General features: G+C 40.1%; 20 protein-coding genes across 40 annotated transcripts; 8 read left to right on the top strand and 12 right to left on the bottom strand.

Annotated features, from left to right (window-relative positions):
• Window positions 1-6960: 6960 nt before the first annotated feature.
• On the bottom strand, window positions 6961-33110 carry ptpn20 (protein tyrosine phosphatase non-receptor type 20). 7 transcript variants are annotated; one of them, XM_084949487.1, is made up of 47 exons: window positions 32744-33110; window positions 30481-30628; window positions 30104-30267; window positions 29303-29368; window positions 29035-29214; window positions 28801-28876; window positions 28324-28404; window positions 28027-28102; window positions 27637-27790; window positions 27301-27372; window positions 26939-27113; window positions 26591-26726; window positions 26337-26475; window positions 26088-26240; window positions 25633-25818; window positions 25356-25518; window positions 24734-25001; window positions 24564-24643; window positions 24046-24123; window positions 23824-23931; window positions 23569-23685; window positions 23237-23445; window positions 22249-22350; window positions 21887-21980; window positions 21263-21348; window positions 20601-20772; window positions 19979-20190; window positions 19394-19492; window positions 18822-19303; window positions 18076-18652; window positions 16677-16847; window positions 16408-16582; window positions 16109-16319; window positions 15992-16029; window positions 15657-15743; window positions 14905-14966; window positions 14447-14608; window positions 14110-14359; window positions 13200-13306; window positions 11816-11898; window positions 11270-11406; window positions 11007-11155; window positions 10702-10792; window positions 9709-10043; window positions 9404-9619; window positions 9037-9099; window positions 6961-8950 (listed from the first exon to the last, which is right to left on the bottom strand). In XM_084949487.1, the coding sequence occupies exons 2-47, from the start codon at window positions 30602-30604 to the stop codon at window positions 8840-8842; spliced, it is 7077 nt and encodes a 2358-aa protein (XP_084805613.1). In that variant the 5' UTR covers window positions 30605-30628; window positions 32744-33110; the 3' UTR covers window positions 6961-8839. The 7 variants fall into 7 exon arrangements, 5 of the variants coding, with proteins under 5 accessions (XP_084805613.1, XP_084805614.1, XP_084805617.1 ...); XM_084949488.1 differs by having other exon boundaries at window positions 11297-11406; XM_084949489.1 differs by lacking the exons at window positions 6961-8950; window positions 9037-9099; window positions 9404-9619; ... (1 more) ...; window positions 10702-10792; window positions 11007-11155 and having other exon boundaries at window positions 11308-11516.
• Window positions 33111-33160: 50 nt separating this feature from the next.
• Window positions 33161-43506, top strand: mapk8a (mitogen-activated protein kinase 8a). Of its 6 annotated transcripts, none has more exons than XM_084949501.1 (12): window positions 33161-33261; window positions 36885-37051; window positions 37305-37434; window positions 37583-37641; window positions 37753-37891; window positions 38560-38725; window positions 39353-39424; window positions 39804-39986; window positions 40101-40225; window positions 40357-40420; window positions 41081-41158; window positions 41606-43506. In XM_084949501.1, exons 1-12 carry the CDS (start codon window positions 33226-33228, stop codon window positions 41782-41784), a joined length of 1398 nt encoding a protein of 465 aa, XP_084805627.1. In that variant the 5' UTR covers window positions 33161-33225; the 3' UTR covers window positions 41785-43506. The 6 variants fall into 6 exon arrangements, with proteins under 6 accessions (XP_084805627.1, XP_084805626.1, XP_084805624.1 ...); XM_084949500.1 differs by lacking the exon at window positions 39353-39424 and adding an exon at window positions 38971-39042; XM_084949498.1 differs by lacking the exon at window positions 39353-39424 and adding an exon at window positions 38971-39042 and having other exon boundaries at window positions 41578-41781.
• On the bottom strand, window positions 42820-55932 carry arhgap22a (Rho GTPase activating protein 22a). 3 transcript variants are annotated; one of them, XM_084949495.1, is made up of 10 exons: window positions 55785-55932; window positions 50396-50592; window positions 49634-49721; window positions 46546-46674; window positions 46196-46406; window positions 45965-46097; window positions 45812-45885; window positions 45350-45471; window positions 44231-45218; window positions 42820-44107 (listed from the first exon to the last, which is right to left on the bottom strand). In XM_084949495.1, exons 1-10 carry the CDS (start codon window positions 55915-55917, stop codon window positions 43888-43890), a joined length of 2295 nt encoding a protein of 764 aa, XP_084805621.1. In that variant the 5' UTR covers window positions 55918-55932; the 3' UTR covers window positions 42820-43887. The 3 variants fall into 3 exon arrangements, with proteins under 3 accessions (XP_084805621.1, XP_084805620.1, XP_084805618.1); XM_084949494.1 differs by lacking the exon at window positions 55785-55932 and adding an exon at window positions 53651-54327 and having other exon boundaries at window positions 46546-46671; XM_084949492.1 differs by lacking the exon at window positions 55785-55932 and adding an exon at window positions 53651-54326.
• A 670-nt stretch (window positions 55933-56602) lies between these two features.
• On the bottom strand, window positions 56603-64907 carry LOC146374877 (uncharacterized). Its single transcript, XM_084949213.1, has 10 exons — window positions 64603-64907; window positions 63906-64041; window positions 63709-63819; window positions 62510-62642; window positions 61735-61913; window positions 61478-61551; window positions 61137-61299; window positions 60981-61063; window positions 59464-59654; window positions 56603-57972 (listed from the first exon to the last, which is right to left on the bottom strand). The coding sequence occupies exons 1-10, from the start codon at window positions 64721-64723 to the stop codon at window positions 57484-57486; spliced, it is 1680 nt and encodes a 559-aa protein (XP_084805339.1). The 5' UTR covers window positions 64724-64907; the 3' UTR covers window positions 56603-57483.
• Window positions 64908-65721: 814 nt separating this feature from the next.
• On the top strand, window positions 65722-107543 carry wdfy4 (WDFY family member 4). Of its 3 annotated transcripts, XM_084947962.1 has the most exons (65): window positions 65722-65958; window positions 67054-67147; window positions 68021-68272; window positions 69522-69633; window positions 70314-70438; window positions 70538-70666; window positions 70808-70997; window positions 71551-71740; window positions 72095-72255; window positions 73411-73643; window positions 73753-73892; window positions 74163-74293; window positions 74588-74689; window positions 74813-75003; window positions 75930-76657; window positions 76819-76912; window positions 77008-77222; window positions 77316-77419; window positions 77556-77748; window positions 78046-78122; window positions 78202-78420; window positions 78560-78744; window positions 78834-79065; window positions 79424-79575; window positions 79651-79762; window positions 79890-80080; window positions 80184-80336; window positions 80417-80490; window positions 80839-80997; window positions 81120-81208; window positions 81307-81403; window positions 81501-81703; window positions 81880-82046; window positions 82131-82250; window positions 82329-82508; window positions 82594-82752; window positions 83146-83272; window positions 83356-83507; window positions 83752-83990; window positions 84075-84190; window positions 84299-84490; window positions 84565-84671; window positions 87109-87186; window positions 87308-87499; window positions 87584-87653; window positions 87742-87956; window positions 89866-90014; window positions 90100-90214; window positions 90394-90479; window positions 90564-90626; window positions 94817-94859; window positions 95039-95158; window positions 95594-95717; window positions 95801-95907; window positions 97021-97171; window positions 98530-98621; window positions 99847-100056; window positions 100143-100263; window positions 101394-101551; window positions 102351-102509; window positions 102614-102793; window positions 103045-103227; window positions 103729-103816; window positions 104528-104657; window positions 104880-107543. In XM_084947962.1, exons 2-65 carry the CDS (start codon window positions 67127-67129, stop codon window positions 104941-104943), a joined length of 9711 nt encoding a protein of 3236 aa, XP_084804088.1. In that variant the 5' UTR covers window positions 65722-65958; window positions 67054-67126; the 3' UTR covers window positions 104944-107543. The 3 variants fall into 3 exon arrangements, with proteins under 3 accessions (XP_084804088.1, XP_084804089.1, XP_084804087.1); XM_084947963.1 differs by lacking the exon at window positions 65722-65958 and having other exon boundaries at window positions 66004-67147; window positions 76822-76912; XM_084947961.1 differs by lacking the exon at window positions 65722-65958 and having other exon boundaries at window positions 66004-67147.
• lrrc18a (leucine rich repeat containing 18a) lies at window positions 90433-93406 on the bottom strand. The gene is made up of 2 exons (XM_084947965.1): window positions 93315-93406; window positions 90433-91691 (listed from the first exon to the last, which is right to left on the bottom strand). Exon 2 carries the CDS (start codon window positions 91685-91687, stop codon window positions 90833-90835), a length of 855 nt encoding a protein of 284 aa, XP_084804091.1. The 5' UTR covers window positions 91688-91691; window positions 93315-93406; the 3' UTR covers window positions 90433-90832.
• A 93-nt stretch (window positions 107544-107636) lies between the features above and the next one.
• Window positions 107637-114843, bottom strand: vstm4a (V-set and transmembrane domain containing 4a). The gene is made up of 8 exons (XM_084947964.1): window positions 114305-114843; window positions 112680-113132; window positions 110203-110256; window positions 110006-110113; window positions 109855-109888; window positions 109494-109642; window positions 108999-109066; window positions 107637-108244 (listed from the first exon to the last, which is right to left on the bottom strand). Exons 1-8 carry the CDS (start codon window positions 114351-114353, stop codon window positions 108092-108094), a joined length of 1068 nt encoding a protein of 355 aa, XP_084804090.1. The 5' UTR covers window positions 114354-114843; the 3' UTR covers window positions 107637-108091.
• Window positions 114844-115602: 759 nt separating this feature from the next.
• Window positions 115603-130936, bottom strand: c13h10orf71 (chromosome 13 C10orf71 homolog). Of its 2 annotated transcripts, XM_084947960.1 has the most exons (3): window positions 130428-130935; window positions 117504-128352; window positions 117131-117229 (listed from the first exon to the last, which is right to left on the bottom strand). In XM_084947960.1, the coding sequence occupies exons 2-3, from the start codon at window positions 128139-128141 to the stop codon at window positions 117209-117211; spliced, it is 10659 nt and encodes a 3552-aa protein (XP_084804086.1). In that variant the 5' UTR covers window positions 128142-128352; window positions 130428-130935; the 3' UTR covers window positions 117131-117208. The 2 variants fall into 2 exon arrangements, with proteins under 2 accessions (XP_084804085.1, XP_084804086.1); XM_084947959.1 differs by having other exon boundaries at window positions 115603-128352; window positions 130428-130936.
• Window positions 130937-133283: 2347 nt separating this feature from the next.
• drgx (dorsal root ganglia homeobox) lies at window positions 133284-139733 on the bottom strand. Its single transcript, XM_084949506.1, has 7 exons — window positions 139468-139733; window positions 139222-139311; window positions 138199-138299; window positions 137543-137644; window positions 135674-135846; window positions 135233-135345; window positions 133284-135125 (listed from the first exon to the last, which is right to left on the bottom strand). Exons 2-7 carry the CDS (start codon window positions 139277-139279, stop codon window positions 134746-134748), a joined length of 927 nt encoding a protein of 308 aa, XP_084805632.1. The 5' UTR covers window positions 139280-139311; window positions 139468-139733; the 3' UTR covers window positions 133284-134745.
• A 1359-nt stretch (window positions 139734-141092) lies between these two features.
• ercc6 (excision repair cross-complementation group 6) lies at window positions 141093-155194 on the bottom strand. Of its 4 annotated transcripts, none has more exons than XM_084948851.1 (22): window positions 155109-155194; window positions 154323-154528; window positions 154005-154233; window positions 153713-153833; window positions 153481-153595; window positions 152291-153005; window positions 150853-150984; window positions 150035-150193; window positions 148982-149117; window positions 148565-148735; window positions 148296-148472; window positions 146933-147049; window positions 146396-146491; window positions 145513-145731; window positions 144966-145076; window positions 144359-144478; window positions 144006-144100; window positions 143376-143521; window positions 142703-143278; window positions 142397-142562; window positions 142184-142262; window positions 141093-142091 (listed from the first exon to the last, which is right to left on the bottom strand). In XM_084948851.1, the coding sequence occupies exons 2-22, from the start codon at window positions 154516-154518 to the stop codon at window positions 141645-141647; spliced, it is 4323 nt and encodes a 1440-aa protein (XP_084804977.1). In that variant the 5' UTR covers window positions 154519-154528; window positions 155109-155194; the 3' UTR covers window positions 141093-141644. The 4 variants fall into 4 exon arrangements, with proteins under 4 accessions (XP_084804977.1, XP_084804979.1, XP_084804978.1 ...); XM_084948853.1 differs by having other exon boundaries at window positions 155161-155177; XM_084948852.1 differs by lacking the exon at window positions 155109-155194 and adding an exon at window positions 155035-155053.
• A 27732-nt stretch (window positions 155195-182926) lies between these two features.
• Window positions 182927-188941, bottom strand: cxcl12a (chemokine (C-X-C motif) ligand 12a (stromal cell-derived factor 1)). The gene is made up of 4 exons (XM_084949085.1): window positions 188787-188941; window positions 187054-187171; window positions 186043-186126; window positions 182927-184388 (listed from the first exon to the last, which is right to left on the bottom strand). The coding sequence occupies exons 1-4, from the start codon at window positions 188851-188853 to the stop codon at window positions 184361-184363; spliced, it is 297 nt and encodes a 98-aa protein (XP_084805211.1). The 5' UTR covers window positions 188854-188941; the 3' UTR covers window positions 182927-184360.
• A 26654-nt stretch (window positions 188942-215595) lies between these two features.
• Window positions 215596-219474, top strand: tmem72 (transmembrane protein 72). The gene is made up of 5 exons (XM_084947958.1): window positions 215596-215821; window positions 217691-217757; window positions 218406-218477; window positions 218635-218774; window positions 218923-219474. Exons 1-5 carry the CDS (start codon window positions 215746-215748, stop codon window positions 219357-219359), a joined length of 792 nt encoding a protein of 263 aa, XP_084804084.1. The 5' UTR covers window positions 215596-215745; the 3' UTR covers window positions 219360-219474.
• Window positions 219475-221554: 2080 nt separating this feature from the next.
• On the top strand, window positions 221555-247459 carry rassf4a (Ras association domain family member 4a). 2 transcript variants are annotated; one of them, XM_084947954.1, is made up of 11 exons: window positions 221555-221664; window positions 227562-227630; window positions 227754-227829; window positions 238842-238948; window positions 239619-239689; window positions 241778-241947; window positions 242371-242472; window positions 242789-242840; window positions 242993-243114; window positions 246270-246367; window positions 247013-247459. In XM_084947954.1, exons 2-11 carry the CDS (start codon window positions 227578-227580, stop codon window positions 247080-247082), a joined length of 921 nt encoding a protein of 306 aa, XP_084804080.1. In that variant the 5' UTR covers window positions 221555-221664; window positions 227562-227577; the 3' UTR covers window positions 247083-247459. The 2 variants fall into 2 exon arrangements, with proteins under 2 accessions (XP_084804080.1, XP_084804079.1); XM_084947953.1 differs by having other exon boundaries at window positions 239616-239689.
• Window positions 225511-226979, bottom strand: LOC146374868 (uncharacterized). The gene is made up of 4 exons (XM_084947957.1): window positions 226768-226979; window positions 226512-226641; window positions 226332-226415; window positions 225511-225986 (listed from the first exon to the last, which is right to left on the bottom strand). The coding sequence occupies exons 1-4, from the start codon at window positions 226832-226834 to the stop codon at window positions 225869-225871; spliced, it is 399 nt and encodes a 132-aa protein (XP_084804083.1). The 5' UTR covers window positions 226835-226979; the 3' UTR covers window positions 225511-225868.
• Window positions 236016-237189, bottom strand: LOC146374867 (uncharacterized). The gene is made up of 2 exons (XM_084947956.1): window positions 237067-237189; window positions 236016-236660 (listed from the first exon to the last, which is right to left on the bottom strand). The coding sequence occupies exons 1-2, from the start codon at window positions 237093-237095 to the stop codon at window positions 236252-236254; spliced, it is 438 nt and encodes a 145-aa protein (XP_084804082.1). The 5' UTR covers window positions 237096-237189; the 3' UTR covers window positions 236016-236251.
• Window positions 247460-250163: 2704 nt separating the features above from the next.
• On the top strand, window positions 250164-260345 carry LOC146374865 (peroxisomal N(1)-acetyl-spermine/spermidine oxidase-like). Its single transcript, XM_084947952.1, has 10 exons — window positions 250164-250761; window positions 252498-252674; window positions 252787-252917; window positions 253021-253208; window positions 255738-255919; window positions 256127-256296; window positions 256544-256629; window positions 256743-256855; window positions 258230-258384; window positions 258909-260345. The coding sequence occupies exons 1-10, from the start codon at window positions 250608-250610 to the stop codon at window positions 259038-259040; spliced, it is 1488 nt and encodes a 495-aa protein (XP_084804078.1). The 5' UTR covers window positions 250164-250607; the 3' UTR covers window positions 259041-260345.
• Window positions 260346-261233: 888 nt separating this feature from the next.
• On the top strand, window positions 261234-266443 carry LOC146374864 (peroxisomal N(1)-acetyl-spermine/spermidine oxidase-like). Its single transcript, XM_084949371.1, has 10 exons — window positions 261234-261453; window positions 263277-263453; window positions 263956-264086; window positions 264198-264385; window positions 264579-264757; window positions 264908-265077; window positions 265264-265349; window positions 265465-265577; window positions 265706-265860; window positions 265943-266443. The coding sequence occupies exons 1-10, from the start codon at window positions 261300-261302 to the stop codon at window positions 266093-266095; spliced, it is 1506 nt and encodes a 501-aa protein (XP_084805497.1). The 5' UTR covers window positions 261234-261299; the 3' UTR covers window positions 266096-266443.
• Window positions 266444-268382: 1939 nt separating this feature from the next.
• On the top strand, window positions 268383-273152 carry mtg1 (mitochondrial ribosome-associated GTPase 1). The gene is made up of 11 exons (XM_084948659.1): window positions 268383-268620; window positions 268745-268811; window positions 269965-270067; window positions 270147-270233; window positions 270336-270392; window positions 270756-270846; window positions 270939-271000; window positions 271087-271183; window positions 271315-271396; window positions 271509-271621; window positions 272675-273152. The coding sequence occupies exons 1-11, from the start codon at window positions 268518-268520 to the stop codon at window positions 272770-272772; spliced, it is 960 nt and encodes a 319-aa protein (XP_084804785.1). The 5' UTR covers window positions 268383-268517; the 3' UTR covers window positions 272773-273152.
• On the bottom strand, window positions 273122-277234 carry sprn (shadow of prion protein). Its single transcript, XM_084948660.1, has 2 exons — window positions 277115-277234; window positions 273122-274577 (listed from the first exon to the last, which is right to left on the bottom strand). Exon 2 carries the CDS (start codon window positions 274575-274577, stop codon window positions 274110-274112), a length of 468 nt encoding a protein of 155 aa, XP_084804786.1. The 5' UTR covers window positions 277115-277234; the 3' UTR covers window positions 273122-274109.
• Window positions 277235-277997: 763 nt separating this feature from the next.
• On the top strand, window positions 277998-282016 carry echs1 (enoyl CoA hydratase, short chain, 1, mitochondrial). The gene is made up of 8 exons (XM_084948658.1): window positions 277998-278176; window positions 279473-279670; window positions 279772-279899; window positions 280197-280296; window positions 280807-280911; window positions 281168-281287; window positions 281379-281446; window positions 281560-282016. The coding sequence occupies exons 1-8, from the start codon at window positions 278086-278088 to the stop codon at window positions 281623-281625; spliced, it is 876 nt and encodes a 291-aa protein (XP_084804784.1). The 5' UTR covers window positions 277998-278085; the 3' UTR covers window positions 281626-282016.
• The last annotated feature ends 811 nt before the right edge of the window (window positions 282017-282827 follow it).

Here is a 282827-nt window from a genome sequence, read left to right as displayed (position 1 = left end):
GGAGGGTCTGGACTGAATTGAGTGAGTGTGGCTTGTCCTTATCCTATCAGGATTAATGGCAGAGTTTACATATATATACTGGATGAGTTGAATTTAAAGTTGTCCATCCAAATGTAGAGTAGACTCATAAGATTTCTAAATTAGGACTTTTGTTTACCTTAAAAAGCTTGCTGTGGTGCTGGGCCCTGTCACTTGTCTTTATGTTTGATTGCAAAGACATGAGAGGATGTCTTAGAGTAGTATTATGCATTATGCACAGTGAGTTGAACTGGGTGGGCAGTGTTGGAAAACCCAAGTGTGTGTGTAAGAGTGAGGCAGTAATGAAAGGTGTAAAAATACCATGCCACTCCAAGATAAACCCTCTCTCCCACGGTCTGACATTTACAGAGCTCTGGATGGAGCGTGGGAGTACGTGAGGGGTTTGCCCTATGAGGGTGTGCCTGTGCTTGCTGTGCGTATACTTGTGTGTATGAGGTTTCCCTCCATCAGAGAGAAAAGGTCCATTGATGTAAGATGGTGCTGCTGATCCTGTGTCAAGTGCAGCTCAAGGTCAGATGGAAACTCTGGAATTTTCCACCGGTATATAGCTGTTTGTGTTTGCGTGTTTGCATAGAAATGTATGATGTTTTAGAGTGTGTTTCATTCATAACTGAGAAGGGAAATCTGTTTTCATACTGCAGAGTTTTAGAAGCGGGGATGACGCTGCCTAGGAAACCTCGTGTTAGAGGAATGTGTCACAGCGATGCATACATAGTGAGATATACTGTATAACCCCTCTTACACAGATCTTAATGAATTTTAGAAAAATGTCAGTCATTGCAGCTTCTCACTGGTGTTTTGATGAAACCTCCACCAGTGTCTGTCTTAGGGAGTCAGAAAATGGGTTTTTCTAGTTACAGGAATTCCTGTGTAAAGACAGGAAAGTTGCAGCCAGCTGTTTAAGTAAACAGTGAAATGTGGACTTTGATCGTAATCACTCTTACTTACACCTTCACATCTGCTCATGTGATAAAAGTGTCTATAAAAAGCAAATATGCATATGTGTACATATTATGTATTTGAATTGCTTCTTGGAAGTCTCATTCCAGCCACTTGCACTTGACCACTATGGATCTCGAAATTCTGTAAGCACGAAGAATCACTAAATGAGTTAAATGGACCCAACCTTCATGTAGTGGTTCATTTAGGGCCCCCTGTTACATCCCAGAGACCAAACAGCAGTCCACAATTTCAGAGCTAATGACTGAACATCAGCTGTTTGCTAAGCAGCATGCCTGTCCATTTTTTTTTTTACATTCCCTGGGATTTTGTGCTGTGAATTCATCCCAAATTTTTATAGCAATTTGGGGAAACAACCCTTTGCTGTGGGCAGTGGCTCATCCACAGCAAATTGAAAAGGCTGGAATTTTCCCCTCTTGCACTGTTGTCTCCCGCCTAAAGTGAAATTCAAGTTAAAGGGCTGCCTTTTCTGCAAAGTGTCAAGAATCTAGTGCACATAGTGTATTCTAAAGTGCAAGCAGTCAGTGCAAAAATAGCAGTGATCCCAACGGCTGAGGTGCAAAAGGAGATGGACCAACATGTTCAGTAGTTCACCTTATAATGATTGTCAACAAAAAATACCTCTGGCCCCATGTCAGATTTTTTTTTTCTTTGAATTGCATTCATTTTTAAGAAACACTCTAATGCAATGAATTAGACACACTAGAAGCAAAAATGGACAATAAATGCTGATTATGAAATGGAGTTTACCTTTGCTAACACAGGATTTTTGAGGAGCTTGAGTATATCAAAAAGCAGAAACGGAAAAAAAGCCCAGAAAGACCTTATTGGTTTCCTTCTCTCAAACGGCCATGTTTGACATTTTCATGTCAAGCACAAACAGCCTTTAACCATCAACCTTTGCTCCAACACTGCAACCCACACAGAAGACCCACAAACGCAAACTCACCAGAGACCTGTCAGGTCACTAAAATATGACCTTTGGCATGATACATCGGATAAAGTTCCCCACTTTACACGCTGACAGCCTTTGCTGAAGTAATTTACTGGGCTTCAATAAAGGAGCACTCAGCTCTTTTGCCTCTTTTGGCTCAGTGGTTTGTGACAGGCGGGCAAGTGGAGGAGCAGCCCATTCAGTGACCCGCCATGGTTGATGTTCATCACAGTGACACTGACCTACTTAACTGCCATCTCCTCTTGAATGTCAAAGAAATCACTGCTTGACATTTGGAGGAAAGCTTGGTCAGTATTAGCCAGGAAGGACAAATAATAGCCTGCACACCCTCTGATAACAACTACTGGCAGAAAGGAGAAAAGAATGACTTTTTAGTGGGTAGCTGCATTGTTTGCGTGTGATTGGTGTTATATTTCAGAAGCTAGGTTAATTTGCCTGGAAAGCGCGCTCAGAGCATAAACACAGGCTTAGGCAGAGGCCATCACCGCTAACGTCTCAACTCGAATCAGACACAGATTGATGGTGGTGAGGCAAAAAAGGCTCCTCTGCTGCGTATTTAGCAAGCGGCGAATGTGGGAAGCAGTGACCCGAAGCAGAGGTCTCATCAGTGCCTGTCCCTGTCTGAGCCCCCTCTGCCTGTCAAAGTCACATTTTAATCGCAAACATAATTTGAATTTACACTAATGAATACAAATGACTCCCAGGACTCCACAAGCTGAAAGTAATAAATTATTATCGATGCTAACAATCGCATTTCTGAAGCCCTTTTTCAATTAGCCGCCCCTGTGGAGACGATCGTGGAGGGCCCACTCAAATGAAGATAAACGATGCCCCTCGTATCGCCGTGCGCCTGCTTCCCTGATTTAATAGCTTTCTAATTCAGTAACATCTTCGACGTGACGAGGCATGAGGCTCTTTCCCAACCAAAGCTTGATGAGAAAGTCACTTAATTGAAAGCAGGTGTTAATCAACCTTGCTCTGATGTGGCGTGTGATTTAGGAGGGAGTTTGACAAAGAGAACATCGTCCTTGCCACTCATTGACACAGACCATCCAGTTCACAAAGGGCCCTTTTTGCTAGACTTAACAGCTTTTGGAGTATATCCTGCGCGATTTAACCAAATATCCCATTATCACTGACTAAGACGTTTAAATGTGACCATTCAAATATTTGCAAACTTTATTTAGTAGATTATAAATTCATTTCTTTTTGGCTACACAGGTAGCCCCCTAAAATTGCACTAAATTGTAATGTAATTTTAATTTCTTGTGGCACATATGTACCGTTGTTCCTTCTGGTAAAGCTCATCAACAAAACCAAAGTTTATGTCCACTGACAGGTGCTCATTTACTCTGGCTGCTTGGAGAGGGCGCATGATAATTACGGCAAATTATGGTTGTGGAAAAAGGTCTTTGCTGAGCTCTGTTGATGGACTCGGGACTTGCTGCTCCAGAGCATACAAACCAACATCAAGAATGCAAAATTATTCACCTCCTTTAGCCTATAAGGACTGCTATGGCTATGTTGTGGTTTGCTTCTAATGTAGCTGTGTGGCTAAAAAAAAAGACACTGTTCTTGCTTTATTTTAGACAAAATACTCCACAATGCTCTGTGCCCATTTCCTAAAATTCAAATCACCTGGACCTTATTCCAGAATTATCCAGCAATTTTACATGGATCAGTGGCCCTTGTGATATTGGAGACTAACTTTCCTTTCTTCACTACATAAAAGAACTGTACATTGTACAATAAGTCTTATAACAGCGTCTTACAACTTCAAGCCTTTTATAACTATGCTTTTGTGTTGTCTTCTTGACTAGATGTGTCATTTTTCTCAAAAGAAATACATTCTGTAAAGCTGTTAGGAAATTCCCTGCTCATTTTATTAACTGGGCACATGAACCACAAGAAAACGGAGACCAAGCTGTAATTGTATTTAGTTTGTCTTTTGTTGTACGTTTGTTGTTTTCACATTTAACAGGCACAATAGAACGGAGCAGGAAATGAAACAAATTTACTGGATTCCTCAGTGAATTAGATCATTTGCACAAAGCACCATAGGGTGTAATTATAGACCCCACTTGCAAGTCAAAACAGAAAACCTAATGACGAGCCCAGCTTACCCATTACCTAACCAACTTAAAAGGGGTCCCTTAATCATAATCATCTTCCTTTGACAAGTCTGTGGTTTTTGAAAATCTTGAAAGCCACAAAAGTGACAATCTGCTCCGAGAGCGGATGAATGGCTCTCTGTGTCTCTGTCAGTGGGCCGTCATCACAGTGGAGCCTATGGGGTCGACTCGCAAAGGGCACGGTCAACAACAAATCAGAAAATCATATTAGTGCGCATTTATTTAGCCTGAAAATGAATTAAATGCCAGGTTTTGAAGTCCAGAAAGAGCTCAGATTTCTTCTGTGATGGTAGCGTGTGACAGCTGATATCTGTAATGTGGGAAAGCATATTAGGTTGTTTCACTGCATTGATGACATGAGTCATCTGCTGTAGCACACACATAGATAAACATTAGTTTTCTTTTCAATGCTCTCACTCAGCACGTGGCTATTCAACAGAAACAAGTAAAAGTGACAGTCAGAGAGGAAGTGTCAGGGATGGCCGCAGATGTAACCTGAATTTTTTATATCATTATAGTAACGACTGCCCGGTCCTTTCAACTCTGCAACTCTTTGTGGCATCTTTTTGATGACAAGTGCCGGTGTTAGGTCACTTATCACTTGCAGAGCATTCTTCTTGGGTTCAAAGGGCAGCTGTTTTCAACCAGTTAGATTCAGTATGTTTTCATTATTCAGAGCAGAGGCAGTACAATGAAATTTGCTGCATCAATCAGGGCAGCACAGCACAACAACTAGCATTCAGAAGACAGTCAGAAGGCTAACTGCAGTACAGTACAATACCATACAACATGAACAGTTTAAAGATAATGTGTCAAATAGGTTTATTATTCGTCTGTTATCATCATTGATAAATTGGTGGTGCGTGTCAGTCATCATGTTACTCCATAACATCAAAGACAATACAATATTTTTTTCCTCTCATTTTCGCTCAGTGCTTGTTTGTTATCAGTTATTCTTCCTTCCAGCGTACACAAGGATGTCATTAAGTCTTCCAGAACCACATTCAACCATTGCGTCTTGACTTAAGCTACTCAGGAAAAGAGATAAGGTGAATATGCAAAACCATGCCAGATTTTTTTTTCCATATCATGCAAAAATATCCATCTAGTGTTCTTGAATTTCAGGACAGGACACGGTGAGTGTTATTCCTGTTTTAGGGACACTGTGAAAGCCGAAACTTTCATATTATTTGTTCTGGTCTAGCAGTCAGGGATAGTTACACTCTGATTATTTTCTTCTGCAATACTGTAACACACCTCATTTCTTCACCTCAGTGTTTACAACAAGTTCCCTGATTTGTGGCTGTGGCTCAGGTGGTGGAGTGGGCAGAGGGTCAGTGGACTGATGCCCTGGCTCCTTCTATCCTTGTGTCAAAGTATCCCTGGTCAAGATAAGAACCCCAGTTATTTCCCTGGCACAGCTATCAGAGTGTGAATATTAGGAAAATGCACTTGGGCAGAGATAAAAGCACTGTAGGATTGACACCTGCAGTAGGAGGTGCTTTGAGTGTTCAACTTGAGTAGAAAGGTGCTATAGAAGTAATACTGCATTTTCCAAGTAAGATCTTTTGTTTTTTGTAAAAATGCATTAATTCTTTTAAGAGACCACATGCGGTGTATCTAAATGTTTCTGAGCAAAAAAAGTTTGAGTTCTTTGTGAGCTGAGCTCTGAATCTAAATGAACACTTAAAAAAATCCAGTGGACATCTACATCATTTATAGTAAAAATTATGACTTTACACTTCTACTTAATCTATGTTTGTGTGTAAAATGTTTATTAGATTAAAAAAATCATATTACTTAAAGTGATGCATCATCCATTAAATGCCTTGATTTAAGGTTTTCACCCCATGTAATGTGTGAAGAGATACACAGAGGTGAAATATGAGGCGACAGCGAAGCTTTAAAGGAGGATGGGACTAACATGACATGGTTAAGTGTGTCTGTGTGTGTATATGTGCTGCAGTACATAACTTATGTCCATTTAAAAAAAAAAAAGGCTACACAGGTGGAAAGTGAACCGTCTTGTTTCCGTGTTACACTGTGAGAACACAAGATTTACTCTTTTCTTCAAATTTTTATGCCTTTTAAACACATTTTCTGACTCATTGACTCTGTTAAGAATTTACTACCATTTTTGTTCCCAGTTTGAAATGTCTGTATTGTCAAAATTGTCAAAAGAAGTGTTCCATAAAATATATTCCACTTTGATCCTTGGCCCTTTTTCTTGAACTCATCTGTTTTCACAATGACAATAGGACCCAGCAGCTTTATTTTAATGGCAGTGTTGAGTCCTTGAGCCTGTCAGTAATTCCTGCCTTGTGTTGTGGTTTGAATTTGAAACGGACTATTTAGTAAAATGACACACACTGAATTGAGTTGCTGGTGTTTTTGCTATAACTCATAGCAATAAGAAGGTCTGAGCTGGGGAGTGAAAAGAAATAGGAGGAATGGGGGTGGGTAACTGGGGGATTGTATGTGTGTGTGTGAGTGGATCTGGTATAGATATAGTACACAAGAGCAGTTGCTGAGAAAGTGGAGAGAGGGCGAGCAAGTAAATCTGCTCTGTGGCTTCCCCAGCATCAGGTTTAAACGTGCGCAGAGTGTGCAACGTTTTCCGAGGGATTTCCATGCTGTCACAAAAGACCCCTGTGAGACCAGCTTATTTACCCTGCAGTAAAACGCGAGAGGGAGTAAACCGTGCAGTAAAAGTAGAAAAAGGGGCACAGTGGAGTTAGATTTAGGGTTGCCTCCGCCTCTCTGTTCTGTGTGTGCCATCAGGGAAAACCCAATCTGCTGCCCTTGTTCCGTTATTCGAGTTGAATTATGTTGTGTTTGGAGTCAAGGGGTAAAATGTGTTGTATAACACACAAACAAGCTTCAGAATAGCTTTTAATTAAAGAGAGAGGTATTACATTGTTCTCAGTTATTGGTTACATAGTGGCTGGTACAGTGACAAGATATTAATTCAGCATAAATAAGCAGTTGTGCAATCAGAGGTTATTATATTTCACAATGCTACGCATAAGCACTTGCTTAACTGTACAAGATGCATTTTCACAGATGAATGCAGAATGTGCTTTTCTTTTGTTCTTTCAAGAATAACCATTTTCAAATATATCAACGAGTTTCAAATAGAATGCGAACTTGCACATAACAGAGGGTTAGCTATCGTTGGAAACCAACCAACCAGCGTGGAGTGAAAAGATGTTTCATACACAGTACAGAGGCTGATGGCTCTGCATGGCCATCCACATGGCAAAAGTACAGTACTGCATATGTCTAACCAACATGCTCCAAACAGTTTGGAAAACTGGGTAACCGATCCAGACATTCAGTTTCCCTCCTCCTCAGGAGTATTGCTTTGTTACATTCCACATTTTGATCATGTTCAAGTCATTTTGTCAAACTCCAGGCTGTACTGTAAGAGTCTGCATGCAATAAGAGAGCTGGTGTGTGTTTGTTAGCAGCTACAGGAACAAAGCTCACAAGCAGTGACATCCAAAGGTTGAGGTTCAAACCAGCAGCTAGAAATCATTTTAGATTTGACTTTGACCGTTGCTTTGTACAATATCTAAAGTGGCAAAATGGAAAGTTTGTAAACCTGGGAATATTTTTTGCATTTTTGGCTGAGTTTGTATTAAAATAGCCAAAGAATACAGAGAAAGGATGCTATCACGTAACAACTTACATGTAATAGCCCAGCAACTAATAATTTAAATTACATCTAAATCATTTTTGTACATTTTACAAAAAAAAGGGAATATTTAGTGTTCAAATTTTAGCAAAATAGTGAATTGAAAATTTATGAATTTTCAAAAATTTGTTATGTGGGGTCATTCTTTATCTGTATTTGGGATGAGCAAGTTGTGATAATGTTTAATAAAATGTTCTTTGTGATAGATATTGTATAAAATGAGCACACAAATTAAAAAAAAAAAAGATTGAAAGGCAGTGTGCGAACACCACACTGTTTCAGAGTTACAACTTAACAAAAAGGCGAGATGTAATGTTCCTCTGGTTTGAATTAACCAAAGTCCACCTTACAAACAGACCAAAAGCTGCTCGTTCACTCCAACCACTATCAGGTGCTCTCAAATCTGTTTCTTGTCCTCCGTCCCTGACCGCTTCAGACAAGTGGACTGGGGTCAGTATGGAGCAAGTGATGTGTATCTTTCCAAGGCACTTAATGCTTTTCATTCCCTTAGATGATTAATTAAAGACAATCAATAATGTTCTTTTACTAATACCCTTTTCTGCAGGGTACAAATGCACTTAAATGAAATGATAACACAATCTTGAATCAAATGCTAGTCATCGAGGTTTGAAACAGACACTAACTTTGGTATGATGATCTTACACTTGTGCACTTTGATGATATTACTTCCAAGATGTAAATATTACCGGATTTAAAATAACATGCAACATAAAAATGTAAAGAACATGGAGAAAAAAAATTAGATTTAAAAAAACACAATGTTTGAGACAGAAGGCAAATCACTAAACCTGAAAAGGCAAAACAACCTCAGTGATCTAAAATAACGTGAGATAATCACAGCACCAAGAACACATACACAGACAAAGTCAGTTGAAATCATTGTAGCAAAGCTGAGAAGTACAGATTGCATATTATAGCCAGCTAAACTAAAGGAAGCCAAAGAAAACTGTATCATCAACGTATCGCTCTGCTGGGCGCGACTGCACGCGGTCGAACATTCACAGCTTGTTTCTTACAGGTACGGTGGAAACATTCTCAAACTACTTTGTGGTCTCTTGGGTCTTCTGGTTGCCACTGGCTGCCGTGAAGCTGTAAAATCCCCTGTAAAACCTCCAACCAGACTTTGTAGCAGAAAAGGTATTGCTCCTGAAATAAGGGGGACAAAGGACACGTCTAATTTTGGTTACCATCTATTCCAAAGCCTGAATTTTAACCCTTCTGCTGGCACTGACCTTGGTTTGAATCATCCCGTGCCGCTGAAGTCTCATCTCTTTCACAATGTTGCTTACATTAATCTAAAGGTAAAAAAAGAAAGCTGTTAAGCACAGATGAAAATGCATGCATGTTTTATTTCAAATAACAGTGATTAATGAAGTGGCTGTAACCATGTTAGAGCTGCTGGTTCACACTTTGGCACAGTGGTGGTTTAAGAATAGCCAGTTATAGTAGGATCTGCCCCTGCTGACCTATGTGAAAAATTTCACAGCAGTCTATCCGATAATTGTTTTTTATTTTTCCGGAATGTGATAGAACTGTGCCAGTCGCATGACTAAAACCACTAAATGCCAATGAAAACCCATCAAAGTGGATTCCACTCACAGGCAAATCATTCTCGATGAGGCTAAGGATGATGTCAGTACAAATAAGAACTCCTGTACGTCCGATGCCAGCGCTGCAGTGCACAGTGACGGGCCCTTTATGGTGCACCGCCCTCAGGTAGCGGATGAAGCGAACCAGCTGCTCGGAGGAGTGCGGCACGCCGTGGTCAGGCCAGTGTGTGAACTTCAGGTGTCGAACAAAATGTGTTTCGGAAGTCTGGAATGGCAATTCATCAAAAATTTGCACAAAACTTGTATTTATTCATTTTTTACAGTAAGTCAGAAAAGAAAGTGCCCCTCTCTCACCTCACTCTCCACCATACGGATGATCTTGATGTGGAAGTATTCCAGGTACTGTTGGTTCTCGAGATGAAGCTGGTACCTGCCTACATCCAAAGGCACACCCAGCTTCTCTGGCCAGTATTTGTGACATTTAATCCTTCCCCGCTCTACTTCCTGGGTCATCATGGAAACGACATCGGATTTATTTTCCCAGATCATCTGCCAGAAGGTTTGCACAGTAGAAGGTAAAGGGCCCTGACAGGAGATGTAGAAGAACTCTTCATCGCCAACTTGCATGCGGATGTAGCTGGCATTGATATAGTCCTGGTTCTCTCCAACCACAACACGAGTTTTGTCGTCTAAAGGAAGAAAGAGCAAAAATAACACACAAAAATAGTCTCGGTGTGTTTTTGAGTTTGAGCCACAGCCACTCAGTGGTTAATGAAGCCTTGACTTGAGCATTTTTATCACCAGCATCTCGATGTTTTGAAACCAGACGTGATGAGCTAGCGGTGCATCTGACTTAGAAGTCAGATGTGATGAGCTAGCGGTGCATCTGACTTAGAAGTCAAAGACACTGTGAGTTTATGAGGTAGTGATTAATTCTATCACAAATCAGACAGCAAACCTCTGGAATTCATGGTGATAACACAGCTTGTAATATTATTTGTTCCTGATGCTCCTTCATTTATTAAAAATATAAATCCTAGATAATTACAACATCACATACTTGGCAGACTCAGAGAAAATTATAAGTGTGGTACCAGTGAGTTATTGAGAAATAATTTGTTCTGTGTAAATTAAACTGCTTAACTGTTGTACACAAACATCTTCACCCCCTTCTTTTTTAGAGTCAGCTTAAAGTGAGACAATGAAACAATGAAATGCCAAGTCCCCGAGTATCCATTTTTACGAGCTTTAAACCATCAACAAGAAAGACGGAGCCCCTAAAAAAGGGAACATAAAAAGTGCAAGGTTTGAATAAATAATAACATTACATTTTTACACTCAACTTACAGGGTAGGATGTCTCTGTAGCGGTTCTTGTCTCTGTTCTCAGGAGCTTTTCCCACTAGACAGTTGTCAGAAGGCTTCAGATGCTCCAGAGCCTTAAGTATAAACATGGACATAATAACCATAATAACTTAAGATAATGCATTTTATTTATTTTAATAAACGCTGATTTTCTACAACATGGATGTTTGTCTGCAGCTTCACAGTGGAACCCATATTGTAGTAAGTTACATAATAACTTCCTTTTTATGAATCCAGTGTCAGCGTGGAAGACATAATTGGCACATTTTACAACTAGTTCACACAAACCATGAACTCTTTGACCAGTTCCTGCTGGTCCAGTTGATGCTGGAGAATCTGGATGAGAGCTTTGACTCTGGAGCCTGAGTACTGGCTGGTCTTTGCAGGGTTAATAAGAGCTAGACTGGCCAGTTCCTCCTCTGATACTATGGGAGGGCCTGAGAAAAATATAGATTAAAAGAAGTGGAGAAAAGGGTCACTTTAACCCTTTAATGCAAACATTTATGTATTTTAACTCAGACTTGTCATTACAGTACTACAGAAACAGGCACCTGTTTGGGACGAGGCCATTTCCTGACCTTTGGTGCTGAATACATCGTCGTCGTCATCTTCACTGCTCCAGCCGTCTGACTGGGGTTTCCGGATGTCTTTGCAGGAGTGGTCCAAAAGTTTGCTCACAATTTGTTTCCTGGGGGAGTCAGGGGGCAGGGCAGGGGTGAGACCAGACCATTTTTAGTCTTCGGTAGGAGGGGATGAAATCATGCAAGGCTGAGCTTCCTTTCCCTGCGCCTTTTCCACCTAAAATACAGTATAAACAAAAGGCTAAAATATATTTTTACTACCGCTGTACCTTTCTTTTTTTAAGCCTGCATGGAATAGTACTATACACTTCCTAGCTGTTACACTAACTGACATTTTCTTCTAATGGGGATCACAGTTTACAAGCATCAACGTTTATCCCACAGTCATCTTTTATTTATTGCTCTTTGCTGCCTCCTTATGGATAATGCTGGTACTCCAGCATACAAAGATGCAGGAGGAGGGGGGTTGAAGAAGAGGACACGAAATATGTAGACAATACAAGAGAGTAGTACTACCTGTCAGAAGCTCCATGCAACATATCAGTGACATTGAGGGATGGGCAGCAAGCTTGATGAGAAGGGGTGCTGTTACAGCTCTCCTGTTCCACAGACAAAAAGCCAGAGGAGGCAACAGAGGGAAGGAGCAAGATGTTAGCAGCAGATGTTAGTAAAGATGTAAAGAAGGGTACGATTTAATTTTAACAGTTAATAATGTTGCAGTTAGTTTATATACAGTACTGTACAAAAGTCTTGGGCTGTCTTTTCTTTTTATTTTACTTGGAAAATGAGAAATAGGTGCAGTCGGGTATTGAAACATGAGCAACCACACATGGAAAATGCTGCATACAAGACAAAAACAGAGTTTGTACAATTGTAATGAGCTTGAAAGTCAATATTTGGTATCACCACTTTTATTCTTTAACACAGCCTGAACTCTCTTGGGAAAGCTTCTTGTATCTTTGGGAATAGTTCTCCAAGCTTCTTGAAGGACATTCGATGCTCTTCTTTGGATGTTGGCTGCTTTTGTTCTGTTCCCTACACTGCTTCAATACTGTTGAGGGTCTGGGCTCATCTGGGCCCATCTATGAATGGCAGTGTTTCAATGTATGTTTGTTTCTATCCAGGTATGTTTTTTCTGCACTGCTAGTGTTTTTGGGATAATGGTCATGCTGAAAAAGAAAGCCTTTCCCAATCAGATGCTTTCCAGGTAGCATTAAATGGTAATGAATTGTACGTTTCTGGAATTATAAGTCCATCAATTTTGAGAAGACCCCCCAACACCCCCAAAGCTGAAATGCAGCCACAATGACAGGACCTTTACCACGTTTTACAGTTGGCCGTAAACCTCTGCTGTGCTTCTTTCCTGACCTCCTTTGTACACACTGATAAAATTTTGAATCAAAACTTTCAAATTTGCACTCATCATGTCATAAGACCAGTTGCCACTGATTTTCAGTCCACTTCTTGTGTAATTTTCCATAGCTCTGACTCTTCTCCCTGTTCCCTTTCCTCAAGAATGGGTAAGTGACACTTATTCTTCCTTGGAGACGATTTCTAGGCAAGTTTCAGCAAACAGTAGACAGATCAACTGAGATGTATCTCTCATGTTAACCTTGATTAGGTACCTTTTTAAGGTTTACAGGTCAGGGTTAAATGACTTAACATGCAAAAAACATCCCGCTGAACATGATCAGGTACAGGGACTGGAGCGAAAATGAGTAAAAAAGCAGCCAATGTCCAAAGAAATCTCTGATAGGCCTTCAGAAAGCTGGAGAACGATTGCTCAAGACCACTTTAAAAATTACAAGAAAGTCTGGCTACTTTGAAGCAAAGTTTAAAGAAATGAGAAGTTGCTCAAGACTTTTGCACACTTCTGTATGCTTGTTAGTGTCCACATTACCTGTTTACCTGTAGTCTCATCTGTTACAACTGTCAGTAGGTGAGGTGAGGGAGGGGGCGAAGTTAGAACAACATCTGCTTCATTAACCACAGGGTCTGACGTTGCCTCTAAAACAGCAAATGTAGACAAAATGTCAACAAATAACAAGATTAAAATAATCAAGTTTTTTGTTAATGAAATATTACAAATCTCTCTGAGTCTACAGCTTGTTTTAAACATCTGCTTTCTACAAATCCTAATAATAATAAGGGGCCACACTTTATTTTAGAGTAAACTAATAAGACATAAGAAGCTGTATTTGTATCAAATTACACAGAGCTACAAATAATGTTTTTATTAGGCAAATTTTACAAGCCATACCTTCATTAGGCATTATTCAAGACTTTGCATGAGCTTATTTGACACTACAGTTGTGCTGTAATGTGTTGCAAATTACCCTCTAAGAAAGTGTGAGCCTCTAATAATAGGAGATAAAGAGGGATTTGACTTTATGTCTCAATATAGAGTTGTAATGACAGCATAGTAACTATCATAGCCTGGTATTAGGGGATTGGAAAGTGGCATGATATTTTTAAAAACGCGTGAGAGTAGACTGTCAACAAAGTACCACCTACACGCTGTAAAAGTCTGGACACCATCAAGATTTTAAGGGATGACTGAACATGTGCTTTAGATTTCTTCTAATGACCAACGAATGATCCAGTAGTAAGGTGAAAGTCAGAGACAATTTGTAATTATATCTTACGGCACTAAATCTAGTTTTCAAAGCGATCTTAATGTATATGTAAGGCACTATAAACATACTATTTCTAATTCTAGTTATGCCTAATTAGACACAAAATATGGATTTTTACATCTTTTACCATAAAATTTAGTGCAGCTTAGGAAATGTATTTGTCAGAGAGCATACCAGGGGGGCGGTCCACTGGCCTGTTCAGCATGAGGTCAGGTGAAGAGCAATTATCAGGGTTGGACACAAGAGCAGGCTGCTCAGCTAAAATAGCTTCAGTTTGAGCTGACATGTTGGGCGGTGTAGGTGACTCGGAGTAGGTCAGGGGCAGGACGTCTCTGCAGATGGTGAGCTGCACAGTCCCTTCAGCTTTGCGCAGGATTTCCACCACCTTACTGTGGCTCAGTCCAGACACAATCACACCATTCACCTAGCATGGGCACAAAGAAAATCAAAGCCTTCCCCCGACTATGGAGGTAAAAAAATTTTATTTACATTACATACATTGTGTTGTTACCTCTAACAGAATATCTCCCACTCTCAGGCGACCGTCCTGCTCAGCTACTCCACCTGAGCAAATTTCTCTCACCCTGAGCATGCTGCCATTTGTTCCCCCGACCAATGCAAAACCGAGACCTCCTCCTTCTGGTTTAGTGAACTCCACTTGCATGATGCAATTCTAAGAAGACAAGAATTGAGAAATAAGGAAACAGATTCTCTTATCAGTTTTATAGCTGTGTATTTACAAGGCCAGATTGTATTCTACATAAATAAATTGCCACTGTGTCGTGTACATAAATGAAGAGTAAAGAATGCTTGTCAAACACACAGATAGAGAATACATTAGCAGATTGACACTCAGCAGACTCATGTTACAGTGTCCCCTTAGACGGACAATTGTTTAAGCAAAGCAGAAGGTGTACAGGAGAAAAGATCAGGCTAGTGGACAGAAAATACATTTGTTAATAAACTTACATCCTGTTCTTGGCCGAGAGAGAGACATCTGAATTGTCCAGCAATCTGATACACAGCTTCAGCTGAAAAAAAGCCCATTCAGACAAAAAAAAGAGTTAACATGTATATTATTATGCTTTTAGAAAACATCAAGCAAGTTTAACAAAGGGAACTCCTGGAGTTTGGCTCTAAACCAGCAGTGGAACTTTCCTTCTCTACCGATTTGCATCCATGCCACCTTCTGCATCAAAATAAATTTCAAAACCAGACACTTGGAGAAAAAACAGCAACACACACCAACCTCCCACCTCTTCGGACATTTTGAAAGAGAAGTGTTGAGCGGTGTATTTCTTCTATGACAGCAAAACAAAGCTGATCTTTTCAGACTGACCCTCTCCACTTCATACACCGTCACCAGGCAACTGAGATACCTGCCCTATAGACCACTGGCTGTATGGTTCTGACTCTGTGTGCATGTGTGTGCGACGCCTTTGGCCTTGCAGTCCAATACGCCAGTGGAGGGCCAGAGGCTCGCTAATTATTAATCCTGCTGTGAGAGCCCAGGATCTGTCTGTCAGCATTCAGATCACACACATGTAAACGCACACACAGCTGCAAAGAGAGCTATCTGTCAGCACCAAGCTCATGCTTCACCCTGACAATGGGACAGCCGTCAAAGGGATGAATGGTAACTAGTTACTGTGCTGATGATGAAAAGAGTTTGGAAGAAGCAAAAAGAGAAATAAATGAATGCGAGAAAGAAAAAAACTCACCATCTTCAGTAGGAGAGTCTTTCTCTGGGGATACTGGCTCTTCAAAACGAGCAAAGGACTTCCTGTCCTTTTTCCAGTCAAACAGACCTGAAAACAAAGAGATCAAACACTAAAAAATACCTTTGCATTGCACACAAGTAATTGTTTTGCTTCCCAGAATTTTAAGGTTTTCTGGTAATGATTGAACCTAAATTATCATTGTTGAGCGCAAACATATTTGGTTTCTAAGCAATGCGTCATTGCATATACTGCATAGAAACCAAACTATCCTGTTTAGCTGTCCTTGGAGTCCCGATCAAGTGAAGCCATGCCATAAATTCTTTGGAAGCACTTACCGTTCCACTTACCCCTGGGGGTCACTGGCTGCTCTTCTCTGTAACAGACACAAGAACAGACTCATTCAAAGAAAGAAAGGCAAACACTAAAAACATTATCTCTCGAACCATTAATACCTGATGACTTTTAGTTTCACTTTACGTGGAGCGATCTCACAAGCTTTGACTGCATCCTCTAGTGTCATTCCCAGCGTGCACCTTCCACAGATGTACAGGATCTTGTCATTGGGTTGGACACTACCCTCCTCGCTGGCAGGGGAACCTGGCACCACCTCCAGACAGTAGATGCCCTGCCATTTACTACCAATGCCACCTGTCAGCTTTATTCCTGGAAAGGGCACGCACAGAGATTAATTCAAATAATATATGACTCATGTGCTTCTATGCCGTAAGTCGAAGTTTATATAAAGTCCCACCCAGCTGTCCTGAAGGTGTCTTGTGTAGGACAATATCAGGCAGGCTGTCACAAGAGGGTGGAGCCACCAGGTTGCTCACTGCTCTCCCTATTGTCATACTCAGTCTCCTTGGAGATGACCTGAGAATAGTCATGGCAACGTCATCTGCCACACTGGTAACATCATGGCCATTTACCTGGTAAAAGATGACAGACAAAGAACAGTTGTCATATCAACAGGACACGCTTAATGATTACTTTAAATGTGCAGGCGCAAGTTTTGGTGCATACTGTGACGAGCCTGTCTCCTGCCCTGAGTCGTCCATCTGCCTTGGCTGGATTGTCCAATATTTCCTGTATGTAGTAGCAGTTGTCTAGTTTGCTTCGAGTGATGGTGAACCCAAAGCTTCCACTTCTGGACTTAGTCAGAACCACTGACAGCTCAAATTCTTTAACCAATCCCTGTGAGAATAGAAATTAGAAGGTCATGATTTTAAGAAAAAAACAAGAAAATTTTAAATTTGATGGCAGTGGCAAAAGTTTGTGTGGGGGATATAAAAAGCTTCAAAAGTCAGTAGTCCTAAAAAGAAACACCTGGAGGAACATTTGACACTAATAAGCTTCATTAGCACATGTAACATGTATATAAAGAGTATATAAAGATAATTTTAGAGATGCAGAGGAGAATCTGTGGCGACGCCTTTTATATTTTAATGTTTTTTGGAGATTTTTATCACCATTTCTTCTGATAATGAGTAGGTGGCACTCACAGGGATCTTTTTCTTTGGAAGAAGAATCATATGATCCATGCCTTTTAGGTTGGTCAGATGCTGCCAACACCAGCCCTTTGATTTTAACATAGAGGGGAAACCCTGGGTTAACTTAGTCAGTTGATAAACAGCGTGATGTAACTGCTTATCCTGATTGCCAATGTTAGTGAATCCAGAATGGAAAGATACCCGGGGTATATCAAACTGTCTTCATAGTATAGGGCAGAGTAGCACTGCATTAAAAACAGGGCTGACTGTCATTCCTGTTTTTAATGCAGTCTGCTCCATGGGCTCAGGAACGCTTCCAGAAATCATCCTCTGTGAATCCAGAATGTAAGTTCAAGCTTACATATATGAACATGATACAGAAACACCACCATCTCCTCTGGGAGTCCTATGAGGGACCATACAGCTTGTTATCGGCACTGAGTTCAAAAGCCTGCATCTCCGTTGGTTTGGGGTTACATTAGTGCCTATGGAACTGGCACCTTGCATATCTGGAAAGGCACCATCAATGCTGAAAGGTATATACAGATTTTAGAGCAACATACGATCCCATCCAGAACACCTCTTTATTAGGGAAGACCCTGCATATTTCAGCAAGACAATGCTAAACACCATACTGCAGCTGTTATAACAGTAGAAGAATCGAGGTGTCGAACCGGCCTGACCTTTCACCAGTTGAAAAAATGAACACATCATGAAATGAAAAATACAACATAAGACATAAAAATACAAAATAAGACTCTGGACTGTTGAGCAGCTAGCTATTAGACAAGAATGGGAAAACATTAATCTCCCAAAAGTCCAGCGATTGGTCTCTTCAAAAAACTTAATGGAAAACTAGCAGGCAAACTAATATTCATGAAAACACAGCTAAATTTAAGCAGTGGCGTAAAAATAGAACATCATCGACTTGCCTTTCTTCGACTCTCTTCCTCTTCCTCATCATATTCGTCATCATCGTAATCTTTGTATTCCTTTTCTTTCTTTTCTGGTTCTTCTCTAAATTGGATCGGAGCAGCCGGGGGCAGCAGTGTGGGGGGCAGCACTGGGGGAGGTGGACTGGGACAGGGAGCCACAGAGATAATCTGAGCTGTGATAGGGGTCAGTGGTGGCGGTTGAGGTGGGGGCACCATGGGGCGGCTGATCTTGGACATGGCTTTGTAGTGACTTGGAAGAAGCCCCTGCTGGATTGGGTGGTGCTTGGTTTTTGGGGGCTGTGTTGTGAGTGGCTGGGATGGATGTGCCAGGGAACAAGTGGTGGGGGTGTCAGATAAGAGGTTGAGGGCCAAGGTGGTGGGGTTGGGGTGTGGATACTGCAAGCTACTTGAGGTTTGAGAGCTAAAGTTGGTTGTTTGAGTGCTAGCGGTGGGAAGCATGTGAGGAGGCTCCAGTGTGGAGCTGATGGTCAGGTACTCTTCATCTGCCATGATAGTGAGTCCATTTCCCATGAGGCAATAGGTGACACTTCCATCTGCCTCCTCTCTGACTCCACTGCCGATTAAAAAAACATTTTATTTTGTGGTCTACTTAAAATTAAGCCAAATGTTCATGTTCATCCTAACAATAAAACTCTGTCCCGATAAAAGACATCTGCACGAGTTTTGAAAATAACCACACAACATGCACATCAACACATGACAGCTGGCATCTGAAACATTACCTGGTATACACAGAGTTGGAGCCAGTCTTAGGACAGACATCAATAAGCATCACAGTAGAGCTTGAGGTTGTTGCGTCCTCCTCCTCCACATCTTTGCTCTTCTTTTCTGCTTCTGCTTCCTTTTGTTGCTCGAGCTTCCCAGCAGCTAGTTGTGCCTCTGTTGGTGCAGGTGGAGACCCAGAGCCAGGCGAGGTAGGTGAGGCAGGTGATGCTGGCGAGACTGGTGAAGGAGGAGATGTAGGTGATGTTGGTGAAGGAGGTGAGCGAGGGGGAGATGGTGGAGTCTGTTGTGTCTGCATTTCTGCCTTGATATCCTCCTGGCTCTCTGGGAGTTGTGAAGCTGCAGGAAGTTCTGAGTTTTTCTCTGTTTTGCTGGTCGGCTCCTCCTCCTGGTTGGAGGGCTTTTTGAGGAGCTCGCTGTAGTCCTCCCCCAACCTGATGTCCAGAGACCGCGATCGAGCATCACGGAGGGATGTAAGAGTCTGTAGAGTCAGACAGAAAGTACAATGGTTTGTCTAAAAATGTCTGCCTTGGGACTGAATTTACAGTGATTCATGAGTATATTAGCTCACCAGCGAGTTATTATCTCCATCATTCAGTGCTCCAGGTCCAGGTCGGCAGATCAGCAGATGAACCTCAGAAGGAGCACCACGTAGCAAAAGCAAAACCCTCTGAGACAAACAGAAAAGGCTGGTGGGCTAAGAAACTTTGAATTGGTTAAAACATGAGACAGACTTAAAATGTGCACAGCTATCTGACCAACATATGTGTAAAAGCAACTCTGCTAATACCATTGTAACTTCTTGGCAGTACAGAGAAGATTAAATGACACAAGCACAATGACACAAACTGCTTTCTATTTCAAGTGGTACAAGATTAAAGGATTAGTGAAACAATGAAGTGAATGAGACTTGAGAGAGAACAAGGTCACTTGTGTTACTTATACACTCGGCAGTCCATTCATGATTATCCATTGTGCTTCCACAGGTTTACACAGTTTTAAGGCTACATTGGCTATTTTGCAAACAGGTCTATTTTGCTTTTTAGCTTCTTATGGTCCAATTGTCCACCCACATTCTTGTCCTCTTATAAATATAAGAAATAAAAAACAAACTAAACAAAAAATACACTATCTGATATAAACATATAAATTCTACCTGATAGGGAAGATTCTTGAGAGGCTCTTTGTTGACAGTCAGAATGATGTCTCCTTCCCGCAGCAGGCCACTTTCCTGCGCTGGCTGACCTGGGAACAGACGTTTGATGCGGACCACGCTGCCGCGGTCTGGTCCTGAGTGCAGCTGGGAGATATAAAAGCTGAAGCCGAGGCCAGACAAGCTCTTCCTCAGCACCACCTCACGTGTGTTTTCTGGAACGAGATGAAAGGAAACACTTGAGCATTAACATGTGAATTATGATCTTTAGCAACGTGCTAAGAACATTTTTCAATTCAGTGTCACAAATGCATGTATATTTCTTTTCTGTTATTATTATTTGGTAATACATTTTTCCCTATTTATTTGACTTTTTTTCCTACTATTACCAGTAAAGAAGGGAAGGCTACGTGCCAGCGAACAGGAAGCTTTAAGGTTTCAGTGGATGCAATCCCAAGGGACTGAGGCGGCATCAGCCCTAGATGACTCTGACAGCAACCACAATGTAGCTGTCAGATGACTCACAGTCACCTCTGGGCCATGTGTGCATGAGTGTGTGTCCCTGACACTGTCTATCTTTTCTTTTTTATCACGAGGGTAAATGCCCCTTCGTCTCCCCTCTCACCATCGGTTACAAAGCTGTAGTCCTTGGCTCGACCACTCAAGGTCGTTTCCATGGAGACTTCAGTCCTGAGGGGCTGTGTGTGTGATGCACTGTGGACCAAGGTAGGGCAGTGCGAGTCAGGTCTAGGCTCCAGAATTACTGTGGGCTCCCTCTCGAGCAGCAGGCTCACCACCTATAGGGAGCAGATGACGCACATACTCCGCCTTAATATGCTTGATAAATTTAATTGAACAAATAGCGTCACAGCGGGCACAGAGAATAATGTGTTGCAGCACTGGTTCCTGCCATTTTTTCACTGCATGCATATTGTCAACTGTGAATAACGCTTCCTTAAAAAAGGTTAAGGTGGAAAGGTCTAAAGAGTCAGGTCAAGTCCTTGTAATAGTGAATTCAATAGTTTGGACTTTAGTGCTTTTGTCATTATGTTAAGTTTTATGGTTTTATATATTATAAGTTAATTTAACTAAAACAGACTCATTAGGGAAGGATTATCATCATGGATCACGAAAAGATGGATTTAAAGAGATGAAGAAAAACGTAACCTCTGTGAAGGACAGTCACTTAGCACTGATATTAATGTAATCATATCAGCAAACGAGAACATTTGTGTGTGTGATTGTGTTTCATTGCATGAGCAAGTGTTCATGCCCGTGTATGTATACCTCCCCAGTCCTCTTCAGGAACTCGACAGCTTGATGGTGAGTCACGCCCCTCAGGTTGGACCTGTCAACCTCCAGCAGTCTGTCACCTGTCATACGCACAAACACAAACCTCATCATCATTAGCAGCATCAGAACCGAAACTGTTTGTGATGTGTGTGTGTGTGTGTGTGTGTGTGTATGTGTGTGATGACATATCACCAAACTTTAAAGTCTCTCCTGCTCACTGAGGCACGAAACAAGTCACAGCACAGAGGTTTATAAAATGTAAACAACAGCAACAGCAAATGTTTTATAATATAATTTCTCAAATACATTTTTATGCTCTTTGGGGTTTAGACTTTTATTATCTTACTGTTCAATACACAATCACTTATGTAATATGCTGCATATGGAAGCTTAAGAACTTTTGTGTCAGATTCATACTTTATAATGCTGTGATGATGATGATGTTAGGGGGACTGTTATTAAGGATATAATTACAATGTAACAACTGATAAACTTAGAATTTATCCAGAATTTAGAAGTTTGATACGGATCCTGCACATTTTAATCATTTATTTTTTTATAACCCTTTACCTTTTTCAACACCTGATCATATCTTCTACTTCCAAATTAAAAGATTACCAATTTGAATGCGACCATCCTGCTCAGCAGCACCTCCAGGCACCAGACTCTTGATGTAAATGCCTCCATCATGCACATTAGTGTTAATTCCTCCCTTTGGCAAGACAGAAAAAAAAAGGAAATTCATTTGGCTGACAGTAAAGCAGTGATCTTACAAAGTTTTTATATGATTCATATCAATTCAAATTCAATTAGTCAAGATAAAGTATTTGACATCATATCAAGAACATATTGTATTTTTACGGCTTCCTTATCCAAAATGATTTTTTTTCAAAAATGATTCAGTAAAGAAACCAAACTCTACTTTCTTTTACAACTAGAGAGAATGAGGAAAACACTCTTCATTAAAACATTTCACTCACAGCAACACTGATGCCAAGGCTTCCACTGCTTTTCTTCAGCTCCACTACAAACCGCTCGCCTGTTTTAAGGCTCAAGATAGAGGGCGACCGAGAGTAAACGTCCTGAAAAAGAAGCAGAACGGAGGATTAATGTTAGATTACAAGAAATGATTTCATGAAAAATTACATACAGTAACATGAAAATGTATTATAATGTTTAGAGGTTATTTCTGCAAGTAAAATGTGAAATTAAAAAACATTTTGATTTAGATTGTTCGTACTTGTTACTTGAGAGTTTTGCAAAATGTGGCAGTTATTCAAAACAATTCTGTAAATGTATGCAAGTTTAAAATAAGTGTCTGTAGCCTATAACAGCGGTCCCCAACCCCCGGGCCTCGGACCGGTACCGGTCCGTGAGTCGTTTGGTACCGGGCCGCGAGAGTTGAGGCTCAGGTGTGAAATGTATGGTTTTCAGGGTTTTTATCGGTTTTCAGCGTTATTTTGTTATCGTTTTTATCGTTAACTCGGTTTTCCTGGGTCTTTTCACGTGTGTTATGAATAAATCTTCTTTTTTTCGGTACCGGTACTAGTTTTATTTTGTTGTATTTATCCGCGACACCTTAAAGGCCGGTCCGTGAAAATATTGTCGGGCATAAACCGGTCCGTGGCGCAAAAAAGGTTGGAGACCGCTGGCCTATAATATTATAGGTAACAGTGTAAATGTTGCAGTTATAATGACTTTCAAATAATTTAACATCTGTACTGAACTGAAAATAAATAGATCGTTAAAGTGTTCCTAAAAAAGAAAGGAATGAAAGAGGGCATATCTTTGGGACACTTCTGAATCCTGTGAATGACGACATCTCTTAGTTTTATCCAATTAATGTGAGCACTTAATCTGTTTATCAGTTGGCATTGGACTCTATTATCAGCTTTGACAGCACTGCTTCTTTTAAAAACAGTAAAGTCAATCGTCTCTAACCGCTGTCTTCTGAGCACTGGTTCTAACCTGGGCATCGTGTATTCGCACCACCGGAATGTGAAGCTTCCTGTTGTGTTTTGGAGTTGCCATGCTGGACAATGTGATGACCTCCTCGAGTTCCTCCACTCCGGGACGGTACTCTGTGCTACTCAGGGTAGTCTGTGACCCAAAGCTCCTCTCCAACGCTAATCCAAGAGTACTCTGACTCAAAGAACTTTGTCTCTCCTTCAGTGACTCTGAGAGGAAAACAACCAGGTGGCATTAAAACCATAAAATAACTGCTACTCTGCACAGTATGATCTGATAATAATTTATAAATATTTGAAGGATGGACGGAGAAAGCAGTGGGCCGATCTTACGCTTAGGCTGGGACACAATGAGCTCCACCTCATCGGGGCTGCTCTGTAAGATGGCAGCAGCATCACTGAATGTCACTCCTTCCAAACTAGTCTTATTTAGTGAGATGAGACGTCCACCTGGAAAAATCAGCAAATCACCTTCGAGTCCTTATGACAGGTCACGTCCAGTCTAATTGCGTATCTTGCTCTAGATATTTTGTTATACATTTTCATCCCGTATCTATATTTTTAATCTGCATCGTTTGAGCTTCACACCTGGTTTAATTCGTCCATCTTTCTCTGCAGGGCCATCAGGCACAATGGAAGCAATGAAGATCCCAAGGTCAAGTTTGCCTGTATTGTCCTCTCCCACTATCACAAAGCCTGAAACAGGAGCAGAGAATATGAAGACTTTTACTAAAGAATCACTTGTCGTTGCTGTTGTTGTTATGCCAGGAATTTTATCTCTCTCAGCTAAATCTGCGCTAAGAAACTCACCAAAGCCCAGTTTGGGATCTTTCTTCAGGGTCACGCAGACTATCTCTCTCTCTGGTGGGGTCCGGGTTGGTGTATCAACTGCAAAACGCATGTTTTTAATATGATAAACGGGCAGCAGTAAACTATTTATATACTTTGTTTGCCTCGTTATTGTGCACTGGGTCACAGGGGCAGGTCAAATGTATGGTGTGGGTTTAGGTCATAAACAGACCAAAACATTAAGACTTGTACGCACTTTAGAAATGTTCAAATCAACAAATCTGGAATTAGATCTAAACACATGAAGAAAACATGTGGACTCCACATAGGAGAGCCCCTACTGAAAAGAAGAAGAACTATTGTTGTGAGGGGACAGTGTCAGCCAGACAACCAGACTGTCACTCTAATTTAACTCTGTGACCATGAAATTTCAAAACCTAATATGACTTAGAGGCTACCAAACAGATGTCAGGTGCTCCATGCTGATTTAGTGTGTTACTCAAAGACTTGTTGTATTTCTATTTTATTTGTCAGCTCACCTCGAATGGAGGATGAGGCATCAGAGTCCTGCTTCTGTAGTGACATACTGGACATCATCCTGGGAAGAAGCTCTGGTGTACTACAACATATGTTCACGGTAACATTTAGCTAAATCCACCTATATTTTTGCGATAATAACATGAAACTCGTAATCATTATTAAGGGCTACCTCCAACACTGTCGCTCTTTTACATCCCTGAGGTCTCCCGTTTCGGGCAGATCCTTGTTCAGCTCTCTACTCATCTCTCTCCTCATCTCTCTCTGTTGGCGGAGCCGAGCCTCCAATTTGGCAGTCAGGTCGTCACAGGACTTGGACAGGGAGTCTGGTTGACCGGGCGCCAATCCTACATGGTTCAACATGCCCTCTGAGCAGGATATCCGCCTTAAGTTCAGGTTACGACCCCTGTAGGCGGATATGTACTTTTCCATGTTTTCATCTGGAGAAACAAAGTAGAATCAGGTGCTGCTTGCTCTTTGTTATGCTTGGTTAAAACCCTTTTTTTAATATTAGCACTGCTAAACCCTGAAACAATATTTTTTGCTCACAGTACTCATTTCTTTTTCCATTTAGGAATAAATATGATCAGTTTTTCCTACCAATCCCATCTCCAGGAGAAATGAGAAAACAATCAATCAATCAATCTAAGACAAGTTATCCTATCCAGTGAGAGAAGAAAAAACAAACACATTTTAAAGTCTTAATTGGGATCAGGCTGGACAGAGAAGAGCTCTTAGTCTGATTTCTCTTTTTTTTGTGCAGTTTAAATTTTAAGCAATCAAAATATTCCCACCTGGGATTAAGGTGTGGTTTAGCTGTCGTGACGTCATCTCGCTGTGAAACTTGTGCTGTGCTGAGCAAAGGTTCAGGAGGTATTGTGCTATTTTTGAACTTTCCGTTACAAAACCATGCTTTTTCCCACTGGGGCCACCACACTCTATAATCAGTTTACGCCGCTGAAAGACATAAATCATTATTTAGTTCCTCTGAGCTTCATAGCGATACTACCTCTGCAAAGTAATGTCTTACACAGCTTAGCAAAGTCTGACTGAAAGGCCATATTTTTTTACCCCAGTTGATATGGAGTCAGTTTCCCTCCAGAGGAAGCGTCTGGTAACAGTCCGGACGTGGTTCTTCATCTCGTACACGATGATTCCTTTGGCACAGACTCCCAAGACCAACTCTCCAACCACCGACCTTTTCTCTCGCCCCACACGGTGGAACATAACTCCATACTCTGGTAGCTGCTGTGCAATCTGATGTGCACATGGTTTTCAGATTTTGTGGGACTCAAAATCTGGGAGTTTAGCTCTTGATCCTAACTCTCATATATATATATATATGTATTTATAAACTAAGCAGGACAGTAAAACTGTCAAATTAAAAAAAATAGGAGTCATAATAAAAAAAGTTCACAGAGACTTATGACTACAGCATACATACAGTAACTAAAGGACAATATAAGCTACTTTTTAAACGAGTCTGTGTACATGTGTGGGAATAAATGCATTATTAGTGTGGTTACCTTTAGGTACTCCATTTCTGCCTCTTCTGGCAGCATCTGTGCATGACTTGCATGTAGTCTTGGCAACTCTTCCTTGACGCTGGGCAGGGCAAGCTTCTCAAGCATCCTCTTGGACACATAGTGCTCTGGTTGGTAATAGTTCTTTCCATATAACTAAAAAAGAGACACAAAAAGGATGAGGATACACACTGACAGATAATGCTGCTACTTAAAGACATGCTGCAAACATGATTGTTATGTCCTCTGTACCTCTGACATGTAATCACCAAACTCAGCCTGCAGCGCAAGAGCAGCCAGGAATAAGCCTGTCTCCTCATTACAGTAAAGCCTGTCCTCCAAGATATCCTTACGCAGCTGTAAGTAGTACTGGTGACGAGTCAGTTTGTGCCTAGGAAGGAGGAACAAAAAAATAAGAAAAAAGGCAACAGTGGGTTTAACTAAATACATTTCTGAAAATGAGCTTCCTGCATATGAGTTAATCGTGAAACCGCTGCAGCACTTACAGAATGAAGGAGATATCATCAACAAAAAATTTGACTCGAAGAAACACCAAAAAGGATGATATCTGCCCTTTTTTCCAACTGTCAGGGGCAACTTTGGAGATTTTTGTTTCATGTTCCAAAAAGAAATATTCATCATCTGCAGAATGCCAAAGAAAAGCTTCTTTAGCCACATTTGTCTGAAGTGACTAAAACATCCAGTTGCGGAAAGACAGATTCAAAGTCATTTCAGTTTTTTCTGGAAAGGTATTCAGATAAATTACATATTCAAATTTTTTTTTTTACTGTCAATCCTTTCTCACAACCAGTGCACTCAAGATAGATCAGGTCCTATTTATTATGGGCTCTTACCATCTAGGAAGGCAAGACCAAAGTAAAAGTGTTCCACCAAGTTTGCGTGCGCGACCACCATGTCAAACACATCTCTTGCTCTGGACTTAATATCACAGCGAACCACCACGTACTGTCCATTAGGCATCACAACAGTCACTTCTCTCTGAGACGAACATGAACGGCCCTTTCTGGACTGTGGCGTGTACACACAAACACACAGACACACACGTACATGTACATACATATACAAATACTATACATGCAATTATGCAAATAGACACAGTTCAGCATGCGAGAAAGGAAAAGCTAAAAGAATAGGAGCAAACAGAAGTGTAAACCGAAATTGCTTATGGGCAAGTGAGCCGAGATTATTCATTTACCACAATAGATCCTGGAAGCTCAAGAACAATTTGTTGCTCATCTGGCATTCTGACGAACTCGGGACCCAATGCCTGGAAAATAAAATTAATTAAACAAAAAAAATAATATGTATATATTATTAGCTGGAATACATCTGACAGGTTGTCATTCCTCACTAAATGATCAACTGTATACAGAGATTTTAGTTCACCTGCACTGACTACTCTACAGTTCACTGTCATTCTAATACAGCTACATGCACACAGATCCGCAGCATGCACTTTTACTCCGTGCCCTGCAAAAACATTTCACTTGACTTATGTCACTGATACATACAAGTTAGTTTCTGAGCTTACCTTAGATTTTCTCTGGCTCAGGCTGAGCGAGGAGTCGCTGAATGTGATGGAAGGACTGTGAGATCTGCCTGATGTCTTCGGAGAGATGTCGTGATGGGGACTCCTACCGAGCCAACTGCAGTTGCTGTCCCTGTGACGAACCCCACGAGGGATTCTGAGGGGACAGAGGTGGGTGGGGAAGGACAGATTGTGTAATAGTTGTGCAGGCGAGTTGGAAAAGTCAAACAACGAGAAAATGTCAGATCCCCTCAAAGTCAGTACAGACAATAAGGACGGGGGAAATGAGGAGCGGAAAGATTTATCTGTGCTGACATGAATGCACAGATAGCATCCTTCTACACTCTTGGTGATTTAGTGATGGTGTGTATATATGCATGCATATATACATGCCTTTCTAAAGAAGATTGGTACAACGATGTGGGAGAGCTTCTCGGTCTTTGTCTCCATGGTCTTTGAGGTAAACTCCCTATAAAACATATTAAAAATGTGGTTTCTTTTTAAATAGCACACATATGTTCTGACTGTAAAATGCATTAAACAAAAATAGATAGAAAACATAAAAGCATGCATAATTCAGGGATTACATCCAGACACTAAAGTGATGCATTTTGACATGAAACAAACTTCTTTGAAAGACATCCTGTGACTTCTGTTCAGGATTTGGTTTCAGCCAAACGAAACGCATACCTGACTTTGAGTCAGAGTCCGTTGAATATCTTCTACCTTCAGCACTTCCTTCGCTGAAGTCTGAAAACGGCCCTCTCTTTCCTGTCATCCAGGTAAGAAATGAAAGATGACAGCAATGTTTAATCTGGTTCTTTCTCTCTGCTGCCCTGAGACACTAAGATGTTTGGACAGACCTGCAGGAGGTTTTAGCTTGGAGCATCTCGCTCAGTATCTGATTACTGGCTCTCGCAGGATCCTAATCCTGGGCTTGCTTTAGGTTAAGATTTTAATCCTGTTGTCCGGTGTACAGTCTTGAGTCAAACCAACAGTGACTGCAGCTATGTCCAGGAAATATGTAGATGACACCTCTTAAAGGTCAAATTTATGTAGGACGCTTTAGGATTATTTAGAAATTAAATGAAATGACTCAGCTTTTTATGTGTGTGTTGTATGGACCTAGTTTAAATCAAACATTTATCTCAACTGTATCATGCTCACCATGAAGTCTTTCTCTGATCATCAGACTTCTGCCGCTCAGAGGGACATTGCTGTCTGGCAGAGATGTCTGGTCCATCTGGAGGAAAAAGAACCCCTGCTATTCACAGACACTTTCATTTTTTTTTCCATTAGTGCACAGTATGGCATTAATTTCACACACAGAATAGGCTGATGAGAACATAAAATACCATCAGACATGACCTTAGTGTAGAAAGTCTTTTTTTTCCGACTCACTGATTCATGAAAAACCTCCTCCACCAGCTGCCTGATGACTTTGGCGGGGGGCAGCAGGATAGAGGCTTTGAGCTGGGATTCGCAGGCTTCCAGGATGGAGTTGAGGTTTACCCGGCGGTGAGACAGGTCCTCACACATGCTGAGGAGGAGGCTGTTTAGATGGTCACTCAACTGAACCGGCTGAAAGTGAGAATTTAAATAATAATTACAACAGCTGAGTTGTGATGGTTAATGAGAAAATAACTGATGATTTTATATAAGGGGCTACCTGATTTTGAGGTAGGTGAAAATCAACTGACCAGTAGAGAGTCATACCCAGTGAATACACCAGCATCTATGCAACAGATAAAACCAGGTTTACTTTTGCATTCCTTCATAATGTGTTATAATAGTGACAATAATTATATATATGAATGAGAGTGAAGTTTTTCCAGTAAGAAGCAAGTAAGAGTAAGAACAAGATAGATACAGTAGATCAACGTGAGCTGGTTTGCACAGAGAATCTTTAAAACAATTAAAATAAATCTATTTCAAGCATGATTGATTAAATCGGGGGTATGCCATATACTGGATGTATAAAATAGAAATGCAGATTACTGAAGCAAAAGGCAGCAGGCAACAACACATTGTGCTTTCTTTTTTGTAGTTTTAAGGCATATTTCTTGAACATGAATTCTATATAGTGGTTTTTCAAATATGAAATATTGTTATATAAATGTATGATCATTTTCACATTATAATTTTTTTTTAATAGTTACTTTTTTGGACAATGTTAGTACACACGTAGGGCTCACAAGTGCAGGTTTCAGGTCATGATTTTCTTTCTTCGGCCACTAGATGGCGCACTTACACCTTATTCGACCTTCAGCTCCAGACATCCTAAGATTTTCCACTCAATGAAAGAGACACATCAGTTTATGTCTGGATTGATTCTTAACGTCGCGAAGTCACTGCAGAGTTTAAAGTTGCTAATAAGCTGTAAAGCTTCAGGCTCTAGTACTCTGCACTATTTGAGAAATCTGCCTTCCACTTTCACGTGAGATACGGGTACGAAAACACACGCACTGACCCTCTCTGTGGCAGGTTTGGTTGAGCTGGCACGGCCCTGCAGCATCTCCGGAGCGGCGAATGTGGAAACCTCATCTGATAGGCCACAGTTCTTAAATGCTAAGGTACCAGTGGCTGACAGCAGCAAGGAGGTGGGGCTTATGATACTGCACATATTGTTGTGACCTGAAAAAAAAGGAAACATTTATGTACTATCGGCTTTACTGTAGTTTTACACTAAAATCCCACTGAGGGAAGCAAGAATGCACGATATGTTTAAATGGTTTCATAGATTTTCCACTGGCGCAACATGATAGTATGGTCGTGGCGTTATAAGGCATGATGTATGTGAGGCTAAAATAACAGGGAGTGAGGTGGGGAGGGTCCTAAATGCTTTACCCTTATAAGAGACATCCACTAAAGACTCTGCAGTGCCCAGCAGCAAGGACCAGACCTCCTCCTCCAGCAGAGGTCCCCCTCGTGCCTCCAGTACTTCAGCTAATGTAACAAACGTGCTGCTCATTCTGCACACACTCCACGTATGCACCTGAGGGGGAATGCACACGGAGAACATATGCATAATACACACCGTTACATATGCAAATTGCGACTCATTAGAAGCATTTTTGATAGTAATATTCTAAAGAGAGGGTTAATTTTCCTTGCTTTACATGCAAATCAGGTATGTACAAGAGGCTATATGTGAAAGTAAGAAATGCACACATGACACTTAGTTGTTATTCTTTATGCCAGACTTGTTATATATTTCCCTCAATATTTTTGACTTTAGAGGGAGAGCTGTAAGAGATTCTGGGACATTTCATAAACACAAAAATCCTTTTCACTGGATTCAGATTACTTTAGTGCTTTGGTCTTACTGCCTCTCACTTTCTTTGCCACTCCCATCTTCTAATTGGCTTTTATCTGACCTGGGGGCAGTCCTGAGGAAGCTTTCATTCTTGCACCAAAGCAAGTGTGTCATTATCCCAAGTTAGTTTGTTACATACTATGCAGTTACCACATCTATATACAGCACTTTGAGTGCTGCATATAGATGTATTTTTCTTACTTTGAGCATTATGGTGGTTGCTGAGCAGTTCACTATTTTATATAGATGAACATCCAGTTGGACTGGACCTAAACTTGCTATTGTTTGGGACGACTGTGATAAAAACAAGTAATGACGCTTATGGGTGGTCTCAAATGGATAAACAGTCTTACACGCTTTCTATGAAAACATGAGGAATAACACTGTGAGTAAAACAGATATGTTGATTTTCCCAAAGCTAAAGGTTAAACTGAGTTTTCTCAGTGGCCAATGGCAGAATCTGGTTGTTATTGGTGAATGATTAAGTCCAGTATAACCTGATCACCCGGCCTCTTATTCTACCAGATCGATTGGTTTTATTGTGACTCTAAGTTAGTCTAAATCTTTCAAAGCAGTAATATGATAGGCTTGTTTCTACAGATACAAACCAACCTAATTACTTTAGACCTGATTAAATCTCCCTCTTAAACTGAACTTATCCTTGGCTTACAAGATTAAATTCGGTAGCAAAAAAACAAATACTCTAATCAAATTGTAAGGCTGTGAGGTTTAAAATCTAAAATACAACTGTAAAATTACATCGATGAGATCATAGAATCATCCTGCTGCAGATTACAGAAGGATGCTTTGAATGAACCTTAAAAGTATGAAATTTGTCTATACCCCCACCGATCTAGTCTTCAGTAAAAGTTCAGCAACTGTGCTTCTGTAGAGCTATTGGAGTAACTTTTGTAAAGAGGCACACTGCTACTGGAGCCTGAAGAAAAACCTGGTTATTGGATGGTAGTTATAGCAACAATAGTTTTATGTGTTACTAAATTTGTGAGGAAACTGTAAGGGAATCATGCTGTACACACAACAACATGGATCTGCTGATGGTCTAGGTCAAGTATGTGAACTCACCATCAACATCAAACTTTCAGTTTCTATTAGAACATCTATATTCCCATGCAGACAATGATAATTACATTATAATTGTTGAACATATAGAAATTCATTTAAATTCATTATAATTGGAGCGTGCAAACACAGTGTTTTGTCCTTCATACATTATGTTTGGACTAAGATACGGAACATACTATGATTTAATGAACCACTAGATGACTAGCCTTCCTACACTGTTAGTAAAACATTCTTACTTAATCATGAAGCAGACAGACACTTGATGTAGATTCACATCCAAATGCTGTGATATATTCTGGGGAATTTAGGACATCACGCTTCTTCAAGGATCTAGGTCTCATGCAACCTTCTTTCTGGCTGCAAGGTGAGAATAAACCCTACCTTCCAGTAATGTGAATCGAAAGTATGATACAGTGGGCGTAAAGCTATCGTGGTGAGTGATTGTTTGTTGTGATTACAGCATAGGCAGTCTATAACATACAACCATTTTCTCCCAGACCATTTTTGTCCTTACAGGCCTCAACATCACAGCTACACATTTTATAGTTCGTTCTCTTTGCAGTCTTGTGGCTGTATCACTGGGGTTTGTGCCTAAAGCAGATTAGATATCTTCTCAAATCTGCAATCAATAAAATGTAATTAAAATATGAAGACACCAGTATCACACATGTGGCAAACAGCAGTGTAAAATGAATTGATAAAGAGCGTTACCTGGTACCATATGTAACCTGTGTCAGCGGTCTGATCCTTAGTATTATCTTCAATACTCCCAGGGATTCAAAGTAATCCTCGTGATCATCGCATTGTTGTTTTGATGTCCTCGCTTTGAAGGCTGCTCGGTTCTGGCAGGCAATTCATCAATGACATTAACTATACATGGTGCCCCATTCATTTGCACTATTACCACACTCACCACGCTGAAGATCTGAAACTTTTTACTGTAATTGGCGCTATTCTTGGCGTCTCGTCTTTAAACACTTGATTGGATTAGCCCCGCGGTTTGACAACGACGGGTCAGAGCCACCAATAGCCGGTGGGGTGAGATCAGCTACACCGATTTAACTAATCCGTCTGACGCCCAAAGGTGCGGTGGATCCCCGGGGTTGGTGCGCTACAGAGAAGCCCAGGTAGAACGGACGATCTCGGCCACGCCAGTGGGCAGGAGCTTGCTGCTGTGGGGCTGCTCCTCAACAATGATCATAACACTGCGGGCTCTCTTCGAACAGGGGGTAAGAAACCGTAGTAGCCTCGTCTTGCTGCGGGAGTCTGTACTGGGACGTTTATCCATCGCTGTCCAGGTCTCTTTTTTTTTTTTTTTTTTGCGCGCAGCTTGTCTCTGCAGGGTCTGTACCTACGCAGGGACAAAGATGAATAACGACCGTCCAGGGTTGTGAGGTGGGTGCTGGGAGAATTTAAACTACTCAGCGCTAAGTTAACATAATTTTATCTCATGTCCTTACTCAGTCACATGCCTTCGCAGGCTCCGTGCAGCGTACGCTGGTGTAGTGTACGCCGGTGTGGGTGAAGGAAGGAACTGATGGATGGACTGTAGATGGTACCCTTTTTCATAATATGCTGTGGATTTCTGCAGAGCATTCATCCTCTACAAATTACCCAACAGCTTACAGGGGATAATAAATATTGCCTTCGATTTAATATTATATCTTCTGTTCCGCTACATCAGTGACTATTCCGGGAAAATACGAGTCCAACTTTGAAATAATTGTATTGAAACCACTGTAATATAGCATATATATGAGAAATACTGACAGTTTAACTAAGGTAAAATAGAAATTTAAACTAGCATCATTGATGTAAGAAACCCATCATTTACTACGTTGAAAAATGAATAGATAGATAGATAGATAGATAGATAGATAGATAGATAGATAGATAGATAGATAGATAGATAGATAGATAGATAGATAGATTGATTGATTAAAGGAAATATCTTCAGTTCTAGACTATTAAAAATATCCTAATAACCTAACAGACTTGACAAAGGAGGGGAAAACAGTATAAAAAACTCTATGAATTCCCTTTGCTTGAAGCTGTTCCAGAGCTTCACTTCATACCTTCACGTCATACCCCTGTGAAGGATTTTGCAACAAGGTCAGTTTTAGGAAGAGGTTGGGATCAGTTTCCAAAGTGTTTTGTTTTACTTACAGGAAAACAAAAAACGTGGACACTATTCTGTCTGACCTGTGTGTTCAGTGATCCACACAGCCTGGAACTTCCACTGTCTTTATGGCTGTGTGGGTAAATTGTATGACATTCACTTTGATTATTCACTTTTCATTACAAACTAAAAGCTGGAAATCACATTTCTGCATTGCTGAGCTTTGTTGACCAGAAGTGTGATCATTATTTTTACGAGGGCTCTGATTAATTTCCCTTAACAATAGAATATTTATTCATTTTCGGAACTGCCACTGTGGGCATAACGAGTATAAAGTATGCAGAATAAATATATTTTTCAAACGGAAGTTAGCCAAAACGATTTTTAAATAGCTGGATACATAAGCGGAAGCAAGGATGGATGTAGGAGGAGGAGGTGGGTGTGTCTCTGTGCACGAGTGACGTCTTGTTGGTGGGACGCATGCCCCGTGCGCATTGCGCGTCCCGGCCTGTCAGTGGCAGTCAGATGGAAACGTAGGCAATAAATTTGGTGAGGTCATGTATTTTTAAGCCGCGCAGCCGAATAAATGATCATTCAGCGGCGGCATAAACAAATAGCCCGCAGCCCCGGAACGTTTCACCGCTGAACGAACAGCCGGGGGATCGATAGTTTGATGATTTGATGACAGAGGTAAGAGGAGGATTCGCACCTCCGCTCCTCAGACGTGCTTATTGTTTGGTCGTGGGGGGAGGGTCACAAGTGGCTACGTTCACGCCGCTTCACCGAGCGGCTGTTGTGTTACATTGTAGCCTCACTGATTAACAGAATCCCTCTTGTTTGTTTTAAATGTCGTCAAAGTCTAATAGTCCGTGTACGGTTCGCTCACAGATTCAGGGAGAAGCCGACCGGTGTCATCACCGACTGTGTCAAAATCAGGGCCTGGCTGTCATATCGCGATGTGGCCGTTATTATCACCGTCAGCTATCTCTGCCATCGACAGGACAAGGCAGAGGGGTCGTGTGTCCAAGGTTAACACTCTGACATGGGTTGAAGATGAATAATAGCGGTCCTTCACTCGGTCTCTGTTATTAATGTGTATCGCTGAGGCTCAGCGCGGTCATTTTCTTCTTGTAGTCTTTTTCCGTACATTCTCTGCGCGTGTGCGCTGGAAAGCAGGTTGTCTAAACTTTTGATTGCGCATATTTTAAGGTTTGCTATATGACAGAAAGTATCCACGAGGCAAACTCTAATAAACATGTACATGGCTGACATATCCCTTGTGTCTGTTGATGAGTGATGCATGTAAGCTGGGACAATGGGAGATTGTATTCTGCTGTGGTAAATTGCAAATGCTGCTTTTCTTGTGTTCATGTTTATATGTATCGCTAGGAGCTGACTGAATGAAGTATAGACTTTGAAAGCTATTTGTTAAATCAATAGAGTGAAGCAACTTTTTCTTTTTATAGAAAATAAATGGTGAATCATTAGAAGGCAGTGAAATCTGTGAATGACCTGCTGTATTTGTGCTTTTGCAGAAAGCCTGGAGCTGCTCGATGATTCGCAGCACTCTGCATGCCTTTAAATCCGTCCAAACTCCCAGCTTCTTGAGTGCTGCATGAGACTACTAATGTGGCTGCTGCAACCCTTATAAATACTGCAGCTGACACATAACTGCAATCTAGCAGTAAGGCAATTGATTTTAGGGGAATTTGCTGCTGCCACGTGCAGTTCTAGGCATCAATACCGGTTATTTCACATTAGGGACATTGATATTAACACAGTGTGTGACCAAGTATGAATATAGGGCACAAGAAGATAGCAAGTGCAATTTCCTCACTGTAATAATCTGGCCCGAATTATCATCACAGATAGCCATTGCTGCAAAAAATAATGGCTTAGATCATCCGTCGTATGTGCAGCTAATAACTATTCATATCACGGCCATCGCTACATACCAACAGCGGTGCCGTTTAAGCCGTCATAACTTGGATGAGCACAATTGTCTTCCGGTCTGGAATATAAAAAGAAGCAGCATGTCTATTTTCATGTTGTGAGGGAGGTGGATGTTATGGACGTCTTTGTGACGTTGGAGGAACAGAAGGAGAGCTGACTCACTTCATTCTGGCAATTATATCCCTCATATGGACTGTGTGTGTCGGAAGAGTGGAAGAATGAGAACGGGGAGGGTGATTATGTCACTTATGTAAGAACTGAAGAAAGTGAAAGGAAGCTGCTTAGTTTTTCTCCTTTTTTAGGTCTTAGGCGTTTCAGTTTGATGAACATCGTGCGCACCAGTCGGCATCCATGTGTTGTGTATTATCTGGGCTCGCAGTCTCATGGTGGAACCTGACCCAGTTAACATGTGCCCGTGGAGGACCTGCTTGTAGAACTGAGCTGGATTCCTGGGCTGGGGTCCAAACTCAGCGGAATTATCACCGGGCTTGATTTTCCATGTGATAGAGTCACTCTCTGAGTCGTTTCATATGATGAAGTAGACCTCCCCGCGGCCTGCTGTTCTGCCACCACGGCTGATGATATCAAATCTGCCGTCTTGGTGCGTTTCAGAGTTTGCCGAGATGAGGAATTGCCCGCAATGCTTTTAGTGTGAAATTCAGCACTCTCTTTTCTCCTTTACTCCTAATCTGCTTTCTCTGGAGCAGGGAAGGGCAAGTGGGATATCTATTGTGTAGTTCTGGCTCTGCAAAATATTTAAACGCGTCTCCATCTCCACAGAGGACATTTTTGGATGCACAGAAGGCAGTAATCAAAGATTTCACCATGAATAAAAACAAGAGAGAAAAGGAGTTCTACAGCGTCGATGTGGGGGACTCAACATTCACCGTGCTGAAGCGATACCAGAATTTAAGACCCATTGGATCAGGAGCACAGGGTATCGTCTGGTGAGTGGTTGAGCCTTATTCTTATTCAGTCAACAGCTGCTTGGAGAAATAGCAGTCACTCTTTCCATTAGTCCACGACAATCTAATTTAATGACACCTTCTGTTACTGATAAAACTAAAATTCAAGCCCACATCAGTTGTAAATTGTGCCACTTTATGTTACAAGCTCAGACCTCGAAGGTGTTGAACTTGAGTATCGTTATTTTTTTTATCATGTCTTACACCCATTTATGCTGATTTATGTGCTCTTCAGCTCTGCTTATGACCAAATCCTTGAAAGAAATGTTGCCATCAAGAAGCTGAGCCGGCCGTTTCAAAATCAGACCCACGCCAAGAGGGCGTACAGAGAGCTAGTCCTAATGAAATGTGTCAATCACAAAAATGTAAGTGGGCAAAGTACTCAGATACTTTTCACCAGTAGGAGACATTGTAATGGTTTCAGTGTGTTTGAGTGTGCATGCGACCCAAGTTGTATTTTATTTTGAAATGCCACAAAATATGATTTTGATTAATGCAACTTTATACCCGCAGATCATTGGTCTGTTAAATGTATTTACACCACAAAAATCATTCGAAGAATTCCAAGATGTGTAAGTATCAAGTTACACAGGCAGTATACAATCTAAATATAATAAATCCTGTCACGTGTTTTCTTGAAATGCCTCTTTAGCTTAAACTGTAAATGGTTTCCGCTCCGTCAGATACTTGGTGATGGAGCTGATGGATGCCAACCTGTGCCAGGTCATACAGATGGAGCTAGACCACGAGAGGCTCTCCTATCTGCTCTATCAGATGTTGTGCGGAATAAAACACCTCCATGCTGCGGGCATCATTCACAGGGTAAGCATCAGCTGGCCATGAATACACACACTAATGCCAGGGAGTGTTCTGACCTGTTAAACCTGCTGTGATACTTGACGCTGAGGTGTTAGGGCAAACGGTCATCCGGCATGCCTTTAGGTGGTGAATGCAGTCTTTCAATACAGTTTTAATGACTAAACCCCAACAGAAATCGGATTTCTTTATAATTATATTGTTATTATAGAGCATATGTTGTTATAGCTACTAAATGACAGAGCAAACATTCCTAATAAAACATCTTTGAACAAAATCCTGATTTTCTATCCGTTCTTGTAAGCTGATACAGACTTCTCACCTCCTCTGACGATGGAAGGTGAATCATTTTCTCATATGGATCAGTGAGAAGCAGGTGTGAAATGAATGGATGCGCTGTGATTTACAAGAGCAACGCATCAGTGTTGCAAGAAACATGTAGCCAAGTGTGCTTGAAATTGTGGCACCGATACCTGACAATTGCCGCTTACTGACACGAGTATTGATCAAACATTGTTCAAGAAAGAAGCATTATTTTCTCCATAGCATGAAACATCAGCCTGTTGCCATTAGATTTATATGAAAGTGAGGAAAGCATCTCAGTAAACACGTCTGTCTTTTGTTGAAACGGAGAAGGAGGTTCTAAGCCTTTTTGCTTGTTTGCTCCTCTGTAGGACCTCAAGCCCAGTAATATTGTCGTCAAGTCAGACTGCACACTAAAGATTTTAGACTTCGGCTTGGCTCGGACAGCTGCGACGGGCCTCCTGATGACTCCGTATGTAGTTACACGGTACTACAGAGCACCAGAGGTTATCCTGGGCATGGGCTACCAAGCCAATGGTGGGTGATTTCCTTTGTGCTGTATCTTATTAGTCTACACCGTCAGCCTTTTTAGATTTTCAGTGTAAAAAAATGAACTTCCGTTGCACCATAGTATGAGGCTTTAATTGATGTTCAGAGATAAATCTTGCTTGCTTTAAGCTGCATGCTTCTTTACACAAAGGGAAATTGCTTGCTAACTCACCTCTTATATATAACTAACCTGTTGCTGTGCATTCTCCTTACCTCTTATTGGCTTTGTTCAGTGGACATATGGTCTGTGGGCTGCATACTAGCGGAAATGGTTCGGCATAAAATCCTTTTCCCAGGAAGGGACTGTATCCTTGTGTCTTTTAAATTCTTCCTCGCCGTTATTTTTAACAGTCTTTTATAAAGTTTCTGTCAGATTTTTCTCTGTTTCATCATCACGTCATTAACTGTCTGTTCAACAATGCTTTCTCCCACTCGAGCTCACCCACATCCGGCTGTCGCAGCTTCACTTCTGTTCTAATCGCCGCACCTCTTCTGTTCCGTTTTACATTCTTCTCACTTTGTTTTATTTTTGTTCATTTGTGTCCTTTTTTTCCCTTCTCTTCACCGTTTTTGTTTGCATGTCCACCTCCCTGCCATCTAAATGTCCACCTCCAGTGGATGTATGGTCAGTGGGATGCATTGTGGCTGAGATGATCAGAGGAAGTGTGTTGTTCCCTGGCACTGATCGTATCCTTCCCCATCATTGATTTATCACTGTGTCATCACTTCATCTAGTGTGAAGAGATCCACCACCATCCCGAGAGTTTTTCACTCCGCCATTCCACCAACATTACCTCTGTCATTCCTTTGCTGCTTCCACATATCGAGATAAAATGCAGGCAAATCTAGATAATAAATGGTGGTAGCTGCCGAGAGAGTACACACTATAGTTATGTATTGGCTGAATAGGAAAGAAGTGAATAGCCATGCCACCATAGATCCTGTGTGCAGATATGTGAGTAGAGCTGTTAGTGTTTGCACCTCAAAGAAAGCTAAATGTCATGTTGCCCTTATGGTCTTTTGGAGCGTATGTATGTGGCCTTTTCCCTTAACATTTACACTTCAGACATTGACCAGTGGAACAAGGTAATTGAGCAGCTAGGCACTCCATCTCAGGACTTTCTAATGAAGCTGAACCATTCAGTAAGAACGTACGTAGAAAACAGGCCCCGCTATGCTGGATACAGCTTTGAGAAACTCTTCCCAGATGTTCTCTTCCCTGCCGACTCTGATCACAACAAACTGAAAGGTGGTGTTTCTTGTCATGACTTAAACAACCAATAACTGATTCATCAAATGACATCCTTGTGATCAATAGCATGGGATCTTAATTGCCATCATTTTTTTTGTTAATCCCCCACAGCAAGCCAAGCTAGAGATCTCTTATCCAAGATGTTAGTAATTGACGCCTCCAAGCGTATTTCGGTAGACGAGGCCCTGCAGCACCCCTATATTAACGTTTGGTATGATCCAGCTGAAGTGGAAGCGGTAAGTGGATTGCTGATACTGCGTGATTCTTGAATGTGTTACATGAGATTTTATTCACATCACTTTCAGTGGAAACTTGGCATCACTCTTGTACCACCAACGTGCCATTTAAACCATTTTTTCGTTCTCAGCCCCCACCAAAAATCCTGGACAAACAACTGGATGAACGGGAGCACACCGTGGAAGAGTGGAAAGGTTAGACAGCCTCCTGTGACTGTAAATGTTTGACTCTTAATTTATTATTTACCTGCCAGACAGAAGCCACACAGAAGTGAACCAGAAAGCTATGATGTTTGAAAGTGATACTTAGTATGATGTGCACGCTGTGGCAAATTACCAGGTGGTCAGAGTCTGTGATATGGATGTTATGAATGGTGATGAAGTGACCTAATCAATTTCTATTAAAATAAAGCACAAAAAAACATGTCCAAAGATATCCAGTAGAGCAGGATTGACTGTATAAATGCAAAGAAACATCAGATGAAGCTCTGCATCTTTGCCATGGCTGCCAGATGGTGTATTTAGTGACTTTAGACACCTTTTTAAAGCCTCTCAGTTAGTGTTTTCCACTGTGGGGAACCTGACTCTATTGGGCATGAGAGGACTTAAGATTGTGAGTAAATATCACTTTCAGTTATGCAGCAGGATGAGCTCATCCTTATCCCTGCCAGGTGATAATGACCCCTCAATCATTTTTAGAAGGGTCACACCAGCACAGCCAGTCCAAATTAGTAACACGTTGCTATTTGGACCGTACAGTATGCAGTACACTCCAGCTATACGGGAAAGCATATGATGATTCCTCTCTCCCTCCCACCAGATTGAATGAAAAAAAAATTCCTTTTTTTTTTGCAGAGCTGATTTATAAGGAAGTGAGTGAATGGGAGGAATGGAAAAGGAACGGAGTTATAAGAGGCCAGCCGTCTCCTTTAGGTGAGTGATCTCGAGAACTTAGGGAGATAAGAAGGTGGAAATATTTTTTTTCACATAATGTTTGTTTATCAGATAACAAGACAAGTTGTAGTTTCATAAGATTCAGACACCCACTCTCTGTGCATGACTGAGTAATGCACAAATGGTTTATTAGTAAAGCCAGGGAGACATCAAGATGGACTGCACTGATATATCTTGGCTTTCTAGTCTTACTGACCTCTTAGAGGGCTTTACAGTACGAGCTGAAGGGAGTGGGATGGAGTGGGATGACCCACTTAATCTCCCAAGCCAAAGTAAATGATGCACATCCTGCTTGCCCAGTCCCATCCTAATATAAATAATTTGTAGCAGAAAGTAGCTTATTTTCTTGTAAAACACCAGAAAATATCACTAACCTGTGTATTTTTGACGAAACGTAGGCGTTGATGTGTGTTTTTCGCAGCACAGGTGCAGCAGTGATCGACAGCCCTCCTCAGCCCACATCTTCCTCTTCCTCTTCGGCCAATGACATCTCGTCCATGTCCACAGAGCCCACTGACCCAAGCAGTGACCCCACCATGACCTCGGAAACAGACAGCAGCTTAGACGGTCACACCTCTTTGGGTGCGCTGGCCTGCTGCAGATAACGTTAGACACGCGGTGCACATACACGCGAACAACGCGGAAATGTCCTTTCTCATCAGCGTGTGTGATGGGAGAGGGTTTAGGCCAATGAAACTTGTCATGTTAGTTTGTAGAGCCGTGCTTTTTAATGTACAGATTGTCCCCCCCCCCCATATAAAGCTGTAAATGACTGTGGTTTGCAATTGTATCATTATTACTGTATTTTTGCTGCAGAGAGTTTTGATGTGAAACTGTGATGTATGTTATGAAAGAGACGGATCTGATTTTTTTTTTCTTTTTTTAGCTAGTACTACAAATTCAGATGCCATACCGTTAGCACTACAATTATGTTGAGTATATTTTTGTATAGTTTTTTCTTTTTGAGTGGGGGGTGGGTTGGGTGGGGCATTTGAATGAACACTAATTCTGTCTAACAGTAAACTATAGCACACTTGATCTTGGATCTTAATGCAAACCGATGATTTTATTTTGATATTGTTCCTCATCTTGTAGAAAGTGCCCCTTGCTGCATCCAAGTTAGCATATTTATAGCAAACAGTCTAACGGTCAATGCCCTGACACAGTTTCCTTTTTTTTGTTACTATAGCGTACTGTAAACTGATTGTATTCTGACTAGTTCTTTTACTTAGATGTAATTTGTAGTTGACGGTCTGTTGGATGAGCAAGAGATGGATGAAAAGAGAGCGAGTAGAAATGTAGAATGAGTCGATGATTACTGTGAGCGCTGTAACAACCCCACTGGCTAGATTGAGTGCTGTTTTGGGGACATCACCAGACACCAAGTCTAAATTAGTCACTTTATCCTACTGTCTGATATTATCTACAGCTGTCTGATATTTAAGATATTTAATTTAAGTGCCCTTACTCAATTCCATGATTTTTAGTTCTCTTCCATCGCCGATGCTCCTCTCTTCTGTGGTGCATCTTTCTGAGTTCTACCTCACACATGCACTCATTCAAACATGTTTGTGAAGAAACAGTATCTTGGCACACATCATTTTGAAAGAAATGCAAAAAAGTATATATTTTTTTCTGTATTGTTTTCTGTATTTATTTATTTATTTGTTTATTTCAAGCTAGGATGCATTGTATGTAATGTACATTTAATCCAGAAGCACTATTTATATGCATTTTGTTTTCTGTGGAGTAGAGTTCATGGATTAGTAAAGTTAGTGACAGATCTGTACATTTTACTGTAGATTGCACTGTATTTATGCTTTCAGAGAGTCGGGAAACAGACATTTGCTTTTGCCAGGAAAACTTTTTGTAAGGCTCAAATTCCCAAAATGTCCTTTTTGCCTGATTTTTTTTTTTTCATGGTAGGGCACTCCAGGCAGTAACCCCTAGCATCAGCTCCCAAAATGCACTTTGGGGAATGTGATGCTGTCCTGACTCTTTCTTGGCCACAATTCAATTTTTTATTTTTTATTTATTTTTTGCTCCTCCTTCATTGTCCTTAGAAATAAAACCAATAGAAGAGACTAAGCAGGATTTTGCCTCTGAGTAAATCTGATATTAGTGCAGGTACATGTGGGGAAAAAAGAGCCATTCAGCACTATTGGTACAATGCATTCTTCTGATTGGCCAAACACTGTCAGCAACGAGTTAACCTTTTATGGTGTCTTTTGGGAAGGTCACTTGCCTCACTAACAGACCAAATATATACATCAGAAAATGGAAACTGTCGACCTTCAACTCCTGCAAATAAAAGAGTTGAATTTTAACGTCTCACATTATTCTTTCTTTTACTAAAAGCTTACAGTTCTTTCTAGAATATCAGCATCAACAATAACGTATCTATGTATTATGTACCTCATAATTTTTAGTAAGGCCTTTTCTGGTTTCTTACAAGGAAATTTCAATTGCTAATTAAATGACCTATGGTGTATAACAGCAAGGAATGACAAATAAGAGGTGCTTGGTCCAGAGGAGTTCTTGTTTGGCACCGGCACTGGTCAGTGTAGGCACAAGAGAGCTGTACTAAAAGATGGCAATTAGTACTGCGCTAGAGGTATTTGGTCTTCAAAGCTTTGGGGCTGGTTGGGCGTCCCAGTAACTGAGCTCCTCCTCCACTGATGGACCAGATGAAGGCAGGCTGGTCTGGTCTATTTGGTCCGTGTTGCTCCTGTAGTTAGATCTCCGAGGGTTTTGAAGAATTCCTCCATCTCTTGCTGAAGGAGAATGTTGCGATTTTCTGCATCTTGATGTGCCCGCTCTGAGTTCCTGAGTCGGATCTCCAGCATGTGAAACTTCTTCTTCTCCTGGTCTAGCTCCTCCTCGAGGCGGTTTATCTGGGACTGGTAGTTGGAACAGGACTCCTCCAACCTCAAATGAAATAAATATAATTAATAATAAATATTACATGTATGAATAATAATGAATAAATAAATAATACATTTTGATTTTGAATGGCTATTCTAAACAGAATGACAAATGACTCATTCTTACTTGCGGATACGGGCTTCATAGCTCGCCCTCTGTTTCTTCAGTTCCTGCTTGAGCTGGGCCACCTTGCTTGTGGCATCTTCATTTGTTTCTGCAAGATCATCATCTTCATTGCAGCTTGGACTGTGATCCAAAGTATTTGCACAGTCCTTCAACTGTGTGGGCCTCTCTTGACTCGGTTCTAATTTTGTTGCTTTATCGCTCCCTTCTGGCTCAGACAATGAAATTTCGTAAGACGTCCAGATGGACGAAGTGTCAGCAGGTAGACTTAGACTGGAGGGGGCCACGTTGTCATAAGCAGACAGTCTGTGGGATTGGTGGAGAGCTCTGTGAGACAAGGATGTTCGAGAAGAGTCTTCATCAGAGTCTCTGTGAGAGTCTTTAAGAGTAGTTTCTTTAAGGGAGAGGGTTGAATCCTTTAGCGATAGAGATGAGTCTTTTAGTCTCTCCCCAGATGAGGTGGTACGTCTGTGGGCTCGGAGGGATGACAGACCATTCATTAACCAGTTGCTCCCCCCGGCAGCCGACACGTCCCCTGCAGATCCCCCTATTTTCCCTCTTGGCCCACCTGAGGTTGCACTGCCCTTGAAAGTGGATCTCCAGGAAGGCAATGCTTTAGCCTGTTTGCTAGGGCTAACAGCTGCATCGCTTCCAACTTTTCCTTCAGTCTTGATGTCTTCCTCTGTCTTGCTTTTGCTCTTCCCTTCAGTCTGACTTTCCTCACCCTTGTCCAGTGTAACAGGGCTCACTGCTGTTACCTTAATGTCTGTAGAAGAAGTGGAAGGTTGGGCTTTTTCATTAGGCATTTTGGAGCTTGTCCCTGAGGGATGTGGGTGGTCAGGGTCTTCTTGTGAAAGCCATTCCACCTTGCACCTTTGGGTCTCCTGGTGCTGTATGGGAACCTTAATCTCTGTTTCTGGCTCCTCACGTTGGTAAAGTCGTGAGTGTTCACTAATCAGCACAGTCATTAGGTGCTGCACCTGCGTACTTCCTGTTTAGAATGCCAAACAAAAATACAACAAATTTCTCAAGTTGTCTTGAAACTTTGTACACACTGATTGAAATGCAAGCTTTTGTTCACAAATTTGCATTAAATTAGCAAAGATTGATGTGCTCTCTAACCCTCCATCATGGTGACTGGATCCTCCACTCTGGGCCGAAGGATATTAGGTCCAAACACAGTGGCCAGGTTCTGAACACTCATCTTATTCTCATTGGAGTGAGACTGCACCTCGTCCAGAAACCTGAACAGGCACAACCAAAAGCAAAACTTATTTTCATATAATCATCAGTGCTAAGCTTTGCTAAAGCTGGCTTTAAAAAATAATCAGGTCGGATGATTGAGAGGTCTCATTGTGACTGGTGCGTGGGATTTTTTCCATAATGTAAGGAGTTAGAGAAGATATGCAATTATGCACAGTGATGTCACTTCCCCTAATGAAGACAATGTGGGTGTAATGAATGTCTCTGGTTTGATAGGCTGACAAATCATCAGTTGTGAAGCCGTGAAGGCAGAATAATGAGTCCCATCACAATGACATCAGCACTGATATATATAAAGGCGACAAGATACACTTTACGTACTTGCAGATGTACTCAAGGAGGTTGTAGTTGACCTGAGGAAGTGATTTCACCTGTTTGCCGAGCTCTGTAATACCCTTGGAAAAAAGTAGATGTTTATTGCCAAGAACAGATTTTGAAATGTACCAGTAAAGTCTTAAGTAGACAATTCAATACCATTTCTTTATCCTTGGTAAGAAGCTGAGCGCAAGAGAGAAACTGTGTGTATTTGGAGAATGGGATTATAGGCTCTGGCAGCTCTCGTATGTACAGCTTTAACAGTGATGCCACTGTGTGGACGTCTGTGGAACTGAAAGAGAAAAGGACTGCACAATATAGAGTACTATTCCATACATATAATGGCTTAGCATACTGTTGTGGATAAAATTCCCCCTCCCACTGCCTCACCTGTCAAACACTGGCTTCTCACCGCGGTCAAAGGCATCCTGCAGTTCTCTAACATGATTGGTCTGTCCGGGGGCCCTGAAAAGGCCCTCCTCCTTGAGTCCATTTTCACGGATGAAGCATACACACTGCTCAACCAGCACAGGGACTAGTCTCTGAGGGCCACATTGGGATTCATACAACATTGTCTCCTCTAGGTGCTGCCCAAAGACACCTTCAGTCACAAAACCAAGAAATTCATGTGACTAATAGCTCAAAAATTTTCTTATGCAAACCCCGTATCCCTTTTTTAAGGCATGCAGACCCTTCTGTGTTCATGTGTGTCTATATAAGGACATTTTAAAGACTCAAACCTCCACCAAGTGGAGCCCATATAGCTCTACGTATGGCTCTGACCCATTCTTCCATGTCGCTCTGGGAGCTGGCCATCAGCAGGAATGATTCATGGCTTATACCAGTTCGATCCTTTTCTCCAGCCCCTGCTGAAAAGAAAGCCATGCTTCAATTTTGTCTTGGTCCCTATGGAATAATGACTAGCACATTTCAAATTCACTATTAATCATATGGAATCAAACACAAAACAGCACCTCTGCAAATTAGATTGCAAGTGACTTTGCAGAATTACTTTGTTTACAGATCTCATTTGCAAACAATCTCCACCAGCTGCTAATATCAATATCAGTATTCTCAATAACCTCATTAGCTCAAGCGCCCCTGTAAAGTACAAAGACACAATCATGCAGCTCTGCCTTCTATTCCTCTGGGTGAACACAGCTTGATGCCACCCGGGATGACATTTCAGTTTGACATTTAGTTCATTTCAGCACAGCTTTGATTACCCTATTTGGAATTCTCTCCCGTCGTACCCCTTTGCCTTTGAAGAGGTGGAAATACTCAGCAGAGATAAAAGCATAAAACTTAACTCACATATTTTAGAAAAAGCAATACAAAACACAGGATTTGAAAAGTGGGTTTAGCACGGATTGCACATGGCTCATTGTGGAGAATACATATTAGTACCCGCATTCATTGCTAAGTCCTGCACTGTGGTGCATAGTGTGTTGTGTGTGAGAGGCAAACAACCCAGAAAGAGAAGGCTTCCCATGGGACACCAGCAACTGCACCATGCTTTTCACTCTTTTCTCTCTCTGTCCTGGACCTTTCCTCACGTGTGTTTACACACTGTTTTTTTCAACAAGACAGTCTTTTCCTACAAGGTCACATGAGACTGAGGGCAGTGTATTTGCATATAATAAACCATTTATTACAAACTCTACATATTTATTGCCAGCCATTTTCCTAAAACAAATATGTTTTATATATTTCTGGAACAGCTTCCTAAATTTAATGTATGAGGGAAAAAAAATCCACTTATATTGCAATGGAAATTTGATATTCATGCTTCTGTAAAAAGAACTGAAACAGCTGATTTTATGTAAGGTGGTAAATAAATAAAAGTAAAAGGTTTGGATATTAATATTCAAATCCATCGAGCAGCAGGAAGGTGTTCATGGTAAAAAGAAAGTACACCCCCTTTTAAATTGGGATTTTATGTATCTAGATCTGATAAAAATAATCTGCATCTCTTAAAATTATGTAAATACAACCTCAGATGAACTACAAAACTGTGTTGTTATTTATTTAACACATGCTAAGCCATAATGCAGAGGCAGTGTGTCAAAAACTAAGTGCACCCTTACTACTTTGATAGGAATTAAGGAGGTAAGTAAGAGCCAGGTACTGCTGATCAAATGTATTTAATTTCCTGATCATCAGACAGTGATCATCTAGAAAGTAGATGTTTGGCAGTTTGCTTCTGTGGAGGATTCAGATATTAACCAACACAATGCCTAGGAGGAAATATGTCACTAATGATCTTAGAGATGCAATTGTTGATTTCCAAACAATTTGAAGTCTATTATTTTACAGTTAGAAAGATTATTCCAAAGGGGAAAACGTTTAAGTCCTTTGCCAGCCTTCCCCAGAAGTCGAAGTCCCAGTAAATTCACCCAATGGTCGGACCATGAAATACTCAGAGAAACTGAAAACAAACAAACAAAAACCTTAAGAGATAAGACTCTACAGGCCTCAGTTAGCATGTTAAAAGTTAAAGTTCATGACAGTAGAATGACCTGTCCGAACAGTTGCCAATAAAAAGCATCTTATTTCCAAAAAGAGCATTGCAGCTTGGCTTAGGAGGGTTAAAAACCTTCTTTGGACAGACAAAATCAAACACAGCATTTTAGCACAAACTGTCAAGCCCAGTGGTGGATTGTGATTTGGGCTTATTTTGCAGCCAGAGGACCTGAGGTCAAATGTGAGGTCATCAATCTGAAAGATAAAGCTTAGATAAAGCAGCAAATCTACAAGAAAATGGTTGAAAATAAAAAGAATCAAAGTGTGAAATGTCCCAGTCAAGGTCGAGACCTCAACCACGAAATACCGTGGAGGGATCTTAAGCATGCTGTGGATAAATGAATGCCCACAAACCTCGATGAGCTGAAGCAATGTTGTAAAGAAGAGTGGGACACAATTCCTCGACAATAATTTAGGACACTGATAAAATCATACAAGAAATAATAACGTGAAGTTATTATTGCTAAAAGTGGTTTTACAAGATCATGTCAATGTGAATCACATAGTTTTTATACACTGCTTTGGCCTTTTGGATTCATTTTGGTTAAATAAATAATCATGTAATATGTATGTGTTGTTGTTGTTCACTTCAGGTTGTATTTAAATAGTTTTAGACCTCGTTAAGGATCTGATTATTATTATTTTTATCACATCGTGATATATGAAGTCTTAGAATTAGCAAAGTAAAAACTGTAATATCTACATAGAGTACAGTGGCTCAAACATACACCTAGTGAATGCATTTAGCACCATCAGTATCAAAAGTAAAAGTGCTCACTGTGTACAAAAATGGCCCCAGTCCGGGCTACATTATATTCTAATTACATTAATTATTAATGCATGCATTACTGGAGGATCTTGCTTTTACGTTTAGTTGCAGTGGGGCACATTTATTTACAGCTGGGTACTTTTATCTGTTAGAATTCATTGCACTTTAAGCTCATTGTAAGCATGATTTATGTATATCTATATATAGTGACATTTTGAACAATGACATCAGGGAGGCATCTTAATATCCTAAAATCGTCCTTCACTGTGACACTACCAGATGGTACAAGAGATACTTGGATCAGCACAGGTTAAACAGAGGTTTGCTGCATGTATAGTCTGATCACAATTTTAAGCAACACAGAGAAAAGTACCGCTAGGTAAAACATAAAGTTTGACCTAAAAATCTAAAGGGAGCCAAGTGCGAAGTTTTCTATTTGGCACTCGGTGCTAAACAGATTGTTCAGCATCTCTTGAACAAGGCTTATTTACTTACTTGTTTCCTTATATAACAGAACTGTCACTGTGCCAACTCACCTGGAACAATTTCAAAAAGGTGGCGGCCAGGCTCGTCCTGATTGGCAGGCACCTCATTGACCTGACTACCCTGAAGAGGAATACAACCCTGCCGGAGAAAGGCGAGGAAGGTGTGAGATATCAGAGGTTCTGGACAAGGGCGTGTAGTGAATGTTAAATATTATGGAGCGCTGAGTACACGGGACTCTGGGCAATTGTCCAACAGAGGGAGGCAATGATGATGGAGGGAGGAATGACTCAGGGAAACATCTCTTCATCTACTTATCCTACTGGTGCTTCCTGATGTACTAGCATTTTTGATCCTTTCAGCACAGATAGGGTCAAAGGTCAAAAACTAAGTGCTTCAGACACAACCACAGGGTAGGTAGTTACCACATAATCAGTGTATGTGTCAGGGCAGTAACAACACACTATGGCTTTAATGGAGACTGTGGGGAGGTCTTAATGGAGCTGATTTTCTGTGTGAAAGATAATGATATTTACCCAGCCATAGCTCGACACCAAGTATTTCATTTAGTAAGCAGTTTAAAAAAAACACACGGTCACTTTTATTTCACTTGGCTATTTAAGAGAATGGAAAACACATTTGGTTTTATTTTAGTTGAAAAACACAGTCGAGTTCAGTTTTGGGTTCTAAATACTAATCGGATCAGTTCAAGAAGTTGGCTCAGACGTTTCAGGGGGAATGCGATGGAATATAACAGAGCAGCCTTGCAACAGGTGACATGATGTCAGTGCCTCATATGTGCTATTTTGCAATACCTGTGCTTTGCTTTCATCCTGATCCTTGTAGAAATACAGAGCTTCGGTCCTCAGGACAAACCAGCGCAGCTGCCAGTTTTTCATGATACTCCGCTGTCTCTTGAGCCAGCCTGCCTTCAGCGCTTTCTCATGATCCAGAGGAGAACAGGGCCTGGAAACCCTTGTCAACTCTCCGAGAACCATGCTTTTGGACCGCGCTGCATGTGTACACACATTGAGATCAGAAAAAGAGTGACAGAGACAGTATTCCACAAAGACACAGGATAAGTAATTTTCTAAATCTTTCTTTGTAGTCTCCCTCGGGTACCGCTAAGCCCACAGCATGGGCCATGCATCAAGATTTCATCTGAATTCAGCCTACAAAGGGAATGCCTCCATTTCACTGCAAAGCCATCTTGTTTTCAGAAACCCGTCTATTTCTGTACATGTTTTAATTTGTTTCAGATATTAACAAGGGCATTCATTATTTCCAGTCTCATTGCTATACATAGACAGGTTTTGCTTTGGATCAGACTGTGCTTTGACTGCTACAGCCGGAATTAAAATATGGATTATATATTAGCATCTGTATGCCAAAGGAATGGAGCAAAAACTGTGACAGTAGAGCGATCCCTGGGGAGTCAACCAGCAAGAGAAAAGAGAGAGATAAACACAAGGCACAGGCAGAGGGGAGAAGAGAGAAATCAATGGCATCTTTTTTCCTTGTTAATTGCATTTTGCTTTCTGCTGAGGACAGCAGGGAAGGTATCTTTAAGGGCCTGGACAGAGATCTCTCTTTCCTTTCCCTCTCCTGTTTCTTCTCTTCATCTCTCTCTTCCTCTCCCTCCCTCTCTCTTTCTCTCTCTCTGTTATCAGCTCTCTGTCTGGACTCCTCATTTCTATTTCTCCCCTTGCTGGACATCCTTCCTTTGCAGAGTCATGATTGCTGAGAAGGAAGAAGAATGACTGTGCGAAGCAGTCATTTCCAAAATGACAGCTGAAGCAGGCTCATCAACGTTTATAAATACAGCAGATATAATGTAACCGTGTCTCATACTTCTATATAAAAGCAAAACAAAACCTCAAGAAGGAATTGATTTTTATTATTCTGCCAACTATTAGTTAACAAGGATCATATTGCTTACTTCTCACCTAACGTATAACACAATCACTAATGAGCTATTTTTATAAGCTCACTGGAAATAACCAGTGATGGAAGAAGTTTTCAGGTCTGTTAGTTAACATAGCAACACCTGAATATTTTGAGATTAATGATTAACACAGTAAAAATAGAAAGTAAAGCTTAAAAATTGTATTACTGAAGTAAAGTACAGCGTCCTACCCAGTATTTGAGTGAATGTAAGCCTTGAACAGAACTATAGTCATGCGTTCTGGTGCAAACATGACAGCTACATCCGCCCACTGTAGTATCAAAAGTAAAAGGGCTCACGCTGGTTAAGATTATTAATGGTGCATTACTGTAGCGTTTTGCTGTTTGGTTTCATGTTTGGTTGCAGTGAAGCTGACTGAAACTATTTTATTCACCGCTGAGTAGTTTACAATTTAAGCCGATTGTAAGTGTTGTAAATGTATATATAAACAGTTTAATCTAAAGTAACAAGGACTCACTGTGGTGGTAGCAACAGTAGTGGTATTTGAATATATTCTATGAGGTTTTACCTTGTGGATAGCTGCTCCAACCTTTAAATGATTGAAATGTAAATTATTTATGTATTATTGAAATAATTCAGTTATTAATATAAAATGTATTATATGTCATTACCATTTGAATGAGATAATGGTGCAATAATACATTTATTAGTGATGATGATAAACACAGCTCAGTTCACAATGGTCTTCCTCTCAATTTTGAATCTATGGTATCTCAAAAGGACCACATAATATTTGCTAAAGCCCTTATGTTATCCACTCAAATGTTTCAGTAATCATCCAACTATACAGATAATAGAGGAGCTTCATCCACATCATTCACAGTTTTATAAATGTCTTCCAGCATAACAGAGTAGGATCCAGACCCAGCTCTGAGATGCTGTTTGAATTTGCCCTAAAAGATGCTGCATAAAAGGGTCAGTGGAGAGCAGAGCTGGGAATCTAATCAAAGGAGGATACCATTACAGCAAATGAGAGATGGCAAGCGCACAAAACATGGCAAGCAACTACAGCTACTGCACTCTCTGACTGTATTCGTGAAGGAGAAAGAGGAGGCACTTCTCCACCCCATCATCTTTTATGATCCGATTTTTACGGCTGGTCTAGAACAAGTGATCAGCTGCCAGGGGAGAAACGAAGGAACATCTTCGCCTAAAGACACAGAAATATGAGGCTTCACGAAGAAGATGTATCGGAACAGCAATTACAATAATAATCATTTTTTCCTCAAATTAAGGTGGCAGCTGTCACAACTGCCCGTGGCACCTGCAACAGTGTGACAAACTGTGTGTTATCTAGCAACCACTTGCTATGAAGAGCACAGGAAGTATTTATACACTGCATCATGATGATCTCGGTGGCAGGAGCTGTTCCTCTGATTTACAGCTTCCATATTAATCTTCACAATATCATGTGAGAGGAACATAGGTGTCCCAACTTCTGTGGTCACAAATGGATTTTACCCAGCATTAGAGGAACTATGTTTGAGAGTCACCTGTTGGGATTTACAGGGGCAGAGAGTCACGCATTCCTCCCAATTGGATCTCTGTCACCTGCCAAAAACCCACAGCCGAATAGCTGGGGAAACCTTGAACAGAGATACAGTCATGCGTTCAGGTGCACACGTCAGAATACAGGTGATTTTGAGACGGATAATTATCTTCCCAGCACCGATGCTTACTACAACGTGCCTCATCTCCATCAGAATTAAATCTTCTAGGAATAAGGGTAGTGTAATCACCTGAGGAAGACATGTCGGATTACATCACCCTATAGTAGAGCCTGTTAACACTCAGTGAGCTCTCCACAGAACAGCTGAAGCCACTACACTCAGGATCATGCAAGAAAATGAATCAAATTGCTAGTAAAATGCTCACTAGGATGCAAGGACACACTGCTCTGCATGTCATTATCAGTGAAAGCACTAATGACAATATTGATGATAGACAATGAAAAAGACAGCAGACTAAGCTCTGCAGCAGCAGCAAGTTAAATTAAAAAAAAAGGAAAAGAAAAAAGAAGCAGAAAGCAGCAAGAAAGGAAGGCAAGACAGAAAAATGAAGCCTGGATGAAGGATGGAGGAAAGGGAGGAGGGACTGTGCTTACCCCGGCGTGCCTGTTTTATCTTGGGGCTCAGCATGGTTACCGTTGCTATACTGCTCCTTCTCACAGAGACATGACCGCATCCCTCTGTTCACACACTATTCCTCACATACACGCTCTACCGGCTCCTCTCGCTGTTGCCTCGCCCTGTTACTCCTCATCCTCTTCGAGCATCTCTCTCCCTGGCTCACAGTCTTGCACTCTGTCTGATTTTACACTCACACACACACACATACACACACACACACACACACACACACACACACACACACACTTAACCTCACACTCTCCTCTGGATCCCCTCTTCCCTTTACGTCTGACTCCCCCTCTCTGTCCCACTGGCCCAGTACGCTGTTGTTCTCACATACCTTGAGCCCTGCCTACTCTCTCCCTCTCTTTCTCTTTGGTCTGTCTCTTTATCAGTCACTCTGCCTTCTGCTGCACACTCTCAGTATCAATTTCTCACCATCTATAAATACGTCTGGCTTGGTGTCCTCTGTCTTGTCATCCTTTTCTGTGTTTTTAGCTTCGCTATTGCTCCACAGTCTTCACAATCCCCACAGCTGGTTGTGGAGATTTGATTATGGGCTCATGTGAACCCTGATGTACAACCTCAGATCAATATATTCGATTCCACTGACATCAGTCTCACCACTAAGTGTTATGATGCAGTGAAAGTAGATGTGACACCGCGATGCCGACGTATAGCTGTAAATCTCGGAAGTTTTGCTGATATCTTTAAGTGGAATTAAATACATTCAACCCCTGTGACAAGCAGGCATTTAGAAATATAACATTTCTTCAGCTGTTTTAAGACTTTAGAATAGACATATAAAAAAACTGCAATGTATGTGAAAATGTCTGGATATCCTTCTAGTTCTAAATTCATCAACATCAACTTTTTTTCCTAAGGACATCTTCAGAACTTCACGATTTTTCTATTTCTTCAGACCTGAAGAAGCACCTACCGCTGACTCCCCTGAGGTCCTGAGTCAGCCGAGCACCTGGTGAGGATCTAAAAATGAAGCTTATTGATGCACAACAATCAGAGACAAGTTATAAAAAGGTTTCAATTTCCTCTGTCTGACAATGTCATTAAAAATGTCACTTAGAGGAAGTCAAGACAAGAACTAGAAATCCATTAATAACCTTTAGAAAAAACTGTCTGCTTGGGAGGAGAGATGGTGCATCATTCACAGCCACAAGTCAGTGTATGAAGTTTGTAAGGAAACATCTTGATCTGACAGCTATTATCAGATAAAGTAAAATTAAGTCACAATCACTCGGACTTTGGAGAAAAGTCCATTAGACTTTTCTAAAGCATTAGAGCAGTGGATCCACATAAAATGGAAAACACTGAAATCCACTTAGAAAGCTTTTCCCCTGTCAGGAGATTAAACTGAGGCCAATCTTGCTGGGAGGCAACATCCCCAACCACTGGACCGCCCTAACATTAACATTTTAAAAGAATGTCTTTTTAAATCTCTGTGTTTTTTTGTGTGTTTTTTTTTAAGTATGTAAGCTTTGGCCATATAATCCATCGCAGACATTTGGCAGAACAGATTTTGGGTGGACATATGTTCAAATCAAACAAAACTGTATTGTAAACACTCGTGTTAAGCATCCTGTCTCACTCAGGGTGAGATTTACAGTCGGACAGTAGATGCCAAACTACCTCAATCACTCAGTAATTTGTGTGGTAAAAACCAAAAGTCTCGAGGGTGTGATGTTCTTGTTCCTGTTCAGCTTGTTCTAAGGTTGTAGTCTGTTTAAAAGCCTCCAACTCATGAAATCAAGAGGGTGGATGAGACCAATATGCAGTACAGAGACACTGTAAGAAGAAAGAGCTGACTGAGATTTCTGTAACAGTCCGTTATTTACAAATGACACCAAACGTTAGGACTTTATGAAGGAGAAGCATTTGTAATAACATAACTTTGGCCATAGAAACAGCTTAAACTCTCACAGGCAGTACAAGGATCACACAGATGGATACAGAAACACTGATGAAAAAGACAAAACAAAATTACAGCTTAACTTCATTTGAGAGCTCAGATGAAGTTAAGCTTAAAATAAATAATCAGCTTGTATTATATGGTGACATTCAACACAAAGCAAGTTAAAAACTGAGCTTTACCTGCTAGTTCCTTTGCTTTGTCACTGATATATGGAGTCCTGTTAGGATTCATGGCATTGAACTTGTGTGCACCGTAGGTATCCTTCTCCACCGGGGCCATCTCTAGAGCCATAACACAAGCAAGCAAGCACATTCAGGCTCTAAACAATGACAATACTGAAGTCTCAGTCCTCTGCTTAATAGCCAATCTCCAAGAAACAAATCAAATGACATTCACATGCTCACAGAAAAGGGACCACTATAGTTGCTATCAGTAACGCCTCTGACTTGTCTCTCAGGAATGCTGATGTGAACAGACGGTGATAGAGGGAAGGAAATAGAGACTGTCATGCGAGCATTACTTGCCATGTCGTCTTGGATGGATAGACCGGACGACTCTCTCTCTCTAGAGCCAGACTCGCCGTGCAGCAAAAAAAAAGTCACACTGTCTGAGGCATCTGCAGTGATAGGTACTGCTTTATAGGGAAATAACACACAGCTGTGGGGTTCTCCCACTGTCCTTGTCCTCATTTTTAGTCTGTCTCTCACTCAGGAAGTGAGCTGGCCCGATGAAGAAGTGAAAACTGCTGACTTGTGTACAAAAATAATATTAGTTTCTCCTTTAAATGGCATCACTGTACTGCTCATATCACTAACAAGACAGCAAAATAAAGCGCTGTAAATGCTTTTCCAATATGTAAATCAAGGGGGTGATGCCAGGTCAGAAAATTGTGTGAAACATATTTTCTTACAGCATAAAAACATCGTCAGTATAAATAAAATAAATCGGGATATCAAGTGGTAACCAGCTGGAGAGGAAATCAAGACAAGAGAATACAGAAGTTTAAAAAGCCTTTATGTGATCAACTTGATCACTCCATATGTACAAGCAGCAGTACAGCAGACACTGAATTATGTCACACGACATGGCCACTCACACAGACCAGACACACCAGCCTCTGGGGTGTGTGGAATATCATCTATAATCTAGAAATACAGTCCTGAGGGACACATAGGAAATGAGTGTGTGTAATTGAAGGCATGAAAAAAGCATATCCCATTAATGAGAGCAGAGGAAGTGTCATGGCACAAATGACTCGGAGCAGGTTAGAGAGGTAACGACATTAGGTTGGGAAGAAAGTCTTTTGGGTCGTCTGTTGTTAACCATTATCTCCAGCTAATCACTGGACTTGCTAATTTTATGAAAACACAGTAAACTTTGATCAGTTGTATGTTTTACAGTACACCGTAACAAAAGTTTATTTAGAGCAGCAATGACATTTAAAAATGATTACTGGGATACAAAAACGAGTATAAACACAGGCTTTCATGTAGACGCTCGCTGCTAAAACACAGTATCAGAAATATTGAGTACTTTACACAAACAATATAAAACAACGAGAAAATAAAAACACTGTTTCTTAAAGTATGAGTTTTCAGTGAGGTCTCTAAAAACTAGGCGAATGTCTACATTTGTGGTAGATACCCTGCAAGTCACTTTGTGAACTATTGTCCTGGCAAATCTACTCTATAGCTTATTTAATATCAAAATATATTAGATATACTAAAATCAAGTACAAGATATGGCATTAAAGTTACTGAATCTAAAAAGGACATTATCACAAACCACCTTACACAGAGGAACTAAGAGTGAGTATTTGTACTTGAGCAATACTGGAAATGTTTTCAAATAAGCTGCACAAAGGTCAGAGTGACAGTTTTAAATGTCTATGGCAGTTTTGTCCTCTCTGGCTTGTCTGCTGCCCACCCGTCTCCGACCCTCCATCAGAAATGACAGCACTATCGCCCAGCGCTGTGCTAGTGACCGCTGTAGTGCGGCGTTTTCGCATTGTTTAAAGTAGGTGGTTGTTCCAGTGGCGACAGCATCAAACTGCTCAGTCAGAAGCCACACCTCCCAGATGAGTGTCAGTCCATTCATGATCATCATGACAACAACCCAGAAATCCTCTCCTAACAATGTGAGCCACAATGAGAAGCTGTGGCTGCCTCCAGGCATCTTGCTGTACAGGTAACTTATTCCTGTGGCAACAAAAAGAAGGTGGGCAGCCACCATGGAGAGGATGAAGACCAGGAACAGGCGGTGGTTACCTCGGCCAATGCACCGGTTGAGGAAAAGGCAGTGATGGTCGTAGTCTTTAATGCACATTTCACACAGCTTGCAGTGTTTAGTGTAGTCAGGCTGAAAGAGCTGTGATAAAGACAGGAGAAGGTCATCAAAATATTAGAAAGAAGTAATGCATTTTTATGTATCCTTGAGGTGTTAATGGGGTTATTGAAAATGTGTATATGTGCGTATGTGTATATACGTATGTATGGATAGATAGAAACATATATGTATATATATTAAAAAAAAAAAAAATTACACATAACATATAATGTAATTGCAAGGAGGTATTTCTGTAGTCTATTGATACTAGATAGTGGAAAAGGGGTGGGATTAAATAAGCTTATGCTTCTTCCTGCTCCTTTTTGAACATGAACGTTATTTGGAGTTGTGGTTGCTCGTTTTCCTTTTGTTTTGCTTTGTTCATTTGTCTCTTTTAATTCTATTTTGTTGTACTTTTTCAACATGTTCAAAATAAAGATTCAATCAATCAATCAATCAATGTATAGACTTTACCAAAAAAAATGGACAGGGCTTTAAACCTGCATTCTTTCTAATGACCCACATAAGGCCACTCAAAAAAATGTGTCTGCTAGGTAATATTCAACTAATTTACATTTTTCATCCCAGAAAAAAAAAGTATATGTGTGACACAAGCTGTACGGAAGAAGGATGAGAAAGATGACAGATTCATTTCAAAGCAAGAACTTTGATTCAGCGAGTTAAATTTTATAATCTGGAAATTTAAATCTTGCATATAAAGTCCTATTTCATTTAACAGTTTTTAATCAGATATTGGCTCTATACATGATGTGTTACTGAGGGGCTCAATAGAGCTGTGGTTACAGATTTGCCTAACAAGCAAAACATCCGCGGCTTGATCCCAGGAGGAGACACAAAGCCATTTTTGATTCCATCAGGAAGAGCATCTGGCATAGAAATCAAACATGTGGTGTGGTGATATTTGTTAATAAGGGAGCAGACGAAAATAGGCAACAAAACTGAAGTATACTAATACTACTACTAGTCAGTTTAGTCTTTCTAAACTAGATAGCTTCAGTACTGTGGTGAAGTCTACATCAATCTATGGTGTTGTAAGGAGACATCCAGAGCAGATGGTGATGATGCTGATTAAATTCACTTACTAAATTCTACCTTTTATACTAGCTTTAGGCTGTCTGAATCTGGAATCTATGTGCTAATGTATCTTGTTCAATTTTTTCTTTTTGCTAAATCCACAGGAAACAGTGAATACTTGAGTAGCACTACATGTCACAGCCTGTAGACAAAGAAAAATATATCAGATCTCACAAATCAAGTCATTATGTGACTTATTACAAAATGATTCTTTTCCTCTCACCTCACTGCAACACCAGATCTTAGGGTTCCCCCACCTACCAAATCCCTGCATATATTACCTGGCAGCTCTGATATCTGTGGTCTTAACACATGTGCGTGAAGACCTTTTCTAATGTGAGGGGAGTTACAATTAGCAGAAAGGCTATGTATAAATTTCTAGATCTAAAGGTGTGGTATGTAAAACAAGTTACCAACATGCCCATATGAATGTCTCACCTCACAGTATGGACAGAACCTTTGTGGGCTCTGGTTCTTCTCCACCAGATCAGCGATACAAGAGAACCGAGGATCTGATTCTGCTCTGTCTAGTGTCCCAGGGTCTTGTGTCAGAACCTTACAGAATAACCCAAGGAGTATGGAAAAGTGGACCATCGACACCTGGGTTAAACTACTGGTTGGCCACACACATTCACAACATTAAGGATAAAAATTTTAATAGCACATTTAACATACATTTAAACAGACTCTGTAGAATACCAAATAAACTAGTTGCAGTTTACATCAATGTTTGCTGGAATTCATATAAAATTGTAAAATGTATATATATGAAAATGTGAAAAATGTAACAGTCAGTAACCAAAGATTAGTGTAACCAATTCAAAATGGTAAATATGGTTACATTTTCATCTTTTCCCTGAGTTACATCATTTTTTTGTTTTCGAGTGATTTATAATGTTGCAGTGAAGTTGAGTTTTGACTTCTTCTTCGCCACACCTGCCTCCATATCACCATATCCCTATCCTCTTTTCCTTCAACCCTCTGCATGTCCTTCTCCGCTACATCTGTGAATCTCTCCCATGGTCTTCCTCGCTGCCCATATTTAGCATCCTTCGCCCAGTGTATCCACTATCCCTCCATCTCAGCCTTGTATCTCTAACTTTGTCTCCAAACTGCTCATACTCTTTTCTAATCCTGTCCCTCCTGGTCACTTCCACCAAACTCTTAGCATCTTCATCTCCCCCACCTGTATTTTTGTCAGCGCCACCATCCACAAATAATACATCACAGCAGTTCTCACTACCATCTTGTATACTTTCCCTATGACTCCATCTGTCACAAATAACCCTGTTCACTTTGATTACACCCAATGCTTTGGATGGTTGACCCCCAGGTACTTAAACTTTCACTACCTCTACTCCTCGCAACTTCACTGTTACACCTGCCTCCCTCTCATTCACACATGTATTCTGTCTTGCTTCTAATGACTTCCATTCCTCTTCTCTCCAGAGCACATCCACAGCTCTTCAGACTCCAGACTCACAATCACAATATCGTCTGCAAACATCATCGTCCACGGAGACTGCTGCCTGACCTTATCTGTCAACCTGTTCATCACCAGTGCAAAGGAGAAGGGGCTCAAAGCTGATCCCTGATGTAATCCCACCTCCATCTTCAACCCATCTGTCACTCCTACCACACACCTCAACAATGCCTTGCTCACTATTGTCCTCACTCTCTCCAAGATTAGATTAAACAAAGGTCCCCTCTATCCTACACATCTCCATATGTGACTATTTGAATATAAAATGTAGTCACTTCATCATACAGTGGCATTCTATTTTGTCATAAATAGTGTATGATTCTGATGTGTTCATCCATGCATCCAGTTGAACAATTGTGCTGAACTCCTCCAAGACTCACAGCTCAGCTAACGTAGGCGTGTGAAAAGCTGAATTATCAAGAAATATGTATGAGCAAAAGACCTAATATATGCTAGCTTTTTAAAAGGATATTAGGCATCATTTTTCCATAGAAGCAGAGCAGAGAATGGATCAAACCAGCAATGAGGGTTCCCAAGTAGATCGGGTTAGGTAACCTAGAAAGAAGACATATGCTATGTGATATAATAGCAGTAAAGGATGATTATTTATATGCAATTTTTGCCAAACCTTTGGTATGTGGTCATGCGGTGGTATTGTGTGAAAATGCTTCTGGCAAGCCATGGGAAGAGCAAACCACAGATTAAACCCCCATAGCCTCCCAACATGGCTGCAATCAGCAGGATGGCAGCTCCACTCAGCGATGGAAAAAACAGTGTCCAGTAGTATAAAACTGTTAAGAAAGAAGAACACAAAACACCCTTTTACCTGTTTATATGATCACATTCAGCATAAAACATCTAAAAAAAAATCCAATTTCAGAGCTGTAACATGAACTGCTTTGCAATTATTATCTTTGTGTTTTTATTGTAAAATGAATGAATAGAGCTCATATACAGAGCCAAATGTACCATGAGACTCTCTGGGCTTGTGGTGTATTGGCTCATTAATGTACCGACTCAGTAGTTTGGTGAGTTGCTGATGTCTAGAGAAAAAATACAGCAGAGTAATAATCAGCATCATAATCCCAAGAGAAAGATCGAATCAGGAAAAGCAAACATACTGGATATTTCATAGGTACCAAAGGATGCTAGAATGAAATGCAGCATCCTTCTAGTTTTATGAGGGGGGTGGGGGTGTCACATATTTCTGGAAGCAGCAGATTCACCTAAATGTTTTGCCCTGTTTGCTGAGATCCAGTGGTGTCAGGCCGCTATGATTCTTCTGATGGAGCATCCCGCACCCTGTTCTCTGCAGTAGTATCCAGCACACTTCCACTCCACCCCTCTCTGCTGCGACGTGAAGCGCTGTCGCACCCTGCTGGTCAACTGCATCCACAGCACACCTCTGAAACATATTTGCAAATCCCAGAAAATTTACATAATTTAAGCCTTAGTTTACATTTTAAACAGTTTAAAAGTGGAAAAGTAAAAAGAAGAAAAAACAAATATTTGCAAAAAAAGTGAAAAAGATAAAAACATCAACAGAATGCCTATTATTTTCAGACGCATTAAAACAGGTACAGGCATTGGTGGAAATCACTGCTCAGGCTCTTGAAAACAGTCAGTGACTACACTTCAATGCTCCATCCCCAAAATGCAAGTTGAAACCATGCGTTCATCATGCAAATATATACTCTGTGTGTTACATGCAACACACAGAGTGAGAGACAACCAATCACACTATTTACATTATTAATAATCCATACTCTAAATGTTTGGGTTAAAGAAGCACAAAGATCAAAAGTTGACTAAAGCGTAAAGTCACAGTACATTTTTGTATGATGACTTTCGTCATCCCGGCAGCTTTTACATAATATATATTTGACTCAACATTTTTATTAAAACTTTTAGATTGGGCATTATCTTGTGTATTACTGTGTAATAATACTGTTGCACAACTAAAGAGGGTGAAAGAGGCAGACAGTGAAAACTGTATCATACCTGGTCCTTGAGCAAATACCGAATAACTTCTGTGTTTCCTGTGGATGCAGCCAGGTGAAGGGGAGTCACCTGGTACATGTCTGTGTCTGTGAACCTAAACATTCCTGTCTCCCACAAATAGTGCACTGCAATGCTGGGAAAAACAACTAACAGTTAGTGCATGCATAATACAGTACTTTGCAAAAGTCACCCCACATTTCTTTATACTTTCCTTCCAAGAAGCCAGACTTTCTTCTCATTTTTATAAATGTCTTGAGCAATAGTTCTCCAGGCTTTCTGGAGGGTTTTTGTTTTTGTTTTAATTGAATTTTGGCTGCTTTTGCACTCATTTTCTGTTCAGGACATACAGGAATGTTCTGTCTGTTAACCCCCTTAACGCTGACCTGGACTAAAAATCAGTCCAACAGCTTGTTTGTTTTTTTGGAGTGATCAATGCAAATTTGGAAATTTTAGTTCTATCTATTTATGTTCAAATCAGTATACATACAGTGAGTGTCTACAGCCATCTGTAAAACTGGCAGAGGCTCTTTCATGGCTTGGGACTGCATTTCAGCCAGTGGTGCTGGGATTCTTGTAAAAATTATGAATGCAGAAAAGTACGGTAGGATTTTCATCCACCATGCAATACCATCTGGACAGTAACTGACTGTCAACAGCTTCTTTTTTCATTGTGACAATGATCCCAAACACCCTGCCAGTGTAGTAAAAGCATACCTGGATAGGAACACATATAGTAAAAGACTATCAGTGGATTGGGTTCACCAAAGCCTGGACCTTCTTATTAAAGCGGTGTGGAATTATTTTGACAGAAAATGGGAGTAAAGGCAGACAAGATTTAAGGAAGAGCTTTGAATGTCCTTCAAGAAGCCTGAAGAACAATTCCTGAAGTCATCTTAAAGAAATCACAAGAAAGCTTGTCTAAGAGAGTTCAGGCTGTGTTGAAGAATAAAGGAAATCCTAATGACTTTGAAACTTATTAGAACTGTACATCCTCTATGTCAACCTTATATACTGTATTTCTATTTCTATTTATGTTTATACATGTATCAATAGATCACTGCACCTATTTCCCATTCTTATAGCAAAATATAAAGAAATTAGGAGTGGTTCAGGGCTTTTGCATAGCACTGTATATATAACTGTGTAGTAGCCCATGGCAAAAACGACTAAGTTTGTGATACAATGTTTCATCCACTTACATGCTCCCCCCAGTGACCGCATGGTGCAGTGATGTTTTTCCCTGTAGGTCTATGAGACGTAAATCGGCCCCGTACTGCATCATTTGATGTATGATGTAGATGTTCCCTTGCCTGATAGTAGTACAAAGTGCACAAGCTCAAATCAAGCTCTCACCTTGAAAATCCAGGCTTTAACTAAATATGCAGCTGCTGCTCACCTGCAGGCAAAATGAAAAGCTGTCTGTCCTGCATCACATGTCAGGTTAGGATCAGCTCCTGCACTAAGGAAAAGGTCGACCAAGGCTCGGTTACCATGCAGAGCAGCATAGTGGAGTGGGGTAAAGCCACCCCAACCTGAATGATGAGAAACGCATTTACATTACACAGTCAAGCTTGATGACACTGACCTTCAACCCTGACTTTGACTAACAATATGAGACTGGCATAAATGCATCGACTGTCAGCCTGTTGACGCTGATAGCCCTCTCAAGTTTGGGGGTTGTAGTAGTTCAGCACAATGTGACTTTGTGCTATGTTGTCACAGGATCTGTCCATCTCTTCATCACAGGATCTGTGCCAGACCATCTCACAGAAGAGCTGCAGCAGAGTTAGGTTTCTTTTTGGCATTGTGGCAAAATCAAACCAAGAGAGACCAGAAAATGATCAAATATACAATAGCATCCGGTAAAACTATAGTTAACTCCCGGTGGCACATTTGCACATTATTCCCAAGTTCTAAAGCCAGGCATGGCAAACAGCATAAAGTGGGTATAAACGTTCTCTTTCTAACTAATGTTTTAGCAGTTTTCTCGCATTAAAATGAGGAACTCGAGAAATCCCGTCGCGATAAGGTTGAATAATGACCTTTATAAAAAGCCAGATCTTAAGTTTGCACTGTATCTCTTCCTAGCTTACCTTTTTGCTTGAGTATAGATCGGTTACTCTGAACGAAGTGTATACACTCTTCAATATTTCCTCTCTGTATACAATCAAATATGTCTCCACCGCTGGCGGAGGACACGGGCATCGGATGCATTATGATGGGTACACGGAGGCCACCTTCTAATGTTACCACCGACAGAAACTGCAAAGGAAGCAAAATCAACTCCTGGGAAGCGGCGCTACAACATCATAAGGTAAAGTGAGAAGGGATCTCATGTATCGCTACAAAGCAACCGAGATCTTTCACTGTGTCAAACTGATTGAGACAATCCACGCCCTGGACACCCCATTGGTTGCAAGGTGTCACGTGGCCGCGCTTTGCCCAAAGCACGTGGTCGCTATAAATACCATGATGCCTCCAAAGTAAGCAGTAGCGCTGTGCTGTGCCGCGTTACCAACTATTACTAATACCAGTACCAATACTTTAAAACCATAATGACAGCTTATGTGGGGGAAAGCAGAATGTCGTTTTGAAAATAAATCATAGATGATCCTATTTCACGATTTCTTAAAAAATAAATAAAAATAATAGTCAAAGTAGCCATTCATTTTTCCTGACTCTTTGAATACCTCCCTTCCTAACTATGTCCCTTCATCTGTTTTCTTGTGTTAATTTAGTCTTCCTCCATCTCTTCCTCACTTCTCCACAGATGGTGCATCAGGATCAGCCTCCTGTGACTATGAGGCCTGGTTACTAGTTGTTGCTGGTACTACTGTTCATGGTGCAGCAGCCCAGATAGTTAGCATGTTGGTTAATTTGACACATTGGGCTGCATTTCTTTTTCTTTTTTTTTCATTGTTTTATCTCAGCTTTCCAGCTTCACCTTTTACCCACTTCTTCCACACTGAACCTTTTCTACAAGCTGCATGAGTGTGCAGCAAAGGTAGAGGAGGGAATGGGCTGTAAGTGCTTGTATCCACTGGGTGGCTCTTCAGGCCGACCCATCGGCCGAAAAGTGCATCGGCCTATTGGGAAAATGCCCTGTATGCCAGAGTACCTGACTTAGAGGATAGAAACAACATATTGATCCGATCATCCGATATTTGGATGGCCCCGCCCACCTCTAGTAAACTGAAAGTGGCCTGGGGAACTTACCAGAATAGTGTAAAAGAAATGCAAACACCACATTTAATGGAAGTGTAAGGCATATACTGAAGGAAAAGAGAGCATGCCTTTTTTATTATTTGCCCCTTGCGTTTAGTCGTGTAAGATTACGTAAGAATAGCATGGTTTAACCTATAGTGCTCAGGAGGTGAGCATGTTGGAGTCGGAGGCTAAAATAAGAGTCCAGCTTTTTAACCTCGGAAGGAGCTCGTCAGCTTACAAAGGTTGGTTAACACTTCTCGTTTTGAAAGTGTGACGGCTATATGACGGCTTGACCCTACAAAAGAGAGGGCAACTTTGACTGGGGAGCTGACTCATATGTGTGAAAACGTATGTGTGATTTCCATAGCCACACTGTTATCTTTACTCTTTAATTTGCATTCGATAATTCTGGAACCCCCGGTTTTAAGTGCAGGCATTTTCACTTGTGATACTTAATCTCAGTACTAATACTGAGCTATGCTGAAGGACATTGCTAAGCCATTTTCTTTGCTACATCAGCGTCTCTGCTCTCTTTACTGAAAAACACCGGTTCACTAACTTATCAAGCTTGAAAGTCTGTGTAATTTTGAGCCTTTTCTTTTACTCCCAACTGCTGTTGATGACACGTTTCTGTATCGTCAATACTCACAAGATGGCGCCGTTTAGTCATTTAGCTAAACACTTCACAAGTGCCGCACACTTCTGTGTGCAGAGTTTCTGCTGTGGTTATTGGCTTTAATTCACATTCACGAATTGTGGTGTGTTCTGCAACGTTGCTAAAGGCTAGTTTCTGTATTTAAAATACTACATTAGCATATAAATACATCAACTGTCAACTTGCATGGGTTGCTCTTCTCATAGGTTGGTTTTGAAAAGTACTTCCTAAACACAAACAGTCCAGCCATTCTATTTATTACCAGCAAACAAACAAAAAGCACTTTGTTTCCAATTGTTTCACCAGCAAGTCAATTCCTTCACGCCAGTTCGTGACTCAAAGCCAGGTTTGTGCCTTTTTTTGGTGAGTCATGGGCCATGCCACTGTGATTAAATATCACAACAACCTTACAAGACCGGTCTATAAAAAGAAAAGGGACGTTTCTTCGAGCTACAGTGGGAGGGCCTCATCTAACCAGCTAAACAACTGTTATTTCACTTCTGCTTCTCTAAGGAAGTGGGAAAGCACATGACTCGCACCAGCTGATTTGAGTTGCTCAAAGTTCAGTCTACTTGGTGGAGATTAGTAAGAGGCGGGTACTTTTACAAAGGGGGCTGCAATGTGTGCACCAGTCATGTCTTAGCAGGTTTCTTCTTGTCCATTCCTCCTGACATGGGAACAGAAACAGACCACTCAAGTAGTTGGAATAACACAGCACAGATGACAACATCACCTTAGTGCCAGGAAAACCCCAGATGGCTCTTACACAAACTCAGGTAAAGAATGATCTGTTGCATCTAAGTATTCATGAATTTTGTGGAAAATATGAGCTGCCTTTTACTTTACTTACAGCTGTAACAAAATGTGTTGGCTATAAGTTAAGCCCTCTGATTCTTACCACCATTGTTCGTTATGAGTACGTGATTCAAAATGGAAAGTAGTCGAAATAGAGCGACTATAATATGGAAACGACACTCTGGCTACAATTGCCATGCAGTACAATGGCATGAATGTTTAGCAGTAAAACTCCTCACCTCCTGATATGCTGTTAAGCAGAAGTGAAACACATTGCCTCGCAGTATTTAAATAAAGGGCTTATTCAGAGTCACTTACTCCCAACAATGTTGTTCTATTACAAGGATAACAAGCTTTTGATTTTGGAAGTGCAGTTGTATTGAATTGACCTTAGGAGTGCTTATTGTGTCATTTTCACACAAGCGATAACTGGTGCTGGTCATTTAACACTACACTACCGGCCTATTCTTAGCAAAAGATCAGTCTTATTTTTTTGACAAAGCAATGGTGCGTGTGAAGCATGAAAAGTATCACACAGTAGCTCTCAAAGTACTGAAAGTTGGACATCCTTTGTAAAATGCAGACCCTTCATAAAGATTGTAATCAGTAAATGAGAATGGCACATGACTGCCAGTGGTTTGTCCTTCTGCCTATTTCTCAATTGAGACAGTGTGACCAGGGTTGACGGCAGAAGGTTTAGCTTGGGACAAATTAAACTGAGTGACACAAGTGAAGAAAATGTGATTAGATAATATTGTGAAGATTATATAACCTTGCTGTATCTAAAAAAAATAAAATAAAATAAAATAAAAAAAAAAGATGGAACAGTCATATTTTTTTCTTACCCCCTCCAGGAGCAAACCTTTAGAGGGGAGAGGATCAATAAGGAAACTGGAGAGCTGAGTGCTTCGGGAGAGTTAACAGTCTCTGTGGAGTTGAAGTCAGAGAAAGTGGAGGGCTCTTGTAGCAACCCTCAACTCACACAAGTGCTCAAAGAACAACTGCAGGAGCTGAGAATTCAAACAGCCTGTACCCCTGACCACAGAGCTGTTACTCTGGAGCAAAGAAAGGACCATCTGCGGAAAGTCCTGCCTCTATACATACAGGTATAGACCACTATAAGCAAATAAGTGCATACTTGCCACGGATTGTTCTTCTGTTTATTGTTTTCAGAATTATGTCTTGCACCTCAGTAGTCTACCGAGCATGTTATGTATTTCTGAATATTGTATAACACAGAACAAATTTTCTTCTTGAGAGCCTTTATTAGATTATGTCATTCCAGTTTGCAGTGGGGCCTAAGTTCAAATTTATAATCAACTTTGAAATGGGTAAGTAGATTGCTGGAGACAGTGTGGCATCTGGAAATGCTTCAAACCACAGGAATGAAGACTTAAAGCAACATTAGATGACAGTCAGATGTTTCAACCTTAGGTGATCTTATCACTGAGTGGTTCCCGAACTATTGTGTATGTTGTTCCTGTATCTTTAGATAATAATAAAAAAACAAAAACTCCTTTAAATTGGTGGCTTCATGCCTTACTTTGATTAACTGGTGAAAGAGGTTTTTCTTTTTTTCCTCTCTCGATGCATCCCAGTTATGAGGAACACTTACTGTTTTTTGTAACACTTGCATGCACTGTTTCACCACTGTGTTCTTACAAATGCAGACATAATTAGTCTCCATGCAACCACACGGAACCTGATGGCTGTGTGTGGTTGTATGTGAAAACCTCACAACCTCATAAGTCCATCTTTAGCAAACTAAGTAAAATCTGATATTTTCTCATGGAACTAAAGACTGTATAGTGTGTGGTACCTTTCATTATTTATAGTATAAAACAGCGGTCTAAATGTAATATTTTACTTAACTTAATGCCAAGTACTTAGTTAAGTAAAATATTAGTTATCTTAATGTCAAGTTGACGAGATTTGCTACTGAGAGGCAAAAATCAGTTGCATTTTAACTTACTCTTACACTCAGTTTCAAAGTAATTTGCAGAGAGAACTCTTACTAATTAAATTGGTTACATCAAACATGTTGACAGTACATCAAATCCAAATCAATATTTCTGTTCTCAGTTTTTACTTAAAGGTTTTCAGAGAGGTATTGGGACTGTATTTTGTTGTATAGAGATGGGGAAATTGTGTGAACAACATGTAACTTAGTACATGGCTACATTTACAAAAATCAGCTTCTTCTTCTTCTTCTTCTTCTTCTTCTTCTTTTATTAGTCTTTTATTTATCCAGGTAAAACATCTCACCGAGATTAAAAATCGAATTTCCAAGAGAGACCTGGCATCATGGCGACATAAGTCAAAATACATGTGATGGTTTCTATTCTTCGATTCCAGGCCTGTGAAGATGGTGGCCGATTTGAAGGTTTGGACATCAAGGGGCTCGCAGCTCTCACCGCTGACACTGTCATCAGCATTGTCCACAAGAGACTGGCAGACAGACCTGCAGGTACTGCTTCTTACAGTAAATATAGCACAGTAAATTAAGACTTTGGGACTTTCCTCCACCTACTTCTGCTATTTCTGGGTGTCGCTATTTTTTCAGTCAGTTATTTTGGCCACTTGGTAAATTGGATGCATATTGAAAATCAAAAGCATGCAGTATAGTGTAATGCAGACTGTTCTAAAAAATTATGAAAACACAGAAAGAGGTTACCACTTTTCTGGTTTTATATTTCTATTTCTCTGTCTCTCTCCTGTCTTACTCTCTGTTCCAACTGTTGCCCATTGTTTATGAAACTGTATATTTCTTTAGTTAAGAAAGAGAAAGTTATTTGAGGAAGTAAATACTTCTTCTTTTAGACACGTGATTTAATTTAGAAAAAGGCCAGCGTGGTCCCTGTAGTAGCTTATTAGTGATTTACCTCTTCTCAAGTTTAACCTTCATTTCATTTTAAATTAATTTACTAGAAACTGTTGTGTATTAAATAAATTCTATTTAGTTATACTTTACTGAAACACTTCTAACTTAAAAAAAATCTGTTTGTTAATTTGGATTTATAATTATGCCAGCACATGGTAAAGAACTAAATTGAGCAAAACCGCCGTATTTAACTGTTTTTGAGTTACATTAATGCCTTCAGATTGTCACAATAAATCTGTTTAATTTGTTTGTTTTTAATCTCTCAGAGGAGGCCCGTGAAAAGGTGGTGCAGTTCTTCAAGAGGCCAGATAATGACACAAATCATGAAATGGAAGAAAGTTTAGGATGGCTGCTGTTAAAGTCTCTCTTGCTGCTTACAGCTGACAGCTCAGTGAGTCATTAACAGTTTTAAAGCATAGTAAAGTTTCAGTTGGGTTACTACTCCATATTTTTAGTTGATTAGGTGAATTAATTATGTGTTTGTTTTCAGGATATACTGTCATGTATAAATCAAGAACTCCCTGGTGCTTTGATGAAATGTCTGTACCTTCTAGTGTGCCTTCCATCTAAAAAGGAGAGCATCAAAATAGAAGAAACCTTTCAGGAAACATTAACACAGGTTAGTAACAACTGACTTCTCCCTTTAGATCGCAATGGGTTATTTTTATTTCTGTGATTTTGGTTTTCTGTTGTGCAAACTCACATTTTCTTCTTTCCCCAATTTTTGACAAACCATACTTCTCTTGTCTTTCTCTTTTAGGTTATTCTTCAGCTGTGTAGGCTGCCAGTCAACGTGGAGATACTGGTAGAGACTCAGGAACTGCAGTGTCTTATTATTGGTCTCACATCATTATGGGATCAGACCAGTGCCACCTGGAGGTATCAAGCCTCCCGTATCCTCAAAGCAGTCTCTGCTGTAGCAACAAGCAACACTGTCCCCAGCTTACTAGGTAAGATAAAACACAAATATTTGCAGTAATTAACATTTTTGTAGCAAGTATAGTCTTCTTACTGATTTGCTTCTTACTTGTAATAGGCCTCATTGCACTCTTAAATATTGTGTCAAAACAGGATACATAGTAGCATGAGTGGGAAGTGATTTGTGCAGTAATGAATTAGTTATAGCAAGAAACATGATCTAACATCTCAACAGAGTTGTACTGAAAGTCACATGAAGCCTTAACAAGCACAAATAATTCATTCGAATGTTCTAGTGCACATGGGTTTACTCAATTTATTTTGGATACCAAGATGCTATCAACACTTTTCCATGTGGTATTTTGCTCAATTGCCTCTGTGCCGCTTTGCTGTGGAATTAACATTCTACTGCAGTTTGTGGAACTTTGCTGAACTTTGCACTAAGAAAAACATTTTATTAAGTCACTATTCAAGACTGCTATAAAGACGTGTGGTTGAAAGAAATTGTTTGATTGAACTGTAAACTTTTATGCAAATGGATGTTGTTGTCAATTCGCTAACCAAGAACACTGCTTTTCTCATTAGGCAAGAACTGTGTTCGCATCTGCATCCAGAACCTCTTGCACATCACTGGTGATGTCTCAGGATCACTGCTAGCTGAGGTGGCTGTGGCTGTGTTTAGCTTCATTAGAGACACCTATCACCTCAGTCCAGCCCTCTTCATCGAGTTTGACACAAACAATGGTTACAAGGCCCTCGAGAATATCCTGAAACGGTGAGAATAAAGGTCGCTGACACAAAAAACAATGAAACAGAAGCTGAAGTTAATGATACCCAATTAAAAACATATTAAGCAGACATACTTATCTAAAGACAATTAAATATGTTAAAAGAATTGTATTGTTGTTTTGTTGGTCTTTTTAAGCAAGGAGATGCACATTAGTGAAAGTTAAGTGGAATTTATTAGGATACAACCACTTCAAGTAATGAAATGTTTCATATAAAATCAATTTGGTTGGCCAGCACAGAGGAAGCTTTATTTATCTTTAGTAAAGAGCTTATCTTTAAATATTTATTTCTACTCATCATTTCTTATCTTTGTTGTCTCCTATTGTTATAAAATCATTAGCTGTGAGGAGGGCGTGTCCTTAGAGCAGTTTCAGCCTGTGGAGGAGTTACTGGCTCTCATTGGGTCTTTCACTCTTCTTGGAAAAACTGAGCTGAAAGTGGCTCTTTGTGTCACCAACCCCCAACCTTCAGGCTTTAAATTTGACCCTCCACTCACTAAAGGTAGGCCAAGCCTTCATAATAAGCTCTCTATTGTTATTCTCAGGACACCTGTCCCTAATTATCACTTAAGAGCTGATTGTACCTTGAGGATAAACTCTGTATTTGGAAGAGATGCTTCATATTCCAAACCATCTAATTAATATCAGTTGCATGGCTCAGCAAAGACAGAATCAGATTTCCCTCCCAGAAGAACCACACAGGTCATCCCTCCTTTGCACTTTTGCCTTTATATAACCCACCCAAACTACACTACCCACTTCCTATGATTTCCCACACATCCTGACTCCCCATACAGCTACCCCCACTGCAGCACACAACGCCCCTCGGGTTAACAGGAAGCTGAGGTGATTATGTCTGGGATGATGAAGTGGAGGCTTCCCCTCTAACTCTGTTAGGATGCCCCACATCCATTCACCACTGGCCTACAGCAACCAGTCATCTATCATGGATGCACACACATCTCTATCAACACTCATAAATAGAGTGTCCATAACAAACACATACATATCATCCCAGCATACACACAGACACACACTCAACACCCATCTATCACATCAAGGAGTAGATCTGTTTCCAGCAGAGGGACCAGGGACTGTTTTATGCTGACCTTATTTGGTTTTGATGCAATTTTGTGTAATCGAGAAAATGAATCCTATTACTAACCAGCCTTTTATTTATTCATGACAAACATAAGTGTGTTTTGGCACCTAAATGTAAGGCCTCCTCTTAATATTTTGACAGTACAGTAAACAAACTCTATCAAGGTAGATCATGCTACTTTTCTTTTGCACCTATGCATGCGACACTATCAAATCTTTGCTTGTATAACTCAATAGGTTTGTGAGATTGAACATGTGCTCTGTTGTTTATGTCTTTGTTGTCCTATGACATTCACATTGTGATGCCAGGAATTTGCATGTCAGAGCAAAATCGGATAATTCAGGTTTTAAATTCAAAACATATTTTAGCTAAATTGACCTCAAACTGATATTGTTTCATATTACTCTGTGTCATGAAGTAGTATAAGAGTGCATTCCCTACCCATTCATATAGAACATACTTTCTCAAATCTGATCAGATCTAAAAGCAAAAATCTTATTTTGAGAAGTGTTCTAGTCTTTGGACACATTTTAGTTTCCATACTCGTGTCTCCAGGTTTGGCGGTGAAGAACCTTCGTGCCTTCCACTTGCTGCAGGCCTCCTTGATGCATTCTGAGGATTCTCTGCTTGCCTGCCAGCTTCTTCGAACCTTACAGACAATATGGGAGAGAGACCCAGCCAATTTCTTCCTCTTGGAGTGGACTGTTCAGTCAGTGGCCCAGCTGGCTACTTGTGTATGGCGTAAACCAGCTCCTGTCCAGAAACTCTTCTTTTCCCTTGTAGAGATGGTATGATTTCTGATATTGACAGTAAAATACACATGCATCCTTTGTCATCAATGCAACAAGCATACAGGGCCTGATTAAATATCTTTTATTTATTTTTTATTTTAAACAGGTGATATTTAAGTTGAACTACATCCCCCATGAGACTTTACGTGCACTGTTGAATGTGTTGAAGCAGAGCTGGGCTGGGACTCTGGCCGGTGCGGTGGCAGGGATAGAATTTGGAGTGGTGGCTCTTAAGAGTTTTCACAAGTAAGCAGTGCAAGTTGTTAAAATATTTATCTTTTCAGTATGTTCCTGCTTGCTCGTTTATTTTTTTAATCCTAAAATAAAAAAAATATATATATATTGTTTTTGGTCTTGTTAGTGAAATTACTTTAAAAAAAGAATGCAGCCAAAAAACAGTTGTCTTTAAAAGCAAAAAAGGTGGGTTATTCAGATCATTTAAATGTCTGTCTTTAAATGTTAAAAATGATGTGTACTGCTCTTTTAATTTCTTTAAATAAAATCTCTGTTTTGAAGGATGACTATGCACAGTGCAATGCTATCCGAGGCGCTAACTGACTTGGGTCTGCTGGAGCTGCTGCTTGGAGAACTCCGCAGGAGAGCTAAAATCCTGAGGAAGGCTGGAGTAGTCTCTTGTCCTAAAATGGGTATAAATGATTGTTTCAGTTTCCTCAACTTGTCATATAATTAGTTGTACAAGTACTAAGTGCAGACAAAGGGTGCTTGTGTGACATAACGCCTGCCGTTACAAAAAACTTGGGAATGAACAGAACACTTGGCCATGAAAGAGTACTTAAGAATACAAAGTGTGTCATTGTGAAATGAAACTCGTATGCTTCTTTGTATTTGGGCATGTACCTTCGGTCTAGCAGGCAAATGTAACCTGAAAAGTGCATCTTTCATCCTGACTATGTGCCCTGCGGTTCACACCTTCTCTTTAGATTCTCAGCAGCTGCCATGTGTCGAGGACGGCGAGAAACTGCTCACTACTTGCATGCTTCAAGTTGTGTCAGCCCTTACTCTGCGTTCAATCAAAAACACAGGTACATGCAGTCATACTTTCCATATCCAGTCACTTGTGTAGCAGGCATAATAAATATTTATTTCTTTCATTTGTCTTGAAGCTGCACACTGTTTTTGCTAAATGTTTTGCACATGTATTCCAGTTTCAGTGCGAGACCTTGGTATGATTCCCTATATCAAGATCTTCTTGGATGTGGATCAGTATCGAGAGTCCACTTTGAGCATTTTGGAGCAGCTAGCTGAGATTAACCCAGAGGAATTCATGAGTACAGCCATTGGAGCTCTCTGCTCCTCCACACAGCAGGAACTTGGATTAAAGCAAGACCTTTTGCAGGTACTTTACATGGACCCTCCATCAGAGACAACCTCACACACACACATCCAGTGATCTAAGTTGAACTGTGCATGTAGCCTCTATATCACATCATAACAAATAGTAATACACTTAAAACATAATAAGCTTCTGAATTTATTTTCTTAGCATGTGGGACTCTTATTCCATTATGGACAAATGCAGATTGATTTGCTAAAATGCGTTTAGCTGTTAACTCTGGACCGATTTGATTAGACCTGCAGCCTTGTGCTGTGGCACTCAGAAGATTACCACCTCTATCAGATCAGTGAATGGGACAGATCCGATTAGACTTAACCAAGTTACACACCTACTGTATGTGTCCATTTTTATAGATGGCAGCAAGAAGACCACTTACTTGCTGATATTATGTGTACTTTGTGTGTGAGCGCGTGTGCTTGTTTGTGCACACATGCACGCTTTTTTTCTGGATGTGTGGGTATGTGTGTATGTGTGTATGTGTGTGTCTGTTCTTTGTGCTAACATGGTTATAGCAGGTGGCAATCAGATTGGGTGCGACCTGGGCTAGCAAGTGTTGAGAGCCATTGTGATTACTCCAGTTTCAGTTAATCACATTTCCCCCTGCGTTCTGTCTCACACATTACCTACCTGATGGATTAGTTCTCTAAATTTGATAAAGGCTAATGGGATTTTGTTCACTTCCAAAAACTAGTTACCAGAAATGATTTATGATTTATCTATACGTTTCATCTATTTTTTATGACACTGTTTTAATTGAATGGGGAGATCTTTTAAAAGCCAAGATTTTAGGCTTAGTGCCTATTACATTGCTTTATCTGTCAATGCTTTATCAGAATCTACTGGGTAAATGTATTATTAAGCTAAAATGTGTTTTAGTGTACATGCAGATTGTCCAAATGGTCTCAGTTCTGTCTTTGGTATTTCAGTCTTTGTTGAAGGTCTTGGAAAGCCCCAACAGTTGGGATGCCTTCAGGAGGGCAGGAGGCTTCACTGGACTGTTGTCTCTGGTGACGGACATGGAAGGAGCCCTATCTAACCCTCCGCAGGGAGAAGTGTGGAAGTCACTGGGGCATCAACCACTAGTTGACCACCTCCTCCTCACATTGCACATTTTGTCTGTGGTTGTGCATCTTCACACTGCAAATGCCCATCATTTTGAGACTGGTGGCTTTTATGAAAAACTGGCAGAGGCTCTACTTCAGCTGGGCTGCTTCCATGCTGAAGGCTCTGGGAGAGAGAAGTGGGTTGGTGAAAAGTGCTCCTGTCCCTGGACTGGAGAAGAAAACCAGGCTCCTGGAAAGAGCTTCTACCAGTTTGTTGATTTGGCAGAATCCCCTGTAGCTTCTGCCTCTCCCTCCACACCACAGCCCAATCTGCCTCTCACTCTTCAGACATGTATAAGGCTGCTCTCCTTTCTCGACCAGTTTGCCACAGGAACATACTCTCCTCAGAAGTTAAATTTGGGACCAGAGCGAGAGGATGGATGTGATGACGATAAAAGGAAATCAAATGGAACAGCAGCACATGAAGGAGTTTATTCAGGAGCTCCTCCTGCCCACTTGGGATCAGGCTCACAGTCCATGGAGGACAAACAGGGAAGTTCCAGAAACATGGTGCCCAGGAGTCCCTCAGTTTGCACGGAGTCTCAGTACAGGTGGATATTTCATTTTGGAGGGTTTTTCTTAATATAAATTTATGCATTCACATCTAAATTGTACACATAAATGTACTAATTGTCTGTGATGTCAAGTATTGACCCTTTCCCCCCCCTTTTTTTTAATCTCTTTTTTTATTTTTATGTTGCCTGGTTTATAGTAGGTTCAGTTGTGATCCTGTTATTCTTCACCCAGGAGCAATCAGAGTTATTATGACTCTCCTTCCATCGGTTTTTACTCACGAGGACCCACAGGTACCTTTCCATACCTGACATTTTACAATCTCTAATGTGCCATACTTTTTAATTCTCAAAGAGGCATTAGAGAAATTTATTTTCCTCTTTCACAGCTCTCAATGGAAGTCCAACTCTCACTGGCACACCACATCCAGGCAATGGTCAAATCTGAGCGAAACCGTCAGATTATGTGTGAGGGTGGGCTGGTCTCCATCCTCCTGGCCCACTGTCAGAGCATGTTGCTCACTCCTAACCACCCACTACATCTACCTGTTACACGCATTTTGGAGAAGCTCTCTTCCCAGTCCATCACTCCTTCAGACTTCAGGTCAGTTATGCAGATAAACTGGAGTTTATATTCAAAGTATTTCTTTTTTGTACTGAACTTACAATATTGTCTATATAACCTTTCCCTCCTCAGAAAATTCCTGTGTTTGGGGGATCCTCTCATGTGTTTGGGAGACAAAACAGCCAAGCAAATACAGTCAGAATGTAACCCAGAAACCAACGGACCTGTATCAAATGGTACACATGTGTCAGGGTTTTTTTTTTTTTTTTTTGTTTTTTTTTTAATCAATAAATATTTCATTTCATCCTCTTGAGATTTCGCTTTGGTTTTAATACATGAAACACATTAGATTTTGCTTGTTGTCTAAACCAGGTCACAATACAGGGGTAAAGACATTGAAGCGCAGCTTCAGTTTGTTGCAGTCTACAAACTCCATTGGTTCAGCAATCCCTGTCCACCAGATTCTCAGTCTCGTGTCCATGACTTCACCGCGGACCTTTAAACCACACAGACTCTCTTGCTCACCTGCTTTTGTAGAGTTTGACATGAGTGAGAGTGGATATGGGTGAGTTCTTGCTTCACTGAGCTTCTGACTACTCTTGCAATATTAAATAGAGTAGATGATTAGATGGGGTTTTTTGTTTGGTTTTTTTGTTGGTTTTTTTGCTGCAGTATCAGATTTCATCAAGTGATACGAAAGGAAAAATAGTGAGCATACAGTAGTGAAAAGAGATAAGAATTTTAAATCATTACGTTAATAAAATATTGTGCTGTAAGTGTTGTACGTAAAAATTACCTTATAATTTAAATAAATAAATCAGCCATTTGCTAAATACTTGTAATGTAACATTTTGCTTTGTAGCTGTCTTTTCCTCCCCTCTCTGGCCACAGTGAAAGGCGTGACTGCTGATTCAGTCTCAACAGGTGGAATTGGAGGAGGCAAGTCCCCATACTTTATTATTGCAGATTTGTGCATGATTCTGAATAACTGTTTAATCAGTTCCCTCTCATATTTTAGACTGCAGAAGTTTTCCACCTACAGCTGGTCTTTCATTTACCTGCTGGTTCCAGATCAACAGGTTCAGTTCAGCCTGCGATTCCCACCCAATCCGCTTACTGTCTGTGGTTCGCCACATGTCCCGCACTGAACAACAGTACATCTGTTTGTCCATCTCCTTCTCAGCCTATGACGGCTGTCTGGTAATCTCTACAGAGGAGGAAGCATTAACATATCTAGGTGAGAGTACTGTTTGGTCTTGGTATGAACTTAGCAGAATTTGTTTTGAATTTTAATTAATTTTTAGTTAAAAACATCAGTGTTTTTGCAGTGAGGTGTTTAAACTACAGAAACCATTATCCTCCATGTTTTTCAACAGATATGATGGAGCCGGAAGCTGAAGTTAGCAGTCCCACATCTTTGCCTACGTCGCTGAGGTTCCGTTGCTCCAGTATGCTGGTCCCAGGTCAGTGGCACCATCTGGCTGTGGTCATGGCCAAAGACTTGAAGAAGAGCTGTGTGACCTCGGCCTACTTCAATGGCAAAGCCGTGGGGACAGGAAAGGTATGCTGCTGAGAGGAGAGAGGAGCTGAACTGATTCAAAGTCTTACTGTAGCATTCATGTGTTCATTCATGTGTCCATTTCCTGTCAGATTAAGTATATTCAGCCATTCCCTGGTCAGTATGTCTCCATGGACCCCTCAGCTGTGATTGATGTATATGGAGTAATGGGGACACCTCCTCTCTGGAAGGAATATGCTGCTGTAGTGTGGCGAGTGGGTCCGTCTTACCTTTTCGAAGAAGCTTTGAGCTCTGAGGCAGTGGGTGCTATATACACACAAGGCACCGCATACCTTGGCAACTTTCTGGCTTTGCGAAACACAAGTGAGTCAGCGTTGCACTAATTTCACACATCTCTAATTTGTTCACTTTTAGTGAGTCATCCTAAATGGGCACTTTAGGTTTAGTCTGATTTTGTATTTTGTCATGAGTTTTCATCATGTGAACCTACAATTAAGTACAAGTTTAATAACAGTTCTCATTCAAAAAAAACATCATGGTAGATTATTTTAAATTATTACATCAGTTGCATGTAATTGCACAAGTAGTTTTTCTTCATATACAGAATTTGACAGTTTATTGTGATCCATTATGTGAATCCATCCATTGTGCATTGTTTAGCTTCACTCGCTGGACTTAATATACTTCACCGGTCTGTATTTACCTCTCTGCTTGTGTCCAGGCCATGATCGAGATCATGACTCTCTCCCTCTCAGACTTGTTCCTGAGGAGAGGATCTCATTTGGCATTAACCCAGCAGTTTCCACATTAACAACTGTTGTTCAGATCAGAGAGGATTACAGCGAGGTGGATTGCAGGCTGATTGCTAAAGAGGTAAGGTGAGCCTTTTGTTGAAACTAATCGTTTGTTGTTTTAATAGATTGTAGTAATCCATGTGTCTAATTGCAGATGGGGATAACATGTCGCGATCAGTCCACCCCTGTGTTCCTTGCTGAAAACATCAGCCAACACCTGAGTGGTACAGCTCGTACCATAGGAGCAGCGCTGGTTGGACATTTTGGTAATTCAAATATTGTACTGAAACTGTTGTTCCCTATTACTGACACATTCATTATTTATTTATTTATTTATTTATTTATTTATTTATTTATTTATTTATTGTTTTATGTTTGACTACTTCCTTCTAGGTGTGCGTACATTCACCCCTAGTTCTGCATCGAATGGTTTTCTGTACGTCGGTGGACCTGCTGTTGTTCTCAGTCTGGTTGCAATGGCACCAGATGATAGCTCTTTGTATGCAGCAGTTAAAGTCCTTCATTCTGTATTGGAGACCAACACTGCCATGCAGCAGGAAATGAACCGCATAAATGGATACAAGGTCTGTGAGATCTTCGTGTGCTGGAGTAGTACGGTTGATTTATTAAAAGACATAAATATCTGCTGTTTACAGTTGTTATCTATTTTTATGTATGTCCTTGTAGCTGCTAGCTTTCCTGCTGAAGATGAAGAGCAGTCTGGTCAGCCACCGAACCTTTCAGTTGGTTCTGCATCTCACAAATTCATTTGAGCCGGGCTATGGATCTGGTTGCCTACAGAAAACACCTGCTTTCCAAGCTCTGCTGTGTGACCTAGATGTGGGTATCCAAATGTTACCCTGTTACTTTTTATTTTTTTTGAAGGCTAGCGGGAATCTTAATGTCTCTCTGTTTTTCAGGTGTGGCAGAATACTCCAGACAGTCTGCACCTTTCAGTTCTGAACTACTTTGCTGAAATCCTGAATTCCTCAGGGTAATTTCCACTGTTATCAACGTGTAACCCGACCACAGTGTCTACATATGTAGTAGCTAATTTATTATTAACTCACATGATTGACAAGGTACGGGGCACAAAAGAGGCTTTTGTTCAGAATTGATGACAGACTTTATCGGCTGTTCTGTCAACATTTATAACAGCTTCCCATCGATATCCTGGAACTGTATGACAGAAAGTCAAGGGAATGTTCAACAGAATCAGCGACAGAGGCTGAAGAGAAGAGTGAATGTTTGAGTGGATTGCTGTATTAGATTTTCTGTCTGTGGGAACAGATTGCGATTGATATTAATACTGTTTGCCTTTCCTTCACGGTATCCTCAACAGTGACAACGGGAATGCAGCAGTCATCCACAGCGTGGACATGTTACCAAAGCTGCTATTTGAGTTGTGTGACCCTGCTGTGACCATTCAGAAGGTTGTGGTTATTTCTCGTGTCATCACATCTCTCCTTAAGGTTTACTTGACCGCTACTGACATAAGCAGGTATAGACAGGGAACGCACTGTCAATAACAACTGTCCTTTTGTTACATTTTTAAAAAAGTATGTTATCTCATTATGGTTGGTAAGGGCTCATACTTTCTCTGGATTCCTTTTATTTGATTAGACTTGGGCTTTTCCTGGTCTACACTCTTCCTCCTTCCAGTAATGCACCTGAAAGCAGTGAAATATCTGATGTTTCACAAGATGTGCCAGGTACAGCACAAAAAAACAAAACCGTAGTCTCATAGTGTCTCACGTTTAACTCAAGTTGTTACTTGTACTGAGCCAGGCCTGTCTCCCCTGTGCTGCAGCTCAGAGTACCGGCCCAGCCAGCCTCATCTGGATCCGCAACCAGATGCTGCTTTTGCTTTGCGAAATCCTTGAGTCAGACAACTTTTTAAACAAAGAGTGAGTCTGTTACCTTTTAGCTATCCAAATTCTGAGCATTAAGAATTTATCCATTTTCTTGCTTAACCTTGAAAAAAATTTTTTTTTCCCCTGCTAGTCAACAGAAGGTCGTATTTGATGCCTTGGGCAGTGATTGGTTCCTGTTCTTCCTTCAGCCACACCTTCATCCTTCCACATTTAAACTGAGTCTCATTCTCCTCACACACTTTCTGTCAAGTCCAAGCCAGCAGAGAAGCTTCAGAGAGGGAGTTCTTCCAGGAACACTCATTGGGGGCATGGAAGAACCCTTTGCTGTCATGGGTACATAAAGTTTAACATTATATTTACTTGTTTAATTAGAAATTTGATTGCTTTTAAGTACTAATACAACCACACTAAACAGCAGTTTTTATAGAGAACGTTACTTATTAATTTTACACATATAAGTATTTCACCTAAAACCAACTAATATCAGTAATTTTTTGCCATGCTGCCAGACAATCTTCAAGCCAATTCTTGGTCTCACGAGTGCCTCAGTACCACGTGTTCTGGTTTTGATGTACTGCGGGAGTTGCTGATCAAACAGTCTCATCTACCGCACGTGTATGAAGCTCTGGCTGCTCTGCTCCAGGGGAAGAAGACCAGTCACACTGCAAAGGGAAATGTGGGTAATTTGTTGTTTATTTATTTTTAAATGTAGTAATCTGTCTTCTTAATCGCCTTGGTCATAATTTATGATATACTGTAGGTTCGTTTGGATGATATCCTGCAGCCACTTATTGACAACCAAGTGGAGACTCCTGCCCAGCCCCTCTGTGTTGAAGCTGGTTTAATAATGGTGGAATTGGTCAAAGTTGTTGTCACTCAGGTAATATAAATAAGCATAGCGCTTCAGTTTTTCACCAGAAATGGATCATGTTTAATAACTTTTCTTTTGTTTTTACAGCCCTTTTCGTCATCGAAGTGCAAGTCAGTCACTGATACATCATGGGAGTCACAGCTTCCAGCAAGCGTGATGCAGTTTCTTTGTCTCATTCATAACCTCCGGCCAAGAGACCCACTGTGGGCATCACCCACATTCCTGCACGCGCTCGCTGGCATTGTGTTCCCTCTGGATATTTCAGAGGTCTGTGTGGTGTTCTAGTTCCACAAAATTCTTTAACAGTTCTCCTCTCTCTGGTCTTATTCACTCATTTTCTCACGTCTTTCAGGGGGCCAGGAAGTGCAGCATAGTGAGTGATGGTGAGGATACAGTCAAGAGTCATCAAACCCAGAAACCAGTCCTTGATTTCATCCGTATTCTTCTTATGGACAGTCTTCTCAATGTGTCTGCCAACACCAATGCTCATCCTTTTGTTCTGCTACTGGAGGTGAATTTACATGAGTACAAGTTATTGTGTAATGTTTCGGCATAAAATATTTAAAACATAGACAACATGTCCTTATCACAAACAAAAATATATTTCCATTGAAGAGGCCTCTTCATTTTACAGTAATACTGTAAAACTCTCATTTGTCCAGAAGGTGCCACTCTATACTCAGTTACTAAAACAAGCATAGTCAAGCTATTCTCAATTAAATTATTCACCACTAGGAGGGCAAAGCACAAAGAGGGCAGGCAGTGCAGAGTTCTACACGTTTTCAGCTAGACACTGCAAGTGCAGATGCTGATGGCAACAAACATCAAATTAAAAGAGAAAACTTTTACCTATCAACATGTTGTCTCATTAATTTCTAACCACTTAACTACTTAAATGTTGCAGTTTTCCCCTGATGGCGCGTCATTTGAACAGAGCCAGAGTTTTCAGAGTGAGTTGCTGGAGCTGGTCATAAATATCATTTACATGCTCAGCGATGAGGAAGACAACAACACTCATCTGAGTTCACAAGGTAGAATTCCAATCCATGCTTTATACAAATATTTGAATTCTGTACACAAAAGTGTGTTTAATTTTTTAATTTTAATTTCCCAGACTCAAGTAGCGAGAGGCCTGAAGGACGGATGGTTACACTGATGGAGAATGTGGTGCTTTTAAGTCAGACTATGCTACTGAAACTTTACATCGGAACTTATTTGGCAGACTGTGAGATTTTGCTCAACTTCCTCGCAGATCAGATTGTGGTGGTGAGACAAATGCACATACACAAATATGCATGTAATGGTATGTGAATGTTTCCTCTAAAAAGTGTACATATTAAATTAACAAAACTTGCAAAGCTGCTCTATAAATTGTTAATTTAGAGACAATTTTATAATCAGTGGGAACTTTAAATTATGATGGTGCAACATCTGCCCACAGTGCACAAATGACTCATTTTGTTTCGGTTTTATTTTAACTGATGATAAATGCACTGCTGTATTCTTCTAGGCTCTAGAGAAAGGCCAAAGTCAGAAAGAGAAGATTGTATCTGACCTCTACTCATGCACCAATAAAGTCCTCCTTTACTTCTTGTCTCAACCGCGACATTCCCAAGAAGAAAAGGAAGTGGTCATCAAGGCATTGCAGACCTTAATGGAACGCTGGGATGTTGTAATGGCAACTTACAATGGAAATGCCAACTTTGTTACTTGCCTTCTTCACTGTTTGTTACTGATACGTTCTGGCAGGTAACAGAAAAACAAAACCCACACACAAGCGCGCGCACAGTGAAACCTGATTCACTGGTAATTCACACTCTCACATTTTTGTAGCTATCCTGAAGGTTTTGGGTGTGTGGCACAAAAACGGAGCAGAAGTTCATCCAGCCTGTCTCTTGCCAAAACTAAGCAATCCAGATCCCTCAGCAATGGAGGAGATGGTTTGACAGGTATATGAATTTTCCTTTACTTTTATCACTTTAGTCTGACATTTTGTCAATTTTAAGTCCACCAGGTCACTAGATGGTTCAGAACAATTTGGTGCTTGTGTGTTCCAGATGAGAGCCAGCTAGTGTCCTTAGTGGAGGCCTGCTGGTCAAAGGTCATATTGGAGAGGCAACGCATGCTTGAAGAAACCTATAAGATAGAGATCTCAGCGAGCCACAAAGTGCAGACAGAGCCTGTCAGCATGACTGACATTAGTCCTCTTTGGGAGGAGATGGCACGAAAAGCCTGGCTTCTACACACAGGTTAGTTCCTGCCATGGGAGGTGCCTGACCATTAGTGCCATGATACTGACATCTAAACCCTGACTTTCTTTCAGAGTATCAGAATAAGAAAGTGGCCAGCAGCTCTCAGAAGAAGTTTGACATCAGCAGTGCTCTTCGCTCGGCTTTGGGAAAATCAGTTCCAGAGTCAGTAACTGTAGAGGTAATTGTGCACTTACGTTGTCTCAGTATTTGGTTCTTCTGCACAGAGCAGGCCCAAGCTCTGTGACTGTTGCCCCCTGTGAGGATTGTGGGGTTGTTACCTTTCCCATGTGTCTCTGCATCCTAGAGCTCTGTGCCAAACACTCATCCCAAAGTCACCACTATCCTTGTGCTGTGGGCCATCCAGCCCTGTGGGGGTGTTTGATTATTTCTTTAAATAGATTTGGATTATCACAGCTGATTGCCCCTGAGTGGGCATTGTAATTGATATCTGTTAGGCCAATCCATGGGAACACTCACTACAACACACTGTTTGCAGCTGAAGGTTAAAGACGCGTTTATTGTTGTTTTTCCCCCCGAAAAACACGTGGCCCACATCATTAGTTCCCCCACAACGCTTAAGACGTCGAGCCATCTGGAGCAGGGAGCAGGGACATATTACTCAGGCACACAGGCATGAAATTACCGCGTCTGTGTGTCGGTCTCACACCCTTAAAGTGTGTGTGTTCTTGCGCACGTCTCTTGCCCACAGAAATCGGGTTGGCAATTATAGTGGTACCAATCTGATGAAAACATTATTCATTTGATGTTATTCTTTATCATATCAGTCTTTGACAGGCTATCAGAGAGGGTGATGAATTGTTTTTCCATCTGAGATGCAGGAAAGAAAAGGGAGGAGAAATTTTTTTTTTCCCTCTCTGCAGTGAGTTGCACCACTTTGCTCAAAATAGGTTGCAGCATGCACTGAGTGCTCAGGAAAAAAAAATGGAATCATCAGCTATGGTCAGCCAGTCAGCTCCTTTTTTTTTTTTTTTTTTTTCTTTTTTCATCCTTCCTCATGAAGAAACAAGTGAGTCATTAATTAATTTCTGGATCATCAACTTATGACCTTTTGTTTGTCATGTGACAAGCTTATGGGGAGTCTCTTTTCAGACACAGGATCCATGGTTGCATAGAGCACTGAGCATAGTTTCTTGGGCTCAGAAATGTACATTTATTGAACAAAAAAGAGTTTTAAAGCCCACTGTAGGTAATGAATGAGAATATAGAGACTGATAGGCAGACTGTGTCCTCAGTCAAGCTTCAGTGCAATCCTTCCAGAGATTTATTTCATCACCGAATGCAGTTTCCATAATCATATCTGTGTCCTCATATTAGAAAGATAATTAACAGCACTAATGATCACGTTAAGTTCATTACACATTCACTGCCAGCCCAGAATGAAGTTGACATTATGTTGCCTTATCATCAAAGGTGGCGTATTGTTGGGAAGTCATTAAAATGGAAATGAGTGTGATGTTCTGATGTTAATTGCAGAGGGAAGAGATGAGTTATGTATTTAATGCAGCATTTAAAAAGCCAATGAGGTTCCTATCTGCTAAATGGGGTAATTAATGCTATATATTACTTATGTTTGTCAAAATGAAGGAATGAAATTAGGAGATGATGACGCCGACTTGCTGTTTATCTGTCACAACATGGCTCTAGCTTGCAAACTTCATTATTACACTCTTTTCTGTCTGTAATATTTCTATAATCTCTCCTCAGATTACCCCTTTATTTCTTTTTCCCTACAACTTCTTATTTGAATAGGCAGTCAGTCATTTAGAGAAACACTTTTCATTCTCTGGCGAGCTTGTCAAAGTTTGGAACTTTTTTGGGTTTCACTTTTATTCCCCCCCCCCCCGAATTCTTTTTCCTTTTTCCTGCATCTCTTGTAATGCAGAACTGGTTGTTTTTCCTTTTATTCTACTTGAAATCAATTATTCTGTTCGTGGGTTTATAGTTCACAAAATAGAATTAGTATCTGTAAATAAGACTCGATATAAAGACTTACCGCATTTTCATTCAGTCAATTAAACGGCTTTCCTGGGTCAGCTGTGAGGATGGACACATGTTGTTTCACTAGTCTCTCAGCGAGCACTGCTGTGATGATGGGCTTAATGAAGCAGTTAACAGTCAGAATATGATCCCAGTGTGTCTGCTGAACATGAGCATCCTGCAGTGTCAACACGGCTTTGTTTTATTTTTTTTCCCTCATTTTTCATTTCTATCCTCTTTTAATTGACACATAAACTCTGACTCGCACAATATAAAAGCATAGACACACACTTACCTTGCCCTTTACGGTGGTGTGGCTCAGCAATATTAATGTTTATGTTAATTAGATAATACCAACAAATGATTACATTTCCAGACAGGGTTATTGTAAGACTGTAGCCACTAGCTTATTTTGCCCAGTGAATGCAATTTAGAGCAGATGTAATTGTATGAATGCATTGTAATTGCATGAGGAAACAACAATACTATTATGCATATACAATTTATGTGAACATGATGTGTACTGTGTGTGTTTGTACGATATGAGCTGGGGGAAGAGTGATTGTGCTGCCCCTCTTTTCATTTGCACCCATCAGGTTACTCTTGTTGCTTTGCAGGAGTTTTTGTCCAACATGGAATCGCATCGACAGAGAGGCTACAACGTGTTGGAAAAAATGAGGGCAAACCACTCACAGGTTTGATGGAAATTTTTAACGTGAATACGCTGCAGTGTATTTTATTACAAATTTAAAAGCGGGTCTAATGCTGTTTACCTCTGTGGCACTTCACCCCCCACTATTCTGCTTCGTTTCGCAGGTACGTGCCTCTGAGTGGGAGCATTTGAGCTTCACGTGGCTGAAACTGGAGGCCGAGCTGCTGAGGGAAAGAGCCGTTTTCGGACCTGGCCCAGGAGTGCTGTTGAGCCAAGATTGGGTGCAAGACGCTGCTGAAGGACGCAATCGAACGAGATCACGTATTCGCAGAAAGACTCTGAGACAGTCCAAACGGGTATAACACTTTTGTGTGAAACACATTTTATGTTCAGATAGTGCACAGTCTAACCTGTTACAATGTCATATGTTTTTACAACAGGCGCTAAGAATGCTGGGTATAAGGCCCGACATGTCCGAAGTTGGCAAAAACAGATCAGAAAGTGACGCGGGTAAAGATGATACCTGATTGTTTGTTTAATTTATTTTTTTGTATTTACTCATTATGCTCAGTGGGAAAATGTATTTTCATTCTAACAGAGCCTAAGCTCTTGTGTGAAGTTGCTGCTGAGGTTAAAGACGAGGAAGAGGATGGAGGACATTTATGTGATCGACTGACTTTTTTCCCTGCATTGAAAGACACACCTGTTATCACCGAGGATCTATCCGACCCTTTAACTCCTGTGCCCTGCTCCCTCACGCAAGACTGCCCGGACATACGTGTCATCCTGCAGGAGCTGCTCCCAGGAGAGGAGGTACTTGGGTTGGAGTGTGTGTTGGTATGCTGGGCTGCAAACATGGGCCTAAAAAGAAGCTCAACTGCTTCCCACCCTACTAATATTCACAATCATAATTATCTGATGTAGACTAAGGGATTCCAATTGCCCAGTGCTGCTATCAGAATTTCATCTTTCCTCATTAGTATAATGTTTTAATGTTGAGGCCCAGCACAGCTCTTCTCATTCTTACAGTGAGTTAGAAACCAGTGCACATGTTGACAGGGACTCTCATCGCTCCGGCAACCAGCCGCGGCTTTTAATGTTTCTGACAGAAGTATTAATAAAAACAGTAGGAGGTGATGCAAGCTGTCTTACATCCGCTTAGTAAGTGTGTGATGTGTGCAAGTGTGTCCTGTTGTCTTGCAGTGGTTGAGTGCATGAGTCCTGCTGAGCTTCCTGTCAAATGAACACAGTCATTAGCTCTGAAAAATGCACACACATGCACAGACTTAACACACACACACATGCAGTAACACACAAAGGGAGACCCACTCATAATTAGCTTGCCAGCGCCAATAGTGTGATTATGACAATAATGTGTGTGGGGAGAAATCAATGGTCTGACATTAGGGCTCTTAGTCAATAAAAGTCCTCCTTTTCTCTCCTTCTTCCCATCATCAGCTAAATCACTCTCAGACTGATAATGCGTATCTGTCCAGTGCACAGTAAGGAGATAAGGAAACAAGTTTATTGTTATGTATTTAATCTTTGATAACAATAAATTTAACTCTTTTTTTTTTTTTTTTTTTTTTTTTTTTTTTTTTTTTTCTGAAATATAGTCATTGTTGGAGACAGTAGGCTGGGTGCCAGTTTGCTTTCACTGTTGGAAACTGCTGCACAATCTGAACATGATATAACTCAGTGCAAGATTTCTCTACCATGTCGCTAAGACTCACTCACCTTGACTGTTCTTAAACACTTAAGTGATATTATTCATAGCGTATCCCTGCGTGTGCATTCAGACAAGAGGTTCTGATCACTTATCAGGTTTTCTATTGTGTGTGTGGCAGTGATTAATTCTCCTAATAATGGCCAGGCAGGGCCTTCTCCTCCACCAAGGAAGTAAGTGTGTGTGTGTGTGTGTGTGTGTGTGTGTGTGTGACTCTGTGTCTGGGGGTAAGGAGTCTGATTTGATTAGTATAAATTGTGAGGAGCCTGCGGGTGTGTAAGGGCCCCATATGGTTTTTGGGCGCTATGTCTCAGAGGGCCTGCAGAGGGGCCAACACATGGAGACAGCCAGGTGCATGCACTCGTGGTGAAATGAGGGGAGACAATAGAATTATCCACGCATTATCACAATGCAGTTAGCATTAGCTACAACCAGTACTGAAAGCAGCATGTGGGTTGACTTTGGCACTGGATGGAACACACACTGCTGGAAAAAAGGGGGCCGGGCCTGCTAAACCCCATCAATCAGTTCAGATAATGAAGTGTTCAACTGTGTCTTTTTAATAATGATTAAAATATATGATTAAAATGATCAATCAAATAAGGCCTGAAGTGCCTGTGTTGCTGCCATGTCATGTCCTTAGAGATTGAGTGAGATGGGCGCTGATGTGGATTGTGCTCCTCACATGGGGTTTAATGTATATCTCCTACTCTATGCTCAATGAAATTCAGTTTGAAAGGATTTTACTGGCATGAAAGTTCAAAAGAATGAGTTAATTTCATTTTTATTTCATTTTTATTTATTTAAATGGGACAGTGCAATTTAACATAGTCCAAATACAAAACATGAAACTGATGTAACGCACATAAGTTTATAGCTGTTGCTAATTTTCAACAATTGTCCCTTGTCACAATCACAATACATACATTGTAAAGTACTTTACACAATAACAGCAGTATGAACATTAATGCAAGAACGCTTTCTCTCTTGCTGTAGGTAATCTCTAAGATGTGTGTCATGATGGTGAGTGGCCTCAGAATCACAGAGGGTTTGCTGCTGTTTGGGAAGGAGAGCCTGCTCTTGTGTGAGGGATTCACCCTCAGCCCTGCTGGAGATGTTTGTTGCAGGAAGCACCACCCCAGCAGGTATAACTGTGCATGTTTACAGTTCTGCACACCATGGATCCTCACTTGTTGGTCATTCATCATCCTGTGTGTCTCTTTCTGCCAGTGTGAGGGATTCCTTCATTTCTACCATGCTAAATAAAGACTTGCCAGCAGCCAGTTGCAAATGCTGGCTGTATGAAGATATCAAGGAGGCACGCTTCATGCGTTTCCTTTTAGAGGTCAGACACCCATACACCTACAGATATCAACCACATTTGATCTTAAACTTCCTCTTCTGACACACATTTTATTTGCTCTTGTATCTTTGTGGAAAAGTGAATCAGATAGAATTTCTGTTTAAAGTGGGGGAAAATATGCACTTTAAAAAGGCTACTGTCCCTCTCTCTGTAACTGTAAGGATGATGCTATTGAGATCTTCATGAAAAACGGTCACTCAGCCTTCCTGGTATTCCTGAATAAAGACCATGTATCTGCTTATAAAAGGTAACATATTTATATATACTGTATAATAAGAAAGATTTATTTTCAGCATTCTGATCTTTGTCTTTGGTCTTTTTCTCCCTACAGGTTGAGCAGAGTAGTGCCAGCCTTAAAGGGCAGAGGAGTTGCTGAGGTCATTGCTAATGCCAAGTAAGTGTCATGCGTTTCTTAGAACCACCCATAGGCAATATTTCAACAAATTTCTTTTTAATCATCAGTAGAAACATTAAGCTTACAAAAAATAGTCACAGCTTGATATAATGCACACGCCTATTAAATGCTGTGTGACTGACCTATCATTCCATCCTTTCCTGCTGTTTTGTTTTTTGATAAGTTGACATCAGGAGACCTGCTGGTCATTTGACTTGCACGCATTCAAGCTTTTCTCGTAGTCTCCACAAATCCTGATTGACTGTAGCCACTGAGTTTGGTGCCACCAGGCCAGGAAATGCGCTTTTCTTTTTCTTTTCAGACATGCAACTATCTACTCCTCCTCCTTCTGCTTCCCTTCTCCTTCCTCTTCTCCCTTCCGCACCTCCTTTAATAAGCTTTTCCCTCTCTGCTTTACACCTTTTAAGGCAGGTCCTACACAAGCTGCTCTCATGGACCAGATACACATCCTCCTTATGCTCTGACTTCCCCTTCAGTAATGTCTCATCTTTCCTTTGATGGTATGATAGAGGATTTCGTTTCACATTCACCTTGGTGAGGTTGCGTAGGCCTTGCAGAAATTGTGGTAACTTTTTAAAGAGATTATCAAACAGGCCCAATTCTTGAAGATTTTCCAAGGCTACCAAAGTGAGAGGCAGGTCATCAAGCTGGTTCATTCCTAGATTGAGACTCTTCAGATTAGTCAGGGAGCCCAGGGTGGAGGGTAAACCTGAAAATGTTAAGCAGTTGTTGGAGAGGTTTAGGTGTGTAAGTACCCTAAGGTTGCCGATGGACTCGGGCACAGACACTAGCTTGTTACTGTGTAGATCCAGCCATCTGAGTGATGACAAGTTCCCAAAGTTTTCTGGGAGTTTCTCTATGAGGTTGCGGCTCAAGTCCAACTCGTCCACAAAGGTTAGCTTGAAGAGGCACTTTGGGAATATGGTTATTCCCATGTTGCTAAGAACGAGTCTACGCCGTCCATCTGGGGTCGTGCGTATAGCCTTCTTTGCAGTTTTGAGGGTCACCTTTGTCCCTTTTGCTTCCTTTCTCTTGGGCATGGTACTGCAATGCACAGAGAATTACTGAACAAGTCAGTTTAAAATTTGAACTTGGCCTCCCTTTTGAGATTATTTCACCAAGAGACCAATTTACAATAATTTATCTAATCTACACCACCACACAGTACTCTAGCAAACAAAAGGGTTGTGAGTTTATGCGTAAAGATGTGAGCGTGTGTGTGCGTTGTGTGAGGCTGATGTGATTTATTCAAATACACGGGCTTATGTAGGCCTCGGGCGGTGGGGAAAGCATGCTCTCTGAGGAATGAGAGCTCGAACAGCGTGTGTGTCTCCATGAGTGTGCATGTATCGCAGTGTTGTGACTGCACTAGTGCGTGCTCACCCAGTGTTGCCCATGGGGGTATTTAAGAGCATGACTCTCTAATTAAGGCTAATGCTGGGGAACAATAGGAGAGAGGCGACACTGGGTAATACAGCAAAAACAAATGAGTGCTGATGCTCCCTCACCATTCAGTGGATTGCGTTGCTTGGCTCTTCTCAGGCAAGAAAAGTGTGTGCGTGTGACATATTGCTATGCAGGTGTGTTGACAGACATGGATGCGCTGTACTACTGTGTGTGTGTGTGTGTGTGTGTGTGTGTGTGTGTGTGTGTGTGTGTGTGTGCAAAGAATCAAATCAGGACTTTGATAAATGATAGTTGGTGAGTGTTGGGAGTGTAATGAGGGCTTCGCTCTTCTCCCCTCCCTGTCTAAAAGAGCAAGGTGTGTGTCTGTTTGTGTCTGTGTTACACCCCAAGGCCCTCTCTCGCCTCATTCATCATCCTCAGGATGAGAGAGGTTATCCACTGGTGCTTGTTCCCATTATAACTCCTATAGAAAACTATTGCATGAAATTATTGCCTGCAATTAGATAACACGTACTGAGCCAAATGCAATGATTGATTTAGTGCAGTTTTACAAAATATTTGGTCAGGAGTTATTGCCGTTTGAAACGGACACACTTTAAGAGGCTCTTGATCATTTGAACTCATTTCCCACGTGCATCCTTATTTCATCTTTGAGTTGCTGTCTGTACTGTACTTTTAAGACTTTCATCCGCAGTTTGTTTTAGGTGCAATACGCCTTTAATTGCCAAGCCAAATGAAAGGACGGACAACAAGAAGCAACTAATCCTTACAATACTTACAATTTAACTACAAAAAAAGCATGGCAGTACATCATATTGATCATAGGTCTCACTTGTAAATGAGACATTGAGTCTCAATGGGGCCACCTGTATAAATAAAGGTATTCGTCTAACAGTTTACAGTTTATAATTTTAGGGGTGTATAATGTCAAAACATAAATAACATATACATACCATGCTAATGCTAACATATAATTCTAGTTGTCTGACTTTTATTGAAATGTTTTAAGTATAACAACTTTAACTAAAATAGTGTTTTCTGTGTTAGTGTTAGTCTAAGTTGTTGTTGTTGTTGTTGTTGTTGTTGTTGTCTTGCTTCATGATCATCACTTGTTTCTGACCTGTGTGGCTATATATGATTTGTTCTCTTTTAAGTTCTAAATTTAGACAACAGTAGGTTATTTATAAGGATAGCTTTAGAGCTTGGACTTGTACCTGATCTTACTACTTATTATCAAAATGGATGAAGGCAGGTACTTACCATATTTTTCCCTTTGGATTGTTGTTAATCAAGTGAATAGCATTCCTTAAGCTTCTGTGAACTGGTTGCTCATCTCACAGTCTCTCACTTCTGTGCAAAAAACAAAACAAAACTATATTGACAAATATTTATTGAAATGCAACACCTTCAAAGTACATTTACAATGATCAGTACAATTTGGTTGGTATGTAAACGTTTTTGTGATTAAATGAAAAGGAAAGACCATTCTTCTATATCAAAATTTTCCTTGCCTTCCTGATCTGGACGGGGATAGTGGAGGTTCTTCTTGTTTTATAACGTTACTTAGCAACAGGGCTGCTTGGCGCCTGGACTTTATTGCCCTGTTACTAGTCCACAGAGGAAGAGAGGAGATTTCAGGAGCAGTTGATCACTTTCCTTATTTAGATTAAGCACATTTAGGCAGGAGTATAATACTGAATAAAATGTTTATGTAAGTAAAATAATCACGGGAAATTATTGCTCCAAAGCAAAAATCACACCATGGGATGTTTTTGGCAAAATTATTTTTTTCCTCATGACGATGCTTTCGATGAGATTTTCAAAATAAAAGCTGAAGGAAGCTATGAGAATGCTTTAAAAATGTCAGTTTGTTATTTAGATACTAAATACTGTTATTTAGTATCTATTTTCTCAAGCCAGTCACACACTTTCTTGTAATTAGAGCTAAGCAAACTGGTTTAGTTTCTTAAAAAGCAACTTTTATTGTAGTGCCTGAAGAAATGGGACAAATTCAGCATATCTGTTCAAACATCAGTATCACCTGATATGGATCTGTCTGGAAATAAGCTGACATTTAGCAGTGAACAGCTAAAAGACTTTAAACAGTTGTTACTTTTTGTGACTTTTCTGTTTCCTTCTCACAAAGAGTGGAATCAGAACCTAAACAGGACAAATTGACCTGTCAGCATTGATATTTCCCAGTCAGTTATAAAAAAAATAACTATACAACAATACAATACCTAAATAAAGTAAAAACAGCTGACACCAAGTTAGATATTAACCATTGTTTCTCATTGCTGAGAAACAGGAATTTCACAAGATGTTGGTGCCCCTGTTGTCCAAGTAATCATCAACTTCCGTTAGGAAAAATGGTGCCACATGTCAAAACATGCCCTTCAAGTCATCAAATCTTCTTTCAAACATTCCAGTTTGCTGAAGTAGCTCCAAGTCAAAGAACCTAGTCTTAATTACCTCGTTTCCTCATCATGTGCTATATCCTTCACATGTCTGCTCACTATTTATGCTACATACTGTAGCTCACATCAGCCCCTTAACTGCTCCTGCAGCTGTGTACACACACTCTGTTTTCCAAGTTCGCTCACTCACCTCAGCTACGCTGCTGTTGCTGAACTCTGCTGTGCATACATTTAAACTGTGGTTGCCAGGCAACAAAGCAAGCAGGAAAACTTTGTGCTGATAGGCACTGCTCAGTGATCAGCTTCTGTTGCTAATTCAAAGTATTTTCTCTTGTTGTGCTTTAGAAAGACTCCTGTGGTTGAAAAGACGGCCCTTGTTAAATGGCAGGTAATGCATGTTACGATTTTCCATAAGTTGTTTGTGCTCACAGATTGTTTTGGGCAGACATCCATTGCCAATGTTGAAGGAGCAGCCAACAAAGTTGAATAAATGGCATTGATGTAATCCACTTTATTCTGAATTGACTTGTTTCTAAGTTGTATTTTTTTTTCTTGTCTGTCCTTTAGAAGGGGGAGATAAGTAACTTTGAGTACTTGATGCATTTGAATACGATCGCTGGGAGGACATACAATGACTTGATGCAGTATCCGGTTTTCCCCTGGATCATTGCTGACTACAAGTCAGAGGTAAACCTTACACATGACATCTCTGTCTTAAATATTGTCTCAAACTGTAGTTTTTCAAGGGTCCACAACCAAAAGCTAACGGGTCTGCAGAAGGATTTGCTCTAAATTGTAACAATTTACTCTATCAATCAAAAGTGCATCAATGAAGATGGGGATTGTTAATTCTAATTTTAAAAAAGCATTTTGTGTCCATTTTTATCCTTCACTACTGCAACATGTCACATCAGGTGTCACTCATTTCTCTCAGGGTGAAACAAACCCTTCCTGCTGCTCTGTAGCTTGGCTTAGCAAGCTATCCGGTGAGCCTGGAGAAATATTTCAGTCCAAGTAATACCAAGTCCAGCTAAATTGGTCCAATAAATGTAAAGAGATCCTTGGAGGGAGGTGGGGACAAAGACATGTGTCAAATGTATGATTTATCTGTGTCCTTCACAGATTCTTGATTTGTCAAATCCTGCAACGTTCCGGGATTTGTCCAAGCCGATGGGAGCTCAAACAGAGAAAAGGAAACAGATGTTTATCCAGAGATACGAAGAAGTTGAAGGCAAAGAGAGTGAAGGTATCCATTTGGCTCAATTTTATTTACTTGTACTGCTTTATTCATGTCACTGTTAGTATCTTTAAAGTGATTTTCTCTGACAGACCTGACAGCACAATGCCACTATTGTACCCACTACTCCTCGGCCATTATTGTGGCATCCTTCCTTGTCAGGATGGAGCCATTTTCCCACACCTTCCAGGCGCTACAGGTGAGTCCAATAACAGAAATTTAACAAAATACTATTTGCATGTAGGAAAAAGTAGACCTTGTTACTGACATGTCTGTAAAAGTGGTTTAGATTAAAGATGATGACACACAAAGTATAAAATTCAAGACTTTTCATTTGGCAGTCACATTTTTGCCAGTTAGGCATCATAACTTCACATTATTATTAAAGTCCAGAATTTGACCAATTGGAGCAACTCTAGCAGCAAAAAGAAATATTAACCATTTTGCAGAGGTTCATGTCATTGCTGTGGAGTGCTGTGGCTCATAAGACTGAAAACATGCAAAATTTGTTGTGGTTGATAAGGTTACAGCATAAATGAGATCATTAAAGAAGTTTTGTCTTAATTTGTCAGATGAAATGACGGGGAAAGTTGTGTTCAGTATGTTTTAGTAACCCACAGGGCTTTCTGCAAATCCTGTGCTTTCGATGCCCACTGGCATTCATCACATTGTCATTTTTATTTATTTTTATTTTTTTATGTAATCTTGCTATTAATATGAAACTAATGTGAGCTATTTTCAGCTGTCCAGATCCCATTTTAATGCTGTTTTTGGTACAAAAACAGATTATAAGGACATTTTAATATATATGCAAATAATTACACATAGCGTCCAAAAGAAGCTAGTGGAAATAGCCACAGATGTTACCAATTTACAACACAGTATCCAGTTGATTATAATGAAAAGGCATGCATATTTGATAGTCAGAATAAAACAATAAAGATGTTGAATTAGGAGGCCTTTTTGTCTTCTGAAGCACATAATGGGTGTGTAGTAATATCCATAACTGGATTTACATCTCTAACCCAGTTTACCAGTATATATGCTATTTTCATTCATTGAGGTAATTGTTTTACTCTAAATTACATTCACTCTCATGAGATTCGCATCACAGATGATGGAATTTTACAGAAAGATGAAAAGCTTTCTTCTAATGGTAGCAAATATTCTGTGCTTACATAATACAATAAAGAACATAAAATATGATTCTCTGCACTGTATCAGGCAGACTGCTTTATTAATATGCCCAAAGAAAAGTTTATCTCAGTGATGTTCTGCGGGTCTGACAGTGTTTTGTCTGCTCTCCTCACAGGGAGGGTTTGATATCCCAGAGCGGATGTTTTACAGTATAAAGAAAGAGTGGGAGTCTGCCTCAAGAGACAACATGGGGGACGTCAGAGAGCTGATCCCGGAGTTCTTCTACCTGCCGGACTTCCTGATCAACTCCAACCAAATCCAGCTAGGTCAGCTTTTTGAATCCTCTGTGTACCTAATGTTCGTAAATGAAAACAAAAGAATGTAAAGTGATTATTTCAGACTTCCCTACCCTGTCTCTTGTTTTTTTGTTTTGTTTGTTTTGTTTCTGCGAGGTCAGAATGTATACTGTATTTTGTACTGTATGTCCTCAGTCATATATGCTACATACAATCAGCAGTCACTTTATCAGGTGTACCTTGCTAGTAAAGGGTTGGACCTCTTTTGCCTTCTGTGCTGCCTTCATCATGGCTTACATTCAACAAGGTGCTGACCTTGTTGAAAACACCAAATATTGACATGAAGTTGCTGCACAATTCTTGGCTGCCCATCCTGTTCTGGTGACGTTTGACTACAGTCTGTGTGCCCACATACACCCAATTGCTATCATGTCATTGGCTTTTTGGATATTTGCATTAATAAGCAGTTGAACAGGTATATCTAATGAAATGGCCAGTGTATTTTCATCATGTTGGTGATTAAGCAATGATTCAAATGATTCAAATTAAAACTTTTTATTTTTATGAGAGGAACTCCATGTGGAGTAGATGTCCTGATTGGATTCTGAAGCACTCTACGTTAATTTGCATATGAGTGATCAACGATATTGCAGAATTTGCTATAACTATTCTTCTAAGCTTCTGGATAATAAGCTGCATAAGTGATAACAGATATGAAGCATCCAAAGAAATGGTGTGAAATTTAATCAAATCATTTCTTTATAATTCTTTTGTTGCTTAACTGATGAACTAATTAGCTTAATTTGAATGAAAGATGATACAGTAGAAACTGCACATGTATCCCACAGACTGACTGATTAGGTTTTGCATACATTTGTTCATGGTAATGAGGGCGCATATAACAGATCACACCACAGTGGTTTGCTGGAGTGTTTGTTGGCCATCAATGAAGGTGTGGCACAGAATAATAAGCTATATTAATCTCTGGCCTGTTTCTATTACAGTAATGTCGTTGGTCTTTCTTTATTTGGCAATAAAAATATATAGTATGCCACATGAGGGTACCACTTTTTTCCCTTTCTTTTTTTTAATCAGAAAGGCCTTAAAAACATTTGCAAAGCCAATTTGATTGTATATTATGTTTCTTGGCACATTTTCGCCAGTTGGTGTCAGTCAGTGTAATTGCATGAAGCCGTTGGCAATATTGTGAATGGCATTATTCAAGTGTTAATGCATGTATATGTGTGTCTCTGCACACAAATGACACGCAAACAAAAACAGTATTCACTAATTAAAACACTGCTTCACCCATGTCACCAGTGGCTCCTCTTGATTTCTTTTTCCTACACAGTTCACGTAGTCAATAATGCATATGTGTGTCTTTTTAGGCTGTATGGAAGATGGCACAGCTCTGGGAGATGTCGAGCTACCTCCATGGGCAAAAGGTGACCCCCAGGAGTTCATTAGAATCCATCGAGAGGTCAGTGACACCTAGACTTTCCCCTCCAAACCGCTAGCCTGGCCTGTTGTGTACTCTGACTTATTTACCCACAACACCTAATAATGATAGTCATTACCGGCTGATGTATACAGAAGATTCACTGTATTAAGTATCTCCACACATACATTCACTACATGTGTGGCACTGTAATAGTGTAGGTTGCAGTTTGTTGTTCATATCACAGATGTTGGTCAGTTCAGTAAATTCTCAGAAGGCAGTTTTGTCTCGCTGAGTTTGGTTCAGTTATGTTCTTGTGGTACTAACTGTTAGTCAAGTATAATGACCAGTTGTTTTCCTATACAGAAGATGCATAAAAAGGCATTTATCTGAAGGTTAGATGACAGACAATACAGGACAACAAGCCTATTTAACAGGATTCGGGGAACACATACGACTCTCTCTTTTTCATAATGTCATTATTTCTGCCAGTTGTTGATTGGTTGAATATTCTCACTATCTTCCTTCTTCTTCTTCTTCTTCTTTTTTTTTTCCCAGCTTACCCTCATCTATCCCTCTGTGGGGTTATTGTACCCGTCTGTTCATTTTCTTTCTGTTTCTACATGATGACCCTCCCTTTTTCCATTCCTGGGGCATATGTGATGGTTATCACTCTGTAATCTACTGAACTACTCTTATTGCCTACCATTCTCATAAAATTAGTGACTTTAGAAGATTTTTTTTTCTTCCACAGACAAATTAACTCAGGACAATATATCCTTGTTATGATACTTTTTTCTTTTTTTTCCACCTTTCTGTTCATCCAGGACGTGTTTATTAAAATGTGGCGCTAGGATATAGCTGGTCATAATGCCCACTTTTCCTCATTAACTCTTCAAAACCAATCTCTGGCTAATTCAACCCAAATCATTCTTTAATTGTAACATGAAGATATGCTCATAACACAGCTGTTCGGTCTCTTGCTGTCCTGGACTTCTAAATTGACTTTTGGAAGGAATTGTAGGGTACCTTAATAATTTGATTGGCTGTACAGTCTTAGAAGTTTTGTGCATTGGTGTCATATTAGCAGTTTGACTGATGGTTTGGGGACCACAATAATAACGAGTGCTAAACACTGCTGTTTTTTTGGGGGTTTTTTTTGTTTTTGTTTTTAAAGACTGTTGTATGCATGTTTTAATAGCTTTATAATATTATTTGACTAGATGGCTTTAGTTTGTGCAACAATCTCCTGCTCTGTTTGCTTTAGGCACTGGAAAGTGACTATGTGAGCGCCAACCTACACCTGTGGATCGATCTGATTTTTGGATATCGGCAACAAGGTCAAGCTGCAATAGAAAGCGTGAACACGTTCCACCCTTACTTCTACCCCCAGAAACGCTGGCAGGACACTAAAGACCCTGTCATCAAGAGCACAATCTTGGGATATGTCAGCAACTTTGGACAAGTTCCCAAACAGGTTTTAAAAAAAAATTATGATAATAATAATGTGACGATGAATTAGTGTAATTGGAGTATATTTACTGTATTATGTATTTCCCATAGCTCTTCATCAAGCCCCATCCGCCTCGCAGTGGCTCTAAGAAAGAAGGGTCATCAACACATCAGCCAACTCCATTTTATTTCAAACTGGATAAGCTAAAGACCCCTGCACAACCATTCAGAGGTATAACTAAACACAAAGATGTTCAGAGAATATGAAACATATCTTAGAGGATTTCTGGCTTCCTGCCCCTCAAAAGCTTTTTTTCCCCCTTCTTTGCTTTTCCTTTCTTTTCTTTCTTCCTTTGTAAAAAGGAAAAAAATCTTTATTGTAAGCTGCTTTGTTGCTACAGGCCTTGGTTTCATATTTGGTGTAATTGCGGCAAAACTGTCAAACTATTCTAGCCTTCAAACTATGGTATAAGATAAAAACAAATCTTAATACAGCCTCATGAATGATACACATTAAACACTTACTGCTATTTTATGCTGAGTAAACTAAATTGAATCAATTATAGTAATCTTCGTTGTTTTGCATTGTTCCACCTTTATTTTATTCCCTACTATTTGATGTTGGTTATTATACACCGGATGTGCCCAAATCTTAAGGGAATCATTGAAATGGAGTGAGAATGCCCATAGATTAATTTACACTACAGAAAGATAGAAGCTATCTGTTAGAGCTACAATATGGAGATGACTCTGCTGCTGAGCCCTACTTAATAATCGGAATATCCCTATAGGCCCACTGAGGGATAGGAGATGAATCTGCGAATGCTCAGGGAGAGATTCCTGCATATTACATTTCATATTAAATCTTAGAGTGTCTGATCTGATCAATAAGCAGATAGAGATGAATAGGACGAGGAACACTAAGAACGAATGCAGACAGAGCTTCTTTCTGGGGATTATAGAAGCAGAACTGGCAATCGGATGTAATGATTTTGCCTCTTCCTGCATGAATAGGTCAGTTACAAGCGCAATCACTGCCTTACCCCCAGATGCAGGTGCCCCGTAGGACCAAGCCTCAGCTCGTAACCATGAGGATGGCTGTTTTAATTGCCCAGTTTTTCTGTTCTCTCTTTAATGAAACACTTTACAAGTTTACTGAGATACGAAACTCTTTAATATGATGTTTTTGAAGAGCTATTATCTTTATTACAGGTAAACGTAATATAGAAAAGAGTCATCTTCTTTACTTTCTTTCTTTTTTTTTTTTTTTTTTTTTTTTCTTTTTCTTTTTCTTTTTTAAGACTATAACATTTTTGTGTTGGGTTTGACAAGTTATATATACTGTTCTAAATATTACTGTAGAGCTGTCAAGAGGCCCGGTAGGTCAGATACTGTGCTTGGAAAAAGAGGTCTTGGTTCTGGAGAAAAACCAGCTCCTCCTGTCACCGCTACTGTGCTGCTTCTTCAGCTGGGGATTTCCTGACAACAGTTGTGCCTTTGGAAACCATGCCACAGAAAAGGTATTATGTAATGTCAATGCATTTTACACATTTCCATAACTACTGAACTTCAAATCAAAATTGGAAGGAAGTGAGTGCAAATTAGGCAGAGACCTGTTATGCTAAGTAATTAACAGTGTCATTAATTTACCCTAAGTTTTTTTTTTTAAAAATCTGCTGAGCGCACACACTACTGTATTATGCGAGTCTGCTGGTTTCTTCACAACTTAAATTGTTTTGATTTGTCATACCTGCCAATTCCATCCCCTTGATTTGTGCCAGGGGTCTCCAACTCTAGTTCTTCAGAGCTACTGTCCTGCAGCTTTAGATACATCCCTACTCCAACACAGCTGAATCCGATTCTTGAATTACCTGTTCAGCATGCCATCAAGTTTACTACCACTTTTATGTGTTATGATTGTCATGGTTTTTATATTTAATACGTGCCGGGTCCTTTCTCTTTTCCCTCTCCCATCTCCTTTTTTCCTATGTTATTTTGTCAAACACCTTGGTTTTGTGTGCTTTATAAATAGAGTTTATTATTATTATTATTATTATTATTATTATTATTATTATTATTATTATTATTATTATTATTATCATTAAGTTTGGTAAAGGCCTAGTAACAAGCCATTCATTTGATTTTGGTGTGTTGGAGCATGGATGCACCTTAAAGCTGCAGGACTACAATTGTATTCTTTTGAGCAAGTTAAAGTGTGTTTAATGTTAATAATTTTTTAGTTGATGCTCATTAAACTTGAGCTCAGATTTTATCATAACATAGTGTAATTCTAAACACTTTATGTATGTCGACTTCTAGACATTTGCAGTGTGTGAGAGTTTAAGTGATTGGGGAGACATATTGTGCGCCGCATGTCCCAATGTGACCACCGTCATCACTGCAGGAACCAGCACTGTCGTTTGTGTGTGGGATGTGGCAGTCACTAAGGATAAACTCACTCACATGAAACTCAGACAGGTTCGTCTGTCCAAATGTTTGTATGCTCTTGAAATGTAACAGTATTGTTGACAACTTATTTGCGCACACACATGCACTAATACTGACCCCACTGTCCTTCACAGCCGTTATATGGTCATACGGATGCAGTGGTGTGTCTCGCTGTGTCTGAGGTCCACAGCATAATAGTGAGCGGCTCTCATGACCTCACCTGTATCCTGTGGGACTTGGAAGAGCTAAGTTATATCACTCAGTTAGCAGGACACACAACCATCGTCTCTGCACTGGCTATCAATGATCTAACTGTAAGTCCACCTTCTGGGTCCCCTTCTTTCTACTGCTCTGTCTCTCCTTCTCTTTTCCTCCTGTCCTTTGAATTTTTTGGCTCACTGTCGTCACGTTGTTCCTCTTCACTCATCTCGCAGCATGAGGAAGGGAGGGTTCTCACTGTTAACAGCATGAATATCCTGTTTGTGTGTGATCTTCTCCTTTTGTTCCCTCTTTCTGTCTGTATGTCTGCACACCTGAACGTCAACACTATGTTAATATGTCCAAGGGAGAGATTGTGTCATGTGCTGGACCGCAACTCTACCTGTGGACCATGAAGGGCCAGCTGTTGACCTGCACTGACACTTCCTGTGGGCCTCAGTCAAACATCCTGTGCATCAGCTTTACACAGAGACACGAGTGGGATTCCAGGAATGTCATCATCACAGGCTGTGAGGATGGCATTATACGGGTGAGTTTTGTTTTTGTTTTTTCATGCAGGTAAATAACATAATGGTTGTGTGTATGATGTAGAATGTTTTTTGTTGTTGTTGTTGTTGTTGTTAATGTTATCACTTTTCTCTATAGCTCCTAATAGATCAGTGGGAGTGTTTCTGTACAGTATTCAACTGTGGCAGTCATTACTTTGGTATTAGCCTTGCTGGTACCAGCTTGGGTGTCCATCAAAGTATTAATAACAGTATATGAGTTGTGTGCAGTGTGTGACTGTTTTTTGCTTAAGATTAATATAAGCATGTGTTGCCTTTCTGCAATCAAAGCTGCAAACAGTAAATTGTGCTTCACTTTGGAGTGGGTGCCCATGCCACGTGGACAGCACGCACACATAAACAGTATTATTACGTTGTGTGTGTGTGTGCGTATGTGCATGCATGTTGGTGCATATATGAGTGTGTTTGTTATTATCTTGAATTATATTTATGATTTTGTTACTCGTTATGTGTCTCTCATACAGATATGGCGGGCAGAGTACACCAGAACACAATTACCTGGCCCTCCAGAAGAGCCTGTGTCCCCAGGGCAAGACCAAACAGAGAGAGACGGTAATGTTACTGGCAGAACGATGGGATATACATGCAGGTGTTGTGTTCATAATAAAATGAATAAGAGTGGTCGACAATAACAAAACTGTGAAACCAACTGAAAAGCAACTGCACACAAAGACCATCATTTATAGTGTTTAAAAAAAAGAAAATAAAAAAAAGAAGACTAAGAAAGAACCATTGCTATCTAATTAGATAAATTCTTAAGTGAGATGATTATTTTTAACCGCTCATCTCAGAGCTAGACAGTGTGGTTTCCAGATGAGAGCTTGTAATGTTCATCCTATCCCTCACTAGCATTAGGGCTAGCAGGAATTATGTTGTTATAAAGTTATTAAACATAGAGGCAGTAAACACTGATGAGTAATTTTGCTGACGTGTGTGAGCGTGTATAATTTAGAAAGCAATAATACCCAGATCCAATTTGGCATACGTTGGTTACAGCCTCGCGTCACCTCATAGGAGTATTATGCTTTCCAATTACATTGAGACAAGTTTTTACGTAACACTGAAGCATTTATATTTGAGGGCTTTTTCTCCCTTTTGCAGCCTGCTGGCTGCAGATGGACACACGCTTAATACACTCTGAAATTTTTTTTTTTTGGTTTTTGGGGTGGGGAGGACCACTGAGGTTCTGATTTCAGGCGGGGTGGACAACTGCCCTGTAATTCACTATTAAGTAGATGCTAATGTATTCTCATGAATCCACAGTGAGCAACGCCAGCCAGGCTAAAGGCTGGGAGAGACATCTGGTGTTACATCAAGAGCTGAACAGAAGTCAAGCTGTGTCACAGCGGCGCTACAAAAATAATCCAGCCATCACAGCGCTGGCTATGTCCAGGTACAGTAAATAAAAAGCACCCACTCATAGGAATGCCAGCTGGGGTTTAGTTTCTGTTTATTACTGTACTTTAAACTTTATTCATCTCTGTGTTCGAAGAAAAATAGTATGAGTTTATATTTAATTATATGCAGTATTTGAAAGCTTCTAATTCTCTTTGTATGTATATCACTGCATGCTTTACAGCACAACACTGCATTTCCCTTGCTGTATTCTTTGCAGGACTCATGCTACTCTGTTGGCAGGCGATGCCTGGGGCCAAGTTTTCACCTGGACGTGTGAGTGAAAACACAATTTCTGCACGCCCTTTATCCTCCCAGAGAGACTCTGATGGGAAATTCATTAGTATCTCAGGTCTGACTGCAGCTGAGCAGCAGAAGTGCTGTATGTCAGGTGTGTGTGTGTGTGTGTGTGTGTGTGTATTTTCTCAGAAAACAGTGTTACAACATTTGATGCATTTAGACGAAACATGACTTTTACCTTCTACACAAATATTTAATTTTGTATTTTTCTGTGTGTAAATGCAGAATTTCAGTATATTTGAATAAAATTATTGATAGACACTTGCCAAAACCTTTTTCTGCTGGTCTCCTTGATTTTTGACTGAATTCTGTGTTGGATTTAATTTAATTTAATTCGAGTTAAACCAGAAGGACTCTGGCTAAATTTTTCCAGAGTTGGTGGAAGGATTCGGATGAGAGTAACACTCATACAGTCATTTAAATGGACCCTTACTACTTTAGCAGAGCTTTCTAGGGCCCACAGCAGAAGCCTGTGGTTAAAATGGGCACTGCTAAACTGAACATGAGAAGGAGTGTGTGAATGATGACCAGGGGCATGCACGCTTCATAAACTGTTCCTGAGAAATGCAGCTTTTTCACTTAAACATTTCTGAGAAAAACTGCAAGTCAAGCAAACACTGTTGTGAAGAGACAAATAAGTCAGCGTTTAATCATGTAAGCGTTGTAATGTTTTGGTCTGGTAAATGTTTGTGGCAAGAAAAATTCAGGCTGTTTAGTTTGATGTGAATAGTTTGCTGGCTTTACTATTTTGAGTTTCACAATGTGCTTTCATTTTGCTTTGTAATACGGTATTTATGAGGGTTTTTTTGGACAGCCCTTTTTGTACCACTTAAATTTTGCACCGCCTTAAATTTTCTGTGATCATATTATGTCTATAATGGGTGATTTTAAGTGTGTGTGTGTGTGTGTGTGTGTGTGTGTGTGTGTGTCTTTATCCCCAAAGATATTAGACACCAAATAAACAGAGTATCTGACAAATTTCACAAGATGTGGTATGAAACTCGTCCCAACTTGCAGATGAAAAGTGTAATAGTAACACTTACATTATCACACTTGCACTCCACTGAATAAGTGGGCATGTTAGGCTGTTGATTGTGGAGGATTGTTTGCTTTCTGTCTCCTACTTGCTCTCTCGTGCACATGTGCCACTCCTCTCTATCATAAAGGAAGAGGTCTCTCTCTTTAACCTTTGTGTGTGTGGCTAATTGTGCTAAGTGGAGTAGCTTAATAGAGTGGAAAATAGTCCTCATAATTTTCCCAGAGAGCTAGCAGTGACCTTCTCTAAAGACAACGGCTATCTCCATTCTCTCTACATCGCTGGTTTTATGATATGAAATGTCAAACCATTGGGTTCCTCAGAATAATTAAATCAAATAAATTATTGCACCTAGGCAGAACCATCTTGTAGCCTAACCCAATTATAATGCACTGTAAAGCTAATTATTAACCATGATTACAATTAGTCTAATTTGAATAAATGTAGTCATTAGTGGGTTCATTCTAGTCAGTGAGTATGAACTGTGGGGGATGATGGTCTCTCTCAATCTCTCCCACTCACCAAGGGAAAGGTGTGGATTTGCATCATTCTCTTCCTCCATCTTCATCCCATTTTTCACACAGTGACCTTCACAAAATGGCCTGCACCCTTCACCTTTCCTGAGCTTTATGTCTGCTGCTTCTAAGATTTATATTTGCTATTTATGCTTGTGCCACAGTGAGTACACTTTGAAATTAGAGGCACTCTGTGCTGTTTCTATTCTTTCTACTATTTTATTAGGAATCATGCATGTTTATTGTTGATGGATGAGAAGATTTATACGTATATTAGATTGTTAGCTTAGCAGTCTGAAGGTGGCAAAGTATTGGATCCATTACACCAGTTTATTAAATGTTTCATCTTATCCATACTATTGTGTTAATATAGACCAAAATGTCCTCAGAGACATGATAGCGTCACGCAGTCAGCTGCACATCCACGATCAGAATCTCCGGTTTCACCACATGCCCAAAGTGCACTGTTGGGTTGAACTCGATTTGATGATTTGATCTTTGTACCATGTTGGAAGCAGCTATCAGAAGATGGGTACGCTGTGATCATAAAGACATTGGCATGCTCAGCAACAACACAAGAAAATATCTTCCATGCCGTTACACCAGCAGCAGCAAACTCGAATCATTGATCCAAGACAGGATGAAGACATGCTTTCGTCTTTTTTGCACCAAATTCTGAGTCTTCTATCTAAATGTTGCAGGCCAAATTGAGACTCATGAGACCAGGCAACTTTCTTCAAATCTTCTGTTGTGCAATTTTGGTTAGCCCCTATGAATTGCAGCCTCAGTTTCCTGTTCATAGCCAACAGGAGTGGCTGCTTCAGCATTCAGAAACGCTTTTCTCTGCACCTTAGTGTGAAGCAGTCTGTCTGTTCTCCAACCTCAACAAGGCATTTTGACCACAAGAAGTGCTGTTCACCTTTTTTTTTTTTTTCCCTCTCTTAGCCGTTCTCTGTAAACCCTAGAGACAGTTGAATGGTTTCAATCTTGTGTAACTTTCATCATTAGATGCAGAAAGGACATTTCCCAACTTTGAAAGATTATCAAACATTCCTGTTATGTTTGTATAGGTGTCTAAAATTTCCAGATTCATAAGCAAAGTAGAATCCACCCTTTAGAGAAAAGCTGCACTTAAAAACTGTATTTACAGAAATCAAACACTGTACTCTTTAGCATCTCTTAATATGATGTATTAGTACTGTAATCATAAATGCATTTCAAAACTGACTTTTACAGTGCCTTATTACACTGCAGTAAGAGAGCCTGGACAACAGTTTCTTCCCACACAGTCTCCTGAGTTTATAAAGAATAGTTAACGGTAAGAGCATTCTATAAACATCTGGCTCACAGGCCAGTGATGCCAACAAACAAAGAAACAAAGTTATGAGACCCGAAGCTGCTGTGCTGGAACTGGAACTGAACACAGCAAGCACAAGCCTCCCATTTACCCACACGTGGCATACTTGCATCCAAAAAGAGAAAACAAATGTCATACTAACAGTTCATAAATATAGTCCTTCGGCTGCTGCATGGTTCCGATCTGAGAGCTGGATCTCTGCAGGAGGTACCAAGCTTACATGTTTACAGGTATTTCTCCTGGAAGAGGATCTGAGCATAGACTGTGTCGGGGCTGGAGGGTGTGGGGTCGGGGGTGGAAGGGACCGGGGGCTCCTGTCTTGGTCGGACAAGCTCCAGCTCTGCATATGTCAGGCTTTCTTCCTGTGATATTCGAGGCTAGAGGAGAGAGGAATTGGGTAAAAGTAAGTTCAGCTACAAAAAAGTTGTTGCAGTATATATGTGCAACAATTTCAGAATTCACAACTGGAAAAACAGTCACAGACAACTGTAAGTTGTCAGCATTTCATCTTGTCAGCAAATTGTAGTTTTTGTCAACTTCCATGGTAAACATCTTTTCTGTTTCCCAGCAGCAGAATCTGTTTACGTTGTTTTCAGGACCTCTTGGAACATTTAGTTTACCCGGAAAACATTTGGTACAACAGGAGCCCTATCCAAAATCCTCAGATCCTCCTGGCTGCACTAATCTAATCAGCATGTTCGTGCTAAAGAAAAGCTCACATCTCCGGTGCTTCGTTTCAGTACAAAATTACAAGAACGCCATTAGACGAAATACTGATGATGCTTAGTTTGAGTAGTTTTCTTCTGTACACACTTGTTTGACACTTTTATTGAAGATATAAAACCAATGAAGCACTATAAATAAATAATTGTGTTTCAGAAGCAATAAAGCTAAATAGAATTATCAAGCTCATAACTGAATGAAGACATGGCAATAAACTGCTGTAGACAATCATGCAGTCGTGAGACAAATTCCCTCTTGCATGCATCTCAATAACAACTGTGCTCGTGGAAAAAAAATATTTTCGAAACATTAATAAATACATTCTAAAGGTATTAAGTACCTATGTTTCATAACTGATCTTCATAGTTTTAGTTCACATAGGTTTTGTGCTTGAAGGGAGAGACTTACAGTAGCAGATCTCCTTGGCTGAGTCTTCAACCTTCTGGGCTTTCGAGGTCTCTTTGCAGCAACGGGCACTGAAAACAGAGACAACCTTAATTGACTCAAAATAGCAGCCAGGAGGAATGAACTGGCAAATATTAAATTGTGGTTGAAGTCAAAATTGTCCTTCACAAGCACTTTGTGTTAAACCTAATCACAGTGTTGTTTAAAAACGGATGTAAATTCTTTCTTCTGCTGTTTTCAGTGACAGTGTTCATTTAATTTGTAACACACTAGGCAGGAATTTCACATTCTCTGACTGTTTTTGTGCAAGCTTAATTCCTGCTTTTCTGCTTGCTGACAATTTACTGTAATTTACTGTTCTTTGCCAAATTCCTGCTCTTGGGGCTAGGGCCTCTCACGCCACTCTGTGACTCTGGTACCTCTAGTATGTTTCATCTTAGGTTTAAAATCTGAAACCTTTACATTTTACTTTGTGAAGGACTCTGCAGGACATTTTACCTTTGGCTGGTATGTGCAGTGGAGGCTCTTCAGGTAGCTTAGGTGGCGCTACTGCTTGTGTTCGGTCGGTTTTCTGTCTCATGTCTCTCCTTTGTGCGCTTGGGGAGGAACTGGAGCAACTACTAGAGCTTGTTACAGTCTCTCCTGAGCTGTAAGGAGTAGATAAAGTTGATCTTAATTTATATTAAAGCTAAAAATACTCTTTTAAAAATGTGCAAATAATGCAATTTAGACATTTAAAAATACTTCTGAAGCTCAACATAATGTTTGTTTGTTTTGCATATATATAATTGGCAAATACTGTGTTTGTCCCCCCCACTCCCCCAGCTTTCTGATTTCTAAATAAAGAACATACTAGTACCTGCTTTCTGGACATTTGACCAGAGGGTAACTGGCTGTAGAGAAAGAAGCAATAAAGACAAACATTTGATGTGACGGTTTGTTTTAGATACAAAAGTGGGAAACATAAAGCCATAAATCTACAGTTGCTTTGGGAAAACAAGTGGTTTTACATTTGAGCCTGTGTCTTCTGTAGAAGTACTGGCAGATTAGGACGAGAGTGAATAGGAAGATGGACAGCAGGCCCAGTGAGCAGATCAGCACAGCACACAGATACACATCTAAAAACAGAGACATCAGAATAGAATAAGCTTTATTTAAGCAAGATGTGTAAATGAGACAGAATTAGGAATAGAGCTGAGAACAGTACCTGCAAACAAAAGCCACAATCCTTCACTTCTACCATCCCCGGGTGTAAAGTGCACTGTAGAAACAGACATTTTAAAATGTTATCAGAAACTGTACATAAAAGATGGAAACTGTGCCCAGACTGAATATCTTTATATTTGTTGATGTCTGAGGGCTGTGGCCCTGTACAACAAACCCCAGTGGTTCTTGGAAATATCCAAACCACTGTCATAAAGGGAGAGTCTGCTTCACCATCAGCCAAACACAACATTAACACACACACACACACACACATATTAGCTGTGTTGCTGTTCTTGGACCATGTTTGGGGGTTCCCCATTGTTCCACATATCAGCTATCAACAGTGTTCTCTTTGTCCTTATTAACTAAGGGAAAAAAAACAAGGGAGCTGTCACTGATTTTGTACAGGTCAGGGGTATTTAGGGAGAGGTTGAGGAGAGTGAAGACTGTCTCTGCTCTCCATAATGAGATTTTAATATGACTTTTCCACACAGGTTGATGCATATTGTAAGATATTAACTCTAATTTACTTTTAGCCTGTTTCCAGACCACTGAACTACATGCAAAATTGTCAATGTGTCTTCACTGTTCTGTTTCAGTAACACATAATTAATGTGGAACACTGTGGGTTAGGGAATCTTTCTAGGATGGAAAAAAGGTATAAAAAGTAAATAATCATGTTTTTGTTCTTCTTTTGTCTTGAAATGGAAGAATTTTTTTCACAAATATTTTTCCAATTCATCAAATATAAAAGCTTGTTTTTAAAAATGCTCTTACCACATGCTATCTTTGCCATGAATATAAGTTTATTTTAAGACTAATAAAGGTGTGATGGGCCAGGCTATCATGTCTTTGCACTGTTAAGCTAAGATAAAGACTTGTGAAGCAGGCAAACTTTACCAGTCTTGTTCACCAGACAAGGCGACAGTTACAATTGGCTGGAATCTGGGCTGAGGTTAACCACCAGTTAAACCGCACATCTGATGAGAGCAAACACACTGAGGTCACCAGCTTCTCTGTAAGGGAGCTATTAACTACAAATGTTTCTACATCATACCAATAGTGATACGTTTATGTGAAATGTAAATACCCTATACCCCTGTTACACCATCAGGTCCAGATTTAGGCTTATCTGAGGTCTTTCAGCTGTGAAGGTAAATGTGGAAAACAAATTACCAACCACTGAAACTGGCAGCTCAGTGAACTTGAACACAGTGTCTAGAAAGTTTACCAGTTTAGAAAATCAGCACAAAGCAATCAAACTTTCTTATTAAAGGTCTGAAGCTGGGAACTAGATATAAAGAAGAGGTTGGAGTTTTGTGAATGAAAGTAGTCCATTGACCTCTTTAGGGTGTAGTCTTTGCTCTATGCCCTGCAGACTGAGATCTGCAGACTAAGGGGTTCCCTCAATATAATTTTTTTCCTCTTTGTTTACCCTCATAATGTCAGGTCTTCTGTTTCTGGTTCTGTGGTCAATGCATGGCGGAGATGCCTGAGGTTGTGTGGCTTCCTTAGTGGGACATTGCCCTGAATATAGGGCAGGGCGTTGTCAGGCTCTGTCTGACTCGAACCTCTGCGCTTTTCTTGCGTAAAACTATTGGAAGGTAAACTGAGTCACACACGGCCTCCCCAAAGTGTGGCAAAGCATCATAAATCTCTAGTAAACCCCTTCACCCAGTGCATCTCACCGATGATCGGTCCAGTGTGTTGCACAGATAAAAATAAATATTGAAGAAATATTTATTACTTCATGTGATTTAAATGATTTCTTAACCCGTTTCTTTGTTTTGTTTGTTGGCACACACTGAATAAGCTGCAACTCCAGTATTTTTTTAAATTTTTTTTTTCCTGAGGCTTGCATAAAAGTAAACCCAAAATGCTGACATCAGAGTTTTTGAACCCTGCCAGCTCAACAACACCCTACCTTTTACTCCTTACACGCACACAGGCAGGGATTTTGTTAAGTGTGGTTTGGCTGTGTGAGCTAATTGTTTTGAGATGGAAATGCCGGAGGACTGGGGTCGCACTCAAACATATAGGCATGACCGTCTGCAAATATTGCAAGTTAAAGTTAGAGGACACATTTCTACACGATCTTTGTTTCTTAGTAGAAGAAAATCGTGGCCCTTCCTTAATTTGGTTGTTTTTATTTCCAGATAACTTGGTCGACATTTTTACTAAAACGAATGTGGGCTAAGGGAATTCTTTGAAAAATAGCAGTCTGAAAATATTATTTTTAATTATCTCCTGAAACAGTTTTATAGTTTTAATATGCAAATAAACAAACGGATCATCAGCTTAAATAAAGGTAATCATATACGTATGATTACATGTGTATATGAATACAGAACAATAACTAGGAACATTGACAAGTCTCAAGTCCTCAATTCTCAGCATCCACCTCATAAGTCAGATGAGTCCATGGGTCTGTATTTTAAGAAATATGGCACCGAGATGTGAGGGAATACATCTTTTTACCTGTCAGCTGTGTGGCGCTGGTACCATTGGAAGTGATTCTCCATATGTCTCTGTGTTTGCGGATCTCCTGAACTTTACAGCTGTAAAAACCCTGGTCCGACCCAGTCACGCTGAGAATCCGCAACTGGTACACCTCTCCCTCCGTTTTCTCGTGCAGATGAAACTTTGGTTGTGGGAAACGGTAGGTGTAGTTCCCATACAGCTTCCTTCTCCTTATGCCCATCTTTACAATCAGAAACTGCGGGTGGTCGAGTACGGGAGGAGAGTTGGGTGGAAGGGAAGCAGGAGGCACAGGAGTAGGAGCGGTTAGAGGAGAGAAGAACCAGTGAAGAATCAGGACACTGGTGGTCCTCTTCCTTTGAGATACCAGACAGGACAGTGTCAGGTTGTCGTTCTCTGTTGCCAAGACGACAGGCCCAGGGGTCACTGTCACATTAAGAGCATGGCATACCTCTGTTGACAAAAAAACCCACAAACGGTTTGGGTTATATATGCACAAATGTATACAGCTTTCATTTTAATTCGATTTTTTAAATATATCATTTAGTTTCAATCTACTCAGTATGTTCCTTTTCCAAAATGTCTGCTTCTGTTACTGTGTAATACTTTCCTAGTAAGATATCTAGGTAAATGTGTGTCAGAATAAAATTAAATCAAACCATAAGCCTCACAGAACGCTTATATGACTCAATCCTTCTTTCTAAATTAGTAATAAACGAGTTAAAAGTTTGTCTGCTGTCACAGCTTCAAACAATCACTGGTTCTATTTGTGCATCTTCCCATGATTGTGTGTGTATTCACTCTCTTTTAGCAAGGAAGCGTAAAAGCACTGCGAAAGAAACAGCTAAAGTATGACTTTACTTTCCTGGATGCGCTCTTGGTTTAGTCTGCTGTGAGCCAGGGCAGAGACAAAGGGGTCTGGACACAATATGTGTGACCAGACAGGCAAAGAGTAGCTACAGGTGGGAAACATTCATCCTCGGTATAGAACAACCCAGAACAGGCATGGAAGGATAACAGGGACCATCTGGTCTTCCATGCTGCTTTTGCTTAATTTTTTCTTTTCTTTTCTTTCTTTCTTTTTTTTTTTTTTTGGTCTTGTTTGTTGGGGAATCTCCCTTAGGCTCTCTGGGGCTTGTCTAACACTATTTAATGTGGCAACAAAAGCAGCTGAAGTACTTCAAACAACATTATGCACAGCTGAAAAAATATATAGGACATAAAACACAAGTTGTAAGTCTACTTCACAGCAGTTTTTAGGACACAAATTATATTTAAAAACTATACTGAGGTTTTCTCTGATCACAGACAACAAACCACCCTAACGCCACAACTGGTTGTTTTTTTGCTCTTTTTTTTTTGTAAACAACTTTTCTGCACCACACTATTAACACGATAACAAATGCACTTGCAAATTGTGATTATTGTAGATATGATGACCTCTAGATGATAACTGTAGTTGTATGCTTTCTATCATTTTCTTACCAAAGGTCCATAATGCACTGAAACTTTGACGGTGGTGTGTGATGACAGCTCAAGTTACAACTCAAACACATATTGCCTCTTTTACGCCTGCTTGCTCACTTTCTCATTGCTGTATGCTGCGGTAAAGAAGGCACACTTACCTGTGACCAGAGCCTTAGTCAGGACAAGGATCACTACAGAGAAGTACATTTTCCACAGTCAGTGAATCCATAAACCCAGACAACTGCACAGCAACTTACACAAGCAGCTACATTCAAAACAGACCCTGACTGCACAACCCACCAGAGCCCTTACCCACCATTAACTCTTCTCCTCTTTCTCCTCTTTTCTGTGTAATATGAAACAGTAAAGGCTCTGTTCCCACTTAGAAACTCCCACTCTCTCCCAGTACTCTCTGCCTCCCTCTCCCTGTGGCTGTCTCTCTCACTCTCTTTCTCTTGTGTGTCCTGCAAAACGTAGGAAATGTCATTTCCTGTGTTCCTGTGTTCTGAGTGGGTCCTGGACCGTGGCCCAAAACCCCCAGAACTCCAAAGTGATGGTCAAGTCTCGTGGTTTGTGTGTGCGCACGCGTGTGTGTGACATTGTGTGCAGTTCTAAGAAGCATACACAGTAAACTGCTGAAAATGCATTTCCATCACCTCAGTCACCAGGAATAATGCTCATCTTGCATCTCGGAGTAAAGGCCAAATGCTGAATGTTTATTTGTGTGAGGTTCATATTTTTGTGTATGTATGCATGTGTTTATGCATTTATGTCGCATACATTTGTCCCCGTGTGTGTGTGTGTGTGTGTGTGTGTGTGTGTGTGTGTCTGTGCTGGGACCTCTCCCAGCTGCTGGACAGAGTGGCATGGGTTTGTCTCTGGCTGTGGTTGTCAGACTGTCCCAGTGGTATGAAGCCTGCTGCTTTATTGGGCAGGCTAAACTGCTGAGGCAGGGCTTCTGCTGGCGCTTTGAGCTCTGCCAAAGCCAAATGGAATTACACAACAGATTTAACCCTTAAAGTCGTATGTAGTGTTCTCTTAAGAGGAACCGAGTCTGTGGGAATCTACTGTTTGTTTGTTTTTTTTGTTTTTTTTTTTTGTGCAAAGACAGACAGCTGTAATATAAGGTTAAGCCACAGTACAAGTTTTATAAATTGAGGATCATGTGTTAAAATGATACTTCTGATTTTGACTTCTTAACAAAATCTTGTGTTCGGGGTTTCCTTCAGGTTTTTCTCTTCCCAGGTCTTAAGTTCAGGTCTTTGCTCCAGCAGTTGAAGCACTCTGCTCTGCCCCACAGTGGTCAAAGCAGGTTACTGCTTCTCAGGGGATCAGCAGTATGGTTATGTTAAACTAGAGAGTATAGGCATGCATTCTCACCACAGCACCGTACATTTAATTGGAGTGTGTGGATCAAGGGAAATAAAAGAAGGCACATTTTCACACTCTCGTGGGTATAATATTAAAAGATTTAAACATTTGGATTGCTTCATACAGTAAAAAGAACACAAAATAAATGCCATCAACAAAATGTTATTTTCCTTTATCTCTCAGGACATATTACTGCACATTACAATAGCACATTGTAATTGTCTTATGCAATCATAAAAAGACTCTTCATTTTGAATCACTCAGGCCCAGGGTACATTTCAGAAGTCAGAACAAGATGTCATTATATTACATTATATTATGGTTGTAAAATAAAATCAGCCTCTTGCATGAACCTTTTTATCTTTTCCTTTTGGTTTATTTCTAACTTTTACAAAGAGGTTTAAAATACACCGTGATGAGAAATGATTAATCGATTATTATCTGATTCAGCCCATGTCACACTACTGTTTCACAGCAACCCAGAAACAATTTTTACAAACATTCAGCTTAAAAAATAGACTACTGTATGATATTAATTCTTAAAAACAGCAACAGCCACATCACCATTTTTTTCACTTCATACATGGCTGAATTAAAAAACTATGCTTCTGAATCTCAAAATCTCCAATTTGTGCTTAAAGGTAAAGCAGGCTTGTCAGTAGCAAAAGTTTTTCCAAACAACGTTTGATATACCGTATGATATATAATAAAATGCAATTAGGTTGAACAGGCAGTGCTAATGACACTGTTTACACAAGAAGCATAGCTTAGCTTCTCACATTCAAAGTCAAATGGAATGGTGAACTCTGTAAAACAATAAGTAAATCAACAGCGAATCTCCAAAAGCAGAAACAATATAACAGTTTGCTATAGAGACTTATTAAAACTACAAACCAAAAACATTCTGAGACTATTTTCACTTGAAAAAGTCATTTGCAACCACTTAAAATCATGTATATTATGATCCATTCACTCTTTACTTTATTAAATATTTAATATCAGTCTTTACTCTCACCAATCAGACACCTCCATAAAGTCCTCCAGTTCACTCATAGCTATTATATCATGAGGATTATATTGCGAGTGGGCTGAGTTATCATTTTCACAAACTGAGCTTCCTGCAAGCTGGCTGTTTGTGTCACACTCTGGGAACGACTCATATGAGCCATGTGTGCTGTAAATTGTGTTATATGTTTTGTCTTTGTCATTAACCGTGTCCATGTACGGGGTCTTCTCTGGACTGTAGTGATACCCTTCAGAGTTTTGTCCCAGTTCAAAAGCCTGATGTCCAGGCTGCTGGTTCTGGTGGAGAGTTGCAGGAACCTGCGACTTGTTGGGATGCAGGGAATTGATACTTGCAGGCTGGTAGTGTTGGGGATAACCGTGGTACCCTTGATAAAGCACAAAGGGTTTGCCAGCAGGAAAAGTCTGGGAGAAGGGCTGTTGCTGGGACTTGATCTGCATCTCAGGCTGTGGGCGTGTTTGCTGGGGTTGAGGTTGCGAGATGCTCTTGCCAGACTCGCGCACATTCAGTTGGATATACTTTCCTGTCTGTGGGTCAAAGAAAGTCTTCTTTTTCACTTGAACAGGCAGGTCCACTACAAAATACTGACCAGAACCGGGGTCTTGCAGCACCTTGCGCTGGGACAGAGGGTAGGCCTGGGGATACCTTGACTCTACATGATACTGTGTCACTGGAGCTGGGTGGTGGGCTTGGTGGAAAGTGGGAGAAGAGGGAACATGAGCAACAGTCTTAGGAGCAGCAGTATGGGAAGCAGGGCCAGTAGCATAATGAGACACACCAGGGAGGGAAACGGCGGCAGTATGAGGGATAGAAATAGGACCAGTGGCATGAGGGGAAGCGTGGAAAGAGTGGTGTTCTGTATGGGTGGAAGGCAAGCTGGACCCCAACACAGGAGCATTAGCAAGGGAGACAGGTGAGGAAAAATGAGGGGAAGCCATAGCATGGCGATTAGAGGATCGTACCTCAGTGGATGAAGAGGAACGAATAGTGGAGACATCTTTCTCAACTCCAGAAAGGCTGTCTGCGCCAACTTTGGACAACTCTTTCTTCATTCTCCGGGTAGTTAGCCTTTGAGCCCTCCGTAGGGCTTTCTCGCTCTTTGGGGGAACAGCTGGAGGCTTGCCCAAAGAACGGGACACATCACTGCTGAAGCTACATGCTGATTCTGGTCTCTCGTAGTCATAAAGACCTCGTATGTCTGCAAGGTCTGCTGCACTGGTGGCAAAACTTTCCACATCTTCAGACATATTGCTGATAAGAGAGCGTGAGTCATCTTCCTCCATAGCAATGCTTCTCCTGGAATAGGGCCTATAATGAGGGATAGGGGCTGAGTGATCCTGTGGTGAAGATGCTGACTGGAAAGTTGAAGATTCACTGATAGCAGTGAGTCTATTTAAACCTGTGTGATGCTGGACAGGAGTTCCAGCATTGTGTCTTATTTTCTCCTGTCCTTCCTCTCTTTTCTCTAATCCCCTGTCACTGGGTGAACCCACTCGGAAATCTTCTCCAAAGCTCTTATAGAATCGTGGCTTAACCGATTTGGTGGAAGTGGAACCTCTGAAGGTGTTGTCCTTTACTCTGAACATTAAGGGCTTGACTCCTAGAGCAGGTGAGGAAGTGTTGGATCGGGGCAGAGATGGAGCTGGAGATGCAGGGGCATGGGGTCTATAAGATCTCATGTGGGGCCCATGGGACTCAGTTGACTCATTTTCTGATAGATTGTTTCTTTGTTGGGAGGGTGAAGGGGAGCATAGTTGCCTTTCTCTTTGTTTTGTCTCTGATTCTGTTGAAGTAATGGCATAGTACTGGAGAGCATCCACCTGTGCTACTCTTTTTTCCTCTCTCCGATTATCTCTCACCTTCTCACTGTCAGCTGTTAACTTTTCTTCTTCCCTCTTGTTAGCCTTGATGTTATTCTCTCTTTGAGCTAGCATGCCTTCTTTTTCCACTCTCATCTCATTTTTCAGTGCTTCTTGGCTGTTTTCATGAAGTTTTGGTCTCTCGTTGGCTTGCTTTTCTTCCTTTATGATGTTTACTCTTTCTACAGCTCTCATTTCTGCCTCCCCTTTTTGAGTTCTCATCCATTCTTCCTTTTTCTGCCTTTGTCTCTTTTGCTCTTCCATTTGTATCTGTTCGATCCTTTCCTCTTCTGAAATATGCATAACTTTATCTCCTTCTCTTGGTTTTATTTTCTTGTCTACCTCAGTATTGGCAAGTATCTTCTCCTCAATCTGTCGTTGTTCCTCAATCAAAGCTGCTTTCCTCTCTTGAACTGCTCTCCTTTGTTGCTCTCTTTGAGCTACTCTCATCTGTAGCTCTTCTTCTGCAGCTCTCTGTAGCTTTTCTTGTGTAGTTTTCCTCTGTTGCTCTTCTTGTGCAGCTCTTCTTTTCAGTTCTTCGGCAGCCCTTTGTTTTTCTTGTGCTACACTCAGTTGCTCTTCATGCACAGCTCTTCTCTGTTGCTCGTCTTGTGCAGCTCTCCTTTGTTGCTCATCTTGTGCAGCTCTCCTTTGTTGCTCGTCTTGTGCAGCTTTCCTTTGTTGCTCTTCTTGTGCAGCTCTTCTTTGTTGCTCTTTTTGTGCAGCTCTTCTCTGCTGCTCTTCTTGTGCAGCTCTCCTTTGTTGCTCTTCTTGTACAGCTCTTCTCTGTTGCTCATCTTGTGCAGCTCTCCTCTGTTGCTCTTCTTGTACAGCTCTTCTTTGTTGCTCATCTTGTGCAGCTCTCCTTTGTTGCTCTTCTTGTACAGCTCTTTTCTGTTGCTCGTCTTGTGCAGCTCTCCTTTGTTGCTCTTCTTGTGCAGCTCTTCTTTGGTGCTCTTTTTGTGCAGCTCTTCTCTGCTGCTCTTCTTGTGCAGCTCTACTTTGTTGCTCTTCTTGTGCAGCTTTCCTTTGTTGCTCTTCTTGTGCAGCTCTTCTTGTAAGGTCTTCAGCAACCCTCTGTTTTTCTTCTTGTGCTATTCTTAGTTGCTCTTCATGCACAGCTCTTCTCTGTTGCTCTTCTTGTGCAGCTCTCCTTTGTTGTTCTTCTTGTGCAGCTCTTCTTTTCAGTTCTTCTTCAACCCTCTGTTTTTCTTCTTGTGCTATTCTTTGTTGCTCTTCTTGTGCAGCTCTTCTCTGCTGCTCTTCTTGTGCAGCTCTACTTTGTTGCTCTTCTTGTGCAGCTCTTCTTGTAAGGTCTTCAGCAACCCTCTGTTTTTCTTCTTGTGCTATTCTTAGTTGCTCTTCATGCACAGCTCTTCTCTGTTGCTCTTCATGCACAGCTCTTCTCTGTTGCTCTTCATGTGCAGCTCTCCTTTGTTGTTCTTCTTGTGAAGCTCTTCTTTGTTGCTCTTCTTGTGCAGCTCTCCTTTGTTGCTCTTCTTGTGCAGCTCTCCTTTGTTGCTCTTCTTGTGCAGCTCTTCTTTTCAGTTCTTCTGCAACTCTCTGTTTTTCTTCTTGTGCTCTTCTTAGTTGCTCTTCTTGCACAGCTCTTCTTTGTTGCTCTTCATGTGCAGCTCTTCTTTGTTGCTCTTCATACACAGCTCTTCTTTGTTGCTCTTCTTGTGCAGCTTTCCTCTGTTGCTCTTCTTGTGCAGCTCTCTGTTGCTCTTCTATTCTTCTGTTCTTCTTTTCCTCAATTTCTTTCATTCTCACTTTTTCTTCTCTTTGTTCTGCTCTAGTATCCTCTTCTTTCTGTTTGACTTTTCTTTCTTCATCTGATCTCTCTGCTTCCCTCTGCTTCTCTCGCCTCTCCTTGATCTTAATAGCTACGGCCTCACGCTCTTTTGCTCTCCTCTCCTCTTCTCTCTGAGTGGCTCTCCTCTCTTCTTCAGCCAGAGAAGCTCTACTCTCATCCAATATGTGCTTTATTTTCATGTCTTCTTCTCTTTTTATCTCTTCAGACATGAATGCTTGCTCTTCTTCTAATTGTTTTTTCGTACGCTGCTGCTTTGCTATGATTATTCCATGCTGAGTTTCAAGACTTTCTTCTTTTAGTTTTTCTGTCCTCTCATCGTCAGTCTTAGGCCCCAGGTCTTTATCTTGATGTTTTTCAAATCTCCCATCTTGCATTTGTTGGGTAAAATTTTCTTTCCTGTTGCGCATTTGCTCCATGGTTGGATGTAGAGAGTCGTTAACTACAAAAGATGATGTTGCTGGTTGCAAAGAATGACTACTTGGCTGACAAACGGTTTGATCTTCTTGGCATCCCTTTTGGGAGCCAGCTTCAGATATTTGTATTGTCTGAGTTTTTGGTGAATGGTTCCTTTCTTTGTGTTGGGTGTATTTTGCTGCATTGTCTACTGGGCTTTCCTTCACTTTGGAATCTTGTCTTTCTTTTTCTCCCAATTTGAACATCCCTGTTCTTTGATGCTCTTTGTCTGTGATGGGAAATACTAGTAGTTTGGGTACTTTATTCACCTTAGCACTCATTTCTGTCTTATCTGGCAAACTTTTCTCTTTTACAGAGTTCTCATGTGGGTCAGTAGTAAACACAGGACGTCTGCTATGACGGGTCTGTATTAGTGGAAAGAATCCTTCCTTTTTGTTGGGTGGGTATTCCTGAAAAGTATTTGCTTCTCTGTCCTCTGAAACAATTACTTTTAACCTTGCATAGTCTGCAATTGCTGATATCTCTGGTGTTGTGGATAGCTTTCCTTTTGGTTTTGTTTTAACTTCAGGTTTTTCTTGAAATGTGCTCTCCCTTGCTGGGAATGAATTTCTTGAACTTTGTCTTTCGGTTGCCGATACAGTGGAGTGGTTCTCAGTTTGTTTTCTAATGTGATTAGCTTGTTCTGCCTTAGCATTTTCATTATTATTCCATCTCTTCCTAGATCTGTCTGTCTGTTTTGATTCTAGCTTATCTTCTGCTTCCCAATTTTTCCTTTTAGCATCTTCATCTTGAACTGTACTTGAATCGGTTGTTTTTCTTTTACTTTGATCCACAGTGAACACAAAGGCTTCAATCTTTCCTTCATTGTGTGTTTCATTGCTGGCAGCTGTTCTGTTTGGTGGTAACCCTGGAAGTCCCCTTCCCTCTGATGCATCTCTATCAGTTTTGCTATTGTACTGTGGCTCATTACTGGTTTCTGTTATCCCTTGTACTTGAAAGTAGTCTCCATCTGCTTGTTGTTCACTTGATTCACCCACCAGTTCCTCACATTTCTTTACTTTTTCAAGCTCTTCATTCTCAGATTGAGTATTCTCGCTTGTTGCATTGTTGCTATTCTGTTGATTGCTAAATTTCAGCGAATCAGACAGTTTTCTAACACTGGACAGCACATGTTTGTCATCAGAACTAGATCTCTCAGTGCATGCTTGTTCTTCTGTGCTTAAAGTGATAACTTTTTCTTGGCAACTAGATGATGTAACTTCTTTCTCTTTATTAGCTTGCACTCGATCAAATGGCAAAGTTGCACCATCTTCTTTTCCAACTATCGCCATGTTATCCGTCTCAGTTACTGATGGTACAACTCTGATGGCAATGCTGTCAATGTGCACGTTATCGTTCTCTTTTTTATTATCCCTGATTTGGTTGTCATTATATTGAAATTTGTGTGATCCATGTGTGTTTTCATTTTTGAATAACTTGTTGGAAGGACTGGTGTTTAACATTTTTGGAACTATAGAGTCATGTTTGTTTTCCTCAAGTAGCGGTGCTGTTTTGCCATCTACATTGCTGATGTTGGCCTGATTGTCCACATTTGTCATATCTTCTTTCAGAGCTTGCTTCGCGACCTGCTTTATCAGCATTTCAGCATCATTCATGTTGTTGATTCCAGTGTTCACTGTTGTGACAGCTAAGTTCTCATTGCTATGAGCTGTTTGCACTTTTTGTGGATTTTTCTCTTCATCTGTCCTCTCTCTTAGCATTTTATCTGTGTTGTGATCCTTTCCTTGTCTTGCTTTTATGTCCTCTTTGTGGTGAAGGGGTTGAGTTTCACCTGGCACTTTATTTTTAGCGGGTACAGTGATGGTACCTTTTTTGGTCAAGGTTTCTAGCTGTGTTTCCCCCTGAGGTTTTGTATTCATAGTAGAACCATCCTGCTGAGGATGTGTCCTTTCCTGACACATCTTCATATTGTTCTTTACTGCTTCTGAGAGTGGTGTTTCTTGCACATTTTCAGGATGACTTTCTCTAACAAATTTAGCCTGATCTTCTGTTTCCTGCGTGTTATTTTTCTTTATGACCTCATTTGAAGATATGTTTCTTTCAGTTAATTCTAGACATGAGTTGGGAGAACACTTATCCAGGTCTGAACTGTTGTTCTCTTCCTCTGTTACATTCATATGGTTTTGAGCATTGTTATTCCCTTGACCAGTGTTCACAGTTGGCTTTCTTTCGTGTACAGTTACCATTATTCCCATAATCTGCAAGCTATGATCAGCTGCAGGTTCTTTTTTCTGACCAAAGACAATGTTTAGTGAAGGTGCTAAGTCTACATAAGCTTCTTTACTTTCAGCCTTTTCTGTCATCACAGGTTTGGAGCTTGCAGCTTTGACACAGGTGGCGTCTGCAGGATCTTCTTCCTTTTTGTTGGGAATGTCAGTTTTTATATCTGAAGAGTCTTTAACTCCATCTTTTGGTTTTCCAGATATTTCTGCATGATCTGCTTTCTGTTCTTCTTGGTTGATCATGAGTGGCTGCTCTTTATTTTGCATTGGTTTGGACTCCAGCTTTTGATTTTGTAGCAAGCATTCAGTTGTGCTCATGATATTATGAGTGGTGGTTGCTGCAGATTTAACTGGTATAGTAGCAGAGCTTGAAGGTGAAACAGACTTGACACGGTCCATCTGTACTCCTAAAGATCCCATCTGAGGTTTCAGTGTTGCATTACTGGGCATTGTACTTTCATGCTTTTTAGACGCCTCCTGCGATGGCGGCCTCTGTCGTATCTTAACTGTCTGACTACCAGCTAATTGCTTGGAAGAATTTTTGGATATGAATCCATCTCGTATAGCACAGCCCTTTTCTTTAATTGCTGAAATTTCCTTTTCAGCATGAGCTTTTATCTTGGAAGTCAGAATCTCTTGCTTGGTCATGGCTCTTTCTTTATGAGACAGTGATTTGGGAGGCATAAAATGCTGATCTTTACTTGGGCCTACATTGTGCTCAGCTGACTTAGGTTTCCTTTCATGGGGTAGCAGTTTCGCCCAATCAGAATCTCTTTGCTGTGAAACCTCAGTGTCTTTCACAGGGGTGCATTTTTCCGATTTTTCAACACTGTTGTCCTTCGTGTTATCACTAACAGTGTCAAAATTTGCTCTGTTATTTACATTAGTTACAGAATAATTGGCACTGGGTAATTTGGATTCTTTGGCTGACTCATTGTAAACAGGCTGACTTTCAGAGACTTCACTGGATTTAAAGCCACCTACTTCCTCTATATTTTTTTGGTTAGCTGTGATAAATCTGCTTGTAGGACTGTGTTCTTCTGTTGATTTCTCCTTATTTACTTTCTCAACTTTATTAGGAGGTAAAACTTGCTTTTCACAAGGACCATTTAATAAGACATTCCCTGCCACTGATGAATTGTTTTTGTTTGTTGAAATTCTGTTAGTACAGCCATATTTCTCTCTCAGATGTTCATAATCATCACTGCCTCTGCTGGATTGACCACTGCCTTTTCTGATAACTGTTTCTTCCTGGTGACACTTTTGAACTTCCTTATCTTTCTTTAGGTAATTCTCTTTTTCATTTATATTTAACTTTAAAGGAACATCGTTCTTTGAAGTGCCATCCTCTTTTATGATGATGGCATGTCTGCCTTTCTCTTTTTGCTCACCTCTCATTTTCTCTTTTATTTTGGCTAACTCTGCTTTAGCTTTAGCTAGCTCGGTCTTGACTTGCTTGACTTTATCTGGCTCACTTTTGACCAGTTGTGTAGCCGTTAGTTTAGCTGTGAGTTTAGCTGACATTTCCTGCATGCTTTCTGCTTTTATTAGCTCTGCTTTAGCTCGCTCCTGCTTTGCCCATTCTGCTTTTCCCTCTTCAGGTTTAGCATCTTGCGTTGTGCTTGTTCCTGTTGTAGACTGCTCTGTATTCACATGAACTGAAGCTTTTACTTCCTTTGCTTTTCGGAAACTCCCAGCTTTAATGTGGTCTGTTTGGATCTTCTCCACTTCAGCTACATTTGTCTTCACTTCTTTTGCTTCAGTTTGCTGCTCTTTTGCATGCTCTGTTTTTTCCGCCCCAGCCGTTTTTACATTAACCTTTTCTGTTCCAGATTGTTCTGTTTCTGTCTGCTCTTTCTTAACTTGTTCAGTGGTTACCTCCATTTGCTGGACTTGTGCTACATTGATCCATTTTTCTGTGGCCTGTTCAGTTTTAGCTTCCTCTATTCTCGTCTGCCAAGCCTGCTCGGTTTTTGCCAGTTCAGTTTTTATGTGCTCTTCTTTTAGCTTCTCTGTTTCAGCTCGTTCCGCTTTGACCTGCTTACCCTGCTCCTTTTTAATGTGCTCAGCTCTTGCTTCCTCTGTGATATTTCTTGGCTCATCTCTTACCTCGTGTACTCTGGTTTGTTCAGCCTTTGTCTGCTCCTCTCTGGCAAGCTCTGGTTGTTTTTCTCTGAACTGTCTTGTTTGTTCTCCTTTTATCTTCTCCTCTTTAATTTCTTTAATATGTTCTGCTTGGGGTTGTTTCACTCTCTCCTCCTTTATTAGTCCTGATTTGACCTGCTCTGCTACGTCTTTCTGCGAATCATTCTGCCCTGCTAAAATTAACTTAGAGGGTTCTGCTTTAGGCTGCTCCACTTGAGCTCCCTGCTGAACTTTTGCCACCTCTGCCTGGGTGTGGTGGGATTTTATATGTTCTGCCATGACCTGTTTAGCCTTGACCTCAGCAAACTCTCTCTCCGTCATCTGCTCTGCTATTTGGGGGGCAGATGTTTTGTCTGGGTTAAATGAATTTATGTGTATATTATGTTCAGACTGTGGTTTCACTTCTGAAGGCTGAAGACTCTGGACCTCGTGTCCCCTTGGAATTTGCATATATTGTTTTCTTTGACTTGTTTCACCTATGCCTATATGTTTGTCTTTAGCAGAAGAAAACATCTGATGGCTTATACATTCATTGTCATTATATTTGTTATAATCCTGTTTAAAATAATGATCTTTCAAATCAGTTTTCTCATTACATCCAGAATATGTTTGAAGCACTCTTTTGTCCTGGTGACTTTCTTGCCTTGCCTTTTCCATTAAAGCAGCTGTTTCTTGTTTCCATGGAGAGATAGTTGCATTCATGCTGAGCTTTTCTGTATCTTGGCTGTTTGTCTGCCTCCACTTATCCTGTAAGGATACATTATTGTAATCATGTTTGTTGTGTTTGAGCTGATCACATTTCTCCACCTTTGTGAATAGCCTTCCCACTGTTTCATTAAAAGGTTGTTCAACGTTTGGCTTGCTTATTAAATATTCTCCACTTTGATTGTTGTCAGCATTTAGCCTTGGTGTTTCTGTAGCTGAATAAGGTGTTTTATGTGTGTATAAAGCCCCTCCCAAAGTTCCTACATCAGCCATAGTATCCTGCCTATAGGGAGCAAATGATGCTAAATCTTCATGGAGATTCTGTCCATTAGCCAGCTTATTGCCGGTGTAGTTTTCAGGTAAAAATCCAGTAAACCCAGAGTGATGAACCATCTGGGCTTGCATCTGAGCTCTCTGGTAATCGCTTAAAGAGTATTCTGCATATTGGCCTGTAGTTGCCATTACAGGTTGAGAATTTGACATTGTAAGTGACAGTTCTGGGCTGCGATACTGGTTCATAGCAGCATTTGTCCTGCTGGATTCTTGTAGCTGTGAAAATTGAATTTCTGAATCTGGAAATTCAGGGATATCTATCACAGTATCTCTAGGCTCGTGCGTTGGTGGCTGTTTGTTGTTCTCAGGCGTCTCCGCTGCTTTAAATTTGGTAGGACTGTAGGTACTTTTTACTCGTTTTCTGTTGTCTTTGAGATTGAAGAGCAGACTCGTGGCTCTGGATTTGTAGGTGGACATCCTAATGTCGGGAGTCGCACCCCTGCTTTCAGCTCGTACTGGAGGATGCTCTACAGGTTGAGGAGAAGTTGCATAATGTTGGAGATCAGAAGAAACAGCTTCTTGATGTGCATGGACCAGAGGTGTCAGCAGCTGGCTGATGTTAAATGGCGTGGTGCTTGTGTTACTGCCAATAGCGTTAGGTGCCACTGTTACTGCATTATTGCCAAGACTTACATTTTCTTTTCTGTAAAGTGCTGTTTGTTGGTTTTCTGTCACTTCCGTAGTAATATTTTGCTCTGTCATCATTTTGATTTTCTGCTGGAGGGCTTTGACAGAGCTGATGGTGTCCCTCACACGTCGAGACATCTCAATGGTGGGTGATGCAGTCGATGGGCGATGGGACGGAAGCCTGTTGGTTCCCACACTCTGGCTTCTTTTTCTGTGAGGGTAATGACCTGCCAACTCTGACTCACAGCGTTTCTCCACAGCTGAAGCGTTCTGTAGCACTGTAGATGTCGAGGTGGAACGTGGAAGAGCTGGTGAAATCATGGGTGCCAAGTTACTCCTTGGCCGTCTGATACCTGTATAATGACCTTGTGGTTGACCCATCTGTGAAGGCTCCTTGTACATAGGTGTCTCATACCATTTAGCGAACTCGGAACGGTGCATAAAGCCTGAGATTTGTCCTTGCTGGAAGGGAAACCTGTTATGGTCCCTCCACACCTTGAAGGGACTAAACTCGCTGTGTATAAAGACATTAGAGTTGCAGTTGACCTGTGTGCACATGCTCTGTTTATTGTGTGAAGATCTCATAAAAGAAGATGCAGAACTGTGAGACACTGCTGCTACATCAGATCCAAAGGAGTGGAGGTTGTTGTCTCCATATGAGAATGAACCAGAAGAGGGGAAATGACCGCTGTGAAAATTTTGCTGGTATGATGTAGAGAATTCAGAAAGTTCCCTCTGGATACTCATTAGAGCTGATTTGTCCCAGCTCGTCTCATCTTTCCACTCTCTGATTTTGTCATCCATTTCTACTCCATCCCTGTTTCGCTCAGAATTAAATGCTCTGATGAGAGAGGAAACTCTGGAGTTGCTTTTGCGTTGCTGTGAACTCAACTCTGTGGCTCCATTGCTGAGAAAGTTGAGCCGTTCCTCCTTTAAAGATGTTTCCTTTTGAGAGGTTTCCACAACGGAGTGCTGGAATGTGGCAGAAATCCTCCCCTGTGTCCTTTCTCCATGAACCTCCCATTGTGGATCTCTGTGAATCTCACCTCCATACATTCTTCCATGGCTCCAGTCCTGTCCATACTGCTGCACCTTAAGGCTGAAGTTCTCACGTGCAGCTCTCTTAAGTTCTTCCCTTTCTCCGTCCTCTCCGTCCTCTCTGTCCTGTCCGCTCTGGCTAAAGGCCAGCTGTCTGTCTCTCTGAGTGCAGGGTGAAGACAGACTTAGGTCTGAGTCATTATAAACAGCTTCATCGCCGATACAGAGACTCCTGAATGCCCTGTCTGTCAGACTGCAAACCTCACGGTCATTCTCATCCAAGAAGGACCCACCGCTGGAGGTGTCGCTGTAGCCTCCATCGCTGTGCCTTCGATGCCCGCCACTCTTTCGGCCAGAGCGGCGCTTCTCAACGGAGGTCATGATGCAGAATTGCAAACAAAAATGTCTGCCTTCAGTTGTTCAAACATTCATGCAAACATAGACCTCAAAATTACACACTCTGCCTGCTGCTGGAGCTGCTGCACCCAGAATTTAGGGCCCTGGGTCAGTATTTTGTAAAGCCAGTAGCTCCTACAGCATCATGCCATTTAGCTGGCCTGTCTCCAAAACAATCCCAGAGTTTGTTGTTTTCCTAGAAGAAAAAAGAAATGGGAAATAGGCCAGGATGAGTGCTGTAATCCATCACTGTATAAAACACAGTTTCATAACACTATTTTGCTCAATTTATTGCAAACTTATCCAAAGACTAAAATATATACAATATTCCCTCCTATGTCATTTGTTGTGGTGCTTATGTTTTTGGTTGCTGGTCTTGATACGTTTAAATTTTCTTTTGCATTAAGCCACAATGTACTGTATGTGGTTCTGAAAACAGCGCTGTAAATCCTTCCACTCAATCACCGTGACCTTCAGAGATCAGAGACATGTTGTGAATAAAACTACACTGTTGCTAGGCGCGGCGAAGACAGCCTCACGTGAGTTATTTAGGGTAATCAAGATGCATCTGTACAAATTTAGATGGGCACGCATGCACCACAAATTGACTTCGCAGTGTAAGACAGAAACTGAGTAATCAGAGCTTGAAATGAACACATAATGTCACATTTTCAAGTCACTAATGCTGCTGATCTTCAATCAGCCTGTTTCCTGTCTAGTCAAAGAGGGAAAACATCTTATTAGGACTTGTCAAGTGTGACACTGAAACTTTTTTTTTTCTTTACAAAGGGGATGGAAATTAGATTATAATATCCTTAAGCATAGCTCCTACTATTCTGGGATTTTACATGTATAAATTACCTAATCTACTGCCAGTGAAGTACATAATCTGTTATCTATTTTTTCAAACAAGCTATATGTCATTTAGACTCCTTTAAATTATCATTAATTACAAAGAATGTTCTTCTTTCATAAATAAACATGCAAAGCCTTAATCTAAATGAAACTCAAAACATCCAAGGCCACATGTAAGATCTAAGTAGTAGAACAGCTGACACAGAAGCTTTACTTTTCCTATTATTCACACTCATGAACTTCTTGTGGTGGGCTTCAAAATTCACTATACTGAATTAGAAAATATATCCACAATTCTACAAATCACAAACCCTGGGTTAAATATTAAAATCTAGTTTAACATATCTGCAATAATGTAGTTTGTTTCTTCCCAGCTGCAGGATATAGGTGAGGTATCACATTCTTCTTCTGTTGTACTGTAAATGGGTAATATCATGGGTATATTTTGGTTATATACTATGCAGCTGCCAAGCAGCCATCACCTTGCTCAGAGTACCCAGTGGTTCATTAATATCTTTTGACCTGGAGGCTGTCCATCTGATACACATCTATAACACAGTTACTCACCACACTGCTGTACTGACCGACTACATCAGCATCTAATAAGAGCGACGCAGAAATAAAAAGAAGTTTAAAACTATAATGCAACACGTTTCTCTATTAAGCAAAAAAAACGCAGAAGCTTGAACAAGGCCACATGTTCCATGTCTTTGCATTGTCCCAGTACACTCACAACAAGCATCTTCTTTCAGTGTATTAAAAGAAACATTGAGAAAACAATCAAAGCAATGAAAACATTTTAGATTTTTGTTTTCATCCCAGTCTGTCTTGACTCAAACAAAACATTTGGTATATAGAGAGAGACTTCTTAAAAAAGAAGCATTAAAGACGTGCACAATTTTGATAGCCATCCCTCATTCGGCTGCATTTTTTTTTTTTTTTTGCAATGGTGTCTTGTAAAACTGGCAGCTTGATTTCAGCCCATTCTTGCATGTGACAGGTTTATTTTTGTGCAGTGACGGGTCTCCAGCTTAAACCTGACACCAAAGATGACTCGTTTTCAGATGGGACTCTAATCCAGTCCAAAGGAAGACTGAACGGGAATGTCTCTGTACCTTCTCAAAGGATAACAGTAAATGTTTACTGATGTCAGCAAGTTTCAGTGGAACAAAACCAAATTCTATAAGTGCAGCTAAACACTGCACAGTACCTTCAGTAAGTCAATGTGTATTACCTTTTTACAAATGGGATCAGAGATTTTCTTATCTCTTACCTTTCTTATCTGTGTGAAAATCATTGAAATTCCAAGCTTAGGAGTAATGTTATGTACATCTGTTATGGTCATGTTTTGGGGGGCATTTTTCATGTATTTCTTTCAAATATGAACAAGAATGCACACTGAGCTTCTTGTCTTACCTTTGAGTTTTATATTCCATAATTTGCGCCTTGTTGTAAACTCCTCAAAAGTGTTTCATCTCTTTAAAAAAGCCTTTGACGCTGATCTGATCTGTCCCCTCTCACAGCTCCAGCTCTCAGAAATCCAAAAAACCCCTCTATGTAGTCCACTGTCAGGTCTCCGAGCAGCAAGCAGGACTCGGGGCTGGAGACTAGACAGAAATAGAGGAGTTGTCCCAGGGAGAGTGTCCACCATGGGGGACCAGAATGAGGACTCGGGCTAGCATGTGGGTCTGTGAAATCCTTTGGTGTCAAGTGTCAGATGGATGAAACAAACAGCCTCTCAACTATTTATAAATCTGGACAGCTACTATTGGCCATTAGCAGCCAGAACTAACTGTCAGTAAACTGGAAACGTATTGCAAGTTTGTGAGGAGGTTGCGAGATCTAAACCAGGAGAAAACACTAATTTCCTGAGGATGTGCTATGGTGCTGGGTGTTTGGGAGGGTGTATGGAGGGGCTGTAGCTTGGGTGCCCTTCTGGGAGACAGAAATAACTTGATTGTGTTGCACTCAAGTGCCACCTTCTTTGTTGAACAGAACTGACAAGCACTATATTAAGTGTCAACAAGTGGCCTCGGGCCACTTTGCTTGAATGAAGCTTCATGTTGGAGACCAAAATGAGGGAATTTTTTTTTCTAGCATTGTTGGGCTTTTTTTCCCCATCCAGTTCCTTTTATTTTTTGTTTGACACATCATGTCTGAGAGGTTAATTTTAACCTGAATTTTCACTTTATTACAGTACTCAAACCATGGCCCGTCTAATCTCCCTGACTACAGCCTCGCTCAACCCCCAGCAGAAAAGGCCATAAGGCAAAGGAAGGGGGAGGAACTGTACCTCCCCTTTCACCCCCATAGCTCCTTCCCCTCCTACAGCCTGCTGCTATAATAGGAGATTGCTGCAGCAGATAGTTTCCTGGGATTCTTGGCGGGTGCAGGGCTGGCCTGACAGGATGATGGACACACACACATGGGCCTTAATGGAGACGCACTCCTCCGCACATGCCCACACACACACACACACATACACAGATGGTTTTACGTAGAGCTCACTAAACTTTAGGAAAGGCTGATGTAATCCCTTTTTAACTAATCTCTTTCCGCCCTTCTAAACAGACTCCACCCACACGCCCTTCTCATGCTCTATTTTCCTCTCCACCCTGGAACCAAGTCAGTCGCTGACAATCAGCTGTATGTTCCACTCATATCAATAACAGATGCAAGTTGCTGTCATAAAATCTTGTTTTGCTATTTACTTTTGGGCCTTTAATCTACGAGTACGGTATTTTAAAAAATTGTTTTGATTGATAAACTGTCATTTGTAACATGCCTCAGTAAAAATAATCTGTATGTCATAAACCAAAAGGCTCAATTTCCCCACTTAGGTTAGACATGATGCCACCACTCAGTTTCCTGCTCACTAAGTCCCTCTAGTGGGCAAATTTAGATTACAAAACACCCAGTTTTTACAGTTCTGTGCAGAAATGTGGACTTTTGATACAAACCTCTCAAGTTTTTGTACAATGCAGCTCTCCAGCTTTGCTTCAGAATAGCTTTATTGAGAAGCTGCCGGGGACTGTGAGCATTGATCACAAACGCTGAGGATGCTTTTCCTTCTGCTGAGTAAGGGGGAGCAGAGCTGTGGTTATGTGGCAAACAGCAGACAGGCACATTACTCGCTGCATTAAGATATGCTTTGTTTGTATAATCTCCATCCAGAAATGAGCCTTTCTAATTGATTCTAATTGATTGGGTTATTGGTCAGCTCCGCTGCAGGAATTAAAAGCAGAGACGATACTTTAGCAGGTTGTTTTGGCCCTTCACTGGACATAGGCCTGAATTCACTTTATGTCTGACTTTGGGAGCTAGGTATGTAAATAGTAAAAATTTAGTGTTGCACCTAATGTCAAGCAAAAGGAGCTGCATGTATGGATGACTCTTTCTTGAGTGTACGGCCTCTTTCTGTCTTACATTGTCTGCGTGCGTCTGTGGATGGGTGCATGTGCGCAGCGTCTCCCTGTTTCAGGACATTTTTTCCCCACATCCCTGCAAAAATATTTCATTACTGCAACAAAAGAAGCCCATTAACTGCACTGTAAGAACAGAGTTCAACTGCTGTCCCCCGTATTCACCATATTTGTCTGCTTTTCTGGCCACTCTCCAGCTAATTTGATATAACAATGCTCCACAAAACCGCCTCAGGACTTTTTTTAGGTGACAGAAAATTATCAATGATGCCACATGCACAGCTGAATGTCAACACCAACTTGACTTGTTTATGAAATATTAAAGCAGTGAATTATGGGCACCATGCAGAACTTAATGATGATCGGAGTCATTATAACTTCAGCATCCTTTGTTTTGGCTAATGATTAAATTCCACAACTGCTGTATTCAATTTTGGAGAGACTGAATGTGTTTTTCTGTGTCTTTTGTATGAGTTGGCCGGATTACGTCGTCCATACTGGTACATTTTGGAGAAGAAGCTGGTTTGTATAAGGATATTGTGTTATCATTAGCTGCCATGTCACTGGGCTCAACATCTTTGCTCTGGAGCTCTCTCATGCACTTAAAGATAAAGCATTATATGAAGGCGCAATGTTTTTGGTAATAATATTTGGGCCATTTTTAGATCCAGGAGAGCAGTTGCTACATAATGCAATATTTCTATACCTGCAGTGTTTTATGATATCAAATATGTAAAATTAAAAAAATGGCCTCCAGTTGAAACTTTTGTCTAAATTTGGGGATTTTCTCTGAAAATGTAACACGAATGTTGTGTGGGTTCATAGAAATTAAAACTCCTACCAAAAAGTCTTAAAGTCACAATCAGTAAAAGATTCACTTTATTGGTATAGTTTTCAGATATTTACAACATGCACACATAATGGTGTGAAAAAAAAAGAAGAAAAAGATGATCTGTGTACAACCTGGCACAACTTCTGACATTATCTCCCTCTCCTGTGTCACCAGGGTGTCGCCTCATCAATTATTGAACCACTACTTCATGGTAATACATAATTTCTTATCAATTATTCATGATAATGTGTGTGTAGTTTACTTAATTGTGTTATTGACTATCAAAAGTAATTTCCTGAAAATCCTCAAGGACGCAAATTGAATCAGCAACTACTGGTTGTGTGCACTGCGGTTAAGTATTCTCAGTCTGATCAGTCGATCTTATAGTCAAGAGTCATTCTAGTGAGGGGAGATATTTAACAATAATGAATCAACAAATATATTGCGCGTGATAAACTACGTTGTGAAGAGCCCTGAGGTGATGACAGATGATATTTTTTCAAATGTAAATCCAACATTAACAAATAGCATATATCATCTTTAATGGGGTTTATTAAAAAAAAAAATTTAAAAAAAAGGCTCGCAGAGAGGAGGGGTGAGCGCAAGCGTTCCTAAAAGTAAATAAATAATAAGAGTCACGAATGCTCTCCTCTCCCAGCTTTAAAGGAAGCTGATAAATAATGTATTAGAACAGATGGCTGGAGCGAGAGGCAACAGGAGAGGAACATGAGCGAGTACATCTTTAATTGTTTTAAAGAACATGTCACAACAGGACTGGTGTGTCCCCTGTCTGCTGGCACTACAGATGTGCTAACAGAGTGGAAGGGACAACTGCCGCTCTCTCGCTGAGTCTGCTTTAGCCTGCCTGGGGTTCACACATAGTCTGGCACATGTACACATTTACACTTAAAATGCCTGATTAATATTAAAGTGCACTTTCACTTTTAAACTCAAAAGAATGAGAGGCGATTGCTTGACCTGATGCCATAAACAATATATTGCCCAAAATCCTGCAAAACTCACTGTCCTGCCAGCCATTTGCACACTTACAGTTTACATGCATTAATGTTTACAACGTAACCACCAGTCCTCCTAATGAAAATGAGAGGAACAACATCAGGATTATTTAAATTCACATTATCAAATATGTCTTTGTCGCACACATATTGTATCTATGTAAGTCCATCGAAAGAGTCCAAGAGCGCATGAAGACAGATAATAGATCCAAAAACCACAGTTGTGCTTTTATGAGGGAACGAGGCCCCAGTTACTGAGCATTTCTCACAATCATAACTTACTGTCAAATAAATAGTTAAATGTTTGCATCCATACAGTGTGATATGAGAAAAGTCCGTCCCAGGCTGTTTCTGGAGTCAGTCATTTGTGCTTAGTTTCTCATACAGCCAGGCTCGAGTAGTTACAGCAGGCACAGTCACACAGATTTAGAGTATCGGTACATCCACGTTTGTGTCCAGCGCCTTCACTTTTTCTCCAGTGGTTCCTTAGAGCAATGAGGGTGCTTGTCAGGACTGCTGCCCAGGACTGGGACCTTGGAGGCCAAGGTGGGACTGGAGCTATCTCCCCCTCTTCCAACAGCGCCTGACACCTCAATGGGAGGACCCACCGAGGGTCTTACCACCCCAGCTGCGCTCACGCCGACTCCTGACAGGACTCCCACGCTGGCACCTGGTCCGGTTGCTGCACCAAGCAGGTTAGCAGACTGCAGCACTGCCTCAGAGTGCTCACGGGCCTTCATGCGCAGGGCGGCCACACTGGCTGTGCGGTTACCCTGACAACCATAGGGTGGCAGGAAGGACAAGCCCATGGGGTCCGAAACGCAGCACGAGCACAAGCCATTACCTGAAAAATGAGAATCAGTGGAATTTGTGATAAGACAACTTAAAAAAATAGATCTTCATCATCTTTATTACCATCTTTATTCATCAGTTAACAAAAATCATATTTACCTTTCAGAGTGGCGACCTGCGAGAGAGCCTGGGCATAGGTGGCAGAGTTAAGGAGGGTGCCTGGTAAGCAGGATGGAAAGAAGGGACCACCAGGACCCACTGTCCTGTTGATACTGGAGAGAGAATAAATACTTAATTAAGTATTAGGAATTACTTAATACTTAAATATCCAGGTATAACTTTAAACAGACAATTTATTCTAGTAATATATATCTAGAAATATCTACAGCTATTTCCAAAATACACTAATGAATTAGAATTATTGACTAATGATATGGAGCTTTCTCCAGAAGTTAATGTTGGCTATCAGAGTTTTGAAAAAAAAATTCTAGTTGAATCCAACAGCAGACTGGCCGACAGTGCTTCACAAATTTCCCCTTTAACAGGACGCTGTTTCACTAAGATAACTGTGACGACGGTCGTCTGTCTGTCTCTTCTCACCTTGGCTGCATCTCCAGTGGTTCTTTCTGTTTTCTGCCCTGGTCCACTGGGGACTGAGAGTTGATGCTGCGAGATGGAGGAGTTCCCTCACTCATCTGCTCTTTCCCTCCTTCAGGGTCCGAGCTCCCTCGCTCTGTCTTCCTCCACTTTGCTCTGCGGTTCTGAAACCAAACCTGCATTTGACAAAAAAAAATAATATTAATTAAAAATGTGAAAAAATAAAAAAGTACAACAAATTAATTAAACCATAAATTAAAACTGGAATTCTAAAATGGGCCTAATGACACATCGGCAGATTTAATAAATTCAGTTTAATTCCTTAGATTCAGGCTTGTAATCTACCTTGCATAATATTGAGAGAAATTGAAACTACATTAAATATATATTCACATTTTTTTTTAAATCTTGTTAACAGTAAAGTTAAAAGAAATATTCCCTACTTCCTTTGTTCTGTGACCTCTCTTATCAAGAGGCATTTGAACCTGTCAAAGCAATGCTCTGATTTCCCACAGTCCCTGACTTAGCCCCAAAACCTTCAGCATCCACAGAGCTGAGAGCACATATAGCCAAGTTCTGGTATCTTAATCGAATGAAGGTCAGTGCCTATAACAACATTTAATTGAGCAATTTTTCATTATCATATTTTAATGACTTCCCACTGACAGTTGTGCTGCCCAAGAGAGAGGCGGCAATGATGAAGTCGTTTATTTCCCTATTTAGTGATTGTTTGACAACATCAGATTCGATTAGGACTTGGTTCTAGCAGGCATTAATCATGATGTGTGAATGGAGGTTAGAGTCGGTGTGCATGTGCTCTGCATCCCTGCTATTGTACCGGGGGTATAAATGATGTCAACAGCCAAACAAAACACATGCATTCATTCGGCATAAAGAAAGGACAACATTTTGGTGGCAGGACAACAATACAGCCGATGGACTTATCTCACCCCTGCACCTTCCAGCTAGAAGTCGCGCCCCCCCACACACACCCATCTCTGAATGGGCTATAATTGCTCCATTAATCTCAATTTGCGGCGTGCTCTTAATGCGGGGGAGGCCCATTGACACTTTACACACACAAAAAAAAGGGGGGGGGGGGGGGGGGGGCAACAACACTACAACAGAAAGGAAATTTATTTTCTAATAATAATGTAAGTTTAATATCCCTGCATACTGCGGTGGATTCATGTTCAGATTTAATAATAGGAATGTGGTAATCGGATTAGGAGGGGAATAATTTGTTTACAATCCCTAATTTACAGCGCTGGATTCCATTATCAACCCAGCCATTGGGTTTAAGCGATAGTAAGATGACCCTGGGGAACAAAAGGCAAACTATTATATTTCCCACAATTAGATCTGCGCGCACAACAAAACCCAAAAGCAAATCTGGAATGCAGGAAATTACATACAGGACACATAACTTAATTACATCTGGCCAAGTTTATATACGCGCATATGTGCAGGGCAGGAGCGGAATATAAATTGGCACATTTAAGGTGCATGCTTGCCCATTTTTTCTTTTATGTACGCGCGCGTGTGTGTGATAGGATCAGGGAGATAGGAAAAGGGAGTTGTGGAGGCTACGGACTTTGCCCTCTTTTAAAACACGTTTTTTTTTCTCTCTTTTCTGGCTGTGTCACGAGAACGAGATCTGCGCGGATGATGTATTCCTACCTCAGAGACGCGGACAAATTAGTGAAGAACATTATCGCTGGTTAATTATGAATGACCGATTAATCAAGCTAATCTAATATTCACCATTATGTTGATGTTATTAAAGTGCATAGCCGGAATGACAGAGTGCCTTAATTTACCCTCTCTTGCATGGTCAAACGTGCCCAGAACACACCACTGCTGCAGCCATACCTGCACCCTGGCCTCGGTCAGGTTGATCTTCATCGCCAGCTCCTCCCGCGTGAACACGTCCGGGTAGTGGGTCTGGGCAAAAACAGCCTCCAAAGCCTCCAACTGCACATTGGCAAAAAAACAGAGGGCAGACTTTTAATTATTAAAATGATTTGCCAGTTGATTTGAATATAAGCAGACTATTCTCTTTCTTTCTGTCTTTTTGTAAAGAGACATAGTGAATAACGCTAAATAAAGATGTTAAAGATTAGCCTGTAATTGTAAGTACTTACAGTTAAATACACGCGTGACAATCCACAATTATAATAAAAATAATCAACAGATCTTTCGTCGTCTTCTATTTTCATATGATTTTATGGCATCATTGCCTCTGGGCTTTTGGAAATAAATTTGCGATAAAGGTTTTATTTTTATTTTATTTTTTATGTCTGTGGTGAATATCAGGGAAATTCCCCCCTGCCTTAAAATAGAAAACTTGCCCAACTTTGTATTTATTTCCTCCTCCTGTTGAAAGCTAGAGCGCCCTACACCTACTTTGCTTTAAGAGAAGTTTCAGCTAGGCCCATTTCTTTTTCTCTGATTTGCATATAGCCTATATATATATATGTGTGTGTGTGTGTGTATTTTTATTTTTATTTGTTCTGGTAAATAATTACCTGTTGCAAAGTAAATGTTGTTCTGTTTCTGCGCTGTTTCCTACGTAGAAATCCATCGTCAAAATCAGTTGGGGCGTGGTTGCCAAATCCGCCTGAATTCACTGAAAAAAGAGAGAGAGAGGGAAATTGGAAACAATTCAATCACTTGCCTACTTTTTTTTTTTCTTGTTGGATGCCAGCTTTTCATGCGTTTCCAATTTCTTGTTGCCTGGTTCACTTGCTGCTCTGTAACATCGGTTTTCCTCCTTTCTCACTGAATGCTCGGTTTAATCATTTGCTCTGAATGCTTTAATAAGGAGTTAATAACTTCATGATGTATTTAGGTAAGTTCAGTGATAAAAGTGATAAAAGAAAGGCTATAAAAATACAAATATTGGCCAAAGCAGGCACATTTTGTGTTTCCATTAGTTGCATGAAACATTGACGTTAGGTGTCTAAGGGGAACCATGACGGACTAAAAGCCATGACACCCAACATCTGTGCCCGGGACAAAACGCCCCTTCTGCCCCGGGGCCAAACCACCAGCTCTTCTCACCAAAAGAGAGCAGAGAGAAAATCAGACTTAACCCTTTACATCCATCGCTGAATTTGTGGGGGGAAATATACCGGCTGCTGTTTTGGACTTATATAAATATTACCAGAGATGCAATAAGCAACCAAGACTTTCAAGTTAAAATTTGAAAAGAGTGTTTTACATGCGATATTCAGATTCACAACCGAAACCGTTTGACTTACCTAGTTTTTAGTTACATATTACCACGACATAAAAAAATACATTTTATAAGTCGGTGTTGTTTTAATTAACAATTAATAACAACACATTGTGTTAAATGATTATATTATAATGATTTAGAGAAAGTAATGATAAATTCGGGCCCATTCTCAAGTCTCCGACAGCACACACACTTTACGCGCAGAATCACCGCGCGCTGTCTAAACATCACAAAAGTTTACAGAGAACAACTTTAAGAGTAACGTTAGAAATAATCCGTAGCTGGAAAAACTGCGAGACAGCGAACTTACGCGTGTTGGAGCGACAGCACTCTCCGTCCAGCTGAGGTGGACAGTGGAAGTAGAACATCTTTGCGCGCTTAAGAGACTCCGAAACGGAACCTGGAACAAAGACAAAAGTTTCATCTTAAACCCACAGACCTAGAGTAATGCAGATTTGTGACGGGAGCAACAAAAACACTCTTAAACCGTCAGCAGAAGATGCGGAACCGCGCGGGATTTGGCGAGATTCAAAGTTAATGTGTGAGAGCATCCTACCTGCGGTGAGGATGCTGATGTGAGTGAGTTAGCGCTTCGGAGAGAAGTGGCTGCTGCACTTCCACCGACTCTCTGACTCTCTGCCTGGGAGTGTCCAGATCTCTCTGTCTCTTGCTCCCCCCACACTCTTTCTCTCGCTCCTGCAAACACACACACTCACACGCACCCCCACGCACTACTCACTTCTCTCTCTCTGTCTGTCTCTCTATTTCTCTCTGGGAGTGTCCAGATGTCTCTATAACTGTATAACTGTCTACAGAGTGTTAAGGCTTTCAGCTAGTGTCGCAGAATCTCACGCCTAATTGGTCCTAATCGGATTATCACGGCTTTGTCTTTCTCACCCCCAACCCCTGGTGTGTGTGTGTGTGTGTGTGTGTGTGTGTGTGTGTGTGTGTGTGTGTGTGTGTGTGTGTGTGTGTGTGTGTGTCAGAGAAAGACAGAAAGAAGGAGAGGAAAGACATACCCGGGGTGGCAAACGGCAGCTCTGCTCTGGTGCCAAAAAAATTCATCACAAGTGATTGTTATTCCAGAGTCAAGCATATTCCCTAACCATAAACATGCACACATACCCACTGCACTTTTTATTTGGTTCTTTCATATATTAAAAAAAGCAGGATGACTGCTTTTGGGTTTTAGATTGACTGTCGGGTGGTTTAATTGCTCGTCAGGGTGTGTTAGGGGGTCCACTTTACAAGGGTTTGCGCATGTAGAACACTCACAAGGCCAAATTTTTGATTTTGTTCACAGCAAGGGGTCCAGCGATTTATTTCGCTTCCTCAGATAAATGATCTGCTGCGGGACCCTTTCAATTAGTTTTAAAGCGCATCTGGGACGGCAGAGCGCAGACGCCATGCGTCTCTGAGGTGGAGGCAAAATGAGGCTTCGAGAAGCAGCTGAAATTTAGAAGAGGAGTGCGGGATTGGACTAAACCACATAAAGTGCAGAAAATCCCTTCTAATGGCGCGTAATTGGTTCTGTAATATCATTACAGGCGGATAATGGCCAGTTACAGGGCCCCGCGCTATTAAGGGTTTCCCTGGCGTGCAGCGTTTATGTTATTAAAGGGGGAATATAATGATATTTTAGTTATTAAATGCGCGTAATTAATTTATGCACCACTGAAAATAAAGTTGTTATTATGACCTCGGTGAGGTGCGTGGAGAAAATTGAAATCAAATAACGGTTGATAACTTTATCCCAATATTTGGTCTAGACAACTCTTGACAAGAGTGCAGGCCTTAAGTGTGTGTGTGTGTGCTTCCTGTCAGCGCCTTTCCTCTCCATCCTCTGATGATTGCTTAAAAGACTAAATGCAATTACTCATCTCATCTCCGTAGGTCGAGACACATTTACAAATAAACTTTAACTAGTTCAGGTTTTGCAGATTTTGCATAAGCCGTCGACTATTTTCAGGACCCTGGTCAGCACCACAGTTAAATAAAAGGTATGTCAGCTTTTCCGTCCAATTTTGAGTTATCGTGTTATTTTAATGTCCTCACATTTACCTGTGTTCTTGATTCAAAACTGTCCCACATGTCTTTTGTAACCTGCAAATAGTTTGGCATATATTCATAATCATAAATCTTCCTTTACGTCTGTGTATTTTTGAAATAACAAAGCCAGAAAAGCAGCCATCAGATTTATTGCATACAGTACATGCAAGATATGGAATTGCATTTATTTTTTTAATATAAAACACAGTTTTTAAAATGCCTGCAAATAACAGAGAGGCAATATTAATTTGTTTTGAAGTGACCAAAAACCTCTACAGTGTACAAGAAAGTTTATTATAAAATCTACAAAAACCTTTAGTGAGGTATAAAATGGCACCCTATTCTTAAACTTAATAGAAAGTTGGTATAATCTGACATCGCTGAGGTTTTTGAAGAACAAAGTTTGAGAGTAAACACATATCTGAATATGATATTACACCGTTTTAGTCAAATTAAAATAAATGAATTCAAGTATCACCAGGTACAAGCAACAATGAAAAAAAGAACAGAACAACCGCCAAACTCAATCACAGAAACTACCTTCAAGACTTGCTTAACTAATTATGACTTCATTAGGTAACCCAAGACTGTACGGCAAAATGTCTTTCCTGAACGCAAGCAACAAAAAATTGCAAGACAACAACTGTAAGCTTGAGCTTGAAGGGGTGTTTAAATGTTCTTCCCTCAGCGAAAGCTCTCTTTGAGTCTCCAGATGCCCTCCTGACCAGAGGTCCTATGAAAGTCACAGATACTCCTGAGTAGCTCTCTGAAGACAGGAGCCTGTTCCTGGGTCAGTCTCGGTTTGAAATACTCGAGCACTTCCTGGGTGGTGGCCTGTCCGTCCACACTCGCCTGGAAGGCTACAAAGTTGCGCAGATCCACCAACAGCTCATCGTGCTCAGTGGGCGGAGCAGCAGGAAGACTCCCTGCAGCTCCCGAGGCATCCTCCTCCTCCTCTTCTGGTTCTTCTCCCCTGGAGGGCATGCTGAGGTGATTACGGGCCTTCATCCGGGCCAGCAGAGAGGAGGATGACAGCGGGGTGGAATTCAAGTCACTTTCTGCACCCTCCCCGCTGAAATGAGCTCCCGAACCTGGTTTCTTTGACACAGACTTCTTTATAATAGCAGCATCCTAAACAAAAGAAATCAATGAATACACCCAAAAATGGCATCAGAAATGAAAAAACACAGAGTAACATCTTTTAATGAGAACCTGGCTATTACCTTGCATTTGGTTGAAGTGGGAACAGACTGAACAGAAGGTGTAGCTAAGAGAGAATTCTTCTTTTGTCCAAAGCGTTTCCTGAGAAGGCAAACAAGAGAATGACTTAAATACATTTGAGAAAATGATAAGTTTGTTTTAAATTAAATTAGTGAAGCTCTAAAAAAAAACAGAAAAAGAAAAAAACCCCACCGTGTCAGTGTGAGACTACATACTTTGCAGGGGCAGGAGGAGTTTTGAAGCGCAGTCTGCACTGCTGCCGGGAAATTTTAAGAGCTTTAAGGGCATCTTGAGCCACCTTATTGGCTTCTGCTTCCACAAGAACATAGTCAGGATTGGAAGACTCTATGATGGTGTCATGCTGCATCACACTGTGAATACCTGAGAAACACCATGGAAGAAAAGAACAGCACATTTAAGAATAAGAAAAAGAAGCTTGCCGTTTCGCAAATCTTGTATATAAAAATGTCTGATACTGCAGACGGTACAAAACAAACAAACCAACCAAAAAAAACTTCTACCAGATTTCTTGAACAGCTTTGCCAAGACATAATCGTCTGATTTCTTCTGGTCCTCTGTTGCATTGTCTTCGCTCTCTGATTTCTTATATGTTCTTTTCTTTACCAAATGAGAGATGCGGTGACCTTCGAATCGAGCATCCCGGGAGCGCTTGTGTTTCTTATGTTTGCGTTTGTCCAAGTCGTCCGAGTCACAGTGTTTCCTCTTCTCCCTGTGTTTCTGTGGGCTGGTCCGGGCAGAGTTTTTGTCTCTGTGCTGGTGAAAACTGGCTGAGTTTGAGGTATTTGTGTCTGGTTTGGCTGCATCACAGTCGCTGTTTTTATTTTGTCCCGCAGGTGCTATATCTACAGCATCCTGGTTGGTGCTTGGACTGTCTATCGGGACATTTTGTTTACCCTGAGAGTTTTTACTGCATGGAGAGGTACTTCCGGCCCTTAATGCAGGAGTGTGCGTGCTGTCTGTATCTGTATTAATGCAGGTTGCTGAGGAGTGTTTATGTGCATGGCTGCTGTGATTTACTTTGTGTGATGGCTTTGGCTTTTCGGGTTTTTTGGGCGCTTTGATGTCAGAACCTGTGCCTGTTTTTAGGGAGAAATAAACCAAATTAAATAAAATTAAATCCCTCAAGCTTATTTTAACAACCCAATAACTGGACAATGAAATGTTTCAACAGACCTGCAAAAATAGCACTTGTCTCTGTTCCCTGACCTCCATCTGGATCAGCTAGAGTAAACAGCTCATAGATGTCATTTGACTTGAAGAACCGTCGCTGTTTGGGATCCTTCAGTACTCGATTGGTTAGGAACTGTTTGAAGATTTGCCTGAATTACAGCAGATAAAATACAGAATTACATACTTGAATGCAAGCTGCCATTTCAGCTCAGCATGCAGTCCTGATCCCCTGTCACCACAGAGTAGTTTGGCTGATGGATGAGCACATTAGTTAACCTCACCACTGTAGGTATCAAAACACAATGCCTGCAGTTTTTCCAACTTGCTTTCTGAAAGCACTTTACAGACAAAAAAACAAACAGAGCAACAGTTTAGAAGTCCTCAATTGGCCATTTAATAATGCAGGAATGCTTTTCAATTACCTAGAACCGGGACAGTGCAAGTACTAATATAGCAGTGATGTAAGCAATTAGTCACGTCATTGCCAATACTCATGAATGTGTGAAATCAACAGAAAGAAAACTAAAACAAAAAGGCTCAGTGAGAGAAAACACAATGGCCAACAGAGGATTTTGTTTTTGCAATTGAATATTATCCTTATAAAGTGCTTAGAAAAGTAAACTGCTGTCTGACCTGTGGTAGATTTTCTCTTCAATGGTCCCAGCAGTCAGCAGTCTATAGATTGTTACTTGCTGCTTTTGACCGATCCTCCAAGCCCGTTCGCGAGCCTGCGAGCAGTGTAACACATTCAGAGCAAATGATTAAACCGAGCATTCAGTGAGAAAGGAGGAAAAGCGATGTTACAGAGCAGCAAGTGAACCAGGCAACAAGAAATTGGAAACGCATGAAAAGCTGGCATCCAACAAGAAAAAAAAAAAGTAGGCAATTTAATGTGACAAATCACAACTCCAAGGAACATTAAGACTCACATGAGAAATAATTCACTGAGTCAATGTTTTTAATTATTTTACGTGTGGCTGTCTAACCTGTGTGTCAGTACTGGGGTTCCAGTCTGGGTCATAAATGATGACTCTATTGGCTCCAGTCAGATTGACTCCCAGACCTCCGACTTTAGTGGTCAACAAGAAGATAAAAATGGATTTGTCCTGAAAAAGAAAAGAAAAGAGAGAAGCAGAGAAAATACTGGTGATTAATGAACCCAATCTGCAATTTCATACTCTCTTTGATAATCACTTTCGGCTATAATCCTGTAAAAAAAAAAAATTTCATTAGTAAATTGTTAAAATTTAATGCAAGTAAGATAACAATCTCCTGCTCTCAAATTATTCTCAAATTAAACCCTATTTAAAGACGATAAAACAGCTTTATCTAAATGCAGTGTATGTTGATCAGATTTAGTATTAGATACAACACATTTTTAAAAAGTTTTAGTTTTAAAGAGTGCTTTAATGCTAAGTGATATTTCAACATCTTCCACACACAGAAAATTGAGCACATCCACTTTGAACAACAGATTTTCATCAATTAGCGTCCCCACCTCGGGGTGAGAAGGATTCCACTGAAGCATTTGGTCCCTCAGGGCAGGATTTTCATTGGAAACACATACAGCCATTAGAGATGACTAATCCTTACCTCATTGTAGCGAGCGATGAGAGGCTGTCGGGAAGATATTGTAGTCGTGCCGTCCATTTTCAGGTACGAGTAGTTATTCTCCCTTACAAACACCTCCAAGATGTCCAGCATCTGGAAGGAGTGGGAGGATAAAGACAGCAGAAAGAGGAGATAAAGACGGGGAAAGAAGGGCTGAGGTTTGGATTATCTCTAAAAGGATTAGAGCAGATTAATATTACATGGACAGAGATACCGACAGGGAGGGTCTCAGGTTCCCTCTGAGGTATAATCTCATTGGTATTGACTGCAACAGCTGGGGCCTCCATCACATATACACACTCTCTCACTTCCTCACTTTTTCCTTCTGTCTCGCACATTCACAGACACACTAAATTTAACAGGCTTATAGGTAGCTGGCAACACGTACAAATATATATACATGACACCACAATTTAAGATGTAAAGGAGGAAAGAATTATCTTGGCTTTACAAAAATCTTTTGTATTTATACAAACCATTGTTAATGCGTCTTTAATACTGGTGCTTATTTCAGGAAAGTGTTCCTCACCTGTCTGGACTGAGTGAAGAGCAGGACTCTGTGGCCCTGTCTGAACCAGAGACGTAGCAGCGACTCCACAACAATCAGCTTGCCCGAGCGCTTCCAAAAGCCAAAGTGTTCCTCTTCAGTTAGCTGGTCCTCAGGGATTCCTCTCAGTATCCGGGGTCCGCCTGAGAAAAGGTCTGGGTGGTTACAGATCTTACGCAGAGCTATCAAACCTGAGAACACCTACATGAGACAAAAAGAAAAAGGAGATTCCTTCATGAACGCTGTCAGAAGAACTGATGTCAACTTTGATAAATTTACAGATTTTTACTGTGTTGCATCTTAAAAAAATCTACAGGAATGAGTTACATAATTTATTTAAAGACAATTTAGCCAGTTTTCCTGATGGAGGCCCAGTGGTCACTGCATTAGTAATGGTGGTTAATGGACTGAGAGTGACCACTGAATACGTCTGTAAGAGCACGCATGTGTGCGTATATGCATAATCTGTGGTCACCTCTAGCTCTCCAACCACGTCCATTTGGTCAGTGGTGATAAATGGTAGTTTCTCTCTCAAGGGTCTCACTAATGTGAGAAACACAACTGTACAACCTTCTCGAATTGAACCTCTTAAACAATACCAAAGTCAAGCTATTAGGGGTTTAACATACATGGCAAAAATAATTTCAATTCCACAGATTCCACTTAAAGGTGGGGATCTTTAATTGTACGAGAGTTGATAAAAATCCACACGTCTCTGTGAGAGGGAGGTAAACGGAAATGCCTCTGTTAGGTGGTTAAATAATGAATGTCTTGTTCCAGGAAGTCTTCTACTTTGGCTTTTCTTATCCTCGTAAAGTGTGTGTCAACCAAACACAGAAGCAGAACACAAACTATGAAGACTCACCTGCATGTCCCCATTTAGTATTTGGTAGACCTCTTTGGAATCTAAGAAGCTCTGATACACTTGACGCTGCTCTGCTGTCAATCTGCAAAACAGAACCTACACACAGACACAAACACACACAATAGAGGGCAGGGTAAGAGTTTATAATGAGCAGTGAACATCCACTTTAAAGCCCCTTGATGAAGTGAAGTGTTTGAGAAGAGAAATTAGAAGGAAGCAACGGCTTTTTTTGAAGCCACCGGTGTCCTGAGGGACTGACTTAATGAGCAGAAGTGGACTGAGAAGTCCACCAGCGTCAGCCGCAAGGACAGACCAGAGACCAGCCGCCTTAATGAATACCTGCTTCTTTTACTTTACTGGGACTTTATTAGCTGGTTTCACCTGACAGGGGCCATGCACATTCATCAAATACTCCTTAGATGTGGCACATAATAGTCACATCCAATCAGATAAACATCTCCCCTGTTAAGAGATGCAGGCGTTAGATGCTGTTCAATACTTAGAGCAGGGTCAAGTGTCTTAGAGTATGATGAATACCTGTTCATTTTTGTCAGGTAAGGAGAGGTTAGCCTTGACGTCTGCCTTCATTCTTCTGAGCAGGTAAGGATTTATGGTGTCCCTCAGCACACATGCGCATTTAAATGCTGTCTGGACCTTAAAAAAATAAATAAAAATCACACCTTTAAGGATAAACAAACTGCTTTAAAACAAAAGGAACCTTCAGGTCAGCATGCAAAGCAAACACATACACACTCCTGTCAGCGCTCATGTTTCCTAAGGCATGGCTGGGCTGTTGTTTGGCCACTCATCTGCTATCTCTCATCACCTCATGTTGCTGTCCCTCTAAGCGGTACAAGCCATTCAACATTGATCTGAGTGCTGCTGGTCTCGAGGGACACAGCCTTCTTTCATCAGTGCTGCTGGCCAGTTCCAGTGGAAACAGAGGGGGAGATTGAGACACACTTGGTCCACACTAGAAGCCCCACTGCAAATGGCCTGCTAAACTGTATGTAGGGTCAGTGCTAAAAGCCAGTTAGTCTTTTAAACATTAACTCACTGGGGATCCACGGGGGGGATCAAAGACACCCTTGGCAAAGCTGGAGGGGACAATAACATGGTGGTATCTTGAGCTCAATGGGGTAAAGTGGAGAGGAAAGAAAAAACAAAAACGAGGAAGGCAGCAGATGATCCAGTGATCTCGACGCAAGCTGTTGAGTGGATTCACATGGGGCTGCAAATGCATGCCTCAGTAATAGAGCCTATATGTACATGCTCATAAAGCCCCACCTCAAACACATATGTTTTCTTTAAAACATACATCTAGTTGAACATACATGAACTTTATGTATCATCTCAGGGCCTGTTTTGCTGCTCTGAGAATTTAGAGAAGAAGATAAGGCAGCAGAGCTTTGCCCTCTCTGACCATTTAATAACATTAATAATTAGTAAAGGTTTTTATTATCGACAGCGGAAGAAGCATCAATAGCCATCTTAAATAATTAAATCTATTCAGTCAGTGAGTTATTAACGATTGGACACTAATGACAAAGGGCTACAATTTAGCTCCCCGCCTTTCTACTTTAGCCTCTCCCTCTCTCACACACTGGGGATGCACAGAAGTTTTCTTGCATGGGCCTACATTATCCTGCACTGCACCTAATGGCTTCCATCAAGCTTTCCAAAACTGTGCATACATGAATAGAAGGTATTTTCAAATTAGCATAGCCCATTTATGCTCCACCCTTATGATACAGTTACAGAAATAGTAGAGTTGTTGGATTAACTGGCTCCTGTCTGGAATGATTTAACCATTACAATAACATTACTCCACTTCAAAAGAGGAAAAGGACACACAACCAGAACTGAAATAAATTATTATTTCACAATTTTGTGTGTGTACCTGTACAGGAGATGCATTACTATATCCACCCATAGTAATTGGCACGGAGAACTGCTCCATAAAAACAGGCAATGTCCCCAGTTTGCCGGGGAACACAAAATCAAACAGAGACCACAGCTCCTTCAAATTGTTCTGCATTGGTGAGCCTGACAGGATGAATCTGTGAGGAGTGCGAAACTAGAGAAGAGAAAATTAAAAAAAATTATTAATTAATTACAACCGCATGAACTTTGCTTATGTTCATGCATGCGTCCATGCGTATATAATACCTGTTTGCAAGCAACAGTAACTCCAGCATTTGGATTCCTGATCTTATGACCCTCGTCCAATATAATGTAGTGCCAGTCGTAGAGCTGTAGGGTTTCCTGCATATTCCTCACAGCTGAATATGAAGTGATAAGGATACCATGACATGCTGCTATTTCTGGAATGAGCTTTTCCTGCAACATGGGGGGAAAAAGCAAAGACACAAACCTTAATATTTAAACCTTAATATAAACCAGTGCAGTTATTAACCATGTCTAGTATCATATACTTCAAAGAATGTACCAAGTAGGGGATCATTATCAATGTGGCTTTAAAAAGAGGGAAAGAGTGGGAGGTAAGGTCAGGAGCTAATACTGTAAACAGACCTCTAGTGCCCCCCAGAGGGAAAAAAAGATTGTATAAAACTCATGAACAGCTACCTTGTTGCTAGTGAAGGACCCAGTTTCATGTAGGACTGCCACTCGGAAAAGAGGCCACCAGGTATGAAACTCCTTCACCCACTGGTGCATGACTGTAGCTGGGCACACAATGACTGTTGGACCCAGACCAGCATACCTACAGCAAAACAAACACCACAGACACGTGTTTAATCGAAAACCAGAGATTAAGATGGGTAAACAATGGAACTGTGTTCATTAAACTTTGGATAACCTGAGCAGGCTTCAGTAGCAAATCACAGCCATCATTTTTACAGTGTAAAATAAAAGGTCTTTTCCCTATTAAGTAAAATAATGTATATATGCTTAGATTGCAATGACAATATATGATGCATTCAAGGATGAGGAACAGCGCACAGCGGAATGACGCAACTACAAAGCCTTGTACTTACAATAAATCAAAGAAAGTGTGTGGAGATATCCTCAGCTCCACTGTGAAAATCTACAAGAACTTTGCCAAACACACACACAGGCACGCACAAAAGATACACTAATGGGCTGGTATGAACCTCTGCCTAGTGGAAGCTATTGATACTGGACCATAATTGAGTTTGCAAGCAATCAATTTGTGGGCGTCTATAGTAGACAGAGTATTGACCATCAGGGAAGCTCCACCCAATAAATGTACGAGTGTTGTTCGAGGAAGTAAACCCAGATTATCAGCAGCGCTCTGTCATGTTTTTGCCGGTTGATTTGTTGTCACCCACCTGCTCTACCCCCACCTCATGAGCCTGAAATTCATTTTAAGGGTTCACGCAGACACTCACTCTAACGCATTCTCACTTTCAAACACCCCCCCCCCCCCACCCCCCCCACCCCCCCCACCCCCACACACACACAGAGTGTCAGTGTTTTCTCTGATGTCCGCAGTAAAAAAAAAAAAAAGAAAAAAAGTGAAGAGTCTGATAATTGAAACATGTTTAATAATTCAGATGAACACTCTCAAGTAGAAATCCCCCTGATCAAATATTCATACCATACAGACACACAGTCTCTGGACACAGTTTGTGTGTACGCATGTGTGTGTGCGCACACCTGTAGTTGGACCCTCTGGTTCTCAGTTTGCTGTAGCTCAGTCCAGCCAGAAAGCTGATGACCTGGATGGTTTTACCCAATCCCATCTCATCCCCCAAGATGCCCCCTGCCTGCTGACAGTGGAGTTCCCACATCCACCGCACACCCGTCTGCTGGTACCTGAAAAGGTCATTGACATAAATGCAAACACTTGAAACACATGGTTGTAACAGCAACCATGGACAATCCACATAAACACACATAAAGGGTTGACAGTAATCTCATAGATCAGCTATGCTCGTCAGTGACCAGTCCACGTTGCTCAAGTGTCATTAAACGACATAATCCTAGGAGCTGAAGGGGCAATGAATGATGTGAAGAGTAATGACTGCACTTGCAATCTCAAAGTTAATTTTATCACGGTGAGTATTACACTATTATTAAAACCATGCATAGTAGGTGTGACAAACATTGCAAAGGCAATATGGAGTAAAAATCACAATGAGAGTTGGGCTGGCAATCTTATCAATCACATAAAACTCAAACTGATGTTTTTCTCATAACCGTTTCATAGTAGCCCACAGATTTTTTTAACAGTAACTACCAGTGAACTTCAGAAGCAGTGAACAAATAAATTTGCAAGGCTTGCTGATGAAATAATCATTATTTTTTCAGAGCAGTGACTGTGATGCAGAACAAAGTACACATATAATCTTTATGCAAAAAATGTTTTATTAGTCCTTGTTATCACTTTCTCACTTGATAAAAGTGGCTCTATCTACATGCATGGATATTTAACATAACTCATTCCCATAATCAATGTTTCGGACTGAACTTACTTGTAAAGCTTTTTCCAGAGAAAACCAGGAACTTTGAAGCCTTCGTCAAATTCTGCATCGCTGTCATCGGTTAGCTCCTCACCCCTTTCTCTCTTCTCCTCCCTTTCTCGAAGACGCTGACGCTTCCATCTCCTGTTGAGAAAATTAATATACACTGATGAAGTGTTTGCACACCGATGTGATAAAATGAATTTCTTTATTTTAGTTAGAAGCTCACAACCGCAAGGGGTAAGCTCAGTGAGCTTGGGTGCTGAGAACAAACACCTGCTTCCTCTTTTAAAAAGACTAATACACTACCTGAACAACAGTGAAGAATTCAACCTGTTTAAACTTTCAGTGATGTATATTGTTACAGATGCAAAATGAAAACAACTAAGAGATCCAAACTAAATCAGACATTTCAAGTGAATATAGTGCAAACCTAAACAGGATAAGTGGAGACTGGATAGAAAGGTGTTCTATTTGCACCTCTCGCACTCCATGCTTTATTTGAGCATTTGTCTACACAGGTGTAAGGATAGCGAATGTTTTGAGTTGAAGGTATTTCCCTTGAGCGGTGGAACATCTACAGCAAAAAGGGAAATGTTAAAGGAAAACAGTTTTAATAGTGCAGGAGAGAGGGCAGTTAGAGGCACAGTCGTCGCACAGCAAATGAAGATTGATACAGACAATTAGTAGTGCGAGTTCCCCAGAAAGGTGTGAGGTACAGAGGATAAGAATCCATCTTCATTTGGGCCTGGTCCTGTCACCCTGCCACGAAACTGGTCCTTAAGCTAGGCCTGGGAGACCACACTCTCTAATTAAGTCAAGACTAAGCATTGGTTCAGTTAATTACACTTTTCTGCCCCCACTCCACCTCCCACCCAACTACAAATACTGCCCGCTCTAATAATATCATTCCACGTATAAGCTAGTCTCACCGTCCATGCCGTGTCTATGCTGTGGAATTGACATTCAGTCACTATAGTGTAGAAAAAGGACACATGCCAACACAATTTATTTGGCAGCTATAAATATGAAATCTCATTAGGGCTGCTCTTCCATTAATTTGAGCATTAGAGTGAGTGAGTGTATAAAACCATGTGCAGGAGGATAATTAGGCCAGTGTGAGAGCAGAGAGAGAAGAAGAGCAGGGAGTGAATTTGCTTAGTCAAGAAACAGCTGCCAATCTCATCTGGGATTAACTCTCTTTCTGCACTATGGAGCCAGCAGAAAAAGAGACAACTGCTTCCTCCTTAAGTAAAAGGAATAACAATAGCACACAGCACTGCCATTACAAATGTGATGCAAAATAAAAGGAACAATCTGGTGGGTTTTTGAGCATGGCATATGCAGGCATAAGTTGCTGCTTTCGTTTTGTAAAAACTCTGCACACCTTTGCACCCAACCACAGATCTAAACATGAGTTTAGAGCAATGTTAGTAGTGCATGATCGTACCTTATTCGCTGCCTATAATACTCCACATCTCCATCATCTTTGTATTTTTTCGGTTTTCCCTTGTCATCATCCTCTTCATCTGTACTTTCAGGGTGGTATTCTTCCTCACTGTCACTTTTCTTTACTTTTTTCCTCCCTTTCCCTTCGATTTTTCTCTTGTATGGTTTCAACTCATACTCTTCATCATCATCATCTCCAAAGCCCTCCTCCATGGCTTCTCTCTCCTCTTGGTCAGGATCTATTCCTTCATCACTGGGGAGGTACTCTGACCCCTCGCTGTCTGTCTCCTCTCCTTCAGTGTGACGTTTTCTCCGTTGCTTTTGGAGCTGTGGCTCAGCCTTGGGCCGGGCCTTAGGATGGGCCTTTAAAGCAGTTACCTGGAGCTTTCGCATGCGCTTACGCAGTTTTTTATCCTTGGAAGATGAAACCATTCCTTTGGTTTTCTCTCTTGAATCTCCACCGGTTCCAACCCCAGAGCTTTTCTTCTTCTTAAAGAGAGGGACTCTCTTCCTCTCAGTAGCCAACTTGGCCTGGTCTGCCAGGTACTGGTCAAAAGCAGAGTTCTCCGCAAGCATCAGTTTTCGAGGCTCCTTCTTTACCTCCTTCTGTTGGATTCGGGTTCCAAAAGGAGTCATGTGACCTTTCCGGATAAGCTCTTCCCATTCGGTCTCCTGAGATGGCATGAGCATGCTGCCCAACGTGGATGGTCCCGCTTCTGGTACAACACACACAAATACAGATTCAGAGATTTTCTTCACTGCCAGAATCAACACGAATGCCTACAGGAAAACTCTTAAGGATTCAGAAGGGTCTATTTATGTTTTAGAGAAGGAAAATATTTCTTGCTAGCTTGAATTTTAGGTGTGAAATACATATTATGTGTATTGTTATGTGTATTGCACAATATTATGTGTGAAAACAGACTTGTGTAGCAACAAACAATACAAGAGGAGAGTTGTCACACCTATTTAAGCCTGTGTCAGAAGTGAAATCTGCTGAAGGCAGAAAGCAAATGGACACCCTGCTATTCTAAACAGCCATTAATGCACAGTAAATTTCCTTCATCAACCTAATATGGACCATAATCAGTGAATGCTACAAGTTAGGCATCTTGGTCGCCACAAAAATTGCTTCCACCCACTGATCAGTGGTTAATGTTTCCAGTCAGTACACAAAAAACAACACGTTACCTTCCTCTCCATCATCTTCTGCCAAAAACTCAAATTCCACCCTTTGAGTGTCCTCTCCTCCCAGAATGGCTTGAAGTCGCTTCTGTTTGGCTCTGACTTTCTTCAGCTGTTTCTCCTGTATGACAAGTTTTTTCATCACCACAATCACACCATTATTATTATTATGTTATTACATCATCATCATATAAACCAGATTACTTTATTTTAAAACGTTACACATGTAGTATTTTACCTTATTTTCTTTCTGTCTTTTGACAGACTCAATCTTCCTACTGATGTCTTTACTGGAGGCTGCGTAAGGAGAAAGCTGCTCAATAATCTTGTTGATATGTTTTAAAGATGCTGTAACAGACCTGCAACACACATGATTAAAAGCAGAAGACTTATTAGTCCCTTGACGTTTTGCTACTTGTTAATAAATTTTTTTTTTAGTTTATAGCATCTCAACAAAGTAATATGATTACTTCAACACAACACACAAAAACCATTTGCGTTTTTGTTTTGTTTTTTTTAAATTCCTGTACCTGACATCATCCAACACAGACTGATACTCCTTCTCGGCTTCAGCTTTAACAGCAGCCTGACTGGCCTCCTGGATCGCCTCGTCCACTTGCTGCAAAACACCTTGTTCAAGTATGTGCTGGTCATACACAGCCACACCAAGACCTTGGAGCTCATCAGCTCCCGAACTGGCAGAAGCTGCTTGGATGCGCTGTCGGTCAATCTGCAGCAAGGCTCCAGACCTTTTCCCAGCTAAATGCACCAAAGATAACACATAAAATGATTTTATAAGGATATAATGACATTCTCCATCTCCTCTCTCAACATGCTGCACAGCTCACCGCTGTTGCCCTCCCCAGGTCCAGTGTTGGCAGGATAGGCTGCAGCAGCCTCCGGGGCCTGGCTGTTTTCAGGGAAAGTACAGACTGCTGAGCCGCCTGTAGCTCCATCCTCCTCCATTCCTCCCGGGGTGAGGGCAGCACTAGCCGGGCTAGAAAGAGAGGAGGGCACCTGGTCCTCTGTACCGTCTACAGGCATAGTGAAGCAGCTGCCAGAAGTGTCAAACAGATGTCAAACAAGTCATTTAAGCCATTGTCTCGTCTAAGCTGTTAAAGAACTGCTTTAAATAGAGAAATAAAACTAAACAGTTATTGCTTGTCGTCTTTTTATTGCGTCCAAAAAGGCTGCGTTAACTCTGAACGGTATTATGTAACGATCGGAATCTAAACCTAGCTTATATCCATGGTTACTAACGATTAACGGAGGGGTCTTAAACTAATTATGTGAATGTGGAGGCTCGTAATGGGAAGAAATGAATGTAAATAATACCAATTTAAATTAAAGAAGGTACCACATTAGCGGTTAGACGCTGAGTTATAGGATAGGCATAAAACTGAAAGAAACGTTCAAGTCTCTCACAACCTATTGTTTACGTGGCTAGGCTAACCTGCTAAGCTAACAGTGAGCCGAACATCATCAGCTGTTCAGCTTCAACAAACAGAAGACGTTCAAAGGACCAAACATGTTCAGATATGTTCCTACTACAGCACCCACTGTTTCTCGCTGTTTGAGTAAAATCTGGTCCATTAAGCCCAGCGTCAAAGCGACAGTGACAATGAGATACTCACAAAACGTGCAGTTATACAACATCACTGGCTCGCTTTATGTCATATTGCTCACCAGCCGCTTCCTGGTTTCCGGTGTTAGTGAAGGCATCCGTTCAATGATTAACTTGCTGAACAGCGCCCTCTGCTGGTTGACAGCAGCAGAGAAAATTGCACTCTAGATGGCGCCACAAAACCACTTATTTTTGCCTTAACATTGGAGAAACTGTGAACCACATTTTCAAAAACAACTCTTTGCGTTTTTAGGGAACTACTTAGACATTTCAGTCATTATTAATATGCAGGAATGTGACAAATTAAAGGAAAATGCCGAGAAGATTGAAGATCTGGTGGGTCTGCTACCGGCTTTGCAGGCATTTTTTGTTTTGTCTCCTTAGAGGGAAGGATCACTGCAGATCAGCACAGAAGTTATGATCTTTATCTTGTGATAAAATTCTTTTTTGCACTAATGGCAGAGGATGACAATGATCCCATTTACAGGCACAAAGGATCACAGAGTGATGAGAACGTCATCAAATAACGTGAATCATACACTATGACCCCGACAGTCATCAGACCTTGGCTTAACTGAACAGTGATTGTTGATTTTGGATAAACATGTTAGGCAGAACTCTTTATCACTAAAATTAAAACACCAAATTAGGGCGTTTTCTTTGGAGAGTAGATTTCTTGGGATTTGTAGAGTCACACAGAAACTTTTCTGGTGGCACGTGGGGCTCCCACATGTTACTAAGACACTATATATCATGTTTTTCCTCTAATTTGCCAAGTGTCTGTGATTTTTTTCTGAGTCTTGGAAAGCCTACACTACATGGATGAGGAGCTCCAAGTATTTGCCTCTGAGAGGAAGTTTATTTCCACTTTCATGCAAAAATAAATGAAGGGCTTAATTAAAATTTCCTCTCCGTCTTGCACTTTAGCGCATGAGCAGCAGTCAGTAATCTTTCCAAACAGTGTTATCTGTGTAAGCAAACATATCTATATAAGGATGAATATTGCTGTCACCCTTGGCTTGTGAATGTAGGAAAATTGAGACATTTGCCTGTTTTATTTGCTTAACCAGTAAATGTGGGTCACCTTCAGGGGAACCTCTCCAGAGATGAAGATTTGAACTAAAAGAAAAGTGTGCTGCAGCAAAACCTTGTAGTTTAGTTAGTAGAAGACCTGCAGAGTGTAGAGCTGTGATCAGGTAGCTCACAGCCACAGTGTTTTCCTTGTTTTTTTCTTTACTCTCAGGGTAGTGTATATAAGGGGCCCGCATACAGGAGTCAAGAAGGGTTAAATAAACTATCGAGCTGCTTATAAATCATCATAGGTGGCAAATAAACTGATGCATTCACACGATGAGCTGCAGAGAGGAATGCAAACCTCTATCTTCCCCTTCCATCGCTCACGTATTTCACCAGTACTTGCCAGCCTTTATCGAGAGAAGGAGGAGATAATATTTAGTACACAGCTGTGCTTTTATGTGCTTTATAATGTAGGGAAAGTTCAACTGGTTAAATTTAACTGATAGACCATGTCAAGCTTGCAGGTAGCAAAAGTGTTTATCTTAAATGGATGTAGTTGTGATAACTCCCACTTCTTTGTATGCACAGATTGTAGATTTATAAGGTGTATGAGGGTTGGGTGCAAATCTCCCAGGGTGCCGCGGAGTACTGTTAACACTGCTGCTCTGAGCTACTTTGCATCCTGACAGTAGAATAACACAGGGGGCAAGATTTACAGGCAGTGTTATAGGTTTGAATTTATATGTGTGAAAATCGGGGTGGTCCTTGCTTTTTATGGATTTTGTGTCAAAATACTGTAAATGTTGATACATGCTCCAGTATGAAGTTGTGTTTCATCTGTTGTCGCTGGCACACTGTCCTCCTCGCTTTCAGTAACGGTAACCTTTATTATCTCTCTGGGACCAGACGAATTTCTTGAGAATGAAATCATTTTACAAGAATTTGGTGAGGCAGCTGGAGAGACAATCAAGGGAGCTCTTGGTGGTCATTATCTTTGTTTATACAGTATTCTTCTCATGAATCCAACAGTTCTCATAGGTGTGCAGAAGATGTTTTTCTCCTAATTTCATTTATAGGTTGTATTCTGAAACACTGGATCACAATAAACAGAAGGATGCACGTCCAAAACGTACTTCCAACTGATGGCAAAGATTTATCTTGATCTTAATCTATGTTGATATTGTGAGGTGGCTGTGGCTCAGGAGGTAGAAGAGGAATAACCTGCTAATCTGAAGATTGGTGGTTTGAACCCTAGTTGCTCCAGTCTATTTGCCAAAGTATCCTTGGATACCAAGATAATGAACCCAGAGTTCTTTCCAATGTGTTCATCAGAGTGTGAAAACCAGATAGAAAACAGTCCGATGTGGAAAAAAGTGCTAGTATGAATGGATGAATGGCACATATTGTACAAAGCGCTGTAAGTGCTTGAGTAGAGTAGCGCTTGAATACAGTCTCTATAAGAACTGGTCCATTAGCTGTGTTGATGAACCGGATCCTTTCTTTAGCCTCGTACTAAAGATTTTAATTTTTAAGACTTTCTTTTGCTGTGTGGACCTGTTTAGACATCTTTGTGGGGACCAAAAATTGGAATGTTACAATACTTGTGGGGACCAACTGTCACTCGTGAGGACAAAAGTACCTGTCCTCACGAGTTTGAAGGCAATTTTCAGACTCAAAATTTTTAGTGTCAGGGTTACAATTAGGTTATGGTTAGGTTTAGGCTAAGAGTTAGAGTTAGGTATTCATTTTTGATGGTTATCGTAAGCAGCTAGGGATAGTGTTATGTCAATTAGACATCCTCACTAAGATATCAAAACGAGAAAGTCTCTCTCTCTCTCTCTCTCTCTCTCTGTGTGTGTGTGTGTTTAAAAACACACACAGATAAAAAAGCAAAACTGAAATATGATAATTTCATGTGGTCCTTTCCCCCCACAAAACCTAATGTATAATTTCATTCTTCTCTGAATGGTCATGATGGTGGAGATAGGTTTCTCAGAGTAATTCCATGGCTCTGGGACATTTTGTTTCCCTCCCACTTCATTCTTCAAGTGAATATACTGGAGATCTGTTATTGTTACAGACCCTAGTTTCTTCTTAATACACACATTTACACAAGGAGAACAAAAGAATGAATGAATGAATGATTTATGAAAATCTGATTTACAAAATATATGACAACTAAATGCATTGACAAATTATTTTATTTGATAGTTGCATTTGATAGTGTTTTAATTCAAAACATTTGCCTCTTTCACCTTCTTAAATATGTGATCATATGTGTATCTGTTCATCCTGTTTTGACATTTTATGCACTAAAACATTAACTGATTGAGGAAGGAAATAATTGGCAGAGTAAATGACGGTGAAAATAATGAGTTGTAGTCCAATAATAAATGTTTTCTTACATATATACACTTCAATTTCCGTGTCTCAGTTGACACCTAATACATTTGTGGGTATATAAACATACACATGTAGGCCACAGGGATAGAGTTACCCTATGTCACACTTCCATTTGTCACAGTGCATATAAGCATATAAAAGCATGACTTCAGAGGACATTACATTGAGTTACATTCATTTCCTGGAGATTCATTATAACCATAACTACTATTTGACTAACCTTAACCTAAAACTGAACCTTAAAGCATGTCTACACCTTACAGTTCAATCATTTATGTAATGATGGCTTATTTTTTGTCGCTATGAGAAAGACACATCCTCATGATATGACTTCATAAACAGATTTTGGTTCCTAAAAGAAAGAAAGAAATACCTGCCTCACATAAAAATATTAGTTATCATAGATACCTATAAATACCTATAGATAACTAAAAAATGTGTGTGTGTGTTGTGTGTCTTTGTGAAATTTATTAACACAATGAGCTATTGTGGTCCATTGTTTGGTCCTTTTTTTTTAAATTCTGGGAAGTCTACTGGACTTTGAGTCAACAGCCGTCACAGCCTTCACTTCTATTTGTATTGTGAAATTCTTGTCCCTGAAAAATCCCCCTATAATTTTGATAAAGCAAAATAAAAGCAAAACTGAAACTAACAAACTCACTGTGGAATTAAAACTGAACTTAAAAAGGACATTTCACCTACACGTTTTCTCTATTATTACAACATTAACTAAGTGCACTAACCTTTGGATTAAACCCAACGGTAACCCTAAAAGAAACTCTTAAACAGCTCTTAAATGGTGCAAGAATGGTGCAGGAAACCATAAGTAAGCACCAAACGAGCTCACTTGTCCCGAAGCCAATAGTAAAAATGCACTGCAGCCCTGAACGCTTCTATTCATCACCCCACACCGGGCATATGAGAACGCAAACATCTGACGAGGTTGGATTAGACATTAAATGGTCTTTAGCCTTACAGCTCCCTGGAGCAAAGTTAGTGTGATATCTGGTTGTCACGATTTGCATCGATGTGAGAACACTGCAGGTTGTCTTCTGGGGTATGTTCAGCCAGTGAGTGGTCATCACGTGGTCTGCCTCCTGCACATCCCACCCAGGCAGACAAACTCTCCAAAACCAGCACCCAAGTTAATGTGTAAAGACAGCTAAAGATAACTAAAAAAGCACATACACACACACACACACACACACACACATAATAAATTCCTCTAATTTCAGCTGCTGATGTGTGCGGCATTAAGTTGAACCCCTGCTTTGTGCTTCTTAGTTGAGTGCCTGCTTCATGGCCCAACCGAGCAGACATACGGCCTATGATGTTCTCTTAAGCCTCAAAGTGGTAAATAAATCAACATGAGTAAAGCATCGTCATGTCTATATTAATGTATATTCCAGCCACAGCATGCTTTACACATGTGTGTCAGTGTTGGCAGTGCTAATGTCTCCCATGTGCTCTCCTGTCCCAGCTAATACATGTCTGTTTGTGTGTCTGACAATAATTACAGGGGTGGGCTAGGCTCTCATCCGGGTGCATCAGACCACTGCCATACTGCTGTAAATGTCTAATTCATCTGGATGTGATTCCACTCAGCAGCAGGTGTGCATTTACACATAACCACATGACAGATGTACACTGCTGCGCTCTTTTAAAGATCTTGAGAAAAAATTTGTTTCGGAGGTGAACAATTCAGAAACGTTAGGCCTGGGGAAAACAGTTTTAATCGTCAAATAAAAGGTTTTAAAGTGATTCCTAGAGAGCACAGGAAATCACCTGCATGCAAGCTCCAGCTAAGGCTGAGCACATTTGAACACACACTGTATGCCTACCTCTTCCAGGTCAGCTTGTGGCAACACATTAGTGTGAGTTCACACAGAAGTGTGCATTTAGTAGTCCTCAAACACAGCTGGAACAAACCACACCAGAGAGAATCAGGATGAGGTCTGTGTGGTTTGGTGACACATCACATGAAACCACCAGAACCGCAATGTGGGCAAAATGTATCGTATGAGTACTTGCGTGTTTATGTGTGTGTGCCTTTGTGTTTCACTGTGCGAGAGCTGGCTTAGCTCTGCATCACTCTCCATTGATAACAAGACTCTTCTCTTTGCTGCGGCTTGGAGGACTCCAACCAGTGATAGCTGCAGACCACAACACAGAAATCAGGACTTGTATGATGATATACAGTGACAGCAGTGCCTCACAAGACCTTGACCTGAAACACAAGCAGAGGGAATACAGTAGAACGGATGTAAAAGATAGCTTGAGCAGAGACTAGACAATTCCAGACCAGAGTATATTTTACTTTTCCAGAGGTCTGATTTCCAGCATTCGGTTCACAAGTTGCTAAAACATACATTTGTAGTTGTCAAACTGATGATAGATGTACTGTGGACAGTTGCCTCTGGTAAAAAAAAAACAGCAGTTTATCTGTCAACTCATGTGCACAGGGAGCACCTAGGAAGGCTGATAATGTAAACTTCCTATAACAGGAAACCTTAAAACTACTAAGATCTGTTAACCTCCCAAATGTTTAAACTGAGTTATGGCTCATGCTCGACAAGCTACAAACAGTAAAAATAATTGTGAATTCAAATCTAACTCAAACACTTCACCCGTACTGCACATCTAACTATGCAAATGTTCTTTCATTCAGTTTTCTCTCCACACATCTCTCCATCATTCAGCTTTCCAATGTGTTTATTTACAAGCTAGTAACACTAAAGGGAACCTTTTAAACCCCCCACTATCAATACAGTTAATTATCAGCAGCTTATCTTTTGTCTTTAATACCCTCTTATTGACTGGCATGGACAAAAAAAAAATTCCAAACTGTCAAACACTTCTCACTTTTCTTTGACTCGTTTGCCTTTGAGCTGTGATTTTCCATGCCTTTCAGCACTAACTGTCAGATTCCTCACATTTCTCTGTGCCGCTACCCTGCGGTGCGAGATAGGTTTGATGCTATTGTGCCCACATGGGATGCATCTATAGAGAAGTTTTGAACAGCCCTATTGTTTGTTGTGTGCTTGTTCTCTCAGTCTAATAAGAAACATGTGTACCATCATCGGAAATGTGTGCTGAACACACAGAACTTTGACTGTTGGACCTCTGCGCAGAGACCTCACCCAGTGGGAAATTATATTGCAGATTGGCAGTAAACTGAAGTGATACAGCACAACATCATGAGTCAAAGGTGGTGGAATGCTGAACCAAGATGTACAAAGGATCATAAGGGTAGATGATAAAAAAAGGTGGACTTCCTTTTTAAAAAGTGGATTATCAGATGTTATTTGGGGGGGGAAATGAAAATACTGGGATTTCCCAAAGTTGGGACAAATAAGGGCACAACCAATAAAAGTAATGTAAGATTGGTGACAAAGGTCAGCTCAAACTTCGAGTTCAAAACTCTCTCTTCCTGCCACTGCATACTCCAGTTTGCAGGAAAACAACAGGAAACAACTCAACACTTCTTCATAACTCTAGACTTACATTATCTACAGTAAAATTTCAGTCTCGGGAGTGTTTATCTGCTGAACAGACTTGGATAAAAAACCCATTACATTTTTAAATAAATAATTTATTTATTATCTCAAAGGATTTTGCTACTTTGGTGCAGATATATATTGAGAAACTAAGTATAAAAGCATCTGCCTTGCGTTATGGCTAGGGAGTTCATACGAAAAGTGAGTTTATCATAGCTGTTGGGTCACATTTAAGGTTGTGCAAAAGAACACATGACCCTGGCAAGTTTTTCATGAGCCCAGAGGTCACAATATGTTTGCAATCTAAGAAAGAACATGAAATCCTTTAACTGGGCAAGCAAAGGCAATTTATTATATGTCATTCATTTGGCAAATGCAATTTGGGGTTCAGTGTCTCTCGAGGAGCTGGTGAATAAATCACCGACTGTCTTTTATTAAATATACTTAAAACAGAGAGAGAAAAAATATAAATCGAAAGACTTTTATTAGGCATCAAGAAAATCAAATTTGATTCATGCTTATTATTGTTTATTTTTCGTACATTTTCCAGTTGTAAGATGGTCTGTGGTTGTAAGATTGCTCAACTAAAACTATACATTAAAAAGAGACAGAAACCTTCGGTCCTTATGGAGTTTTTGCCTCAAGGGAGTCTTTTGTCCATACTCCCCGTGTCTGCCTGTCCATCTCTGTTATCCCCAACTGATTTACAACAGGAGTGTGGGGTGTTGTGAGGGGACGATATGCTGCTAGGGGCAGCCCTCAGTATGTCAGCATTTAGAGTGGTTGATTTATTCAAGGGAAGGCCCATGGACCATGGAGTTAAGGCTGCTCATAGCCGACAAAGCTAGGAACAGGCCCTACCCTGGGAATCATAAATTACCCGAAAGCTTTGTTAGCAGCTTTGTCTTCTGCTCCTGCCCTTCTGCCACACTTACCCTTTATCCCTACTGATTTGGCCCCTGTCCTCACTCAGCATGATTAGAAGCCTGCCCCACGCCATCCAGCCGGGAGCAAACAGAGCCGCGGGGTACGTAGCAGTAGCTCTACTTTGGCCGATAACAGAAAGGCCTAAGTGACTTTGTTGCTGTCCCCAGTGGAGTGAAAAGCAGCGAAGCTACATCACTCTTCACACTGGTAGCATGCTGCTAGCACGTGTAGAGATTTGCAGATTTGCAGACTTTCTTTCTGTTTTTTTTAAAACTCTCTTTTATAATCTGATACATGTTAGAATGATATGATGAGAAAAAACTGACCAGTAAAAGTAAATGCATGCATAAGATTAGCTAATCTTCTTAGTGGACCAAATCAAACATGCTGCTGTCTTTTGAGACCAATTTTAATCGCAGATGCAGAATTATTTCCAGCTGCACAAAGCTATCAACTGTGGGAGGCAATGACCAATCTAGTAAAACAAGCCAGTGCATTGCAGTAATATATGAAGTGCTTCACCAAATCCCTTTTACAAAACACCATATCAAAGGTCAGCAGTGACTTATTTTAGATGATCATAAGTACTCTCTGTCACTTTCTCATGAAGTATTTTCTCTGCCAGTATGTTCTGGTTTCTACACTTTCAACAGAGACTTGGCAAGCCAGAGCTTCAGGCTCTGATTGCAAATGTATCATGTGTCCCATCAGAGTATAAAGAGTACATTAAATTAGCCCGGTAAGCATAAAGTCTATTCTGTGTTAAGACTGAGTGGCACTGGCCATAATGTGACCCTTTATTGTAGGGTTTGAGGTAACTCCACATCTCTTGCCAAAAGTATACAAGACTGAAGAACAGCAGATTTATGTATGTGCACTAAAGACACTTCCAGATAAATGAGGAGTAGTGCTGGGAAAGTGAAAGGCTGACTCAGGAATAGATAAAATGCCAAGAGCCTTGAGTCTTGAAAGCCTGTAACCCAAATCTGATATCAGCTCTGGGCCGAAGAATCAGCAAAGGAGACATGCCGGTGAGTAAAAATAAAACCTTTGTGTGTGTTACAGGTCAGCAGGGAAGCATAAAATGAATGCTTTCATTGGCATTCTTATTGTGTCTTTGTGCATCCTCTGTCCTCCACCACATCCTCTGTCCTGACAGTTCACAGTCACCTAACACAAGGTGGGCAGTCATGGAAAATACAGTTAGTTCTCTGCTGCTGCCAGCCGACTCGACTTCCTTTCCTAACCCACAACTGCCCTTCCTTCCCGGCTCTCTTCCCTCAGCTCCCTTGTTAGTGATTGTTAATTGACAAAGAGGGGAGCACACCCACCTAAAAATGCAGTAATGGTAATTCAAATGTACACTGTTTTTCAGTTTTAAAGTTTTACATATTGGGGTGTAATAAAAATAAAATCTGTAGTTTTTTAGTAGGTGTTACATTTTTTTTTAAAATACAGCCTCGAATGAACAACAGCACGTGACATATAAAACTGCATCATTAATTATTTGACAAAAGCAAAAACAAAATATGGAAACGGTGTGTAAAATGACTAAGTATGCCCTTACTCCTTCCATAGGTATTAAGGAAGAACTACATCATCCAAGCCTCAGTTAGCATGTTGTAAGTTAAAGTTCATGACAGTTGGAAAAAGACTGGATAAATATGGCTTGTTTAGAAGAGTTGCCACAATAAAGCCTCTTCTCTCTAAAAAGAACATGGCGGCACAGTTTAGGTTTGCAAAGTTGCATCTGAATAAAGCACAAGACGTCTGGAAAATGTCCTTTTTACAGACAAGACTGAAATGGAGATGTCTGTCTTGTCTGGTCATAATGAACACTGCCATGTCTGACAAAAACCAAACACAGCTTATCAACACAAACACCTTAAATCCACTGTTGTGTACAGTGGCGGAGGGCTAACGACTGGGTTTATTTTGTAGCTACAGGACCTGATCACCTTGCAGTCACTGAGATGACCATGAACTTCTCTGTATTCCAGAGGCAAAAGTGAAGTCATCTGTCTGACAGCTAAATCTTGACCCACGTAACAGGTCATATAGCAGGACAATGAACTGAAGCACACCATCAAATCTGCAACAGAATGAATGAAAAAGAAAACAATCAAAGTGTTGCAATGGCCCCAAGTCCAGATCTGAATCAAATGTGGTAGTAGGACCTTAAGGGTCTCAGTGAACTGAAACAACATTTAAAATAGAGACAAATATCATACAGAAGTTCTTCTTCAAGCTCGTAAAGGTCATTCTACAATGTCTGACTTAGCTTTTTAAGCTTTTTATTAATGGCATGGTGTTATGTGTCACATGTTGTTCATCTGAGGTTATAACCAGATTTGAAAACATATATATTTCCTGACATGTAAAACCTTACAAGGTATACTTTCTTTTTACCATGCCTGTACATGCATGCAGTGGAGAGGAGGTGGGGCAGGGTCTAGGAATCACTTCCACTGGGATCATTTCAGATCACAGTTTACTTTTTAAGTAAACAATAAGATGTTTGTTTCTAATTCTGGTCGGCTTCGTTCTCCAGATGGCAATAGGTTAGCCACAATAAGCTTTCAACAAGATAATCATTCGGCTAAGCTAACTAATGCTGCAGACACCAGTAAAGGGAGCAAATTGCAATTACAATTAAGACAGAAGATGTGGTTGCTTAATGATCACCTCTGGTAAGCAGTCAGATTTTGACAGACAGAACAAAGTTAGTGTTCAGTATTTATTCATGTGTTGTGACAAATACTCCAACACTTGTAGCTTAATTGTATTATTGACGAGAGCACATCTCTGAATCTCTCTGGAGACGTGGATATAGATCGGTACACCAGAGGCTATCAGCTGAACTATCTCATCATTAATCCACACACAGGGAAATGTAAACCTGTCAATTAGTTCAACATGAGTTCAACAGCTGGGCCCACCAAGAATGTACTAACATCTAGGTGCTTAATGTCCAAACATAAGAATGAATCTTGTCATGTAACGCTTTATAATACAAAAAATAAGCAGGCGGGTGGACTTTAATAGGTTACACATTACTGTTGACAAGAGCCTCATTGTTCCATGAAAGATGTTTCCTGTTTCACCGTGAAAATTTCTTAGGTCCCTTGTTGTGTATAAAATTATTATTTGCCCTTTGTTGAGATTAATGATGCTTTTTAACTGTTTTTTGTTGTCTCGGTCATTTTTAATCTCATTTTTGCAAGCACCAAAATTTCTCATGTCAGACCTCGTGACACTGCTATCCATTTATATTCGCCTGTAGGCTGTGTTTGGGGGCAAATGCTTAAGGTCATGCCATTTTTATTGTCAGTATTCAGCACAAGCTATTGTGTTTCCTGCATCGGGGCACATTTTATATTCCAGAACTAGTTTTCCCTCGCTCTGCAACATCCTGAGGAGCCATGAACCGGGATAATGGGGTCGTCATCTTGCCACATGTTTATGGTGACCCGGAGTCTGTCCAGAGTGGACAAGCAGGGAAACTCCTAGCTGAAGACAGTGATGCATAGTTTCAAGCCAAAACAGGAAAATTGGGACCAACAGAAGAATCCAACACATCTTTATTCAGTGTAAACAAAGCAATTCTTGGAAAAGGCTGGCCACAACTCTGCTGCATGTAAACATGCAGGCTATATTAGTAGGCCACATTTCTATTCAGTTTACAGTTTTCAGACACTAATGACAAAGGATTTTTTTTTCACATGTCTACATTGTTTTGGGAGCTTTTTATTAAAAATGTGATTAATATTTAAGCATTTTTATTCTCGTATCTATCGTATATAGTTAGTTATCTTTATAGTTTTCTGTAGAGGCTGAAGTTAGTGTGCTGTGACACTGAGAAAAGGAAATGTCCTAGGCAATTTCATTCACCAAGGTCAGCATATTTCATCACAGAGAACTGGTCTAGCATCGCTTAAATGCTTCCTTAGCATTACGGCACGATCAGGTGGTTGAAAATGAGCACAGATGTGTAATTTCCACAACGAGACAGAGATAAACAAGTTTATCAAGTCTGGGGTGAGAGTGAAGCCAAGAAGAAAATAGTGTAAGAGCTTGAACATAATTACTGGTTATAAAATAAGGGTAAAAAGTAGGATGCCTACTGGCTTTTCCCATGATCCAGAAAAGAAAGTAGGAATTTATCTACATTTGAAACCATTAATATTCACTTTTTAATGATCTCATTATCTCAGTGATTTTTGTGTCTGTTTAAGATACTGTCTACAGAAGAAAAAAACACATGACTGCAAGCTGGCTGGGGAATAGTTCATCAAATGTGCAGTTATTAAAAAAGAGTACATGCACTCCTTGGCTGTAAAGACGTGAATTGAAAGAGAGTTTTGACTTGTTACGGTCCCTTTTGCCAACAAAAATAGGAGGGAAAGCTGTGTAGAACAAAGCTCTGTTGGTTTGCAGAAAAATAATAATTTTCATAATTTTTTTTCCTTCTCTTGAGCCGATGAAGTCCGCATTCAGGAAATCTTTCATGTTCGAGATCATTTTCCATGACTTTATTTGTAGAGGTTGCGCACCAGTTTATGCCACGGCTTTCAAACTGAGAAGCTAATCAAATACGCCTTTCTTTAACAAACCACACACACAAAGAAGAGGTTTTTCACAAAGTTGGTGCTTTGAAAAGAAAGAAAACTACTTTTCATTTATTATTGCAACTCAGTCTTTTCTGTGCACAGTGCCATAGCTGCAATTACACAACTGTGTGAGGTCTCACCTGCCCATCAGCTCTGATGCTGTCTTTTGTGCTTCACAGTTAGCAGTAAAAAGCTGCTGATTTAACATTCCTGGCATCTGTTGACAGATGTTTATTTGCATTTTATTTTTTTTTTATCCTTAGCGTGCTTTTGCATGCATCATCTAATGCATCTGTTGAAGTAGTTTTACTATGACTGCTGGCACATACATGTTCTCATTGCTTCAGAGAACTGGCACACAGTCCATATGACGTCTTCCAGTTCTCAGCAAGCTTTTGTTAATCACCTCCCTCCCTCGAGGGAAACACTGCTGTTCTGACTGCTTGATGCCCATTGAGAAACCACTCCCAGAATTTTTTCTATGAAGAAAGTCATTCATTGCTGATTCAGTGACAAGTTAAATATGCTGGACATGAGCCCCTGGGGCTGTGCTCCAATTACGTAGCAAAAAAAACTTGAAGGAATCAAATCTTTTTAAAGGAAATTTTAGAAAATGTGCTTTTTTTTGCATCTTGTATTGAAAATGGTGCCAAATGTAATAAATTTAAGGTCATACTTGACGTAATTTGTACAACTGGAGGGTAAACACGATAATTCAGTGCCTTCCAGAGGTTTTATTTTTATGAGATTCAGCTACATTACTCCTCCCACCCTAGAAATAGCAAGCTGTAGGTTTATTTTGTTAACAGTAGACAAAACCAGGCTAGCGGCTTCCCACTGTTTACAGTCTTTGTGCTATGCAAAACTATCTGGCTCTACCCTTCAGACACATGGCATTAATCTTCTGATCTAATTTTCTGCCAGCAGATATTACTGAACATTGTGAATTATCCTAACCACTACATTGTTTAAATGTATAGCTTCAAATATGATTAAAGCACAAATTCTATTAATTCCTGACTTACCCTTAAATCTTAAAGACATCTATCATATATAAATAGATAAATGGTACTTTGGTTTGTGGTATTATGTGAATCAAGCCCTTTAATTTTAAGAAGTTAAAATCAGCAACATCGGGAATTTTATCAGTCAAGTCTTCTGAGATGAAAAGGCATCTGAACATCGCTGTTTTTTACACTGCAAAATCAAATGCAGGAAACTAATATGTTATGTATAAAACTGAGTTAGTGACAGTTGCATCACATAACACGACACTCTCATGCTAATTTCATTTTTAATGGCTATAAAACCCCCAACTATTTACCGTTCTCTGTGATAAGAATGATTTTTCACATTTGAGAGGAGAAACAGCCTCCTATAGATTTCCTCCCTTCTAGGTAAATTCCAGTTTCTCGTGGCTTGTTGTTTACTCAGCTGGGGTCAGTCAAGTGCTGCTGGTAGACAGAACCTCTCATTTGTCCTGCTGTTATCCACCAACAGCTCCTGAAACCTCTTACGCCCGTCTTTATTATCCTTAACACTTACTGAAGGGCCACACTCAACCTTCCTGCGCAGATCTCTCTTCCCCTCTTCTGCCCTCTCCCTCCTGCTGTCTCCGCTTGCCATCGTCCCTTCCCTTCTTTATACATTTATATGTATCTTTTTGTTAAAATTCATGAGTGCTTTCTATGTTTTCAGAGCCCCTCTGAGAGGTTAGAGGTCAGTGGAGTTTTATGGTCCCACATTGCCAATTCTCCCAGAAGGGTTTGGGGGCTCCTGAGACTAAACATCTCAACATCCTCTCTAATGCATTCAGTTTGTATTAGCCTCAAGATCCAAGTGGTGTGTTTGTATTCCTTTTTAACAAGCCTCCTCTGGTAAAATGTTGCAACTGTTGCAGTGCAGGATCACGTTGCAACACAATCTTACTTTTGTGTGGATTTATTAGCAGGTAGTGTGCTTGATTCCCCATTTTATCAAGCTCAAAAAAGTCTTCTGAGGAGAAAAAAAAAATTAATTAAATGAGACAGGCCACGTGGGAGCAGGACTCAAATGTTGCTCCAAATGTAGTTTCTCACACTATCATCACACACATCCTCTGCAATGGAATTTATTTTCAGAGCATTTTAAATTCAGTTTTAAATTGAAGCAGTCAGTCACTCTGCCTGCATGAGCTTTCAACACATCAAATGCAATTTAGTCTAAGTAGGGCATTTAATGCTGAATGATCTAAGAAGGATGATGTCTCGCTGCAAAGCCAGTATCACATGCATCACACATATCTCTTACTGGAACCAATCAAATGAATTGATTAACCAATTTAAATAAAACTAACTGAAAAAAAAAACATTAAATAAAAATTGGTCAAGCTCCCATGATTCCCAGAGTCACATTTAATGGCTGCTAGTGATCGCCGGACATGGTTGTTTGCTTGGTTGGCTTAATTGCACCATAGTTTGCATGTACATCAGCCCGTGGCACTCACCAACATCTGTAGGTGATGTTTTATTGGATTATCATTGGTGGCAGAGGGCTGCTGGTAATTCCTTATGATAGATAACAGCCTCTGTCAATGAGAAAGACAAATAAACATCCACACCAGCACCCCCATGGTTACATCTGAAAACAGATCCTCTCTGCCTCCTGGGGCTAAAATAACAAACTCAATATCTGCTTTAACAGATACCATGCCTCCCCAGAGAGGTCATACTTCTGCAGCTACATTTGAGTGCTGTTCCCCACAGTCATGACTGCAAATAATGTGGACTACATGAAGAGTTAGCACAATACAGCACATATGGACATGTGGCTTTGTAATGTGCCTATAATAGGCGACAGCATGCTCCACTTTGAAGTGATGCAGGTCATTTCCAGAGCAGTAACATGTATGCTTTAGCAATCTGTCAGTGTTAATTTCGGCACCTGATTTCGTTTGTGTCACAGTGTCAGGGTTTAGCTGAGGATGAGTGACTAAACTGTCATACAAAATTTTCCCAGTAAATTTTTGTGGTGGTTTTACACCAATCATCTTTAAACTTTAAGGTTTTCTTATTACTGCTTAGTAATATGTTAAGATTTGCCTACTGTTTCTTTAATAAATGCTAGCGTGAAGGCGTGCACATGTTCATAATTTGTTGCTCTTTCATCTCCAACGACCAATGCAAGTAGCTTAATTTAGTCAATAAATAAACTAGTTTGCAATCTTAGCTAACACAGTGCACCATAATGTTGCTTAAATGCAAGATTGACAAAAAAGATTTAGACATAAAAGACAAGGTATTCTGGCGATGGAAGCTCAAAGCTGTATTTGTATATAAAAGTGTATATGAAAGTGAGCAAAAAAAGTAAAAGTAATCATAAAGATCAATTTATTTCCACAGTGGAAATATTAGTTTTGATTTTAGTAGCCGATGCAAATAAAAGAAATATAAGAACTTTTATCTCATATCTAGTTTATTCTCTATTTTTAGCTTTGGGAACATTTGCATTTAACTGTGGCCACATTATTTGTTAATAAAGTTAAAACCCTTTTTTTTTTCAGAGCTTCAACCACATTGTGTAGTCTTGTTATTAGCGTAAGGAGCACCATGAGTTACAAAAGATACAGATCACCACCAAAACCAACTGATTGCTCCTTGAATCTCCTTTCGGTGAACATAATAACACATTTTCTTCACTGAAAAGTGTAAAAAGAATAATTCAGTTACTGCAAAGTTATTTAAATTGTAAATTAGTTTGCTGGTTATTGAGATGTTCTGCAGATTTGTCCAAGAAGACAAAACAAAGTGGAATGAAAACATTGTTCAGTACATGAGAAACCTAAACAAAAGGTTCCCATGCTTTGGAGGTCAGATTCTGCAGCGCATTTCTTCAAAGGCTGACCTCTACTGTTTTTTTTGTTGTTGTTTTGTTAATGACAGCAGAGTTGCTTCTTCCAGTAAAAATAAAATGCTTTCTTTCTCCTACATTTGGCCTGAACTTGAATGCCTGTGGAGGCAGGTTTGGTAAGGTTTGGTGCCTCATTGTGAAGCATCAGTGCAAGAATGAAACGGTGAACTTGTTCCAGCTATGGGGGTCTGTAGAGAGCAAAAGCTCACCATTGTGCATGTGGGTGAATAAATCAAAAAAGTGAAACAAGGAAATTGAAAAGTCTGCCAAAGACTATATTTCCCTTAAACTATCATTCAGAAACTGGATTTGTAGCTGTTATTGTTGAAGGCAGAGGTCAAAGTGAAACTGTTTTGAAATGTAGTCATTTTACACAAAAGACCAAACACAGACTTACTGGAATTTAGCTTGAGGATCCTCACCCATTAAAATAAAGAAAAGAAGAAAAAAAAAGCCAGAACAGCGATTAAAGCATGTGAGTTCCTGTAAACATTTACTCAAACTGAATAGTAGTACTCTACGATGAAAGTATTTGAAAGATAAACGATAAAGTACTTTGAGTCATTTCCTTTGCTTATGCACACATGTTGAATTTGCTTGATGGAATCCTGATATTTAAACCTGAAAAATGAGATCGCTGTGTGTTTTCAGCTATGAGCCTGTGGTGAGCGTCAGTCTAGTTCACTTCTTTGGTGTATGACTAACACTGGATTGTTTGCCAGGAAATGTCATTCCAGGGTCCCCATTATGATATTATTCTTAGATAATGGCTTTGGTGATCTTCAATTCTTTTCTCGAATTTGTACAAATTTCACATGTACAGTTTTAATTAAATTTGAAATTAAAATGACTTCAAAGCTATTGGATGGACTGTGATTAAATCTATCTGGTGCACACATTCATGTCCACATCAAAATGAGCACGAGAACTTTGGTGAGCAAACTAAGAGGATTAACCAGGAAAACGTGAATGTGACATGACCTGTTTGACATTCGGTCTCCCAGAACTACCTACAGACACTTGGCTTTCTCCTTATTGTTCAGGCCTCAACATGCCAATCATCATTCATTTTTATCACTCGATCAGAAGCAGGCACTTTGAAAATGCAGTGGGGAAATTTGATGACTTCTCTTTAAGCTATGGGGGAATGCCATGCTTTACTGGACAGAATGTGTTGGGAAACTGTCTGAGTTGGATTGAGAATTACGCTGGCTTTCACACGAGTGTTTTGTTTTTCAGCTTTTTAAGAAATGAAAAGATTTATTGGCAGAAAGTATCCAGACAAAGACTGTAGGGGAGGAATCAGACTTAACCCCATGTCGCTCATGAAAAATCTGGATTTAGGTAAACTGCTGTAGGTTTTCTTTGTTGTCTGTCTCTGCTTCCGCAGCACAATTTGGACTCAATTTCACATTCATAAATGCTCTATATAAGGACAGTATATATAAACAGAGAGCCCGAGTAATGAGTTTGTAAGAAATAGCATTGAGAGCAATTTTCAGGTCTGTCCCAGGGGCTGGAGGGGTAACATGGATGTAACCTTAAGCATTTTCTAGATTGCAGAGTAATTACTGAATTACTGAATGGGACCGCAATAACAGCTTCACTCTCTGGAGTGAAATTAACAGGCCTGAGAAGGTGTGAGATGATCTTTCACCCCAGAGGAAATCACACACAAAGCAGCCACTCATGTCTCACACACAAACAAACAGACAAACACGCATTTAATTCCACTGTATTTTTTCATAAACTGTCCAATAAAATGCCAAATTATTCCTCCATATCATTTCCCTTTCATCTGTCATTCTACTCTTTTTTTCTCTCCATCTTCTGATTCTTTTGTGTTTTGTCTTTCTTTCACATGCAAAGTCTTTTACTCATTGTAGCTGGAAAGCAGAACTACTTTCTCCTTGACCTCCTTCTCATGTCAGTCTGCCCTACATCTTTAAATTATTACCCTGATTCCTCTTTTTTTAGTTACTGATGCTGTAATCATGTCTAGTAGGTACTTTCATCCAAGAATTCGCTCTCCTTTTATATCCAATAAAATCTGTCGGAGATGAGGTAAATAGGGCAGGCATGTAAATCAATGAGCTACCCTGTTCAATGCTGTCAACAAACCCATCTTTTCTGAACCACTATGTCCACAGATGTTCATTTGACAAGGATGGAAGGAGGACAAAGATATGCTAATACTCCCTACAGTTAAGAAAACACATAAAAGTCCTTTTTGTCATTTTTGATTCTTCTGTTGTGAGTTTTATTTTGACATATATCAACCATGGCTATCACGTTTGTGCCACTTTCATTGTGTTTGAAATTTCATTCCTGACATGTTGACAACATTCATTTTCATATTAACTCTTGATGGTTGGTTGCAAGCAATAAAAACCCAGCAGGGGGTCGGCGGCTGAAATAAGCTCTGTGCTGAGCTAACCATCCAAAGCGAGAGCAGGAATGGATACTGCAGCAGTGCTTTTCACAGGGTTGAATTAAACTCCCACAGCTAAGCAAGAACAGAGAAATTTGTCCACAACTGTGAAAATTGCAGCCTCTTTTTGAAAGTGGGAGGGACACTGTTAGCGTGCTTGCGGGTGTATATTTGTGTCAGGAAAGGTGGTTGTCGATGCTGACATGATTGTTTATGTAAGTGACCTTGAAAAGCTGGCAGTGAGTTTGTAGAAGACGGATATGGGCGGCACTTGGTGGTACTTTGATAGAGACACAACCCACTTAGCAAGAGTATTTCTTTATCGTGACACGTAAAAGCCAGAGGCTGCACAGTTTGTTGAAAGCTTTAGATTTTAATGTGTTAAAGGAATACCTCAAATGACAGCAGCATGCTCTGTCTGAGTGTCATTAAATGTTGCTGAGGAGGCTTGTCAGCTACCACCCAAGAACAGCTTTGCTTTCACTATCCCATTCTTGCTACTGAGTCTCCAAATTAGGACAGCGCTGCAGGCTCTCGTCACTTGAAAACATTCACTTGACACCGTGGCTTCTCCAGCTGTGCTTTGTAAAGAGAAGTACACTAAAAGAAGACAACAAGACTCAATTTAAATGCATGTGACAGTTTGAGAAGGAACAGCTCACAGTTCAGTCTCTTTGCAGGTGGAGAGACGTATTCAGTTACTCTAACAAAGTGGAAGATTCACATGTTGGCTGCTTTGCCAGCTTTGTTGAAGTTTCCACTTCGAGGAAAGCAGAAAGCACTCTGTTAGAGTTTATGTTGCCTGTGTGGGAGGAGGATATGTAGCATAGCAGTTACAGTAAGGTAACAAAATCTACAAGGGTGATGTGGTGCCAGCGTTAAAATAGCTTTTATTGCTTTGGTGAAATCTACACTTTTTCACATAATTTTATCCAGTCCAAGTATCATTTCTTTCTTTGTCCGTGATTTGGGTTTACTTAATATTTAGGATGAGCCTAACTTTTTGAGAAGGTTCTTTTGTTGTTTCCACTTCAAATTGATTCAGTTCATATCTGTTTTATTAACATGTTGCAATTTGTCAGAAATAAACCCAAATGGCTGAACAGTTTTTTAAGCATATCCATGCATGAGAAAGTTTGTTTTTCGGAGCTGAAATTAATCTAAACCATGTGAGAGTACGAAAGTAACTTCATGGCTAATAACTGTAGCTTTTGCAAATATAGTGTAGATCTTCTGATTATCGCAATTCATATGGGTTTGGTTATAAATTTCTTAGTAAGCCTCTTAGCTGATTACTAATCTCACAGAGCAGATGTTGTGTCTGTATCTTATTGGGGCAGAAGTCACCAATGGGATTTTATCTTTTATCACTTGAGCCATTATTCTTTTGAATAACTGCATGTATGGTTTTGTGCAGCTTCTGCCTCAGTGTACACAGGCTTTATGCATGCACATGTATGGTTTTTTTCTGGTGCAGGTTTTCAGAGTACACTTTATGGCCAGTCCTGCAAAAACCGTGCAACTGTGCATCCTGATTTGTGAGCTTTCATGAAGAGGCCAAAGGAAGGGAAACACACCTCTGCAGTCTCTTTAAGCCGTGCCGGATCAGTCTCGGTTATGCTGTAATTCTGAAGTTCAACGTTCATGTTTTCAACACAGCTTTTATGATCTCTGGATCCTGGACTGGTGAGAACACTCGGTAAAGTACAAGTGCTGCAATTATTTATTATGGTAATTGGAATGCACTATTAGAGTTTATTCCTTAAATAACAGCTGGTAGCTGAACTCTCTCCCTCTTTACTGAAGTCAGTAATAAACAGACAGGTTACAAGATCTCCTTTACACTATGTATCATACAATTCATACCAGATTGATAGAATTCCTTTCAGTCTGGCTATTAGAAAACCTTTGTTCTAGCTTCTTTTGATGTGTTTTATTTAAAGTGCAACAGACAACTGGTTTGTCTGTGAGGTTGTGTTCGTTTATAACAATAGATGTGATTCCAGGAAAATGTCTCTGAGTCAGCCAGATGGATAGAGACAAATGCACCAAGCAAACTATAAGGTGGATAGACTTTACTGTTCCTTTGTGCGCATGGCAGAAGGCTCTTAGCTTTACTTGATTTACTTGGTGTGCCTCCAGTGGTTTCCTGTGAATTTGGACCTCAAAGGCAGGTTGCGAAAGAGGAGAGGAGAGCTGGATGCCTGCGTGGTGTGAGATCATCTTGCTCTGATTATTGCTCTGATCCAGTTGTGCTGTGAAGACCGATTTAAAGCTAACATCTGCGCAAAGATAATCAAATGTTTTTTTTTTATCGCATCTGGAAAATAATATTCATTAGTCATTGTAAGTTTAGATTTACAGAAACAGTCACTATTATTGATGTAAACACAAGAAAAGTGTGGACTGTTGGGGGAATTTGGGAACTTGTAGTGATACAAGACAAAGTGAGGGTCAGCAGCACAAAGTGGGAAGGTACCAATTCTCTGACACAAACAATTGAAGCAACTACTAATGGATACAAAGACTACAGTTAATTGGCAAATGAAGGGGTAGGATATTTATCAGGTGGTTACCTAGACAACCAGAACCTATAGACTGTCTGCTAGTGACTATTAGCGCTAGAGGGTAATTAGTTAGCAGCATGCATACAATGACAATGTGGACATGCTGCATATATGTATGGACACAAGTACTGGAGTTTATGTTCAGTTATGTTCAAGTGTGAAACAAGAAGCCAACTTTGCAACAAGTAAGTTTGTGAAATTTCTTCCTTCCTGGACAGTCCGCGATCACCTGTAAGTGGCATCGTTGCAAAGTGTTAAAGAGCATCAAAGAGCATCTCAGTACCTCAGACGGCATCTCAGCCACAAAGTGCCAAACACCGTAACGCTAAGCTGCTGTTTGCTGAGGTGCATATTGTGTAAGATGTCAACCCTCTGCTGCCTCAATAACTGCAAAGTTCTGAACTTCCTCTGGCAATAACACAAGCATAAAAACTATGCAGGTTCATAGCATGGGTTTCCATGGCCTGTAGGTTTAATGTATAGGTGGTCCTTTACTTCTGTCCATATAATTCTTATGGTGTTTCTCATTACCTTAATCTTAATCAAATTCAAATGTTACCTCTTTAAAACAAAACACACACCTCTGCCCACACACACACACACACACACCAAACCCCCTTAATGTACATATTTGCCATTCCACCCACTTTCAACACAGAGTTGCAGAGGGGACAGGAGTCTATCACAGCTGTCATGGGGTGGGAGGTGGGTAGATCTTGGAAGGTTGCCACTCTACCACAGGAATAACAGATGCAGACAGCCATTCTCACATTGAGGCCTACAACCAATTTAGAATCACTATTTAATTTCTCAAGCACTTCTCTGGATTGGAGGATAAAGCAGTTGTACCCAAGAGAAGTCATGCAAGCATGGCTACAGCCATGTGGCAGGTTTGAAGCAGGAACCCTCTTTCTTTCTGATCTGACACGGTCACATAGTGCCACCTACACACAAATTTAACACAGGTTACATGTTTCCACCACTGAGTCATGTCTTTTGACAAGTGTATTGACTCAAATAGTCCTTGTCAAATGTGAAACTAGACCAGAGAAACTCAAATAGCTATACCTAATGAAATAAAGACCATCCCAAATATTTGTGGGGTATCAGTTGCATCAAAATGCCGTTCAGATGTATCATGGGTAAAACTGATGTTTCTTCATTTTGTTTCTGGAAAATTGAATTGTTTGTGGATGAATAATGTTGGTGGGTAGTATTAGAGATCAGACCTCCCGTATGTTTCATATAGGCAGCATGCTCAGCCACTGAGTCATACTGCAGGCCAACAGAAGCATCTCTATATAGAAGCGCTGGAGATGTGGCAAGTACAGTATATCAGCTACATCTCCAGATAATAGAGTAACTGTTTCTTTTTTTTTTTTTAATGGCGTGTCACATCCTTCATGGGCTTTTGCCCAGTCTCTTTGTATATCACATGCTGCCCAAAGCTACATATGGAGGGACATTCAGCACACCATTCATGGAGGCATCATGGAGAGATCAACCAATTAGGATGTGGGTGATAATCCTGAAAGGAATGGAGATGAAGGCAAGCAGAATGAGATATATGGGTGAGGTTTAAAGTTGGTAGTGTTTCAGCTTCTCTGGGCCCCACAGACAGAGGCCTCCTACTGTCCCCTGAGTGTGTGACTCCTTTGTGCCTCATCCATACCTAACATCAAGTGATTGCTGTGTTTCTTCTGGGCTTGAAAACATATTCACACTAAAGGAATTTGGTTCCATAGCTGGTGTTATTGTGTGGAGGGAAGGCCCCACATCTCTGAGAACAGCTGTGTGGAGATGGATGGAGTTAGGACCCATAACCTTGGAAATATTAGCACATGAAAGGTAGAAAGACTTCAGGAGGGCTATTTTAGCCGCTCACAGGGGCCCCTCTATTTGCCTCCCCTTCGTTCACAAACAGAAACGCATATGACAGTGTTGTTACACGCTGCATGTTGGTCACTCAACATCCGCCGCAGAGCCCAACTCCTCTACGACACTTAGCTGAGTAATTTTGTCATAATTATGATTAATGCTCTGGCGGGTCACTGGCAGTGTTAAGGAAATTAACAGCACTCGGTGCCCCCCTTCACGCAATCAACAAGTCATTTACAAATCATTACTTGATTCGTGGAAATGTGCAACAGGTCATCTGATATATGAACAGCTTTGACTGTGCCTGTGTTTCCCTTGGGGAGCGTGAGCTCGGTGCACACAGTGCCTCAGGACAGTGGCCTGGTCTGGGCCAGGTTATAAGTAACAACAAAAAGGAGGAAGCAGGAGGGACACTTTGGTTGAGAGAGAACAGAAACCTCTCAGAGTGCTTCCAAAATTTTTCTGTGGAGCTGTCATGGCCCAAGAGGTTTATAGCTGTTCTAGTATTTGTGGTCTTGATTTGTGTTTCTTGAATTTTTGAACTCCTGTTTTGATTTCTTTATTATTCTAATAGATTGTGAGCTTTGTTTCATGTGATATTACTAATGCTTTTGCTGTTTTTATTTCACAGTTATTGCAGTGATTAGTTTCAATCTTGCAGTCTGGCGTTTCAGTTCATGTCTTGATCTTTGTTCTCGGAATAGTTGCTATTTCCTCTTTGTTTCCTTGTCTGCTCTTGTATGGGTCTTGTCCCTGTTTAGTAGCTTGTTTGCTTTACTTTCCGCCTCACTTTGAAGGTTGGATTTCTGTTGTGTCTTGTTCTGCTTTTACTTTCTGTTTTCCCTCCTTTGTAATTGTCATCCTCATCCTAACTGTCTTCACCTGTCTTCAATATGTTTAGCTGTGCCTCCTCACCATTTCTCCTCTTGACTAATCAGCTCTCTCTGTGTATATATACTTCTTTCTTTCCTCTTTCCTTTGTTTTACTTTCCCTGGTTTGTGCTATTTTCATTGTTTCCTCATGCTTGTTTTGTTTTTTTTTTGTTTGAGTTGCTTTTTTTCTGTTTTAAATGCTTTATTTTTTATGAGCTGTGAAATCTTGCGTTTGTTTAGGTCATTCAGCCTTCAGCTGCCTCCATTTGGCTCCTAACCTTATTGCTCAAAACTCTCTCACAGACTGAATACAGTTGGTATATTGTATTTGCTTCAGTAAAGGAAGATGGACAACATCTGGACGTCTACTTTGATTAGAAAAGGGAAAGAATCAGTACTTAAGGGCATCCACTCAGAGAGATGATAAAGATTAGAGACAGCTCTTCATGCAAGATATGCAAATACATGCGCCATGATACATCTGCTCAGGGTGAAAGCTCACCTCAGTGAGATTGCCTCTGAAGAGTTTCTGTGATAAACTACCAACAGTGTCCTTGTCGTTCATAACCATTAGATAACTGGAGTCAGATACTCTCAAATGCAATATATTGTTTCAGAAACATGGGAATGGTATTAACTGAGCGCGTTATCTCATTCATTGAGGCTCCAAAGTCAACTTTTCCAAAGAAAGCCACAGCTTTAATAATACAATGAGATTTATTAGCTAAATGCCGTCTTGCCAACTTTCATATGCCCAAGACCATGTAATTACTATGATATTTTTTATTTGGCTCTTTGGTATGCTGCTTGCCATAATAAGTAAGCAGTTGCATGAACATGTATCTTTAACCTTATAGCATTTCAGGGTGCCAAAGGATTTAAAGAGACAACCTATCAACTGCAAAAAAACAAAGATCAATCCCATATGATGGCCAAGTATCTGCCCTGCAGTAGCTGACCCCATGCTCAAGCTAATTATGGAGTGGGTAAAACAGAAAAAGTCAAGTTCCCCTTTGGGAGAACAGAAGTGAATGCCCTCTCATGAATATGGATACCAAGAACAACAAGCAAAGAAAAATAAAGGCCATGAGTTCAGCAGTCAATGTTGTTTTATAAATAGATTTTTCTTCCTCTGTGAATTTTGCGGGTAACTTCTGGAATCCTTCAAAAGATTTGCAAATCAGAGAGCTTTTCCATGTATTGTAGAATAAGCAGATGTAAACACTTTCAGTGGAACAAAGTATGCGAGAGCACCAGATCTGTGTGCACTTGCATCCTTGCCCTGCCAATTCAAACAGTTCGTAAGTCTGATATTTCATTTCGCTCCAGGGGATTATTGTTGTGCAGCACAACTTTTCTCTTTCTTCTTCAGACCACAGTGACGAGGGAGTATCTGCATTTTTGACCACCTAAAACGCTCCGCGGGGCAATTTCCACCATCCCTTGACATTTCGAGCGGTGACAAACTACAAAGCATTTTTAAACTGTTATGTGTAACTGCCAGCGTGGCTGAAGGTACGGATCTGAAGCAAAGGCAATGTCTTGAAGTAAAGCTAGGAAGTGACACACCCATGCACACGCAAATATTAATAACTGACCTAGGTTAACTTTTCCACCTTGTAGCTTTTATTAAAAACTAGTTTGACCCAGGAGGGCAGCGTTCAGCGCGACCTTCTTGAAGTGGCTTTCTGTGACCCCCTTTGCCCTCTCATGCACACATTTACACTCACGCACGACAATATTTCATATTTTCATGCTCGGCGTTTCATGATGAATAACCACTAAGTGGAGTTTCATTGGCTCCACATCTGGGAACCTTTACAGCTAAGGATGGCGGGAACTTGCACTGCAAGTTAAATGAGCGCACACACTTAGCTCGTCCCTTGTTTCTGTGTCATTCCTTCCATTTCATGTAACAAATCTTTATTCATGTGTCAAGGTGTCGGTTTTTTGTCTGACATTGTGGTTGAAGTCAAAACCCCAATGGAGTTTTTGAAGGCCACGCTGAATATGACTTTCATATGTCTTCTCCTGTCTTCTACATTCCTCAACCTCTGAGAAAACGAGAGCAGCGCTGGCTGTACGATTCATACCAAGGTGCTGAGTAGCCTGATTTCTCCTAAATTTGTATTCTTTTTGAATATTGTGCAATTTTGTAAAACTCAGTTTTGCAACACTGGCTTTATTTCATGGTCACATGTCTTTTTTTAATCATTAAATTTTTTTTCTTTTCTCTTTTTCACCTTTTTTCTTATGTGAACATTGCTGCGTAGGGACTTTTTATGTGCAAAATTGCAGTGAGTCATAGCTGATTATATCTGTGCCTTTCTCTTAGAAACAGTATTGAATATGTGAGACACTCTGGCACTGAAGGTCTCTGCGTGTGTTTATTTAGGCTGGGTGCCCAGCTGGCCTCAAGTACTAACATGGCACTAAGGAAGATCATTCATGTAAATCTTATAATTATCCCGATAATCATGCTGCTCTGTTCCACTTCGTCAAACTTCATGTGAGGATGTATTAGTGCTTTAACGCAATTCATTTATTTCCCAAAGGCTTTTGTTTAATGACTATTTGCAGTAACCTCTTCAGATGCTCGTATTAACCATTCTGTTTATTAGAAACAACGCGTTTTATATGAATCACCTGGCTTTACTAGATTTATGCGATACCCTCACACAATTTTTTCCACCTACATTTTCCATTTCTGATTAAATAAAATCTAAAGTTAAACCATTCGCTGTTTGCAGTACTCCCTACCCCCATGGTTCCAGTCACAACACCTGCTTAGTTAAACCAGTGGGTGTTGGCAGCGGTCTCGTAGACACAATGAGTTATTAACTATTACAAACAACTGCTTTTCATTAAGGACAATTTCACAATTGAGCAGATTCCTGTGCAGCCTACATAGATCAATTAGCGATAATGTAGGCAGACAAGATGAGCAGGTAGTTAAATAATAATGACAGAAGGCAAATAATGTATGAGCTACTCGTCTTAGATTGCGGAACTGGCAGAGCCTTAGTAAATATGTTTAAATGATCCACTTTGTAATACAGCGTCTTACACAAAGACTCTAGGATGGAAATCTCCGCTGTGTGACTAAAAACTTAAACACTAGATAAGCTCCCTTATCTTCAAAGTACTGCGAAGTTTCCACCTGCAGATCCCTGCAGTGAAACCAGTTAAGATAGCGATTATATCTGATTTACTTATATTCCAAACTGTAAGTTGAAATAAAGCTACTGCTGACTCATATTTTCTCACATTTAAAGTGGATTTCAAAGAAAATCAGTAAACACAGTGAAATGGGTTGTTACCTGCATCTTGCATCCCTTTCTCTCTCCCTGATGTTTCTATTAGCACAACACTCACATTAGATATACTACCTCGCTCAGCCTTAAAGAAGGCCCCATGTGGGAAGTTAAAAGTTCACCCTTTTTAGCGCTAATGCTTTCCTAATAGTCGCTTGTTGAGTTAATAGTTAAATAGCTGGCAGGATCATTGTCCTTGCCTTTCATTTACCCTCGCGAGTAAAGCCAAACACATGTTCTCTCATCAAAGCCTTACATTTAGCCTCTGGCCTGCTGGTACTGTAAGACTGCAGCAGCTGTGTGTCGGCCCTGGTAGAGCTTGCTTTACATTCGATTATAAGAGTCACTCAAATGAAAAGTGTGTATGTGTACATCAGTGGCAATGAGGCTTGTGACATGTACAGGAATCAAACACCCATAGTATTTCAAAGATTTCCTTTTTACTGACCAGATGTATACATGTTTGATAATAAAAAATAAAAAAAACAACACTGGATGGCTCAGTTGTGAGAGTACAGTTCCTTCATTTAAATGTTTGGATTTAATATAAATGCATAAAAGAGTACAAAAATAAAACATTTGTATGAGATAAATTTTACATAGGAAGAGGAGATTTAAATGAGTAAAAGAGTGGAAGAAAAAATCAAACCAGTTAAATTCAGTTACACATTCAATGATCACAAAAGAGTAGAAACAGGACGATAAACCGTTTTAAAAAAAGAAAACAAAAATACAGAATGTAGTGTTTAAAGTTAGTAATAATACATTTTTTTTGCTAAAACATGAATACATCAGGTATAAAGTGCATTTCTATCTGCATGACAGTTGTAGGTAGTCAAATCTATATACATATATTCATTGCCAGTAATGGTAGTATTTGTTCTACTGCAGCCCTCTGTGTTACCAATTGTTTTTATTACTATTTTAATTAACTTTTTTGCACACCCATGTTTGGAAGTGGTATTCACATTGAGAGGCTATTTTGATCAGTGTCACAATTTCTTCTCACAATTTCTCAGTAACTGACACAATTTTATGATTCTGGTAAATCTTGTCTTATTGGCTGCTCATTAAAACACAGTTTGGAAACCAGATGTTGAGCTTTTACAAAGAACAACAAAAAAAAGAAGAAGAAAGAAATAAGACGCAGGCGCATAATCAGCCACAGAACAGCTGTAGCTCTTTCTGCATTAATTTCCATCACAAAAACATTGTAATTGCTATTTTTATAGGGGTTTTCAGTTGGGGGCAGCTGGCATTCACTTAAATTTCTTGGTGCCAATTAACTTAAACTGATTATTTATTTTAGAGGAGAACTTATACATCAATTTGTGTAATCTGAAATCTAACATGATCAGAATAAACTGATCCACAGACCACAAGACTGTGCTCCTCACAAATGGGATGCTCAATAAAGTTTGATATGGAGGAAACCTTCTAGCTAAGCCACGTCATCCCTCTTTAAGCCCCTTCACGCTGGGTGGGGCCTTTGCTTTTTTCCTAAATAACGGAGAGGCCAAAGGAAAAATCTCCAAAAATAGCTCTTTACTTTTAAAGTCCATTAACAAAATAGTATTTACACTATGGTTAGGAAAGTATACACTCATAGATATAATGGCACTTTGCATTAATATTTTGTTAAATCTATAAGTGGTGAAATGAAGTGGTGAAGGATGCAGCAGTGCTAGGAGCATGGTGTTTATGGTGAAGACTGAAGCTGATCCATGCACAAGGCTGCAGCGTGTCAGCTAGAGTAAGTGCTGTACAACTTAACACATGATCTGGTATCATGTTACATATCTGCGATGATGTGGTCCAAATCCTCAGCGGTGGCTCGGGAGGATTTCTGCAGGCATTTTAGTTGCCCTGTTTGCTTTTCTTCATCCTGGAAGAGAAAAGCACATTTGTCATGAGAACAAAGTAGACACGGGAACTACAACGTCAGAATCATATGGCTTTTTGGTGCTGACTGTTCATGTGGTCTATATATTTGACACTCTATATAATAGAGTGTCAAAACACAACAAAAGATAAATGCACGGTAACTTGTGAGTAGTAAACACCAAAAGTGGAAATTAATGAGCATTTAGTCCAGTGGCACAACTCACGGCTGATTTCAGTTCCAGGTTATCAAGTAAAAACAGCTGCTTCGTGTTTAGAAAGCCGAAATGTTTTTGACTTGTAATCATGAGCTAACCATCTTAGCAATAATAAATGTAATTTGATTTCTGCATTCACTTTCAGTTGGCCGGTCAATTAGTGGGCCATTCTGAAAATGTTATGTCTGAAGATGTAATTTTGCAGAGCACTGACGTGAAGCAGTCTCAGGGCGATGATGCCAAAGGATAAACAGGATATTAACAGCATAAACACTTGGAACTCCAGTGGGTTCTTTAATTATATCTGCCACACTCGTCAGATACAAAAAGGCAATCATCGTTTAGTTTACAAAAGTAACGCATGGCTTATAATCGTGTGCATTTCTACACATTACAAGCAGGTTTATGCCTCCTCCTCTATGACTGCATGTGTAAGTGGAAACACATTAGATCTGACTGATTGTAAACAAGCAACATGCACTCTACATGCGCTATTTTGTTATGCAGAGGGCTGTTCACGCCTCATCAACCCGAGGGCTCCACAGTCATCCTTGAGACAGGCCGTCTGACTGCTAGACTGTGGGCGGATCTGTCAGTGTGTATTGAGTGTGTATGTCACAAGCTGGATTAAATGCCGTAGTGCGTTTAGTTTTCTTTACATGAAAAGACGGGAATCCACATGTGACATTCCAAAAACTCTTTTATCTGCCTCCATCGCACAGTGCAGGGTTTGTTTCGTTCTTTAAATAACAGACATGGCAACTTGATCCCTTCTATAAACTTTGTTGTACCAACATCTTTCAGAAAAGTGTCTGCTTCCTCAGGGAAGGAAGGAGACAGTGACTTTTAACGCCACCAGTCTCAGCATGAATTTAACTTGATTGTGCAATTCAGAGTTGCATAAGGTGACAACGAATCCCATCATATTACATTATTTTTACAAATTTAGAACGTCATCTTTATCTTTACTCTCCGATGTAACGTTTAATGCACTAAATGTCCTAAACTCTAAACAGTATGCAAGTGTGCCGTGTATAGTGTAAATATATTAAACTGCATTTGCTAGACTGTGTTCCAGTATGAATAGTGATGACCAGGAACAAACCTGTAATAGCACTTAAGAGCAGATTAAGTGCACCCACACTTTGTATGTGAAAGTGGAAACACTCTACTCCCACTTGGTCATGTACCAGCATGTTTTGACTTTGGGTTCCAATATAAATTGGGCAATTGAGAGCTTTTACTCCCACAATAGTCTATTGGTAAACATCCAAATGCGCATTTGCACCTTTGGATTTGTAGATTCTTTGTTTTAAATTTCTATAGAGTGTAAGTGAGTATATCCCACTTGTGCCAACAGATTTGTTAAAGCCAGACGGGATTGTGTATTACAGAAAAATGACCCCATGACTAAAATCTGCTGGATTTGCTGATACTTACTTGTTGAGAGCGTTCTTCAGGTACTGCTGCAGCCACCGGATCTCAGGGTTCACGCACACCTCCTTGTTTGACTTCAGCTTGGCACTGATTAGAAAAAGGATAAGATGAGGATAAAATCTTGAATTATGCATAATCATTAACAGTGGGTATCTTAACTGTTATCAAACTGACTGAATTAACACTGACTTGCTAGTTTGATACTTGCAGCGAACCTCTTAACAGTAGTGCCTTAATTTGTAAGTGATGCTGCTACAGAAATTAATATGCATTAATATTGATAAGATACTGACCCTTAAGGTACTTTAGTGTTAGAATATATTGCAATGCGCAGGCTACTTTCTAAAGCCATGATAGTCCTGTGGTTATTTAAAGAATGGGCTACAACCATATCATATGTCTCCATGTGGGGGACCATGCCTCATTTGGCAACAGATCTTGTTTTAAGTAACTTCAGACATGTTTTATGTCTCTTTATGTAAACTTGTAAGATATGGCAATTTTATTTTTCCATGCTTCTGAAGTTCTAATGCAACTGACCCTTTTTCACCGATGTTGCCACACACTTTCATGTATGGATTTGCACTGCACAAGCTGTGCCGACGAATGCGATCTCAACTAAAGTTTGTATGAACAGTATGAAGAGAAAACGCTGCGTGACAAGCAAATGAGAAGCAAACCCAGTTACAAAACCCACGATTATTGCTTCCTGGTTAAAAAACAAAACTGTATCCAATTTCCACCACCTTTTCACATTCGCTCATACTCAAACGGACCACTTCCTGTGGATGCGTCAGTGGGCCAGTTGCAAAAAGAACGACTTGTTTTCTGTGAATGAGCGAGCGAGTGACTGAGGGGCGTGTATGTACACATTCATGCATGATTCCTTTCTCTGGCTTGTCACCCTGCAGAGATTGATGGTGAGAAATGTCCGAACTAGGAGGAAACCTGTCTAACGTTTATATGGCCCAGACAGAAAACGTGCTGCCTGGAGAAGTCAAAAACAAGACTCACATCACTTGGAAGGGGCAGTTGGGTGTGTGGATGAACCTAAGTTCTCGGATGTAGTTTCGTGGGACGGTGTTGACTGTTGAACGGCAGTAGCATCTCTCCACCAGGCTGATGGGCTTTGCTGAGAAAGCAAAAGAGAAGTTGAGTATAACAAAACTATTTTAAAGTAAAGCAAAATTTAAACAAAGCAATAATTCAGATTAGATTAAATGAAATATCATTCCTGTATGAAATGACATACACATAATACAATATCACAAATTCCACCAGCAAATAAGATAAAAATACAGCAAGTCTTTAGCCTATCAAAGCACAAAGTAAGCATGCACCAGCCCTCTGATTATGAACAAATAAATAATATGCCCCCTGCAGTAAAGTATACAGAGTCTTTTGGATTTAAAGCGTTTGATTTTTATCCCTCCATTCTACTTGTTTATCTCTTTCCTTGCAGAGAAGCCTACAGTCAGCACTGCCAAATAGGACTAACAAATGACACTGACAGATGAAAATTCCATATTTAAGCTTTACAAAATCCAGTTTCTGCTCATCCCACACAGCAAACAGAGAGACTGAGTACATTATTAGCGGGGGTTTTACACCCACAAACACTAAGCTCTTTCAAACATCATTGTGTACTGTGTGGTCCCTGCGTGATGGATGTGCGCAGTTTCCATTGGAGCCTCAGCTTTCAGGTTCCTACACTGAGATGGTCACAGTTGATTAATGTGGAAAAATAAAGATAATCTTTTCCCCCCGTTTCGTTACGTCTAAAAGCGGCGTTGGAAATAGATAAAGCAGTCGCGCCGATAGAAGTTAGTTTTAGCCCAAATACCGTTTATACACAGTTGTTTTACTTGTCAGTAAATTGTTTTAAAGCGACACTGGCCGACTGTAAGTCACAGATGGTGAAACCTGCCCCAGTGGATTAAACTACGCTAATTATTTTTACACCTGATTACCATGATAAAAGAGCGCAACACCTTCAAGTTGGGTGATTGATGTCGCCACGTAGGCTAGCTGAGGTTTGGCTTCTAGAGACTTCATTTGTGGCTAATTAAAAGAAAACAAAGGGAAGGACAAACACACGCTGATCACTGATCCAGCGGGGAAATTCCTATACGGCAAGAGCCACATGTGCAGCCTGCCGTGCTTTACGCACGGCGAAAAATGCACTCTCCCTTCTTCAAGGAAAAAAATGCATGAAAGATTTATGCATTTTAAAAAATGTAAATAAAAATTTAAATTCTCAGGTCCAATTTACGTTTTTTCCCCCCTTTTTTCCCCACAGTATTTGCACTCCGAGTGCACGCAATTGGAATTTCTCATCTGATGTCGTGCTCAGATTTTTGGCAACTAATATTATACATACACACTGATTTACAGTAACTTTATTTAACGTAAAATAATTAGTAGCAAACAAAAGTATTTAAAAAGAACTGCGGACGTACTGGACCCCGATAGAGTTGCAGAACTCTATCGGGATTATTATTTACAGAAATACTATAGACATCCAGGGTCGCAGCTCGTCTGGAGCCTATCCCTGCTGTCTGGATACGCGGAAGAAATGATGGATGAATGGATGAATGAATGGACTACAGACAAGACAAGTCAACAGGTGGACAGCGTAAAAGCAAATATGTTGCTGATACTTCCCTCCAATACACATCACAGCTGCAATACAGTCTAAACAAAATCTGAAGCAACATAAAACAGCAACCCCGAAAATGAATCCATACCTTGTGCTGGAGGTGCATATATCATCACCATGAGTACAGCCACGACCGCCAGTAGTTTCACATCCATTTTGCGTTAATGTCAAAGAGTTCCGAAACTGCTCAGAGTAAAGTCCAGAGGAGTTCTGACAGACGGGGCACCGGCGGAGTGTTAAATTAGGCACCACTGCGTCAAGCTACCATAAAGAAATGGTGTTTCCGGTTATCAAGGACAAGTAGATTTTTTTTACTTTAACGGATATTTATGAAGTAATAAGGCGTCAAATTGTAACAAAAATCACTTTCAGAAAAAAACACGTCATAGATGAGCCGTCGTTTTAATAGATCTGTGTTAAATGTTATATTAATTACTTTGTCGTGCTTTTATTCTGTAGGAGCTTGTTATTATTTCCGGTGTTTTAGGAGGATTTTCGGACACAGCCTATTAATGCACGATAGACCCCCAGGCGCGCGCAAGTGTGCGCATGCCTCTGACGAAAGTGTTTAATGAAAGTGTTCTTTTTTTTTTTTTTTTTTTTTTACATGGAAGAAGACTTGGCAGTAAGCTGATTGGTAGCTGTTCATTTATTTCCTAAAAAATACGGGTAGGAACCAAAGTGTACCTTCAAGCAATTGGCACGATTTCTTCTGCACTGTCCTTAAAGCTGCTGCTGAAAAGAAAGAGAAACATTTTTTTGTGCATGCTTTTTTCATGCTTCTTGGTTTTTCATGTTATAACTGGTCATCGCTGGGACTTTACTGACCCTACATAAGTAAAAGTGGGAAGAATTTGCGTGACTATACACTAATGTTTCCAAAAGTAAAAAATGTGGTGTAGAAAGAGCATACAACACTTTTGGCCTTTTGGAGAATGTGTGGGTGTATACGCCTAGATCTGAGAAATTTATTCCTATTCACATGTTCATCAAATGATACCTTATACTAATGCATTAACAACATAATTACCTTTTTAGATTGTTTAAGTTAAATACACACAACTGAACTCCATGCAATTCCACTAAGTAAATAGAAACTGCAGACAACCAAAGCTTATATTTACACAGACTGAGGTTGTGTTTTGAGACATTTTTTTCAGAATCTCAGAGCAACATGAATAATGTGACTAAGTGGTTGGTTTTGTATTTTCTATTTTTTCTTTTTTCAGTTATTGCAGACATATCCTCTCATCACACCAACTGTGGGAAAGCAAACCACCTGCTGACAGCACACTTTATCATGAAAATGAGCGAGGAATAGAAGATGGTTGTTCAAGGAGAATAACTTTGTTTTGCGCTTGTTTTAACTCTCTAGCCGGTATCGTAAGTAAAAAGGACAATTCCTCTGTTGTGTTAGCAAGATCTGCTTTATGACCAAAGTGTTTGTGACAATAAAGTCCTGACATAACGAATACTTACCCTTTTTGTAAACCTGTTTGTTCATAATTCTGAGACATTTTTGTTAGATTTGTTGCAGGCTGTCTGTGTTTTGGATCTCATGATGAATGAAGCCATGGATACCAGACGCACGGGAGGAGACGCACGGAGGGCAAAATTAGCTGACAGCTGAAAGGACATATTGACTTCTCTCACAGGCCGCAAAGGCTAACTCCAAGCGTGCATGTTAGAAAGACAGAGTAGGCAAAAAGTAAAGAGCATTGCACGAAGGCCCTGATATTTCAGTAAGCGTCCTCTCAGCTTGGAGTGAAGAGTTTCAGATCAAAGTGCTCACCTCATCAACCTTGCTTGTTCTCACACAGGATGCCTGACATGTCGCTACAATCTACAGGTTATGCTCACTTCACTGCACTTTCCTGTGAGCCTGCACAAACAGCAAACGTGTGCAGCGGGGTTTGCGCAAGCACACAGGCAAATGGAAGTCATTTGTCTCAAGCACAAGTACATACACATGCTCTCACATCTACTCGGTCTATGCGCATAGTTCAGGCTGTCAGTGGGGGGCAACCTGTGACATGTCATGGGAGAGAAGTCAAAGCACATTCAAGTATTGCGACATTTCTCAACAGTAAGCAAGATTTACTTTCTTGGCCAGAGGTGAATGGACTATAATAGTGTGGTTACATAAGCAGATTTGGCAGAACATCTGCCCAATTGTTTTGTTTTTTTCACATTATCTGGCTGTGTTTTCGCGAAATGAAACTTTTCTTTTTTTTCTCAGCATATGCAAATGTTTATAGAAACCCTTATTAGGGTACGTTTGCTAAAAATGAAACAGAAAAAAGGTCTCACATTTCTGGGGTCATTGATTCGCATGATTGTAAATGATAAATGGGCTGATAGTTATATAGGGTTTTTTTACTCTGAGCACTCAATGCACTTTTGTTTCTAAACTTGTCTAAAGTTCACACGTTTACACTCACAGGATGTTCAGGATGTTGCCCAAGGATACTTCGATTTGCTCCAATCTGTCCTGACCTTCCAATTGGTGAACGCCGCGCTCTACCTCTGATGGCTATAGTGGTCGATAGTGGTTTGTATATAATGCACACACATGTCTACCTGCTATGTGTTATTCACACCTGTCCAGCATCCAGTAACTTTGAGTTGCAGCATAGTCTTCTGTAGCCCATCTGTCTGGTTTGGGAGGTCTCACTGTAGGGGTCCATCTGCTCTCTTCGTGAGTCGTATCTTACTGTACTGTCAAAGAATAAGGTAAGATGGAACAGTTAAGGTTTTTCTCTGAAGTTGTGAAGGCAGGTGTCCTCCAGAGTTTTTGTTTTTTTGAAGCCTTGAAAATGTCACATGTCTCATAAATGTCTAAATACAGTTTACATATTTATCCCTACTTCACATACATACACACTGTTTATTCCTCGCCTACTGTGCCAAATCTCCTGATCTCTAGTCTCATCAGCATAACACTTACAGAACAAATGTTTAAACATACTCGTTTAAAAAGGGTCTGTATGCTGTTGATGATAAGTAGGAAAAATGCAAGTCTGTCACATGCCACTAGATTGTTAAACATTCCTCTACCATTATTCACCTTTAAAAAGAGACCATGTGGTGCAAGGGGGCTGAAGTATGGATGGCTGAACGTATTATGGAGGGGTTGCCAGTTTCCATAGATCAGACTGGTTTGAGAACATACAGGCAGCTAGCCCCAGTAGGGAATCTGCCAGTGGTCCATTGAGGCTCTGTGAGGCTGAGGGCCTGCTGGCTCAGCCTTTTGTCTGGTTTTCTCTATGTCCTCCAGAAAGTCACGAGCCCGGTGCCTCCTTACCACCATATGGACCACCTCAATGGGCTGTCGACAAAGTCTTTAGCAATAGATGTTGAATCAATGGGAAGCAATGCTCTGGACAATGGCTTTATTACCACTGGTAAGATCTTCTAAAAGCGCAAAAAGAGAGGTTTTCTGCTTCATTTTATCCAAACTAATAAAAGATCCACTCAAATAAAATTGCACAATTTCACTATTTTCTTCTAAGCATAATCCTCATGTTTGTTCCATCTCTTCTTCACTGTGTAAAGAGCTTCCTCCCTTTGTCTGCTAATTAATTCTCTCTGTTTTCTTGCTTCAAATCGTAAACAATCAGTGTCGATATTTATCATTTATATCGTCATCCAAAACAGCTTGGGAACCGCACAAAATTCTATGTGCGTCACAGTGCTGTCATGAACAAAACTACTTACATTTTTCTTTTTCGCAACAAACAAAACATGATTCTGCAGTACAAAAAAAAAATAAATGTAACTGTCGTCAAGACACCAGACATGACTTTCCTATTATTAAGTAACAATAGAATGGGTTTTGCATTGCTGAGATAGAGTAGATATGTTTTTTTTCCTCTAGAATAACAAAAGAAAAGCTCAATTGACATTAAATGGATGAAGTAAATGTCAGTTGTGCTAGTTTTTATAGTTTCAGCTGTGAATTTATGCCAGAAAAGGGCACATGAGCCACAGCTGGTGTGGAGCAACTTGGTGGTGGATCCATAGAGTTTGACACCTGGTGGTGTCCGGCCGCGAGAACAAAAATCCGTCAGCTGCTTGTGTGATGTTCCCCAGGAGGAGCAGAGAAACAGCTCAGGGACCCATTAGCGTTCAGGGTAACGCTGCTGGTTCTGCTTTTTTGAAGTCGAGAGTGATGATATATGGTTTCATGAGGTCACGGTTTTGTAAATTGAAGAAATGTGGCTTAATTCTTTTTCTCTTTAAGCAGGTTTTTTTTTTGATGGGTCAAAGAGATTTGTGACTCACTCTCACAAAATGCGATAAAGATAAGTCACCAAAGTTTTAGCTTTTGTCTGACCTGTTAAAGAGATCAGTGCGTATTTCGTTCCTTTTATTGTAGTTTCTCAACTCTGCGTATGTTGGAGTCATTGAACTACAAACTTGTATATAGACTCATTTGTCCAGCTAACTGTTACTGTGTTCCAACTGTACATAGACACACATTAAATACCAGGGCAGATACACAGACCCAGATACACTTTTTCTCACAATCGAAAGCTCCTGCAGTTTACTTTGTCACCAAAACTGAAAACCACAACACAAACAATATGCCCCATGCTTCAGCCCCAGCCACATGTTTAATTCTTGACAAAGACACTGACACATGATCCTTTTCTACATTTAGCCCCCTTGTTTTCCCCCCTTCATTTCTTTTTATCCTCTTTGGCTCCTACATTAGTCAGTGTATCCTCACAAAGCTGATGTTTTTGGCTCGTCCTTAAACTTGATCCATTTCTGTGATAAAAATGGCTTAAAGGACACATGGAGTCAGTTAATATTTCATTATTCATTCATTCCTGTGTGTTATACAGCACAAGTGTTGCTGACTACACTGATTCTGTCTGTCATCAAGCAGCCATAGGTCTCCGTACTCTAAGGTTTCTGAGAGATGCTGAAAGAGTTGAATAAGTGTCAGAAAGAGCAAAAAGTCAGTCTGGCCTGATCTGTAAAGTAGTCTAGCGTAGGCTGAAACAGAGTGAACACAAAGGTGGCTGCTTAATTACAATAAAAAGACCAAAGCATTGATCTAAAAATATGTGTGATGCATTGTCTTAAAGTAACACAAGTTGCAGTTGTACTTGTTTGAGTTTTTGCAGCTTATATTTCATTACCACAGTTGTGTATGTCAAGTTATAAGTTTACAAATCACAGCTTTTCCCTTTATTACTGTTCATTCTGCAAAAAAGTAATCATGTTTATCCTAAATATGCAACAGCGCTACAATACTAATCCTTGAAATGTCCAGGGCTGTAAAAGCATTCAGCTCCCTAAAGTTAGCAGATTTTTCATTTTACTCTGACAGTATGATCTAAAACTATCCACTTCCCCACAGCTCCCAGAGAGATGCTTTTACATGTTTGGACTTCATATCAGAAATTCATCAGGAGCTAATGAGAAGACTGAGAAACATGATATTGGCTGAACAAAGAAAACACAATTTTGTCTACCTGCCAAGCAAACCTGCACATTGTCCAGGCTGAAAATAATTACCTGTGGAACAACCTGCAGCCTCCAGTCTCCCGTGCATGAATTTAATTTGGTAAGTGCACTGGACATATCACATTTCCTGCACTACAATTATCGAGGAATCGTAGCATAGTTTTAAAGAAAGTACTTTCCCCCCCTTTCCTTTCGCCACTTCTTCTTGGACAACCCCCAAGGTACGTCTATTGTCAGTCCTCTGCTGAGCTGTAACACCGCAGCTGCTGTCTCTTTACTGCTTTTGCATGCACAGGTCACTACATAAAACACTTAAGCAGCATTTAAAGGGAGAGTTAAGGCTACAGCTGTCAGTCAAAACGACAGAGCAGCTTAACATAACCGTCACTTTTATGCGTTCTCTGTGTAACTTAGGAGGCTATAATAGTGAGCAGCCATGGAGCTCTGTGTTCTCGGGCTCGGGGCTGTAGCTGCAATCAAAAACCTATTAATCAGACTGAGGAAATGGAACCAGCAGAGAAGCGAAGACAGAGTATCTTGTCCTATTTCACATGGACAAATACGAGATATTGTTACATGTTATTCATCCTGCTTGGCGGCTTTGAAGTAATCCCCCAGCCGGGAAATGGAAGGTGATTTTTCATGAAGGCATAAATGAACATGAAGGGGATTAGGTGTCCGCTTGCATGTGCATGGACATATAATCACATGGGTATAAATAAAAAGGCACAAAACGACACACGAATGTATATAACAATATTAAAAATAGATTGTGTGCAATGTTAGGATGCAGACAGAGCCGTGGAGTTCTAAACGTTCCTGGATAATTGTGATTATGTGTGCGACGTGTTTGACATGCTGGTTGTTTGGCCTGAAGGTATTTGCCTCTGCTACTCTGGTATTCTTAATAGGCCGTGTGCCTCCTGTGGGCTCACTAACAGCAGCGTGCATATGTCACAAATGTTCTCTGAGTAGGTGGCAGATGAATACGGGATGCAAATGATAAGAATGGTAGAAAAGGTAACCGAGAAGCACGGTCAACAACAGGTAACAAGAGAGAGGAGCAGAGGAGGGGAACAGATGATGCAGAGGAAAGACAAAGTAACAAGAGGTGCAGGAGAAAAATGAGCAGTCAGCTGAAGCCCCGTTTTCCAGAGCTGGCTTTTATTAGTGAATGTTACCACGCTCTGTTCCTCATTAACTCACCACAGTGTGGAGGTGCAGCAGAGGAAGAGTGGACTCTTTCCTGGAGGTTAGGCAATGCAGACTGAGTCTAAATCCATCCTCGGGACATCTCTCCACAAAACTAAGGTTACCATAACTCAAAAACAGCTTCTGATCTGATTGGTATTTCCTCACTGGGATTCACACCCGTTACTTGTGTAAAATATGAAATGTGCTATCTTAATCGGTGAGGCAAAGCTAAAGGAATGACAAGTCCAGAAATCTTTATTTTTAGCTGCCTCTTGTCATCTGTGAGTGCTTTACAGAAATTGTGCCATATAATTTTTAGGAATTTCAACCTTTTCAGCAACTATAGATGCGCACGTTAATGCTGTACTTTATCTATTATCATTTCTCTTTACAGCTAAACTCTTGGCCATGGCTGTCTGTGAGTGCTTTTGGTATAATACAATGCTTAGACAAAATTCTACAATTGACCTGCATTTGTTAGGTCTGCATTTTACAGTACAGTTCTGATGTAATGTTTTGAAAATTACGTTCTAAGAAAGTCTAACGAGCTTCTAATGATGGAAAATCAGCATCCTGGCTGCTTTCCTGGCCTACTATTAGGCTAATATTACCCCACTGGGATTGAATTGTGACAGGTCTTAACCTGTATGGGAGTACAAGCATCAAGGAAGTATCACCTACACACTCCACAGCACTCTGAACAAAACCCACTCTGCAGAGGGTATGCACAATATTTTCTCATGTGCTTTGACTTTAGTTTTCTATCTAATAAGCAACAAATGTCTAAGAAAATGAAAAATATGCAGGATTCTTGTTATCTGAGCTCAGTGTTTTACCAAATTACATTGGATTTAGGGCTAAATCCAATGTAATTTGGTATAATACTGGTTAAGTGTGGTTATTTGGGCTATAAAGAAATTATACATGGCTTTGAATTAGACCATTATTAAGGTGCAAGGTGTCTTAATAAGGGTATTGTGTTTGTTTACAGTGTAATAAATAATGTTATTTCTTGATGCAAATTATGGCTTTTTATGTTTTATTAGTGCACCAAAAAGTAAATACAAATTTCTGTATGTTTAAACAGGAATTTTAATGGGAACAGCAAATATCCCGGCTTATGTTTCTCTCTCTTATACCTGCCATGCAATTGTCATGAGAATCCCTACTGTGAAAGCTTGTAGCGCCATGGGATTGCAAGAAACTACAAGTGAAAATCACAAATATTTGAATCTCGCACTTTCATTTTATGAGCATGAAAAACTCCAGATGTTTTGGAACCAAATAGATTATGTCATTATTTTATTTTTTCTGCAAGATATTCCAGTAAATGAAATCAAAATGAAAGTGATTCATTTTTGTTTATTGTAGCCCAACATGCTATTTTCATGAAGTGGAAGGAAATCCAAAATCCTGCAAGCAGAAGACATCAAAGGGATGTCTTTAATAGGATTTATACATATATACTTAGAGTATGATCATCTTTTTTTATGCATTTCCTAATGGACTTTTCAGAGTAGGTCAAAAATTTAGGTCAGGATTACTCAGGGTCATTTGTGTGAAAGTGTGGTAGCATATTCAGTTTTTTCTTCTTAATAATAAAAAATCATCACTATGATTTATCTAATGTAAGTGTTTTATCAGATAACATATGTCATATCTTCTAAAAAAGTAAAAATAAAAACAACCATAAAAACACAATTGCATAAGGAGGGCTGTCTTACAAAGCTGCAAAAGCATCACATACATGTAATCTGATTATGGGGTCTTTTAAGTAGGCACATCAGCTGTTACAAGTGCTCTTTTCGGGTTTCTCAACATGTGGTCTGAGCACCTCTGCAAGCCTGACTGTTGTTTTTTCATGCTTTTAAAAGTCATAAAGTGCTCGCCTGTTACACACATGCATTTAAGAATCGGTGTTCGGGCAGGTGTTATACGCAGTGCTAAACACTGCGTATAACAGAAGCCATCAAACTTTCATTGGGAGTTAATTTGTTTCTGCAGCAGGAACAGCAACAGGATTACACACTCTGAAGATCCCTCACCACTCCTGAATGAAAGCAGAAAAGGCTATAGGGTGTCAGTGATATAAGATGCCAGCACCATACAAAGGAACAAATGCCAGATGAAAAATATAGTCCAATTTAAGCTTGTGACTTGCCAAACCCGCAGCGGGACGTCCCAAAAAGCTCTAACGTCTCTGTTGTTCCTCTCTAGGCTATTTTTTCACGGTGAGGGAAAAAAGACCAATATTGTGTGGTTTACATGGCTTAGCAGCTTGTTCACAAATATACCTCTTCTCTTCTCCCCCTTTCCTCTCTTTTCCTCATCCATCTTCTCTAAATTGTTCTGCAGCCACAATGACTTCACACTCCTGTAAAAGCCTTTTGACTGCACAGAACCGAGCGATGGTTTTTCTCATTGCACAAATAGTCCATCTGTTAAAAGGTCCACGCATTTGAGGACTATGTGAGCATATGAAGTGGAACCAAGAGAGGCTTTTTTAAAATTCTAATTGAATTCACAACAATTATGCGAGTCTGGAATTAGAATTAGCTTACAACTGAGATAGACTTTCGTGTTTTTCTACCCTCTTTGTGAAGTTACTTCTGTTAGTATGTTTTCCCGGTTTTGCTGTATGACAACTGCATAAACACAGAACGGTTCAATCACGTAGCACTGCCAAAGCTATTGTTAGCTGCACAAACTGATGGAAAAAAAAGAGAACAGAGCCGTTCCCACACAGACTTTAAGTATCTATTGTAGAGTATCTGTTTATGTCACAACATCCACTCTGTTTGTTTAAAAAACAATGAGAAAAGCCTTCTATGGAAACAAAAAATGTTTTGTCATTATGAGTTTTTATTTATTTAATATAAACTGATTTATATTTGTGTGCACAGAGGTTCCCAGTGGCTTTGTTTCTGTACCCTAACAAGTCTCTGTTAACCCCAGACTCTTCAGACAAAAGCAGCTTTGTGTCTGAGCGCTGTATGTGCAGTGAAAAGGTTTTCGGGAGGTGAATGTGAAATAAGGTTCTCCCCTTTCTTCTTTTTCGACTTGGTCTTTCACTTCCTTACTTTACAAATGTATGGGTGCCATTACCAGGGAATCAAGGCCATTCAGGAGGTGCACAGCGGTCCAAAAGCAGTGATAATCCACTGTTCAGATGTTGGCTGGCCATTGAAATGCGAGCCCATTTTGACTGAAACTGTATGTCTTTCTTTCTGTGTGCTGGTGTGGCAGCTATTCAGCAGCTGTGGCTTTCCCTCGAATCCAATTAAAGAGGACATGGAGAATAAAAATAAAGAGACCAATCAGAAGAGAAAGAAACCTCTGCTTAGCCTCCATCTCACACCACTTTAGAGAGCTTGTGCTCTTTGTTTTTTTTTTTGGTCATAACACTCAGTAATGATCATATAAGCATGAGCCACTTTTGCCTTTATTATGTGGCAATGACAGAGAGCAACATGACTTACAAACACACTCAGGTACAAAAGCTGAGACTTGGAGCTATATGGCTCTAATTCTGGGGGTTTTCTGCAAATCTTAACTGCGCTTTAAAAGCGTGGGCCAGCAAACATGTGAAGGGTTTACTACAAGGCACCCTGCTGTGAACATACATGCATTAAAATGTCTGCTTTCCAGACCTCCCTAGCAATCACAGCAGGCCTCAACATTTAAATAATAATTAGGAATGGGAGCAGCATTTGGTTTGTTTCAATGGACAAGCCAAACTTGCATCATTAACATGTGGCAATTTAAAAAATTGCAGGTTAGAATTTAGTACCTAAATACAACCCTCTGTGCTAAACTGTCTCCTTGATGCATGACTTCCTTTCTATATTTTACTGTGATCCTTTCAACCTGCTGCTTTTCCTCTCCTCGTGCTAAATCTCTCTTATCAGAGGCTGGTTAGCAGGTCTGTGTCGTGCTGTGATTTTGATAAGAGATGTCTTCTTCCCAGGCCTGCAATAGACCACCATAAAGTGAGCCTTTATTGACTACCTGCTGTCTGTTGGCCTGGCCAGACCTGGGGACCCGCAGGGGGCTTCTGGTTAGTAAGAAGCTATCTTAAACCTTATAAAAATCTGATAACATGAGAGGAAATTAAGGCTAGAGGAAGACGGGGTAGAACCAACTTTTTTTCTGTCACATTTTAACACATATAGTAGTTGTAAAAGGATTAAACAGAGATAAAAGAAGCTTTTGAACTGTGGTGCAGGCCTGTGACTCTATATGTGACCAAATGAAATAATACAGAGCTACATGGGTGAATGGTTAATTATCTGCTGTGTTTCTTAGCAAGAAGAGACTGGTTGTTAAAAGGGATTTCTGGTGTTTGCAACACTGTAATGATTGAGCGTGTTAATTAAACCTGAAATTATAATGTGAACATTTGTGTTTGGGTAATCTCCTTGTACTCATTATTGCTAAGAGTCAAATGAGAAGACCGATACCACCTGCTATCCACCAACTATGATCCTGCAGCCAGCAGCAAGTTGGCTTGACTAAAGGACTGGAAGCAGCAGAAAAGAGCAGCTCTGACTCTGTCCAAAAGTAACATAGTTCACCTTTCTACACCTCGGTAGCTGCCTAATTTTATGTTTGTTTAATCATCTTCTTTCTTTTTTTCTTTTGGCTTCTCCATTTAGAAATGGCCAAAGCAGATCATCTGTCTCCGTCTCACCCTATAGCTTGCATCCTCCTCTGTCACACCAATCCTCTGCATGTCCTCCTTCAATACATCCATGAATTATCCATGTGGTCTTTCTCTTTTCCTCCTGCCTGACAGCTACAGATTCAACACCCTTTGTTTAATACATACACGATCCTGCCTCTGCGTATATCCAAACCGCCCCAGCCATTCCTCTCTGATTTTGGCTCCTACCTGAGCAACCCGAGCTGTTCCTCAGCCACATCTCCTTTTTGTTAGTGTCACAATCGCCAAAGCATACATCATAGCAGGGCTCACTACCACCTTGTAAACCTTTCCTTTTATTCACTTGCTGCTATCCTTCTGCCACACATCTCCCTTGACACTCATCTCCCCCCACTCCACCCCGTCTGCACTCTTTTCTTCACCTCGCTTGTGCAATGCCCGTCGTTTTGGATGGTTGATCCCAGGTATTTACGTCAGGTATCTACTCCTTTCACCTCTCATTTACACACAGGCTTCTGCTGACTTTCACTCATGACGCCACCTCTCCAGACTCTCTTTTACTGGATCCCTTTTCACACTGCAGATCACAATGTTGTCTGTTTAAATCAGATAAAAAAGTAAAAACAAACTTAATTTTGCTGGGGCCCATGGATCAGTAAATTCCTAGTTGACTGTTTCTACTTATTACAAAAAGCTTCTGGCTGTAGGTTTATATTTTTACAGATAAATTTTCATTTGGCTCTTGATGTGGAGCTGTTACTTTATGTTGTAAGACATACAATGGAGAATGGAGTCATAGTTCCATTCATAATCTTACCATAATTACCAAATCCCTCTTTCATCAGAATAGGCATAAAAATCATTTTGATAAAGGCATGACGGCTTCTTCTGTAAGAAATTAGGAAACTTCCTTTATTCTGGTTCCATGTTTGCGGTCGAGACTCTACTTGGCAGTTTCTGCTGTTCTGAAATATTAAGTGTCCCATCCATGCATTTCATTTCTAGGGTTTAAACTCTATCTCGATTTGCCTGTCTGTCGGGCGTCTGATATGTTAGTGATACTCCCTGAGGGTAAATAGTTCATATTTGCGCAGCTGGACCAGGCTGCTTAGAAAGACATAGAAGACAACTAAACAATGTTAATTTAGACCCTATTAACGTTCTACTTCAGTTCGCGTTGAGGGAGATAGTTTCGACTCCTAACAAACACAGAGGGCAGCATTTGTTTCTTATTGAGGTGATCTTTCCTCCATGAAATCAGAATCTCCACGCTGGACTCGACCACATATTTTTTTAGGATGAAAAAAAAAACAATGCTCGAACATCAGTTTGTTCTTTCACGCTCAAATATTTGCCCACATGTCAAGCTGTGAGTGGTTAAGCATCTGAGGCAGGACTGTTTTTGTCTGCATGTGTTATGATATTGTGGAAGAGGTAATTATTTTTCCCTTTAATTGAATCTGTCTGTGGCTTAATGGAGTGATCCTGTTGGATTAGGCTGGTTTCCTGTCCCACCTTGTTCTCTCAGTTACATGCACTCCACTCAAGTGGTTATGGCTTATACTGTAAACGAGGTTCTTTAAGACAAATGCCATCAAAATGTAGCCTTCACACAGATAAAGATTGAGGCTGGAATCAGACATATAAACCTAGCTCATTGCTTAGTGATGCTGGTTCAATGGGCTCTGCAGGAGACCAAAACTTTGGTTTCTGTACATAAGTAACTATGTTCTTCTAGTGGTAGTTTAAACCAAACACTTGTGTCACCTAGATAGATGTGTGTGTATGCGTGTGTGTCTGTGTGGGTCTCAGGAACAAATGCTTGCTGTGAATTTATCTGTCTGGCTTTCGTTTAGGCTGTGGTCATGGATTCCTAAGGGAAGCATCCCAAACACAGGGTCAATTTGTGGAACAAATCTTCTGTTTTTCACCTAAAACAGAATTGTTTGTTTCTCTTTGTATGTGGCCTCCGCCAAGCGTGGGCGATGATCTACATCAAGGGTTCCAACTTAAAAAGGCAAAAAAGTGTGGAAGCAGTTGCTCATCACATGAATAAACTAGGACACCATTAAAAAAAAAGGTCCCTCTATCTGATTGCCTGTTTCCCACTTATCAGTGAAAAGTTGCTTTCTAGAAACAACAGCTGCAATTTTTACTGTGACGTATATTCAAAAGAAAATAAATATTTTGTCAAACACTAATTGCAATTATTATGCTCAACATAAAATGGGAACGCTCACAGACTCATTAATAAAGTATGCCGCAGTTTATGATGTGAAGCAGTGTGCTTGGCCAATCATTTCTAATCAAGCTCGCTCTGTTTGTGTTACGATGCTGATAAACTGCTTTTTGTCCTGAATAAAAAAAAAGCCAAGAAAAATTGATTGCATAAAAAAGGCTTTGCAATCATTTCTCGCTGTGTTTTTATTCTGCATGTGACAAATCAGTTAACACGTGTTTTTATAAGACAATCCATGACCTGTGCGTTAGTAAGCGCACGTCTGGCACATGTTGGAGTGTGTGTAAGGAAAGGAGGGGCTGTCTGCAAGCATCAATGCTGTAACTGTAAAAAAATAATGTCTGCATGTATGTTACTAAAGAAAATGAGTGAAACCCGTCATTTATTTTGCTCTGTTTGCTTTCTTTTCCTCTTGTGCTTAAGTGATTATTTAAATGTGTAATGTTTGCTTTGCCATTTTAACTGCGTCAGCTATGGTGTATTATATTTTATTCTAACTTTAAGTAAGGAAGAAAGTACACCTCTTTTATGGCAGCGTTCAGTCAAGATGCCAAAGCTCAGAACTGCTGACGGCAAACCTTCAGCTGTAATCCCACATCATGTTTGGATCAATCATTCATCTTTTTCTTTTTCAGCTGCCAGAGGCCAAAGTGTTAGAGGTGAGGACCGCAAGCATATATCGTTATTCGACCTTCATCAACCAAAGCAACCGTGAAATTTGGACAAGGTGCAGCATCGAGATAACTTGGCAGCTGCAAATTTTTTCCCAAACTGTGGTATGTGATATCGAATTAAACCTTCCATTTTCATTTAGGTCAACAGACGCATCCGAGGAAAGTTATTGTATTTTTATTATAATAGTATCCTATAAATCTTATGTTTATGCTGAAATTAAGGAGAATAGCGTTCTACAAAAAAAAGCTTTAACTGTTTTAAATAAGTTCAATTATAAAGCTAACAATTATTACATATAAAAGTTGCTATGAGAACATTGTTGTCATGGTCCTTCAGTCCTCTCTGGCTGTCTGCTCCAGGTTTGCTTTCTTTGTCTGTCTCCTTTAGTTTTCTCTCTCTCCTCTCTTCTCTATCTGTGCTCGTTTGTTTATGTCTGTGTTCACAGGCAGGTGGTTCCCACCTAAGGCCGAACGCAACAGCGATAATCAACCACCTGTTCCAGATGAGCTCATTCTGACTGTGTATTTCCTCTGCATAGAGTGTCTGCAAATATATTTATTCACTGTAAATAAACAGTGAATCTTCCAATCTCCCCATTAACCTTGACAACTGTCACGTTAGTGTATCATTATAGAAATAGTAATATGTAACTAAATAACACAATCCATGAGTACTTAGCTTATTTGTCTGGTTAATTGTGGCTAACTGTCAATGTGTTTTCTGAAATGTCAACTTCAATTCTTTTACTGAGAGAAAGTTTTGCACACCTGTAACAAATGCTGAAAAAGGTCAATATGATTTAATCAGTGATCTTCTAGATGCAGCTGTAATTTGGCACGTAAGGAGGATTTAAGAGTACATGTGTTAAAGTTGACAGATTAAAGGAAAACCACTAAGTGCCTGCCAAAGCAGTTTCAGCGTGCAACGGTGTTTATACTACATGCCTTTTGAGCTCTACTTAAGGGATGGAATACCATCAAAAACAATTCTCTTATGTTTTACAGATACTGGAATCAATTGCACTGTCTGGCACATCGGTCCAACATCACTCTTTCATACAGGCTGCCAAAGCCACATCATCCAATTTGCACATTTTCCTAAACCTTTGGGTTACCCTTGAATGAAAGGGGTGATTGTCATGCTGGTAAAGGACATTTCTATTATGATAGAAATATTTCATCACAGAAAAGGGGGATTGTTTAAAACTTTTTGATGTGCAGTAAACCTTTTTTCTGAGGGGACAAGTGTACCCAAAACATACCAGCAAAATCCCTCCCCAAAGCAAAACAAAGCCATTGGATCATTTCTCTGCTGAGCTTGTGTGTAAGTGTTGTTTAGGTTGTCAAATTTGCTAATCCTCTGTACCTGTTGGGTTTTAAATTTTTGTTTATTGCTCTTACATTTTAAAACTCAGCGCATCAGGCTGGCTTTGCTGAATCGCACATCATCTGCCAACCATAACCCGATGAAGAGCAGAGGAAATACTAAAAGACATCAGGTGTTCATATCATTTGGAAAATTCACTTTTGAAAACAAGGAGATTTCTTTAAGGCAGGTGAAGTTCAGAGGTGGTTAAACTGTTTTGTAAGCTCTGGGTGAAAGAGTAACTTAAATTGTATTTTCCTTTTAACGGAAACTACTCTTACTTAAAACATTTCTCTTATAAAGATGCCATTTGACAACCTCCGCTGTACCCTTAAAGCCGTGCTTCAGTGACCATTAGAATACGTTCTGGGTTTCACTAACTCTCACTAACTTCTGATGTGCAGCCGGTTATTTTGTTTTGGAAGCAGGCCTGAAAAATGACAGAAATCCTGCAGTTCAGAAAAGAGAAACAAGGGTTACCCCTGGTGGGCATCCAAGCAGAAAATAATTAATGTAATGCCATCCACCTCTAGGAATTTACACCTTCCACTCTGGGATAACCAATTACAGAAACAATTACAGTCATCACTACTGAAGTTATTACAACAGAAACATGTTTCTTCATATTTATTTACATTTAGGGCATGCCAGGGTCTTGTGTTCGGTTGCTGTGTGTGGTTAAGTATAAACACAGACATCATGCATGACTTATTGCTTTGCTGAGTTTTTTCCATTTGGACAAATGAGCCCTGCCTGAAAGGGACCCCGGGGATCTCTCACCTCATGCTCACCACTTCCAGTAACCCTGGAAATGAGAGCTTTACATTTTCACACTTTGCAGGCACTCATCATGAAATCCCTCTGACCTCACACTTAACCTTTCACCACTCAAACTGATCATTTCAGCTTCTACCCTAACCTTTCACTCAGACCCCCACAAGCATCCAACATTTTACCAATATGTTTAAGACACTGGCCCTTTCTATTAAGTAATGTTGCTATAGCAACTGGCCTGAGCAAAGATGACCCCCTGATGATGTCAGGGTCGCAAGGTGGTTTCCTTGCATTTACACGCATGACTCACCTCACAGTGAGGGTTGAAATGCAGCCTTGACCCTGCTGACGAAGTGCTTCTGTGTGGTCGGACCGAGTCACAGGTTCAGCTCGAAGCTGCGAAAGGTCGGACACGAATGGCGTCGGTGTCAGTGTTATACATATTGGCACTGGAGCACACAGGCACTGGTAATTCCTCTATCATCATTAAATTCTGTTTTCAACATCAATTTTAGCTTCTAAGAGGTTTTTGGTGTTTATTGATTTAAAAACGAAATATTAAGTTCGCCTTGTTTTCTGTTATTTAATTCAAAGTCCATCTGTTCTCACTCGGAGCTCGTTAGTGCATCCCATTATGGAATCAGACTAGCTGAGTACATTCTTCCTGTGTGTCCTCACACATGAGTCTGCTGTGATTTATGTACATGACAGGTGCTTAACAAATATACACTCAGGACGAGCTGTAGCCATCATTCCCATAAAGTCAAAGTTGTAGTCTTAAACCTTTGCTCCCCTTTCATTTGGACAAAGTTTTTTGTGGATGCCAGAATAAACGAGTTCTACATTTCTGTCATTGAATATGCCTATTCTCATAACACCAAAGAGAGTTACTTTTCCTATGCAATCATTTCAGTTCATGTTTTGGGAATTAAAAGTCTGGCCAACGTCCACAGCACGCAGAGAGAATTGTGATGCTTGACTCCAGACTTGCTACCTCACAAAATGTCATGTTTCTCTAGCGTGTACACATATGTGTAAAAGTATAAGCATGCAAACTTTGGAGCAGCTGGCGCAATCTTCTTGGGCCGTCCTTGATTGGGGCCTCCTCTCATTGGTACCATTGGGCAACCAGCTGTGGTTAGCAAAACGCAGCAGCATGGAAGCACTTAAAGCTGAGGGATGGCCCTCACCCTGACCGCCCCACGTACTTATGAAACACAGCCATGTGTAAGACTGGCAGGGTGATGACTTTTCTTTTGATATTCAGTATGAGGGCAGTAGGCATGACTAATAACACGGTGTTTATAGTGTGTAGTATATAATTATATAATAAACATCACTCTGCTCTCTTAACCTGGATCTTGAACTTAATCTTCCAATTTATTAGCTGTCTTTAGACTGAGCTCACAACTGTAAAAGCAAACCACAGGATAGCACATGGAGCACAGGTTGTCTCTTTTTACTGCCTTCAGGACAAGAACACACCATTCAGTTTCTTCCAAAGTCATTTTATCTTCTGAAATCTCAAACTTTGGCACACAGGCATTCATCCAAATCCTTGATGATAAGTCAAACAGAAGCTGAACTTTCTCTTGGTTGGATTCCAGTTGCTCTTAAATGCAGAAATATGAAACTAATGCCCGTCTGTGTCTGTTAAAGTCAGTTAGTGGTCTTGACGCACACACAGGGGACAGACAAACTTGTATAAATAGTGTACTTCAGTATGAAGTAGTCATTTGTGTGGTGCATGCTAATTGGATGGATTTGTACTCACTGTATGTGTCCATTGTATCACTGTTTGCCTAAAAGACCTTTTTTTAATATTTAATTTTATTTTGAGTTTTGTTTTATTTTGATGTTATACCTTGGAAAGGCTACAACCTGACAGGAGCCACAAATACAGGAAACAAATAATCAAAACTAAAATTCTTAACAAAACTTGGCATGGCATTGAAGCTGGTATATATATATATTTTTTTAGATATATCATACAGCAGCGGTCCCCAACCTTTTTTGCGCCACGGACCGGTTTATGCCCGACAATATTTTCACGGACCGGCCTTTAAGGTGTCGCGGATAAATACAACAAAATAAAACTAGTACCGGTACAGAAAAAAAGAAGATTTATTCATAACACACATGAAAAGACCCAGGAAAACTGAGTTAACGATAAAAACGATAACAAAATAACGCTGAAAACCGATAAAAACCCTGAAAACCATACATTTCACACCTGAGCCTCAACTCTCGCGGCCCGGTACCAAACGACTCACGGACCGGTACCGGTCCGAGGCCCGGGGGTTGGGGACCGCTGTCACACAGTATCTTTAAGAACCTTCACCCCCATCCATTCCCTTAATCCTTCACATATGTACATATAAACATATTTATCTTTAAACCTAAACGCACATATTTTGGAAGGGGAAAGGAAGTTCTTCAATAACATTCATGCCTGTTTTCCCGGGATGTCAAACTTATTTTATATCATAGACCACATACAGTCCCCTTTGATCTCAAGCCAAACAAGTGTCACTGTAAAGATGTTTAACTACACATTTAACCCCATTTAATATATATATATATATATATATATATATGAAAGCAAGTGCAGTTTTCAACATTTTTTTTATAAAGAAAAATCTATCTTTAAACAAATGCTGCTATGCTGCTGTAGTAAATGAAAGAAATCTGTCAGAATGAATAAATAAATGTGTAAAATTACTAGTAATTACAAACACGGGACAGTAATTCACATTAATAATAACAGTTTACTAACAAAAAAACTCTCTTTGGAGTAATTTGGGATTGAAAAAATTGAAATTTACACCAGATAGTGACAAAACAGGATTACTTTGGTGTAGTATGAATGACAATGAGGGAGGTCAGGCAAACCTGTGAATGCCATGAAAGTAAAAAGTCTGAAATTGGTTCCCTCCATCCCATTTTCCAGAGCTGTCTTGTAGACTTGGCTGCCTTCTCTGCCATGATGAATCAGGCAGCTGTATGTTACACAAACAACAGTTAAAAAGCTAAGCTGTCATTGGGGCATTAATAATGCTGAAACATTAGTTCAGTTATATCTCCAACACTGGTCTGGCTACAAATGATGATGGTGTACATGTACACAGCATGATGTACATTCAGTTATACATTTGATATTCAATACACAGAGGAGTCTCTGTGTAACCATTACCTGCATATTTATTTTATTTAGTGACACAAGCTTTCGTGAAGCATGACCATAGTTTACACCTCCCAACTGGACCATACAGTAAGATGATTTTCAACTTGGATTCCAAGCCGACCCTCACTGTTTTCTTTGATGTGAACACAAAAATGCAGGTTAGCTCTCGTGTTGCACTATGATATAAAGCAGGATGAAAAATACTCCCATATTCACTGTCAGACTGTAAAGTCTCACGAGTGTCTTTAAGGTCGCTGACTTGAGCGTCTCTTCTCCGCATTGCTTCGTTCTCCTTTGATAACCGGGTTGTGATTTTTTAGGTTTCCGTCTCCAAGGACCTCCTCGGATAATTTTTACAGCCAGTCCAGATTGCCGTGAAAGCTTTTCTTCTACTCCTGATTTGAAACAAGGAATAAATAAAGAGCAGATTTTTATGACTAAGTTTTGGATGTCAACAAAGAAACAGCAGACTATGTCATGAGATTTTTTTTTTCTGTTTTCAATGAAACACTGCACCATCTCAGATTTTATCGTGGTGGAGAGGATACTATATGGCTATAATGTATGTTTTGAAGGGAGAATATTGTGGGTTTTAAAGAATCTTTTATTCATATATTTAAATCATTTTAGATGTATTGCTTTCTCTTGGATTTGGATTGCTGAAGAAGACATGTCTAGCAAAGCCAGCAGGAGATGACCGGGGCATGTGAGAGGCTGCCATCAGTTTGAAGGGACCAGCGGGCCTGTGTTTTTGCTGCAACCTTTTGGTTACAGGGCAAATACTTCATCTTTAAAGACTTTATGCTGAAACCGCAGAATAACTGCTCGTGGGACAGAAATGCTGATTCTAAAAGCAAAAATTAAAGAAGCAATATCAGAGCTCCTCAGTACCAAAGCCAAACTCTGGATTGCTAACAGTTCTCATCTCTGGTTATTATCAGTGTGTTAATCTAATGTTGTGCATATATGTGAATGTGTGTGTACTGCATTCCAACCTCTACTAAAAGATTTGAGATTTGTTATGATACTTACTCCCTGTAACAGCTCAAGATGATGGCTTGGTATAACATCAGACTAGACTGACGGGTGTGTGTGTGGGGGGGGTGGGGGGGCTTTGCCATTCTATCATTGGCTGAAAGGAAATTCTTCACCTAGCTTGACAGCCCACCTGATATCACCTGTCAGGGAAAAAAGTTACCTTGTTTCTATTAATTAGGCCTTTTTGTGGGATGAAAAACAGGCAGACTAAATGACTTAAAGAAAGACAAGTTATGAGCAGGATAATGGGCTCATAACTAAGAAAGCACTGTTTTAGCTCACTGTGATATGTTGTAAAGTGAGGACAGTTATCAATAAACACAAATCATCAGAACAAGAGCTGCTAATCTCTAAAAGTCATATGCTCATACAAACCCAATTCCAAAAAAGCCAGGATGCTGTGTAAAATGTAAATAAAAACAGAATGCAATGATTTTTAATTTCATATATCTTCCAGAGTTCACTGCGCCATCCACAGATGCAGATTAAAGCTCTGTCGTACAAAGATGAAGCCATACGTGAACATGATCTAGAAACCCTGCCTGGGCCAAAACTCATTTAATATGGACTGAGCCAAAGTGGAAAACCTTTCTGTGGTCAGAAGAATCGAACATGAAATAATGGAAAATCTAGACACTGTACCAAAAGAGGAGAGGCACCACCCAGCTGGTTATCAGTACTCAGTTCAGTCAGTCTGAATCACTGATGGTATGAGACTACGTTAGTGCCTATGGAATTGGCAGCTTGCACATCTGGAAAGGTATAAACATGATGATACTAAACCCACATGCTGCATCTTTTACTGCAAGAAATGGCATGGCTTCATAGAAGAAGAGTCTGGGTGCTGAACTGGCGTGCACTCCTGACCTTACATCAAATGAAAACATTTAAAACATCATGAAACAAAAAATATGAGAAAGAAGATAGAGAACTGTTGAGCAGCTCATATCAAACAAGCATGTGACAACATTCCTCTCTCTAAGGTCCAGCAACTGGACTCCTCAGTTCCCAGATGTTTACAAACTGTTGCTATGGTCAGGGGGTTGGGAAGCGCATCTGTAACCGGAAGGTCGCCGGTTCGATCCCCGGGCTCTCCGTCCTGGTTGTTGTGTCCTTGGGCAAGACACTTTACCCTACCGCCTACTGGTGTTGGCCAGAGGGGCCGATGGCACGATATGGCAGCCTCGCCTCTGTCAGTCTGCCCCAGGGCAGCTGTGGCTACAACTGTAGCTTATCTCCACCAGTGTGTGAATGTGAGAGTGAACGAATAGTGGCATTGAAAAGTGCTATATAAATCCAATCCATTATTATTGTTACAAACACACAGTGGTACACATGGCTCTGTCCTACCTTTTGTTTTTGGGATGTGTTGCTGCTATCAATTTCAAAATGAGCTCATATTTTTCCTCCAATGGTACGCTTTCTCGAGTCAAACATCTGATGTGTGTTCTGTCTTTGATTGCGAATAAAATACAGGTTTATCAGATTTGCATATCATTGAAGCCTTTTCAGAATTGGGATTGTACTTCAGAAGAAGTGAATCTGTTTAAATTAAAACCTTAACACATTAGCTTAACATTAGCTTTGAAGGAGAAAGATTGGGGTTAAGTATTTATGTAACAGCGCATTCATCCAGCTGTGCTCAGACTGAGAAGCCAACGATGAACTCTCACTATATACACAATTCACTGGTATGTGAGAATTTGTACTACAAAGCAAGTTCAACATACCAATGTTGTTTTTTTCAGTAATGTGGCTTTGCTGAGCCTAATATCAGCATCAACCCTAATCAGTCACACAAACGTGGTTATGAACTCCATAAGTCACCGCAGGTTTTGTGAATGTATCCGAGCTCGATAACATGAAAGGGACAAGATGGCACCAGAGGACCAAACATGGACAAGTTTAGAGTAACATACAATATTTCTCAAAAGAGAGCATCTATGAAAGAAATATGAGGAATTTGAAAATATATGAGGGGCTGAAAGCAATACTGCTGCTGCAGCCAAGGCTAAGAAGAAAAGTTGGCAAAAGAAATGTTAAATGTGTAAGTTAATGGGCTTATCAATCAGAGACTCGTGAAGGTAGATCTCAATTACAAACATGTATTTACATTAGCTTAATTCTTAGATTACATGTACCATTATCCTGGGGTGTGTAAGACCAAATGCTGTGCAAACGAAGCACAAATAAGAAAAATATTTTAACCAGTAAGCAGGCTTACCTTCAAACATTGGAGCTTTAATGCTGCTAGAAAAATGCTGATAGAATGATGAAATGTTTTTGCCAGCCGGGGAAATAAATGAAGCCAGGAATAAAGCTCACGTCTTTGAGAATCTTTATCTCACTGATACTCATCAGGGAAAGCTAGACTTTCTCCAAAAACTACAGACTCCCTCATGATACACAGAGCAGCCCTGAGTTCCACACGTGGCTCATCAGAGAGTTTAATGATCTTCTAGGCAAGGGGACACTATTTTCCAGATAACTGGTTGGTTGGTCTATAGGCTGTGTTTTTACACACGCTAATAACTAATGTTAAAACTCAACGTATCCCTGATCTGGTTAGGGCTGTAGCACAAATAGCAACTGTAAAAAATCCCACTAAGAAGTGAGCCTTCGTAGCACTGAAACCTCAGCCCATATCTCACCGTACAGGCCACTAGTATGATGTGGCTTGAGTAGGAAATGCTTTTGCTCTCAGTTGTTTTCAATTAAATTCTCTAGGAGAGAGACCAAAAAAGAGTTAAGATGACAATCGATATTGGACTCAAGCTAAAATTAATTTCATCCATCGGGATGTAGAATTTAGCTTTTTTGTGGGCAGCACTGCACAAACGCTACAATGCCTTCTTTAAAAAGTGGTTCATCTGACCAAATCAAAGTGCAAACACCCTTTTACGGTTCCCGAAACTTTCCATTTATTTTTGATTGTTTCACAACCACATATTTTTCTGATGTTTCCCATGTCTGTACTTCATCTTTCTGATTAATGCTGTTGACCTTTTGGTATAATTAGAAATATAATTTTTAGAAGAGCTTAAAAATGACTTTTTCCTGCTCAGTGTCAGTATGTGAATATCTCCCTCAGTTCATGGATCTGATGGACAATGACCATACAGGTCATTCAGGGCTGCAGTGTACCAGTACCTCTCAACCACTAGGGGACTCCGTGCATTTGTAAATGAAGTCATTAGGATCCATGAAAGCAGAGATTAATCCCTCTGTGTGGTTTAATACTAAGATTCGATACAGCTATGTTTATATATTTATATTCTATCATGTATCACAGTGGAATTAATTCAGTCAATCCTCACAGCTTAACCTTTGGATAAAATAGCATGTCAGAGATAAAGTGGATAATGGAGATATTGTCTGAGCAAAGCATTAGAACACGCCAATAAAGTTGCTGGTTTAATTAGGATTAGAGCTGTTTTCACTGGTTCAGAAAGGCACCAGACAACTATTCCAGACTGAGAGTAGCTACATGGGGGAATGTGGTTGAAAAAAGGTACAATTAATCTCAAGTCTCACTGCCATAGGCTGTAGAGAATGGTGTGAAGCAGAGATTATGAGAATGGTGAGGATGCATAAAGCAGAGATGATTACAGAGTGAGAGAACATGAGAACGTGAAGTCTGAACAGAAGCTCAGTTGGTCAAACTGAGCCATGTTAAAAGAGGACATGTGTCCATATAGCTGCACGGGCCAAATAAAACCATGAGACTGTATTTATACTGTAACACTAGATTTACAATCTCAGATGGCGATCACTCAATTCTTTAAACTGTTCCACCCTCTGGCATATCCAAATGATTGCCATGTAACTCATGATGTAAATGTCTGCAGGGATCCCCAAACACTACACAGTGACTGATTACCATAAATTATGTAGTTATAAGGCTGTTTATATGTCATCATAAGAGTCAAATAAACATACACACACTGCCCACTGTGGCCATGATGGCACTTAACAGCACACATTCCTCCTCCCTCAAGCGTGTGTAGTTCATGTGCAAAAATGCACTGCAGTCTAAACATGCATGTTGTTTAACCAAGATTTTCTCTACCCCCCTTTTTTCTTTCATCAACACAATTGCATTAAATGTGTGGTTAAACTGTTGTGTTTGTTTAATGTCATTGTGCGTGCCGATGCGAGTGACACAAAAGACACTTTGAAATCCGATTTGAGAGGTCATAGTGTTTGGCTACAGTCGCACAATAGCACAGACTATGGACAAAATTGGTTTCTGTGATCCAAAAGTATTAGAGACCCCAGAGGAGAAGCATCCAGACCACAGACGATTTAGAGTTACGTAAAGTATGGCCGTTCTAAAAAGAGAAGTCACTGCTGGAATGCTTTTCCCCCAGACCAGCAGGGGGCGTCTTCTCTGGTTTCAAAATGAAATCGCAAAGAAAAGAAGCCAATAAGAGAACCCAATCATTCATGTGATTTATTGTCAGCTTAAAGTCTCAGTCATTCTTTACAAGTCTTGTTTAACAGCGCACAATCGCTATTTTGTGAAATATGGTCTTATTTAGAGCAAAATAAATAAAAAGGCTAGAAAGCTGCTACTGTGTGAGTTTGTAGTGTTCACAGTTTCCCACTCCTCATTTCCAGTTTAGAAAAACTAAGATGGTGACAGTCAAATCATTTCACCCATGGTTTCAAAGCAGAAACAGACAAACCAGTGGGTGACATCATGGTGATGACATATCTGAGGGTTATGGTCAGTGAAAACTTCAAATAATCAAATGCATTTTGGATCCTTTCATGCAGGATTTCTAAAGTCGATCTGCATACAATGTGAATATACAAAAAAAACTGTCTGTCTTTAGCTATAGAGACTCTATGCAGTGCTTTGAACATCATTGCATGCTGATGTGTTCATATCAACAATGTGGACATGCTGATGTTGCGTAGGTAACCTATGATATTTGCTATTTCCTATGTTTTCCATCTTAGTTTAGCCTGTTAGGATCCTTATATTATAGTACCACACAAAAATGCATCATTAGGCGTCTGCACTGTTTGGTCACAATCCAAGTTTGTGGCAAAGGAAAACTCGCCCGAGGATCTTGCTGTACTTCCTTCAGACAGGGGACATGACTGTGTGTCCTAAATGAGTACATCAAAAAGTCAATGTCAATGACATTTTTGTTCGTGGCACACATGAAAAAAATCACTGGATCTTATCCAGTGTTTGTAAAAACTATCACAGACATTTCAGTCACACAAGACATGAACAATCTGAACGATGTTGCCTTCCCTTCAAAAAGTGGCACCAAATGTACGGTTGGATTTGTTGTTACACATTTAGTATCTGTTGTTTTTGCCACACAGTTCATCCACACTCACTCAATACCATAAATGCCACAAATATCTGGAAACAAGTTGAACTGGTACAAAAACACAAAAGTGTCTTTGTTGTAGATTAAGAAGATTTATGCAGCTTACTTTGGCCCTGACAGGAGTCAGTGTGCCTGTGTGAACTCTGCAAATCTGACTTGCTTGTTCCAGTAGGCCTCTGCTGTGCCTGAACAAGCTTACACCTCATTGAAACCTGCGTCACCTGATTATGTGAGCTACATTTGAATGTATGGCAAAAGGTATCTGTTTGTTTTTATACCATTGTAGCCACTCTTCACAAAGTGCAGCGAGCCAATCGGGCATGCACTGCACTGCATACTAAGTGCAGTTTGTTTATAATATGTGCAAACCCATAAAAAATGGCCTTTTCTTTACTGACGCAAGCCGCTGTATATTTCATCAGTGCTCACTCTGCTGAGACAAAGTTGGGATCAGTGGGTGCCAAAATGATGGCTGTATGTTGAAGTGTGGGTTTGAAAAAAAGATGGTGTTTGTTTGAAGTCTTTCAGATGGTTTGGTTGCACTGAATCACCAACAACCTCACTATAAGGTGAAATCAGATGAAAGAAAACATGTTATAAAGAGAGGAGAAGAAATTATTTGGGTGAAAAGCAAGGTCGGTGATCTTCTCTGCATTCCAGCTTATAAAATAAATACCTTTGGATCAGGTACTAGATGGGTTTTTAATGGATTTAATTTTTAACCAGCTTTAATGACAAATGTAAAATGGTCAGCAAGTTACCTTGAGCTCAATAGTTTCTCCCTGACGTATGTGTGTGTGTGTGTGTGTGTGTGTGTGTGTGTGTGTGTGTGTGTGTGTGTGTGTGTGTGTGTGTGTGTGTGTGTGTGTGTGATTAGCAGTTACTGCAGCAACAGGGGCATTCAGTCACAAACTTTCATGAGGTAACAGGCTCCACATCATGGAAGTGCTGCATTGCTCTGTTTTAGCTTTTGTACCATCTGTTCATCTAGCCAGGATTCAACTACGCATCTAGAATGCTACTTTTATAACGATCAGGTGCTGGGAAAAAATATATCTATTTTACAAAGGTGAAACTTTTGAGGTCATGGGGAGCTTAGAGAGAATATGGTGGATTGTAGTCGAGTGCACCTGCAGGCTCCTTGGCATTTCTACATCCACAGGTAAGACATAAATATGAAAAGAAGCAGAGAAAAGCTAAAGATTTCATTTAGCGTCATGTGTGTCTCTTCTCGTTTTAGTATGAGCCAGATTCTTTGGGTGCACCTATAGATCTTTCTAAAAGTCTTAAAACATCTCCTCGGGGGAAGAGGCACCCATCATGTCTTTAAAAACAAAGTTAAAAGGTCAGACTGTGACATAGTCTTGATCTCCAAGAGCACTAAACCCTGTCTTGGCTGATATATAGAGCATATACTTGATTTACGTTATTGTCCCTCGTTTTCTGTTTTCCTCAGACACACAGGGACAGATTGTACAAAGCTCTCTTTGCCTCAGTAAATCATCACAAAAGCTGTCTGCTTGTTGCTTCCTTCAGAAAAATATGGGACACCCCCCCCCCCCCCACACACACACACACACACACTTAAATTCAAACATCTGCAGACACTGAATATTTATTGAGAAGCATGTGCCACACATGACACAAACAGTCTCTGCGTCCAGCTGGGTTATTGGGATTATGTGATCACAAGCTGTTGTGCATTCGCGCCTACATGAGCTTTCTGTGCATTATTTTTATGTGTGTGTGTGTGTGTGTATCAGTCTATTTTTGGTAAATGTCTATGTGCGTGTGCCTCTGGCTGGCAGTCTGCTGTGAGTTCACATGTCTGGGTTGGCCTGTTGGTGTCTGTGTGTGTTCCACATGCTCACAGTACATGCAGGGAGCAGCTCTGTTAATATCCAGCTGCTCTATATGCAGCTTTAAATCCTCGCATACTCTCCAAACTACTAGAAACCATTTAGCCACATTACCCGAGTTTCCCTCTGCTGCAGATTGTATCACTGAATCTCTTGATTTTTGGTAAGCAGGCTAGAGAAAGTGCTTCCATGTGTTTGGCAGCAATCCCCATTTAACCGGGCTTATCTCACAAGAGAATGACTGGTTAATAAAATGCACTTTTGTTTAAAATTTTAAAAATGTTGCTGTCATGTCATTTCTTATCTTGTGTCGCACCAGCACAGTAGTGTCCTTTCATGTAGCATGAAAGGTATTTTATTGTTGTCAGCACACAGCTTGGGAGAACTTCCTGTTAAAGGAACACTGAATGGTGCTGGTTGGTGGATTGTGTTACATCTGGACAGAGTCAAGCCAGCTGTTTACCCATGCTTCCAGCATTTTTGCTAAACTAACCAACTGCTGGCATTAGTTTGACATTTACCATATAGAAGTGTAGTTAAGTCACAGTTAGCATTATCTGCTGAAGAGATTTACTATCTTGATGCTAAAGCACAGATCTCATGGATTGATGGCGTTTTATGGCATTAGCTGCGCGACTGTGTGATATGTCCACTCAAGTAAAATTACCTACTGACATTGGTATGGCAATTGCAAGCATGAGTAAGTTATTACCAAAGTTTCATGACCATGACAGGAACAATTGCAATAATTGCTTAAATTAAGCATCTTTAAATACCTTTAATGTACATCACTAGGTCAGTACCACCATTCCTGTGGTATGTAAAAGTGACTTTAAGTTGCATCCCTTGTGCTACAGACAGTTGCCCTTTTCTTGAGGAAAACATTCAGTCGGCTTTAAATTACTGTCGCTGACAGAACACTATAGAGACAACTTTTAAAGCAAAATATGAAAGACATGGTAAAAAATAAATCCAAAGAACACTGAAAACACCACACAAGAGTGTTTAATCCCAGTGAAAGTACTGAGAGCATTTACAGAAGGTTACCTTCGGCTGCATTCCAGCATCCAGCACAGAAAAATTCATGAACTTACTCTGACATCTGGTGGACAGAATCTGTTCACCAACAAATCCATGAATTAAGCTGAATTATTGTCCCGTGTCTTTTTCAGTGTTGTGTGCTGTGGGAGTGGAAACACTACATCAGGGAGAATTCAACAGCCTTGGCATCTATCTCATGTAAGCGCTTACTTTTTGAGTCTACTTCTTGACTTACTGATGGGATTTACAAGCACTCCTGACTCTGGTGGCATTCTTGAGTTACAAATACACAGCCTGGTTTTGAAAGCTGGCAAAGCTAAAGACCCAAGGGCTTTAAGAAGATGGTTTAGAAAAACACTGCACATGCTTTTATAGTCTCTGATAAATAAACACACTTGAGAGGAGCTGTTGGGAAGGACTCAGAAAGTTGAAGCAGGGTGCAGAGGGCAGAACAGAGGACATCTTCTGATTCTTATTATTATCTCTGTAGTACAGAGACAAATTCCCACAGAGACAACGGAAAACATCTCTCCAAGGACACTAGAAACGAATGACTGTTTATTCAATCACTACACATAAAGTTAGTGCAGATGGATGCTGTCCTCACACACAGTAACACACAACACACCAATTACACTTAAAAGAGGTTAGTGTGTAATACTGGTTAGTCTGGGTGCATTTTTCTCTATTGCTGGATTAGATAATTGTAAACTAAATACAAGAAAATTGCAGTTGTCACAAACGTTTTCTTTACCATATGTAGGGTAATATCTTGAGCACTTGCAGCTGCTTTTTTTAGTGTAGAAATTACTGAGTATATCATCATTGTCCAATTTCTTCCCCCAGAGTCTCATTTATTGGGATCATGATTCTTGAACTAGCCTATTTCCTGGATTCTCTCCTGTCCATGTGTCTGCCGTGAGTACACAACCCTCATGGCTACTGTAGCAAAGATAACTCACAATTCTTTGAGGTTTTCAAACTTTGAACTTTGCAGTCTAAACTGCAGTCTAAACTGTAATAATGTAAAGTAATCCTGACTTTTTTCTTGCCTTCTTGCCTGATATCTCTACAGCTGCCCTCCAGACTGGAAGTTGTTTTTACTGTGGGGGAAGATGGCTCGCATTGGAGGCTTTCATAAGTTCCTATACTACTCCATCATGTCAGTGGTCTGTTTCCTGCACCCTGTACTGGTGTGGCATGCAATCATCCCAGGTAAAACAACACCAGCAAGTTCAATACTTCACATTACTGTTTCCTGTTCCTGTGGCATTTCAGCAGCAGATGCTCCTATCATGGAAAAGCATAAAAAGCATAGATGTAGCATAGAAAATTAATGGTGACATTATTATTCTAACTTCAGGAACAATGCTTCTGGTGACAGCCTTTTTCAACTTCATACTGAGCAAGAAAACAAAGACCAAACCTCCCAAAAGCCCGCAGGAGAGCTTCAGCAACCAAGGCCCAACTGCTGTCTTTGTGACAGAAAGCACGGGCTCAGACGGCACCTTCTCATTCTTCCATATGGTGACAGGCAGGAGAGGACAGGGGCTGGCACCGACAAGCAGAGACAACTGCCTCAGCACCGGAGAGAGAGGAGACAGCATCCAGGCTATGCTGGAGCTGGAGCAGACAACAGCACCTAAAGACACAGATGGGGAAAGGAGGAGGAGGTGGAAAGAGAAGAGACTAATATGCTTTAGAAGTGGGGAGAAGCCTGTGGAGAGGGAGATGGAGGAGATGGATGGATACTGTGAGCCAGACACCACCTCAGACACTGCACCTATGATTACTGACTGAATGTCGCTGTGCTTACTGATAACACACAATGGAAATGATGTATAAAGAATAATGCATTCACGCATACTCCGTACAACCAGCCGGTCTTGCACCAACTTTTTGTAGAAAGTACCAATGTCTTCCACAATAAGGTTTATTTTATGTGATTAAGCTATAAAAAATTTTGATTTTTATGAAATATTTGACTGATTTGTATATTTTTGGAGTCTTGTACAAATTTAAAAGTTGGAGTTTCAAATGCATGCACTCAAATAAATGAAACCATTTGTACCAACATGTGCATGTGGGTGGATTAAGGCCTGCTTTTTTTTGTTGTTGCTGTTGTTTTTGTCAAAGCCAGCACTGAATGAAGAGCAGACATTAATGCCCAGCAATCCCATCCAGTTACTGCCACATACATTATTCATAAGGTCATAAATTAGATCAACTGTTTCACTCATTCAGAGAAAACATGTGCAAATGTGACTGAGAGTATAGCAGGCAGTGGAGCTTGTGCAGGTGCATGCGTCGGCCCTCATTGTGTGTTTGTCGTGTGCGAGCGGTGACCATGGAGACAGAGCTCTGGGAGGAGTGTTCATGTTAATATGGCGATGAAAGAAACATCAGATCGTTCACCGAAAGCACGGCTACAGGCTTCACCCAAAACACGTCTAGCCAAACACAGTAAATTATTTATCAATAAAGGGTCATATGGTGAGCACTAAGAGTGAATCAGACAGTTTGAATTGCACTTATTTTTACTATAATTATGATTCAAAAGTGAATAGAAAAAAGCCTGTATTGATGTTTCTATTGTTTTCCTTTTTATTTTATTGAGCTACAAAGGATGTGAGACTCTACATGGGCATTCCTCTTTTGTTCAGGTCATAAATCAATATTGTCTTGTTCTGTCAAAACACACACACTCCACACACACAGGGTATTCCTCAGTCTTTTGTTCACTGAACAATAAATATATAACTGTATGTAGCCCTTAGAGGAAACCTCTCTGTAGCATCACAGCTAAGGAGAGAATCAATATAAGCAGAGAGTCCTATTCATCAGAAAGCACCTCAACGAGAACTGAAGCCAGATGAACAACCTGAAGGTTAAACAACAGGGTTATTCCACATATTTCTCACAAAGTTACACAACCAGCATGGTATCACCTGGTGTCATAAATAGCTTCGATATGTTTTTATGTCATGACATGTGTATCCTCTCCAGAGGGACGAGACCTTCTCCTGTGTTGTGGAAAGAACAGAGAGTCTTTGTCTGGATTTTGCTGAGGCTGCTCACTGGCCCATAACCTGAGCTTTATTATTATCTTCACAATGATCTTTGTTCAATTAGCAGCTGACTGACCTATAAACAGACGGGAGGAAAAGAACGGCACTATTTCTCGCCCTCTTCTATAAGCGCTCCGGCAGCTTTGTCATGTCCACATCCGTCAGAATGAGGGAAGTCGTTCAGCTGCTGGAACAACTTACTTCCTCTGTGCATGCTAAATCATGAATCCTATTCAGACACAGAGAGAGAGGCACTTCCTACAGTTTGTGTTTCCACCCTGCAATAGTTTCCTAGATGGCAGATCCAGGCTCAAAAACAGGATGGGTGAAAAAAATCTTAACAGGTCACAGGAACTTCTTCCCCTAGCTGGAAAAATACAGCAGAGTGGGTCGTTGTTGGTGGTGTTGGTAAACCAATTAGATTTTTCCTGTCACTAAATATGTAACAGCAGAAAGAATTTAAAGGAAATATCTCAGAAGTGGATATTGAAGTTAAAATTCACCCTCGATAGCAAATAAACCAAAACTACATTTTGTTACCCATATGGAAAACAAACATCCAGTAACAAGAATACTCTACGAATACATTATTTATCATTTAGAGTGTCAATTGTGTTCAATAGAAACCAAAATATGCTGCATGGATAACATGTATTTTTTTTTATATAAATCTCACTTAACCCATATAACTTTCAATCAAAGCTCTAAATTAAACCTTTATAGTCTTAGAGCTGAGTCTTAACACCCTTAGTGTGGCGAAGACCACAATTTAAAACACTTCTGGCTGATAGGATTAAAGCAAAGCCCCAGAGCCACCTTGATCAAGAAGGGAGAGGTATGCAGCCCTGTTTCAGCCCGCCTATGCTCGAGTGTGATTGGCTGCGGTGTATCAACGCGGGCTGCTATTGGATATTCAGGATGTCACCTTTATCTCTCGGCTCAGAATACCGCACTGCCAAGGAGGCATGAAAACTGATAACGAAAAGAGGCATATAACGCTGATGATACGGAAGAAAACGGGGACGCACTCTGTTATGGTAAGGCTCAAAATGATTCAGTTTATGTTTAGTTACGTTTAAAGAAGGCACAATAACTTTCATCCTGCAATAAAAGCCCGGAACAAATAAAAATAGTCTGATAAGAAGAGATGCTCAGAAGTTGGATGCAGGTTAAATTACGCTTTGTTTTGTCTTTTGCTTTTGGGAGTATTGACTAGTATAAGAAACTTTCCGTTAGCCTTCATGTGATCCACTATTTGCTGTTAGAAACCACGTTCGTTATCGTTCAAGCTCTAAGTCAGCCGTGATTTGCCGATCAGTGTTATCTGCCTCATTAGCATTTGAAATTTATACTTTTTTGTTGAGATATGTTTCGGAAATTCACATTGCGTGCTTTATTTGGAGCTCTCCGGGTCATTTTACGCGTGGGACTGAATTGTCTTCGGGCGCAGCTGCCGGTGTAGGTGTGATAATTGGATACGAATCTCGCGATGATCAAACCAATTAGCAGACCTGCAATGAAAGCTCTTTGTCCACCGAGGAAGCTTGCACACAAAGATGATGCATGAATAGGAGAGAAAAGCTGAGAAAACGCAGACGATGTAAATTCACCGAAATCCGAGCCCAGCCAAATAAAATGAAGCCCGTTTTCATCGCACAGCGTTTGGCCCATCTACCGTATAGCCATTTGTGATTGTTGAATAATTCATAATAATAATGACAGACTGGAAACCTTTAAGTTATGGAAAATTTATAAACCCATTATTGTGTATAAATATGTATGAGAGGTAGACTGACCATCTCTGTATGCACATACTTTGTCAGCACATTGCTTAGCTGAAGCTGGCGATGGGCAGAGGTCATTAAAGGGGGAGGTAGGACAGGTGTTGTTGCCTCAGTAATGCATAAAATAAATGTGGACTTAATTGTCGATTCTGTAAACTCCAACAAGGAGGATTTTGTTAAGGTTATATCTTTAACTTCTCTCTATTTTGTTTAGTTTTTTTTATTCCTATTATTTGGCTGAATTGGTTGAATCACCTCCCAGAGATCACTTCCCAGTCAGACAGTATGGGGCAGTCTGTTTCCTGATTTCTGTGGTGGCTAACACTGCTCATGCAAGCATTTTTTCTTCTGTTTTTTTTTTTTCTCTACCGGACAAAGTTCTGTTTTTGCTTAAATCCTTTTCTGTATGACTGAGGTTTTTTTTTTTTCAGAAAGATCTACCTCCCTTGATTCTGAGAATAAAAGATTTAATGATTCATATTAAAGTGATCATGAATGGGCCAGTTCCAGATTGAAATGAAGTGTATCAAAGTGGAACAGTATTTATTATAAATAAGTCACACAGCATTACTTTAACTGATTAACTTCCCTTTTTTTTGTCATGTGACAAAATCTCAGGAAGTACTGAGACCAAAAAATAGCTCAGACATTTGTGTTTTTTTGTTTTTAAAGTAAAATCTGCACTGATGCTGCACACAAAGCTGCCTTTGTCTCCTGCTGGTGTGAAAGAGACTGCTGTCCCTGTAAATAAAGGTTGACTCATTATAGATATTTATACTCAGAGATTAGTGGTGAGTGAGTATATACTTGAGTACTCACTTTATCTCCCTCCTAGTGCTGTGTTGGACATCCTTTTGCCTTCAGAACTTCATTAATTCTTCGTGCCATAGATTCAAAAATATGCTGGAAACATTCCTCAGAGATTTTGGTCCATGTTAACAGGATAACATCACAAAGTTGCTGCAGCACCACATCCATGATGAAAATCTCCCATTCTACCACATTCCAAAGGTGCTCTATTAGATTAAGATCTGTGGAGGCCATTTGAGTACAGTGAAGTCACTCCTGTGTTCAAGAAGCCAGTTTAAAAAAATCTGAGTTTTGTGACACGGTGTGTTATCCTGCTGGAAGCAGCCACTACCACCAGACTGAACCGCTGATACAAGGCAGGTTGGATCCATGCTTAAATGTCGTTTGCGCAAACCCTCTGAATTTTGCAGCAGAGATAGAGGGTCATCAGACCAGGTGACATTTTTCTAATCTTCTATTTTCCAGTTTTGATCAGCCTGTGTGAATTGTAGCCTTAGTTTTCTATCCTTGGCTGAACCCACTCTGGTATCTGCTACTGGATCCCATCTGTTTTAAGGTACCAATATACCTTCTTTGTAATAAGCTGTTATTTGAGTTACTTCCTATCAACTAAAAGCAGTCTGGTCATACTCCTCTGATCTCTGGCATCAGCAAGACATTTTCCCCAGAGAAATGCCACTTCTCTCCCTTTCAGATAATTCTCTGTAAACCCCAATAGATCAGCAGTTTCTGAAATGTTCAGACCGCCTGTCTGGCGCCAACAATCATGCAACATTCAAAGTACATTCAAAGCTTTGAGCTTCACTAGGTCACCTTGACCATATCTACATGCTTAAATGTATTTAGTTGCTGGTATATGATTATTTGCATAAAGAACTGTGGGGCAGGTGTACATAATAAATTGAGTGTGTAATAGAGGCACATTAAGCGGGAACCACACTGCTTTAAGATTTCATAAGTTCTATCTTGCAATAGCCACTAGATGGCACCATAGCATCATCTACGTCATAGGTGACTAATCTGTGTGTTGCATAAACATGTTCTTGGTGAAGATAAGACATGTTTTTTTCACTTTACTTATAATATAATCTTATGATCAGATAAATGTAGTATGTTATCAGGTGAGGGGAAAAAAACCACAAGCCTTAAATGTGTTAAGCGGTTTGTATAAAGGGCCAAGATTACTATCAAGATTTTTCTTTTTTAAGTAGTTAGCATTGAAGTTTAGAATAACAATTCATTTTCAGTCTGGTTTTTTTCAATCACTATATTTTTTGTTTTCCCTTTTCCTAGTGTTGTACTTCTTTCCTCTTCATTAGCTGTTGGTGAAATGTAGATATTACTTTACACCTTGGCCTTTACTTGCCTCTTATAAAAACCCTTTAGTGCATTTTAGTTCATGCGTTATGGTAAAGATAATTAAACTATAAACGTACTGAGTACTTCTATAGCTGTCTACCAATACTGTTATCCTGTTGCATCATCTACAAGAATCCTGTCATACCTAATAAATACCTGGTTCCAAAGGAACCGCCACTTTCCCACAACAGATAAGAAAAGTCCCTAAAGTTAACTCCTGTCCTTTGACAAAGGTGCTGTTATTGAGGATTTTCACTTTCCATATTAGCTCACATACTTCTACTTTTTTTTCTTCTTTAAACACTGGGAGGGGGAAATGGTACAGGTCAGTGCATGCTTCACTTATTCAGTTCATGCAGTGCAAGAAAAAGTATTTATTGCTTAAGTTTCTCTCTCTGTCTGTGTCTGTATATTCTGCTTTGACTCCAGTAGGGTGTCACAGGATTTACACGAAATCTCAACCGGATCTTGAGCTTAACTAGCTATCATAAAACATTACAAAATCCACACCCTGATCACCTAGTTGTTTCCACATCTATTGTGCAACACCACCAACCATTGTAGTCATAAAATTCAGCACACACAATAACCACTATGCACCGTAATGGTGATCAGTTTCTCCATTGCTTTTACGTTAGGGATTCTCTCTGCTGATCATAGGTAAGAGCCATGGAAAAGGATGTTATGCATCCAGATTATAAAAACAACACGTGGTTAGTTATAGGTTATAATAAATTTAGGATACCAATACAAAGTTTAAGTGAAAACAATTTGCTTTATTCCTGCAGCTGACTTGAATCCTTTAGTTTATTAGCTTAAGCTGAGGCTGTCTGCTCGGTGACCTCGCATATCCTGCCAAGGAAATAATCCCTTTCCTTTCCTTCAATTATTAAGAATATCAAAGGCTTAAGCCAAAATAACAGTCACAGAATTGTTCAGATATGTTTATTTAAAATAAAAAAGTATAAAACATCAAGCAGTCATATAAATATAAACCACAACATCTCGAGTTGGTCTTCCCAGCTGCATATACAGAACCATGGACTTATTTTTTCATTTATGAGCCTCCAGGGCTTTGCTTCAATACATTAGTCATTTAGAATGAAATAATAAGGAGACTTTGATATAGAGCTTAGACAATTTAAAGAAGCTTAATGTCTGCAATGACATAAAGAGAGAGAAAAGACACAAGTGGCCTTACAGTAGTTTCTCCCCTGCGCACACTTCTCCTCTGTACATACTTGGTGTCATTTTTTTCCTTCCTTAGTCTGACTAGCTACTGAGAGTCTCAGGATGAGACTTTCCTGTTTTGGCCTTTTCTCCTCTGTCGAGTCTGCTGGCGTTGGCCCCCTCTCCTTTTCTTCCTTTGTAGACACAGTTTTACATCACGACCCAACTGCTGAACTCTGGAGGGGGAAAAACATAAAGGAGCACAGTTAAGAAAAAGATGAGCTTAGAAAATCCAGCAATAAGTATCAGTACTTAATATCAGACCCTTTTTCTTCTTCTGATAGAAATTTGTATTCATTTGTTGTGCAATAAATTCACCTGCAACTGAAATTTGTTACTGATTCTCAAGCAGCAAAGCAGTAGGAAAGATTAAGTAGCAGTACAACCACGTTCTTTGTTACAAAAACCGGCTGGGCAACTTATAAGACACTGTTGGTTGCAATCTACAGGAACCTTGCAGACGGGTGCATCCCCTATGTGTTCATTAGTTTACTGACCAGTGACAAACAGATAAATCTCACCTAAGCCAGCAGCGAATCAGCTGTTTGGCCATCGGCCCTTCTGGATTCAGGCACAGTGATTTATTGTTTCTTTGCAGGGTGACTCTGAAAAACGCACGAAACAACACTTTTAGTTTACAATCACCTCAGTGCACACATGTCTGAAGAGGTGAAAGTGTGTCTGCAGTATCTGGTACTCACATGACTGTGACGTTGTGACAAGTGGAGCTTGGTAGTAACACTTTGAGTGCCTTCAGTTGACCTCTGACACCCTGTTGTGTTTTTGGACAAACACATCTCCCCGGGATAAATGTGCTGTTTGACTCTCTCACTGCACAGAAATTGTAATAAGATCAAAAGTCAGCTCAGTCCAACCAACAGCACAGGTTAAGTTACTGCAAACCCTGAAAAAGAGTGAGTTTTAGTTGTAAGCATGGATAAGTGAAAAGACTCTTACCTGTGATCAGTACACAGCAAAGGCTAAGGATAGCGAACGCACAGACGGACTGAGGATTAAGCTTCATGCTGAAGGACGTTGACACTGAGCCCAGAACCACATGTTGGCTGCTTTATACTCATGCTCCTCCCCCACGTGGTGTGTTTTCCCAGCGAGGAATTTCCCTGTACCACCTTCCCTCCACAGTATCAGGATACAGGAATCTGGGCAAGGATCAGGGACATCTCTCCTGCTTTTGCCAGAAAAAAAGCATCCATTGATTAATAGGTTTCCCTTTTGTTTTGTGCTGTCCACTAGATTCTGAAACAAAAAAGAAGACGACACAAGTGACACAGACATAAATGATGCAGCGATTGCTGTCTTTTTTTCTTGTCCGCTTGTTTTACATATAATTACACATAAGATGCCCACTGAAGCGGCCATTAACCCCTTAATTAGATTAAGATGTTGTTTTCTGCCATTTGCGCTGCTCTATTGCAACATGATACAACATGATGGCTCCATGCCAATGTCATGTGATTTCTCCTAAACCACTGTCCTTGCCCTTAACACTGGAGCAAATATTTGAAATCCTTTTCATTACAAGAGGAAAAAACATCCCAAAGATCTCCAACTTTGGAAAAAGTATGACAGCAAATAACACTAAGTTGCACTATTCTTATTATATGCTTTAAATGTATTTTTTCATTTCCGTTCACTGCTTAAATCCACACAGACTCTCACAGTCAAAATTATTGGTACATTAGCATCACATGCATATTTAAATTTTTGTGTTTGATGTTTTTCTGCCACAGCTGCACTCTAGTCAGAATGAGTGCGCATCAGACCTACGTGAAGCTCAGTGAGGAGAAACTCATACCAAAGTAAGTGCTCCCTGCTCCATCACTGGACAGTTTTTACGTTACAGTAGAAATTCACATTTATTAAATTTTTATCAGTGCTCTCACTTTTAGAACTGATTCATCCTTTTGTGTGTTCATGCTCAGGTCTGATATCTTGTCACTGCTGAAGACGTACAACTGTTACCATGAAGGGAAAAACTTCCAGCTGAGGACTCGTGAGGTAGGAAAAGCGAGTGGCTCATGGACCACCTAGCAAGAGACAGTGCTGGGGGGGTGACCAGAGCAGTTTTGAAAATTGCCTTGCTGGAATGCAGGACACGCTACATAAAATGGCTCACGCACATAACAAAACTGGAACCAGTTGCTATAAACCAGCGCTCTGGTTTTCAGCCAAATGATGAGGAAAAAAGTCCCAAGACTGAACTGGTTTCCAATGTGGAGACGGCTCTAAACACAGACCTGAGAGTGCTGTGTTTTTGTTTTTTTTTCCTTTGGGACAAGCAGTCGGCAAACCACAAAAAGCCCCTATTTCCCTCAAAATAAAGATATAAGGAGAGACAAGAGTTTCAAAATTTCTTCATTAAAGTCTGCTTAGCACAACATTTTTTTTCTGCAAAATGTTGCTGTTGTGGGTGTAAAGCTGTTTGCAAAAGTTTTAGTTATTTGTCAGATATTCATTCTTTAGGTTTTTTGGTTGGGAGTTTCCCTTTGCGTTTACCAGCGGGTTTTTTAAGGAGGAAGCAATGTGTGCTTTGTGAGTGTGTGTGAGTGTGAGAGGGCAGGGCAAGGTGGTCAAGATCTGCCCCTCTTGTTGTGCCCCTACAGTGAGACTCACTATATTGTCACTTTTGGGAAAATCCCCCACAGCCACAGACCCAGCATGGATACAGAGGCACCAGTGCTATTACAACATTAACCATAATATTAAAATACAAAGTGGTTGAAACTTGTAAAAAGGAAAAGCCTTAATGTGTGATAAGAAGAGATTAAATAAAACATTTTTTCCGTCTAATTTCCATAAAGAATGACTTCGTACACGTTACAGTGGTGGAATGAACCACTGTAAGTTTGTAACAGTATGTCAGAGCTGAACTTTTCCCCAGCTCTGCTGAACATAAAAAAAAAATTAAAATTTCTGTTTATCTAAGCTGAATATGGATTTATCTGGGGGGAAAAAAGACCCTACTGAAGTCCACCACATGAGATTCAAGATTCAAAGTGTTTATTGTCATGTGTCACAAGAGAAAAGGCATTTCTTTGTGCAATGAAATTCTTTCTTTGCTTTGATGTCCACCCACAGATGCCGATTAATATATACAACAGAAATAGAACATGTAAATACAAATAAGTAGCTGAAGGCAGAAAAGGAGACAAAATATGGAGATTTGAAACAGATGTGTGCAAAAGAGCTTTAGCTTAATATGCTGGCTTAATGTGTAAGATGACCAGACGTGCAAAAAAAAAAATATATATATATTATTACTGTTCAAAATGGGTCAGCTGTTCAAGAGTCCCCACTGCCATCAAGAAGGAGTTAGTGAGTCTGGATGTTCTGGATTTTACACTTCTAAACCTTCGTCTCGAGGGCAGAAGTGTGAACAGTCCGTGTTGGGGGTGTGTGGGGTCTTTGAGGATGGAGGCAGCTCTCCTCTGGACTCTGCGATGGTAGATGCTCTGCAGAGAGGGCAGCGGAGTTCTGATGATCTTCTCCGTGGTTGTTATCACTCTCTGCAGGTGTTTGCAGTCCATAGCAGTAGTGCTGCCGTACCATGCAGTGATGCAGCTAGTCAGGGTGCTCTCCACAATGCAGCTGTAGAACCTGCTGAGGATCTTGGCCGACATACCAAATTTCCTCAGCCTCCTCAGGAAGTGCAGCCTCTGCTGAGCCTTCTTGACCAGCTGTGTGGTGTTCAGTGACCAGGTGAGGTCCTCAGAGATGGAGACGCCCAGGTACCTAAAGCTGCTCACCCTCTCCACTTCAAGGCCCCAGATAGACAGCGGTGGGTGAGGCCTCCTCTTCTTCCTCATGTCCACTATCATCTCCTTTGTCTTGTCAGTGTTGAGGGTGAGGTTGTTGTCCTCACACCATGACACCAGAACGGCTACTTCTCTCCTATAAGCCGCTTTGTCCCCTCCAGTGATGTGACCGATCATTGCAGTGTCGTCCGCAAACTTCAAAATGATGTCTTTGTTGGAGTCACCCGCACAGTCGTGGGTGTACAGGGTGTAGAGGATGGGGCTGAGGACGCAACCTTGTGGGACACCAGTGTTTGTAATAATGCTGGCTGAAGTCCTGTTGCCAATCCTGACGGACTGGGGCCTGCCAGTCAAAAAGTCCTGTAGCCAGTCACATAGGGTGGGGTGCAGGCCGAGTGTTGCCAGCTTGTGAGTTTGTGTGGGATGACAGTATTGCAAGCGGAGCTGTAATCAACAAAAAGTACCCTGATGTATGAGTCTTTGTTTTCCAGGTGGGAGAGTGAATAGTGAAGGGCAGCAGCGATGGTGTCTGACGTGGACCTATTGGACCGGTAGGCATACTGCAGGAAGTCCAGAGTGTCTGTGATGTTGCTCTGGATGTAGGCCAGCACCACTCTCTCAAAACACTTCGCAATGACTGGAGTGTGGGCTATGTGTGTGATTTCTGTATTATTACCGAGGGGCAACCTCCAGAAATGAAGCCAATGCTGAAGTGCCACATGAGGCTGGTTTTGGCCTCCATGAAGTTTCCCCACTCAGAACCACTTTGAGTGGGTGAATGACTCTTACACAGCTATCTGTATATGGAATCGTAGGGATAGTGGATATAGAGCCTTTCTGAGTTTAATTAACAGATGTCTGCTAGGCGTCACCATCACAGTCAGCAGAACGTATGAACAGGTAACTTTGACTGGGGGGCCTTCAGCTCACGCTGCGTTGCTATTCTCCCCCCAGAAAACAAACAAACATATTTCAGTTCAATTCAGGTTTATTTGTATAGTGCCAAATCACAACAACAGTTGCCGCTAGGTGCTTTACATTGTAAGGTAAAGACAGAGAAACAGTCAGATTACCCTCTGTGAGCAAGCAGTTGGGTGGCGGTGGGAAGGAAAAATTCCTTTTCTTTACCGGAAGAAGCCCCCCAGCAAAATCGGGCTCAGGAAGTGGCGGCCATCTGCCACGACCCACTGGGGCCGAGGGGAGGAAAACAGGACAAAGACATGCTGTGGAAGAGAGCCAGAGATTAATAATTACTAATGATAAAAATTCAGAGTGGTGTATAAACACACTGAAAAAGAAACACTCAGTGCATCATGGGAAATCCCCAACAGTATAAACCTGTTGCGGCATAACAAAGAAAAGATTCAGGGTCCCGTAATCCAGGCCTAACTATAAGCTTTATCAAAAAGTACAATTTCAAGCTGGATCTTAAAATTAGCAAGGGTGTCTGTCTCTCAAATCCAAATTGGGTGCTGGTTCCCCAGAAGAGGATCTGAAAGCTGAAGGCTCTATTTACAGAGGCAAAGCAAAGCAAGACCTTTTAACCGAGAGCACACAATATCCTCAACACATTTTCATTAGTTTTGCAATTTTCTGGTGGGGTCATGCTCTGAAACAAATTGTACAAGCAGACAAATGACCTCTTTTTAGCTTCAATGATACATGAGCGGTACTTTCCAAAGTCTGACATACATAAGCCCACATTATCAGTATCCTCCTTTGTCATGCTGCTTATGACTGCTCCAGAAGCACTAAACTACTGTGAACCAAATCATTAAAGTGAGCTGGTACTGCAATAACTTCACCGTGATATGGGTGTTTTAACCTTTTCATTACCATATTGTATGAATTAGTGTAACTTATAGTTAAAGTATAGCAGTAGAATTCAGCTGACGGGGCACAGTGACTTTATTGGGTGGGTGTGGACCCCCGAGGCCCATTCGTAACGTCAGCAGTGCCTCACTTCCACTACTTTAAGTGATTAAACTGGGCCTCTTCAGTTTGTGTGTGCTGTTGGTGCATATTTGGAGATTTTTAATTGACTTGTTTAACTAATAATATGGCCTGTTGTGTTGTACAGGCTACAGAAATCTGTGCTTCAGTTTCAGTGAGGGAAATTCCAGTATTTTATTAGTCTTTTACTTATGATAAAGGTGCTTTTTACCGTGCATTAATTATAGGTAAATGTGTCTGTGCATTGCATCCATACAGTTTACAAATGCAGCTTTCTACCCAGGTTTATTAGTGTTAGCTGGTAACTTAGAACTGCACCCTCTTGTTCGCATGTGGTCACTTCTAGTTCCAAGAAACCAACATGGCAGCATCCAAAAATTCAACACATCAAAGAGTGGAGCCCCAAACCCATGGACGATGTCATAGTGGCTACAGACGTATGTTATTTTGCCTTTGGCTATTACTCAATATTCCAGTTAACAACAGCAGCAGCAGCAGACACAGAGAGAATTTGTGTCACGGGCATAACAAGACGATGACGCATTCACAGTGACAATGACTCACACACATAAGCTAACTTTACAGGTCACACATCACTAACTCTTACTAGATTCATATTACTTATTTTTGTCAAGAACAATGTATTTGCTTTCTTGATAATTAAATATCAGCTTTATTGTAGTGGTAAAGTTCAAATGCTGTCTCGTTTTAACTGAAAATGCACTCTTAGTGGAGAAATATTGCTCAGTAGTAATGTTGATGCAAGGATAAATGAAAATGAATTGTTTAGCTGCATGAGAACAGTTGGCAGGGACTTTTGGTTAGGGTGCATCACTGAATCCTAAATGCTAATTTTGCTGGCAAACAAGCTACTCAATCTGATTACCTAAAGCTGTTTTCACTCAAATGCTGGACAATGACAAACATACTGGCCATGTAGAACAAGAAAAAGTGCCTGTTTTTACAGCTGGATGTACTCCACTTGGTTTAGGGTTAAGAAGCTGCTTGGGTCAAGTGTGCAGGGAGCAGGACACGAAGCCCAGCCATTTGCTGTGAATTCTTCATACCACTATCTGCTCAATTCTCACGCACCCACTGTTTGTCCCACTGTTTAGATTGTACTGTGAAAACTCCCATACCTTAAAACAGTTCTGCTAGGTGAAGCTTAAATGTGCTTCTGCATGGTTGTTGTCAAGTCTGTCTCTGTTATCATAGAGTAAGTACAGTGTAACACACATTCAAAGCATTACCTTTTGTTGTTTTACTGCTTGTCTGAGTTTCAGGATTTCTTCAACTATTCTTAATCGCTCCACCTTACAAGGTGTGTAAGTTTTATAATGGTCGTACCACAGGAAACGCAGGAATAAGTCATAAAATAAATAAATCATCAAGCACTCTTTAGATTATAAACAGAGTTGCCTCTACCAGTGAGATTATGCTTTTGGTAGTGTTTGCATGTGTGTGCCATTCTGTCTATAAACGTGGTAGCTCGAAAACCTTTGAATGAATTCTGATAAAACTTTGTAGGGGTGACGAGTGGGGTTGTGTTAACAGTCCATTGAAACTGGGCTCACATCCATCAAGGTCTTCAAGGTCAGCCTAATGATTTATTGGTGGAAGTGCTACCAAAAAGCCTTAGAACTTAGAAACTGTATAAAGTGTGGTATATATTGTCAACATATACAAAGTACTGTATAGAAATAAATGATATCATGCCACATTTGACCTCTGACCTCTCCGTCAAGTGATAATAGTGCTTATTGTCATTGTTTACATTAACAGCATATATCGATATACCAAAACCAGGTTAACCAGTACCACATAACAATTTAAATGTATGTCCAATAATCCCAAATATGAATAATGTTTTTGGAAAACTAAAAAACTTGTGATCAAAAACCTTTTTAACTTGATACTTATCACTTAACATTTAAAGGACATTTTAGTCAGGACATCTTAACAAATGAATGCTACACATGTATTAGATCCACATAAACAAAAACAAGTAAAGCATAATTATACTCAAAATTATGTCAAGTATATTTAAACGGATTTCAGTGGGGCAAATGACAAAAGTCTGTATGTTGCACTCACTTTTATTGCACTAAAAACATCCTAAACTACGTTTAAAAAGAACAAAGAAAAAAATATTAATATATACAAAATACAATACTGTTCCCTTAAAAGTAAATACTGCCCAGAGAGTGAGCTGTCTTGGTGGAGGTTTCGTTGGAAAATGAAAGTGAATTCCACATGGTTTCACCTTGGAGTGAAAGACCCCTTATTCGATTCCAGGAGGAAACACAATCCTCTTGGAGTTGTGTCAGAAAGGGAAAAAAAATAAAACCCTGCAAAATGAAATACGCCGAACTACCAGCTGTGATGACCCTCTGTGAATAAGGAAGCAGCTGAAAGTAGTGTCTTTGTTTTGTCAACTATTATCAAGAACAATCTGACCACAGGGTCATGCTTCATCTTCATCCACTGAACAGTAGATATTTTGTAGATACGGCTCACAAATATTACACTGTACTGACACTCCTTGATTATAAGATAAAAAGTAGAAAATTCCTCCTGTGAATTACTAGAAAATATGTGTCTATAATTAGACAAAGCCAGACTTGCACAATCATTCAGGTTGTCTTTGGAAAGACATATGTGAAGTGGCGGTTGGAGGCTGCAGAGATATGTGTTGTTTTTAAGAATCACTCATGATCAAATTCTAAAGGTGTAGTCAGGTGATGTGTATTAGTCATACTGGAGGAGGAGGAGATGTCAGGTGCTTTCAGTTGGAAGTTTAGTACCATCCAGAATAAACAACCCCAGGACCTGTGAGAAGAAAACAAATTCTAACATGTACACTTTTAAAGAGTATCACTGCAATATCTGTATTAATGCAGGTGTAGACTGCCGGAGGTGTCAAATTCTCCTTTCACTCCTCAGATTGCAGAGCTAAGTTCCAAAACATGCTAAAGAGCACTTCAGCATCTGGGTTTGTCTTAAACGTAACCGGTGGATACACCACACTGTTGTATGGTGCAAAGGTTTCAGCCTGATCTAAGTAAACACTGGGCTCACTTCAGCCACTCCTGAACGTTGCACAGGAGTGGTAGGTTGGTTGGTATATAATATTGCTCTATTAACCTTCGGTGTCCGTCAGTGAGTATATAGCGCACTCTAGTGGCCGAATCCAGGTTTTGAAATGTAGCCCCCATTTCTCACCGCTGGATGTCACTAGCATGCTGAGACTAAAGAGGTCAACGGAGACAGGGGAGGAATCATTGTGGTAGATTTGTAGCTGTGATGATGAAGTTTGTCAACTTAAGCTGAAGCACAGACAAAAAAAAAATTAAATGGACCATTTACAAGTCGTGCATAAAAATTATTATCATTAGAATTTACTTGGGGGCGGGACACTCACTAAAATGCCTTCTATAGAATATCTTAATCCATGTTCTAACATCCGGTTAAGGAAATCCCAAAAAGTTGGTTCTGTTCATCTGGAGCAAATGTTTTTCCAACTGAAAACTCTACGTCCAGGTGAATGGAATCAACTTTTTGGGACTTCTATAAAATAGTTACTTATCTTTAAATATAATTACATGTTATATTCTTTGGAACATCACCAGTGATGTTTTAATATGTAAGCATTTTACTATATATGTTGTTACTATATCTTTTGTTGCAGTAGGTCAAAGGATGTCATTTTAACTACAGCTGTAGCTTTGGTATGATACTGCACAATATTTCACTATATTTATATTTATTATAACACTGAATAAAATAGAAATATTCAGTTGACATAAGTATCAGCATTATATATATGCTCCTGCAGAATGCTGACTTTCATATTTTTATATATCATAACTATCAATACTTAAAAAAAAAAAAACATGTAATGTATTATTTTAATATTGGTTTAGATTAGTAGTGTATATTTGTCCATAGAGTGTGAAAAATGTCACTCCTTCCCTTTTTTCACTCCATTACTTTCCAGATGTCATCAGTGGGTGTTTGACTGTTGATCACATGATCACATGAGTGTCTGTTTATTTTAGCAGGAGAGTTGGTCTGCTATAAGAATGATTTTAGATTTTGAATTTAGAATTTACTAATTCAAGTGTTGTTTTAAAATGTTTACCTCTGTTATATAGTGTAGATGAAGTATAGAGTAAATTTCTTTCTGTAACAGGGTTTGACTAAAATATGTGCTGCTTACCTGCGGACACAACCTCTCACACTATGGATGCAAATAACAATTGTTGTTATTGTCAGTAGACTAGGATCATCTACCTTTTTTAATAAGTAGGGTTTAATTTGACAGAAAACCAAAAAAAAGTCTATCAAAAGATCTCAGACGTTTAAAGAGTTTGTTTTGTTTTTAGAGAGTGTGACTTAACACACAAAAAAGAGGATTTTTTTAGTCATCATCTTCTTTGTGGATTAATCTCAGAAACAAAAACATGCTAATTCAGATTCTGTTGATTATTTTAGTATTTTATTGCAAACTATAGCCTTTACATCTTAACAAAATATTCCTTTATGTAAACATGTAGAAGTGCAGGAAAATAAATAAGTCTTCGTTTTGCTCATGAGTCACATAGAGATTTTATCACTGAGCAAATACCAGCAGTTCACTTCCTCCTGTGGCTCCTTGTTTGGATACTCCAAAGTACCTCCAGGGTTTCCCACAACAACAACAAAACCTCTCTTCAAGTCCTTATCTGTCCAAACAGCCAGTCTACTGGGTCCTTTCCCTTGCAGTCACGTTCTCTGCTCATCCTGAGAGAAAAATCTTCTGTGCTGCTGTTTAGATTCAGACTGGAAGGTCTGGAAGTCCTTAGTGTGCGTGGAGACCCGCGAGGTGCTGAGGCAGAAACTGAGAGCTTCATCTGAGCCTTTGAGAACTGCCGCAGCCTGGGGGTCCTCTGGAGTCTGACAGGGCCGTAGCTTGGGGCCTCAACAGGTCGGGCAAGAGCCTGGATGCTGGTCATGTAGTCCTCTAGAGACTGGGAGCTCTGGGTGGACTGGGAGGATGAAGGGTTGACAGGCAAGTCCTCAAGTGTCTCGGTAATGGTTGGCAAGTGAGGCAGAGACGGCAACAACTGTCTGCGTTTCATGCTGCAGCGGAGAGGAACAATAAAATAATTAGACTCTAGGAAGGTGGTTCTTTTCAAGAAAAAAATCAAAAGAAATACAGATTATAGCTCTAATTTCTAATATTTGACAACATATAACTGTGCTGCTAAAACATCTGACATAATCTGTAAACATCTCTAATTACTCTCATTACCATTTTTTTAAATTTAAAAGCAGGAGCTAAACTGAAAGATTTTTTTCCCCCTTTCCTTATTCTGTATTGTTTCCTGGAAATAATTACTTCCAAATCATTAACTTAATTTTATAACTCTTTAGTTAATGTTGAATACACTGCTAGGATTTCTCTAAAAATAACTTGTGGGGATAATTCATTTGTAGTCCTGAGGAACAGCTAATAATGAAGAAGTAAAAGAGGAATCATTCTCACCTTTGATACTTGTGTTGTAAGTTTGACATGCAGAGAGAAATAGAAGTGATGTCCAGTCTTTGCAGTTGAGTCTGAGTGGACTGGAGTGTGTATCCAGCCTTTATAGAGGCACGCTGCAGCAGAGTGATTAACCACTAGATCCAAAAATAGCTCAGCTGACCTAACTCGCATCTGTGTGAATTTGTGTGCGTGCACTTGAGGGTGTGTTCATGCCTGTTCAGGAAACTCAGGAGTGGTGGGTCAGCGAGGTTCAGTGGTGCAGCTGCACTGAATGTTTATATTTCCAAAACAATGAAGCCCCGTGAGCGCCTCCAGAAATCCACTTTCTGTCTCTTCTCTCCATTCTTTAACATTTATGATTGTTATCATTATGAAAATGAAAACAAGCATAATTATTCTTTCAGTCATTTCCAACCATTATGCCTCCTCCTGATCACTTGTTATAAAACCAACAGAAAAAAAAAATACACAAACGCACAAATTTTAAATGCAAATCAACTAATTAAAAGTTTAAAAAACAAAACATGAGGATTATGTCTGTAACGGCTCAGACGCCTGTAAAAATTGTTTACATAAAAACTCATCAAATCATGTGGTTACTTCAACAATCAGTCTCATGCACACAAGTGAAATGCATGAAAGCAGAGCATACACGAGGATGCATCACATACAAGCTGCTCAAAAAGTACATAAAATATCTGCCCTCTAATGTGAATTGTTTTGTTCTTGTTTAATTAATAATTAATCTGTTTGAGCTTAGTGAAGCCAAGTGTTTGTATGTAACACCTCCTTAATTAGAAGAATCAATTAAAATTTATTACATTTCAGTGGAAATGATTCAATCTTATTGGAATGTATGTAAATTGAAATGTCAAAACTTGCATACATTTCAAATTCTCTGTGACTTATGAATTCCAGGTATATTCAGCCTTTTCCAATGATTTTACTTTATTACATAAAAATTATACTTTAAAAATCGATGCTTGTTGGTTTTACTGGTGTCAGCTGAGCAGTTGGGCTTCTGAGAATTAGAAATTATTTCTTCTATTTCTTATCTGTGTTACTTTGCTGTTGAAACTGCTATAATGATTTGATTCATCAGCTTTTCCCCTCAGCAAATCTGTTAAATGATATTTATTGTATTTCTGGGTAATGAATTAGTTATAGTGATGATATAACAAGTTGTTTCAGGCAAGCGGACGTCCTAAAAGTGTGGTGGATGGCTGTTATCACAGTCACAGATGTGTGGTATCTGATTTATCATTGGTCTAGCTTTAATACAAAACACATAAACCTTGACTTGTTGTTGAACCTCTGGATTTATTTTTCACGTTAACACGCCGAAGGCCCTTGATTTTTGCTTTAGTTCTGCCTTTTGTGTTTTGCATTTAGCTGTAAAAGCAAACAGTTTTGTTTTCTACATCCAAAGCACGTACGACATAGTTTCCAATCTATTCTAATTTTAGAGTTTCACTTTTTTTTCTCAACAAAAACAACAAACTCGCCCCCTGCGTGTACGTGACCCACAGCAGTTATTAAGACTTTGTTCCATTTCGGCCCTCCCAGACGTGATTCATTCTTGTAAAAAGGATCGTGTGACACGCCCTTTTTTCCACAGTTTCCGAGAGATGACAGAGCTCACCCTGCAGCTGTGAGCGAATGTCCCAGCACGTACACCTGATATTGAACCATGGTGGCTGCAGGCCAGCAGGATATCCCCTCTGACAATGACTGCTGATAATTATTGTCATACGTGTGTTTGTGTCTGTATGCAGGAGGATGGAGAGTTTGTTCTTGAAGGGCTGCTGAACATCTACTGGGGTCTATGTCGACCAATAAGACTTCAGATGTATGATGACAATGAAAGATTTCGTTTCAGCAGGTATAACGGCCTAATTCAGATGCCAGCTTCTAATTTCAGTCCATTTCAAGCACTTTGAAGCCAAAAGCCAATGATATGTTTCTGAAGAGAATGATTGGCAGTTTCATCAATACTCAGAATAATTAAAACAATTATTCTAGCTTTGAGCTAAGCTAAGATAATCCTCTTTTTACTGTAGCATCATAATTATCTGAAAGATGCTAATCTGCTCATCTAGCTGTCTGCAAAAATGTAAATCCATTGCTTACTTAAGGCTTTCAATCACATCTCACCAGTTCAGAACAAGGTAAATACAATAACTTCACATAAACTGTAAATATACATTAACCTTGTAAAAGCCTGAACCATGACATTAGGTGCGAGAAAATTCTCATTTTTAAAACTGGAATGTTTATGGAAATGTCTAACATTAAAAAAAGTAACTATCAATTTGCATATTTGACTTGTAATTTCTATTGTATTTGTATCATACTACAGTTTAAAAATTGCTATGTCTGACATTTTTGTGCAATGTATGGCTTAAAAGTGTATTGTGCAATTTAACTGCATACTGCTAAAATCACACTGATAATGTAAAGATAACATAAAAACTCATGTATCAAATATGATACGCTTGGTGTTCGAGGTTTAAAAACTTTTTCCCTTTGTTTGTCTTCTACAAAAACAGCAGATTTACCGTGGCGAAGCAGGTGTCAGCAGAGTCTAATAATAACTCGCTTGACCGAGAAACCGGACCAGCAGGTGAGTTTGAAACACATGCGGCTATTCTTTCACACACACACACAAACGTGCTGGATTAGTTCAGATTACACACCTACTGAAGGAGATTATGGCCCCACAAGTGCTTCATTAAGACTGTGGTAAGGTAGACTCACATGTTGGGCACATACGATCATGAGATGCCACTGAAATCAGATCACCAGCTCTATAAATAACCAGTTAGACTTGTTAGAAAGGCCTCTATCAAAGCCATCACTAAGTGGCTTTGATAGCATCTGTTTTCTCACAGAAGCACCTTATGACCAAAGGTAAACAACACAGCATGAATCACCACTGAATCAGTGGTTTAACATTTTGTCATACAGTGGTGATGTGGTCACCATTATATGACAAAATTAAAAAATATATGGAAGAAAAAATTAATATTCACAACTAATACTATATGATCTACTTTTTACTGTTATAAGTTTAGTTAGATTGTGATTGTAGAGTTGTAGTGTACTGGTGAGAGTCTCAAAAGCTAATTTGGAAAACTCTTGTTAACTCTGAGGAGCAAGATTTGTCTGACTTTAACACCATATTAATAGCTGTTTGATTTATGATTGATTATTGGAAAAATCCTGGACATTATTGTATTTATTGAACTATAGAAATTGCTTTCAAAAAAATTAACTGAACAAGGGTGCTGATAACAAATCAAGAAATCATTTTTCTTATTGATGCTAATAATTGTCTCATAATTGGGAAGAAAATACCACAGGGTGAAAACTAGGCTGCTGCTGCTGCTCATGTAAAAAGAATGTGTCAGCAGATGAATAGTTTTTATTGGATATAAATGTTGGATATTTATTGGATATGTATGAAATATGTTCTCCCCTAACCCCAAAATGCTTGTTCACATATTTTAATGTTACATTTAATGTCAGTATGAAGTACAGGCTATTGACTATACACTCACTGTCCACTTTATTATCCCAAAAGGAGGTCTAACCCAGTATAACCATTACTGGATTAGACCCCCTTTTGCCTTCAGAACGGCTTTAATTCTTTATCCAGAAGGGCGCTAGAGACAATTATGAGATTTTGGTCCATATTGACATGATAGCAACACACAGTTGTTGCAGGTTTATTGGCTGTACATCCACAACTCTCCTGCCTACCACATCCCAAAGGTGCTCTATGGGATTGAGATCTGGTGACTGCAGAGAGTGCAGTGAACTCACTGATATGTTCAAGACACCAGTTTGACACGATTTAGGTTTCGTGACATAGTACGTTATCCTGGTGGAAGCAACTATCACAAGATGGGTACACTGTTGCCATAAAAGGACAGACATGATTATCAACAAAACTGAGGTTTAAATGTCACATGCTCAGTTGCCACTAAGGGGCCCAAAGCGCACCAAAGAAATATCCACCCTGACAATCCACCACCACCAGCCTGAGAGGTTAATACAGGGCAGGATTGATTCATACTTTAATGCCATTTACACCAAATTCTCGCTATATTATCTGAATCTTGCAACAAACACTGTGACTCATCAGACCAGGCAACATTTTTCCAGTCTTCTATTGTCAAATTTTGGTCAGCTTGTGTGAACCGTAGCCTCAGTTTCCCGTTCTTAGCTCACAGGAATGGCACCTGTTGTTGTCCTCTGCTGTTGCTTCGAGATTCAACATGTTCTGCATGCCTTGGTTGTAACAAGTGCTTATTTGAGTTACTATTCCCTTACTTTCAGTTCAAAGCTGTCTGCCAAATCTCCTCTAACCTCTGACATAAACAAGGCATTTTCACCTGCTGCTTACTGGATATTTCTCTTTTATGGAGTGTTCTCTGTAAACCCTAGAGATGGTTCTATGGGGAAATCCCAGTAGATCAGCAGTTTCTGCAATACGCACACAGTCTTCTCGGGCACCAACAACCATGTCACGTTCAAAGTCACTTAAATGTTGTGGTTGGTTTTGAACTTAATAAGGCTCTCTAGACTATTTCTCTATGCCTAATCAGGAGCTGCTCCTACCTTATTTGGTGATTAGGTATTTGCAGTTGAATCAATGTACCTGTGTTAAAACAGGTGTGTTTTTTCTTTACGTGTCTCCTTCAATGAGGTGGTGACGTGGGTGGTCAGGATGAGGACGACTCTCCTCAGCTACTCAGGACCAGGAGTGATGCTTCCTTCATGCGTGTTCAGAGGAGGTCAAAGACTCACACTGCCAGAGACCTGCAGCGCTTGCGCACACACAGGTTCTCAATCAACGGCCACTTCTACAACCATAAGGTACATAAACAGAACACGCATAACAGTACACCCGTTAATGTTTCTGGTTGTTGACACATCTCCAGGTGCAGAGGGGCAGTGCTTTCCTGTGTGGGTGTGCCTGTGCTTTTGCTGAGTTTTACAATAGCCAGCTGTGATCTCATTTCATTAATGTGCCACAGGGAGGAGAAAAAAAGGGGTTACACTGTGTTCCTGCATCAGTCTCTCAGATACAATAAGTGCATGTTGTTTTTGAACAGAGTCCAGGTACAGAGTGAGAGATTTCCTTTCTGTTTTAGACTTCCTGTGGAAAATGTCCAGGGCAGTCAAGCCTAGGAATCCATACTGAAGTGTCGATGAAGCAAAGCGCCTCTACTAGTACTCTGTCTTCTACATAGGCATTTTCTGTTGTGAATTTTTCCATTATTGTGTTCTTGCCTCCAGACATCTGTTTTTACTCCAGCCTATGGTTCAGTCACTAACGTAAGAGTAAACAGCACCATGACAACTGGACAAGTCCTGAACCTGCTGCTACACAAGTTTAGGGTGAGCAATAAAGATACTGGTCTCACTTCAAGTTGATTAAAATCAAGTATTTACCTTATTAATATATTCATTTGATACATTTTGTATACTTGAAAATGTGAGTGAAGTAAGCAGTTATTATCATGGGTGATCATTTTGGTAAATCAGTGGTAAACTGGATCTTGCCACTGACAAACGCACAGTGCTAGCCTGGAGACAGCTACAGTTTCATAGGCAGCATACTCAAGGAAACCAGTCCTAATCTGCTGGCATAACAGCAACATTGTTTTTGAACTAAGAGCTTTCTATGCCTGCCTTAATACTTCTGTCTTCCAAGGTGGAGAATAAAGCTGAGGAGTTTGTTCTTTACATGGTGCATGAGTCTGGTGGTAAGTGAGACCTTTCAATCTGTGTTGTTGTTGTTGTTGTTTTTTCTTGAATTAATTTGTTTGTTTGTTTGTTTTTTACAAATTGTGTGTGTGTGTGTGTGTGTGTGTGTGCGTGTGTGTGTGCGTGTGTCACTTTGCTTATTACCTTGCAGAAAGGACACGACTGAGGGTTGGTGAATACCCACTGGTGACACGTGTGCTTTATGGACCCTGTGAGAAAATTTCCAAGATCTTTATCACAGAGGCAGACCTGGGAGAGGAAGTCACATATGATGTGAGGATGGGCTTAGTGCCACTGCTCTTCTTTTATCTTGTGCGCGTGACTTCTTTTTTTCTTTTTTCTGTAGACACACAACAAAACAATGGTGCAATGATAGACAGTTGGGTTATAATTAGCAAGCTGAGAAAAGATTTCCTGTTTAGGGACTGATGTAACAATGGCTAACATGACTAAATCTGTGACAACACTGTAATATAAATAAGGTTGCTGCTCGGTACATTCCCCGAATAGTCTATCATTTGAATCACTCTAAATTAAGAAAGGCAACACTATTTTTGCACAAGTAAACAAAAGTTTTACCTTTATTTAAAATAATAACTAAAAGCCAAATCTCACTTGTCTGATTTCGGTTCATTGTCATAGTTTTGATTCAGTTTGACATGTCCTTTTATTATTGTTGTGTCATCTTATAGTTTTAAAAGATTAGAGTTTTAAACAAAATGCCAAAGTAATATTTATTCCCAATTTTCTCTGGGTAAAACACAGAAGTGACTTTTGACTATTTGTATTAAGACAACTGAAAAACTGTTCATTACGTGTTCAGTTGATTATTTCAAATAAAGTTCAGGGTTTTTTTTTTCTTGGAATAAATATTTGTGTTGATTTGTTTGTGTTATGTGCTAAGAGTGTGCGTTTGGTTTAGCAGTTTGATTATCACTTTCTGCAAAAAAGGGACTGTGCAAATCCTGGACTAGCCCCCAATTTATGTTATGCTATGTCTGGGAAAATTAAAAACAACACGATAAATATCAATTTTCCGAGCTCCCAGCAGGCACAACAACAATTTAATAATGAACAGTAAATGTCATATTTATTAATAATTTTAAAAAAAAGAGTATAAATTAGGATTAGAGTCACAAATAATGGGTAAACAAATATCTATACATCTATATTATGTATACTCAGTGTTGGGAAGGTTACTTTTAAAATGTATTCCATTACAGAATACAGAATACATGCCCCAAAATGTATTCTGTAACGTATTCCGTTACGTTACTCAATGACAGTAACGTATTCTGAATACTTTGGAATACTTAATATATTGTCATGCTTTTTACAACAACGTGAATGTACTATTGCTGTGTGATTTATTACTATTACTGAAGGTCCGCGACTCCGAACTGTAGTAAAGGGACCTCTGACTAATACGGCGGGGTCCCTGTCGGCTCGTAGCCGAAAAATAGCTTTACTTTGTTGTGTGGGTCAACTTTTCTTGCGAGAGACAGAGAGAGGCGTTGAAAGACTGCTGCAACGGAACTTATTGTTTTCGGAGGAAAACACGAACACAGTGTACAGTCGAGTCTTAATAGCTTGCTTACAGCTGGGCTCGTCAGGCTCTCTTCTTGGCTACAGTGGTTATTATTATATTTACATGCTTCCAGCTCCCGTTTTTGCTCGATGACAACTCGTACCTTTCCACTCCCCTTTTTCTCCCTCCTCGCGCTCACAGACCCATAACGTGTATGGCGGTCCATTCTCCCTGCAACACGGACTACACTGCCCATGATGCTACATTCTTTAGAGCTATGCTTGTAGCATTCTGCCTGTTAGCTTAGCACAACAACAACAACAACGAAAAGGCGCTCTCTCACCCAGGAAACACACAGTCGCAGAGAGAGAGAGAGCGTCGCCCTGTAACCATGGCAACCGTAACGCTGCCGCCTGGAACAACAGAACGTAGCTGTCAAACAAAACCCAAACAGTCCTGACCCGCGACAAAATGAAACAGGAAAGTACCGCAGTGTAATCCATTTATTTCAACAAAGTAACTGTATTCTGAATACCACCTTTTTAAACGGTAACTGTAACGGAATACAGTTACTCATATTTTGTATTTTAAATACGTAACGGCGGTACATGTATTCCGTTACTCCCCAACACTGTGTATACTATATCTATACATCTCAGTGAAGTTAAGAAAGAATAAAAAAGAATGGGTGCAGACACCCCAATTACTCCTGCAGCTGTGAACACTAGTGATGGTAAATTTGATTCTTTTTACTGAATCGAGTTTTAATGAGTCACTCACCAAAGTGAACCGGATTTTTGGAGCATTTGATTCACTGAGTCAGTTGACCAGAGAGTGCAAAAAATGTACATTTTCACTCAAACTTAATTTGTTTCTCTTTTCATGTAAATCCTACTGCTAAGATGAATGATTCTAAAAGAAAACAACTATTTTATAGAGCAAAAAAGAGCAAAAACATTTCTACAATTAAGCAATTTCCTATCAAAATTGCTTAATAAACATTTATTTTATTTTATTTTATTTTTATTAGTATTTTCCTTAAATGTGTTAAATATATATTTTCTCATCTAAATGTCCACTGAGCTGTGAGCCAGGGGGCGGTAATGCGCCTTAACATTGGAAGCTGTGAGCCAGGAGGGAGGGGATGAGTGAGTGAGTGAGTGATTCCTTCAGTCTATGATTCAGCACAGGAGGGAGGGGGTGAGCGAGTCCTGAGTGATTCGCTTACGATTCAGCACAGGAGGGAGGGGGTTAGTGAGTGAGTGATTCGTTCGCTCTATGATTCAGCACAGGAGGGAGGGGGTGAGTAGCTCAAATGTGCTGTTAGCATGTTAGCAGAGCGATGCTACTGTGAACTGAGGAGCTATTTTCTTGATGTGAGCTTCTACTCAGGGTTTTTTCTTCCAGTTCAGAGCAGAAATTTTTTTGTTACGATACTGGATGTTGTGTTTTTCTCCACAATTTTAATTATAAGCTAGATACATTGCTGCTAACAGCAACAGGGATGAGTCAGTGAGTCAGTTGGGCTTGTGAATCATGATTCACGAGTCAGTAAAGTGATTCTCGAGTATTGGACGATTCGTTCATGATTCGCGCATCACTAGTGAACACAAAGTGCACAAGTTACAGATATTCATCTATTTGGCTATGTATATGGGCCACAATTGCAGCAGATTCCAGTCGCAATATTCACTCTCACACACCATGCAGACCTTTCCATAAAAGCAAACAATATATCAGTTGCACTGAAAAGCACAAGAATACAATGAATAACAGTAATGAGTACAATCTGCCATCTTAGTTCTAAACCAGGGGAAAGGAAAAAAGCTTTGTTTTGTGTAACATTTATTTGTGGATAGTTCTCCCTCAAAATGATACGTTTGAATTTATCTTTTTCCAGGTTGCCCAGTACATAAAGTTTGAGATTCCCGTTTTAGACAGCTTTGTAGAAAAACTGAAAGAGGAAGAGGAACGTGAAATAATCAAACTGACCAAAAAGTAAGTCAAGAGTCTCTCCTCTCATAAATGTTGTAAATCTCGACTGATTTATTTCATGATGTGGAGCCAATATGCATGTTTCCTGTCAGTATTACTGAATCAAAACAAGGCAGTCACTCTTCAGTTAAGGACAGTGTCACGGCTTATTGTTTGCAAGCTTATATAATCTTTCACCTCATATGACTGAGATTTCAGCCTACTAAGCCTGACATTGTATGTACTTTTATGACTCATGTGGCCTTATGAGTCTGTTTACACAGTTCTGTGGTAAACAGACTCACAGACAAAAGGCACATCATCATAAGAAAAATATTACATTGCAATGTTAAGATCAGGTTTAAGGTTGGGATAACGTTTCCAGGAATTACTACAAGTCAGTGATGGAATCACAACTGTGCCTTTCATGGTTACAGTTAACTTGCAGCAAATTGTCTCAACCTGTATTCTTTTTTAGGATTTGTGTTCTAAGTAGCTAAGCTCCACTGACAGTCTGACAAATAAGTCATTCATAACACGTTCTTTGTTCAGTCTTTTCATTAAAATAATACCACCCTTCAGTAATAAATAAACATGTATTTGGGTGTAAGTGTAGACATGCAACACAAAGCCTTTATTCAAGTGTTTCTTTTTCCCCCACCTCTGCAGGTACAGTGCCCTGAAATCTATGATACTGCATCAGCTTGAAGACAGAGCTCACACTGATGACAGAGCATGATTGTTTCTATAGGCGTGTGCTGATGTGTGAGGGGAATGGGTGGGTGCAACACTAATGATTGTTGTTTTAATATGGGAATAGTTCCAGATACTTTAGTGAATGTAGAGGTATAGGAGAAAAAGTGAGTCACCACTTTGTATCATTTATTCTGTCAATATTTTTACAACTAAGTGCATCACTGTTTTGATATCTTCTATTAATATATTCACATTTTGTATGAAAATCTTTACTGCACATATGGATATTTATACTGAAGTGTTTTGGTAATGTTTTCTCTGACTTGGGCCTTTTTATCTAATAAATCAGCTTTAGTGTTGTCCTTCAAAAATATTGCTTGATGTCTTATAATAAAGAAACTAAGCTTGGGCTTACACACACACACACACACACACAGCCATATTTATTATTTCCTGTGTTTCCACAGACTGAACACACATTAGCATTGTTCTTCTAAGCAGCCCTCTTTGCCAGCTACTTCCCATGAGGTGTGTCTGTGTACGTTTGTGTGTGTGTGTGTGTGTGAACCCTGAACCTTTCAGCATTACACAATAGAGGTATCCTGAGAGAGTATGGCTGTTCCTTTTTCCCACAGATTTACAAACGGCAAGACTTTTGTAATATTTTGTGGCTCAACCTTGACTTTAAACACTGACCTACAATCACTCACTATTATTGTTTTATCAGATTATAACAGTAATTCAATAATGCTCCCTACTCCCAACCATTAATCTCACATATATTCACAGAGCTCATGGTCTTACTAAAGCAAATTTAGTTTGAAATATTCGGCAAGAGGAAGATTGGTCACATTTATCCACTACTTAAGGGAATATTGCTAAAGGTTAACTGTGTCCAGCTAAGGAAAGCTGTATCTTATGAACTTCTAAAACCCTGCAGAAATGGAAAAACTCCAAGTATAGTCATGTTTGCTGCAGTAATTTCTTTTGAGCCTTTGAATACTGGTTTAATTTTCAGTATGAAAAACATATGCTCGTGCAAAATTCCTGATAAGCATCTGAGTCTGCCTTTCCTGCAAATGGATAAGATATCCTGTTACATTGCTATATATTAAACTAACTAAATATCTATGCATGGAAGTTAGTAGAAACTATAAGCAGACATTGGATTTACATAGCTGAAAATTTCTGGTTTCTGATTGTGGTCAATAAAAGCAAGTTTTATTGATCATTGCAACTGAACTTGTTGCATGCATGTAAATGTTCCATTTAAAAAAAAAAAAAAAAGGATAACACTTCTGAAAAGTAATTTCAAAAACATCAGCTATTGTCTGAAGATGGTTAAGCTTTTAAAGATATATCGTTTGCATCTATAAACAATGACTGATTCACAAAACAGGAGGTCTTGAACCACATATCCGTGATCCAAATAAAACTGCTACATAGGAAGCTGTGAAAACCTGGCCTTTGCACCCTAGCTGATAGGTTTGAGAGACTGGCAACTGATTAGCAGTAAACCAAAAATAAAAACAATTGTAATGATTTGCATTCACCAAAGAGCTACTGTGTGGACCTTGACTGTTTTATCAATTGGTGTTCCTGTTTTTGTAAATTTACTTACAATCTCATCTCTGAACCCAAAAACAAAACGTTTTATCATATTTTAATATCATCTTAAAATTAAAGGGAGAAAATCAGTATTAAATACAATGTTAATTGTGCTGTACTGCATATAAGTTAAAATGCCATTTAGAAACACTTATTGTAATTTGCTGTTTTCATGTGTGTGTAAATAACACAAACAGGCCATTTGTTAAAGCATTTTTTACTGTAATAGCACCCTCTAGTGGCCATTGAAATACTGATGCACAAAAACAATTTCTGTATGGACAACCTAAACAGAACCATCTGTGTGGAAAAATTACACAGGTGCAGAAATTACAAAACTGCAAGACCCAAACCAATGATACCATCTTTCATCTTGTCTATGGATTAAATTAACTGGGAAACTGGGGCACACTACACACTCACTGGCTCACAATTTGATTGACAAGTCGATAGGCAATGTAAACAGGCTTAGTGAGCTCTAATCAGAACCATAATTTACAAAATGAGCTGTTATTCCATTTAGTATAATACAAATAATCTGAAAAAAGTTTACCGAGGTCACAGGTCAAGTGGGGGGCAAGGAGGACTGAAAATTTTAAAGTACATCAGTTACAGCAGTAAAAAAATTCCCACGTGTGGGAATAATAAAAGTTTATCTTATCTTATCTTATCTTACAATGTGCAAAGTTGGCAGTGACAGTTAGCGAGACCTAACCTCTCTAAGGGGGTTCCATCCGACTCAAAGGGGACAGAATCATGCCAGGAAAATTATGAATTATTTTTCTAGGAGTGCAAAAAAAAAAAAAGAAGAAGAAGAAGAAGAGGAACAAACAAATGTGGTCACTGGCATTTCTGGAGTAATAAACACCTGGATTTTATAGGACTGTTGGTACTGTTAGGGGTGTGAGATTATTTATAGAATAATGGTGATGAACGCTGGTTGAATTTTTGCTTAGAGTCCATCCCAACAGCAGCCTGCTGGCCAGTTAAAAGAATGGAGTTTTAAGGCACTTCCAACTTTTCAAATTAGGAACTGGTAGCTAAATCTATCAAGGGGCCACTGGAGAAACTGGGACTTTTGGCACTTCAGCACTGGTTTCATTTTGCATTAGTTGCAGCTTGGTTGGGAGATGCTCTCAGAAAAACATTAGCATTTAACAAACGGGGCTTTAAAAGGGCTTTAAAAGTTTTTAAAAAAATCACCAAATTGCTGTTGGGGCAGATGTGTCTGTATATCATTTCAAAACTATATTTCTCATTTTTCTTGCCTTTTATGGTCCTTTCCCCAGTTTGATGTCAGAGAAATCATGTCAAGTGTCTGTGGTCACTGCTTATATAAACAAGTTAGTACAAAGTGAAATGATACTTCCTGATGATGTGTTTATGGTCCGTTAATTGTTTCATTTTGTGTATTGCGTTTTCCTACGGACACGTACCGCAAACATGCTGCAGCGCAGTCTTCCAACTGCACGTTCCTAGACGGGGATGACGTTGTGCGTTGGTCAAACGGTGATTGGTTGAGAGGTGGGCCGAAACAGGGAAGGAAAGGACATAACTTCCACCAGTAGCAAGAGAAGAGCTAAAAAATAATGAATACAGCAAGAGAGGCACAGACAGCGGCTGTAGTGGGCGCTTTTCATTTCCTTTAACACTCTGTTTCACTTCAGCTCTTTGTATTATGTAACTTCTGTCTTGTCCACGGCTGGCTGAGTAGCCCACTCACCTGTAGCCTGCCGCCTATTTTCGACACTGCCTCCATCGACAACAGACGCTCTCTGCAGGTAGACGTGCCGTCCACGGACTGCCAACGCGTTACCGCTACTATATAATGTACACCGATATATAAGTCACACCCCACTGTATGCTCGAGTCACACTGTAGCTTATTTCATACACGCCCCGAGGTGAAGTTGAGATAAAGCTGTGAGAGCGACAGTCCTACAGTTTGATGCGAACCAAGGATGGCGACGAGTGCGGACCCAAAGATAGTTATAATAGGATGTGGAGTATCGGGTATAGCAGCGGCTCACCGGCTTGTCAAAGCTGGATATGGTCATGTGCGGATACTTGAGGCGACTGGAAGAAGCGGGGGACGAATAAAAACAGCAACTCTGGGTAAGTTTATATGTAGTTTCTGTTTTAGTCGGTTTCGTCTTTACACTGTCAGAAAATCAGAAACCAACTAAATTAAATCCTTAGTAAGAACAACATTAATTTCTAAGTGTGAGCATCTTTATTGCAGACAATCTAGGAGGATAAGCGATCCAGCATGTTCTTGTCTCTTTTAGTCACCTGCTGCTGTCAGCATCTTCTGTTGTACTTATTCTCAGTTTCAGTGCTTGGACTGTTGTTGTGACGGAGTTACACCGTCCCGGGCCGCAGACAGCTGATCTGGGCGCATACACGCACCACCACCATTAGTTTCTACAATTACCGTGGCTGCGCGTCTTTTCGTTCGACCGGGCAGATAAACAAAAAGGGGTGAGAGGTATATTTTGAGCAGCGCAGAGGGTGGCCAACATATTTCCCACTTACCTTTAATAAAGCCGGTCGCGGAGACTCGCTGTGATCGCCGATTATACGGGGGTTATGCAAGCCGATGGTATGGTGTTCCGGGGTTTAAATAGTGGGTTCGCGCGCGCTTGAAAGGTCACGTGAACTGCATTATTTTTTGGTTTGTTTTTTGTTATTGTGAAACACTGTAGGCTGCCTGGAATTGACCATAAATGTCTGTATATACATATATGTATTGTAGGAATACAGCTGGAAATAAGCTGAGGGGGAAAGATTGTTTGGTAAAAGAAATAATAAAGAGATGACTATTACGCCTAGTGGGAGGGGCTATGGGGTATAAAAGAAGGCGGTCAGGGCCTACCTGGGCTTTTTTCCAGTGAGATGTTACAGAGAGGGTAACATGCAGACTGTGTTTTGTATATAGATGTTTGTTTTGTGTTGACTTAAGTTAGTTTCCTATTTTCTTTGTAAATAATCTTTTGTGCACCTGGGAGGCCGGCAGAATAAATTATCCACACTGAATGCTTTCTGACTACGCCTGCATTTGTTCGGGAGAAGTTTAGGAGAGGACCCCGCGACAGTTGTGCAGCTTTCTAATGTTTTCCAAATGGTGAAACAACACAAAAATGATGCCAGTGCATACAGACACCTCACATTAAAGTTTTTACAGGACACTATGGAGTACCGTGAAAAACTAAGTGCATCTTAGCAACCAGGTGCTGTGAAAGTCTGGATGAACCTCACCACAAAAAAAGGGTTTTGGCAGTCTGCTGTAGGCGTGTGACCCGGGCACCTTGGAGTCATTGAGTCGATCTCTGTATGCCAACGTATTCTAAAGTCAAATGTGAGTGTCTGTCTGACAAGCTAAAGCTTGGCCCAAAGTAGGTCAGACAACAGGATCGTGATCCCAAGCACTAAAGCAGAATAGCTGAAAAAGAAAAGAATTGAGGTGCTGCAATGTCTCAGTCAAATTCCAGGCCTCAACACGATTGAATGTGGGACCTTAACAGAGCTGTGCTTTAATGAATGCCCACCAACCTCAATAAACCGAAGCAACATTGTAAAGAAGAGTTGGCCAAAGTTCCTCCACAAAGACGTGAGAGACTACTAAAGTCATGCAGTAACTTATAGTTATTGCTGCTACAGGTGGTTCTTCCAGCTGTTGACTCATGGGGTGTGTTTAGTTTTTCTCAGAATTACAAAGAGTTCTATGAAACCTGATCTACTAGTACAACGGCCTTCCATCATCAAGATAATTGTGCTGTCAACTTAATCTTTGGTCAGTTTGCTGTCATTGTGCAAGTAAATGTACACAAAGACTTGTTTTTCTTTGACAGGTAACACTATTACAGAGATTGGTGCGGCTTACATCCATGGCCCATCTGAGGAGAACCCATTGTTTTGTCTGGCTCGTGACTATGGCCTCCTGCCTCCAGAAGCCCTCACTCCAAAGAACCAGGCCGTAGACGTGGATGAAGATCCTCCCTTGGTCCCCAACTGGTTCAGCAGTTCAGGTGACCAGACATAGTAACACAAGTGTACTTCAGCACATCACATCATCGTATATATTAATAGCGTGCTTGGTAAGCTGTGATTGTTATTACAACTTTAAATTCTGTCCCAAAGGTCAGAGGCTGAGTGCAGAAAGCATGGAACCAGCTGAGGAGCTGTTTCGTGAGATTTTGGATAACACTTCAGAATTTCAAAATCGCAAAAACACATCCTGGAAGAGTGTAGGACATTTCATGCGAACAAAGGTACATTGTTTTGAATTATGCTTGTTGCTCATGATATAAAAAGCTGTAAAAAAAAAAAAAAAAAAAAAAAATCTGTTTTGTTGAAATTTGGCATTTTGTGCAGGCGCAGAACCAAGCAGCGGGAAGGTGGAAAGATGAGGATGAAACCACTAGGCAGCTGCTTCTCTCTGCCTTCAGTACTATGCTGAAGTTTGAGTGCTGTGGAACTGCGACTCATAGCATGGATGACATAGACCTGGCAGGGTTTTCTATGTATAAGAGCCTACGTGGCGTGGACTGCACGCTTCCAAGGTTTGTGCATCATCGTATGCATAAAGGGTGTTAACATAAATGCCATTCATTTACTTGTCATTTGCTCACCTGTAGCAATTTAAGTTTATGCCTTCACCACCAAGTGCTGTCAAAGAGTAAAGCTGCAATGATTAATACTGAGTTATTAAAGTGGCAGTGACAGTCTCGGACGTTGTGTCCTTGGGCAAGACACTTCGCCCGTTGCCTACTGGTGGTGGTCAGAGGGCCCGGTGGTGCCAGTGTCCGGCAGCCTCGCCTCTGTCAGTGCGCCCCAGGGTGGCTGTGGCTACAATGTAGCTTGCAGTATGTGAATGTGTGCGTGAATGGGTGGATGACTGGATGTGTAAAGCGCTTTGGGGTCCTTAGGGACAAACACAGGCCATTTACCATTTAATCCTCTGATCAGCCTGTGTGAGAACCTTCTGTGGTTTTTATTATAGCGATTAGCTAATTATTATTTATTCATTTATTGTCTAGTTTTACAAGAACAAAGCTAATTTATCCACAATAAAGACTAAGACAATGAAATACAGGCACCTTGATGTCTGTAAGTACGTACTAAATAAATAGAAAATGCTCTTGACTGCTCCAGTTTCACCCAGTTAATCTTTATAATTTGTTATTTATTCACTACAGATTATATTTAAAGTAGCCAGACAGGATCCATGGACATGTGCTTGAGCTAACTCTTAGACATATTTGGCACTCTGCCATATTAAAGGTCACGGGCCTGATTTCCATTCGCTGCACCTTAATTCATATAGAGAATCACTAACCACGACTAAGTCTTGAAAGACTATGAAATAACCAGGAGCACATGCTGAAACAACTTTAAGGTTGTATAATATTCTTGTTGTTTTTCTCTGAGTTCACAAACGAGACCTTTTTGAGAGGACGTAACTCTGACTGTGGATAGTATAAAAAATTTTATAACACAAGAAAGAAGACACTCATATATTCTCTCTCTCTCTCTCTCGCTATGTATATTTTAACATACGTGTAAAGTGATAGATTTCAAGCATTTTTTATTTTAATTTTGATGATTATGATTTAGGCCATGAAAAATCAGAAATCCAATATCTTAAATTATTAGGCTGTGTGATTAGGTTTCACTTTAGGTGTTTGGAATAAAAATAATATATATGCAGGTCACACTTTTGAATTAAATTATAATTTTTTTTTATGCTATTCTATTCTCTAATGCTCTAATCCAGACCTTCCCAAAGCGTGGGGCCCGCCCCCTAGGGGCGGCGCCGAGCCATTGCAGGGGGGGCGCGGTATGAAAAGGGGGGGAAAAAAACAAAATGCTTGGACCCTGCTAGCACTGGGCAGCCACAGAAAGGCAAAGCAGGAGATGAAGCATAGCTGAATATGTTTCCAAACCAACTTCATTCTAAGCCAAAGACTAGAAAATATGAAGCATATCTTCCCTTTGGCTTCACCTGCACAAGTGCCAAGGTAGGTCTCCTCAGCAGAATTGGTTTTCCCTGCATCGGGAGCAGCACTGGGCTGTTCAAATCACGGACAAACAGTAACCCACATTCTTGATTTTTAGTTCACAAACGCTTCTTTTAATGACTATCTACTCCTGACATGTTGGAGATGTTAGCTCTTTATACAGTAAAGTTACAGTGGGATACAAATAATATCAGGCTGATCCTGCCACGATTTGTTCCCTGGTTCAAATCACGGACAAACAGTATCTCACAGCTGTTTATGTTTTTGAACCCATTTTGCACAGAGAGGCATTTTTTGAAAAATGTATTGATAGCAATGTTGAATATTATTACACAGGAAAAAAACAACTACGTGTAAAATAATTACACCGTGAGGCCTCTGCCTTGTAAATGGAGTGACAGTAACTGCTTGTGTATGTAAACCTGTAAAAACTGAAGATAGATTAACAGTAACAGTATTTCGTCTTTATCCGCCATTCTGTAATTCAGCTCATGTAAACAATAACGTGGTGCACAGCGTGACGTGAAAAAAGGCACATACCTTTGACGTTGCATGAGAACTCTGCATTCCTCGTCCAAAACTAAATGCAAAAAAGGAGTTTTTAAAAAAATCTCAGTTTTCGGTGATTGGAAACGCCGTTTACGTGTGGACGAAACAGCTGCGTTTTCAAAAATACCAGTGTAGGTGTGGACGTAGTGTAAAAGAGTTAGTAGTTTATTTTATTACTACCTGTCATTTTTAATTGTTTACTAAATGTTTGAGGTGTGAAATAAACCGCAATGGAGCAAAATAAGGGTGTGTGTGGTTGGAGGATGTGTTTGTGTGTGTGGTGGGGGGGGTGCGCGAACATTTTTCTTGTAAAACAAAGGGGGGCCCAGCAAAAAATGTTTGGGAACCACTGCTCTAATCTAATGAACCTCAATAGTGAGCAGTGAGTTAAGTTTTGCACACTTCATGGACACTCATCATCACTTTGTCATTGTCAACAGCTATGATTATCACATCAAATATAAAATACAAATGTACTACAGATGCTGCATTGTGGTCATCTTAATGTATCTTATCTTGCAGAGGATTTGAGCGCCTAATCGAGAACTTGATGTCTGAACTCCCCTCTGATTTGGTGACCTACAATTGCCCTGTGAGCTGTGTCCACTGGAGCAACACAGAGTGTGGCTCAAGTCCTGTGACGGTTGAGTGTGAGAATGGCGAGAGGATTGCTGCTGATCACGTTATTGTCACTGTGCCTTTAGGTAAACTTCTTTTCATATACTTCATCCTGTTTTTCGTATCTCTGCATGAAATTGATTAATTGTAAATTACGTGTTACGACCAATGTCAGAGCTTAATCTTAATGGCGGGGTTTTGGTAGTGTCACTTTAACAATGGAATACAGACCAAGTTAGATTTAACCCTCTGCTGCAGTTTATGCAGTTTTTAATACGTTTTCTTTTTGTCAGGATATCTGAAGAAGCACCACTCCACTCTGTTCTACCCTCCTCTCCCAGCCCACAAGCTGAAGTCGATTGAGACGCTAGGATTTGGAACATGTGACAAAATATTTGTGGAGTTTGAATCGCCGTGGTGGGATGCTGATTGTGAAATCATCTACCTCGTGTGGGAAGACGAGGTTTGTAATGCAGCAGCCAGAATAGTTTCATATGTACCGAACCTGTCTTAATAACAGGTTGACAGATATTTTTAAACTTTGTTGCACAATTTTAAAGATATGAACCTGTTTCTTTGTTTTTATGTATATGATGCAATAAAATATCTCAGAAATGTTGCCTAGTAAGGGTAAAACAATAGAGACATTGTGTGAACTTGTGTTTTAGAGCCAGAGATCAGAGAGGACATAAACTCTTTTGTGTTTTCAGGAGACTGTGTCAGACCAAGTGTCAGATGTGAGTGAATCCTGGATAAGGAAGTTGGTGACATTCACTGTGCATAAACCTTCTGAAACGTAAGTGACATGTTAATCTGAGGGACCATTAATGATTTTTCCCTCCTATAAAGTTTCCTTTGCAATTCAAACCAGCATTCTGACTTCTCTTGTTGATTAACACAAACTCTCAGGGGTAGCCATGTTCTCTGTGGCTGGATTTGTGGCCATGAGGCAGAGTATATGGAGACACTTCCTGAGGAGGAAGTGAGAGAGTCAATCACAGAGCTCGTCCGTACATTCACAGGTAAGTTTTATATCTGATCTAAACCTTATAGCTCTTTCCTCTATAACATAATTAAAGATAAAAAATAAATATCAAAGAGACTAATGATTAAAATTAAAGGTTGTTATACCTAAGAAAACTTCTCTGTATGCACAAGCATCACAACAGTTCAATTTTTCGTTAGAAATCTATAAAAGATCTCATTGTTATAGGAATAAAACAAGTTCAGGTAATAAAGAGTATATATGCAGATATAATGGCATTAAATCGAGCAGCAAACGTGTATGACTATTACCTAAATATCTTTATGTCTTACAGCAATAAGACTGAGTTTGTGGTTGAAACTGCTAATATGATGTTTGCACAAATTGTATTTATATTTTAAAAAGCTGATAGTCATCACACTCTTACTTATATATAACATATTAGTATTGGGAAAATAGTTCAGTATAGATTTATGAAACCAGGTCAGATTTCAGAGTTTATCCTCTTATGTTGACATGCCCAAAACAGGCCACTGTGCAGATGACAATTGATTGTAGAAAACTATGCAGCTATTTTCCTCGATTGAAACCTTCTAGTGCAGAAATGTACATGTTAGACCGAGTATTGAATGGGCACCATTAAGGTAGAAGCTACCTGGTTTGTGCCCGAGAAAACACACAAATCGCCTGGACACTACGTCAGGAAGGGCACCCATAATAATCTGTCAAATCAAATATACAGAGCTGCCTAATGTGGCAACATCTTTTGGAAAGGGGAGCATCTAAAAGTAGCTTGAGGTTTTTCTGCAAGAAATATTCTTCTCAGATAATTGATCCATAATTGATCCAGCTGCTGCTTTTTAATAAACCAGAATGTTTGGGGTGTCACAACCCGGCTCAAAGGACGTGACAAGCAAGTGGGAGACCACACACAGGCTTTTAAAGGCTGTAAGATATTTTTAATGAAATAAGGTAAAGAAACTTAAACACAAGTTAAATAATACAACAGCCATAACTGAAGAACAAAATGAACATAATGAGTGACAGACAAAGAGAGACAGCCATGGTTCAGTCAAGGTGTCTTTATATACTGGGACTGGCCTGCTCAGATGTGCTGCATCTATAACTGGGTCAGCTCCACCTACCTGCAAGAAACAGGCAACAAGAAAACAAGAACACAAGGCCACCCCACTGGCTGTCACAGGGGGCAGATTGGAGGGGCAGGCTGTATAAGGCACTGCCTGCTGAAATGAGCTAGCAAATAGTTACTGATATACAGTATTCAAGTCCTAGAAAGCTGTCATACATAGAGGGAAGGCTTTAATATGTAGTAAAAGTAATTTATTTATATCTGTTTTTTTATATATTTTCTGAAGTGGTTGAGCCTTGGTTATTTCATATTTGTGTGTAGGAAACGGTACCATCACACCAAAGAGAATCCTGTGTTCCCGGTGGTTCACTGATCCCTGGACATACGGTTCCTACTGTCACCCAGCCATAGGCTGTACAGCCAAGGACCTGAAGAACATGATGGAACCTCTGCCTTCACAGGAAACTCTGTCAGAGGTGCAGAACGTCTTGAGCCACCGCTAATATTTTGCTTCCAAGGAGCCAGACTTTCATGTCATTTTTCTAAAGTGGTCTTGAGTAAGAGTTCTCTAGGCTTTTTTGAATGTCTTTAAAAATGTTCAGTCCAGTCCTTGTACCTGACCATTTTCAGAGGAGTGTTTTGTCCATTAAAATCCATTTTAAAAAGTATCCTTTAGTGCTTTGTTACTAGCAGCCTGTTGGAAAAAATGCATCATTTGTTCACATTTGTTTATTCAATCTATAAAAAATGCCAGTGATAACACAGTTCAATTCAATTCAATTTTATTTATATAGCGCCAAATCACAACACAGTTTGATAAGAATTGCTAGTAGAAAACGTGACATATCTTGGCATGGTGTGCAGCAGATGAACTATTAGTAAATCAAGTGAGTCATATTGCCCAGGGAAGTACTGACTTCTGTTACTTTATAGTTAGACAGAAAGTGACATAATATAACCTTGAAAAATGTTTCTCACTTTTACTGCTTGTGTGTTTCAGCCCCTGCAGGTGTTGTTTGCTGGAGAGGCAACCCATCCTTGCTTTTACTCCACCGTCCATGGAGCAATTATCACTGGGTGGAGAGAAGCGGATAGACTCATCACTCATTACTGGGCTTCTGTTAGCCCATGAATTCCCTGTAATATAAGAAATTTAAAGATAAAGACTTTTCTTTTAGCTTTTTTTCTTTTTACTAAAAAACAATCAGATAAGTCTTTTATCTTTTCTGACTGCTCTTTAGTCAGATAAGATAAAAGACAAATCTTATCTGTGTTTTAGCTGGTGACACTGAGTAATCATAGTGGTTGTCTGTTGGCACTAAAAACCACAGTGCTGAATATGGGGAAAAAAGAGGGCTTGTGGCATAGTTATGTTGTAATCTGGAGTTCCACTCCTTATCTGGGTTTAAAGGTTGACGCATTACATTATACATTAGTCATTGCTAACATGTTGCCAAGGGAACTTTTACTGGTGGAGTTGTTGGTAATATTAATGCAAGTAAAATTATGTTTTTGTTGTGATTTTAAAAATAAGAATATGCATAAACTGAATCAATGCCAACAATTTTAATAAAAAATATCAAAGAATAAGAGCACTGAACAATTTTAGTGTATTATGAACAAATAAGACACAGTTATGCATGGTCAACCATGGCATACCATAAAAACGACAGGTAGATCACACGTGACTTAATCGCTACAGGCAAGCAGTAGTTGGGCAGGTGCTTGGATAAAATTTGCTAAGCAAAGCAGGTACAATAGAACAAATACAAATGGCAGGCAAAGTAGCAGGAAGTTATTGAAAAGTGGGTCAGTGTGGCGTGGGGTTAGTGATACAACCCTTAGTGAGTGTGACTGAGGAAGGAATTGATTAAAAATGGAAAAACTTGCAGGTATGGATGAAGTAAGCTAGATAAAAAGTACACCAAATATGTAATAGCTTTATTTTCCATAGAGGAAATATCCATACATAAATGCATTCCCTGGACATTGCAACTATTTTGCAATGATTAATAAGCACAAATCAAAGTCCAAATCATCTGTTTTAAACCACAATCAGGACACATGCTATGTAGTTGCTTGTGTGTTTTGTCTTTCTATAGAATAAAAAGACCACAAATATAATGTGTGATTCAGATGCAGAATAGTTCATTTCCTCAATAGGGAGAACACCAAATCATTGAAACATTACATTAAACACAAAATAATGATATATTTGCATTTTCTAAAGGACCGCGGTCCTCCTAATATTTAGAATTATGTAATGATTTTGTTTCAGTTTATGCAAACATAATTTATTAGATTCCCTATAATAAAACTTAAGTAAATGACAGGAGATGCACTTTGCTTTACTTGTCACAAGTGGACAAAAGGGCTCTATCCAGGTTTGTGATTGTGTTTTTAATTAATAAATAAAATCAAACTGTGACACATTGTAGTGTGTTTACTGTGTTTATTTATGCAAGTAAATTAATGTCTACTTTTTTCTCCCCCTGTGTTCACCTTATGAGGTCACCAAATACTCTTGTCTTTATTGGTTTATGCATAAAGAGAGCAGGAACTTTCTCACTTGCACCTCTGCAAAGGTGTTTTTCTTTTCTGTACTAGAAGCACCAAGGTTAATCATAAACCAGGATTACCAGGATCCAGGTGCATTCTAGGGCACCCAGGCGTTTCAGGCTTTCTGTCATCTGAAATGAAAATGTTAGTATGTTATATAGATCAAAATACCAGCTAACTGTAAGAACCTTGATGTCAGTCCTCTGTTTGAAAATACATTGTCTGCTCTCTAATACTCTGAAGTTTAATACTGAAAAACTGCAGTAAGGATACAACTTTAATTATTAACTGACAATTGAAGTCTTTGTTTTTTGGAAATACAAATACATTTCCTCAAAGTCACCAAATAAAATATTCAATGTGTAATGAAGTGTATTTTATTTAAGAAAGCCACTAAAGACAAATAAAGTAGCTCTCTATGAATATATATAAGGTGATGTCATGTGATCAGCTTTAGGGAGGCATGCAAATTTTTCTTCTGTCAGCTCATCTGTCTCTATCTCTCTGTCTCAGCAAAGCTTTTTTTGGAGGAGTGACCACTCCTTACAAAGAAAATAACTTTAAATTTTAAGTTATTAAGTTACAATTTTGAAATAACCTGAAATTTTGGCTTATTGATAATATATTATAATATAAACATATTTTCAATGTATTTTATTTATAATGGCGAGAATAACTGTCCATGTAGTCAAGCTTTCTAGGGAAAATCGGAAAATGGACTTTATTCTGAAAATCTTGACCGGAAGAATTTTTGTTCGCAGCGGGTTTTTTTGTTTTTTTTTTTAGCTCCACAGAGGAAGCACACAGCTGGGGTTCACCGTTGTTGCCAGACATGGGTGGACACAGAGACGCGAAAGTAGTGATCTTAGGATGTGGGATAGCTGGTATAGCAGCAGCACAGAAACTGGTGAAAGCTGGTTTTCATCATGTGCGGATACTGGAGGCGACAGGAAGAAGCGGAGGACGAATAAAAACAGGAAGGATCGGTGAGTAACGTGCACTTAGGGCTTTTTCAGTCAATCTGCAGTTTTTTAAATTCTGGTGTCCGCAAATTACAAACACACATTTCATTTTCTTGTCATGATGGCAAGCAACAGTGTAAAGTTTTTTTTTATTTCCTCGCGCTACACGTTCATGTTGGATGTGATTGGATGACCTAAAGTAAAAGCGCAGCATACAGATGCATGCCAGGGATATGATAGAAGGACTTTGGATACTACGTTATAACACCTTATAGCACAGCTGTATAATAGTTGAACTCTGGCAGAAACTTACACATTGCATAACCGTAATGTATAGCTCCTCCAAGCGTCATAAAGTGGTGTGTGGCAAAGGTTTTGTGGACCCATATGCAGGATTCGTAAGAGAGGAAAGCGAAGTAAAGAAAGAAGCCTTAGTGCTGTAAACTGTTCAAAATACAAGATGCAAATAATTTGGAGCAATATGCTGCTACCATTCTGCAACTGACTGGATCAAGTTGGTAAAGACATTCAATATGTTTTTGATAATACAGTAACTAAGAGTGATAAATTACTGAAAGCCACATTTAACAGAAATTAATATTTAACTGTTACATTTGAGTTCAGTAACCTTTCTGTTCTACAGGAATATAACTAGATTACAACCAACTGGCAGCCGGTTGAGCCTCATTCAAACCGATTGAAACATGGCAGGAGTTCGTCTACATTTATAAATTAGACAGCTATTATATGAAACCTTCAACAATGTCTCCTAGAGTGATTGGACTCAATCCAAGTCAGACTATAACTGTTTGCAGAAAGGTTGCCTTCTATAAGGTGAGATTATTCATAGCATCCCCAGAGTATTTTAGTTTATCGTTACTATGCCGTATCAATTTTCCCCCTATCTTTGTCAGGTATTTACCAAAAAGTGATTGCAGGAATTTTTTTTAGAAATGACTTGTTGGTTTGGTTTTTGGTAAAATTAACATCACTGTTATATAATAGCTGTCAAATTTATAAAAGCAGACGAACTGCTGCCATGTTTCCATCACTTTGAATACATATTTTCAGAGCCCGAAAAGAACTAGATATTTTATATATGTTGATACAATAGGTAGAGGTAGGTAGGTAAAGTAAAGTAAAATAGGTAAAGGTAGAATCATGAAGATACTTTAAAAACAGGCCATTTCTTTGAGATATATATATATATATATATATATATACATACATACATAGATAGATATAGCCCCTTCAGAAATCCAGTTTACTCCAGTCTGTTTACTAAGACATGTAAAGATATTACTCGTAAAAATTTAAAGGAAAAAAACACACACACAGAAACATTGGAAACCGCTCTTTGGCTGACGATCACTTTTTGGCACAATACCAGCAAATAATAGAGCACCAAACACAGACAGAGATTTAACAAAAGGAGGCAGGACTTCAAGGACAACATAATTAAAAGAACAAAACACTTAACTAAGAACACTGGGACTCGGGATCATGACACCAAGTTCTGTAAATGATACTACTGTGTTAACTAATCTCACTATTGTTGTCTCTTAGGACAAAATTCATTCAACAATATACAACATGGTGTAGAAGAAACTAGACACATTTTAAAAATAGAAATACAATTAAAACCTGTTCCTATGTAACAGTATATTTGATCATGTGGTTAATAAAACAGTAGGCTGATTGGTTGTCCAGCCAACCCTTGCCTATACCCTATACCCTTGCCAGGCAGCTCTAATACAACAACAGCATGGCAAGAGTACACAGTATATAATCCGATTATTAAAAGTTGTTTCCTTCTCTGCTTCTGGACAAAATCTTTTTACCTGTAGGTGATAAAATTGTTGAGATAGGAGCAAACTGGATCCATGGGCCGTGTGAGGAGAACCCGGTGTTTTGTCTGGCCCGTCAGTATGGGCTTTTGGATCCAGAGGCCCTCAAGCCGGAGAACCAGGCCTTGGATGTCGGAGGCCATCTTCCTTGGGTTCCCAGATTCTTCAGCAGTTCAGGTTCAAGGATGTTTTTATAAAGTGTATTTGTTTGTTTGTTTGTTTTTTTAGATTAGTAATATTTTGATTAGTCTTACACCTAACCTAATTACTGGGGCTGGGAAGTTACATCAACCAAATGCAAAGTATTTATGCAAATAGACAAGGAAAAGGCAGAGGCTGTAAATCATCATTGTTTGCATGCTGGTGTCTTAACAGTGTGAACGATGTGGCCAACAACCACTGAGCTTTGCCATCAAGAGGTGATATAGTTAAAGAGTCAAAAAGTCCATGGGGAGTAGAGAATTCCCTTCATTTTATGGGGATGACTTCATGGAGCAAATGGATTTTAAATTGATTTAAAAGATTCAGAGCATACTAAATCTGTCTTGGTCATCTTTATTGAATGGGAAGATAATATGTGAAACCAGCCTTCAAGAAGAGCTCTGAACTGGAGGAGAGGTTAAAAAAATGTAGAGAAGTCTAGATTTTCCTGACCAGTGTTCTTGTGTAACATCTGCAGGTCGGGAGCTGAACGCTGAGGACATCTTACCTGCTCAGAAATTGTTTTTGGAGCTGATAAATGAAAGTTCTGATTTTCAGAGTCAAAGAGGAGAACCCTGGCCCAGTGTGGGCGATTTCTTACGGGCACAGGTAAATTTCTGGCTGTGTTTTTGTCCACAGCAAATCATTTGTCATCCATTAGTGGCATCTAGATTCTCACATGAATTGTGGGTGTTTTTCTTTGCTTGTTATCTGGTGTAGGTGCAACAGCACGCAGCAGAGAAATGGAAAGATGTTGATGAAGCCACCAGATCTTTGCGACTCTGTGTGATCAGTAACATGTTGAAGGTCGAGTGCTGTGTCAATGGGACTCACAGCATGGATGAGGTCAGCATGGGGGCCTTTGGCCTATACAAGACTCTACCTGGACTGGACTGTACATTCCCAGGGTTCGTACTCCTGACTCTGCATTTACACTGTGCAAAAACAAGCATTTATTTTGTTAGGGCAAACAAGCAAATACTCAGTCTTAATTATTGTCTTAGTAGATTAGTCAGCCTGTTAATTAATGCAATTTTTAATTTAATTCAGTAAATTGTTGCAGCACATATGACTTAAAAGTTATGTCCTTTGTTTGTACAGTGGCTATGAAGGTCTAACCCAGAACTTGATAGCAGAGCTCCCTGCTGGTTTAGTGACCTACAATAAGCCTGTGCGCTGTGTCAACTGGAACAGCGCAAAGAGCGCAGAGCCCGTGATGATTGAGTGTGATGATGGCCAAAAGCTCGTTGCTGATCACGTTATAGTCACCGTGCCACTCGGTAAGTTTCACACGCATAAAATGCTGATTTATACCTCAGTGTATGAAGGTTTTATTACTTAATAAATGCTCCCTTATTCACATAGGGTCACAAAAACAAGTACTTCCACATTGAGGCTCAGTGAATTTAAAGTTGTTGTCTTTTTGTCAGGATACTTGAAGAAGCACCACTCGACCTTGTTCCATCCTCCTCTCCCTCTGCACAAGCTGCTCTCCGTCCAGAGGCTGGGTTTTGGGACAAACAATAAAATATTTGTGGAGTTTGATTCACCGTGGTGGGATGCTGACTGTGAGGTCATCTTCTTCGTGTGGGATGATGAGGTGAGATTTCATAAAGGCATACTCAGCCACCTAAATAAAGATACTGTGCATGCTGTGTTTGATCTTATGATTTAAACAGGAGTACATCAGCTCATATCTCTGTTTCAAAATGTTTGTAGGTTTATGCTGGTTGTTAGATTCTTTGCTAACGCTTGAATGTCTGTTTAATCCCTTTTCATACTTCAGGATGCTGTGGTGGACCAGGTGCCAGATGTGCAAACATCCTGGATAAAGAAGTTGTTTGGCTTCACTGTACTCAAACCCACTGAAAGGTCAACTGCTCACAAAATGCTAATGCTTGCCCAGCATTTTAGATTTGCACTGAGTGGTAAAAACATGCCAATTCGTACATTAACAGTGCAGTTCTGTGTGTGGTTTAATCTTCAGGTACGGCCACCTTCTCTGTGGCTGGATTTCTGGACATGAGTCAGAGTACATGGAAACACTGTCTGAACAGCAGGTCACAGATGCCATCACACAGCTTATTCGCAGGTTTACAGGTGAGTCCAGACAGATCATAAGTAGTGGGAAATGCCAGATATTCCAATGTCATTAGTTACACAAGGACTTACAAAAGTCATTTTAGAAAGATATGTTTTTTTTTGTTTGTTTTTTTTTGCATGTTTAGGGAACCCCATCATCACTCCAAGGAGAATCCTGCGCTCCCAGTGGTTTCACGATCCGTGGACGTGTGGATCCTACAGTAATCTTGGAAAAGGCTGTTCAGAGCAGGACCTGGACAACTTGATGGAGCCCCTTCCACCAAAAGGATCAAAATCACAAGTAGCTACATATTATGTTCACACTCAAACCACCAGAAACATCATCAAAGGTCTAACACTTCTTTCTAATTTGCCTCTTTCAGCCCCTGCAGGTGTTGTTCGCTGGAGAGGCAACTCATCACTGCTACTTCTCAACCGTCCATGGAGCTGTTCTCACCGGGTGGAGAGAAGCTGATAGACTTATCTCACACTACTCACTCATTACTCCTTCTGAGCTTCCAAAGTCAAAGTTTTAAAAAATTGCTCTTTGCCACTAAAAAGCTCAAATTTACTATAATATAAAAATGTACTTCACTTTTGATGTGTTACATTATTTTCAAACAATGAAAATCAGAGTGAATATGAAGGCTTGCTGCTGACTTGAGGATGTTTAATGGACCTCACTGGTACTTTCAACCAGTACAGGCAACCCACACAATGTGTAGAATAATGATGTGTTGACATAAATAATGGTTGTTAATACTGACTGTGCAAATTTGTCATTTGAGGACTGACGATAACTGACTGAACTTTCCTTTTGCAAACTCGAATTGTTGCGTTTGGACTGATTTTAATTAACTATGAATAAACTGTATTTTCTAGTGGATCGGCTTTTTGTGAATGTAATTTTTAGGAACTAAGCACATCTCCTGACATGATGCATTTTAAGGCAAATATTACGAGGTCCTTCACCTCAAAAATGCTAGAACAGCTTTAAAATATAACTTTTTAGTTGTTTTTTTAAGCAAGCTCACAGAGTTCACAGATCTCAGGCACAGAGGAGAGTTTGGGGCCTCAGGGATCTGCTGAGGATGTATGGATTTAAAGGTTCACTGAGGTAGGCTGGGGCTTGTCCATGTAGAGCTCTAGAGCAGCAGTAATGCATCTTCACCTGCTGCTAATTTGTAACATATAATATACTTTAACTTTTTATTTAAGATTTTCTGCCTTTAGAATCATCAAAGTCCTTCTAAGTCTCATCATCCATACCGGTGTTTCAGATCACCAGTCAAATCTTAAAAAATAAATTCTTAAAAAGTTTGTTGATTGTAATATAGGGGTTCAACGGGGTGAAAATGTATCACCTCTTTGCAATCTTTTTAAATGATTTTGAGTATACAATGAATAGGTATTATAATGACTGAGAAATGAGTGATGATGATGCTGAGGTCTGTGTAAGACTTATTGTTCGTACGTATGCAGATGACACTGTAGTATTGTCAGACTCAGAGACAAAGCTATAGAAGCCTGTATACCTGTTCTGACCCGTCTCCCCGATGTGATGTTTGTGTAATTTCGCTGCAGGCAACTGCAAGTGGCAAATAAAGGCTTCATCAGAAGAAGAAGAAGACTTTAAATGCAGTAGAAAGATATTGTGTTGACTGGAAACTAAGTGTAAATTCTAATAAAAGTAAAGTTTTTGCAAGAGGTAAAGTAAGAAAATTCCATGACTTCAAATTTGGAATTTCTGTATTACAAGCAGTGGATCATCATTATGCTTATCTTGGTGTCACATTTAATTACAATAATCACTTGAAAAGGCTATTAAGTCAACTGGGGCAGATATAGTTTGTTAACTAAAGCTAGAGATCTGGGATTATCTGTTGAAACTCAGTTACAGTTATTTAACCAGTTGCTTTTACCAGAGGCGCGGGACCATGAAGACATTTCATTAATTGAATCTTAAAGCAAGCATTTCAATATACAGGATTTTATTATTTATGAGAACGTACCAGAGTGGTGAATGATAGCTATAAGAGCACTTACTGAGATGAGTATATCTGATATTCTGAGACAAAATTGTAATTCCAAAATGTTTAATAATATTATTAAACATTTTGGAATTCTAATTTTTTCCAATAAATTACAGAATGTTTAAACAAGAGATCAAACTGGAATAAAATTTGTGTAGTTTCTATTTTGTGTTATCTGGAAAAGGTTTAGTGGTATCCCAGACATTATGGGCAGATTTTATGGAGTTGTATGTACTAAATATGTACTAAATGTTTATGTGGACTTTGTAGATTAGGGAAACTTGGAGATGACTCTCATTACTTATTTACGGAAGCGTAGAGCTGCCATCCAGGCAAAAGAAAAATACAAGTGTATCACGTTATAACGTGAAAGGTTTATTGTCGTACTTATTTGAATGTAGTCATTTTAAGTTGCAAAAACAAACATGTCTGCCTGTGTATTTTAGGTTGAGACCAAATGTTTATAAGATGGAGAAGTTGTTTAATACCAAGAATATTGTTAAGGTGCGTAAACTTGCAAAATTTTATAAAGAAATTGTATTTAAATGTTGTGGATGTGGGTGATTTGTTGGGAGAATGAACTATAGCCTAAAGTCTGTACCAAAATAGGGTTTTTAAAGGCTTCCCCTTGAACTAATTTCCCTACCACCATCTTTGACACCGTCATCAGTTTTTATTCAATGACACGGAAGATTTTCTGCCCAGCTCAGGTGTTCCTGCAGGGGGCAGTAGTAAGTTATACGAACCTGAAAAAAGTAGAAGAAGTCGTCTTCGTGCCGGAACAAAAAAAGCTTGACGGCAGATTCGAGTCGGGATGTAAACAGTGAGACACGTGTCCATTTCTGTTTAGTGCATCCAGTTGAGTCAAAGTAAGTGTTCTGTTAAAACAAATGAAGGACGGTGGATATATATTTGGGTAAATAGCATGAAACTGTACCAGGCACTCCGTCATGTCGACAAGTTCAGAACCATTTTCGACTTTGGCGGACGGGAAGTGGCTCACTGGTTCCCCGGACACATGGCTAAAGGTGACAGCTTCGGCTTTACATTGGCTGTAAAGTGTGGTTTCTGATGCTTTTGAAAATGCGGGTAATCTGGTGTTCGAGGTCATTTCTTGGTCACATAGTTGCTGAAATAATTTGTTCTTTGTAGGACTAAAACAGATGAGAGCCAACCTGAAGAGTGTGGACTGCATCATAGAAATACACGATGCCAGAATATCCTTTTTATTATATTACACCATAAAACAGTATCATCTTTTAAATAAAAAACTAACAGTGGTATATTTAATTGTATCAAAATTCCAATAAAAACCGTATTTTCTGGTGGGTGCTGCAAGATGCCAGCTGTCATAGCTTTTATTGTTGATATTTGGACATTTTTCCGTGTTATTTTGTTAACCAATACCTTAATAATCGATGAGACATTTTGGCATATTTTTAGGGTGAAAAATCTTTTATATTGGTGTAATTTTTTTCTATTTTAATTTTAAGCCTGAATATTTTTATTTATAAAAAGCCCTTACCTCTACCTAAAGTACCTCTGCATCATCAGAGGATATGATGGATTATGATTATATGTATAGATAGTCTATACACTCTTAAAAACAAATTATTTTATAGACAACATAGCAGTTAAAGCTTTGACAACAATTAAGCTTTGACTTTGAAATGGGAAAAAATGGTGTATATAAGTAGTGAGGTTTTTTTCTATTTTTGATTTTCTTAAATATATTGAAGGACAGCAGACAAGGTCACATAAGAAAAAAAGAGCACATTGATATAAACATTAACAGTGTATATGGATTTTATCATCCTTTTTAATCCTTAAGAGAAACTCTTAAGAACATTTTGTGCAAAAGGTACTCTATGCACCATGTTAACATTTTCATTGTAGAAGCAACTTTTTTAAGGCACGGCAGGAAAATAAAACAGGAAAGAAAAAAGCACATTGGTTTGTGATTCGGAGTAACCTTTTAAACTTTATTTAAAGAAAGAGCTACAGGAGAGACAGAGAGTTTTCACTATTATGCCAATAAACATGGTGCATAGTTGTGAAAATAGAAGGTGCATCACTGTGAACTGATCTGGGAGATGCACATGAGCTGATTTAAAAAAAATAATATATTTATCTATGCAAGATTTTGGCAAGATAACAACTAAATTATGTAGAAAGTGGTTTAGTTTAGTTCAGAGCTTGTTTACCACCTGAGCAAGACAGGTGTTTCTAGTCCTCTACTAAGTACTCCATGTGTGTTCTGAATTTCAAAAATAGCATGTGGTCAGGTGATAATTTGATATATAGAAAGTGTACTCGTTTTAAAAAGAAAACTGCGGGAGCCCTGTGATGTTAATCCTTAACTTTAAAAACATCCCATTCTCTGGAAGAAACCCGGTGTTTCAGGACACACTGAGTGCCAAACCACATTTGCTAATTCTCAACAAGATGGACCTCGCTGATCTGTCCAACAAGCAGGTACAAATTCTTGCAGCAGCTTTGGCAGAGTCGCATGTCAGCAGCATTTTACTGTACTACAGCTACATTTACTCTGCAGAGAATCCTGAAGAAGCTAGAAAAAGAAGGGATGACACATGTTCTCTTCACAGACTGCTTAAAGCAGAGAGACCACAACATCAAAAAGGTAGAAAAACATTTGACTGTTTGCAGCCATTTCCTACACAGCTAAAAGTTGCAAAAGTTATGAGCACAGATGTGCAAACTAATTCTGTCTTCTTTTCTTTAGCTGGTGCCAAAGGTGATGGATATTATTGCAAGTAAACCACGCTTTAACCGTGAGGAGGTACATTCAGTCTGGACGGTTAAACTATATTGTTTTAGTGCTCTGTGGCAGAGAACATATATCCTCACTGCTTCTATACAACCTCAAATTCAATTTCTTGCACAAGATATGCAGTATGTCCAGAAAAAGTGCCACAAAACTATAGAAATTGCACTCATACCCTCACCATGCTGTGAGTTTTGCCTATAAAATAATGACACGTCCCTCCTTATTGGCTATCTTAGTCTTTAAGCTACAAATATGGAAGCAAATTGCTCACCAGTGTCTTCTATGTTGAAGAAATTAGTTTTCTTTGAATGTTGCATTTTCCTACTTCATTGATTTTATTTAAAATGCAACCACATTAACGTGTTAAACTTTCAGAATACAAATTACTGCCTGATGGTGATTGGAGTGCCCAATGTTGGGAAGTCGTCTCTTATTAACTCGTTGAGAAGAACAAACCTAAAAAAGGGTAAATACAGAAAAGCTGTGGATTGATTTGAAGATTTCAGTATAACTTTCACCTCCTCATTAACGAGTGTTGCACTTGTACACTAATTTCAGGTCGTGCATCTCGAGTAGGTGGGGAACCAGGAATAACCAAAGCGGTCCTAACTAAAATTCAGGTGTGTGTGGAGAATGTGTTTGCTTTTGTTTGTGTTTTGATGGTCTGATCAACCATTCCAGTATTTATAACTGCTGCTGCCCTCAGGTGTGTGAGCGACCCATAATGTACCTGTTAGACACACCTGGAGTCTTGCCTCCTAAAATTGAGAGTGTTGAAACAGGCATGAAGCTGGCCTTATGTGGTATGCAGAATTGTTTTTTTCCCCCCTAACATAATTATTGTCAGTTTGTATATATGATAAAATCATTTTGTTTTCCAAATAGTTGGATTTCTTGTTTATACAGAATGATTTGAAAATCTTTTTTTCTGCAGGAACTATACTGGACCATTTAGTGGGTGAAGACATCATCGCTGACTACTTACTCTATTCTCTGAACAGGCTAGGAAAGTTCAGGTGGAATTTTTCTTTCTCCTATTTTGTGTTCATGTGCATTTTTAGAATTTTTTCTTATTTTTTTATTTAGCTTTCTCTTGAATGTTTACTGTAAAGATGTGTTTGTGTGCAGTTATGTGGACAAATATGATCTCCAAGAGCCTAGTGACGACATCCAGCATGTCCTCAAACGCATTGCTGTAAAACTTGGAAAAACTCAGCGGGTCAAAGCGATTACTGGAGTGGGTAAGACACTGCTCATCCTAAAGTGTAAAGTGTGCGTGTTAGTCCCCATAGGGAAATAGTTCCTCTGCATTTAACCCATTCACCCAGTGAAGCAGTGGGCAGCCACCAATGCAGCGCCCGGGGAGCAGTGTGTAGGGACGGTACCTTGCTCAGGGGTACCTCAGGGTAGCCGTTCAGTGGAGTCGAACCCCCGACCTTCTGATCATGGGGCCGCCACTCTACCTACTGAGCTATCAGCCCTGCTATGCATACAACTGCTCTGTACAGTGTAATTAATGATTTATTTATCAGTGAATTGGTTTTATTTATTTGCTTTTTTTACTGGGAACAAAATTGATGCCACTGACTTGTCTGTGTTGCAAGCAGCTTTGTAGTTTAGCATGAAGGCTTGAAATGGGGATAAAAAAAAAAAACAAGTCTGCAGGCTTTAAATAGATATTTTTTATATATTTAAAAGTAGTACAAAACCTGTAATTTAACTTGAAAAGCAAATACAATTGTTTTCTAAAGAAAAAAAAATCTTACTATTCCTAAAAAATAAAAGTGACTGCTTATATGCAACTGGCCACTTCCTTAGTTACTATTACTGGATCAAGATCTGAAGACTGTGGGTCACCGTGTGGTCTTCTGCCACTGTAGCCCATCTGCTTCAACATTTCATGTGATGTGTGTTCAACATTCCTTGAGTTACTGCTGCCTTCCTGTCAGCTCAAAGCAGCCTGACCATTCTTCTCTGGCATCAACAAAAGCATTTTCACCCAAAGAACTGCCACTCACTATTTTCCCTTTTTCTGGCCATTCTCTGTAAACCTTTAAGATGGCTGTGTGGCCATGTTCATTCTCAGTTTGAACTTTGGTAAGTGGTCTTGATCTAGTCACTTGATGCTTAAATGCATCAAGTGACTGGATGATCATATATTTGCTTTAATCAGCAGTTTAACCTACTGCAGTACCTTTTTTGAACTACTTGCCGTCATTCAGGGGCAATCCTCATGGTTTGTTGCACTTTTCTCTTTTAACGGTTCCATCCCATTTTTTCCTTGTCTCTTTCAGGAAATGTTACCATCACAATACCAAACTACACAGCAGCAGCATATGATTTCATAAGAGCCTTCAGGAAAGGAGAGCTGGGTCAAGTAATGCTCGACTGACCCGAGTCATTTTACCGACGATAACTAAAAACTGTTTCTGGATTTCTTCAAGAGCATATTAGTCTGTGTCTGCACTGACATGGTGCAGTTTTTTGGGCTTGTGGATAATGCAAAAAGTCACCAGACTCCTGTATGACTTGTAAATAAAAGACATTTATTAAATAGTCATTCTCAGTTTTGCTTGTAGGATACATGAGACAGATATCCAGGGTGGTGTAAACAGGATATTTATTGGCATAAAGACAGTGATAACAAACTCTTTAATTATTATGTACATCAGTGTAGTATATAATAGAGTGCACTTGTAAATGTGGAACAGTCTGTTGCTCCTGAGTGTCTTCTGTAGGTAGATAATTTTTTTTTTTTTTTTTTTTTTTTTTTGGAAGATGTAAACACCGTGAAAACCTTCCAGAGACACCGGTCGCTTTTGAGAGCAGCGGTAGGTTTGCCTCTCATTCATGTCACGATCACAGATCTCAGCTGAATTTCAGGCGTTATTAAAAAAGAGTGTGAACTATTCAGAATGCAAAGACGATTGTGGAAAACTAGCTGTCCCAAAGCACAGCACTCTTACTTATTCTGTTATTTAAATTATTGTATAAAGAACGAAGTGAAATGTGTTGCATTGGTTGAGTTTGGAAGCTGAACAAAAACACGTATTTTCCTCTGTAAAATAAATAAGTCCATATTTCAGAGAAAAATTACTAATACTGTTTGATTTCAGGGGTGAGAAAATGCTGGTGCCAGGTCCCTTTCAACTTAATAAATGTTATAAAGTAGCTGATAGTCTGTACTTCCATATTTTAAATGAACTGCAGCAAGTCCAAACGTTATATTAATACACCGGTCTGCTTTTAAACACAGATTCTCTCATTTGTACAGAGCTGCAGTACAGGTCACTTTTTATTTTGTGCATATTATTAAAAGTATATTTTTTAAATTTGGCAGTAGTTAAAATTGGCAGAAAGCAGCTCGGTTAGACTCTGAAGAGTCATTGGCATTTTGCTGATATGTTCTTCAGTGAAATACTAAGATTTAAGCTTTAGGGGTGGAAATTGACAGTAGTTCTGTTATATATGCAGAGATGAAGTCTGAGAGGTGAAATGTCCCCATGAATACCAAGCTGGTAACGCAGCCTGTTGTTTGCCGGTTGGAAAAACTGTAAAAAGTACAGTACAGTGATGTTTTTGTCATTGTTTTGTTCTGCTCCTGTGTGGCCGCTCTAACTGGTCTTACCCATGCAGGTTCCAGTCAGTCCTCCGCATTGTAATCATAACCTGGATGGAACTTCGGTTCTAGATCCAATCACAAATGTATCCTACAAATCACCCAAATATCTACAGTATACTGTCCATCAAGAGTCCGTATTTAGGAGAAAACATTGTGATAATGACAGAAACTACTTTAGAGAAAAAAGATCCATTTTGAGTAGAACCTGACATTAGAGCATCAAAGTAATTGGTCCTGTTGTAGTAATCCAGCTCTTCCTCCGAGTTGTCTGTGTTGCCGCGTCGGTAGGCAGATGCGTACCATTTATCTGCCGTTAACGCCACTGCTGCCCCTGCTGCTGCTGCACTTGCCACCCTCACCGGTGACGTCCGGCCGGCCACCCTGAAACGAGAGCGGGTCCCGCCGTAAGCGCCTCCTCCCCTGTAGGTCCCTGCTGTGGAGCTGCGGGAGGGTGACCCTCGAGAGGAGCCCCTGGACCCTCCACGTCCGCCTTTACACAGCGTGGGCTCAAACAGGAAGGCAGAGAGCAGGAGGCAAGTCCAGCATGTTGCAACCACCTGGTTCATCCCAGACATCTGTACAGGAAGAGGACACGATGAAGCAAGAAGGCACATCTTAAACCTTCCTTGGCGAAACCTTTGATGCAGTGGTCAAATAAGACTTAAAATATTTTGTCTGTTGTGCAAATATATAGGAAGTATTTGTCAATTTGCATAGTTTCAAGTTTGCATATACAGTCATCATGGTAATTTGGGTCTTTTAATGATTTCTTTGGGCTGCTCTTTTTCTAGACCACGGTGATCATACAACATACATCTTTCATGACTTTAACCTCCTAGGACCTGGCGTCCACATGTGTGGACATTACATTTTGGGTTATTTAGACCAAAATATTAAATCTTGCTCTACAAGGGCCTGATATCCACTTACGAGAACATCATACTGCAACTGTTCTATTGAAATTTTAAATTAATATCCTCATATGTGGCTCTCATTTTTCTTAGAAACAAAAATTAGGGAAAGAAAAATCTGGTAATACTTTGTTTTTACATTCATCGGGTCCCAATCAGCCCAAATATCAAAGAGAAATTAAAAATGCATGCCATGGAAGAGTTTGGGTCTTAGGAGGTTAAAAATGAAGAATTGGGTGCACAAGTTTTAGCTGATTTTGAATTTACTTTCATCCACACAGGGTCAAAATGATACATACAATATGTGCATACATACTCACTAATATTTTGTTAAATAAACCTTAGCAAGTTGCACCTCAACCAGATGCTTTTGGTAGCCATTAACAAGATTCTGGTATAATCATGGCTACATATTTGACCACTCTTGTTAGAAGAATTGGCAAACTTCAAAAAAGGGTTGAGGTCAAGGCTTTGGGAAGGTCATTCCAGAAACGTAATGTTAGCCGGCTTTATCCATTACAAAAACAGTTTCTTCATTACTCCATCCACTTTGTGCAATGTACCAGTGCTGCTGGCAGCAAAACAGCCCCACAGCATGATGCTACCACCACCATGCTTGACAGCTCGTACAGTGTCCTTAGGTTTGAAAGACACATCTTTCGTCCTCCAAACATACCTCTTGTCATTGTGACCAAATGTCAATCTTTCTCATGTCTGACCATAAACCTTTTTGCCAGAAGGCATTTGACTTGTTGATGTGGGCAGCTAAAAATTTCAATCAAGCTCAAAGGGGCTTCGTTCTTGGTCGGCACCATCTCAGTCCATGACAATGTCGCTTCACTGTGGACAGTGACACTGGTGATCTAGCAGTTTCCACTTAATGGCAGGCTTGAGCTTTGGTGGTTCGTTGATTTTCCCTGAACACCCTAACCAATTTCCTCTCATTAGACAGTGTGGGTCTTCTACCAAACCTTGGCAAAGTGCTGACATATCTGAATAAGTTATACTTACATTTGAACAGATGATCTTAGAATTGGCAGGGTTTTTTTCTTTATAGAAATAGCTCTAAGACACCTTCCTTACTTGTGTAAATCTACAGTTCTCATTAGATCCTTACTGAGTTTTTTGGCCTTCCCCATTGTTCTAAGTATTGGACAATCCACTAAGTGTCAAACAAATCCTTTTTATGCTGGCAAAGAGATAGATAGATAGATAGATAGATAGATAGATAGATAGATAGATAGATAGATAGATAGATAGATAGATAGATAGATAGATAGATAGATATGTGTGTATATATATATATATATATATATATATATGTAGATAGATATTGGGACTGTGTGGATTAGAAAAAGCAGATTAGAAAAAATAAATTCAGACCTTTGCGCCCAATTCTTTCTTTTCAAAGTCATTAAAGATGAATGCTTTAGAGTCATTCCATCATAAAAATGTATCATCCCGACTGTCATAAAAATGCATATGCAGTTCCATAAATTTGCTGGGAGTGTGAAGGGTTCCTATTTTTATTTCCAGTCCCACAGCTTTTGAGGAAACAGCTGTATGTCATTAGTTTAATGACTTCTGTGCACTGATTATTTTTGCATAATGTTAGAAAACCACCATATGTTTGTGTGACACGTGTTTAAAGAAATACCAGCTAATGAGCATAGACAGCACTGTCTATGTTTCTGACCCCCCAAAAATTGATGTGTCCATTTAATGCTCAGTGCTTCTGTTGCACATCACTCCCCTCTCCATTAGAGTGGAACAGTTTAAACAGAAATATGCTAAGCAAAGAAAATTGCATTTGGGTCTCAGCCTGCAGTGAGACTACATGCAATAATAGTCATAAAATGGAGGGTTATAAATAAAAGGCAAAAATAATAATAATATGGCGTGTTTGTTGGTAGTAATAGGCCATCGTTTGAAATGCTAGCAGGAAACTGGGCCACTGTTTTCAAAGATAAAAAAAAAATTTCTTCGACAATATATTTTCCATATCTTAAAACTTGTCCTTTTATACAAAATTATCATATATATGCATACAAATGCATCGACAACGCATCCTATTTGATTGTCTTGTACATTCTCATAAATTAGCACTTTCATGTTACAGCCTGATCATCGATTTAAAAAAAATCATAATTATATATTGGATTTATACACCCAGGTTACACGCTACATCAAAACAGACTTACCTTTATTCCCTGGTGTTGTTAAGCCCGTTAATGGGTTGGTACTCGGAGGAAAGATGGAGGGGATTGTCGTGTACGGCGCAGGCTTGTTCCATCTGAGGGATGCGAGAGCGCGCAGCACGCTCACAGAAACATCTGAGCATCAAATATTGTTATGCTGACTTCAATAATTATTCATAGGCATTTTATAATATCAGTTTAGATTCAATGTTTTTTTAATTAGTTTTTTAAAAATGATTTCGCGATCTTATTTATGTAGAAAGTAATTAAACCGGTGTATTTCCTCTGTATATATATGAAAAGGTATATCTGTATCATGAACTCATTTTACATCGTTGGCCACACAGGGCCCACTTTTAATCTTAAATTGACCGAACTAGCGACTTTCCCCTTTCTGTAGATACGTTTAAATACATACCAATTCAAATTAATAGGCTGTAAGCAAAAGAAGTTTAACAGCAGGTCTCGGTTTTTCTATGTGATTATTCTATAAGCTTTTCTATATGAAAAGCTACTGTAGTAAATTAAAGAAATATGCCAGAACGAATAAATAAATGTGTAAAATTACAGAAAAGCTTCTCGTTGCATATTGTCTTGAAAATTAGGTCTTTCTTTTTTAAAATACAGTTAAAAGTCAAAAATCTATGCCCTCCTTCATATAGTGCAAAACCATCCAGTGGGCGGATTGGCGTCTTTGTCAGGCGTATTCTATTCTAGCCTTATGTTTGTCATTCCTGACTTATAATAATATATCAATTTTGTGCAAAAACAGGAAGATGGTGGAGAGGACAGGGATATTTCATCACGTATGTAGAAGGAAAAATATTTCACCTCTGCAGACAGCAGGTGGCGGTAGCGCGAGTTTCTGTCACGTGCTCGTTCACGGACAACACCAACAAATAAGAACCAACAGGAGGCGAGCGAGAGCTGCTAGCTGCTCCCGACGAAACTTATCGGACGTCCATCCTGCTGTCATGGCCTTCCTCTGCCGAAGTGCTGCTTCGCTGCTGAAGCCCTACCAAGCTGCCCCGGCCGTGCTATCCGCAGCCCGCCTCTACAGCTCAGGTGTTTTTGTGTGTTTGTGGTTTAAGCTTCACCGTGTCTGCAGGGGTCAGTTTGTTGCAGCTGCACCAACAGCTGCTACAATGTCAAAAACCTGCGTCACTGTCTGTGCGACGGCTTCACGTTTAGGGCAACAGTTTATGTGTTGTTGGTGGTGTTTTTGCATCGCAAAGTCTTTGTTTGCGGAGCTTAACTGTGTGAAAAAGTCCCCACTTTTGTCAATGTTGTGTTGTGTGCGGTTTGCAAAGGGAATTTGAACGTGGCATCTTCCAGGTGCTGACCCTTTAGTCTTTGCAATCATCATCATCATCATCATCATCATTATTATTATTATTATTATTATTATTATTATTATTATTATTGTTATTGTTATTATTGTTACTGTTATTGCTGCTATTTTTTTTTTACATTTATTTTCTGATGATTTTGTTTGAAGTTTATGTGACCTGGTGGAGTTTGGCTCACACAAGAAGAGAGCCATTTTGGAATTACACAACACAGTGAGCAATCATTCAGTAACTGTTGAAACATACAAGTAGGAGAAAACAACTTATAATGCATATGCAATATTTGGTGTGATCACATTTGTTCTTCAGGGCAGCTTTACTATCATTTCTTTAAGTAGTCTTCAGGAAGAGTTCTCCAGGCTTTTTGAAGGACATTCAAAGCTGGATGTTGTTCCATTTTTTGCTCTGTTCGCTGTCGAGATAATCCCACACTGTTTCAATAATGTAGAGGCTTAAGCTCTGGGGAAGCCAATCCATGTCCTTGTTATGCTGAAAAATTAAATTATTGCCAATCGCATGCTCTCCATTTGGTATTGCATGGTGGATCAAAATCTTCTGGTACTTCTTTGTGTCTGTCCTGAAAGACGTGAGCCTCAGTTTAATGAGACTCTAGCTCTAAATACCAGGTTAAAGGTGCAGAGTAATTTTAACATTTAATACAAATAAATGCTGTAACTTTGCTCACTGTCTGAAGCCATACTACTAGGCTGTTGGTGTTAATCCTTAACTGTTTCTTGAATAATCGACCTTGACTTTTGATATCAGTGTTTTTCTTATGACGATAACTTGAGCATGAGCTGCAGCCTTGATCTTATCCCACGCAGCTGCACGTGAGGAATTAAATGTCCAGGGTAGTCAGATCAGACATTAAAGCTTTTATCTTGCCTTGTTGTTTTTGCTGTATTATTATAAAATACTTTCAAAATAAAATATTAAAAAATAAAATGAGGACACTAACAGCGAAAGTTACATTGGAAGTTTTTCGTTAATGTTGAATTTTGTCTTCATGCAGGTGGTAACTATGAGCATATTTTGGTGGAAAAGCGAGGTGAGAAGAAAAACGTGGGTTTCATTCAGCTGAACCGACCTAAGGCTCTCAATGCTCTGTGCGACGGGCTGATGAAGGAGGTGGGACAGGCGCTGGATGCGTTTGAAGCTGATGGAGACGTCGGCGCTGTCGTCATCACTGGCAGCGAAAAGGCCTTTGCTGGTGAGGACTTTTTTCTGTCCTTGTATTTGCAGATTTCCTCCTTTTTGAAGGCACGTAAAACTGTTTAAGTGAACTTGAGTTTGGTGTGGACTTTTTTGCAGCTGGAGCAGACATTAAAGAGATGCAGAATAGAACCTTCCAGGAGTGTTACGGTGGAAACTTCCTGGCTCACTGGAACAGAGTGTCCACAGTGAAGAAGCCTGTGATAGCAGCTGTCAATGGATTTGCTGTAGGTTTCAAGTTTTGTTTTTTGTTTGCTTGTTTTGAGTTCTGGGATTTTCATGTAGGCTTGTTACTGTTGATAAGTGGGGGATCAGGTTGGGTTGGTAGCCATTTTTAATTCTTCAAAAATCCAAGCGTTCCTGGTTGGGCTCTTTGCAGGACAGTTTCGAGGCTCAGAAAGTGGATGTCACACTGTAGAGGGGCATCATTGTTAAAACTAAGGACAACAGAAGTAATATGTTCAGTTGTATTATCCAAACAGCTCTTGCTTTGGTGTTTTTATACATGCATTCTGCTCTTTCAGCTCGGTGGAGGGTGCGAGCTTGCTATGATGTGTGACATTATCTACGCTGGGGAGAAGGCTCAGTTTGGCCAACCAGAAATCCTGCTGGGGACCATTCCTGGTAAAGTCTGATTTATGGATTACTGTACTTTTCTGTTAAACTGCACCTCTTTACTAGAGGCTGGCTTTTTGAGCAGTCGATTGTAAAGCTTTTCTGCTCATCGTGTCACTTAAGTTGTAGGTCGCGTGTGACATCCTGTCTCGCGAGACACAATCTTTATGGCGCATTGGCCTGCTGTGCCGTTTTAATGAGGATCCTGCACAGAAACTCAGAGACATACTGACACACAGAGGAAGATGTTGGAATTATTTGAAAATTGAAAATTGTTTGAATTTGTGGAAGAAACTTTGCAAAAAAAAAAAAAACACTCGACAAAGTCTTGGCTTCTGGTTTTGACTTCTTCTCTTCCTTATCAGTGTGTATGACGCGATATTGTCTGAGTGGCAACACCTATTGCATAGGAGAATACTGCAGTGGCTTTTTGCACCTTAACAAGTATAAATGACTGTATCTGTGTGATGACATCACTGAGGCGGGTTTATTGGCACCTTAACGTCTCTCTGCCTGTAGGGGCGGGTGGCACCCAGAGGCTGACACGTGCAGTGGGCAAATCCCTAGCGATGGAAATGGTACTAACAGGGGACAGGATTGGTGCTCAAGAGGCAAAGCAATCAGGTAATGACAAAGAGCACTGCAGGTTCTACAAGTTTCTGCTTTATATAAACAACCTTTTCTTAAAAAAGATTATTTTCAGATTGTGGTTCTGGTACTTTTACATACAGGAAGGTACTGAATAGTTCTGCACCTGGATAACAGCAAAGCTAAACTGCACAGAGTCTGCTTTTAAACAAAAATGTGACATGAATAGTGTGTCAAATAAACTGACTTATTATATTTATTGTTCTCAACTGTGTATCTTTGTGTTTCTTAGGTTTGGTGAGTAAAGTTTATCCCGTGGACCAGCTGGTGTCTGAAGCCGTAAAATGTGGAGAGAAGATTGCTGCCAACTCCAAACTCGTGTCTGCTATGGCTAAAGAGGCTGTTAACGCAGGTATGCACATTTTAAAAGGCTAAATGTTCTAAAACCGACTGAGCTGAATATGTTGGATGTTTTTTCTGACTCATCTTCTGTGTGACGGCAGCTTTTGAACTGACTCTGGCTGAAGGGAATCGCTTGGAAAAGCGCTTATTCCATGCTACATTTGCAACGGTGAGTAGAAGAACTAATATGGGATTAAGTGAAAACAGTGGAGTCAGATTTTAATAATCAATCCATGATCTACTTTTGTTTTGGTTTTTTTGGTTTTTTTCCCTTCCCTACAGGATGACCGTAAAGAAGGCATGACTGCCTTTGTGGAGAAGAGAAAGGCCAGTTTCCAGGACAATTAGAAAAGGAGCAGATGAAGATCACAGTCAAGAACACAAAGTTTCTGATATCAGTGGCTCACTTCCTTGTGTGTAATATGCTGAGTGATGCAAAAATCCAGGATTATTGGAATTTGCCAGCTGCTGGGACTAGGATTTGCCACCATGTGAGTGCACAAGAGTGTCTTTCTCACTGAAGCCCCATCTGACGAGGATCAGCATCATCAAATGGAGTCTGGGTGCAAGGGGGTTGAATGTGAATATGATTTGATCTCTGTGATTATAGTCAGTGTGTAGCAGGTGGTGTAGGGCATGTGACATGTACTGACTTTGCCTTTTCATTTGTCAAACATTTGTATTTTGTAGGCAAGTTATTCTGTACATTTTACAAATAAACCCTGGGAGTGACTCTTAAGGCAAGAAGACATGGGAAGACTTTATTAATGATTCACTCGTAAACATATTAGTTTATTCCATTAAACATTTTTCATATTTTACATATATTTTTCCAATTTCATAAACATTGTTTTTGGCAAGCAGGGGCTGATTTGTAACATGCTAACAAAGCACATGCTGACCAGCTGCTTTGTTAGGTACACAGGTTCGACTGCTCATTAATACAAAAATATCTCATCAACCAGTCACATGACAGCAACCCAGTGCCTTCAGGCAAGAGAGGACCTGCTGAAGCTCAAACTGAGCAGCGCACCTATATTGGAAACTTTTTGCATTTCTCAGAGGTGGATTTTTTTTTCTTTTCTTTTTTTCTTTATAGGAGGTTACAGGAACTAAGCAGCAGTTTTTGTTTCTGTTACAAATTTGAGCGTTCATATCAAACCTTGAAGAAGATTGGCCGCAGTAGCAGGACACCACTCCCCATTTCCATCCCTTTTAGGACCACAGTATACTGGTCTTCTGATGGCTGCTTCCAGTAGGATAACACTCAGATCCTCTCAAACTGGTTTCTTGAAAATAACCTTGAATTTACTGTAGTCAAATCACTTCCATAGGCACCAGATCTCAATCCACTACAGCACCATTGGGATGTGGTGGAGCAGGAGAGTCACATCATGGGAATGTGGCCTTCAGACCGCTAGGTGGCCCTCTTGCGCTGTAAACAAGTGCAGGGAAACGCGACATGTAAGTCCTCTGGTCGGCCCACAGGACAGAGAGACACACCGAGCTGGACAAGTAAGGTCAAATTCACAGCTATGAAGTCACTAAAA

This window comes from Perissodus microlepis, chromosome 13 (genome assembly GCF_051167445.1).
Source record: "Perissodus microlepis isolate ML-2025 ecotype Zambia chromosome 13, ASM5116744v1, whole genome shotgun sequence".
Taxonomy (NCBI): Eukaryota; Metazoa; Chordata; class Actinopteri; order Cichliformes; family Cichlidae; genus Perissodus; species Perissodus microlepis.
Note: the sequence above shows the minus strand (reverse complement) of the source record. Positions and strands in the feature narration are given on the sequence as shown.

Bases quoted from the DNA above. Each gene is read 5' to 3' on its own strand.
- ptpn20 (XM_084949487.1), bottom strand. From the start codon at position 30,604: ATGAGCAGCACGTTTGTTACATTAGCTGAAGTACTGGAGGCACGAGGG. The intron at 28,103-28,323 runs GTATGCGTTTCG...TATGTTTTATAG, and splicing joins GGACTCTGACTCAAAGTCAG to GGAGTTTACCTCAAAGACCA. The intron at 11,899-13,199 runs GTAATGTGGACA...TCTGTGGAACAG, and splicing joins ATGAGACTACAGGTAAACAG to GAGAGCTGTAACAGCACCCC.
- mapk8a (XM_084949501.1), top strand. From the start codon at position 33,226: ATGATCATAACACTGCGGGCTCTCTTCGAACAGGGG. The intron at 37,642-37,752 runs GTAAGTATCAAG...CCGCTCCGTCAG, and splicing joins TTCGAAGAATTCCAAGATGT to ATACTTGGTGATGGAGCTGA. The intron at 39,425-39,803 runs GTATCCTTCCCC...TTTACACTTCAG, and splicing joins GTTGTTCCCTGGCACTGATC to ACATTGACCAGTGGAACAAG.
- arhgap22a (XM_084949495.1), bottom strand. From the start codon at position 55,917: ATGTGCTTGCTTGCTTGTGTTATGGCTCTAGAGATGGCCCCGGTGGAG. The intron at 50,593-55,784 runs GTAAAGCTCAGT...GTACACATGCAG, and splicing joins CAAAGCAAAGGAACTAGCAG to CGCGGTCCAAAAGCATGGTT. The intron at 46,675-49,633 runs GTGAGTTGGCAC...CTTTCTTTTCAG, and splicing joins CCTTTTTGAAATTGTTCCAG to CAGGGGCTGGAGAAAAGGAT.
- LOC146374877 (XM_084949213.1), bottom strand. From the start codon at position 64,723: ATGCATCCGATGCCCGTGTCCTCCGCCAGCGGTGGAGACATATTTGAT. The intron at 61,914-62,509 runs GTATGATACAGT...AATATGTTTCAG, and splicing joins GGTATTTGCTCAAGGACCAG to AGGTGTGCTGTGGATGCAGT. The intron at 57,973-59,463 runs GTGAGACATTCA...TCTTTATCACAG, and splicing joins GGTTCTGTCCATACTGTGAG to CTCTTTCAGCCTGACTACAC.
- wdfy4 (XM_084947962.1), top strand. From the start codon at position 67,127: ATGGCTCTTACACAAACTCAG. The intron at 73,644-73,752 runs GTATGATTTCTG...TATTTTAAACAG, and splicing joins TCTTTTCCCTTGTAGAGATG to GTGATATTTAAGTTGAACTA. The intron at 75,004-75,929 runs GTACTTTACATG...TTGGTATTTCAG, and splicing joins TAAAGCAAGACCTTTTGCAG to TCTTTGTTGAAGGTCTTGGA.
- lrrc18a (XM_084947965.1), bottom strand. From the start codon at position 91,687: ATGCCCAAGAGAAAGGAAGCAAAAGGGACAAAGGTGACCCTCAAAACT.
- vstm4a (XM_084947964.1), bottom strand. From the start codon at position 114,353: ATGTACTTCTCTGTAGTGATCCTTGTCCTGACTAAGGCTCTGGTCACA. The intron at 113,133-114,304 runs GTAAGTGTGCCT...TTTTGTCAACAG, and splicing joins GACTAAGGCTCTGGTCACAG to AGGTATGCCATGCTCTTAAT. The intron at 110,257-112,679 runs GTAAAAAGATGT...CTGTTTCTACAG, and splicing joins CAGCGCCACACAGCTGACAG to TGCACTTTACACCCGGGGAT.
- c13h10orf71 (XM_084947959.1), bottom strand. From the start codon at position 128,141: ATGACCTCCGTTGAGAAGCGCCGCTCTGGCCGAAAGAGTGGCGGGCAT.
- drgx (XM_084949506.1), bottom strand. From the start codon at position 139,279: ATGTTCTACTTCCACTGTCCACCTCAGCTGGACGGAGAGTGCTGTCGC. The intron at 138,300-139,221 runs GTAAGTTCGCTG...CTCTTTTTTCAG, and splicing joins GTGCTGTCGCTCCAACACGC to TGAATTCAGGCGGATTTGGC. The intron at 137,645-138,198 runs GTAATTATTTAC...GCCAATGTGCAG, and splicing joins CAACATTTACTTTGCAACAG to TTGGAGGCTTTGGAGGCTGT.
- ercc6 (XM_084948851.1), bottom strand. From the start codon at position 154,518: ATGCCTGTAGACGGTACAGAGGACCAGGTGCCCTCCTCTCTTTCTAGC. The intron at 146,492-146,932 runs GTATTCATCATA...GTCTGTGTGTAG, and splicing joins TACCTGACAAAAATGAACAG to GTTCTGTTTTGCAGATTGAC. The intron at 143,279-143,375 runs GTCTGTTGAAAC...CCCTAAAAACAG, and splicing joins GACAAGTGCTATTTTTGCAG to GCACAGGTTCTGACATCAAA.
- cxcl12a (XM_084949085.1), bottom strand. From the start codon at position 188,853: ATGGATGTGAAACTACTGGCGGTCGTGGCTGTACTCATGGTGATGATA. The intron at 187,172-188,786 runs GTATGGATTCAT...TTGCTTTCTCAG, and splicing joins ATATGCACCTCCAGCACAAG to CAAAGCCCATCAGCCTGGTG. The intron at 186,127-187,053 runs GTGAGTCTTGTT...TTTTCTAATCAG, and splicing joins AACTGCCCCTTCCAAGTGAT to TGCCAAGCTGAAGTCAAACA.
- tmem72 (XM_084947958.1), top strand. From the start codon at position 215,746: ATGGGGAGCTTAGAGAGAATATGGTGGATTGTAGTCGAGTGCACCTGC. The intron at 218,478-218,634 runs GTGAGTACACAA...ATATCTCTACAG, and splicing joins CTCCTGTCCATGTGTCTGCC to CTGCCCTCCAGACTGGAAGT. The intron at 218,775-218,922 runs GTAAAACAACAC...TTCTAACTTCAG, and splicing joins GTGGCATGCAATCATCCCAG to GAACAATGCTTCTGGTGACA.
- LOC146374868 (XM_084947957.1), bottom strand. From the start codon at position 226,834: ATGAAGCTTAATCCTCAGTCCGTCTGTGCGTTCGCTATCCTTAGCCTT. The intron at 226,642-226,767 runs GTAAGAGTCTTT...ATTTCTGTGCAG, and splicing joins TTGCTGTGTACTGATCACAG to TGAGAGAGTCAAACAGCACA. The intron at 225,987-226,331 runs GTGAGATTTATC...TTCCCCCTCCAG, and splicing joins CTGATTCGCTGCTGGCTTAG to AGTTCAGCAGTTGGGTCGTG.
- rassf4a (XM_084947953.1), top strand. From the start codon at position 227,578: ATGAGTGCGCATCAGACCTACGTGAAGCTCAGTGAGGAGAAACTCATA. The intron at 242,841-242,992 runs GTAAGTGAGACC...ATTACCTTGCAG, and splicing joins CATGGTGCATGAGTCTGGTG to AAAGGACACGACTGAGGGTT. The intron at 246,368-247,012 runs GTAAGTCAAGAG...CCACCTCTGCAG, and splicing joins ATAATCAAACTGACCAAAAA to GTACAGTGCCCTGAAATCTA.
- LOC146374867 (XM_084947956.1), bottom strand. From the start codon at position 237,095: ATGTCAAACTTACAACACAAGTATCAAAG. The intron at 236,661-237,066 runs GTGAGAATGATT...TCTCCGCTGCAG, and splicing joins TTACAACACAAGTATCAAAG to CATGAAACGCAGACAGTTGT.
- LOC146374865 (XM_084947952.1), top strand. From the start codon at position 250,608: ATGGCGACGAGTGCGGACCCAAAGATAGTTATAATAGGATGTGGAGTA. The intron at 250,762-252,497 runs GTAAGTTTATAT...TTTCTTTGACAG, and splicing joins AATAAAAACAGCAACTCTGG to GTAACACTATTACAGAGATT. The intron at 255,920-256,126 runs GTAAACTTCTTT...TCTTTTTGTCAG, and splicing joins TATTGTCACTGTGCCTTTAG to GATATCTGAAGAAGCACCAC.
- LOC146374864 (XM_084949371.1), top strand. From the start codon at position 261,300: ATGGGTGGACACAGAGACGCGAAAGTAGTGATCTTAGGATGTGGGATA. The intron at 263,454-263,955 runs GTTCAAGGATGT...TAACATCTGCAG, and splicing joins CAGATTCTTCAGCAGTTCAG to GTCGGGAGCTGAACGCTGAG. The intron at 265,350-265,464 runs GTCAACTGCTCA...TTTAATCTTCAG, and splicing joins GTACTCAAACCCACTGAAAG to GTACGGCCACCTTCTCTGTG.
- mtg1 (XM_084948659.1), top strand. From the start codon at position 268,518: ATGAAACTGTACCAGGCACTCCGTCATGTCGACAAGTTCAGAACCATT. The intron at 268,812-269,964 runs ATCCTTTTTATT...CTTTAAAAACAT, and splicing joins GAAATACACGATGCCAGAAT to CCCATTCTCTGGAAGAAACC. The intron at 271,001-271,086 runs GTGTGTGTGGAG...TGCTGCCCTCAG, and splicing joins CGGTCCTAACTAAAATTCAG to GTGTGTGAGCGACCCATAAT.
- sprn (XM_084948660.1), bottom strand. From the start codon at position 274,577: ATGTCTGGGATGAACCAGGTGGTTGCAACATGCTGGACTTGCCTCCTG.
- echs1 (XM_084948658.1), top strand. From the start codon at position 278,086: ATGGCCTTCCTCTGCCGAAGTGCTGCTTCGCTGCTGAAGCCCTACCAA. The intron at 281,288-281,378 runs GTATGCACATTT...GTGTGACGGCAG, and splicing joins TAAAGAGGCTGTTAACGCAG to CTTTTGAACTGACTCTGGCT. The intron at 281,447-281,559 runs GTGAGTAGAAGA...CCTTCCCTACAG, and splicing joins TCCATGCTACATTTGCAACG to GATGACCGTAAAGAAGGCAT.